The following is a 288,358-nucleotide window of genomic DNA, read 5'->3' as shown; positions in this document are numbered from 1 at the left end:
CAACATGCTGCACAGACCAGAGTTGCATGGAAATATTTTAATTGAAACATTTAAGATGTCAAGGAAAATAAATTGTTCGAATTTATACTTTCTTAACATTCTTTAAATATAACCAAATTTCATAGAAAAGTACTTTTTTACTCAGAAACCATGTAAGTTAGTTAAATTCAGTACGGAATAAATCTTAATTAGTTTCAGTTTCTCAGACAGGGAAGCATAGGACTTAGCAGTTTAGAGCTACGGTGGATTAAAATTAATGAGTCAGTTTCACATTACAAAATTGATTTTATTTAACAATATTTTAAATTTAATGAGGAAAAATTTAGGGAATAATATTACTTGTTGTGTAAAGGCACCATATTTTGTCTCCCATCAACTTTTTGGCCTCTGATTAGCATATGTTGCAATCAATTAATCACCTCAAAAAATAAATAAACTATAGAGCACCACCAACTAAGCTTACATATTGTATTTAAGCACAACCGCAAGAAACACCATTTGTTTTCAGTTAAGAAACAGTTTAAAGATGCATTTTTAAAAAAATTGAAAAATCAGGATTATCCATTTTAACGAGAAACACGTTGGACGTCTACTGCAAAAATTCGTGTAAATAAACTACTACTCGAGAAAACAATTTCCAACTTTCATACGAACTTATGAAAAGTGCACCGAGGCCGGAAACACACATTTTTGCTGTTTCGAACGCCATTTCTGTGTCAGGCCAAGAACTTTTTACCTTGCCCTCGTATTTAAAGAAAAACATCTCAAATTGTGCATTTGTTTCTACAAAATATTTAATTGACGAATGCAAGATAAGTTTTTCAAGCCTCCAAAAAAGAGTCACAAATTATTATTTGTCCTTTACCTTGGAGCTTATTTTGTGTTTGCCACGAAGCGCATTCAGAACAAAAATACATTTCTCCATGTTTGTCTTCATAAAAAAAGTTTGTTGTACACAGGATACTCTGCATCAACTTCTGTTACAAACTTGGTAAGGGACGAAAATAGGAGCACCATTTTTGACAATATGGCGGTTTCTTGCTCTACGTGAAATGAAAACATAACAAAGAGCTCAGATAATTCAGTTTGCAGCTTATCCTAAACAAATATGTTAAATACAACTAAATAAATGCCTTCTAATGAATCAAAAAGAGCATTTACAAATGGTATTACGACAGCTTAAATTTAAAAAAAAAATCAGAATAAGTGCTCCGAAACAGCAATGCGGTGAACTAGACTCCTGAAACTTCCAAGAACAAATAGTGTTCTTTACCGCAACCAGGAAAACGAATATCACCGATGAAGACACCTAGTGGTAGATCAGAGAAACTTAAGCGGACGGAATTAGGCATGGGGACGAAATATGTCCACTTTACCCGACGTTTAATGGTGTGTGCTTTAAAGTTATCGTGAAAGAATTTGAGATGCAGTTCCTGACAAAAGTCGTTCTTTCTTGTAGAAAAAAAAAATTAAACGTCTAGTAATGGTATCAAGGTGATTCTTTTCTATTGTATCTCAGCTCTAACGTAGAAGGTCTGAACAAAAGCTTAGTCTAAGAAAAAATCCGAGTTCAGCTAAAAAAAAGTCAAATGGAAACTTTAGGTAATTTTTCAAAGCAACATAAACTTAAAAAAAGAAAGAAAGAAAATAGCTCATAGGTATGTATGAAGAATTATTCTCAATGCTCTGAGTCTAAAAGATTTTGATTGCACATATACATTTCCTATCCTCAGATATCTTTCCAGAATACCTAATTGCATTTTAATGTAGACTGTAGATCCATAAGTCGCTGGTTCGCACCCTGCTCGACGAACCATTTGCAAGTTTAACTAAATGTTTAATTTCCGAAGATGCACCCTTGAAATTTGTGGCATTTGAGTGACAATGCCACAAATTTCAAGGGTGCATCTTCGGATATTAAATATTCAATTAAACTTACAAAAACTAATCCAAACAAAGTCATTAACCCCGTCTCCAAAACATTCCCCTATGAGGGCTTTAAATGTTTTGAAAAACCATTTTATGTTTACAGCCCCAAAAATAGCGAAAAATCATATGCTATTATAATAGCATGATTTTTGGCTTTTTCCGGCAGTAAAAATATAAGAATTTTTTCAATTAATTAGATTTGTGCCATGTATTATAATAGCGTATAAGTTTTCGCTATTTTTGGGGCTGTAAATATAAAATAGTTTCTCAAAACGTGAAAAGCTCCCATAGGGGAATGTTTTGGAGACGGGGGGAATTGCTTTGATTGGATTAGCTTTTGCAAGTTTAATTAAAAGTTTAATTTCCGAAGATGCACCCTTGAAATTTGTGGCATTGTCACTGAAACACCCTTGAAATTTGTGGCATTGTCACTGAAAATGACTGAGCTTTTTCCACGGCGAGAAAAAAAGCGCTTCAAAGTAGCCATAAGAGCATTAACTTTCAAGTCGGTTACAATTTCAAAGTGAACGCTTCAGTTACCAAACAGATGAATATTGCAATATAGATTTTTTGATAAGTTCCCTTTCTTTGTCCTTTAAATTTTATTTAAAAGGATCCACAAAAATCAAGACCCACATTCGGAAATGGGGAACTAGGCTTTATTCTTTCATATGGAAGTTCTCCCATGATTTGACTTACACTAGAGGGTTTTACTTTGAAACATCTTACACGTTCATGTGCAATTTTTCGTGCAGTGTTACGTCCATTTAATTACCAATAATGTTGTCTAACGGTATTTAGTAGACCCTGAGAACCAGCATGTAAACTACATAAATGAAAGAGCAGAAAATAAGATCTTGGTTAAATTTCATTTTTAGGCAAAATGAGATGGTGTTTCTGATCATAGGCAAGATCAGAACTGGACAATCGTCCTCCAACTCTTAATAAACCATTTTGGTCTAGAAAAGGGTTAAGAAACCTTAACGGACCCTTGAGCTGCACTGGAAGTGATTTCTTTAAAGCTTTAACTTCAGCAGGAAAATTCTTACCTTGAAAATAGTTGATTAAAGCATACTTAGCATCTTTAAATTCTTTAGTAGACAGAGCCCCATTTAACTTGCTTACATTTCTACAATGATTTACAAACCAAAAAGTAAATGCTACAATACGAATTTTTTTTAACAAAATTATTGGACAAATTTACAATATAATGAAAGAAATCACATTCATTACTTGAAATTAAACTAGGAGAAATGTCAACCTTAAACTCTTGTTTGAATGGTTTTTTGAAATTTTCATCGAAACTGATGTCAAAATTTTTGAGCATTGATGAAACATCAGGACCATTAAACCACAGTTGACAGTCAAGTAAAGATGATGCATCTAAAAAACGTGACAAAACATCAGAGGAATTAATTTCAGATCGAATGAATTTCCACTTGCAATTTGCAGACAGCTCTTGAATTTTACTTACTTTATTTGCAACAAAAGTTTTGAGCGAGTGCGGTGATGTCTTGATCCAGTTTAGAGCAATCGTAGAATCCGACCAGAGATTTATTTCAGCTATTTGCATCTTGAGAGACTGGATTACTTTGCGCATAAATTTCTCTAAGAGCAGACAGGCGGATAATTCTAACCTAGGAATGGTTAGTGTTTTGATAGGAGCAACTCTCGATTTGCTACAAAGAAGTCGGCTGGAACTCTCACCGGTTTTTGAGTAAACTTGTGTGTATATGACTGCACCAAATCCCTTTTCAGATGCGTCACAAATTCCAGTGAGAGCAATTATTTTATAATTTGGAGTTAGTACGAACCTTGGTATTTTCAAAAATTTGATAATAGAGAGCTGTTTAATAAACGAGAGCCATTCTTGCAGAGTAAGAGTTGGCAAAGGATCCTGCCAGTCTAGCTGAAGGAGCCAAAGCTTTTGCAAAACAAAAAACTTGGCTTTTCTTATAAGGGGTCCCAATAATCCAAGTGGGTCGAAAAGACGAGCTATTTGTGAAAGAACATCACGCTTTGTAGGCTTTGTACTAGCTGCTATAGCAACCTTGAAACAAAAGTCATCACTAGAATTGTTCCATAAGACTCCTAGAGTTTTCACTGTTGCTTCAGACTTCTTGCCGAATGAGAAAACTTCCGAGCTATAAGGTATGTTAGAACTGCACCACTTATGAAGCGTCATGCCTTCCCGTTGAAATAGCTCAACTAAATCATTTTGAAGTGTCCTAAGCTCTTGTTCGTTAGAAGCGCCAGACAAGCAGTCGTCCGTGTAAAAGTCATGCAAAAGGATGTCAGACGTCTTTTTGCTCGTCTAATGCTAACTCCTTTAGCAGTTCCATACGTAACAGTTTTTAAACTAAAAACTGACACAGGTTTACTAATGTCTTGCTTCCAGAGTATTTTTTGAAAGTGAGTTTGATCCGGGTTGATTTCAATTTGACGAAACATTTTGCTAATGTCAGCGGTAAATGCAAACCAGTGCTTTCAAAAGCGTAGCATTCAAGCTAAGAGATCATCATGAATAACACCTCCTTTATAAAGAACATCGTTCAAAGATATATTTAAATTGCTTCTCTGACTTGCATTGAAGACTACGCGAAGTTTAGTTGAAACACTTTCAGGACGCAGAACCCCATGATGAGTAAGAAAATATTCTGAGTCTTAGATATCCTGAGAATCAACATTTTTTTCCATGTGACTCAAAGTTTGATATTCGTCTAGAAATTCAGTATAAATGGCTTTTAATTTAGGATTCGCCATAATTTATCGAGTCTCTTGGAAGCGATTTGTTTTGAGTTGCCTAAATTTATTGTGTTTATATCCGATCTGAAGGATAACGAAACCACATAACGACCATCGGGTTTTCTGTAATGAGTTTTCGTGAAGTAATCTTCACATTATTTGAGCTCATCACTTATAGGCTTTTCACTATCCGGAACATGTTCTACATTCCAAAATGATTTTAAAGTGTTGTCTAAAGATACCATACTTTTAGTTAGAAAACAGTGAATGTCTTGATTGGGGTTTTCATTTGAATTTGGAATGGAACCACTAACATTGACCAAAAACTGTTTCTTGCAAAAGTAGATTACTTCCATGAATTTTAACTATATTAGGCATTAAAATATCAAAGAAAAATTCACGGCCTATCAAGCAATCAATTTCCGAGCAATTGCACCAGTTAGGATCAGCAAGTGTAATATTAGAAGGAACATTTAAATAACGAATGTCAATTCTTTTCGAAGGATGACATTTAATAATTTCTGAAGTAAATAATAAATCAACATTTTGTTTGAAACTGCCTAGGAGGTTAGAAACTTGAGCGCAGTAACGAAATGTGACACTTTAGAAAATGAATTATTAATACCAGTAATTTGAACATTTATTTTTTTCTTTACTAATCCAAGACCGTTAGCAATCTTTTTAGATATAATTGAGTTTTCAGAAGCTGAGTCTAAAACACATCTAACTGGAATTTTCTTGCCATGTTTATCAGCAATGAATATTACGCATGAGTTAATTAAACCACTACTTTGTGTTTTCGTAGTTGAAATAAGCAAGTTTGTAACTGAAGATTCATTGACTAAATTTTTTTCCACAGCTGAAATAAACGAGTTCGTAACTGCAGATTCATTGAATGAATTCCTTTCTTCTTTCCTTGGCGTAAACATTTTTCGATTCTCCTTCGAAAACCAGCAAAGAAGTGACGAATGAAAAGCGGTTTTATTTTGCGAAAGGCACTTTGAGCAGCGAAATTCAGATCTGCAATTTGAATCAGTGGTATGATTCAAGCATCGAGGACATATATTATGCGTGTTCACAAATTCAATACGCTCCGATAAAGACTTATCCTTGAATTTAGGACATCGGTGTAATTTGTGGATTCGTGCACACTCGCAAGGATTAATTTTTCCTTTTGTTACAACTGATTTGGATTTGCCATCGAAATTTGGTTTTTGCTTTTTGGGAAATGATTGTTTACTAGTGGAAGAACAATTTTTTAGCCCATCTAAAACTCTATCTCGTTGTTTTAAAAATTCTAGAAATTTATCAAAAGTGGGAATTTCCGTAGATTTGTTTCACATTTCAAATATTTTCTTGGATTCTCGATCTAAATTCTGACTTAATACATTCAATAGAAACACATCAGATAAATTGTTTCTATCGAACACAAATTTTGAAGTGAGCGAAAAGATGTCTTTTTACATTGTCAACAAGCAATCTTAATTGGTAGGAGTTCTCATGAACTTTTTCAAAATTAATTAAGCTAGTTATATGTGCATCAAAATAGAACGTTTGTTCTCATAACGACTATTTAGCGCTTTAAATAGCGAATCTTAGGTATCTTGGGGACTTTCAATAAGCTTAGCATCGGCTTTTAACGAAGCCCTCAAATAACACATTTTTTTTTGAGTATCGTTTAAAGCATTATTTTCTCCTATAATGATAGTGAATTGAGTTTTAAAGGTCTGATAATCTTCATATTTACCATTAAATGTTGGTAAAAGAAGGTCAGGAATTTTCATATTAGCTTTAATGTTTCCATTTTTAATTTCATCATTATTCAATTTAGAAAGTAAAATTTTATATTTTACGTCCAGTTCTTCAAGTTCTTCCGCGATAACTTCCGCTGAAGTTAAGTTATCTTTGATATCCACGGAATCAGGAAGATCACAATATTCGTCGTTTAATTCTGTAGCGACGGTTTTTGCAGAATACACAGCTTCCAATTTAGTTCCAATAATAACCAAGTCATGGTTTTTGTCTTCTGTTGGAACAAGGCTTTGAATAAATGAGGCAATTCTGCCGATTTTGGTTCTAAGTACACCTCGTTTGTGATTGTGTACAGCTCCATTTTGAAATCGAGAAAGTATCCGACTGTGAAGGACTATGTAATGTCGATGACCTGCAAAGGAATAAGCGTGGACTGTGTAATTTTAAATAACTATTTTATTTTATCTTCAGTCAGCAGACTATTAGCACTGTTAACATGAAAACAAAAGACACAGCTACATTTCACATAAAAAATGGTTGAATGACAAAACACAGGCTTGCAATGCTGAAAAAATTCTTACAGTTCGTTACCAATCGGTAATTAGAAAAACAATAAATAAATGCAAAGACTTTGCACAACTATCAGGAGGAAAGGTGGATATTTCATTTAGATCCTCAACACGCATAAAATAGCTAATTGAACTAATACTACTAGAAGAATCTATAAACTTTATCTGTAATCTTTATAGTAGAGAGTCGGAAAAACACTTATAAGAACAATGCGAGACTGCTTCCTTTACTTTAGATCCAGATTAACTCTCATGGTACCTATGATGAAATAAAAATAGCTCCTTGTTTCTGGAACTCAATTTCGTTTGATGCTAAAACGCTTACTTTTTGGGCGCTGCTGGAATTTAGATAGGAGCAATCAGATTTAGGAGGTCACATTTTCTTAGTTAAGGATCACGAGAACGTAATTGTTTACTTTTTTAAGAATACATACACAACATTCGTTTAGTATTTAGTCTTAAATTAGAAACTACAACGGAAGATATAATCTTATTTTATTGGTTGTCAAAGGTTGATGTGATTCATTGAAGAAACAGTCTATGGTTTAGTGAAATAAACCAACCAGCTATGAATACTTCAGAAGAGTCATATAATTGAACTGTTTTAACGTTGAAAAAAATGTTTCCTGTTTTGTGTTTTCTTCCCTATCTAAGCTATTAATTCGTGTTTCAAAATTGTTTTAAGAAATACTGTATGATTTACACATGCACGCATGTATAAATATGCATACCCCCCCCTCCTTCGTTGAAGTGGTTTTGGTTCATATTATCTGGTTTTCAGTTGCATTTTGTGTCTTAACACTAAAAAGACGGAAGCGGTCATTTTGACCGCAAACGATTTTCAAATGCTCATATTTGATGCGTTTAATTTTCAAATTCTTTTTCCTTCATTGACTTTTCCAAACTATTTATTAAGATCTTACAACAGTAAATTTTATTTCTTTATCCCTATTATAATAGTCGCAATAAATGCTTATACCTAGAAAGACTGACTACGGTCATTTTGACCGCTGAATAAACCTTTCTTTATGCATCCGTTTTCTTCTTTTGTCTCTTATCAAATGTGTGTACTATGGACTATTGTTAGTTATCAGGGTGAGTAATGTTCTTTTGGGCTTGAGTAGCATCCGCTGGTCAGTTTTAATTCTTTGAAGTGTTAGGAAAATTCGAAACTTCTGCTGATCGCATGGTTTCATTTTTCTGCTATCCGCACAAAGGGAAATGTTGATAAAGGTAAATTTGGAAAGCATGTGACTGGACAATGAAATTAATTTGGGACTAAAAATAAGTAGATATGCACTAGTGGATTTCAAAAATTTTTGCTGGCATTCTTTTGTGCACCAAAACAAGTGATTCGCTTGAAATATTGACTTTTTTTTTTCCTTCGGTGATATTGAAGTGCTCAGTCACTTCATATTTATACAAACATTATTGAGCAGTAGCACTTAAATATAGGATTCATTAGCGAGCTTATCAGTACATGAATTACTGAAACTGTTGCAGATTATCTGAAACATATATACTCATTCGAATGAACAGTCCGGCTTATCTGAAAAGGAATATATTCCTTTTCAGATAAGTCGGACTGTATATCCCTTCTATATTCCTAGTGATGAAAATAACCAGATTTCATCAGACCGTTGCGAACATTTTTTGTAACCCAGATTTGCAGAAAAAAACTAGATTTGCTAGATTTGCGGAAAAAATTCAGAGTCAGAAGAAACCTTGCTAATAAAAACTGATGCAAAAGATATAGAAAGCAGTAAAAGAAAAATTAAAAAGGGTCCGACGCCAGAAAAAAAAATTGAAAACAGAACTCTCCATTTTCTTCAAGTCACCTCCACTGATCAATTTTGCTACATACATGTACAATAAAGTATTTACCTCAAAAAAAAAAAAAAAAAGTCAATACAGTTTCAAATGGAACAATGCAGAAATAAATCTACGAACAGTTGTTCTGATTGCAAAAAAAAAAAAAGTTTATGGCTCATATACAGGCAAAGTGATAACGATAAGTATTTCTAAGAACAGTAAAAGATAGTAATGTACGACATATTGCGATATTTAGGTAATTTTGTAAACAAACATATGCATGGTGTAAAATACTTGTTAATATTACATGATAGGAAAAGTTCCTCTTTTTTGTACAAATTTAGTTTTCTCAATACCAATGATGCACGTGTAATTCAATTGAACGAACGTAAAATTAAAAAAAGAACCTCCTGAGAAAGATTTGTAGACTTTATTGTGATTAAAATGTTAAATCAACTTTTGACTTATTGAAACAGTTTTTTTTCTATGATTAAAAATCCCGAAAAGATTAAATTTCCAATCTTTAAAGCATGACGATCAAGATGACCGCTGCTAATCTTTCTAGGTCTACGGAAAACGCCGTATTGCTAGTAATAATGAAACTTTTTTCTGTTAAAACACGGTAAGTTCATTTTCAACATATAACGTTTTGAGTCATTTTACTTTAATTTTATGCCTACAAATGCTAAATTAGACATTAAAAATTTCCAAACATTTGACTTATATTTTATGCATACAAGTATCAAACTGAATTATTATCTGAACTTTGGCATTCGCTTTAATGAAGACGTTTTTTGTGTGCGTGTTTATTTCAGGATGCTCAAGATCTGTTCTCACGCAGGAGTGTTATCACTCTAAAACAAGTTTTTGCAATAGAAGTTTTACATGTTGATATATATCACTTAATTCTATGATACATTTTTCAATAAAACATGTTTCATATCTACGAAATATTTTGCTTTATTGAAGGACCAACGGGAGACAAGAAAACCAGTTAGTCCTTGCATGTCATTAAAAAAAAAATTCATCTGATTTTCATAAGTTAGCTTTGTTTTAACTTTGAGAACTTGCTTTATCTGACATTTTACTGCATACCCTAATCCAGTTGTTTAATTACGTTAAAAAAAATATAAATTTCAAAATTCCAATAAATTTAAAGCATGCTCAAAACACAGAATATTGAGCACATTATAAGGTGCATACTCTTCATAACAAGTAATTTAAATAAGATGTGTATTTTACTTTTAAATCAACTCGTAAGATTTCGAAACTAAACTCAATTTTAAGTTTTCTCCAGAAAACTCTCTAAAAGTCTATTTGAAATTGCAATGTGATTTATATACAAACAGTTAAGCCACAGGATGAAGTCTGTTTTGAAGTCTTTCATTTATGCATGACTATATGAATTTCATTAAACAAGTTCCGTCCTTTTTGAAGACAATAAACATTATAGCATGCTCGCACGGAAGAAAAATTCAATACAAGGCTCTCATTTTGGAACATTAAATATGGTTGCGTCCCAAATCGAGCCATCTTTTATAATAATAGCTTTGCGACTAAATTTCGGAAGCAGGTTTCATAAATCTACAGGGAATCTCCATTTTTCCGTTTTGATTAAATATTGATGAAACTTGGTACTATCAACGGAAAAGTTGAAAGCAATTTAGGTTTCCTTTGCTTCATTACACACAAGCATTCTAAGCAAAAGTGCCACCAATGGCAATTAACCTTAATCCTTATAAATTCAGGAATTATTTTTCACATTTTCCTGTTAAGACGTAGCACAAAAGGAAACCTTAATTGTTAACGAAGAGTTGGATTTTAGGATTATTTATTTAGAAGACCTAATCAATCTTTTGGAATTCTTAAAGAGGTATTCACAATTCAAAATGGTAGGAATAGTTTGTTATGATGAATTTAACCAAACTTAATTCCGCTTAATAAGGATAAACTTCACAAGACTTTTCCATTGTCTTAGTATTTTTTTAAAATCAGTGTCTCTTAGTAAATCCGTTATTAATTAATTTTCGTTTCCTGCATTTTTAGCCGGTGAACGTTAAAAAACCCCTCATTTGAAAGACTTTTGAAAATTGAAGTGAAACATCTGAGAATTTTTTTACGAATCTTAATTAGATCAAATTTTTAGGCAAATTGAATTTTAATTTAAACTGAAAATTCATATTGTGTAGATAAATATTTAAAAGAAAACACTACAAGTATCATGACATTATTGTAAGATTCTTAATTTTATAATGTACATTTTAAATAGAGTTACTAAGTTTTGCGTATGAACAATAACAACAAAAGTATGAATAATAGTTTAAAATAAAAACATGAAAACAGTGATGAGAAGTAAGTGAAATAATTACTGGTGTAAGTGGATTTAAAATTTAATATTTTCACGTGGTCTAGACATTCAGAAGAATAAACCCAAAATATCTAAAATTTCTTTTCGGAAACGCCGAGCTGAAAACGGTTGGTCTACTTTTAAAGTAAAAAAAAAATAAATAAATAAAATCATTATGTAAAAACATATCTTCGATCGCACATTTACTTTGACAAATTAATGAAAAAAAAATAATAAATTGATTTTTTCTTTACCACTTTTTTAAATTCCTCAAACGTTTTACAATTAAAAATTAACCGATCTGTTAGTGCCTTAGAAACTTACGTAAAACCTTATCTTGAAAGATAGCAATAAGTCGCCACTATCTGAGGGAGAGGTAGCAGCAGACATCAGTTTCAGTCTAAAGCTATTAATTAACTTTGGTAATTTCGATGTCAGACAGGATGAGATTATGGTGCTTGAAATGGTGGGTTCAGGACACCATGGATGGATTTAAGAAGAGGAAGATTTTTCCTTTGTTGAATGACCTGATTCAAAATACTTTTGCTATGTTTCACCCACTGCTGACCTTTCTGAATATATTGCTGTGGCAATTGCTGAACATTTGGATAAACTGAATATTCTCTGCAGAAGCTTGATTTAGTTAAAATTGACGGAATGAGCATTAATACTGGTCTGAAAAAAGCAGGCATGTGTCAAATTGGGCTAAATGTTGTTAGACTATTGTTATGATGTATTTGCGTCCTACATTTCAAAGATCAACCGAATATGATATATTTTCCATCATTTGAACGGAGCTGCACCAGAACCATCCTCCCTTAGGGGTAAAGAACAGTAAACTCGAATTCGCAGATAATCTTCAAAGTAGGTAAAAATGATGATATTGCTTAGCAGCTTAAAAAAATAATTTCATAAAAGAATCGATACCACTAGCAGACGTTTAAACAATAGCTAAATCGATAACAGTATATGTAAAACAGGCTTGTATAAGTTAAAAGGATCACTCATTATTACAAACGGATTACATACATACACCAGCAACTCGTGCAAGCAGATAATTCACAGATTAAGCTAAATTAAACCTAATACGCTTAAGAGAGTAAAGAGGAATTTTTTAAGACTGGTTAGATCACTCGTACGCAAGTAAGTAGTGTAGATCTGAAAATCATTGCGTAGGGTAAATAATAATAAAAAAAAAAAAAAAAAAAAACACAGTACGTTGTGTGGATTTAAAGCACTTAGTTATGGAGATCTAAAAATCAGGTTTCAACTAGTTGGGTTCCGATGACCATCAAAGGGTAGATGTTATTGGAAATGAGGGGCAAGTAAGAAACATAAATGTTTAAAAATAAATTTTGCACTTCTTTAGTCATAATGTGTGCATTTATCTACATTTAGTGAATTATTGCCAAAACATTATTTTTTTTTAAAAGTGTGACAGACTGCGGATAATCGGGCGTTTACTGTAGGTTAAAAAATGTGAAAGGTTCTAGTGGTAGATTTTTCACAACTTTGCTATTCCTAATGCAGTTAAGTAAAATCTGAGCAATGACCAACTGTATATGCTAGATATTTCAACTGCAATCAAACTTAGCCATTAGCAGTATTGCAATTAGCACCAGCTAGTGAATTTGGCAGAGCGAATTTGCTAGAGGAAGCATCATAAGAAGTACCCTGTTGTCAATGTCATTTGTGCCGAGTACTCATTTAGTATTTACTTTCTTCCAAAGCAACTTTCAATAGCAGAACTCATCAAATATTCAGCATATTTTGTATCTGAATTCAAGAATCAACAACGTGGCCTAATACGAGTGATGAAAGTAGGAAGTCCAGTCATTTACAATCTTTTTATTATACTTTGTGTTCTTTTATGTGAAATGTATTATATTAAACATCTTCAGAAACTATTGAAAAACTAAAAACTAACCCAACATGGTATGACGGGGGAAAATTGTCTTTTTACTAGAGGGATTGGGCTTCAAATTTGACGTGTCCCAATACATATCTGTACGTGAAAGACAGACTAACATAAGTCATATTTTCACTACTTTTCAGGCTAGTGTAAAAACCTTTGTTTACTGCATACGAAGGTTGGGATTAGCGCTCTTATAAAAATGGTCAATAAATATAATTTTTTAAATAATATTTTTAACTACGTTGTTAAGGCTTTATGCGTAATAGCAATCAATTCATACAGTCTGATCCAGTTTATAGGCGGAAATGGAAGCATGTATTAGTTTTCAGGGATACTAACTTTTAAAAATGAAATAACCGAATTTTAGGTGCTCCAAGAATGACATAATGCCTTAACGTTAATCAATTATACTCTATGGTTTCTTCCTTAAGTAGAGATTGACGGTCGTAAATACATCCATTTTATTCCGAGTTTCATTGTTGGTGAAGTTAGAGTGTTACTCGATCAGTGATTTTGGCTAGTATATATATGACGATAGTTGTTTTCCTATTTTTAAACTGAATGTAAAACCGCACAATTATTTTTCAGAAAACATTTTTCACGGTTTTTCTTATATCTGTGAGTGCAACATTGTCTTTCGACTAGCAGCTTCCAAAAAAAAAAAAAAATGAATAAATAAAATAAAATTAGCTTATACTAATGTTCAGAAAAAACAAACATAAAAGAAACGAGCTGATGTGTGCATCACATGACTTCCTTTTACTCCAATTGAATGATTAAAGTGCGTCGAAGTAAAACAGGAAAAAGCTTAAAATATTTTCACCCCAATTTTGTTGCGAACCGAAAAAAAAAACCCGTTTTATACAGAGAAATTTTTAAAATACTGGCAAGTTTAATGTTATTCAATGGTTATCTCTCTAAATATAATCAAATTTAAACTAGATTAAAAAAAAACAACACAATTTTTGTCGCCAATTTGACGACAAAATGTGGCGATCAAAAGCTTGGCGATATACTGCCAAGTGTTTTCTAAATTATAACACCACTTGAGTTTGCATTGAAATTAGCAATGATTTTCTCCTCAAAAGGTGTAAAAAACCTCTTAGGAACATCCAAATACAACCAAAACGGAACATGCACCGTACGTACTAAATTGGTCTACGTACCAAATTTCAACTTTCTAGGGCATACCACTTTTGAGTTACAGGAGATACGAACGCAAATACACACATACGCACATAAGCACATACATACGTATATAGAGAAATCAAGAGAAAACTCGTTGTAATTAACTCGGGGACCGTCAAAATGGATATTTCTGGTGTCTATACGTTCTTAGGCATGTATCCACGTGTGGTCGGGTTGAAAAAAAAAAACTCAATGTTCATTCGGGAGCGAGCAAAATGGAAATTAAGGCCAATTTTTGAGTGAAATTTTTTTGCGTATACACTACTTCCTTTACTATGTAAAAGGAAGTAAAAACAAGCAGGAGGTGTTTATATGACGCAATAGTAAAATTATCAAAAGAGAAATTACTGATCAGATGATAAATTGATTGACAAAATGAGTCTATATCCCGATACTAAAATGTAGCTTTTTTCAACAATATATCTGGAGCAGAATTAATTTAAATGGAAACTAGCAAGTATATCAAAACATAATAAAAACACCAGTTTCTGACACATTATTGTAAAAAGGATCTTTTTCTATATTAAGGTGAATAGCCAAGTATTAAGAATATTCCTGAAAAATTTTTCAATTTAAACGAATGGTAGCTCTCATTGACGCATGTAATAATTTTAAAGCTAATTTGTGGTGCAACATAGTGTTCATTATTCTATTTTGTGTAGCATAGTGCTGGAACTTAAAGATTTGAAGTAATGTTGTAAACACACTTTTATTTACAAATAAAGCACCAGGGATTTCGATTTCGCTCTCATTTGTTTGATTTTGTCATTAACTGCTTTATTATGATAAAATAAAAGTACTTTTTAACTCTTATGTCTTAAAGCAACTGTTACCAAGTGTCATTGCGATTGAAAAGGTTTTACAGTTAATTTCAGATTATTTTCTTTCTCTTTTTCTTTATTACAGTTATTCAGGGTATTTTTGAGTAACAACTGCACTTAAATTTTAATAGATTTACTGTATTTGTTGGTCCAAAACATAAAAATGACTCTTAAAATATTACATAATCATCCAAAATTAAGAAATAATGTAACTATTAAACATATTAAAAATGATCCTGGTGCTTTAACAATTCTGCTAATTTGAATTACTTAAATCGTAGTACAAAATGCGATGCAAAATAAGTTTAATAAAAGAAGTGCAGTTTTAAAGCAGAAAAACGAAATTTCAAAATGCTTTATAAGTCTCCCCCTTTGCACTTTATACTACGAAAAGTTTGTTACCTATTGTTGTTTGCTTAATATACTACCAAAAGAACTACTCTACATTTGGTATAGTTTATTGACCCTTAAAATGTAATAAGAGCATTTTCAAGAACCAGAAGAAAAAAACTTTAAAGTAGTAACTACTGAATTATTGAACGGTACAATGAACTATGTGAAATCTTGACAACGTTTTATTTATTTATTTTTGTAAGACAAAAAGCAAAAACTTTCAAGCAGTAAATACTGAATTATTGAATGGTGCAATGAACTATGTGATTTTATTATTATTTTTTTTATTTTTGTAAGATAATGATCAGAGAACTTATTTCATAACCTTGCGAGAAGAATGAAGGACTAAAAAATGTGAATCTTTCTAGTTTTTTAAAAAGACGAATATATGAAAAAAAGAATAAAGTGGCACAAAGTTAACTGTCAAGTTTCAATGTTTCCTGAAATTACTGAAAGTCAAAATAAAATAGTTAAGGTTGTTGGTCTTTTCACTCAATTCGGTAAGAAATGTGAATCCTTCATTTAATCTCATAGATGTTAATATTTGGGTTTTTGTTACTAAAACTTTCTGCCCCCCCCCCCCGTCATCTATCGTCTGAACTAAATGAAATAATATTAGACTTTTATGCATTTGATGATACATACGTATTTTAAACCAAATGTGTCAATGAACTTGTGGACACTTTTTTGTGCATTTGTTAAAAATTTTGTAAAAAAAAAGCATAATGAGAAAGAAGTATCACGCTAAAATATAAAATTTCTTGAGAGAAAATCATCTGTAACCTAAAGCAAAATAATGAAGGAGTTGTTTTGTATTTGATCTTCATTTCCAGGAACTTCTAAATAACTAATGTCACAAGAAAAATATGCTGGGATAATTCCTCCATTAAGTTTAATATTATAGCTGCTTAATAGTAATTTGTGCAACAGAAATTTGCTGTATCTTATCTTAGTTTGAAGTTTTTCCCAGACATTCACTATTTTAAAGTTTTAATAACCTTTCAAGTTAAACGGTTTTAAAGATTGTCAACTCATGCGTCTGATTAGTAACAAAAAAATTTTAAGCGAAAAATACTTACTTAGTCACAGGAAAAGCATAATGTTATTGTGTTTCTTGTATCTTTGTCAACGACTTTTTTAAGTTCCAAATTCGAAAAAAAAAAGGAAAAAAAAAACATTTTCTCTCAAGTAAAACACTTAAGTTTTGTTTTTATTCTTAGGAAAAAAGCAAAAAAACATAAATAACATTTTTTTCTCTTATCACTCAAACTTTAACCTTAAAAGAATGTAAATTTACTTAACACATCCAAACACTGTCTATTTTTTTTTTTTTATCTTCACGAAGTAATTTACATAAGCTGATGAGTCAAAATAAGAAAATAAATTACAACCTAAACAGGAAGTGACAGGAAGACATTTTTAATGCCAAAATTGTTTCTTTTAAACATCGCCTCCTTCTTTTGCGTCGATTGATGTACAATGATTAACATTTTATCATTACTTAAAAAAATATACTACCACTTTGAAAACCGACGAGTTTCATATTGAATTTCTTAAAAATGTTTTAAATTATTTTTAAATCGATCAGCGCGGAATTTTTTACATTAAGTGAAAATTATTCTTCCAGATTTCTTAAAGTATTTTTACAGAAGCAATGTTTCAAAAGTACTTATTTTGTATTTATTTTCTTTCCTGTCTATTTTTTTGTTTTACATTTAAAGTTCTATTTTGTCATTTCAAAGTTTTCATTTCTTGCAAAAGAGAAAAATATTTATTTGAAATGACTAATTTTTACTTCTTTTTTGGGAAATATTCAGAAAATCTTATATGTTTCGTTTGAAATACAAATTACAATATATTAAGAAGGAAATACATGTATTGAGTTTTTTTTCATGTCAAAGGTTGCTGTTGATGGATACCAAGCAGGAAGATGAAAAATGCTTAATTGATGGGCGGTTATTGATAGCGAAAACCTTTACAGACAAAAATTCTTGGATAAACATATAAACAATAAAAAACTGTAAATTTAGTTGCCTCGTCAAAGCAGGTATAAAAATATATATATATATATATATATTTGAGCTAGGAAAATTTTGTGCCTTAGAGCCAGACTAACGTAAGAACAAAAGTAGGGATTTTCGAGCCATTACTGCATCATATGTAGAATCTTATTTGGCATTGATAAAAGTGCTTTTCTTTATATCGCTCGTTTGGAAGAAGAACAATACGAAACACACTCCACAATGCGAAATTTCGATTTTTCTTTTTTTTTCGCTTAAAGACCTTTAAATGACGTTGTCTTCTTTGAAAAAAAAAAAAACAGATTTTTTTATTATAATATTAACCACTGGAGACCACAGCAATTTTACTTTTCTTTATGCAAATTGCCTGAAGTGTTAAACAATCAAATGCTTCTCCTGTAAAATTTAATTTCTTCAGATTGTGGCACTCTTCTTCCAAATGAGTGATATATATATAAAAAACCTTGTAATTTTTTGCCAGTGTCATTAGAGCACGAATCCCATACTTTGTATGCACTAAACAGGCTCTCCTGCAAAGTTTGGGCCGCCCAACGATATCCCACACATGTTCAATCCGTGACATATCCGGGAAATATGCAGACCAATGATCAAGCTGTAATTGCTGCGAATCAAGGTAGGATATGACAATCTTGGCGACATGTGGATGGGCATTATCCTGCTGGAATACAGCCCCTGGCAATCCTTGCAGGAAAGAAATAGCTTGGGGCTGTAAAACTTCGTTTATGTATCGGGCACTGTTCAAACTGCCCACAATTCGTAGCAATTGTGATCGTCCATGATATGCTATGGAACCCCAGACCATAACTCCGGGTGTTCGTCCGCTGTGACGTTCGATAATGCACTCCGGAATGTGCCGTTCACTGGCATAGCGCCTGACACGAATTCGGCCATCGTGGTGCCACAAATTGAAGCCGGATTCGTCAGAAAAGACGACCTGCTGCCAATCAGCGCGCTAATATGCCCAATGGCCCATTGAAGCCGCAGGCGGCGATGGTTTCGCGTGACAGGAATCCTGTAAAAAGGAATCCTTGCGCGCAGCCCACGCTGCAGCAGACGTCTCCGAATTGATGAAGCACACAATGAAACACCTGTAGCTGTTGACCACTGTGCTGCCAATTGTCTAGAAGAAGCTGTGCGGTCCGTCAGCGCCATACGCCCCAGGTGTCTGTCATCGCGAGCTGACGTCACATTTCGGGGTCCACTCCCGGATTTCCGAGCTGTCCGACCCTCGTCCGTCCACTGCTTCCAAACACACATGATTGTGCTGCTGTTACGCTGCACACGAGCGGCTACTGCACGATAAGACAATCCAGCTTCACGAAGACCGACCATTCTGCCCAGTTCAAACTCCGAAACGTGCTCAAATTTCGCTTTCTTTCATCGAAGAGGCATAGTAAAGATTCAATTAACGTTTACTCTTGCATATAACCACCGATAATCATACACGCCTCGCTACAGCCGTCTATTTATATTTGGTTCGATCCGCCGTTCAGAGGGCACTGCTTAGCATACGCATGCGCTACTGGTCTGCAATTCTGATCATTTGCATATCATGCCCTACTTTACATTTCCTGCAATTTTCAGCTCATTCGCGTAAGTCCTTTGTGGTGTTGTAATTTTCACAAACAGGAGTGTAGTTACGATTTAGAATATTAACTTTCCTACTTAAAAAGTTTTACTCATTTTCAGCTTTCTTTGCTGCGACAATATTTTTCTTTTATTTAATTTTCGTTAGAGTGTTATTGACATCAAATTTTCATCGTATAAAAAATAGGAAGAATGAAGAACTTAGCTGTTTCATTTAAAACTAAGCACAGTATTTTATTGGGTAAATAGACCCACCTAAATTGCACATCCAACATAACAGGGAAGGCAAAATCTGTGAAGTAGCATTTTTAGTTATCTTCCTCATGGCAAGCGTTAGAGAGTTGAAACCAGTTAGTTTGCGTATACTTGCTCAAAAAGAAAATATAACTAAACTTCTAAAAGCAACTTTTCTTGGTGTCGTCTTCAAAGGAAGATGACGCCTACATAATTAATTGGAAACAAGTGTGTGTGTGTGTGTGTGTGTGTGAATTTCTCATAATCATTTCTATATATTACCTGTATTTCATTGACTCATTGTTTAGTTTCAAAATTTACAAAAAAAAAAAAAAAAAATGTGGTAATAGAGTTTGCTTTTTTACCCCCAAAATAGCGTCATGGTGTAGTACGTTGCATACACATTTATTGTTGTATGTTAAACTCATAATCATTGATTTTTTTTAAATTGAAAATTAATAATAATTATGTAATTATGTTGCGTTACAACTTCTAATGGTATTTTCTAATTTTGTTTTAAATTTCATTTCTGTGGATGGCCATCTTTTTTGCATTGACTGCTTTGAAGGATTTTGAAAATTGAAATTGACGTTCAGTTTCTAATCAGAGAGAGAGGACTATAGATAGAGCGGACTAGAGAGAGGGAGATAGAAAGATGATTAGAAAGAGACAGAGAGAGAAGTCATTTAAATTTAGAATTGAAATTTGTGCTTATTCTTTAAACTTAATTAAAAAAATATATAGTTAAGCCGTTTACAGCCTCTAACCGCTTTTTCTATGAATTTAATCTCTTATGTGAAAGGCTATTTCCGGATTTTTTGCATGGGTGTATTAAGCTTAACAGTAGCAAGCTTTTTTTTTAAACATAAATGTTTTAAAAATTCTTTAAAAGTTGAAGTTGACGTTGAGTTTCTGTTCAAAAACGTCACTTGAAGTACTCAATCTTAAAAACTAAATTTTATGAGTTGTAGCAACTAAGCACTTTTTGAATTTAAATCCCTAGAAGGTAGTACGTAATCTTTAAAATAAAATATTGTGCTGGCTGCTATAAATATATTCAATCTCTCCTGAAAAAGGGTATATTTTACTTGCGCTGTTTTGAAATCTGATATTAAAGAAAAATAAGCTACCAAATCCGTTCTTTTCATTCGAAAATTTCTTTATAAATGGCAGAAAGAGAAACTTTAGGAAACATTTTTCTTCCTGGCTTTTTATTTATGTCTCAAATTGAGTCAGTCGATCTCAAAAATATTTTTTGATGCTTTGTAGGATCTCATTTGAATATTTCATTTTTCGTGACATGATCTCATTTAGTTTCTTTGTAATTTACATAGGAAAAGATTTTAGATTGCTTCTTTTTATTGAAGATTTATCTGGTTGAGCTACAGTATATTAGATACAGAGATGATATTCAAAGAAATGTATATGCAATTTCCTATGAAAACTGATTGAGTGATTACATCTTTATGTTTCAAGAGCACGGGAAGATTTGCATGTTTAGCAGTTGTATCTTTTGTAGTAGTTGTTTCTGATTGTATGTAGCAGTTGTATCTTTTGAAACGGTAAAACGAAGTAAAACAGAGTAGATTTTATGGCATTTTGATTCCCATTTTGCTCTTTGAGCTGTGAACACGCAGGGGGATATAGGATTAATTACTAATCACTACATTTAAGAGGTATTTAATGGCACCCTAATATTTATTTTAAAAAAAGAATGACGTATAAAATAATACCTGGAATCCTAGAGTACTTAACTTCAGTATGACCATATTTACTCAATTGTAATACGAGTATTCAGCATCTCTTAAACGACTTACTAAAATGGTTGTTACAAAGATGGGTTCCCAAATATGCTGGGAGGTTTTTGGATAATCTTGCTGTAAATGTGTTAAAAAAACGATGTTGAATACATAGTTTTATTTTTTTTTCGGTGGCATTTTTTACGTACAGCAAATACTATAAAACACTAAGAATTCTATGAGATGAAAAAACAAACAAACAAAAAGGCAATGTATAATATATGTGTAATGAAATATGTGTGATGGTAAAATATTTGGAGATTGTGAAGTGTTAGGATTTTTTTCTCAAAAAAAAAAAAAAAAAAAAAGAAAGAAAGAAAGAAAGAAAGAAAAAGAAAAGAAAAAAAATCACCTTGTCTGCTGTGTCGCTGCCGCTTGCTAATAATTGTAATTGCAAACAATTCCATTCCAAACGCTTCGCATACTTACTACTGTAAACTAAGCCATTACAAAATCTAGCAGGTTCAAGGGTAAATAAATCTTTCGTTTCAATTAATTAGTCTCTTGCCTACGTCTTTGCTATGTGAATGTTAATATTCCCCGGTGAATCTCAACTTTTACCAGATTTCGGCCTCTCAGAGTAGCATGGCCATGTTTGAGCGCTATAACCCGAAAATGCGATTGGTGAAGACTTAAACAGAAAAAAATATATCTGGAATCCAGCCCTTGGTTTTAACGGATCTTGAGTTCAAATTCTGTTTTTCGCAATCAAGAACTCCGACAGGACTGTACTCGTTGGGTTCTTTGTTACTGAAAATGGCTCCTATCGCAATCATAAGGGCGAAAAACATAATTTAGATTCAGAGCGTCAAAATTCGAATTAATGAGGGGGGGGGGAGCAAGATGCCGGATGTCGTTTTTTGCCTACAATGGATTGTGTAAAATCCAGGGAAAGGAGTATAAATAAAGTCGACTCCAGAGGACATGGACAGCACCGCAAAGGAGAAAGTCCCGCTTGCGGAGGCTCTAGGCAAGCATGACCACTGTCCTCTTAACGACCCAGGCCAAAGGGCTGAAAACTAGTTTCGCCGTTACATCACTTTAAGAGGCGAACGATTCTGTTGTGGAGATACGGCTTTTGCAGAGTGCACGTGGCTTTGAAGTTACACTGAAATACTTCGAAATAATTGCAATTATAATCGGTAAGTGTTTATATGTCACATGTGCTTTTGTAGTATTAATTACTTGAAGTTGTATCTGCGTTTCTCGAGGGTATTTTACTTGTAATGAATTAGATTTCTTTTTTATGTCTAGAATATTATATCGTAATGTCGAACGTTTCCTATGCTGTAGCATAGCCATTAGTTTAAAATTCAAACTACTAGCATTTTTCAATTCTTTGTGCAAATCAAAGTGTCTGTGCTCGCAATTTGCAGATATAAATTATCTTTGTCAGAAAAATTGCAAGCAGTTATGAGCAACAATTATTATTTATTTGTTGTATACATTACGATGCTAAATTTGTAATTTTTTTGTGATACACTCCTGTTTGTGAAAATCGCAACACCATGAAAGAAGCATCATAGTTGAATGAAATTTAATACACAGTTGATGGTAATGGTATTAATAAATGATTACATTTTCAAACCAAACAAATAATAAAAAGGATAGAAATTAGTATTTTGTGTGGCCACCACGCGCCGCAATAAGAGCTGCTACACGACTCGGTATGGAGTGAAACAAAGTTTAAATATCTGCCTGCGGAAGAGTATTCTATACTATTGTTTGTATGCTCATCCAAAGTTCGTCTGTCGAAGCAACAGGACGAGGATATCTAGCGATACGCCGCCCAACGAAATCCCACACATGTTCAATCGGTGACATATCCAGGGAAAATGCAGGTTAAAGAAGAATCTGTACCTGCTGCGAATCAAGGTAGGATTTGACAGTCCTGGAGACATGTGGACGGGCATTATCCTGCCCCAATACAGTCCCTGGCAATCATTGCAGGAAAGGAATAGCTTGGGGCTGTTCAAATTGCCCACAATTCGTAGCAATTGTGATCGTCTATGATATGCTATGGTCCCTAGACCATATCTCCGGATGTTCGTCCACTGTGGCGTTCGATGATGCATTCCGGAATGTGCCGTTCACCGGCATAGCGCCTGACACGAATTCGGCCATCATGGTTCCACAAATTGAAGCGGGATTCGTCAGAAAAGACGACTTGCTGCAAATCAGCACGCCAGCTCTTATGCACATTGGCCCATTGTAGCCGCAGGCAGCGATGGTTTTGCGTGAGAGGAATCCTGTATAAAGGAATCCTTGCGCGCAGTTCACGCTGCAGCAGACGTCTCCGCATTGATGAAGCACACAATGAAGCACCTGTAGCTGTTGAACACTGTGCTGTCAATTGTCTAGAAGAAGCTGTGCGGACCGTCAGCGCCATACGCACCAGGTGTCTGTCATCGCGAGCTGACGTCACATTTTGGGGTCTACTTCCGGATTTCCGAGCTATCCGACCCTCGTCCGTCCACTGCTGCCAAACACGCATTATTGTGCTGCTATTAAGCTTCACATGAGTAGCTAATGCACGATAAGGCAATCCAGTTTTACGAAGGCCGCCATTCTGCACCGTTCAAACTCCGAAATTTGCTCAACTTTCGCTTTCTTTCGTCGAAGAGGCATAGTAAAGATTCAGTTAACGTTTGCTCTAGCATATAACCACCGATAATCATACACGCCTCGCTACAGCAATCTATTTATATTCGGTTCGATCCTCCGTTCAGAGGGCGCTACTCAGCATGCGCATGCGCTACCGGTCTGCAATTCTAATCATTTGCATATCATGCCCTACTTTACATTTCCTCCAATTTTCAGCTCACTCGCGTAAGTCCTTTGTGGTGTTGCAGTTTTCACAAACAGGAGTGTATAAACATTATTTTACTTAACATGCCCTGAATAGCAAATATTCAGTTAGAAATTTAATTCTTGTATTATTTTTTCTATTTTAGGCCAATTTAAAATAGAAACGCTATCTTCTGTAACATAATAAATTTATACTATCATTATTAGTTTGAAATACTTAAAAAGTAAAATCGTTCCAAAAGCGAATTAGTAAATGGGATTTTTGGTTTATTAGTCTGCAAAATTAATAGTTTATTTCTTTCGTGATATTTTTAATCATGGTAACATGTTACGACTTACCTATTAACTTTTGAAATTAACATGCTATAATATTAATTATCCAATTGTTATACTCATATGTTATTAATCACCTTTTCAAAGACTTGTGAAATGATTGCTTTTCATTCATTTTTTTAATTTTTGATTTTTATTGTTTATACCAGTATATTTTATAGTAAAGCAATTAATTGACTTGACATAAATTTGTGAACACTTAATCTTGTGAAAGTTTTTTTCTGGATATTGTTTCATATTTAAGTGAGCTAGTAATAGTCTGAAGTTATTGTGGTGTGACATAAAATTTGCGGCAAATTTAAAAGCAACAAAATTGAAATTTCTCATCAGAGTTTTTCCGATATTAAAATTATACTTTGAGCGTAAAAATACTAGTTAGCAACAATTTGAATTAATTCAGCACTATGATAGTACATAATAACTTTCATTCATTGAAATATACACCGTCAGCTCAGTCATTATAGCCGAGGACAGCAGTTTCATGCTTATTAGCACTCATCAGCCCGGCTTAAGAATTGACTAAGCTGGAGGTGGAAACCCTCTTAAGGAAGCCAAGATTACAAAACAAACTGGTAGCTAATAGGGAATTAGCACTGACCAGACGAGTGACCGAAGCAATGGTTCCGTTCAACTCGAAGGTTGAAGGCAAAAGGCAGTGGTATTTTCAGTAAGTTAACGCCCTATAGCCAGGGCTAAGGCAGAAATACGTGAAATACATCGTCAGCTCAGTCATTCCAGCCGAGGACTGCAGTTTCGTGCTTATTAGCACTCATCAGCCCTGCTTAGGAATTGACTGAGCTGGAGGTGGAAACCCTTTTAAGGAAGCCAAGAGTACTAAACAAACCGGTAGCTACTATAGAATTAGCACTGACCAGACAAGTGACCGAAGCAATGGTTCGGTTCAACTCGAAATACCACTGACTACTACTACTAAAAGTAATTAATTTTTGAATGTTGTTTTTAAGAGTTAACACTTTTTAAAGCTTTATATGGTAGGTTTCCTTTAGCCATTTCATGATTTTTTTTCCAGCTGCTTTTATTTTTCTATAAAAACTTCATGAACCAAACAATAATTTTTTATAATAATATAATTTTACTCTAACCACAAAAGTAGTAAACGTAATCATTTTTTGAAACATTTGTTAAATATCACGCAAAAAGAGCCTATTTGTTGACTTCATTATGTAAACATGAACTAAACAAGTTTTATAGTTCTTTGGTTGTGCATTTGAACAAGATTCTCGTTACAATAAACTATTTTAAATTTTTGCTTGCTATTTTTGTCTTCATTTATTCAATAAGAGTCATTTATAAATATTTTACTCAAGAATAGTCTAGACGAATATCACCTTTAAAGGTTGGTTATTTCGTATCAAGTATTTTGCACAAAAAAGTTTTAAGAATTTTTCGTTTAAAAGTAAAGTAAAATAAAACAAAAAATCAATGTTTTGATAAAAGGCAAAGTATTGTGTAATTCATCACCTGCTTTATAAAGCATGCATTTTGATTTTGCACTATATTTAGCCTAATTAGCTCTGTGAAATCTTGCTTTTCAACCAACATTACACAATTTACACATGCACATAAATATAAAGTATATTAATATTTCTATTTCATATATTTACATTAAATCCAGGCATTCAACATACCACTTCCTAAGTTTCACTACAAAAAATAAAGTGTCGTTTATCGCTCAGAAAACTTCATTATAAGCTAACAGTAACGCAAGCTCGGAAAGGGGAAAACTACGCTTCTTGCTGTGACGTCAGTGGCATGACCCGAAACGTCAACTTCAATTAACTGAGGACAATAAGCATTTCGTGGTTGCTCAAAAACTCATAGGGGGGAGTGGGTGGATGCCATATAGTAAGGAGTTATAGAAAAAAAGTGTCTTCACTCCACTATCTGTTACTAGTCATGAGGCAATAAAAACATTCAAATCTTTGCCACAGTCTGGAATTTGTATGCTGTGGCCAAAGCCCTTTTAGTATCCAGAACATTCTGTTTCTGGATTGTCTGAATTCTTTTTCGAAATCAATTTTACTTCTGACACGCGCAATGGATATCTTTTAGATTAGGCTGCATATTTAGCTTTTAAAGCCTCTTGTATGTGTAATACATTTCGCTCATGACTGAGTTTTTATCTAATTAGAATAAGGACAATAACCTCTATTTTACGATTCACACAATGCGTTGTATTTTACCTGAATTTTAAATCAATTAGTTTTAAAAATTATGTCTTTGTACACGCGTGGGCTTACTGATCAATAATCGCTTAAAAAGGGCGTTTTGCTGATTGCAGTATTGTTTCATAAAGGCTTAACTTGTAATCATATACGCATTGTTAAAATTTATACATTTTACTGTTAAATGTAATTTTTTTCTCAGAATAACTTCATTTGGTAAGAACTCAGAAATTCAAGAATGTAATTTTGCAAAAACTATATTTCTCCTTGAGTTTAGGCTCACAATTTCTTTGTGTTTGTCAGTTTCGCTCTTGTTTTTTTTTTTTTTTTTTTTTGAGCAGTCACGATTGCTTATTGTTCTTATTTGACCGGCTTTGGTGTCCGTGCCCTTTTCAACCCCCACCGTCACCTGCAGACGCGACTCCATCCCCCGGTAGCCGCTTCTGGTCGGTGGCGTCCATGATCTACACACATGCATGCTCGTACGCATACGCACTCACACACATACACATACACGCTTTTATACACACGCACACACGCCAACGAGCATACACACAGGTCTACGCACACACACACAAGCCTACACATATACAACTGTATACACGTAACCGCCCAAGAAGAGGGACAAGAGCCGTTTCTAGAAATAAGTGAGTAGGGTAGTTACCAATAAGTAGGATCCTGTCGCAACTCGTGATTGCGAAAAACGTAATTTGAATTCAAAAGTTCAGAATTAAAATTAATTATAAACTTAAAGTTTTTTTTTTTTACTGCAAGTAGAGCATTAAACTAATGAATTATCGTTTTACTTGTACTGAACGTGAGAGGTATTTTTCATTTGAGTAAATGTATGTAATGCTAAGTTTTTCAGAAATAGGGGAGGGTTGCTCAAAGCTGGTAGGTTAACGAAGAATGATCGAAAATTGCAGTTTTTGACTTTTTATTGAAGTAATTTTGGTTTTATTCCCTGGCAAGGATCGTGAACTCTTTTATTTATTACCAAATATTAAAAACACTTGAAAAACCCGCTTTGCCCTAAGAGTCGCCTTAAGCAGGTAAGCCGTTTGGGTAAAGCGGGCAAACATAACTAATTTTGATTTGGTACATTTGTCAGCCAAATATGAAGTAATAAATTATTGAATTAACTGACTAGATAAATGCCATTATAAAAAATAATAAGTTAGATTTTTAATCTAATCTGGATGGTAAGTTGACAGCACATTTGTTTAAAAAATACAAAGCAATAATTGTTTAAGTCAGTAGACTAGCTAATTCACATCATAAAAATTACTTTTTAAAGGTATACTTATCCTATTTAAATAGAAATTCTAAGTCAGTACATTTGCCAAAAAAATATGAAGGAAGCGGATATATCCGCTTTGCCCAACCCTTTTTGCCCGAAAGCATGTTTTTATTTCAATGATTATAATCTTAAATTAAAAAATCAAAACAAACATAGTAATCATCATAGTTTATCGATAGATGGTGTCAGGATAACGTAATATTATTGACAATTAAAAAAATAACCTTGTCTTCAACTAATCACAAGTTACAAACCTTCAGATTTTTTGAGAAATATAACTTTTTTATTTTAACCTGGGTACGCCATTCCGCTTCACCGCTGCTTCGCTGGGACTGATTGAAACTCTGGGATATTCAGGTAAACACGACATACTTATGCATCGTCGCTTGCACACACCATGCAGTGGCATACGAATGCTTATCAGCTTTGGGCCGCCCACCCCTGTATAAGCTTTAAAGTCCATATTTTGTTTCGGAATAAATTTCAACAAATCTATAACGTTTCAAATCAACGATTGTGTAGTAGGTTCATCGAAGAAAAATTACGTGGAGATTTTTTAAAACTTAATTTTGTGATGTGTATAAAGGACAGTAGAGAGGAATGGGACAACACTGTGTAGGCTGAAATCAAGTGGAATAATTTATTCATAACCTGTCTAGTAAAGTAGCAAAGGTAGAGTCTAAAACTGCTTCTTCTACTTGACATACTAAAAATAGTTTCCACATATTATTTCGACATAAACACAACTTTATTCCATACTTCCTGATTCTCCCCTACTAGCAACATGTTTTAAAGCTTTTTTGAATCAATTTTTGGAACTGACAATCATGCTCAGTTTTCGTTTAGGCATTTCTAGTTTAATTCACTACAACTTGTTAGCATCACTATATAAAACGCAATTGGGAAGTTTCTCAAGTTAATTAATATATTTTTTTGGGTCATTCCATAGAAATGTCAACCTCAACCTCAGAATTTTTTTTTCCACAAAGCCTTAATTGTGACCTATCATTTCATTCAGCATACTTTCTAGTACATAAATCCAATAACAGTTTGCAAAAATTTCATTCGGTGTTTTTCTTCTGGCTCAAAACGTGTGAGGTTGTAGAAAAGGCTTAGGATGTGCAAAAAAACATGCGTCTACGTTTTCTTGTGCAATGTAAAAATTTTTGCAAATTTTTAAAAGAACTATGTTTATTCTAAATGAATAGATGTTGGCCCAATAAAATTGACTGTTCTTTTTGCATGCATTATAAGATAAGTCTTTTAATTAGTTTGGTTATTTCACTGAAAATATTTACGTTACGTTAGTCACGAAAATGTACTATTTTCTGCTTAAAAACTAAACCAGAAGATTGAACCAAACAGCACTTTTTATTTTCTTACATCAGTGTCATATCTACTTAAAAAGTGCAAAATATTCATTTTAGTATCAGTAGATGTAAAATAATTAGTGTGACTAACGTAACATTTGAGCTGTGACTAACGTAACGGTTTGCATGTGACTAACGTAACATTTTAAAAATGGCTGCTAATATTTGAAATTTATTTAATTAAATGAAAATTTTCATGAACAATTTTGAATATGTAGGCATTCTATATTGATTAAAAAAATAAAGGGTGAAAATTACCAGTAATATTACATTGTAGACCTTCTGTTTACTTAGAAAAATACTTTTTTAAAGGTCTTTATGAAGATACTTCCAATTTAAAGAATTATTAAAAAAGAAAAAAAGTGAGTAAAGCAAAATGAGTATTCTGCTGAATGTGCATTCAACACAAGAATCCGAGCTTAAGAATTAAGATAATAGAAATACAGTCTTAACAAAGAAGAACGTCTCTATTTTTAGAAAATACATCTCCACCTATTATTAAAATGAAGTAACGTCTGCTCGTTGGAAAACATTTGAAGATGTTACATGATACAGTGACAATAAGCGCTGCTGTCATATATTTCAGAAAATGCAAGAATGATGATTTAGAAATTCAAACATTTGCGGTGATATCTGGAATTAAAATGCATTCTGATAAAACGTTCGAATACTTTTTTTCAATATTACATTTTAATTCAAAAGGATGCACAACACTATTCGTTCGGTGAATCAGTAAACCTTAAAAAATAATATGCCATTGAAAAGTACTACGGAGTTTCTTATAACGATAACTAGTATATCAGAAGAATACTAGAATTCAGTGAAACTACCAACTTGCAAAAAGTTAATTTTTTAAAAGAGAGATATTTAGGATTTAATTAGACCCAGAATGATGTTATTCAGTTTGTAAAGGCAGTTTTTTTATTTGTTTTTTTTTCGCACATTCAAATTGAGTTAATTGAACTGAATCCTTCATTCAATTTCTTACACTAATGTAGAAAAAAAAGTAAAGAAAAATTCATAATACAATACAAAGAAGGTTCCTAAAAAGTGTAAAAGTAATATAAGAGCAAGAAATTAATTATAAAAAGTTTTTTATATGCATTCATTGCTTGTTATTCAATGGTTACATTAGTCACACACAGTTTTTCGGAAAAGTACCATTTAGGGCCAAAAAAGATTCGTCTGTAACAAAACTGCAGTACGATTTTAAAAATAGATTGCTTACCTCTTACAAATATATCGGCCAACTTAAAATGTCTGCGTAAGTTTCAGAAAAAATTAGCTTGTAACATAAGCATTGTTTCTCAGGGTTGCAAAAATGTTACGTTAGTCACGATGCCTTTTTTGGTGAAAAAACACCTGCTAGCGTTTATTTTGCTTCAAATTCTTGGTAGAAATAAAAAATAGTCACCTTGCAAATTTTAGATCTGCATATTAACACTAGAAAGACGGAGGGGCCTGTGTGGCCCCTCGCAGAGTTTGTTGTTTAATAACTCGGATAATGTCTAACGGAACGTAATGTAACTTCCTGACTTTTCATTATATGACACTATGTGAATGCTTGTTTAATCGTTTTATCATACGCCTCATAGTACTGTAAATATTGATCCTTATACCTAGAAAGACGGGAGGGGCCACAGTGGCCCCTAAGCTTTTTTACAATTAATTTTTTTTTCTTTCTTTCTCCTAATTGGTCTAGCATAAAAAAAGGCCATTCTCTCTGGTTTAACCTGTAACTTCCGCTTTATACAGCCAGTTGGATATCCAAATGCTATAAACAGTACTGACTGCTTACCAGCCTAATGGTAGCCATTGCTCTTGAAAAGAAAAATTGATCCAAGCTTTTGGCCAGTATAGAGAGCAACACTACAAATAATTGCATACTAAGTTTTTATTTAGTCATGAAAGAAGGTGCATTGGGCATGTGGACACACTCAGGAAGAATTTTTAAAATAATTCACCCCAAAAATGGGTAGGGGCCACACTGGCCCTTTCAGTCTTTCTAGGTATACAGAAAATGTCAGTCGTTCTAGTGTTAAACCAAAACACATTTATTTTTACTCCCGGTGTAAGTAAAAAGAGTTTAAAAATAAGCTGCGAATGTTACGTTAGTCACTATGGAATGACCCTTTTTCAATTGTTAAATTAAAACTTTATGCATAAAGTGTTCATGAACTTGATTATGATGATATATAATCTGTTCCACTTGGTTTCGAAACTTTTAATGCCGTCAATGTAAACTTGAAAATGTGGGTAGGTAGAAATTCACATCAGAACTATTTTTACTCGTTTGCACTGTCCTGTCATTTCTGCATTTTTAACCCAGAAACACGAACTTAAATTGGAATACCATTGTAGAAGGGCAGTTGCTATGAATAACATAATTACTAATTTAATTTTCTGACGTTAACTCCAACTTTGAAGGCGAAAATGCAAATTTATGTTTACTGGCTTTATAATCTCGTCCTGCTTTGTCATTTCTGAAGTAGTTTTAGACTCTGGTAACTTTTGGAATAAATATCTTAATTCAAGCTTGACTAAAATAAGCTTTCAACAATAATTTTTCATCCAGTCGTAATTGGATTACATTGGCATATACTTGCTGCCTCTAATTCACTTACATGCAAGCATTAGTTGTCATTGTTTAATGTAGATGTTATTTGCATGACATAGTTCAACTCTAACGTTTTCTTTTATAATATATTAAAGCTTATAAAATGCTTTACGGATGAAAGAAGTAAAAATTTATCTACCTGTTATGTTAAGAATAAAAGTAGGTGAAAATCACATGTTATATAACTCTACGATAATTTTTTTGATACCTAATTTCAATTTTAATTAAAGTATTTACACTAATTTCTTCTCTCTCTCTTTACCTTGTCATATTCACGCGAGACAATGTGCTCTATACTTTGATAGTATTTAACGAAATATGTTCACATGTATTTTTATTGTTTGCAAAACAGAAGAACTTAAACTAAATGGGAAAAATTAAAGTAAAAATGCATTTTTATTAGTTAAGCTAAGTAAGTTTCTAATAATAATAAAATGTGGCTTTATTACTTTTGATAGAGCGCTTACAATATAAATTGTAATTCGGTTTAAAAATTAACATGTCTGTTACGTAAATAAATACACTTACCTCAGAAAGTTAAGGTACAACATGTTTTTCGAAGCTAACCATAAAAAAGGGCAGTAACAATAAAATGCATCGTTTGTATGAATGATAATAACGAACTTTAAAACCATTTATAAAAAAAAGGTTACTAATACTTTTATTTTATAGAAAAGAGCATATTTTTACGAGTGAGAAAAAAATATGCAAATATCGTTTTCGTACTTTTGTGTGTAAGTTGTATTGATCTTCAACTGTTGTTGGAAGTTTCGGTGACAATAGTTAATAGAGTTTAGAAAATGTCTCAGAGACGTCGTTTACCTGATTCGTTAAGGTGGAGGGATGTTAGATGGATGGAAATGGGATTGTCGCAGGCTAATACTGCAAGACGTCTCAATGTGTCTCGTAGTTTTGTTCAGCGACTTCGCGATCGATACCAATCCGAAGATTCTGTGTCTAGAAGACTTGTTCCAGGCCGACCACGAGCTACAACATCTGTAGAAGACCGTTTTCTATTTATTTCGGCCAGAAGGAGAAAGATCACTACTGTACTATACAGAGCCGTGTCCAAGGGGAGGGTTTTAAGGGTTAAACCCCTCCCATTGAAAAACAAAAATCAATGAACCATTAAACGATTTTCCAAAAGGTATTTTAGGTTTTAATTAATTTTAGAGTTAAACTCTGATACAGTATTCATACAGTATCCCCTCTTTAATATTTCCCCAACTTTAACAATTAACATTTTCCTCAATTGTAGGATACCCAGGCACCTTCGCTTCTAAGTGCTTGAAAAAATGGAATGGTTGGAGAGTCCGGCAACGCCGTAAGCATGCAGGGGAAAATTATTTAAAAGAATATTAGACAATGACGTAGCCCCCCCCCCCCAAAAAAAAAAAAATTGGGAGCAGGGAAAATGGTTACTTTGCTTTCTGTTTTTTTATGGTACGCCTTTAGTGTTGGATGAATTAGTCGTTTCACACAGTAGAAAAATGTTTCTATGCGAAACAGCATTTTTTTTAAATAAAATTTTTATTTTCATTCAATTCCTGTTAATATTATTTGATGGAAAAACAAAAGAAAAAAAAAAAAAAGAAGGAAAATAAGGTAGCATAGAAAAAATATGTGTGCTTTTACAAAATGTTCAACTGTACAAATAAGATTTCATGAAAAAAAAAACCGCAAAACGTATAAAAAAAAAGCCCAGTTATCGAACTAAAATGAACTATCCAACACGCGTAGTTAGTTTTCCTTTGACAACGTAAGTTACAAAGGGAAAATGTTTCAACCCCTCCCTTTATGAAATTCTGGACACGGGCCTGGTACTACAGCTCGTTACAGACCCCTTTGTACCATCAGGAAGAAGAATCTTTGCTACTACGGTGCGAAATCGTCTTCACATTGCAGGTCTTTATGCAAGACCATCAGTTGTGTTTGTTCGCCTCAACGGACCACAGCGAGGGATCCACTTATGCTGGACAAGAGAACATGTTTCCTGAACCCAGCAGCAATGAGCTTCTGTGCTGTTCAAAAACCAGTCCAGATTTACATTGGAGAGTGCTCCAGGGCATCTACTGATCTGTAGGGAACAGCGCAATCGATACCTTTGATCCATATGTCCGCCCATACGCTGGTGATATTGGTAATGACTTCATTCTGATGGATTTTAATGCACGACATCTCCGAGCTCGGATTGTTGAGGAGTACCTTGAGGATCACGTTTTGGGACGAATGGAATGGCCAGCTTGATCTTGAGACCTGAATCCGATAAAACGTCTTTATGACTATCTTGGCAGATAGGTTGATGCTTTATATCCTCCTCCAAGGTTGTTACATGAGCTGGAACAGGGCGTACTCTGTGTCTGGTCTTCGTTTCCTATTCCGGTGTCCGACAACTTAATAAACAGCTTGGAAAATCGATACTGTAAATGAATTCAAGTTACGGAGGACACATTCCTTATTAGAACCCATTTTTGTACTGTTTTATGACATTTTACTACATATTACTGTAATGATCTGTTTTCTTCAAGAATGGATTTTTTCGCAAAGATTGCTTTTTTTTGTTATAAATCGTTTTTGCAATACACTTAAACAAATTTCTATGACGCATTCAATAAAAAACCATTTAATGCACATATACTCCAAATTTTTTGCTTCTACATTCGTGCATTTGCAAATCAGACGCAAAAACCGGTTGTACCTTAACTTTTTGAGGTCAGTGTATTACAGATAATATAAAAGTTAAATAGGGTAAATTGCTAGTTAACCCTTTCCGGCGCGGTGGTCACAAAAAAGGACACCAAATTTAAAAATTTCTTTAAAAAAAAGTTTTTTCTTTAAAACTCCAAAAATCGCTTCATTAGTTGCTTTTATTTCTCTTAAATGCAAACAGATGGCAGCACTATTAAATATGACTCTTTTTGTTGGCTTAATTTCTTGTTTAAAATACCTCGATTTTCAAGCTCAAATACAATATTTTTTTCAAGATTTTAAAATTTACACCATAAATTAAATTAGTCAACCATTTTCCCTCAGGAATCCTGAGCTAATCTATCATAATTTTGCAAAAGATTCGAGTTCATTTTTGAATGCATAAACAAAGTTTCTTTCCAGGTGTCCCCAAATGTGGACACTGCCCGTCTAGAGCATTGATCTCACTGTTGTGGGTGAAAGATGTAATTTGATACATTTCAGAAAAGGAGGACCAAAAGAATAGTTTACAATGGGCTTTTGTATATTTATTTTGGGTTCTTGACCCAGAACAGGTGAATTTGAAGGTCCATGACTGCACACATTTGAGATCTGCTTTTCCTACCAGACAGTTGTATACTTTTTTATTATCAGCTTTGATATTATTTTTTCTGTAAATGGTATTTATTATACAGTCGTATTTTTTCATTTAATATTTTATAGCACAAAAGGAATGCACATAAAGCAAGAACAATGTGCCAAAAATATTTTTAACATTTTAAGCTGCTTATTTAGATAATTTTATATAATCTATATGAACTTTCTTGAATTTTACTTCATCTTTATCTTGGAATTTTTATAGTAAAAATATTGAATTTTGTGTTCTAAATATTCTTAATGGCATAAATTATTGAAATAATTAGTAAAAATGCTTAAGAGCTTAAAATATTTGAAATTACTCCAATTGTCATACGAGGTAAACATAACCACTTCAGAAAACAAAATCTGCTCTAGGAGGGCGGTGGTCACAAACGGGGACACCACCCCCAGCTGGAGGGGATGAATTAAAAAAAATTTTGACTGTAAAATCTATGTCCAGCTAACCAATTTATCCCATCCATTGTGTTTTTTAATTATATTTCTAAAATTTTAATGACCCGCGCCTGTAAGGGTTAAGGGCAACTAACTAGTAATGGGCAGGTTTGTCTTGTATTGTCAATTACAAGTGTGTAATTGATATCCCCGGAACACAATCAGCGGATTCTCAAAACAGCATCAAACAGCACCCCAATCAGTTTTTCCATTCATAAGTTTATACAACGTAATTAATTATGTTAATGCTTCGCAGTCCTCAATAGGGAATTTTATATGTATTTAAGTTTTTAATGGGCTTCTTTCTTAAGGACCTGACCCGTTTTTTTCTCAAATCGCAGTTTCACTGTTATGCGCTCATTCCTTAACTTTTCCTATCATATAGCTATATTTTTTTCTATTAATTAAGGTATTTAAGATCCGTTTAAGCAAATGTTGCCTTAAGTAGTCAATTGAAAGTAAGTTTACTGATTTCCACATATGATCGTAATTAATTTGTTGGCAAGTCTTACTCTAAATTTTTATTTAAATTGGAAAAAACTTGAATAAAAAATACAGCAGTAGAGTAGTTCAGTTTGTTTTATTTATTTTTGTTGTTGTTGTTCAGACGAACCTTTAAAATGTGATTCGTCAGTTATCCGTTTTTATTATAAATCTGTATAGAATTTGCAAGTCAAGTTCAAATTTGACTATATTGTCAAATTCGACTATACTGTAAGAAAAATAAGTGTATAAATATTGTAGAATACGTTTTATGAATTTCATGAAAATAGTTGAATTCAGCTAGCAAGACAATTACTAAGTTATAATATGACCATAACTAAGCGAGTGAGACCATTAATGGTTAGTTAAATCAATGTATTCCAACGAATTTCAAGTAATATATATAAATCAGAATTGAAAATTAGTAAAGTTATCTCAGCTCTAAAAGTGCAATTTCTAAGTTCCAATACCATTCGAATTAGTTTTTCAATGAACTAGAATATAGCTAAATAACGAATAAATACCTTTGTGTTAAAAATTCAAAAAATCAGTAATCCAACGTCAGAAAGCACAAATAGTGCAAAATATTGCAGACACGTGTTTCGGTGTTATAAGGAACACCTTTTTCAATGCAAAGAAATGTGAGCTTCTGGATGAAAAGTCATCCGAGAAAAGCAACACGGTGGAACAGGAGATAGTATAAATATCAAAAACTAGAAATTAAACAAAACAAAAAAGATAAAATGACACCTGGAGGCAAAATAAATTATATAATTCCATCAGGAAAAAAACCGTTAAGTAATAAATTTTCCAAGAAAACCAATAAACAATGCAAAAAGTCCAAAAATGAAACCACTCTGAATAAATTAGCAATAAATTTACCAGCGGGAAAAACTATGTATGAAAGCAATGTATCAAATGGAGAAATGCATTTAAGAACAAAGTGAAGGATAAACATATTGGAATTAGTTAATCACAAAACGAAATAAGAAAGCAAAAAATGAAAAAAAAAATAAAAGTAAGAAATGTACGACGTTTACATAAAAAATAATATAAAAACTAAACCAATTTTAACAAAGGAGTCCACACAGAAGAAAAATAGGGAATTGCAGTAAGATTATTGACTAAATTAGAACGGTTCCTCAGGCTGTGGAAAGATTTCCAAAAATCAAGATCCAACGAATTGGGGATTTTTGGATAATTTGATAAGAGTTAAAATCAAAAGAATGATTTGATTCCCAACAGTGTTGGGCAATACTGGATTTATTCAGCTGTTGTTTCCTCACATAGTTTTGATGTTCTTTTAACCGAAATTTCAAAGAACGGCGGGTCTGTCCGATGTATCCGAGTCCGCAATTGCAAACAATTTTATAGATCCCACAACAATTAAGAGGATGAATAGGATCTTTAAGAGAAGAGAAAGAAAGTTTATTAATAGGAGAAAATACCACTTGGAATTGGAATCGCTTCAGAATCTTAGCAACCTGAAAACTAATACCAGGGAAGAAAGGCAGAACAACTAAATTCTTAGTGTTAAAAGTTCCATTAAGAGCAATATTTTGAGATTTTTTGCAAAGTTTTTTATAAATGGAATCAACTAAGGTGGGCGGATAGTCTCTATCAACAGCCACAGCTCTTAAATAGTTGAGTTCCGCATTAAGAAGCTCAGGTGAAGAACAAATATTCATTGCACGATAAACAAATGTGTTGAAAGCTGAATATTTTTGATTAGGAGGGTGAGACGATAATCTATGTGGGGGTAATGAAACAGCAAAAGATTTGCGATAAACTGTAGTTTCAAAACCGGACTCAGTTCGAGAAACAAGAACATCCAGAAATGGAAGGCAATTATTCTGTTCTTTTTCACAAGAGAATTGAATATGAGGATCAATGGAATTTAAAATAGATAAAGCATCATCAATGCTTAGTTGATCGTGATTCATAAGAACAAAACAGTCATCAACATAGCGAACATAGAATTGAAACTGTAGTTTCTGAAACAACTTGAGCTCAAAGTAAAAGTTGAAAGCTCGTTTTGAAAAAGAAATTAGCTAAACTTTGTAGAAATTCGAAAGTTGTTCCTTCGGAAAATTTACCAGTGGTAAATAAAAATGTTGTCGTTAATATTTCAAGTGTTCCTTTAAACAGTTCTCAAATTAATGCTCTGAAATGCAATGATAACTTTGCTCTGGCTAGCAAACCTTCTTTTTCTAAGCTTATTGCTCCTATTGAGAAAGCTTTTAAATTTAGTGCCTTATCATCCAATCAAAAAGATTGCGTTAGGCATCTGATTGCTTCTAATGTGGACTTTAATTCTAGAATTTCCAATCCCGTCTTTACTAATACTGTTAGTCGTACTGTAAAGAATTTAATTTCTAATTCTGATATTGTTGATACCAAAGCTGACAAGGGTGGTCAAATTGTTGTTCTTGACAAATCATCTTATGTTGACAAAACTAATGATTTGATTTCTTCTGGTCCATATTTAGAGATTTCTAAAGATCCGAGTGAAAATGAGTTAAAGGCTATTTCTTCTGCTGTCAAGTCTGTTCAGTCTATTCCATCAAATGTTAAACGCTCTGTTATTCCTTCTATTGCTAATTGCGCTAGATTTTATGCTTTACCTAAGGTACATAAAACTTGCATTCCTTTCAGGCCGAATGTTTCCAATATTGGTACGGCTTCTTAAAAACTTGCAAAATATTTAGTCTCTGTGTTTTCTCCTCTTATGAGTCATAATGTATTTACTGTAAAAAACTCTATCGATTTTGTCAAAAAAATTCAGAATTGCGTTCCAAATAATTCTTTTATGGCTTCTTTTGATGTGAACTCATTATTTACGAACGTTCAGGTCGAGGGTTCATTGTTATGCCTTCAGAGTAGACTGTCTGAATTTCATTTTACTTCTAAGGAAATTGAGGATTTAGTTTTCCTTACTCATACTTGTCTAAAGCAATGTTCCTTTGTTTTTAATGCTAAATTTTATACAATGTCGGATGGTTTGACAATGGGAAACCCACTTAGCCCCATCCTTAGTGATATTTACATGCATTACTTTAAACTCAAGTTGTTTCAGAAACTACAGTTTCAATTCTATGTTCGCTATGTTGATGACTGTTTTGTTCTTATGAATCACGATCAACTAAGCATTGATGATGCTTTATCTATTTTAAATTCCATTGATCCTCATATTCAATTCTCTTGTGAAAAAGAACAGAATAATTGCCTTCCATTTCTGGATGTTCTCGTTTCTCGAACTGAGTCCGGTTTTGAAACTACAGTTTATCGCGAATCTTTTGCTGTTTCATTACCCCCACATAGATTATCGTCTCACCCTCCTAATCAAAAATATTCAGCTTTCAACACATTTGTTTATCGTGCAATGAATATTTGTTCTTCACCTGAGCTTCTTAATGCGGAACTCAACTATTTAAGAGCTGTGGCTGTTGATAGAGACTATCCGCCCACCTTAGTTGATTCCATTTATAAAAAACTTTGCAAAAAATCTCAAAATATTGCTCTTAATAGAACTTTTAACACTAAGAATTTAGTTGTTCTGCCTTTCTTCCCTGGTATTAGTTTTCAGGTTGCTAAGATTCTGAAGCGATTCCAATTCCAAGTGGTATTTTCTCCTATTAATAAACTTTCTTTCTCTTCTCTTAAAGATCCTATTCATCCTCTTTATTGTTGTGGGATCTATAAAATTGTTTGCAATTGCGGACTCGGATACATCGGACAGCCCGCCGTTCTTTGAAATTTCGGTTAAAAGAACATCAAAACTATGTGAGGAAACAACAGCTGAATAAATCCAGTATTGCCCAACACTGTTGGGAATCAAATCATTCTTTTGATTTTAACTCTTATCAAATTATCCAAAAATGCCGAAGTTAGTTGGATCTTGATTTTTGGGAATCTTTCCACATCCTGAGGAACCGTTCTAATTTAGTCAATGATCTTACTGCAATTCCCTATTTTTCTTCTGTGTGGACTCCTTTGTTAAAATTGGTTTAGTTTTTATATTATTTTTTATGTAACCGTCGTACATTTCTTACTTTTATTTTTATTTTTTTCATTTTTTGCTTTCTTATTTCGTTTTGTGATTAACTAATTCCTATATGTTTATCCTTCACTTTGTTCTTAAATGCATTTCTCCATTTGATACATTGCTTTCATACATAGTTTTTCCCGCTGGTAAATTTATTGCTAATTTATTCAGAGTGGTTTCATTTTTGGACTTTTTGCATTGTTTATGGGTTTTCTTGAAAAATTTATTACTTAACGGTTTTTTCCTGACGGAATTATATAATAAATTTTGCCTCCAGGTGTCATTTTATCTTTTTTGTTTTGTTTAATTTCTAGTTTTTGATATTTATACTATCTCCTAATCCACCGTGTTGCTTTTCTTGGATGACTTTTCATCCAGAAGCTCACATTTCTTTGCATTGAAAAAGGTGTTCCTTATAACACCGAAACACGTGTCTGCAATATTTTGCAATATTTGTGCTTTCTGACGTTGGATTACTGATTTTTAGAATATAGCTATTCATTTCCCTTATTTGAAGCATTAATATTCTTGTCGGAATTATTAATATGAATGATATTTAACTAAGGTTTTTTTTATAGTTTAAAAATGAAACAAAAAATGCATTTACTTTATCTGATTGCAAAATAGTTATTTTCATTTAAGATTTTAAATTCATGATTTAAATTTTCGTCTTTTTTAAACAAAATTACATTTTTCTGTGAGCTCTCTGCAGTTTCAATCACTTTTCGTTTATAAAACCAAGCGCATAGGATTTAGTGATTTAAATTTGCAAACGTGTATAACCTTTCGACAACAATTCTTAAAATTTTATTTACCAGCGGGAACAAATCATGGGGAAGATAAAATAAAATTTGAAATTTTACTTTGAAATTTTATTTAGAGTTACATTTCACATTTAGTTTGCGTTTATTCTTGGATGTTTTGCTAGCTAACATAAAGAAGCAAAATGCCCACAGCACATTTCAAGTTTCTTGTGAGAGAAAAATAAATCTTATTCGATCATTTAACTTGGGAATGGTGCTCAACTCATACCACAAAGCAAATTTTCCAAAAAGGACTCAATGTAATAACTATAACTATGTAATAATTATGTGAAACTCTTTTAAATTCATTAATCTATAAGTCATGTTGAAATATGCTCGGTATATAAATTTAAAACTGCCTCTTGGACTGATAGTAATATTCTTAAATAAAGTTTTGCTCATATGTACATAAATTCAAAAACGAAGATTTTTTGTTTCATAATTTTTTTCTCGTACTTACATGACAAAGACAGCTTACATGTGTGGCAAAATCGATTTTAATACTTCAAATGATTAAATTAAAACCTTTTCGAGGATTACACATTGCGATGAAAAATAAATGCATCTGTTTTTAAACGTATCTTTATTATCGTTTCGAATTTTTGTGAAAATCTTTTACAGAAAAATATTTCCTACTGTTAATGGAAATTGCATTTTAAATTCATTCATCGAAATCGGCTTGCTTCCTTCAACAGGCGAGGAGTTTAAAATTCTTTCGCATCGTTCTAATAATGCAAATAAATAATTGAAATTGAAACTTGCAGAACTGAAGTAAAAAGACATCTTGCAAAAACGTTATCTGAAAAATTATTTAGCAGCCGATAAAAATAAATTTTTAGAAAGAAATTTGTGCTTTATAATCAGAAATGTAAACGTGTTCTTTATTTATCGCTTTAAACTCAAAAACAGTTTCATATATAATTGACAATACGCCGGCAGATAAAGTGCGTATGCGTTTAATAAAGCCATTGCCAAGTTAATTAATGATACGTTATCTAAAATTTCACAACGTTGCAAAAATCATTTTAAAATTGTATTAAACAAATAAGTTTCTTAATATCCTCAGGAGCAGTGCTTTTGCTTAAATCTTATTTAAACCCAAAATGAAAAAAAAAAAAAAAAGGTGAACCAGAAAAAATATACGCTAATGTAAAAGAAAACTTTGTATCCAGGTTTTGTTTTTCTATGTCAAGTAGGGTTTGTATCGACGTGTACAAACGACAGAAAAGAAGTCACGAAAATAAGATTGTAAAAGAGCAAAATATTAAAGATTTTGAAACCATAAAAAAATTAAAATGATTTTCGATTGAAGTATATATTCAACTTCGACATTTTTGCTGTCAATGACTTTGGGCTACTCGAAAATTTAAAACGATGTTTTTATTTTTTCTTTCTTTCTTTCTTTCTTTTTTTTTTTTTTGAGAATGGTCCCTGTTTGAGCGTCCACATTCCTGACGGAAATCTGAAGCATTAAGCTATTTTGAAGTTATTCATTGTTTTTTTTATACATTTACTCTACAGTACATTTGAAAACAAACATTGTAAAAAGGTAAAACAAAAAAAAATGAAGAAAATGAAAACTTTGCAAAAAGCATTATGAAATTTGAGTAAATATGAAAATCCTTTCCAAGTCACCCGTTTATACACATTGACACTATGATTACGAAACACATTTATCTTAAAGCTTCCCAAGAGCAAAGCATTGCACTATTCGATTTTCGATTTCGAGCAGTCTGAATGTACTCTACGAAGTGATATCTCATTCGATTTTGACGACCACCTTGAGAATTCTCTCTGAATTTTGTTTATGAAAAATTGCTTTTTCGTCTTGGAAGTAGCTTTTTTCCCCCTTTGTTGAGTTCAGCAAAAGTGACAAACGTGAAATATTTACTTTTTTCTCCACATTTCAAGCAATTATGAGAAAAGTGTGTTTAAATTAAAAAAAAATCAAGTTGTCAAGTTTAAATGAGTGACTTTATATTTGCTTAGATAGTCACTTCAGGTTTTATTTCAATTCTTTATATGATTTTAAAGTAAAATAAGGTTAATTAAAATACATCAAAACCCGGATCAAATGTTGCAGTTTGATGTAAAAAATGATCTTTAATCTCGTTTCTAATATTAGAACAAAAGAAACATTTTTGAACCCAAAAGCTGTTTACATGTGTATGTTGTTAATTTTTTGTTCGAGTGCAACATAAAAACACCTAAGTGGCTGAACAACAAATTTTGGTTAACTCCGGCATTAAGTTGTTCGATATACAAGCAGGTTTTGTAAAAGCAAACGTAGGTTGAGGTTTTGGTTTAACTACAATGAACTGTTGTAAACAGTTATTTTTAACAGTTCCACGTTTATCTTTTTATAATGCAAAATGAACACTGCTTTAATTAGGGGAGTAATCAAACCGTTTTGTAAATATTACGTTTTTGCTGTTCAAGTTTAGGGCACTATGGAAAAAAATTTCAACACCCAACGCAATTTGTCAAATGTTTGTTTTGCTGTTGTTGAAATGTGAAGTAAAAGTTCTTATTAAAATTGAAATAAACATTTTCCTTTATATATTTTTTCTTAGCTCGGTTTTTATTAAACTATGGATTTCTTAAAGTTTCAATGTCCACAACTTCAATAATGATAATTCTTACACCTACTTTCTCTCGAGCATGAGACGTTATTCCGAACCTGCATCAGATGAGATTACGTCTAGATGTATAGTTACTTTTAGGCGGTTTGAAAGCATAAAAATAAGTGCTAACAGAAACGTACCCAGCTTATTTGTTTGTGTGGTATCACTTTCCTAACACTTTCTATATCTCTGACAATTTTATTTTCAGTCTTTAATCTGTACGTATTACAGATATGAAAATAAAACGGATGTGTTCTGTAGGTATGATAGCTTATTAATAGCTCAGTTATTCTACTGTAAAATTAGGCGTTTCCTTTTACACATGAGTCGCATTTATTGTCCTATTTAAGATGAAAATCTTTCTTATATCAGATCTTTGTCACTAAACGATGTTTTATTTATTCTCAAAGCTGGATTTAATAATTATGAGGAAGAAGTACATTACACGACGTAGCTGAAGTAGGAAAAACACAATTCAGAAATATACGTAAAAATCCATTATCGTAATTATTATACTAAAAAAATAATAGAAAGTGGCGAAGGGGCATATAAAAAAATGTCAACTTTTTAATACTGTTTCCAAAACAAATTTTACAACTGATGCTTGATTATTTTTTTAAATCCAAAAACACCTTATTTATCAAACTGAAATACGAATAAACGGTTTACTATTTAGACAAATTTTGGCTGACATTAATTAATATTAAATTTAATTGCAAAAAACACTCCTTCACTAAGTAATTATAGTAAATTAATCGAAAGCAAATTTTTCTTTCATTCTTTATTCTTTGATGAACTGTTGCAAAGGTGCTGCATTTTTGAATAGATTTTGCAATATAAATACTAGTTCACGCTAATATAATTAAGTGGAGGTAGAGGAAATCAAAAACGGACAAAGAGTTGTTAGAAGTTACTTCAAAGAAATTATATAAGTAGATAACTAACTTAAAATAATGAAGTTTGCTCTGCCGTTCATATTTTTTTTCAATACATAATGCGTATAAATCAGTTAACCTAATTTATTATTATATATACGCTTTGTTTCACTCATAACATTTTGACAATTTTGTATTATCCTTTGTTATTATAATCTCATTATTCTAGAAAAGTATAGCAAGTAAAGAAGCGATTTTTTCCCGCTGAACTGAAGGTTTCACATTTATCTCATCTTTATCAATATTGCAAGAGGATAAGCGTTAATAATAAAAAATATGTTCTTGGATGGAAGTCCGATTAATCTCTCATCATCCTCTTCTTTCATAATTGGAAGGATTTAGAAATTATGGTTTCCGAGATTTTTACTTTTAGTACGTTTAAAAGTTCCAGCAACGGTTAAAAAGAAAGTTTCAAGCTGTAAAGCTGATTTGAAAGTTATATACTGTGAAAACGTACTCGATTCTTAACTTTTAGTCGTTTCAGTACAGTTGATGATGCTATAAAGCCCTTACTTAGCAGAAACTAGAGAGAGAGTACGGTAATTAGAATTTATTAAAAATTTAATTTTAGCAATAAATTTAGTTTTGCACGTTTTTTTAAAGTGATATATAACTATGAGGAAATATATTACAACCGCTCAGTAATAGAGACATTACAGCTTTGAACGTAAAAGAGTCGAATATAGTCCAACCCTGCTATAGTGAACCGTCTGGGGACCTAGCAATATCGTCCACCATAACCAGTGGTTCACTATATAAATATTCTATGGAAAAATATTTTTAGTACATTCAAAAATAGTGATCAGAAAAGTTATATCCATGGGAATAGTGAACCATTCCAGCAGAGCTCCTTTCATGTTTTCCCTTTGAGCCTGGTACAATTTCTTGGCAGAGTCTTTATTTTTTCGTAGGCAGATAGAATCACACTGCGATTTTATCAAACGTTTTAAACTGTAGATTTCAACAAGGATAATTAATCCCTTGCATAGTGCTAACAAATTGCTGCCATCTCTAATACATTTTATGTTACATTTTTTTTTACAGAATTTGTCATGTTTACAGAAACTTTAGCAGCTCATGCAAAAAAAAAAAAAAGTAATCGTAAGATAAATACGAAGAGCCACTGTAAAAACAGGGAAATTCTTGAGGTGACTTGTCAAAAACATATAGATGTACAAGCATTTTCCGGCAGTTGGTTCCAAGAATTAGGAAGTGGCGAAGAAAAGAGGTTTGACCTTGTAACCAATGGAAGAGGAAATACGTGTTTTAATGTATTTTTTCGATTGTAAAGATATTTAAGACATGTGTTAAGAATGAAAATCAGATTGAGGAGGAGGGTTGGACAAAGTTTCGAATAAAATGTATGTGTGCACTTTGAGGCAAAATAAGTTTCTTCTTATTTAGAAAAGGAAGAGTAGGAAATGATGTTATTTCAAACTTTTGGCCGTAAACTACAAAGAAAGAAAGGGAAACTTACATTGGAGAATATAGAGTAAGTATTTTAATCGTTTTTACCAATAAAAGAAAATCAACGATACCTATCAGGAAAATCTAACTTTTACACTATGAATAATTCAGGGAAAAAATATATAATGCAAAATCTGCATAATTTTGCAATTTCCCCCCTTTTTTTGTGGAATAGTGATTAATGTAAGAGAAATTCAGTGTTTAAGCGTGTGCAAAATACGGGTTTAAAGATTAAGCTTCAAACTTATCAGCTGAAGTGTCAGGTAGCTCTTTTTGAAATTGTTTTGAATGTCATCCCATGAGAGATTCTAGTGGATTAAATGTGGGAATTTGTTTGAAAAAAAGATTTTTAAGAGACTAGGAACTTTTTTTTCATGGGTCTTTAATTTACTAAAAAAATGCTATTTCCCGTTTTTTAAATCATACTTTTTTTTGTAGTTTTATGCAGACCACTAACGGTAAACTAGTTTCGTAAGTACTTTTAAGGAGAAGGCTATGCATAAAAAAGGAAAAATCCACAATCTAAGTAATTATACGTAAAATATTTGTTAGGTTTGCAAAGCAGTTTGCATAGTCACATAATAAAACACAGGTTTAACTTTCTTCTTTCATCTAGGTGTTTGTTTAAAAATGTTTTTTCATATTTTTCGGCATAAAACCAGAAAATAGAACTCACTCCTATGAGCCCCATGTCCTGAAATATTTTTTCGCTGTAAAAAAAATAATAAAATGAAAAATAAATAAAGAAATATTGTGCAACCTAAATTCCCAAATATAATTATGATTAAAAATTAACTAAGGTATGCTTATAATATATATTTTTGGGGATGTACTGGCTCTAAATATTTATTAATGCTTTGTTACATATTTAAGTTCATTTTAATTTTAATTAAGTATGTGGATGCAAGTTGAATAATACAGTAAGGGTCTTTACTGAAGATCTGAGATGCGACTCTGACTATGCAAAATGAGATGGTTCAAAAAAAATAAATAAAATAAAATAAAATATATATATATATATATATATATATATATATATATATATATTTATATTTTACAACATAATATTTTCTTTGGACAGGATATCATTGGAGTGAGTCCTTTACTCTGGTGTTATGCTGAAAAACAAGTGAAAAATTGTAAAACAAACCCTTGAAAAAAGATCAGTATATTTTAGGTTGGAATACCATTATGAGTATCCCAACTTGCTTCAAAATTAAACGAAACAAAATGTTTTTATTTAATTACAAACTTAAGCTTAAACTATTTTAAATCCATTGACGTACACTGTATGAAGCTTAACAGCAGTATATAATTTAAAAAATATATATTGTGTAGCAAAATATTCTTTTTACTGAAGTATAAGTTTTTAGTGAAGTATATAAGATGCGCTGCATTTTCTTTCAACTATTTTTCAGAAAACCACAAATCAGAATACGCTCTCAAACTTTCAAATTTAACAGTAAGCAGGTCTATATATGTAAGTAATGTATTTTCTTATTGAAACAAAACTATACAAGTTCAATAAACATAGTATAGGTTAGAAACCCTTCAATGTGATTTGCAAGCTTATATTTTCTATATTTTTCTTTGAAATATGCTGATTACTATGTTTTTTTTTCTTTTAAATCTTGTTCAAATGTGCCCCTTGTATGTTAACAAGTTTCCCTTATAGGGGAACACGTATAAACAACTAAAGACATTTGGAAAACATGTTACGAAGTAAAGAAATAATTTATTAAAAAATCTCGAAAATATATTTACAGATATAACACAATGAAAATACTTTTAAAACAAGTAAACATTTTTGCTCTGAGAAATTGCTAAGATCTTTCAAAGAAGAAATAAATGAAAAAAATCGTTCACATGTGCCCCCTTTTCCCAACATAATTTGACTGCTCTATAGAAACAACAATTTCAAAAACAACGAATTAATTGTTTAAGTATATCGCCGAGTTGATATGGCTCCGACGATGTGGTTTTCAAATTTAAGACAGTCAAATACTAATTTTTGAAACCTTGCACTTGCTCAGGAATGAAACAATATGTGCTCATTTTTGAGGTATTTGTTTGGAGTATTAAATAATTTTAAAATTTAGTATTAACCGAAACTCATTTTTGAGTATAAAATAAGTCTGCACACTATTTGAAAAGTGGGTACTCATATTTGAAACAAAAGGTTTCAAGAAATTTTGAAAGCATGAATGTACTCATTTTTTAAAACTTAATTTTTCTCAGTATCTGCACTCCTTATGAACTTTAATAATTACACAGAACACTACTTCGTAACATGAGCGCTTTACTCAGTAATCAAACTAGAAAAACCAAAGTTAATATTTTAGGTTATTAAGGTTAAAAAACATTGTGCTTCACTTTATCATTTTCTTTTTCATTGGCTTTAAAATGTGCTACATGCATTTTTTTTGCAGAACTACAGTAGTCAATGCAAAGTTTAACTAATATTTTAAAATTAAATTAACAGATTTAACATATTTCCGTGATATGAAAATATTTAATGCACGGTTAGTATGATAAAAGTATTAATCTAATGGCTCAAGCAGCTACATTTTTACTAACTCTAAATGCAACGTTCTTCTAAAAGCTTAAGAAAATATTAAAACGCTCCATTCATTGGTACCTTTAATACGTAAAATTTCTTAAATTTCAACCCAAACCCAGAAAATAAAAGTGAGTTTTTGAAGCTTTCAGCTGAGTCCATGTACTGACATTCTATTTAAAGAATTTGAGTTCAATATTTTGCGTATCATAGATTTTCTAAGATGGAATTTAATAACTTGTCCTTCTCTTATTTCCTAAGCCTTTATTTTGTTTCGACTAGGATATCGAATACTTTTCCGTGAAAAACCTCACGTGGATTCCTTATTTGTACTTTTGTGAAGTTATGCTCGGAAGAGATTATAATAGAGCCTTAGGAGTAGAGTTTCAAGTTGAATTTCTGAAATCTTCTTTTTTCTTTGAATTAAACAGTAGCAAGATAAAAATATTAGAGGATTTTTTTTATTTTTATTATTATTTCGACATGTGTTTCATGGCAGTTTCATTTTTCAGGCAAAACGTCATTCTTGCTCTTTTGCTGTACAATTCTGTTTTCTTTTTCATCTATAAAGTTTTTGGTTGCTAACTTATCTCTTTTGGAGTAAAATAAATTTGATATGCTTATTACATAGATTTTAGCAGTAAATCTGGTAACTTACCCTCCAAAGTGATTAGTATTCTTGTTTTAGATATGGACAGTTCGGAAGAAAAGTGTCATTTTGCACAATAATTTTTCAAATTTCAATATTTTGCAAGGGTTGTTTGAGAGTCAGAAAAACAATGTATTATCTATATTTCGTTAAACTAAAAAAAATCACAAAACAGCTTCATTTATTTTTTAGATATTAAGGGTTGGATTTGTAAATTTGACAGCTGTAATAAATGCAATTTTTTACCTAGTTTCCCTTGATTTTGATTGATGATTCAATTGATAAATTAAAACTTAATAAAATATATTATCTTGAATCACAGTGAATCTACTAAAAATGCGCCTAAAGAATTGAATATTTTTAAAATACCTAACAACTAAGTTTTTGAATGAGTTTTGATCAACGTTATAGATTATAGCATCCGAAGTCTAAAAAATTAGATTCCAAAAAATCAAACATCTGAAATATTAGAAATAATATAATTTTACCCACTGTCTATCTTTACTATCCATTTATCATATTTATAATTTTTACACTGAATGGTAAAGGCATTTTAACATATTTCAGCTGAGGCGACACAAAATATGGGCACTTTCGTAAAAATTTTACATATTTTGAACAAAGGTTTACTTAATATAAGCATAAAAGGAAAGAAATTGCGCAATAATGATGGCTTAAATTGAAATATTTTTATGAAATATTGATTAATATGCAAAATAATGATAGAGATATGGTCTCTGGAAATGTTTCACGAAAGAACAACTCACCCGATGCAGCAGCCTTAAAATTTCGGCTATTTTCTAAATTAGCAGACCTATGCATGCGATGTTTGAAAAGCATTCGTATCTTAAAAATCAGTGTAACGAAGCTTTCTGAAAATTCTGGAAAGGCTAAGCAGGTAAATGATAACTAACTCATTAAAACACCGTTTCGAAACAATTTATTTTTAAAACGAGTGAGTATGAGATTTTTAGAGATTTTTAGAGATTTTAAGTTCAGATCTCTGTTGTAGTAAAATAATTTTTTACCACGCGACAATACTATTTTACTACCTTTAAAAACCCGACTTCAGAAACAAAAAATATAATAATTTCATTTTAGTGTTTATTTTTATTATAAGTACATGCTATGGCGGAATTTTTAACGTTGTATTGCACATTTCTAAGGAAAAATTACTTTTAATCCTGAGAATGTAACGAGACATAAGAAACAGGTTAGAAGAAAAAACCGCAGTCTCTCGCAAAATACATTATTGCGTAACAATCGGTAAAATGATAAAGTCTGCATTTCTCATATGACTGAATCTGTCTTTTTGGGAAATATTACGTAAAAAAGCATTGCGGATGTCCGAAACATATCAAATTTTATCTGGTTAGTGTCTAATCTTCTTTCAGCTGTTTCAGATTTTTTGAAGAATATCAAATGGGTTGGGTAGATATAAAAGCAACAAATGTTTAAAAGTAGTGGAATGTGGGAAAAAAGAGAATAGAGTTAAGATGCCTTACGTCTTTTTTACAAAATGAACAACAATGAAAGAAAGATTAATTTTGCAATAAAAATTGAAATAAATGTTTTTTTTTTCCAATTTTGGAAATATTTTTGAACCTTAGAAAAAAGGAGAAAATTTTCCCTTTTTTTTTCATCAGGAAAAATAAAAAATAAAAAAAAAATCTAATGAAATGTTTTGCATTTGATTTTTTAAAACACTGCTTCTAAATAAGCCCGCTGACAGTGGGTTACCCCCTATTATTTTTAAATTTTCATGTCTAGTTAACATAATGTAATTTTACTGACACTAATATGACAGTTGGCTCAAAGAAATTGGACTCAATTTTGAAATTATTTTGAGGAAAAAAGGAAAATAAAAAAAAATACAATAATAATTTAAATTTTGGCAACTTGAATTCAAATTAGTTTTTCGCAATCACGAGTGTAAGAATGTAGGCGTATGTGTTTTTGTCTGTGTGCTGGCATGAGTGTGTGGGCATGTATGTAGGTATGTGTGTGAGTAGGTATGTGTGAGTGTATGTGAGTAGGTGTGTGACTGTGTGTAGGTATGTGTGAGTGTATGTGAGTAGGTGTGTGACTGTGTGTAGGTGTGTGTGTGTCTAGGTGTGTGACTATGTGCAGGTGTGTGTGTGTGTGTAGGATATGGACGCAACCTGGAAACTGTTTTCGCTAGAGGAGCAGCAGCATCGGGATGGGCCGGTCGACGGTGGTGCTGCAGAGGAAGGCGGGGGAATATAAAAATATAGGAACGTCATTCAAAGCTCAAATGAGAACAATAAGCAATGTGATTGCTCAAAAATAAGTCGAAATTATAAGAGAAAAATATGATGTAGAAATTGGCATATTAAAAATACGCATTACGATCGACCGATTATCAACAGCTGATTAATCGGTAATTGGTCAATTTGCTTATCAGCACATCTCAAATATGCATAGGTGATGAGTCAAATGTAACCATTGTTATGCTGTAGGGAATTTAAATTTATCATGGGGTGTTTGATAGCTGTTTGGACAGCTAAAAAGCCATTTTTTAACGAAAAAAAAGTGGTCATGAAAAAATCTAAAATCTCTTTACAGCAAAAATTTATAATATTGCGAAATTCATGATAATTTTAAGCTTAAGTTGTTTTATCTTTGTACAAAACGTTAGTAGCAATAATATTACATCGTTGAAATACACTAGCTGCAAAAAATAAATAAATAATAATAATAAATATTTTAGACAAGTGCATCATGGTTACAAAGATCCCCTTTTAAATGCAATGAAATGAGCTTATGGATGAAAAGACAACCGATGTCTTTCGATTTTTTCGGACATTTTCCCATGTGCAAGCTCATGTTTTTGCACTAAAAAAGGGTTTCTTGGAACCACGAAACACATGTCTGCTATGTATTCGTGCATTTTCACTTTGTTACAATGTTTTTAATAATCCATTTTCTTTTTCATGAATAAAAATTGCGGATTAAACATTGATAACTGAAATGTTAAGTGCATTGTAGGAAATTCTACGTTTTTGAAGGAACTATTTGAAATGTCTGGTATGTATTTTTACTTTGCTTAAAATCTTTTTCTTTAGTTTTACTTTCAATGATTAAACTTTAATTGAATGCTTTATTTTTAGTTAACGAAAAAATGTTTTTATTTGAAAATTATTATTACAATTATTATTGTAAAAAAAAAGAAAAATAATAAACCTCTTTTCCTGTGTGCTTTCTTTTTCTATTTCTCCCCTTTTTGTGTGCATATTAGTTTCAGTTATTATTTTCAGTGATTAATTTACAAAAAATACTTTTTTTAAACAAAAAAGAGGCTCACTAAACGTAAGAATTTAATAGCGTGTTTTCTAAGACCAAGATTTTTTCCCTCTGAAATAAATGTTAACTTTTATTTGAAATTGATTTTGTCGCTCGACGAATTCCAATTCATAGTGGCTCGACGGTACACGTTACAGTACATTCTTACAGTTCTGAACAAATTAACACCTTGAAATTGTAAGTACATACCGATGGACTTGATCTCACAGGAGTTTTTTTTAAAGATACAAAAAGTAAAACATATATCATCAGTAACTTTATCAGAATCTTTTAGATATCATTAACTATGTCTAACCGGATTGTAACGCCCTACGTTTTTCTTTATTTAAAGAGCTGCTTTTTGAATTAAATTCATTTTTAAACCCTTAACATGCAAAGATACGAAATGTTTTATGGTAAAAACATTGCGAACGGAATTCCAACGAAAATTCTTTAAATACCTAGAGATTAAAAGTAAGAAGCTTGTTCGCTGAAAAAATACATGTTGTCGCGCAAGCAAAATTAGACGGTTACTATCGCAACGAGGGATAACGCGCTTATCTTTTACGGCAGGTCGTAATTCATATCACAAACAGGAATAAAATTTTAGACACTTGACCATATTGTTGCTGTGGTTCGTGATAAAAATGTTGAATAAAAGAAAAGTGGAATGTTTCTGTTTTAGCAATTTTTTGTTGAATTTTTTTGTTGATCCGTGGTTTCTCTTTCAGTGCTATTCTCGAAAGTACTACTAATCAAGTTCAATATATGAAATGTTGATTTGCGTTACAATTAAGAATCATTTCTAACAAAATGATTTAAATCAACGACATAGAAGCTATTTTTTCCCAAAACTATGGTAAGCAAGTCTTTCGGGGTTGCAAGAAACTTCTTTTTCAGCATTGGAAAGTAAGGTTTCACTATAGCAAGAACCGCGCTTATGCAATGATTTTGCAAAGTTGTGCTTCAACTAAGATTCTTTTAATTTGTAGTTTTTCACATACTAAGCCATTTACTTTGCAAACTATTTTAAAAGGATTTAAAAGAATTTTTCTGGAAATTGTGAGGGGAAGATGTTAGATTCACGAATACGAATTTAACGAGGTGATGTGTGCATCACATAACTTCCTTTTACTCCAATTTAATGTCATTTCCCCATTACTGGCAATTTTAATGTGATTCAATAGTTTATTCTCTAAATATCACCGACAGTGGCCAAATTGAAACCAGATTTTAAAAAGAAAAAAAAAAGTCGCCAAATTTGTCGCCAAGTTGCCGACAAAACTTGGCGACCAAAAACTGGCAATATATCGCCAAGTGTCAGCCAAATTATAACACCACTTGATTTTACATCGAAATTAACAATGATTTCCCCCAAAAAAGGGGCAAAAGACCCCTTTAGGAACAACCAAATGCAACCAAAAGGGGAGGTGCACAACTAGACCCCACTAGGAGTCTACGTACCAAGTTTAAACTTTCTAGGGCGTACCGTTCTTGAGTTATGCGACATACATACGCACATACGCATATACGCACATACATACATACGTACATACAGACGTCACGAGAAAACTTGTTGTAATTGACTCGGGTATCGTAAAAATGGATGTTTCGCCTGTCTATCCGTTCTTAGGCACTTATCCACTTGTGGTCGAGTCGAAAAAAAACTCAACACTCATTCGGGGGTGAGTAAAATGGAAATTAAGGTCGATTTTTGAGTGAAAATTTTTTTGCGAATACAATACTTCCTTTTTTTGTAAAAGGAAGTAAAAATGCAAAAAAAAAAAGTAGTTTTAATGATAAAACTTTCTTTTTTACCAAAAAAAAAAAAAAAAAAAATGGCATGCACAACAGCTTTATCAATGCACATCTATATTTAGGTCTTAACTCGATTTCTTCAAACATTTTAAACACATGCTAGTAGTTTTAAATTAACCCTAGCTATATTCCTTAATTGATCATGCCATCCTGTCTTCAACCACAGCTTTAGACGGCAAGAGGATATATCAGTAGTTCAGATGTTGTCTGTTTGGAATTAAATCGTCATACCTACTTCAGGAACATACTTCATTATTTTTATCGCATCAGCTTGATTTCTTACTAACATTAATCTCTTTTGGCAATATTTTGGAGTTATCAGTTCAATATGCTGTTTCGTCTGGAATTAGTTTTGAAAAATCTAAAATAAAAAATTTTATCCTGAAACGTAAGTTGAAGAAAACAGAGTACTAAAATGGAAAATAAATTACGAAGAAAATACTGCTTGGCATTAAAAATAAAATTCCAATGGATTAAGGGTTCAGATAAAAATCATCAGAAACTAATTTCCCGTCCTGAAAAGGATTTCATTTTTTCGAAAAGTTCAATCATTGAGAAAATATTGTTTGTTTCTATTAGCCTACATTTTATTGGCATTAAATATGAAGCTTCTTGTCGTGGTTTCTTTTTAATATGCGACTTGGTAACGAAACGAAGTTATGTATAAAATATTGCTGTGAAATATTTACTTCTAACAGTCTTTCTATTCAGTTTTGAGCATGATATATCGTCGCCTTAGAGGAACCATAAGACATCTTATCCCAGAAAGAGTAGTAAGATATCCTACTGTTGCTATGAGGCGACGATCATCATGAGTAGGACGTGAATTTGATTTTTTTTTCCATTGTTTAGCTTTTCTTTACCAATTACATACACTGCAAAAAATAACTGTTGTTTTTACAGTAATATACTGTTTTTTCCTACAGTTTAATACTGCTCTGCTAAATAACAGAGAAAAACTGTAAAAATGTTTTAGATTGCGCAAAACGATGCGCAAAAGGTGTTTCTTTTCATACGGGAAGATAAAATAATGAATTCAAGGTATCAACAGCCATTTTTGTTGATATTTCGGCTGTGTTGAGGCAGGATTGCTCATTTGCAATCCAAGTTAAAGGTAAGTGCTAGTCATATTATTCATTCCCTTTTCCTCAAAATGTAGTTTTCTTTATCATCGAGAATGTATGTAAAATAGCAGTGTTTATTTTGAAATCGTAATTCGTGTCCCAATATTCGTTGATGTTGACTTTGCAATTTCTTTTAGTTGTTAAGATGTAGCGATTGCATTATAGCAAAAATCTGAGTAATTGTTGTGATTCTGAATGTTTTCTGCACGTATGATAGTTTTTAAACCTTTTCTGAAACTCAAATTTGATTTTAAAAGAAATCAATTCCTTCCTTGATCGTATTTAAAATTATAAGACTTTGTTTACGATTATATTTTGTGTTGTATAGGATGTGAGTACTTAAAATATAAATTCTTATGTTTTCTAGTAAATTTTTATCGTATCGCGATTGACTTCTTTCTTCTGTTTTCTTTCTTTCTTATATTCTGTTTTAAATTCTTTAACAGTTTGCATTTAATGATCAACTTTACGTTATAGCGTCAATAACTTTTATAACCTGTACATAATTTGATGAATAAAATGTAAATGAATAAAATAACAACGTGACCGAGAGACATGCAAACAGTATCACGATTACTGATATTTTTTGTTGAAGAATTTGCCATTCTGGAAATACAATACTCTGATGTCTGAACGACTCAAAATTCTCTGAAATCTGGAGCCAGCTTTCATACTTATCGATCAAAACTAAAATAATAATAATTAAAAAAATCATCAATGAAGCACTCCAAAGATTAACTAATAAAAATTAAGCATCTTTAGATACAAACACGAAACCCTTGTGTTTTAAAAGTTTTATATTTGCGTCGGCAGGAAATTAAAATCTTAATTAAAATGCACTAGTACCATTCAAAGTTGTGAACATAAAATTCATTTTAGAAACTATATCCAAAAATACTCGATGGGAAGTCACGGGAAGTCTCTATGACTTCCCCAAAATTGCCATATTGGAAAAATTTTATCTCACGATTCGGCAAATTTGGGGACCCAATTGTAATCTTGCAATTTCTGAATTTTCGAATGTCCAAATTTCATTAGATATTGTACTTAATTGTGCGTACTTAATGTGTGCATGCACCAGTATTTTATTAATCGGCAAATATGTAAGTTCCATTTGACAAATTGAGATTATACGCCTTCCAAACATATTTAATAATGTTTAGGCCGTGCCTGGCTATATTCTTAAAATTTTCAGCTTTTCATTTCTGATCTGACAGTGTTGCGTTCTCGTCAAAACTACTGATTTTTAATTTAAAGTAGAATATTTACATTATTATGCATTGTTTGTCATATTTTATTCGCCTTGAAGGACATGCTCATTTGGAAAAGTAGATGAATCGAGAGCTACAGTAGAATTAGAAACTCTTGTAACTTTGAACTCGTCAGTTTACTTACATTTTAACTTTTAGAACCCTTTGAGTCTTAAAGTTTGGCATCAACGTGTTTATGATGAAGGTAAAACTATATCATAGATACTGAAAAATGATTCTTTACTTCACTGTCTTTCACTGCATATAAAAAGTAAAAATATGTCAGATTGTTATTCGTGTAAAATGAAAAAAATCGGAGAATTTTGTTTAAACCTGTAACGGAGATTCAAGCCAAAGCCGGGTAAGATCTTTTGCATTTAAATGCGATGGATTCCTTAGCAGTTGAGTTCTTTAGGGAGGGGGGTATTTTCACAATAATAGACGAATTTCAAGAAAGTCTTTGGTTTATTTCTTAAAGAAGAAAAGTGAGGTTTTCAAATACTTTGTCAGGTTTTAAAAGAGAACACAGAGATATTTGCGGGAAAGATCCGCTAACAGAAAGGAATTTCTGACCCCCCGGGTTTGAAATTTACCTTAGCGACCAAAGCATAAGAATCGAAAAAACTAACAAATCCTTCAGTTAACAAAGTAGCGTCATAGAACACCATAGTTCAACATTAGTGAATGGAATTGGGACACTTTTAAATGAAACGGGTTTGCCTCAGCAGTTTTGAGCCGAAGCAGCTGTGTGCTTCCACTACTTACGGACTAGAGCGGTTTTAAAAGGAAAAATCAAAACATTTTTTGAGCTATTTCGGGGAAGAAAGCCATCTATTAAAAAACCCCTTGTTTTTTTTTTCCCCCCCGGCTGTATTTCTTATATTGGACTTCCAAAGCAGAAAATAAACAAATTGTATATGAGAGTTAATTAGGGAGTCATGGTAGGATATGCGTTTCATACGAAAGGTTATATAATTTGGTATTCCGAAAATCGCGAAGTGACAGAAACGCTGAATGTTAAATTCGATGAAAATAAATTCTAGGCGGGGGGGGGGGGGGGGGAGAGGGAAAAAGGAACTGGAAACAAAGGAATACAGTTTTATTTCACTACTGAGTAAATCTGAAGTAGAAGAAGAATATCCTGAAAACCATAATATAGCATGTTGAGGATAAAATTGGTTAAAGAAATACCAAGGCAAAGTAGAGAATGCAGGGATATGTATTATTCTATTGACACGACGGTTCTAAAGTCCGAATCGCGAAGCCGAGGTTTATTGTTCTGAAAATAACATTGAATGTGACCCGAAATTGTTCGATTTCACTTGTGATGATAATTCACGAAAAGTATCAGATTCTGATGAAGATAGGGAGGATAGTTCAAATAAGCTAGAAGCTAACATTACCGAAGATGTAATTCCTTCGAATTTGAAACAAAGTTTGAGAACGCCAGAAAGTGGAGATTGGCAAAACACAGCAGAACAGATAAGCAGAACGAAATAATGCGCTTCAAATCCAGGCTGGTTATTTTAGGTAACCAACAGGTATTGGGGGGTGGGGGGTTGGATACTTTTCGCAAGTGTTCTCTCCAGCAATTTCCCTTTTTTTTTATTAATGCTTTCTTTTCCATTTTTGTGTATAAGCTACATTGGGTCCATTTCCAAACTAATGTTTGCAATGCGTATTAGGGTGGGCCGAAATAAGCCGATTTTTTTTTTTTTTTTCGAAATCAATTTTTGGATAGCACGCAAAAGTTGCGTAGTGAGCTAGTTAGCACTCACAAAAAAAATTCTTGGATATTAAAAAAAATCTAGCCGGCGCTATTTGACACTGAAAAACCGAAAAAAAAAAAGAGAAAAATGGATTTTTGTCGAAATTTTTTTTTTTAAACTAAATTCCAAATATTTTGCTGGAATGCACCGAAGATGTTATATAATGAGCCAGTTTGAGCCCATAAAATGTTTCATTGATTTTAATGAGCATTTAACTGCTCCTTTCCGACATCAAAAATTGGAGAAAAATGAAAAAATATTGAATTTTTTTAAAACCAATGTGAAAATTATTTTTCAAAATTAAATCATAGACTAATTAATTAAAAGCACGATTAATCATAGTAATTATCATCACGCAATAGTATCATACATTTTCTAGAATTACATATGGAGATGATAAAATTTGAAAAAGAAATCTTCAAATTCGATTTATAATATCTCATGCATCCTTATATATTATTTCTGTAGCCTGTTTTTGGTTTCTACGCGAGATTTTCCTCAATTCTTGATCAATTTCTTTGATTTACACCTTATTTTAAAGCTTATCGTGCAGGCTACTGGCGAAAAATAGACCCACGGTCTAAAAATTGTTTTTTCGGGCAAAAAAACCTGTTTTAATGAACCAGAATGAGATCTTCGGTTAAATTTATAATTTTAACTTGCACTATTACCGACAGAGCTGAATAGCTTGATCGGCAGAGCGTTCGACTGGTAACCAGGAGAATGCGTGTTTGGGCCCACGTCCGGACAATCTGCATCAAAAAATTAGAAAAATATCGTGCATTACATAAACAATGAATAACAAATATGAGGGAATACATGAGGTAGCAACGCTCCTAGCTGTTATGAAAACTTGATGCAACACGGAGCTAAATTGATACTCAATTGTAAGGTTTTATTTTTTATTTTTTTTTAAGCTTTGGCTCCGGGAAGAATATTAAAGCATAATGTAAGCGAAAATATAAGTATCAAGTTTAAGATTTCAGACTACATTGGAATTGTTTTTTGTTCAGTAAAATATAATAAATCGTATGTTGAAATATAGATTCTTCTAATGCGTTTTCGACTCTTTGTACAAATAAAAAAATACTACCTCAATTTAAAGGGTAATATATATATTTTTCTTCTTTTGCAAAAAAACAAATAGCGTATCACATTTTTACTACATTTGAAAAGCTACGCTTAAAAAGGAACTTACTTCAAATTATTTTGTATTTTAACCGTACTGTTAAATGATAAACACGTGCTGCCATCTAAGTCATAACGGTTCAAACAGCCTGCGATAACAAATTGTAAAAAAAAATTTAAAAATAAAAACACTTCTCGGCAAGAAAAAAAATTTAAAATTACCTGTGGGTTTTTTTTTTTTTTCGGTAGAGCGTTCGGCTATAAACTGTCTGAACTTCGGGCCAGTTCGGACTGTCCGACATAATAGCAAATTTACAATAATATTACGCATTACATGTACTCATAACATACAACAGATAACACACGTAATAAAATAAATGCAGTGGGAATGCTATTTGGTATTTCGACTCCTTTTTGCAGGCTACAGTTATCATTCAGATAAGTTGACTGCTAATCGAAGGGTGTTCTTCCCTTTTTTTTAAAGCTTTGACTCCGTCCAGACCACTGAGCATAATGTAAGCAAAAAAAAAAAAAAAAATGATTAGATATACCTCAAGGGAATCCTTTTTGTGCAGAAAAACATTTTCATTGTATGCTGAATTGTAGATTTTTCTAATAGCAGTGTTCGAACTTTTGTACAAATGAAAAAATACTACGCCAAATTAAAACTACGAGTTTCAACCAGTAAATCTTTAATTATTTATTCGAATACGATATAAAACATTAAAATTATTATCAACTTCATTAGTAAGAAATCATTTTCTACTCCTCTGCTTTCGGCTGAAAAAAAAAAAAAAAACTTTTGTCTACATTCGAAAAATTACACTTAAAAAACGAACTTAGTTCAACTGGTTTTGGTTTTGAATTTTAAGTGTTCGATTAAAAGAAAAACAAGTGCGGGCTTTTAAGCCGTACATGTTAAAGAAGCCTGATATGGGAAATTGTTGAATATTCAAAAATAAAAAAAAATATTTTTTCAACCGAATTTATTACTTCTCTAGAATGTTTGTTTCAATCGCTACGTGAGATCTTCCTCATTCTTTAATCAAATTCCATGTTTTACGAATAATTTTAAATCGTATCATGCTGGCTAATGACAAAACATGGACGCATGATCTTATCATATTTTTTTCGGTGAAAAACTTTTTTACTCTGTTTTATTACGCATTCCTTCAATGAATAGCATTCGAAAAGGAAGGCACAGTTGTTAGGTTTGTTGGAGCGTCGTACTGTTAATCAGAATGGCGCCAGTTCGAATCTGTGCCACTAAATATCTCTTTAATGTTTCTTTTTTTCCCTTTAGATGCTCAATGGACAGGACTGTATTTGCCACAACCTGTTTTTTTTACATGCAAAATTACTGATTTTTCACGTGTCACTCAGCCACCCTTTTAATTATATTTATATTTGCATTGAAAATACGTACAACCAAAAGGGGAGCGATGATCAAATTATCACAACGTTGTATTTAACGAGGTTTTGTTACTGATGTCTTCAAATTACATGCCTTCTCTTGTGCGCTTACTTTTTTCCAATTACTTTTTTCGGTTTTTCTTCATAATATTCTTTCTTTGAAATTTTTAAAGAGCGAAATGCCTTATGAAACGATTCGAAGTGCAGTGCGGAGTTCCGCACGGGTCGACTAGTAATGAATATTATTTTTTTGGAATAATATTGTCCCCTGTTATCAAATGATGGAAGTTCTTTCCTAGCTTGAAGTTTGGGACGAATGTATCCATCTCGTGCAGTTTCACCACAAACTTTTATTGCAGCTTCGGTTATTAGTTTCACACAACGTTTCACAACTTGCGTATGACAGGGAAATTTCTCGAAAGCTCCCTCGAACGCTGTAGAAGATCGAATTTCTCGAACTCTGTAGGCTGTTCTTTGCACATTACTTTCAATTGTTGGGCTTTTAGATGCATTGTAAGAGGTGGATTTGATACAACACAGTTTACCCAATCTACTAAATCAACATAATCAACGGCTTCAAAATTGAGTTTAGGACGCTTAAAAAATCGTACACCCTCCGAGCTCTTCGTCTTCTTATTTCTAGAGTTCAGAATGCGCCTAACAGCTAATTCCCGAATGTATTTTCTTGAGTCAAACAACATTGTCAACAGTAGCTGTTCAGGATGAGCGAAATATGCATTATTTGAGAGAACTTTGAAAATTATCTCCTTAACGTTGTCTGGAAACTGCCTTGCAAGAGAAATCATTTTCCGAAAATGTTGGGCACCATACTGGCAGTTCGGTTTCATTTTTATTTCAAACCACCTTGGAGCATAAACTAACATTACATACTTTACAAGCATTGTAAGATTTTCTGATGGAGTTGGAGTGCCCATAGACAAGCGTAACAAACGGTTTGCCGTTGTCAGCCATCGCGCATGACTAAGTTTGCCTGGGCTACTGTCAGCCACGCTAGAAGGACAACTACCATCTTTTACGACAAGACAGATTCTATACAAATATTGTTGTTCAGTACTTAATTTTTTTTACATCTTCCATGTCCAAAACCAGAAGATTGCAGTCAATTTTATCAAATTTGACCACCGGATTTTTTTCATAATCTCTAAGAAGTTGTCTGATAGCTCCAGAATATGAATGTGGCCCCTTTGTGAAACCGTCCAATTCCAGAATAAGATGCCTCAGTGGAAACTCATTAGTATGCAGCAGACATATGTTCCACTGTATAGGTCTTTTGAGATATGTATCAAGTAAACGAACTACTCCACCTTTCCATCCCGTATTTACATTTGTTCCGTCGCATCTAATAACCGATAAATAGCGTAAGCTCATATTATACTTTTTTGCAAAGCCTATAATATAATACCTTGCGAAATTTCTTTTGTACTTTCACCAACTATTAGTGATAAATGACAGATGTACTTGCTACCTGGTTCTTCCATCACTGCTACATGTGCTTCAGATGCTAATTTTTGATGGCCAGATGTCTTTTGAAGGATGTCATTCTTGCAGCCGTCAAAATACAAACTCTATATAGCTCCCCTTCAACTGCTCTTAAATTCCTTTCTCTTAGCTCGCTCCTTTTTTTATCGACTTCCCTCCTTACTTTGTTTTTATTGACTATATATTTTTGTTGTTTAGGAGAAACTAAGTCGAAATCAGCGAGAACTGCTGTAGCAATTTTAGCCACTGCTCTATTTGAAGCGCCAGTTAGATCTGCTGCTAAAGCTGTATGAGACATAGAAAGTCTCATTTGACTTGTCGTTGTTGATGGCGCATCAGTTCGCTTACGTTTTCTTGAAAGCGGATAATTCAATTTAAAATTGTCATCTGTATTTTCTGTGCTTTCTCCTGATTCAAGCTCTGTTTCAGGTTCATTCAATGTAATATGACTTTCCTTAACCCTCAATCCACTTGTGCTGGGTTCTCACCCAAAGCAACATTTGTTTCAATTTTCTGGCACCTTTTTTTTCTTTTTCATAAAATAGTTATAAAATAATCTTAGGAATAATAGAAGCAGTTGAGCGCCGTTTATTATCCAGGAGAAACAATTGGAACCGAAGATTGAAAAATTAGCATCTCATGTAAATATTTTTTTATTTGAGTGTGTGCATTTTTTAAAAATTGGCGTACAAATGTCGCATAAAATTGATTGAATTTTCACTGTTTTTTCTAAGTAACGTATTGCGTAACATTTCAGAATTTATTTATTTCGAAACTACATTTTTTTTTTTTTTTTCATTTTTCCCATGTTTCAGTTTTAAAGGAGCGTAGCTAAATATTCTGCGAAATGTATAAAAGTCTTTGAGGATTTCAACTAATTCACTGACAGATACTTCTGTTTGCTAAAACTAGCTTCAAACTTTTATTTTTGACCCCCCCCCCCTTTTTTTTTGAAAAAAGTGCATTTTCACCCTTTTTTTTCAGTTTTTCAAGGTCAAATAGCGCCGGCTAAAAATTAAACAAACTTAGCGAAAATTTTTATGGGTAATAACGGGCCCATATAGCAACTTTTCCGCACTATCCGAAAACAGATTTCCAAAAAAAGTTTTTTCGGCCCACCCTAATGCGTATCTATATGCGGATTTAAAAGAGGAGATTTGTGAGACAAGCTGAAGGGTTTGTCGATCCCTGAAATCTAAATTTTGTATGTAAATTGAATAAATTATTGTCATACTGATACAGATTACGCCTCGAATCACGACGACCGGATTTTAATGGCGGAGGGAAGGGGGGTCTAGTGTTTTTGTATATGTTCAAATATTATGGTGTACATTCAAACAAAAATGCGTTACACTGTCAACGATGGAAGCGGAGTATATTTCAATTAGTGAACAATCTAAGGAAGTTATATGGATCAAAAGAATTTTGAGTTGGCCACGAAAAGAGTTCAGAATTTTAAATTGATTAATAGTACTCAGTACTGTGACATTCTAGTTGCGATCGATTTTTCTAGATTTGAATAGAAAATTGCAGAAATAAGCAGATTGATGTGGGTACCATTTCCTAAGGAATTCGATTGATGAAAATGAATTCGGAATAAAATCTGTTGAAACTAAAAATACTTTATCTGATTGTTTCACAAAACCTTTTTTAGGGAAAATTTACGTAAAGCTTGAATTGCAATGTCATATTTTTTTAGCGTTTTTTTTTTTTTTTAATGTTTCAATTATTCCATTTTGTTTAAGTTATAATTTGCGCACACAAACAACGGATGGCCTGTAATATATTTTGTATTCATGTATTAAAGTATTTCTTTTTTTCCGTGTGCTGGGGTGCCAAGAAGGGGGGACTTTGCTAGCGAATATTTTGTTCCTTTCCCTCCATCGCACGGAGGAAATAAAATTGTAGCTGATTTCATTTTGAATTTGTGCCCGGTGATATGGTTGCGGTTAGGTATTTCGAAAAAAAATAAAGTAAAATTTCATTCTAGCCGCCTGAGTTTTTCATTTAAATTTATTCACTAATGCAATATTATTTTTTTGAGTTTAGTGGTATGCAAATGTAAAGAACTTCCTTAACTTGTGATCGGAACTGAATGGAATAATGGTTTGTCTCCTTTTATCAAGATGGAAGTTCGCCGTTGTGTTCCGCTTGGGATTTCAAAGAAGATCCTAGTCTGAACGATGTTGCGATGATTCACGTAGTGACATAAATGCCAGCAACGGAAGTTTATAAGTATCTCTTTTCATTTATAGTTTAGTGTTTACGGATGTAATTTGTAATCACAAATGCTTTTGAGTTTTAGAGCGTTCTTAGCCACTGAAGCCTATCCTGCGGTCTGCGTGCCATATTAGGCCCCTGAAGCTGATTTTTGTGGCCCTTTGTCAGGTTTTGTGTTACAATCAAGAACTATGGATTGGAACAAGAAAAACTAAATTTATTTTGTTTTGATTGAAATGTGATCGGTCATCCTATTCATTTAAATCTGAGTTTTTTTAATTTGTAGTTCAATATTAGTTTTTACGGGTAGTTGAATATTATCACTTCAAGAATCACCGGAATATAGAAATTTCTGTTGCTAGAGCTAAATTAGAGGTACATTTCTTTCATGATTTTTTTTTCAAATTTTCCAGTAAATTTTGGAACGCTGATTCTTTGTTTTTACATGTTATTAAATTCGAAGGAACCAAAACAGAATGTTAAGTACTTCATTATTTATTGTACGTATTTTTGTAAAAATTACAGGAACAAAATTTAAAGCCAACTTCATAATGATAGCAACAATAAAGATTAAAGTTTAAAGTACGATATACTACAGCGTATGAAACTTTCTTAACATATTCAGACTTGTGTGACACTTACCAAACAAAATTATTGATTATTTTTACTGTAATGTGAATAAAAAGCAGTTATTTTGCAAATGTGAGTATGTTTAAATCTACAGTTAAAAAGTGGTGCGGTCTTCTGGCAAAGTATTTTTAAGAAGGGTAGCATTGTTTACAACAAGGTCGGCGAGCCAAATGTGGACTTAACAATTTCTTAATGATTGGAACTGGCACTACCAGATTTACTTTTTTTTTTTGATATGTCCCCATTTTAAAAGACTCAGATATAAATGAAACAATTTATATTTGCTTAAATATTAAGAGATAAGATAGAATGTTCTTACGGTATTTTATTTCAACTCAAATGACTCTTTTATGCGATTCTTAGTACTTAAGAAAAAAGCTCCAAATAATTAAATTTTAACAATATAATAACACATTTGTGGAATAAAATATATGAAAAAAAAATATTTTGAAAAATTACAAGTATGTAAAATATTTCATATTAAGTACAGACAGAGTTCTAAGTAATTACTTTACGTCACACTTTGTTTTATATTCAAATTTCTAATGATGGGGAGCTGTCAAAGAAAAAGATGAAGCTGGTATCAATTGAACATAGTTCGAGCTGTTTAACAAGTGTTGGAAAGGAATATGAGTTACCAAAAAAAAAAAGAAAAACCATTTATATACGACTTTCAGTGTTACTATAGCAACTCGGGGGAGGGGGGGGGGGGGTACTAAAAAAGGCTAGATAGAGTACTCATCGTTTTAAATGAATACCCCAATATTTCCCAATTGCTTGCAATAAACATCGACCTTGCTCCATTTTCTAAAAAAATATTTCTCTACCTCATCCTTATTATTGTTTTGAAGTAAACATATTGTAATCCGATAATCTGAAGCCTATTATAAAAAGAAACTAGATTCAAGTTTTATCATTTTTAAAACATTTTTATTTTTTTTTAGGCCAAGATGTTAGCTTTTCCATTTTGGACAACTTGGAATTCTTGACTTATGGAAGGAGTTATTCTCCCGATAACTTCAGTTATCCGATCGAAAAAAATAAACATTATTCTTAATCAACAGTCATTACGAAATCCTTCAAAAATACCGAAAATTATAAGGATTTTTTTTAAATTGTACTTCAGAAACTAGTATAAGTGCATTTCTTTACATGGAAGATAAAATGTAAGATACTTTGTCTTTATTTTTTTTTCTTTTTTGAGTTCTTATGTAAAGTATCCAGATTAGGTCTACTTTAATTAGACATTAATAACCGCCGTTACAAATGCGTAGTTTGCAAATTGCTGCCAAACAGTTTTTTTTTCTCCTTAAAACAACATATTTAGTGCTTATCTAGTTCCTGAAATAAACGGTTCAATTACAATTTACGTATATGTTAAGCAGTTTCAAAATAAAAGCAACTCTCAAGGCAACCTTAATTTCAGATCATTCAGAGTCATAATTTTAATAATTTTATGGCGTATTTTTATATCTACGTAATTTGATTTTTCCATGTATGTTTTTTAGTGTCAACAAGTTTTATGAGATTCTAACAATTTTTATTTTGACAGATGCTTTCATAATATAACGCCTAATGATGGCACCAAAGTCGGCAAAGATGTCACAAAGAAGAATCAAGTTCGTGATGTAAAAGTGTTGACCTTGAAAAAAAAATAGCATTCGATTTTAAATGAATTTCTGCAATTTCACTGTAAAAACTACTAATATATATTTATAGGTAATGCGTACAAAATAAAATAATTTGGCAACTTTTAATGGTGTGAATGTTTCGTTTTTTCATATGAAAAGAGTATAACAGAATATAAAGTTAAACTTTACATAAACTTGACAGATTTTACTATATTGAGTTAAAAATTGTTTCTGTTTAGTAGCTCTGGAATTCTGAACTGTCACATATTTATTGTTTTCATCTATGTAAACTTTAAAAGGTTAATAATATCAAGTATTATCTAATCTATAATAATATTCAGTTTACAATGAAAACCATTATGTGCAGTCTAAATGCTGAGTACTGTACATATGGTGTGAAATAACGTTAGTTTGTTAGTAGTATTTCTCAAATAAAGTAGGTACAAGTGCAACTTATAACATTAAAAAAAGAAGAAAACCATGAAAATAATATGTTTTTCCAGAAAAGGAATATAAATGCAAGGAATTGTATGTATAAAGTTAAAAATAAAATTAAAGGTATAATGGATTGCATACTGTAAAACATTTCCCACGTTCTGTTTACAGTAAGTCATCGTTAATTTCACAGGGCGTTTCCATTAAAAAACAGTATTGCTAATTTTACAGTTTATCACTGTAAATTTCACAGTAAAAGTCTGATATAAGACAGTATATTACTGCAAATTTTACAGTTTAGAATTTTAAATTTTACAGTTTTTCTTTGGAATGTGAGCTGCCAGTATAATACTGTAAAAACAACAGTTTATTTTTTGCAGTGTACTCCAAGCAACATTTCTAATCATTTTAATAATCCTTTAATGCTTGTTTGCTAGTAGACGGTGTTTATAGTTTTGGAATTTTGTGTTGAACACTTTAAGCATATCGTTTCCGTTAATCATTTGCTTATTCCAACAAACATAGCATCTAACAGTCCTACTCATAATTTTTATGACGCCGTTTTACTTATTCGTCTACAGAGATAGATGTTCATTTCGATATTTTTCCTTCAATTCTTAAGTAAAATTGTAGAATTTTCTTTATAACTCGAAAACCGCCCGTGATGGTATGACAGGGTTAAAAATTGTTCCTACATTTGAACAAAGCAATTGCCCGTTTGATGATATTTCGATAGTTGAAATTTTAACCCAAACATCAGTGGATTAACCCCAAACTCCAGCAGATAGCGTTCATAGTTGACCACTTTTTCGTTTCTTCATTCTCTTTAAATTACAGTTTTACTAGTAAAAGAAATAAGTTACCGGATCCAGTTCAGCCTTGTCAAAATAAATTCTCTGAATGTCAATTATTATCGAAAAATATTATCAAATTATCATGCCGTGACACGAGTTTCATTGTTGGTGACGTCAGCGTTACTCGATCAGTGAATTCGATTTTATATATATGAGGATTGTACGCTTAGCCATTATTGGAGATATTTATACACACCGACTTAACTGATCAACTAAGTACAAAATAAATTATGTTAAAAGTATTATTGCACATTTTTAAACTTTACAAAACTCCACTAAATACTTGAAACTTCTCTGACTTTTTAAAATTAAAAAAAAAACATTAAAAAATAAAATTTGGATGTTTTTATTTTTTACTTCATGCATTTGGAAAAAAAAAAAGAAATTGATGAATTGTAACAAATGTTGCATGTTTTCCCATTCAACTATATAGTTTGAAATTCTGAAGCTAAAGAAGTAAAACAATGAGTAAAACAACGCGATCCTCTTGCGAAAAATATTTTCGATCCGCTGGTTAACTGTAATAACTCACATGCTGAAAGAGAAGACGTTGCGAACCAAAGTTTTTGTCCTTTTATACACACATTTCATCCTTTACATTACCATCTTCATTAGTGAGTAGCATTTGTTTAATAACGTTTTGTAGTTGGCACAGTTAATGTCAATCCAGACAGATGGTTATCTTTATTGACTCAAAGGTTTTTCAATTCTCAACATGTTGAAAAAAGTAAGATACAAGCTCCCCCCCCCCCTCCCCTCCCCTCCCCTTAAAAAAGTATTGTCCCGTAATACAGCGAGCATACGTGCTATTCTTTTGTGCTCAAGTGATTTTTCTCTGGAAAATTGAGCGAGGTTTTGATGAGGTCTTGCTCCTTTGAAGTATGCTTTTCTTAAAAACAAAATTAACCATTTCTAAATATTAACTCATTTTCTTTTGTTATCACTTTTTAAAAACAATTTTTTTTTAATAAAATATTAAACTTTTTCTCCTACTGATTTTTTTACGGTTGAGTAATACCTTGAGCACTAGAAAAGAGAGTTTTCACTTTTGAGCTGAATAAAGATTTTACAAGCATTTGAAAAAAAAAATTAGGAACTTTATGTAAAATTAGAGTTATTAGTTATATACGTATTGTTGGCATTAAACTTTTGACTGGTGAATCGGCTAAAAACTACTGTCTTACTTAGACAACAATGAAGATATTGGAGTAAGTGGCAACTAAAATGAAAATGTGGTTAATAACTCAGACAAATGTGACTTCTGGTCACTTAAATTTTCAATTCTGGTTTTACATATATGATTATTAAAAACCCTTATTTTTCAAATGCCTGTAAAATCTATTATAATAAAAAAGTTCTTTTTTATTATAATAGATTTTACATTATAATAAAATAACATAGTTTTACAATAGTTTAGTAGTAATAGAATAATAACATAGTTTTCTCCTTAAAGTTCTTTTTAAGAATTGTTGTACTCAAAGGTATTGAACAACAGTAAAAAAAAAGAAAAACTGCCAATTTTGAAAAAAAAAGAATCAAAAATTATTTTTGAATTGTGTTTTCAAAAGGTTGTGTTTTCAAAAAAAAAAAAAAAAAACTGAACACATACTACTAAATTTTGAAAATCGTTGAAAAGGAAAAAAAGTTTTATATTTGAAAAAAAAATCAAATATTGTGCACCGTTACGTAGATACAAGTGTTTGAAAATAATGTCGAAAATTTTAAGTGATAAATGGCGCTCATGTTGTCATCCTTGACGAGCTGTATCTGGGGCCAAGATTTATTTTGGGGAAAAAAGAAAACATGCCTTAGCTTATATTTTCTGTATTTTAACATATGTTGAATATAAAAACTTCTGAGAATATAAAAATAAGATCTCAGATAAAATGAAGATTAACCTGCCTAAATTGAGATGGACCAGTAGAGATACCCAGAGTATGTTAATTCGGTTTGTTAACTCTTTCATAACAAAGAATTGCCCATGCAATAGCTAATGGTGAAATAGAATAAAGGTAAACATTAAAAAAAAGCAATTATATTATCTTCAATAAATACTACATGTTTTGCTAAAACCACCTGTAAGTAATGTTTCAATCTTCACGCAATCATTACTTGTTTACTAAATCATAAATACTCACTCAATAGTTTTACAATTATAGTCACTCACTCATGAATAGTTTCTCACGCAATTATAACTAGATGCGCAAACATTTGTTTAAATTTAATCTTAATTACTCCAGTAAAGTACCAGCACAAATAATTATGCAATAAGGAATCATTGTTAAATTATTTATTACAACTAGTATCAAGTAAATTTATTTCACAAAAAAGTTTCGAAATTCAGTACACATTTATTAGTTGAAAATCTATCATTTTTTAGATATATCTTTTTAAGTCTTTGAACATATTTCTGGTACAGAGAAAAGCAATTTTAACAAACAACGAGTTGACGATTTTGATTTTTTTAGTGTATAGCAGAAACATACTTTTAAATATTTGCTTAAGAGGCAAATAAAAAGGATTTACTATGCTAGATAACGTGAGATTTGATTATAACAAATTTGAAAACATTTTAAACTGATTTATAGAGATAATAAGAGGAAATAGATTAAACTGCGGGTAATGAATTTCCTCACATCATTTGGGAGATCCAGAATCAATTTTCTGTTACTTTGTAACTAATTCTTCTTCGATAACAAAAATGAAACCAAAATTTTCTCATAACTTAAGTAAATGGTAAAAAACAATTTCGTTGAACTCGAACTAGTAACTTTCATAAAACGTTTTCTTTACTTTGAAAGGCCATTTGTTACCTTTAGGAAAGCTTTCAATTAATAATATTAATTGATGATTCAATACGGATAAATACGGCAAAATTTTGCCTAAACATTTCTACTTTTTGAACTACAATTTATTTAAGCTCCCATATTTTGTGTACATTATTAAAAATAGCAGTCCTATTTGGTTCGGCCACGTTATCCACCTTGAAAATAGCAACAGCAAAAGAGAGTTTTTATGGACGTGGAAGGCCAAAACTGCGTTGGGTGGATGTTGAGGCAGAGGATTGTATTGTTGTAAAGTCTAAGAACTGGGGGGGGGAGGGAAGAGCTTAGCTGCAAAAAGATGAGGCTGGAAACGGATGGTTTAGAAGATCTTAAACCACCCAGGGCTGTCGAGCCATATGATTAATTTAAGGATGGATTTAATTTAGGAAATTTGATTCCAAGCTAATAAAAATGGTTTACAACTTATAACCACTAGGAAATATTTTAAATACAATCAAGACAAAAAGTATCATAAACAACGGCCGTTAATGCCTATTAGCGTCAAGCAAAAAGTAAAGTAGGTAAGAGAGCCGTAGATATAAGAAATGATGCTGTAGATCGTTTCTTAAACTGCGACCGACGAAGCTTCAAAGATCCATTGATGCTACTTAATGGTTCTAATTAAGTTAAGTGCTCCCGTTAAATTATAATAAAAAAAAATAATTTAAGAATCCGCAACAGTATGGGTTGCGTGTATTTTTTGATCAGTGTTGTTCATGTTAATAGCAGATAAAATACAAATATGAGTAAGGTGTTAATATTGCATTCAATATTGACGAACAATCTTCGACTGTTTCAGCATTAGAATACTTAACTTTTATTAAAACCACATATATTTCATCCTTACAACAGAAATTTAATTTAATGTTCTATGATCCTTACAAAAACCAATATGCAATATGTAAATGATCTTTATACTATTCCATGATTTACGTCGGATATTTACCTAATTCGGTTCAACTATAACCGATAACTTACTTCGGTTTAATAGAAGTCGCTCCATGCTATATAGAACAGGGGTAAACGTTATAATAAAGCAAATAGATTGCAAAATAGTCATAGTAATGCACAATAGTGCATTCGGAACATATTTTTCAAAGGGGAGGGAGATGGCCATGGTATTATCTATATATATATATATATAAATGTATGTATGTTTGTGGGTGTGTGTGTTTGTGTGTATGTTCCTTATACAATACCATAGTTTTAGCCGGATTTCTTCCAAATTCGGCACAGAGGTAAATTGTTGCTCACGAATTCATATATATATATATATATTTTTTTTGTAATTAAAATAAGGTCCAAAGAAGTTTAAGTTTTTAACCATTAAATTGATATTTTCTACTTGAAGAATTTTGGTATAGTTATAGATTCGGTCTGAAAGAAAAGCCTGTAAAAAACTTTTCCAAATAAAAGTTTCTTCAAAGATTAACTGTAATCGTTAAATTTGTGAACGTTGCTTCGAAGCAAATTCTAAAGCGAAATTTCCTGGATTTTAAACTTTAGTGATGGTTTTCAAAAATGATTTTACATTATACGCATTTTCGTAATTGCTGTCCGTATGAAAACTGAAACCTCGAATGAGAACACCAATTCATTCTCAGAAAAATATACTATATTTTTATTGTGCTCTTAAATGGTAAATTCACGTTCATCATATAAGACGGTTTTTCTCGCTCTTCTTGCAGATATACGAGGAAGTTGATTCAAACAGATGATGCTTGTGCAAACAGACGTTTTATGAGCGGCAAAAGTTGGAAAACGATTGAATGGAAAAAAATTGCGGGATTGGAAATCTTGCAAATATTTTTCACTTTACCCAATGAAAAAAAGAAGGGAAAAATTTCCACCTTTTTTTAAAGGCACAAATTTATAATCAAAAATGAAAAATAATGTTTTAGTATAAGATTCATTATAAAATATAGTGCTCTTTCCTTATGTACCGTAATTTTTAAAACAAATTTCCGATTTGTTCGTTATGAAAAAAAGTAAGTGAACTTAACCATTTCACTTTGCCCCACATTCTCCTACTATGTACAAGGTGTAATGCCAATATTTTTCTATGCATCACAGCCCTTTAGTGTCTACGCATCAAGTATACAGTTCTTTTGTAGATCTATTTGATACAGTCTTTATGTTTCTTTCCGATTTTATTAATTTTTCATATTTTTCACCTTCTAAAGCTCGAGACAAAAATTTCGTGGCGTAAAGCTTTAACACAATACTCTTTCAAATAAACATTTATTTTTATTCATTCCCAAGAGAAATACTCTCTGGTATTACATTTCTCATTTCATACGTATTATATTCACTACGAAAAGATATCTTATTCGTTATTGATGAGAGCCTTGAGAAATGCGCTCGGAGTCCTGCTGGGTTTGAAAAATAGTTTTAGATGCCCGGAAACGTTTCAGAACTTTGATTTCCTTATGACACCAGTAGAAATGATAAAAATGAAATATTTACCGTTTTGTTTCAAGAATTAAGACTGAAAGACATCTTCTTCTTGGAACTATGTTCAGGCAGACTGGCAGTTTTTTTGTTTTTTTTGTTTTGCCAGTAAAAGCTCTGTATGAAAGGATTATGTTCTTGTGATATATGTTGTAAAACGAGAGAAAGTGAAAAGTGCACCTATGTTGTCAATTTTCATTGTTTGAAGATAAAACAGATGTTTTTAATATTTTATATTTTGGTCTGAGTTGAATTAGCTCGTATATTTTATGACGTTGTTTTTCTTAACGCGAACTTTTAATTAAATCATATGGTTTTAAACGAAAATGGTCACAAAAGGTTTTAATTTTTTTATGGTCTTAAAAATGGAATAAATAATCATAAATTTTTTCACGAAATGAGGTTTGCTACTCATTACAAAATTTCAGAATCAATAAATTAATAAATGAATGAATAAAGATGTCGCTTCGAGAAAATTCACTGCAAAAAAACTTTACTTCAAAATTGAACTAAAAAAGTTCAGATTAACACTGTATATTATTTACATCAGAGCTTAAAAGATCAAACCAGAGAAACTTTGCTAAAAATTAAACAATTCAAATTTAAATTAGATCTTTTCCTGTTTGAATCAAAGTAAGGATGCATTTCATTGCATATTTAATAAGCAAATAAAATTTTAGGTTACGAAAAATAAAAAAATACTAAATTAGCAAGTAAATGCTCTTAATATATTAAAATTATGATACAATTATAGCAAAGAGTGATCATAAAAATTTCTTTCCTCTGATAAATTTTCATAATGTGGCTCATATTCAGCCGTATGAAAAGCAATAATTTTAATTAAAGTCATTTCTTACAAAATGTCACGAAACATTATAAATTATGATAAATTGATGTGTTAAAAGAAAACATATTCTTTGTCTATCCTGAAAATTAGATCATATATAAAGAATGATTATTCAAAATGCGTGAACTGTTATAGATTCTTAAATGTGTTTTGAAAATTAGACTGTCAATTGATAGCTATTATGTGTCATCTAACCTTTTGTCTATCACGATATGCGTACTTGATAACGTTGTTGATTTATACTCATGAGTCATATGAACTTTAAATCTAGCTAGTATACAAATATTTTTCAGATATTTTTTTCATGACTTGTTGAATGTTGAATCAGTTGATTGAAATTGAAAGTATAAAGTTAAAAGGAAAATGGAATTGGAAAATTTGTTGTGGAAAAATATTTGAATAATTGATATTTGAGAGATATAGCATAAAGTATTTGTATTAATCCACATTTATGAATATTTTGAATTTATGTACTCCTCTCCTTGTAACATAAGGCATGCTATGTATGTACTCTAATTCAAATTTAGAGTCAAAATCTAACATATCAAATCAAAAATGCATTGATTGGAATAATAATAACGATGTATGTTTTAGAAAGGGGATAAGTAATTCAAGGTTTCTAACTACACAATCTTTGTGCTAAGGAATTTGATAATGGTAATTGTATATGATTTTAAGATAATGAATGAATTAACCTTCTTTCCAATGCCATTAAGTGTCCTTTTAGCGTAGTTCACCCATGAAAACATCCAATAGAGGCGGGAAAACCTCAAGCAATAAAAAATAAAAATACATTACAAAATAAATTTTGCGATTTTAGCAGTATAATATAGTGCAGAAATAAAACCGTTTTGGTTTAGAGGAAGCAAAATATAACTGATCAACTACAGGAACAAAGCTACTATTATATATTATAGCCTTTGCTAAAATTCGAAAGCTTTCATTCATATTATTAATCTTGAATTACTTATACAAACTGAAAATTTGAAACATTGATTTAACCTCTCAGTAAAGCGTGACGGATTGTCGTTGAGAATCATTCAATTTAAATCACAATTTTTGACATTAAAAAGGTTTAAAGATTCCAGGCATGAAGATCTAGCTTCAAATTTTTTAGCTCAAGTGACAAACAAGACTTTCTAAAACTGTTTTAAAGTTGATCCCGTGTGGCTCAGAATATCAAGTTGCTCATTTATTGAAAGGTCATAAATTCTAGCGTAAGATCTGAAAGATTTCGAATATCCGAAATATTTCTTATTTTAGGTTTTACAATCAAGTGTAATACGACATTTATTTGTCAAATAATATGAGTGATATAAATTATATTAAACTAACATAAACATTATTTAAAACTAATAAAAATTTATAAAACTATAATTATTTCAAAATAATAAAACTATAAAAAACTATAATTATTTCAAAATAATAAAACTATGTAAAATTATAATTATGTAAATCTAATAAATCTATATAAAACTATAATTATTTAAAACTAATAAAACTATATAAAACTACTTCTCAAAATGTAGAAAAAGGTTTCAGAAATGTTTTATTTAAACAAAAAGGGTAAAAATATATACCTTATTAGTGATTTACGAGATTTTTTTCCGTCCTGAACAGAAAAAAACCTCAACCCGATTTAGCGATTTGCATACAAAAATTATTCAATGTTTCGTGAGATGAAAAAAAAAATTGCTAAATTCTTAACAATGTATAGAAACACGCATGCTTTTAGAAACCAAAGTTTCAATTTTAACTACTCAGAACTAATTTAAAAATATGTATGTTAAAGAGCATAAACAAAATTATTACTACAACAGACAATGTATCACTGAAAGCTCTTTTCTCTAAAACATTGATTGAAAATCAGTTCGTAGAAAAGTGAGCACATATGCAAAAGTTATGAAGAAATATCTTTACAGTATGTTACAGCAATGAAAGCGTCTTCAAATAAGATGGTGTGCCTTCACACGCTGCGTTAAATTAGTCTGATAAAAAAGTCAATTTGCCCCCCCCCCCCCCGCCGTCATGCCATGACAGGTTACTTTCTAGTTTTAAAAAGAAGACTATCAAAATATTCCTAAAAATTTTATTTACATTTAATTTTGAGTAATAGTTTGTGTTTAACGATATTTAGTCACTCCTGCTGAAAATTCATAGAAGAGTCAAAACATTTTCAAAATATTAACTCAATAAACTTTTACGGATTAAAATATTACATCCAAACTCTCATTTATTCAAAAGGCGAAAGGAGAACAATCAATAACACAAACTTCATCGAAAGACCTTTGCAACCTGCAGGGACATTATTGAAACATCAATTAAACACATAAATTTAAATCTAGTCATGATTATTCCATTCTTAATTACTTAAAGACACTTCACTTAATTATTCTACTAATCTACAAAAGTATCTTTTCAGTGATATTCACTCTCAGAACAATTTAAATACAGCGTCTGGGCTTGTCTTTAGGAATGTGTTTGTCAGGTACTGTTACTCTTCCGTTTGGCTATTCAGATTGTGTCTTGAGACCATAATAGTGAGCACAATTATTTTGCCTTATGGAAATTGTTATTTCGGAAGGAACTTTTCAGTTGTTAACTAAAGTGAGTTAAATTCAGCTAAACATTGATTTTTGGTTTTAACTGTTAGTGATTTTTTTTTTGTCTGAAGAAAGTGAACTAAATTTTGTTTTTACGATCACACCAAAAATGGATAACTCGAGGTTTATTTTGCGAGAAAATGAAAGTAAATTTCCCCATTCAGTTCCAATCAGAAAGCAAACCATTTTAAGGAGCAAAACAAATAAATCCCGAAAGTAACGTCTTTTCAAAAAAAAAGTATTGCATATGATAGGGGAAGGTTGCCGTCAATGAACCGGTTCCATGACTAGACCACAAAAATATTTCCCGTACCAGAGTTTCTGCGGTTGCGTAGTCAGTTTTAGTACCTTCTTTTGTCTGAAAACAGTCTACTGCACAGTCGTCAAGTAGCTAAAATTATGTCATCATATTGTTAATCGGTCAGAAAATATTTCTACCATTATCTTACTAATTATTGAGATTTTCATTTAGTTAAAACATGCTTTGAATATCATTGATGAATGAAATGTGCACATTGACTTAAAAGAGTACCTTTTCATGTACAGTCCCCCATACTTCATGTTTCATCATGATTCGTCACAGCAGTAACACCTATAAGAATATTCCAAATGACGCAGTTGCTTTCATTGGACTGCTAGATGTTTTCACGAATGGACCACCTGACAAAGTGGAATTCAGGGAAAATCTCAAATATTGTTGTAACTTCAGCTGAATTACCTTTGAAAATTGCTCAATTGTTTTAAAATAAATATGATAATGAAAAAAATAATCTCAGTAACTCGTGAAAACTCTTATACTTTATTATAATTTCAAGTCAATTTTTTTTTTATAAAATTGATTAAAAAATTAAAAATTAATAATACAGTTTCAAATACTTTTGCTGTACCAGAAAAATGAAAAAAACTAGTAAAATATGGCCAGTGGACAAGTGAGAGCTTGTAACCTGCTACAGTAGCTTACAGAAATGGTGGTATAGACCGTAACGAAGTAGGCCTACAATATAGAGTCCTGAAAGCAACTTTAAACAGTCGGATGGAAGATAAAAACCACTTTGTTGTTACCTTAGTCACTTATTAGAAATTTAGGAGATAAGCCCTCCGAAACTGGAATATGTTGACACTAGAGAAGACGTTTTTGGAATTACCTCCTGATAAATGGGGAGCATTGGCCTTTCAAGAGGCTGAGAAAAATAACATGTCCCACTGATTTAATCCAGAGAAAAAGTCTGTTAGTACTATATTCTCTGGTAGTTTGAGACTTCTCGTTTCAGTAATAAAATAGCCAGTAAGTTCTCTGACGCTTTAACGAGCAAGTACAATCTTGCGTCGAACGATAATTTTCAAAATTGATTTAACAAAACTTTTAAAAAGTTCAAAAGAGGTTGAAAAGATATTAGCTATGAATAGTGTTGCAAAGATTGGGAAAATACGAAGTGGTGAACGAGCTGTGTGTTGTATGAGTGCTGGATTTTTATATGTTCTTCTTATCCGAAAATAAAACATTTTAGAAAATATCTATTTTTTTATAACTTATTGTTATTTTTAGTCTTTATTGATCACTTGTTATAAATACTTGTATTTTCCGCATTGATTTTTTAATTTGAGAATGTGGTCCATCGATGAAAACTCAATCGTCAATCCATAACAACCGGTATCGATGAATGGACTACATGCTAAAATATTTATTTTTAATAGTCATTCTTTATTGTGTGTGTTTATCATGAAAGTGAATATTATTATTAAAAGAGAAATATACTGAGAAAATGTTTCTATAATGTACGTGAAATTTGAGTTGGATTTCTTTTCTAAAAAATCGAAAACTGTCATGTGGTTCATTGACGGCAACCTTCCCATATGCTTGTTATTTGTGGTAGTCATTGTTAATGGATTTAATTATATGTCAATAAAGTAATCAATTCAGATGCAATCATTGTTACTGCAGTTTGTTCATAATTTTTGTAAAATAAATAATTTCAGGTTCCTTTTAGAGATGTAAGTTTAATTTTTATTTATTGAATAGCTATGGTAAATTCAGTCAGCAGAAACATAGTTTTGTGATTATTATATTATCACAAAAATTTAAATTTAATTAAAATTTTTATTATTATATTTTATTTAATTAATTTAAAGTTATCCTATATATATATATATATATATATATATATATATATATATATATATATATATATATATATATATATATATATATATATATACCTATGTGCGCAGTGTACTATTTGTTGTAACCAATTGAAACAGATTAATTACGCAAAATAAAGAAGATTTATAGTTGAAAAGCAATCACAGAAAAGTTATTCCGAAATACTCGAAAACTGTTTGGATATACTACATTGGTTAAAAAAAAAACATTTGTTTATTTCATTAAAAATATGGTAATGCAAATGTTTTCTAGTATTGTAATATGCTCACAAAAAATGTGCCAGTATTATTTATCTTTTTTATTATAATTTATTCATTCATTTAAAAATATTTATACCATTAGAAAATGACCCAGTTATCTATTAGTAAGCAACATAGTTATGCAATTAATTCATCTTCTTATTCGTTTTGTTAAATGTGGGTAACAATAAAAAATTCCTTGACATTAGTTGTTCCGTAAATAACATTTCCTTCATGGATATACTAGTTTAATGTAGGACAGTCAAGAGGAATGAGTCAGTGGCAAAAATGGAACAGCTGCATTTACATGCCAAAATAAAAAGTAATATTATTTCATGTCATTGTTTTAAAAGTGATCATTTTTTAAAAATCTATGTTATTAATAGGTAATGTGCATATAGGGAGAAGACGAGGGGCGTTCACCACGCAGACTGTGCCTTTGACATCTTCAGGGAGTTGCTTTTTTTTTAGGGGGAGGCGCTTTATAGCATTTTATGGGTGCACCATCACTCTTATGTTGTGGGGGGGGGGATTCTCGTATATATGAAATGGAATAATCATGTAATAGAGTTCAATGTTTTAATAAATAAAATATATAATGCATTTTGTGCACACTGTAAAAATAAAATCAGTAACCTATTTTGATTAAGTATTTATATTTGTGATGAACTGGAAAAGGGCAAGAACAGAAGAATCAACCCGAATGATTCCAGCAGGGGGACTTGGTATCATATTTGAATTCATCAAAGTTCTCTGTTGGTACTTTTTGGTACACTTTGTTCGTCAGAGAAATTGACTTGAGGTGAACGAATTCCTTAACGAGACGGGTAGGTAAGTCCTGTCAAATTTTATCCAAACATAAAAGCTATCAAGTTTGATACAAGATATGTTTTTAAGTTCTGCATATACAATATGTTGATGGTTTTGTCTTGAAAATATTGAGAGAAAAACTGAAGTTTAAGATTGTTTAACAAACATTCCCCACTTTTCAGAATTTTTTTCCGCCCCCTCCAATCCCCTGACGATTTTGTGATTAAGAATGAATCTACTATATTATTTCATAAATTATCAAAAATTTATAACTGTGCATATCTTATGTTGTTAACCATGCTATTTGTTATTAGAAATTCAAAAAGAAAAATCCACGAATGATACCAAAATTGCTTGTATTATTGCTCTTAGATATGAAATTATTGAAACTGATATGGTATGCAATACTATAATAAAGAATTATATTTTGGAAAAAATCACGGAAAAAGGATTCCGAAATTCTCGGAAACGTTTTTGAAAATTGTTTTGAGAATTCCGAAATACTCGGAGAGGTTTTCGAAACTTTCATGAACCACAGCTCCACAGAATACTCAGAAACATTTCTGGAAATTACAGAGAGAGGATTCCGAAATACTCAGACACGTTTCTGAACATTACAGAAAGAGAATTCCGAAATACTCAGAAACGTTTTCGGAACTTTCATGAACCGCAGCTGCACGATATACTCAGAAGCGTTTCCGAATTTTTTTACAGTGTAAAGACACGTTTAACGTTACGATTTTTTCTAACATACAAGCCTTACGATAGTGTAACATTGAAAAAAATCTCAATAAGTAGCAATTAAAAGGAAGTAGTCTAAAAACGAGCTGCCACTTTTATCTTAGTATCTACCGATTTACCTGTTCTCTCAACATGAACAGTTTTAGCACCAGTAACACTTCAAAACATTCTTGAAGGTATATTAGGATTAAAAAAAAAGCCATACACCAGTTTTAGCTGCCCAAAACTACATGATCTCAAAAAGAGTTAAAAACACAATTTTTCAAGAGGTGGTCCACATAAGGACTACTTGCATAAAAATAATTTATCTCGTAATAAGTAAAAAACACGACATTTTTGCTCAAAGTTTGTATTGGAAATTTCATCCAACTTTCATGAGCAATGTGACCATATTCAAGCTTGAAAAAAATCCCATGACAAGAAATTAAAATCCCCGTAAGCACTCATGCAAGCTACAGGTGCGACCGTGTGCAGATGTTAAAGCAGTCACTTTTTTCTTTCCTTTCCTTGAAACGATTGAAAGAGGTTTATTCAGAACGATTGAAACTCATGTGTCATCAACATCGGCGGCACATCCTTTCTATGAAAATTTAAATTCAGCATTTCTTTTTTTTTTCTGTTGCACTAGGTTTGACGAGTAGCTCAATAAAAATGGAAATATTTACTTTTAATTTCCAACTGTCGTCTGGGTCCAATCTTAACCTTTTATTTATATTTGTCTTTGGTTTTGGGCATCCTAGAAACAGGTTAAAAGAGGAAGAATCAGCCTCCACCCCGTTCTTGTTCATGCCTTTTAAAAACCTATTAAAAATTAGCATAACTCATACTTATTAAAAACCATTGATTGCAATATCTGAAAACGGGCTAATATTGTTGTTTCAAAAAAAAAAGAGAGTCTGTTTTTAGATTATTCAGTACTTCAAGTTGATGGCCTCGGCAGCCATTACTATACAAGAAAGTAGTTCAAATAAGTGCCTTACAAGAAGAGCATGTAATCTACTTTGTTGTGAGGTAGAAGCCACAGACCTTACTGCATAACTTTAATAGGGAAAACCTTCAGTTTTTAACTCATTGAAAAGTTTTCAGTTCGTCAAAGTTAGGTTTTCTAATAAAAAAGTTCTCACCTAAACATATGGGATCAATAGGTAAGACTATTTTGCTCACTAATATTTTTCCAAGTCCTGTTCTTTCATTCGGTGCCATTTTTGTGGCTGTGTACAACCCCTTTCCCTTTATTTTCAGCAGGTAAAAGGTTGAGCGTATTTAAACACCATCTCGTTTTTAGACCACTTCCACTAGTAAAACACGTTTTTAGACACATAAATTATCGAAACATGAGGTCTTAAAGTTTGCCAAAATTTTAAGAAAAGTCGCCAAATTCAGCGAGTATCTTTGAGTGGTGGTAGACATCTTTCACATGCTTTGCAGATTGACATCTTGCAAATTGCAGACTGTAATAACATCGGCGAGATATTGGTACCCTCAATTTCTTTCCAAGTCTGTAAATTTGGCATTTTTTCTTAAAATTTGGTCAGACTTTACGTCCTTATCGCGATAACGGAGGCACAAGAACAAATAATTTTTTAGTAATAAAATGTATCAATGCTCTTTCGGTTGCTGAGTTTTTCACTCAGAAAATAGCTGAGACATAGAATCTAGAAAAGTGTTTGCTTTTCTGCGGAAGGAGTCGGTAAAGCACATATAACATTATGTAAAGAATATATCAAATGCGAAAATGTAAAAGCAGCCGAAATATTGTACCGATATTTGTAAAATAAGGCAACTTGAAAATAAACAAACAAACAAAACAAAAAAAGAAAAAAAAATGAACGCTATAAAAATAGTCAAAAAATGAGCAAACATGTTTTTTGGCTATCGAAAAAAGCTTTTTCCTCTGAGACAGTCAGTGATTGGTTCAAGAAAACCCAAGCAGAGAGTGAGAACCATGACATGAGCTTGGGTTTTCTTGAACCAATTATTTTATGTAATGACTAGCCGCCTGCGGCGACCAGCCGGTCCGCTTTCTTATGCCATTCGCCTTTCTATGCAAGCAGCCACCTACGGCGGCTGTTTGGCTAACTTGTCATTTAAATTTTTACTTCAAGTTTGCCGCCTTTGGCGGCTGTTTAAATAAATTTGGCAGCAGTATTAATCAATATATCTCTATCTTTTGTTGTGCCATTCACATTTTTACGCCAAGATTGCCGCCTTCTCGGCGGCTATCTACCTTTACGATCTATCTCTAAATTTTCTTACCCATCTCTATTTATTTTAACCTCCCCACCGATTTCCTAATAAAAACAAAGATCACTCAAAAGAAAAAAAACACCTTTTTTTATTTAAGTAGAGCAGAAAAAAAGTTATCTTCGAAATTCCCCATAGTGTGCAGAAAGTAGCGTTTCACAAAGAAAAAAAAATCTCTGTTATTATTGAATTAAATGTGCATGACTACAAAATGTAACGTAATATAGATGCTGCAAAACGTTCCAGCTTGGAGCTTGGGGGGGGGGGGGAATGGAAAAAGAAATAAATGCAATCCCTAAATAAAACAAGAAAAAAAGGAAAGAAAAAAAGCAAGCTCTGCCGGAAAACACGTGGTCATCACGTCATAAAATGTAGAAGTAAGCTGTATAGTAAAAACAAAAGATAAACATTGTTTGCGATTAAGATTCCATCGTAAATACCGAATCGAAATCCAAGTAGTGACGTCAGAGGCATAAAAGATTGAAGAACGCTTTTTTCGACCGACGTGGAAAGACATAATGTGTTCAGCAGTAAAAAATTGTTTTAAAAAACTATTGCGTATTTTTAAGAACGTTTGAACGTTTTTCTTCTGAAGAGGGCGAAATGGTTTTACTATTACCAACTTAAATTTTAGAAATGGGGCTTTGATACTTCTCGCAGGATGATGTTTAAAAAAAACAAAACCCAGGAAAAATGCAAATTAAAGGTTATTTAAAAAAAATCATAAAAAATACAAAAACTGCTCTATCTTCAAAATTTTTTCATTCATCATATTTAAAATTAAATCTCCTACTTTATAGAGAAAAAAATATTTGTGTGGTGCGATTGGTTCGGGGTCTGTGAGGTAAAAATTGCAAAAAAAACACATAAAATATTAAATAACTTTCTTTCTAATTAAAATATCAAAAATTGAAGCCCGAGGTGCACATCTTCAGCAAAAACTGCACCTGTATACTAAATTTCATCTTTCTAGGCCTTACCGTTTTCTCGGGATGCGCGCCACACACACGCACACAAACATCTTATTTTATTATATGTATAGATAAAAACATTTGTTTTGGTTTCCTCGAAATAGGTATTTGTGATGAACATTTTATTGGTTATCGTTGCACTGTTAATTACGTTGTCTTACTTTACTTAAACATGCTTTTCGTATTAATTACAGTACATTTATCCTTGCATAGTGTGCTCAAATAGTGGTTTATAGCACAATATTCAAAATATTTTTACCAAGAAAATGGAAACGATGGAAAAATCAATTTGAGATTCCACAGAAAAATGGAATTAATTCTGTTAATTTGTTTCATTGACAGCGATTTACCCGAAGGGGATCTTGTTGATGCGAAATTTCGTTGCATTGATAAATGTAATGAAATTTCATAAAACTAAGTAAATTCAAAAAATCAAATCAATACAGCCGTCAGAAATTAGGTTGATAAAAATGTGACATTTACCTTGAGGTAATCTCACCGAGGTACTCAAAAGAGTGAATAAAATAGTAATTTCTAAATTGAATCAATACAATTTGTTCGCTCTTTTTCCTAGTTTGAGGGCACTGTATAGTTTAATTCGTTTGGATTACTTCGCAAATTTTCCATATTTTAAAGAGTTCCTTTGCTGTTAGTAAGTTCTTTTAATGTTTTGATAAATTCTGAGAAACAGCTAAGAAACCTAATAGAAGAATCCTAACAAGAGATTTGGAAGATAATAATTTAAGCGAACTAAGCGTAACTCAGAGTTACTGGGATTCAATTCGATTTTGAAACAGCAGAAATATACTACTATTGAAAGCAGCTCTTTATTTATAGCCACTATCATCAAAATCATTATCCGCTTCCTAAAAAGGGATTTTCTCAGTGGTTTAATGATTCTTTTCAATGGCTTCATCAGGATAACGCAATTTTTCAAGTAATGGCAGTCTGCAAATTATTTTAGGTAATAATGATAGTATCACTATGCAGTTGAGAAATATTAAGCACTTTTTGGAACGGTGGAAGATATGGTAGTTTTGTTTGCAATAACAAATTGGCATTTAAGAGACAAATAATAACAATTAGCTTCCATCGTATTTTGTGATACATATATGAGTAAACAGTAATATGACTGAGTATATAAAATGGTGATAACTTTAAACAACACTGTACTCAAAGTTACGGATACAGGGAGATAACTTCGAAAATTTCAAACAGCAATGCCCACTTTTTCCTTGCGCTAATTTTTTATAGGTGAAAATAACGAATAGCATTGGAACGCTAGGCGTGTGACAAAAGTTGACAGCTTGAAGTATTTGAAGAGAATAGCATTATGAAGGGCTAGTGAAAATTAGAGAGAACGAAATCTTTGATTGCCTTAGCATAATTCACAGGGTTAGACACCAGTATAATCACAAATTGCAGAACACCACGTAAAAAGCATTGTTTGATTCAGTGGATAGCTCTCCAGGGCTTCGCATATAGGGGAATTTTCTTTTGAACCACGCTGTATTTTACTACATAGGTATCCTTCCCTAAAATAAAACATTTATGATGTCTAACTGCCGTAGAGCGCATTCTAGTTCACGAAGAATACATTTCTGACCCTGCAATGCTATGTGATTCCAAATTCATCCAGATATACTCTATTATTGCTTAAAGTTTGGCCCACTTTTTCATATTCATCCTGTATTTTCGTTAAACGAGCAGAAAGCTATGAAACATCTTGTCGTCATACCCAGAATTCACTGAGCGTCAATATTTTGCTGCAGTCTATCAGCTGCTAAATGTGGACAACATATGGATGCTCTTATGCCAGAGTGAACAATCCACCATAATGATTTTTTTTCGATGAGAAGATTTTAATTTAGATTAATATAGAAAAATACACATGAAATATATTTGTATTTTATAAATTAGGAAGGCAGTACTACCAAGTAATACTTGACATGTTTATATTTAATTAATTTAAGATATTTGCAGTGTATTTACATGTTAAAGTCGGACATTAAAAACTCACATAGTTCAATGTGGCATTAGACAATCTATACATTCAAATTGTTTAGAGTATGGTTAACTAAAATGGCTATTTGAAGGCCAGTCCTGAATCTTATAAAATGAAGTAATTTCTGAAGAAAAATCATTCAACGAGAACAACACTCATTCTAAGCAGTGCTAAAATTTTGATGCAGGAAACTTCTTTCAATCAATTTTCAAACTCTTTCAGATACTAATTTATTGTACTAATTTGCATATGTTTACAAAATAAATATATTATTATGTTTAAACATAATGTAGCTCTGCCCATGTATAAAGACCTCTGTTCAAAAAATCAAATGTCTCTTTTTATTGAAGAAATATTTGAGAAACTTACGAAAACATAAATCTAAAAAAAATGAATAAAGTGACTTTGCAGCGTTTTATTTTCGAAGCACTTTCTGTACTTTGAAAGCTTCAAGTCATGTTAAATTTCCATCGATGAAGTGGCTTATTTCTTTGAAGTTTTCAGCATTACTTCGTAACAAATTTAACACAGGATTGTTGAGATTTTTCTTTGTAGATGCTTTTACTTTCTTGCAATCGTACATTTTTCATCTCTTTGTTCTGTACAGGGTTTTCGAAGACTATACAGCATTTTCAAAATAAAATTTAATCATTATTTCATATCCTGAGTAAAGAATTTTGTAGGGCCAGATTGTTTTTAATTGTATCGAAATAAGAAATAAATTACAGTATAACTTCGATATAACGAATCCCGATTTAAAGATTTCTTCAATTTAATGATGCATTTTACTGTTCCGGAATTTACTGCATTGAATGTATATGCTCCTTGATTCAACGATAACTTTTTCCAGTCTCTTGACAATCGTCAAATTGGGGTTATACAGTATCAAATTAAGAAGATAGAAACTGAATTAACAATATTGAGAATCACGACTTCGGTATCCTTTTCACTACTGCCGAAGAGAATTGTAGCAAAACAAATTCCTGAAACATGAAAAAAAAAGGTACATTTTCATGTTTTTTAAGGTTATTTTAGCTTTCCTAATCGAAGAAATAAACCTTTTAAGGATTAAAAGTCAATCATTCAGCTGTTGACAAAACGCTTCAACATGAAAAATGTACCTGAGATAATGTCCAAAAAAGTAAAAGCTTCAGGATTATTTTTCAAATCCTAAATCTATGATTTCATTTTGCAAAAAAACTTTTTAGAAGAAACGAAGGATTCCTGCGCAATACTATATTTCTGAAGCAGAAATATTTTTTTGATTAATCAACACCTATATTTTCAATAAATTCATAAATTAATTTTTAATCTCTAGAAAGAGAAAAGGTTAAATTTCAACTAATGATAATTCTTACAGAATAATTAATTGCAACTAACGGTCATATATTTCCACAAGGTGAATAACCTCGGAAATCAGAAGAGAATCACTATTACAATAGCTAAATAAATTTTATATGAATGCATCTAATTAAAAATTAATCGGCAGCAACGCATGTTTTTATTGTTAGAATTCATTTCAATTCAAAGAATCAGCTTCTTGATTTAGAATTGATTATCTTTTGTCATATTTTCATATTAATCCACAGCAATTCTGATCCCTATTGAAATAGAACCATAAAGGTTGTTCGCTCTCTTCCTCCTGTAGGGAATTGACTTTGAGTTTCATGAAAATTCTTATAATATTGATGATGATGTTATTGCAGTGATGGCAAGAGATGCTCTGGATTAGAAGCTAGTTGCAAAATTAGCTGCGGAAACTAGATAATCTTCTTTCTTAAAATTCACAAAGGAGTACTAAATTGTTGCGGAAGCAAGTACGTTTTAAATGATCGATACATGTCCTTTGATTGTATTATATACTTGTATTGAAAATAAATCGGAGAATTTAATATCTATAAATATTTCAAAACATATTATAATATTCAAAACACTTTGATTGCATTAATTCATACTTACTGCTAATGTAAATTTTTATTTTGTTTATTTTAAAAACAGTAGAACAATGTTTCCCATTAAAAAACTATTTTCCACAAATTGATCTCAGTATTTTTGTGTAAAAAGAAATCATGTGAGATATTCGCAAAACAAAACATTTTATCATGTAAAGAAATTAAATTCGTTATAATTTTAGACAAATTATATTAAAATACTATAAATATGCAAAACATTAACACTAATGTAAAAATCTCAATCAAACACATTGTAAGTCCATCAAGTCTACAAAATTTTAAAAAATGAGATTTTTTTTTAAAGAAATTTTTCTCCTAAACTTTTAAGAGCATTCTCAGCTTTAAGAATCGAAAGGAATTTACATATTCAGTTACTAAAAAGAAGAGTATAGCTTTATTTGTATTTCAATTAGTTTGGAATTTGTAGAGGAATGTTACGTTCATAATTGTTATAGGGGTTTTTCTACGGTTTTTTCTCTAGAACACCATTTTTCCATCAAAAAAACAGAACTAGAACAAGGGTGAAGAACTAAATATCATGAAATGCGCATTAATCATCTTCATTGTCAAATTTCAGTTGTCATGATGGGTTCTGATTATAAGTCTTTATCATATGATTCGTTGTTACAGATATCATCTCTTTGTTCCCATGTGATAAGCTAGTTAAAAAGAGTTGATGCTTATTCTGAGTTCATTAGATTATATCACACAATCCAAATTGCCAAGTGAAGTGCATTTTTTAACTGCATGCATTTTCTATTTGCCAATCATTGTACACTAAAGCTACACCTGATAGATAGTAAGTAAATGCTGCCGAGGGCAGGAAAAGGGCAGTAACTGCAAGTTTTTTCGATTTTAATTTTCTTTTAATTTTTGAAATCATGGGACGCGGGAGCGTCCCGGCCAAGGAAACCAAAATCAGTCATCAAAAGCAAATCCACCGCCAAGGACGAAAGAAAATAAAAGCGACCAAGAAGTAATTTACACGACAGAACAAGCTGGAGTTTTCTGAGTTTTTCACCCCTCTGTATCTCAACCCCATGAAGACCCCCGGAGTTGATTTTTGGTACACTCAACTTCTAGTGGCCCCTGACGACGTAAACCAAAATACAATCCCCTGGACCATCAGGGGGAAGAGGAATTCATGTCAGAAAATCGCTGTTCAAAAAAGTTTTCGCTTTCTTGGACAGGGCTGCAGCCCAGACGAAAAAAGGAATCAAGCTGAAATTTCGTACACATTCCTTGTGCCCTACTGATGTGCCTTTTGTGCCATTTGACCCCCCTCCCCCTCCCCCCTCGTTTTTATCTCCAAAATTGTACTTTCTTGGGGTTCTGTCACAGCCCCCCCCCGGGGGGGGGCTATGGCAATCATTTTTTGTATACATATTCTTGGGCGACCATTGAGTACATATACAAAAACTCGACCCCCAGGGACATCATGGGCAGGAGAAATTAAAGTTTGAAAATCACTAATTTCCCCTAAATTCCTATGTACTATGTTTTTCAGTTTTGATATATATCAGGGGGAAGAAATTTTAAATTTCAGTGAAACTGGGAGAATATTTTGCGTTGCATATTATATTAAACTGTACGCATATGAATACGATACATATTAACTTTATAATTTAAAGCGAAAAGTAGCACTTATTTATTGGTTTGCTTATTTTCTAAATTAATGCCTTTTTCACAAACATAACACATTATGAATTGAAAATATATGAAATATGTGTGTGGATATCCGTGTTTTGCAGTAATTTGTTAACAGACAAGAGTTTTGCAATTAGTTTAAGCAAGACTTTAGCAGATTAAGTGCTCCAGTAGTCGGCTAGTCTCCGGTAGTTGGCCACAAGGACATAAAACTACTTATAAATAGTATATAGTATATAACTCAAGATCAGATTTGATGCATTCCCACACGTTCATTTACTTACTCCCAATTATCATTCAATAACAGTTAAGTTAATCAAATAGTAATTAAAATAAAGTATCGAAATACAGCGGCAACTTAGCAGTGTTGAGTAAAAATTCCTTTTCTAACATGTGCTATTTCTTCTAAAAAAATTTTAAATTTTCTGCCTTATCGTTTTTTCGACAAATATAGTCATTTCGTCATTTTATTGCTTCTATTGCTGATTTTAATTTAGAATTCTCGAAAACAGGTGCTGTAAATTCAGTCCATCGTTGCGTTTAGAAAAATAAGTCCTAATAGTTAACATGTCATTACCTAATGGCGATTTATAGTTTTTCTTATCAAACTATCATACGCTAATGGAATTGATAAAACAAATGCTTTAATTTCAATTGGTATTCATTCGACAATAAACATTCTAGTTGTAAGGTATTAAGATACGATACTACAATAGTTCCGTTAGCTCAAGTTATTTCAAGGAGTTAAACCTGTGGTTTTTCTTTCTGTTGTTTAATATGCTAAACTATTTGCTTCACCAAAGGTTCAAGAAGCCTGTATTTTACTAAGGTTAGTTATTTCAAAAGTTGGTACTCCTTCTTATTACTGCTTCTATAACGAAAAATTTAACTTCTTGGGTTTTCTATTCTAGGAAACCAATATTAATTGCTTGTTTAAAGCGATGCTGACTTTTTTTCATTTTTGCATTACGTAGCTACAAATTCCATTTCAGTTTATTCATGGTTTACTAATATCCTTGTTGAAAGCTGTAATATTATCTTCGTGACACCCCCCATTTCACAATTTCAATATATCTACATACAGACCCGTCATTTGGGATATCACAGGAGGGGGGGGGGGCAATTGACCTCTCAGGTTTTCCAAAAAAATAATGAAATTATATATTTTTATGCTTTTTTCCCATAAAATGCATTGAATTTCTAATCCTATGCCCTTCTCCCACTGAAAAACTTGGAAAATACGGACGAACTTACATAATTCATCTAACTCTAGTTCGTTCACAATGATGTACCACAGATTTTTTTATGATAAATTTTGTTTTAGATGCGACTTTGATTGCTAATCTTTTACGTAAACGGACTTTTACTTACATTGTTTTGAGATGAAGTTACTTCCAAAACTACAATCTTAATTTTATGCTCCGTATGTTGTCCGTATGTTGAAGTTTCATTCTAATGAACATAGACCAGTCAAGTGTCAATCATATCGATCAATAAGTCGCTATCTTTATCGGTTATGAATTTTATTAATTGTTTTGTTTAGTCTTTATGGTAACAAAAATAGTTGATACAGAAACCGTTTTGAACGGAGGGGGAAAGGGGAAGAGTTCAAATTCTCATATTTTGAAAGTTTTCAAACTCCCCCCCCTCAAAAAAAAAAAAAAATCTGGTTTAACCCTGGTCTTTTCTATTTATCAAATTTCTACTTTCGCAGATGCGATATCATTTTAGTTAGTGGTGTAGAACAGGAGTTCTCAAACTTTCAGGCTCTGCACCCCCCTTGAAGACTGACATAAATTCACGCCCCCCTCATATGTGGTTAACACATTTATAAGGTCACGTCCTCCCCATCATATGTGGTTAACACATTTATAAGGTCACGTCCTCCCCCCTCCCACAACGTGCTTAATACAAACAGTATAATAGGAAACCTTTGCTTTTATTTCTCATCTGCTTTAAGTTATGAACTGTGATATTTTTTAAATAGTTACGTGTACATAATATCAATGCAAAAAGATGTGATATCTCATCAAGAACAACCCTGTTGTAAAAATTTTCCCGCCAAGAAAACCCTAAACTTTTCCGCACAAAAAAGAAGGCCTTCACACATCCTAAACACAAAAACCCTCAGCCTTAAAAAGTTATGATATAGTTTGCCCGCCAAGTATCTCTGCCAAACTATCATCCTCCCTCTTCTCCTCTTTCATCACACCTACTTCCATTAGAACCTCCTCCCACCTTCAACCCCTCAGAAATATTAATAGATCCTTTAAATTGTTTATCCTGTTTGGCGGGAAGCTTTTCAAAGTGAAGTGGCTGCTTGGTGAGCAAAAAGCTTCCCGCCAAACAGGATAAACAATTTAAAGGATCTATTAATATTTCTGGGAGGAGGTTCTAATGGAAGTAGATGTGATGAAAGAGGAGAAGAGGGAGGATTATAGTTTGGCAGAGATACTTGGCGGGCAAACTAGATATCATAACTTTTTAAGGCTGAGGGTTTTTGGGTTTAGGATGTGTGAAGGCCTTCTTTTTTGTGCGGAAAAGTTAAGGGTTTTCTTGGCGGGGAAATTTTTACAACAGGGTTGTTTTTGATGAGATATATATAGCATCAGTCTTTTATTACAATTAAGTTTCTTTGTTTGCTGCAAAAAAAAGCAATTTTTTATCAGTGGGAACTAGCACTAACTGCTTTTATCGCTTCATTATGCCGGTAATCAGCAGTATGTACTTACTGCTCTTTACTTGTCCAAAACCGTTATCCAAAGAATGCTACCGTTAGCAGGTAAATGGCAGTGTTTGTAGAAATAGGTTTTCCAGATATTTGAAGCAAGAGGCAAAAACCGTTTTCGCGATTCCCTTTGTAGCTCAAATAAGCGCAAGCAGAGGAGCCCCAATGGGAGAAAGTTGTTGTCAAATAAATCAGTTATTCTGAATGGGATGCCGAGAAAATTTGAAAGATGGTTTCCCTTTTTTACAATTTGAAAATTTTCTGAAATTGAATTTTAATTTTTGAAATTAAGCACTGATTTTTAAACTTAAATTTTTAATTCACCATCTGTGACTGAACGTATAGAGGAGGATGGCCCAAAGCGGGTAGGTTTTCGAAGAACGCTCGAAAATTGTAGTTTTTGGCTTTTTATCGAAACAGTTTCGGTTTTATTTCATAGCAGGGTTATCGAACTTCAAAATAAAAAGTGATTCGAGCATTATTTCAAACCCAATATTTGTTTATTAGCAAATATTAGACACACTTGAAAAACCCGCTTTGTTCTACCAGTGGGCCCAAAGCGGGTAAGGTAACTAACTGTAATTTGATACATTTGCCAATCAAATATGAAGTTATAACTGATTAAAATAGTTGACTAGCTATCTCCAATTATATCATAAAATATAAAATATTTGTACTTATACAATTTAAAGTACATTTATTTATAAATCATAAAGAAATAACTGAGTTAATTAATACACTAATTATTTGCCATCCTAAAAAATAACTTTTTAAAGTTATACTTATCCTATTGAAATAGAAAATCTAAGTCAGCACACGAGTCAAGAAATTTTAAATAAATATGTGATTAAATCCTACACCCGCTTTGCCCAAAGGCACGTTTTTTATTTCAATAATTATAACTTTAAATTAATAATTAAAAAAAAACGGAACGACCATCGTATTTTATAGGTAGATAGTGTCAGAATAAGTTAATACTATTGAATATCAAAAAAATAAACTGGTCTTCGACTAATCACAAGTTACAAAACTTTATTTTTTTAAAAAATATGTCATTTTTTCATCGCTTCACTGTTGATTCGCTGGGATTGATAATAACTCGAGGGTGTTCGGGTAAACACGACATATATATTTATCGCCGCTAACACACCATGGCGAGAAGCATACGAAAGCCTACCCGCTTTGGGCCACCCTCCCTTATTTAATGTTTCATTCAAACATTTTGAAATATCTATGTGAGGTAGGGTGCATTCTGACAACTCCAAGACATGAAATTGCAGGTTAGGGTATGTTTTTCTGAAGTGGCAGCACGGAATGTACACGGAAACATTCTTAAGACAAAGATCCCCCCCCCCAGAAAGTTAATACCCATTTTAATAATATTAATAGGATATGAAGTACATGATACAAACTTTTATCGGTTAAAGGTAATGATCAACCATTTCTTCGCCTATTTTTCCCAGGCATGTCTCTTTGTAGCGTGGAGTTCAGAATACTTCTAGAGCAGCATTTCTTCATTTATTTGATACGTGTAAAACTTCTGAATATTGACTTTTTCCGTGGAACCCCAGTTTTTTCCTCCCATAATATAGTTTGCATACAACACTCTAAGAATGATTTATTTTCAACAAAGGATCTTTTTTGTTTAAAAAAATATAGAATAACTACGGGGCTACCACCCCCTGCTCGATTACGCTTGCCAACCCCTAGAACTGCGTACGCAGTTCCTTCGAACACCGGACACAGAAATATTAGTCTAGCTTTCTTTGTAATAAAAAAAATAAAGTGTAGTGTTTTTTTTATATGGATCTTATAAGATTTATGATTTTCACACATTTGAAGGGGATAATTAATTTTACATGCAACTCGTATATCGCAGATTATAATGAAGCATAAGTATGCAACTCCGTCAGCATTTTGTGTATTTATTACTGGAGTATAACTTTCTTCTCTAGTAAAATGTATTACAAAAATAGCAAATTTCAGTTCCACAATTGTGTTTGGAAATACTTGTTTCTCTTTAGAAATTCACTCTATTCACAATTTGTAGTTTTCAGCGTACATTAGTGTGCCGGAAACTATTGGCAGCATTTCTGACCGATCTACTTTCAAATCTTCCATCTAAAAACTTTCTAGCCCGTTGCTCTCTTCTTCGTAAATTATATTTAAGTGCTCTTAAAACAGTCATTCTAATATCAAATCTTATTAAATATGTGAAAATTGCTAGAAGGAAGTGAGCAAAGAACATCGATAACGAAATAGACGGATGCCTAGACGCTTGATCGAGATTCGAAATAAGCAGTGCATTGCCAACGGAGAGAAACAAATAAAGGCTCCGAAAAATGACGATGGACGGACGCCTCGACACTGTTCAAGATTCGGTAGCCAAATGCCAACGGATGGCTAGATGTTTGATCTAAATTCGTAAATAAGCTGATGGTTGCCAAAGGAAAGAAACAAATAAAGGTACATTTTGTGCCACGCATAAGCGTTTTATATACATGGATTTTAGTCTAAACGTCTTCAGCTGGTTTCAGACACAAAATTTTCACATTTTAATTTTAATGAATGAAAATTTAATTCACACATCTGGTTTGGCAGTAAGTATGTGGTGATATTTAGTTTTTGTCGCCAGATATGTTGAGAGTCTAAATTTAGTTGCAAATAGTCAAAAAACCAACAAGGAATTTTCTGACAACTGAGAACATTCATCTTTTAAATTGTGCCAGAAGTTTGCTGCATGGCATTATTTTAAATTTCTGGTACAGGTAAGGATCAGACGTTATTTCAATAAAAGAGTCGTACTTTTGAGCTGACATATTTGAAGGCTATACATTTACAATAAATGACTTTTTAAACCATTGATGATATTTTTCAGCCCTTCATTCGGAAAATACCCATTAAAAACTTCATTCAAACCTTAATCTTTTTAAGTGACTAATTTGAACGTTTTGAAAAATGAAAAAATACATGTTTCGTGGAACCCATAAATAGCCTCCATGGATCCCTTAGGTTCCAAGAAACATAATTTTAGGTACAATGTTGTAGAGTATATCACTATTTACTATCTCAAAAACATTTCCATCAAATTTTCATGGAATCACAACTTGAAATGCTATAGTAATTTCTATTTGACCCTATAACAGCTGGAGTTTTATGAGTTAAGCTTGAGCCCATGAGAAGCAGAATACCAATTTGGTTTATTTGAGCTTTCGCAGTAGGACAGCCTAAATTAAATTAAGAGGAAAGAAAAGTGTACAACACTATCATACAGGGTGCATCTAAAACCTTGCACTAATAAAGAAATTTCATTAAAGAAAACTGCGGAAGATTGATAAATAGTAATTATTTTTGGATTTTTTATCCTTGTCTTGTCATTTTTTTTACTTGCTTTCTTTATTTTTAATATTTTTCATTTGTTCAATATTGGCTAAACGATGTAGATGGCACTAGCATTAAAAACTGAAAATGAAGTCTGTATGGAAAACGCTCAGTGGATTTTTTAACCTGTGGGGGTTTGCAACGACGAAGTGCTTGCATACTTCTAACGAATAATAGTAAATGCGATATCATCGGTTACAACGAATATTCTAGATAAAACCTAGAGCCTGGGGTGGGACAAAATGGTTTCGAGGGTCAAACTCCAGGACTTTGTTTTAAATCCTATCATCCTCAGAGAGTAAATTCTAGCTGTGGTCAGAGTTTAAAATTGTTACATATTCTCAGAACTACAAAAGGTGCAAATGTAGAAGCGTATTAAAGTTATTAAAACAACTTTTTGAGAAATGGATAAAAAATTTAAAAAATAGATTTAAGTTTTAACAAAAAGTTATCTTTTTTTCTTTTTAATTTCCTAATCAGTTCAAGACTTTATGAAAACACTGCATTAATTAAATGTTGGATATATTTAAGAATAAACTTCTAATACTGTCTGTCATCTTTTTAGATCACCATATTATTTACTCAGACAGAATTAGTTTTTCAATGGCCAGTTTAAAACGAGACTTTCAGTCATTTTTGTAGGCTGCAGAAGTGCCTTTAAATAAATATTTGGTGGGACAGCTAAAAATAACACCCTACATTGGAAAGATCAGGAAAATCAACCTGCTTTATTTCGTTCCTGCTTACGCTATGGTTTATCTACTATGAAAATATCAGTAGATGGTAAGAGATTAAGGCTCATCGCCATTTTTACTTATTTCTTGCGCAAATATAGCAAAAATCTTCACTAAGATTTGTTTTTATTTTATCTCAACATCAAAGCAAGATCCCAGAAATCTTTCGGAAAATCTGGAAATTCTCTACTGCTAAATCTTGAGTAGTTGCAAGTATTTTATGCTGAAAAATGAAAAAAGAGAAGATGTAAAAAAAAGGTTGAAAACGGTGAGAAAAGAAATACTTATTTTTCGTATTTGTATAAAGGTATACCAAATACACCGCCAGCTCAGTCAATTCCAGCCGAGGACTGCAGTTTCGTGCTTATTAGCACTCATCAGCCCGGCATAGGAGTGACTGAGCTGGAGGTGGTAAACCTCTTAAGGAAGCCTAAAGTGCCAAACAAACTGGTAACTAATACATAATTAGCACTGACCAGACGAGTGACAGAAACAATTGTTCGGTAAGGTAAAATTACTACATTTATCTGATAAAGCCTCTTCCTTCTGCTTGTAATTTACAACGAAAATGTGTTAGAATGGAAATTCAGTACATTTTTTCCCCCATTCAACATTTTCTTACTGAACAAATAAACATTTCTCAAGGCATACATTTTGAGTTGATGAAGAAAGCATCCTCCTCTCCAAGGAAGCAAAAACCAATTTCTAAGATTTGAAGCCCAGAAGAAATCCTTCATTCCCAAACAAACTTTGTGAAAGGAAAAAAAAATTCTGTAGGGATAAAGTTAAAAAAAAAAGAAACTGAATTTTTCTCTCTCAATCAAACAATTTCTCTTCTCTCTCTTAGAGGGATTTTTAAAATTTTATGCTACACAATTTATGATTTTAGTTTTCATTTACTAAGTCTAAGTTTACTATGTAGGTCATTTTTGCAATCCACATTTTCCATTAAATACTAGTGTCTCTTTTTTGCCGGGTTAGCTATAAATCAAACTTTCCAGAATGAATTTTACATGCATATTAATCCAAATAAACATTTACGAGCAGTAGTTAATGCATCTTCACTTCTGTTATGAGGCAGGGATTAAACCTTTGAAGAACCTAAGCTTTGCAGTACAATATGAAAATTTGCTATATTATAAAAAAGTAAATCTTCTAACCAATAACTTTGTTGTGGCTAATATTAAGATTGTTATGACTAAAACATGAAAATAACAATAAGTTATTTGAATTAGATACTTATAAAATAATTCTTAGAGGAATACTAGTCCCATAACGGTTATTAAAGAGTTAAAGAAGGTACGCATTTACATTGGCACTCTCTTATTCTTTGAAATAATTCATGTAGATTAGCGACACAAGAAATTTAATGAATAATGAAGTTTTAAATGGATTCGCCTTATGAAATATTGTTTATCTTACTCGTGTCCTGCTTTTCCCTTTGACACCTTAAATTCTGATTTCTGAATGAAATTCTGATATATCCTAGCTAATTATATTAGAAATATTTCGTCTTCGGAGAAGCTTTTACTTGTGTAGAAATGTGTTCCTTATAATTTCTTATGGAAAGATGAACATGTTTGGATTATTTCTGATAATTTGTTCTCCTATCTGTCATATAAAATTGGAACATATGTGTAGATAGGTTTGTAACATTCGCTCTGTTACTTTTCTTACGGACGTATTTGTTTATGAGCATAAAGAACGTTGCTTCCTTACAGCTATTGCTTCAATATACAATGAAATATTTCCTAGTGCTGTTTTCACTCCGTTGAATCAATAAAAGAAAAGCTTCCAATCAACAGATAATAAATAAATACTTTCTCGCAATAAATTAAGTTTAGTAACTATTAGGATGCAGCTCTTAAGGGTGATCTAAAGTGCGTTCCATATTGTTCTATATTTGGGAAATTTGAGATCGCGTAAAGCTATTGTTTTGAATCCTTCTTTAATATTAACTTTAGGGTCATTCCATAGAAATGTCAACCTCAACCTCAGAATTTTTTTTCCCACACAGCCTTAATTGTGACCTATCATTTCATTTTGCATACTTTCTAGTACATAAATCCAGTAACAGTTTGCAAAAATTTCATTCGGTGTTTTTCTTCTGACTCTAAACGTGCGAGGTTGAAGAAAAGGCTTAGCATGTGCAAAAAAAACATGCGTCTACGTTTTGTTGTGTAATGTCAAATTTTTTGCAAATTTTTAAAAGAACTATGTTTATTCTAAATGATTAGATGTTGGCCCAATAAAATTGACTGTTCTTTTTGCATACATTATAAGATAAGTATTTTAAATAGTTTGGTTATTTCACTGAAAATATTTACGTTACGTTAGTCACGAAAATGTACTATTTTCTGCTTAAAAACTAAACCAGATGATTGAACCAAACAGCACTTTTTATTTGCTTACATCTGTGTCATATCTACTTAAAAAGTGCACAATATTTATTTCAGTATCAGTAGATATAAAATAATTAGTGTGACTAACGTAACATTTGAGCTGTAACTAACGTAACAGTTTGCATGTGACCAACGTAACATTTTAAAAATGACTGCTAATATTTAAAGCTTATTTAATTTAATGTACATTTTAATGAACAATTTTGAATATGTAGGCATTCTATATTTATTAAAAATGTAAAGGATGAAAAATACAAGTAAAATTACATTGTATAGATCTTCTGTTTACATAGAAAAATACTTTTTTAAAGGTCTTTATAAAGATACTTCCAATTTAAAGAATTATTTAAAAAGAAAAAAGGTGAGTAAAGCAAAAAAAATGAGTACTCTGCTGAATGTGCATTCAGCACAAGAATCCAAGCTTAAGAATTAAGTTAATAGAAATACAGTCTTAACGAAGGAGAACGTCTCTATTTTTTAAAAAATACATATCCACCTATTATTAAAATGAAGTAATGGTTGCTCGTTGGAAAACATTTGAAGATGTTACATGATACAGTGACAATAAGCGCTGCTGCCACATATTTCAGAAAATGCAAGAATGATCATTTAGAAATTCACACATTTGCGGTGATATCTGGAATTAAAATGCGTTCTGCAAAAACGTTCGATTATTTTTTTTCAATATTACATTTTAATTCAAAAGCATGCACAACACTATTCGTTCGATGAATCAGTAAACCTTAAAAAATAATATGTCATTGAAAAGTACTACGGAGTTTCTTATGACGATAACTAGTATATCGGCAGAATACTAGAATTCGTTGAAACTATCAATTTGCATAAAGTTAATTTTTTAAAAGAGATATATTTAGGATTTAATTAGCCCAAGAATGATGTTATTCAGTTTGTAAAAGCAGTTTTTTTTTAAATTTGTTTATTTCTTTTCGCACATTCAAATTGAGTTAATTTAACTGAATCCTTCCATTCAATTTACACTAATATAGGAAAAAAGTAAAGAAAGAACCATAATGCAACACAAAGAAGGTTCCTAAAACGTGTAAAAGTAATGTAAGAGCAAGAAATTAATTATAAAAAGAGTTTATATGCATTTATTGCTTGTTATTCGATGGTTACGTTAGTCGCGTTACGTTAGTCACACTCAGTTTTTGGTAAAAGTATCATCAAGGGCCAAAAAAGATTCATCTGTAACAAATCTTGTAGTACATTTTAAAAAATAGATTGTTTACCTCTTACAAATATATCTGCCAATTTTAAATGCCTGCGTAAGTTTCAGAAAAATTTGCCTCGTAACATAAGCATTGTTTCTCAGGGTTGCAAAAATGTTACGCTAGTCAAAATGCCTTTTTTGGTGAAAAAACACCTGCCAGCTCTAATTTTACTTCAAATTCTTGGTAGAAATGAAAAATAGTCACCTTGTGCATTTTAAATCTGCATTTTAAACCAAAACACATTTATTTTTATTCCCGGTGTAAGTAAAAAAGTTTGAAAATCAGCTGCGAATGTTGCGTTAGTCACTATGGAATGACCCTTTAAGGAAAATATTAATAATCATACTGATATAAATATTAATAAAAGATTGAAACTAAAAATTATGTCACGTACCAGGGAAAATAGTGGCACATTTCAAAAATTTGAATTTTTGTAAATTAAAACAATAAAAAACTTCACTAAACCAATTTAATATTTCCATGCTTTTTCTTGTCAGAATACTGGTGGTCTTGTCAGAATACTGGTCAGAATACTGGTTTCTTGTCAGAATATGTTAGTCTAAATAACTTGATTGTGGGTCTATAAAAGATATAAACAATAGCGGCACACTATTAGTATTTACTAACGTAGAGGAAACTTTTTCTAACTTTATATGCTATAAATTTAGACAACAAGGAGCAACCAATAAGCATAACATTATAAGAATATTGCGTCTGTTTTAGCATTTGAGGATGTGATTGAGGAGTCAAAGGTGGCCAGTGTCCTAAGGTCGACCAAAAGTTAGATTAATTTTAATATTTATCACGAAACAGCTTTGCTGTATAGTAAAACATGCATATATAGTGCAAATGGCTGAATTACAGATTTAATCGGTAGCCATTTATGCAGCGAATTCAGTTTTGAAGAGGAACAATTCTGTTTCTCGGGTAAAAAATCATTTAAATTTAAATGTGACTAAATCCTTCGAGTAAAATCTATGGAGTAGAAAAGTGGTGGAAGGACTTGGGAGAACCAATGGAAGATTATTCCTTTGAAAGATGCTATAAAACTAATGGAAGATTGGTTCTATAGCAAGATGCTTTAGAACCAATGGAAGATTCATCGAGATGGCATAAGCTGAAATTTAAGCACATTCACTTTAGCTCTAATAAATTTCAGAGATAATAGATTTACATCATGAGAGTGGTGAGTCACACAATAGAATTTCAACAAATTTCTTTGAAAACCAGTCAATAGAATTTCTTAGTATGATGTTACTTCTTTGCGAAAGAATAGCTATTGGTTGGTCTCGCGAATGGTGACAAAAGCAATGATCTTTCTTGTTTGGCCCCTCACCGTCCATTGCTAAGCGGCCGTTTGCAGCTGCACCGTGAGTTGACTGTTAAATTACAGCAAAACTTACATGTACAATCAAAAGATCATTCAATAAGTGCTGTAAAAAGTGTGCTACAAAATGTTCTTAAAGGAAAGACCTGTCAGTATTAAAAAAACCTATGCTCAAAAGCAGTGGAAAAGTGCGGTGAATCAAGTGCGTGTTTTGAAAAGGAGATTTTGGAAATGTGTTGAAAGCTGTTCTAGAATGTGCGCTTCAAAGTGTTTTAAGAAAGGGGACGAGTTGCTGAGTTCAATAAAGTTCAAAACGTGTTAAAAATGAGTCTTTAGATTTGCAATGTAACAGTAAAAAAGACAAACGTCTAGAACTAAATAAACCAAGTCTTTTGCATAACAACTTTGATTTTGTAATTTAAAATTAATTCAGATAATTCGTTTAGGCCAATCTGCTTATTTCAAAAATACCTTTTCAGGGTAAAATTTTCTGATGAAAAAATATGCATCTTTTTTGTCAAAGAAAAATACCATTTATGTAAAAACGACCGCAAATTTATTTTCCAAACTGTTTTTTTTTTTTTTTTTTTTTTGCAGTAATTAGCGCGTTTTAATATAAAAATATTCAAATCAAGCACTTTTTTTAACACTATGCAAGCGTACGAACGAAAGAGAAACAAAATAAAGTAGTAAGTTAAAGCAAATGACCCTTCCCCCTGAAAATATAGAAATAATAAAAGTACAATTTTTAAGCAGTGCATAAGAAAGACACCTAAATATATGTGTATAAATTCAATTCATAACATTGTACTCAATACTATGCAGGAGCATATTTCAATTTTTATTCGTAAATATTATGTTTTTCTTAAACAATAACTTGCAAATGAACCAACGAATTAAACTTTTAGATTCGCTCACTTTTTAAGTATTATTATTATTTTTTTATTAGTGTCTAAATCGATTAATTTACAATTCATCAGGGTTTCTTCTTTCATCTTTTTCAAGGATTGAAAATGAACGGAACTAAAATCTTGTGGCAAATTTGTTTAAATTTGATGAAAAATAACTTATTTTATGAAAAAAAAATACATCTTCTTTGAACACATTAAAAACAAATTAAATTACTATATGTATGAAAAGCGCCTTTATATTGATCTTCCATTTCAAACATGTCATTTAGAAATTCCCTTTCACTTTGAAAGCGCATTGGAGTGTTTCTCTAATTTGCAAATGGGTTAGAAAAGAAATGAAACCATACGAATTTCGAAAACAGCAGATATTTGACGTGTTCTAAAGGAAATCTTTTGCTGCTTTAGTTAACTCATTTCGACGCATTTTCATTTGAATAAAATATTGCTAACGGGGTTAAGATTTCTGACAACGAATTCAAACTACGCAGATGATTCATTTAACAGCAAGGGAAAACTTTTTCACCTGCTATCTTTTACACTTTGATCGGTATATACAGAGAAGAATGGCAAAAAAAAAAAAAAAAAACGGACGTTTTTTCTTTTACTTTTGTATTTTTTCTATTTATCAGAGTTTTAAAAAATGTTGAGTTTAATATTATTACTTACCCCGCAAAATAAATAATATTCTACAATTTGGGATAAAAATCATCTGTGATGCGCAATAATGAGAAGATTGAAGAGGGCATTTTCCCACTCTTTAACGCCTATAGGATTGAATGTGTCACTGAAGTTAGTAAATGAGACATTATTACAAAGTGAGAAAAATATCTAGGAAATAAATAATACTTTTTGTATGGTGAATAGTTCCTGAATAAACGACAGAACAATATTGTGGTAATAGCTTAATGAGTAAGAAATAAAAATGCCATTTTATGCAAAACTTTTTGAATAAAAGTACTGAAAATGAAACTTATATTTTAAATGTATTAGAATATGGCAGAGTTTTTTTCACTTGGTTGCCCTCAATACTAGCAATGCCATCTAGAACAATGCACTGTTAGACATTAACAGCAAGATTATGAGACAATTTAATGTTATATTGTACAGGCTTTTTTAACGTACCTTGCGCTACAAAAAACAGGTTTTGAATAACTATTAAACAGGGTTGCAGGTTTTTTAGCAATCAATATTTATTTTGATTTTTTCTCCAAGTTTGAAAGTGACCATTTTCATTGCTATTTTTCGGATTCTTTACTAGCTTTTCTTTCGTATTCGTTTGGCGAGGTTTGTCGAAAAAAATTTCTTTGCTTGCTTACACCTGAATAATTTCTTCCCTCTTAATTTCCGCTGCTTGTGTTCAGTTCCTTTTTTTCCGGAATGAAGGGCCATTTTCAAAGTAAATAAAATACTAATAAATATAATTTTTTATTTTCATAAAAGTTAATTTTTCCAAAAGAGCTTTTGAAGTAGAAATAACTTGACTACGCTCTGTTACTTTCAAATCACATTAACTTATATTATCTAACTAAAAATATTTAAAAATATGTATAAAAACTTTTGGCTCTTTTAGATAACTTTTTCAATTACTATGATTTGTAAACATACTTAACAGAATAATATAATTAAGAGTAAAAAAAATGTATGCATAGTTGTGCTTAGAAGATAAAATGACTTCATTACATTTCACTCCACATTATCAAACGCTTAAAATTTCTTATAACGTTTTCAGTATCGGTGGTTGATAAACAATGTTTTTTAAAAACAGAAAACAAAATGAAAGGATACTATAGTAAAATTTCTAATAAAAGAATTACACAGCATATGGAACGAACTTGATCCCTTAATAATGTGATTGATGTGTAACGAAAGGCTTACACACTAAACTTTTGCAACTGAAAAAAAAAATAACTTGAAATGTTTTTCTTTAGGCTTACGTATCAATCCTCATATATATATATATATATATATATATATATATATATATATATATATATATATATATATATATATATATATATATATATATATATATATATATATATATATATATATATATATATATATATATATATATATAATAGTCAATGATCAGGTAACGCTCTTGAAGTCATTGATAATGAAACCCGCGCCACGGAATAAATAATTTGATAATATGGTTAGCTAATGTTTAAAATGTTGGGAAAGGCTTTATTGTGACAAAGATGACCTTGATGCGGTAACCTAACAGTTTCACTGGTAAGACTGTGTCATTTCAGGGGGATGAAGAAACGAAATAGTGATCAAAAATGAACTTTATCGCGATGGAGTTAGGGTTAATCCACTGGAGAAAGGGTTAAAATTTTAACTATCAAAAGACCACCAAGCAGGCAATAACTTCGTTCAAATGTAGAAGCAATTTTCATCCGTCATATCTTGACGACCGATTTTCTAGTTATTTTAATATTTGCACAGGTTTCTAAATTATAAATTTCAGAAATCCAGTGATTGTTTTGTGCTTGTTCCTCAAATTTATTCGTCGTATATAATCTTGGTTTCTTTGAACTGCTGCAGAACTAGGTGAAGAATGCGAACAGTGAGACACGAACATTGAGTTACGTTTTTTATAACTTAAAAACACAGAAATCATATTCTTTCAAATGGTACAAAATTTGTCCCTTCAATGTTCATTATAAAAGTGGATCAATAAAAATCTAAGAATTCGCACAAACGAAAAGATGATTAATAAAAAAAATAATCTTGATTTCTTTGAACTGCTGCAGAACTAGGTGAAGAGAGGGCAAAAAGAGACACGAACATTCAGTAACATTTTTTTGTAATTAAACAACACAGAAATCATATTCTTTCAAATATTACAAAATTTGATTCTTCTACAGGCATTATAAAAGTGGATCGAAAAAATCTAAGAATTCACACAAACAAAAAGATAAATAACAAAAAAAGAAAAAAATCTAAGAATTCACACAAACGAAAAGATAAATAACAAAAAAAAAAGAAAAAAAAATGTTTCACTGTTTCCCCAGTAAGTGTGAACACATATTTTTTTAATTAACAAGCTTTGAATGATTCTAAATTTGCCTGGAAAAATATGAATGATTGTTGCTGTTTGGTTTCAGTATGAGCTATTGCTTTTGGCAAAGTAAATTTCATGTTTTCTCGACGCACAGTAGTGACATCTACCGCAAATTCATTTGGTACTCAGATAGAATGGTTTAAATGATTGTAGATTAGTAAATTGGCTTAAAGCATCATCTTGTGATGTAGCACTGAATAAGGATGGAGTTATCTTATTTTAGCTGTTGCTTATCCCTTGTACAACAGTTTCTTTCATGCCTGCTTCCGAAAATCCCCAAAAAAGGTTATCTGACTGTCTTTTTTCTTGACATGTTGAAATTTTGAAATGTAGAAAAATATTATTTAAAAAAATCAAATAAAATAAGTACGAAAGGAAATATCTATGTGATAATATATAGCTAAAAAATCATCATTCCATTCATGCACCCTTGTATTCTTTCAAACTTAATCTTTCAAACTTATTTTACTAAACTTATTTTTTCAAACCCATTTTATTAAACTTATTTTTTGAAACTTATTTTATTGGACTTATTCTTTCAAACTTATTTTATTAAAGTTATTCTTTCAAACTTATTTTATTAAACTTATTCTTTCAAACTAATTTTAGTATTATTTGCATCAACAGGCCTGTTCTAGTAATTTAATTTCCTTCAATGCATAATATCCCCACTTTTTACATAAAAGTGCCTGTCTTATACTCATCCCTCATCGCGATATATAAGCTCAATTGCTGCCATTTGCAGACAAAGAAAACTAACATCATCATTCGACCGCTAAAACAAACGTTATTTAGTAGGCGAATGTAAGATTAATAACATCAGTCTGTTTATCTAACAGTTTAGAAACAATGTAACAAACAATCGCGATATTTTACTTCGATTTGTTCAAACTATAATTATATTGCTATTTTTCTTACGTGGTACCTGAAAGAGAACTTTTTTCTATAATATTGTTTACAGTATGTCAACTTGACATTTCAAAAGTTTTAACAGGCTGGAAATATTCAAACAGAAAATTATTTGCTGTCCCACTGTTCTCCCTGTCTCCAGTGTACCCACTCCTCCCCTACTCTAAAATAACTACATCAAAAAGGCTTTTTGTGCATAACTTACATAAAAATATCGTTCCAATATGGCTCAATAAAATATGATTTGCCATTTAGTTCAGGACTTCGGTACGCTTCAAACTCTTCAGTAAGGGCTACTGTTAAATTTATTTTTGTTTTTTGATATTTTCAAAAAGCAATTATAAAACAACAAAAGGAAAAATTTATTTGTCCATACTCTGCGTAAAGCAATCTTTCCACGAATGTTTAATCACAACAAAACCACATTTCAGTTCAAGATTAATATACACTTTAAATTTCTCGTAGAGATTAAAGTTAAGTTCCTTCAACTGGTAAAACAGCCTACTTTTCATTTATACTCGACTTTAAAAGTTTTTTCCAAAAAAGTTTTCACAGCACAAATCCGCATTATGAATCGTTATGTTTATGTGCTTTGAACCTTCTGGTAGGCACTGCTTTTTTTCTTCAAAATTAAACTAAACTTTGATTAAATAAGGAATAAAAAGATAATAAGGGTGTTGACCTCGATGTCTTCAATATAAAATGTTCAAATCTGTAAAGTTCAAAAGTTTTCTGGGTGGAAAGGAGGGGAGAGGAGACAGGACAGTCCGACTTTTGAAAGACTCGTTTATTCTAATCTTATACCTCTTCTTTTTTAAATACATTATTTTTCAGTCATTTGTTTAATTATTTAGTTAAGTAATGCAGTAGAACCCGCTTAAGGGAATAGCCAATTTTCCACGAAATTTTTTTTTTTCTGATAAGCAGGATATTCCATTAAACGGGATTAAAATAACAGACATCAATGGTTTGGTACATTGAAAATGCATTACATTTAGCGGAACATTCTTTTAACCGTTATTTTAAAAAACGGGCTTAATGTAATTCCTGTTTTTTGATTTTAAATATTTTAAGCAATATTTTTTAAGATGCTTTGGCCTTTCATGTATTTAAAAATTGTTTCTGAAAATCAAACTAAAAACAAGACCACACGTAAAGCATCCAATTGTTTTGTACCTTACGTTTGATTTATATTTTCAACTTTACAGCAAACGCTTTAATCTTCAAAATTTTTCAACTATCCCCTAGATACATACAAATTATCCTTCTGAAGCAAAAGAAAATGTCTTTTGGCAGAAGGCGATACTCACGCATGAGAAGACAGTAAAAAGAAAAATTCTTAACGTTTGAACTCCCCATTTGTCTCTTTCCCCTAATTTTTGTTTACGATATAACGATAGAAATTGAAAAGAGAAATTGAGTCTAATAAAAAAAGTTTATTTTACCATTTTCTAAAAAAGAGGTAACTACTTTAAAATCAAACACGATTAATTAAACAGATTTGCTTATCTTTATGTACTATCTAGTGAAAATAGATTTGTTAAAAAAACTCTGTTTAGACCAATAAAAACAGCAGTGTTTTAGAAATATTTTGAAAAGTCTCATCGATTTGTTTTCAGATTCTGTAAAAATATTTTTTTCTGATAAAACTTCTTTTTAAATAACAAAGAACAAATGATTTTCCTAAACTGTTTTTCTTTTTGAGAGTTTTAAACGTGAAATACTTTGGATTTATGGATTAGACGGATATAAAACGAATTTATAAATATTATATATTTAATATTTATAAATCTTTTTTTCAGAATTATACTTTAAAAAATATATTTAAAAATTCCTTCGTCGACTCGACAGTTTAGAATGATGAATTTAGAAGGATTGGAACGAACGAGATAAGGAGACAATTACCCTTATTATCACAAGTTAAGTAATTGGTACAACTACTTAGTATGAACATTTAGGGAATTGCAATATCATCTTAATGTATATAGTTTTCGTGTATTTTTTTACGAGCCTTTTATAGTTTTTCACCTTGGGTAACTATTTTTAAGTTGAAAGTGTTTATTACACAATTTAAAATAAAAAAATGCTTTTATATAGGAACAGTACACATTATTGAGTTACTGTTTTTTTTTCTTTCGGAATTAAGATTTACAAAATGTTTAAAAAGAACGTCCAATATAGTAGTACTGACACATTTCTTTAGCTCTTGATGTGTTTGCTTGCCAGCGCAATGATACTCAATCCTAAATAATATCAAAGTATGTCTGCATATGCTAATTTTATCATGAAACAATTGACCTTAAATTAAATAGTTAACTTTGTTACTTTGATACAATATCGCATACACCTAAGGTGTTCAGGTCAAAAATGACCCATGTTGTAATTTCTATTATTATCAACTTATAATCACATCTTATGTATGTTTGTGACGTAATAATATAGTTGTATTGCATTTGCCAAATATTTTTATGTATTTATATTATTAAAAATTGCTTTGCAGATAAGTTTTCGTAACCATAACGGATTATGAAATTAAGGAGCACTTCTGTATTTATGAAATAATAATTCCATTGTTCAAAACATTCGGCCCTAAAAATTACTGTAAAATTTCTGCAATACAATGTGAAGTATATATTTAGCATACATGTGTAACTTTTTTTTCTTTGGTTTGACGGCAGCAACAAGCAAATAAATACTTCCAGGTCAGTGCGATTCAAATCCTTCCAGCCGTCCACGAACATTATTTTCTTCTATTTTACTATTTTCTAGTATAAAATTTACAATAGCTCGAGGGAAAACAACGTACATTCAAACACGTACAACGTTCATACACGTACAACGTACATACACAACATACACACAACAACGTACATACAACGTACATTTAAAAACAACGTAAACGCAGAATATTCGACGTCAAGTTTTGACGTGGTAAATCTTGTGAGCTTTGGAGTCATGTCCACAATATTCTCTAATGTACTTAGTAGAACAACTTATGTGCCACTTTTTTTACTGGAAAAAACCTCATATTAAAAAAAAAAAAAACGCACGTAACTGAATATTTGCAATAATTGTAAAAAAAAAACCACAAAATGTTTTTGAAAGATTAAGAAAAATACATTAGATATATAAGAAACAAATTTGAAATCAGTCCAAAAAGACCCGAATATCATGAAGGTTAAAAGATAATTTTAAGATTGTCCCTTTCAATTTAGCTTTTAAATAAGTTCTTACAGTCCCGAAAAGTATAAAAAATGATAAAAAAACATCTTCGGAATTTTTATCTCTAGCTCTTGATAACACATTTTACAATTTTTAGGAATTTTATGGCACGAAGCGTTTAAGTTGTTAAAATATTTTTTTGCTGTCTTTCAATCCTAAACATACCATCATTATTACTGCTTTAGTGTTTGCTCTTTTCATCTGAAAAGAGCAGATAATTTATCAATTAAAGTTGTAGCTAAGACAAAAAGATTCAAATTCGAGAACTTTCCCTTTATGAAAGTTGGTCTTTGGTTGTGTTAATTAGTTTGGGAAAAGTTCTGAAAATTTTAACGTTGTCTTTATGTTTTAACAAGTACCAAAAATCCTTAAAAGAAAAAAAAAACGTATTAAGCCACTTGTTATTCGCCATTGTGGCATATGGGTTTTTTTTTTTTTTGGAGAAATAATTATTTTTACTAATGCACCTGAGCAAAGTCCGTCTAAAACTAGACTAGCATTGTTTATCTCTTCAAAACAAAGTGCTAAAAACTTGCTCGAAATTTAATCACGAAAGGACCTAAACACATATTGCAAATCTGAAAACCGGAAACTGTTTCGCAGCGGTTAAAAAAAAAAGAAGAAGTAGGTTGGTACACAAAATTTCATAATAGTAAATCTGAAATTTTTCAGCATTAAGTTTTTAAGCCTATATTTTCTAAGAATGATATTCATGAGTCAGTGCTAAGTGTAGAAATTGTTAAAGTTTTTATTCCATTGTTATCAGTTTTTTAAAAGTCACAAATTAAGCGAAAAAAATCTTTACTTTATTAATTTATACTTTATTACTGTTTTCATAGAATGTATAACCCGAATGAAATCATGTTCTGAATAAAGATCACTGCTTTGAAGTATGCAGACTTTTACATTACATAATTTTTTCTTGAATTTTAATCATTCTAAATACTGCTAATAGTCCAGTCAATAGATACATTTTACCTTGCAAAAAATGGGGTCAAAGATTTTATTTTTTTAATTTGTACATATTGGTGCCGACATGGAAAAACCAAGTTATCCAACACGAAAGACCCCGGGAGAACTTTTGGGGGCCGAAAAACCACAAAAATTTATGACTTTTTTTGTTTTTTCCAAAATATCTCCGAAATGGTTCAACTTAGAAAAAAGTTTTAAATGTAAGGTTTAAAGAACATAAAATTTGCTACAACTTTTGTATTTACAACTTTTTTGTAGCACAACTAACAAGCTTGCTATAGCTCTTTGAAAACAGGCAGTTTTCCTCCACTCCGAAAAAAAAAGCTTTCACACCGAAAGCAAGGCGTCATAATTATTAGAACTTGGATAGAAACTTTAGTTTCAGAGAGTTCATCGACAGTTAGAGTAGTTTGAGCTTCTTGCTCACCCCCCCACCCCCCGCTGGACACAGAGTAGCAATTCTGGCTAACAGATTAATTCCCACCAGACTCCAAAAACAAACGATGTTTTATGAAACTGAAATACATATATACACATTCATTTAAAGCACATACGACAATGCAATAATTAAAAAAAAAACCTTCCCCACTGCTCACGAACTAACTTTTCTGATCTGACAGAGGTAGTCTTCATCAGACTCCAATAATAGATGATAAATTGCTATTTATAACTGGATTACACAATATATACATTCATTTGAGGGATGTAATTCGTACATTCTAGTCTAATTATTGCAAACAAAGATGCGATTTTTAAATATTAATGTGAAGGAAAGAATATTAGGCAGCTAATAAGCAAACAATCAACACAGTCATGCATCCTATGCTCTGATACAATAATAATAATAAACCCTCCCCCACCGCTCACGAACTAATATTTCTAGTCTGACAGAGGTAGTCTTCAGTCAGACTCCAATAACATATGATTTATATTGCAGTTTGTAATTGAATTTCATAATCTTCTCATTCATTTAAAGCACATAATTCGTACCATCTATTCTATTACAAGTGAAAATGCAATAATCGAAAATATAAATGTGAATGAATAAATATTAGGGTGACAATAAGCAAACAATAGACATAATAATGCATAAATAAAGGTACAATAGCAATACGTAATGAACACTTTGAAAAAATTCTGCAGAAACTGACTTTTTGAGGCCTGAAAAACTCAAAAAAATTACCCTTCAAAATGAAAATCCAACTGTAGAAGCTTAATACAGATTAATTACAGACAGAATAATACAGATCTAAATTACAGAGAGATTCATTCGACCTTAAAGCAAATAGAGAAAGGACAACAAAATACGCTGTTTATCTTCTTCGAAGCCGTTTTGAAGGTCCAGGTTCTCCCGGTTCAGAATCTGTAGGGGGTAGAAAGAAGCTGTGGTCCTTTTTCATCTCCTGGTTGCGGTACAGAAGCTCCTGGAACAAATCATCTTCTTCAGCAGTCTTATCCAAAGATGAAATTTCTGCAACATTTTTACAATTTGTGCCACTGCAGTGTTTGCACGTGCTGGAGCATTTTAAACCTGCCTTATGACAAGAACAGGCTCTAGTGCAATTTTTCTTGCAGGTACAAGGTACAATTTTCAAAAGATTCTGAGTAACTGAATCTCTTTTCGTGTCAACATGCATTAGATCTTGCGTTCTGCGTTCCCAACCCCACTTCTCTGGATCAATTATGTTGCTCAACTAACTTTGAATTTGGTGGTAGAACCGATATGAGTGATAACGTCCCCCCCCCCCTCTCCGCACGTTGGAGGGAGCCCTTCAAGATTTATCTTAGCCCTGTACTAGTTTTATAAAAAGATTAAATTGAAAAGTATCCAAAGATAGGTTCAAACACTTTACGTCACCTGTGTATAATATTTGCAAAATGTTTTCTCCGGCTGCAGCTAAGGCATCACGATGACAGATTGGGTCCCTAAATTCTTCAATAGCTTCCTTAATTTCAGGAGTTTTTTTCTTTTTTGACTATTTTGTACAACTTAATTTTGCCTTGGCCAAAGATTGCCGAAGTCGTATCACACCCACTAAACGCATGGATGAAAAGAATATTGCTGGGGTCAAACTTAAAAGATTTAGTGGGGAAAAAAACAAATCACAAGTACTCCCTCTTCCAGGTTTTAAAAGGAACAAGTTGCTGAAAGGCTGTCCTGAAGCTGTCATCAGCACCAACAGATCTATATCCTCTAGCCCGCTATAACAAACTTTTCAATTTATTTTGCCTTTGAAAGAGCAGTAAGTAAGTCGGCATCATCTTGAGTCTGCCTGACTTCAATCTCACACTCTTCGAAATATGTCTCAAGAAGTTGAATAAGACGATTCTTGTTGTTATAATTTGTCAGAAATCTTTCTTGAGGAATTTAGTTAACATGTTAGGTTCAACCATTACTTCAAGGGAAGAGATTGATTGCTCATTGATATAGCATTTTTGACAGGCAGTGTGAATTGTCACTTCTTTTAAGAATTTCAAAAAAAAAAACGCTGATGTTCTTCATTTTGCCGTTTTGCGCTGCATCTTTGAAGATTTTATGTTCCCTTTTCATTCACAATCTTTATTTCGCATTCACGCAAACTGATTTCGCAAATAATAATAATAATAATAATAACAACAATAATAATAATAATAATAATAAAACACCTTGGTCAGGCGTATTCATTTCTAGGGAAAAAATTGTAATACAGAACACACAAATTGATATAACATACTCTGGCTCAAACGCTGAAGTGACCAACATAAGTAGCTATTGAGTCGCTTCATCTCATTTGGAGAAAAAAAAGGGGGGATGGAATGGGGGTGTTTTGTTTAAGTTAAAGGGAACGGAGGCATTTACCCTCAGTTGTGAAAGACAAATGATTTTCAAGGTCAGACTGCCGGCGTTTCTCCTTTTTTCCTCCGTTATCCGATGCGCTTTCACGCACTTCGCTGAGGGGGCTCAGAAAAAGTGTGACTTTCAAGAAGCTGTAACTCGCTTGCTTTTCATGCTACAAAAATGTTGTAATGACAAAAGTTGAAGGAAATTTAATCCTCTTTAACATTTGCATTGGAAGTTTTTTTGTAATTTTAACCATTTTTGAGATATTTTGAAAATATTACAAAAAGTCACTATTTTTGGGGGGTTTTCGGCCCCCAAAACTTCTCCCGAGGTCTTTCGTGTTGGATAACTTGGTTTTTTCATATTGGCACTAGTATACACAAATTTAAAAAATAAAATCTTTGACCCCATTTTTTGTAAGGCAAGCCCGTTTTTTTCTACCTATTGACTGGACTATAAGGAATATAGTAGAATAGTGCGTCTCTAGAATGTAAGGCAATTTATCACGTCATACATTTTTTTTCTATTCGGCTGTTTATGGATAGATGGTACTACAAACATCTTCATTTTTACTCTACAAATATCACATTTGTTCAATTTAATTAGTTCCTTGAAGCAGAAACTCCACACATGTCACGCTTAGCAAGTTTCTTTTAATTTTTCTTCAATGCTGACAAAGTTTTAACAATTCATCTTACAATATTTTAACTTTTGGAAATAAAGTGAAAACTTTGCGCTAAAAGAATAAAATGTGTATATGATTGAACTACTGTATATGATTGAAGTCATGTTATCTCAATGTTTAAGATAACTAAATGATTTCTTGGATTTTTTTTATAAGAACTTAAAGGTTTAAAATACTTTCACCGATTTTTCCGTTGGAAAATATTTAAAAAAAACGATTCTCTATTCAACACTTCAGGGATCGGTTTTTATTTTATGTTCAAAATTTTAACAACTTCAGATTATTGTTCCTTATTTGAATTTTAATACCGAATATTAAACGTGTTATTATAGTATACGATGTGCACTATTAAGAGTAATTAACATATCTGTCCTGACAAAAATTGTACATTCCCTCTGCAAACACTAAGATTTTGTCGGCTGTTTTATCACACCACAAGCTTACATCCCTTTACGTTAAGAGAGGGTCTTTTCTAACCCCGAAACAGGCGCATGCGGTTGATATTCAAATTTAAGTTTTGTAACGTTGATTAGTTCCCATTCATATTTGAATACAAAAGTGTATATTTATTTCTCACAACATTATCTCAAAAAGCTACTTAATAATTAAAAAAAAAATACTTGAGTATGTTGTATAGATGTTGACCTGAATTTATTTCTCATATTGTATTTCTTAATTTAACAAAAGCAGAAACCATTTAACTAAATATAACTCTCACCACATCAGCATGCTCAATATTTTCCATTTAAAGGAAATAAATCTGTCATATCTTTTCATAGCATTTTTATTAAAATACAAAAAAAAAAAACAACGTAATAGCATGAAAGCAATGCAGTCCTAGTAGCATTTTGTTTACTAACAGATTTGCGAAACAACAGGTTTTGCAATATTTAAATACACTTATACTGCAAGGTCATTCTTGCGCTGCAAAAATTAGGTGCGCGGTAGTAATGAAGAGAACCATTTTCAAAAAACGTGCATATTTCAATATAAAAAAGTCTTATATTATCATGAAGTGGCGGAAAAATCGTGATAAAGAACAGAATAGGTTTTTTTTTTTCATGGTTATTCACCATTTCAAGGAGTTCGTGGCTTTTTAAATCACACCAGCGTGAACACTTGACGTCATATTACCATGGTTACCATCTCATGTTTCTTTCAAGAGTATAGTATCAGTTTCAAATTAGCTTCTCTATCATAACTCTTGCATTTATTTGATGACTGACTAATTTTTAAGCACAGAGGAATTTTACACGGAAATTGCTGAACTTTGGTATTGTTAGATAATTTATTACAGTGTATTTACGTCCCCTGTTTGTTATATGGCGATGTTTTTAAGGTTATTTAATCTTGGATAGTAGCTGCATAACTTTTACTTAGTATGTGCAAATATTTTTATGGATTTAGTCAAAGTTCTACTCTTACTTTAATATGTCATCATTAAAATTTAAATGCAATAAACTTTAGTAATTAATGAGTGATCTTAAATGCTATAGCAGATGACAGTTTATAGTTTATCTATATTTTTTTCTATTAAAGCCTTTAGCTCATCATCATATATAATAGCCAATTCACTGATCGAGTAACGCTCTTGTTGTCACCAACAATGAAATTCGCGCCATAGCACCTGATAATATAATTTGATAATACCTTTTAAAAATATTTGACATGCAGGGAAATGCTTTATTTTGACAAGGCTACACTAGATCCGGTAATCTTTTTTACCTGACGTCAAAAAAGGAGGTTATGATGTCGTTTGCGGTTTTTTATGTATGTTTTCGTATTGCTCCAAGAATACTGGACCCATTTGAAAAATCATTTTTTTGTTTGGAAGGGTATACTTTTCAGATGGTACCAATTTTGTCAGGAACTGATGAGGGATCCCGGAGAAATCTAAAAAATCTTTAAGTTTTACCCGTTGTGGCTACGTAGACCAGCTTTCGTCAGCTGCGCAATACGTCACAGGTCACGTGGTTTTGGCGTAAAAGGTGCTTTTTTTCAACGGAGGAATCTTGTCTTGAACAATATTTAATTATCATTCATCGGGATAATTGATTTTCACTGCACCGCCTGTTAATTTTAATTATAGTGTTACTGATGTATTTATGACTCATGTAGCAAATGTAGCTATTTTATGATTTTCAGGATAGTCTTCTTCTACTTCAGATTTACTCAGTTAGTGAAATAAAACTGTGTCCCTCTGTTTCCCGTTCCTGGGGTTTTTTTTTCTTTTTTTTTTTTCGCCCAGAATTTATTTTCATCAAATTTAACATTCAGCGTTTCTCTCACTTCGTAATTTTCGGGATCGCAAATTCTATAACCTTTCGTATGAAACGCATATCCTACCATGACTCCCTGTTTAGCTCTCATATCCAATTTGTTTATTTTCTGTTATGGAAGTTCAATATACGAAATACAGCCAAAAAACACGGGAGTGTTTAATAGATGGCTTTCTTCCCCCAAATAGCTCAAAAACGGTTTTGGTTTTTCCTTTTAAAACCGCTCTGGTCCGGAAGTAGTGGAAGCAATTAGCTGCTTTTCCGCTAAAAACTGCTGAGACAAACCCGTTTTATTTAAAACTGTTCTAATTTCATTCATTAATGTTAAGTTATAGTGTTCGATGACGCTACTTCGTTAACTGGAGGATTTGTTGGTTTTTTCGATTCTTGTGCTTTGATCGCTAAGGTAAATTTCAAACCCGGGGGTGCAGAAATTCCTTTCCGTTATCGGATCTTTCCCGCAAATATCTCTGATCTCTTTTGAAACCTGAAAAAGTATTCGAGCACCTCACTTTTCTTCTTTAAGAAATAAACTTAAGATTTTCTTGAAAAATCGTCTATTATTGTGAAAATAACCTCCCCCCCCCCTAAAGAACTTAAATGCCAAGGATCCCTTAGCATCTAAATGCAAAAGATCTTACCCGGGCTTTGGCTTGAATCTCCGTTACAGGTTTAAACGTAATTCTCTGATTTTTCCATTTACACGGATAACAATGTGACTTTTTTTTACTTTTTATATGCAGTGAAAGACAGTGAAGTACAGAATCACACTCTCAGTATTTATAATATAGTTTTTGTCTTCATCATAAACACGTTGATGCCAAACTTTAAAACTCAAAGGGTTCTAAAAGTTAAAACGTAAGGAAACTGACGAGTTCAAGGGTACAAGAGTTACAAATTCTACTGTAGTTCTTGAGCATCTACTTTTCTAAATGAGCATGTCCTTCAAGGGAAATAAAATATGACAAACAATGCATAATAAAGTAAATATTCTACTTTAAATTAAAAAGCTGTAATTTTGACGAGAACGCAACACTGCCAGATCAGAAATGAAAAACTGAAAATTTTAAAATATAGCCAGGCACGGCCTGAACTTAAATATGTTGGGAAGGCGTATAACCTCAATTTGTCGAATGGAACTTACATATTTGCCGATTAATAAAATATTGGTGCATGCACACATTAAGTATGCACAATTAAGTACAATATCTAATGAAATTTGAACATTCGAGATTTCAAAAATTGCAACATTACAATTATGCCCCCAAATTTGCCGAATTGCCACACAAAATTTCCCCAATACTGCATTTTTGGGGAGGTCATAAAGACTTCCCGTGACCTCCCATCGAGTGCCTTTGAATATAGTTTCTAAAATTATTTTTATGCTCACAAGTTTCAATGGTACTAGTGCAATTTTCCTGAAGTAAAACTTTAATTTCCTGCTGACGTAAATATAAAACTTTTAAAGCACAAGGGTTTCGTGTTTATACCTTAAGATGCTTATTTCTTATTAGGGTTTTTTTGTGTAATGCTTCATTGATAATTTGTTTAATTATTATTATTTTAGTCTTGATCGATAAGTACGAAAGCTGGCTCCAGATTTCAGAGAGTTTTGAGTCGCTCAGACATCACAGTATTGTATTTCCAGAATGGCAAATTCTACAACAAAAAATATCAATAAACGGGATACTAATTGCATGTCTCTCGGTCACATTGTTATTCTATTTATTTACATTTTATCGTATTATTTACGGAATATAAAAGTTACTGACGCTATAACGCAACGTTTATCAGTAAAATGGTTAATGCAAACTGGTAAAGAATTTAAAACTGAACACTAAAAAAAAAAAAGAAAAGAGAAAGAAGTCAATCGCGATACGCTAAAAATTTTCTAGACAACATAAGAATTTAAATTATAAGTACTAAGATCCTATATAACACAAAATATAATCGTAAACAAAGTCTAAAGTTCTAATAACTTTAAATACGATCTAGAAAGGAACTGATTTCTTTTTAAATCAAATTTGAACATCAGAAAATGTTTAAAAACTATCAAACGTGCAGTAAAATATTCAGAATCACAGCAACTACTCGTATTTTCGCTATAAAGCAATCGCCACAACTTAGCAACTAAAAGAAATTTCAAAGTCAACATCAACGAATATTGTTTAAAATAGAGTTGAGTGAAAATAAATAGAAAAATACGTCTTTTATTAAAAGTTCAGAAGATCGCAAAAATAGATCCTAAATATTTTTAGCCTTGAAAATAACAGCAAAACACGAAACAACATCTGTAGGTCATTAGAACATTTAATCCCACAATAACTATATTCAATATTTTTAAAAATTATATTCATATTTGTTATTGTTAATTGCAAGATATAAAAAAAAATCATGACGTTGGAAAAAAGTGTATTAAAAAGGTCTGATACATGTAATATTTTCATTTACTATTTTTAGCTTTGCTTTAATTTTCGAAAATGAAGGAAGATAAAACATTCTTATATAATCATTGAAAGGTAATGCTTCCGTCGAATAATAGCTGAATTTTCATGAGACGATAAAATTAAATTTAAGGCAATTAATTTTGAAAAACTCCTTTATGATCCTAATTTTGGAAATTTCTTGAATAACTATGGTACGTTTCAAGCGGGAAGGAATTCATTTTAATTTCGTTATCTGGATCAATTCTTTTAATTTTTTTTTTTTCATTCATGCAGAGATGAAAAGCTAGATCGTATTTTTTTTTCCAGGATATTTCTTTTTGACAGTATCTCATTAAATATTTTCCCCCAGCCTCTCTTTTTTCATTCGTTTTCCGATATAACATTTTATGTTGAGCATATTTTTTTATTAAGAGATGTTAATTAAATGTAAGAGATGTAAATTAATCTATTATTGTTTCTACCGTCTGGAAATATTTTTAGTCATTTCTTAATGATTTTAATCGAACGCATTATTTGTTTTGCGCCTGTAATCTAGCAAGTATAAAAGATGAATATTTTTCCATATTTTTCAATCAGTTTTCTTTTTGGAAGCTTTCTTTAATATAATGGAAATATCTGAAAAAATGTAACATAGAAAAAAAAGTCATTGATAAAAATGGATTAATTTATTCAACCTAGCAAAAATTAATAGCAATCACGACATATTTTAATTATCATTGTGATGACGATGTGTATAAAAGCAAATGAGTTGATGGTATTTTAATTTATTTAAAAAACGATAAACATTGTGACACACGGTTTTATGTCTTGTTATATTTTTAAGGGTGCTACAAGCAGTTATTTTCATTATCATATGAAAAATTTTGGCATTGGATATGGAATTTTTTACATGATTTTTCCTAGACTTCTTATGGAAATTGTTTTTCAACAAAAGAACTATTTGCTTTTTTACGGACGATTTTTGTTTTCAACAACTTGTGCCGGCGGTGCTTCGTTTCCGAAAAATATGTTTAGTAGTTAATGCTGTTGTAATCATTTGTCGTAAAACTTGAAAACCACGTGGCACACGGAACACGATAAAACAATTTTTGATGTAACCCCGTAAGCAAATCACATGGAGTTAGATCAGGAGAGAATGATATCTGCTGAAGTGTTGATTTTGCTTCCAAAACTTCATCTATTCCAACGACCAGAAAGCTCGTTAGTGAGGAAATTGGCAACATTCTGTCCGATAATGATGGGCTACCCCATCTTGTTGGAAAAATGGATGACAATTGATCGTAGCATGTTGTAGTGCTATAATTAAACTTTCGACTTGATACGTAGCTGTCGCATCACGAAAAGTTCACATATTGAACAGTTGTGAGGCAATACTTGCAGAGTTTCTTTCTCCAGTAAAGTCAACCTTGTTGCTATATTGGCAGTTAGTATATTTGTTTTATAACCTTTCAAAGGCGAGGGGGAAATATTACTTTGCCTGTATGTTTTTGACAACTTAAAACTTTGAAACTGAATGATTCTCCCGTAGAAATAATACTATACTTTTCAAGTATAGTATTATAAAATATTTATAGACTATAAAAATGTATAAATTTTTTGTACATGTCAATGAGTTTAGTTGCTACTTGTTATTTCCCGATAAATAAAACACCTATGTAACATGGATTCTTTTAAAAGGGTAAAAATAAAAAGAAGTTATTACCACCTGATAGCTGACCTTCTCGTTCACTTTTCGCGTTACTCTGAGATGCTTAACCTCGGTTAAGCGTCTCAACGATTAAGTATTGAATGTCTGATTCAAATACCCCTGCTTTTGAGACATTGTGCAATATTTGCTGCGAAAGTTAAAAATAACACCAAGAAAATGCAAACATATGAAGCGGCCAGAGATATTTTTGGGTCTCTACTAGCGCATTTCATGCACTGAAAACCGAAAATCAGTCTCAAAAATTTAGTTAAGTGTTTTTACCGCTTTGCATTTTAAATAAACATTAGCACTGTGAGAAGCTAAAATGTAAAAAAAGAAATTTTAAATGTTTGAAATATTATACTTGGATGTTTTTTTTTTAATTTTTAAAATATGAAGTATTCTTCATGTTAAAAACCAAAGTAGTATACATGTCTTTTTTTTTTCGATGCCTTCTCCCATTATTTGACTTGAAAGATATACTTATTTCTGTTTTGAAGAAAAACTGATCGCCATTTTTGTCTTAATCTCACCCTCTCACAATATCTATCACACCTCGGAAACATGTAACATCCCTGCTAACACTACTTTCAAAGTCTGAAAAAATTTAGTGCCTCCAATCGGTAATCTAGATTGATGAAACATTTCCTTTCCGTTAGTAGCAATGCCGGCTATACGCGATGATAGTAAGGAGGTTTAGGTTCAAAGCCCTGAAGATAAAAACAAAATTGCCTCTAAACATTCCTTTTTTGGATTCTCAATTCTTTAAACCAAAACATACGCCTAGCACATATTTTTTAAATTTTCATTTTAAGTTAGTTAAATTTGGCTCTGATCCCTTGTATTTGAACCGGATGCAATACAATTTACAATTTTTTTCTTCTTTAAACCCCAATTTAAAAAAATATTTTGAAATACTTTGTTTGAGATACTTGAAATACTTGATTTGAAAGAATATAGGTGAGAAAAATATTTAACTATTCGATAAGTTATTGAATTATTGTGTAGAATTTTAATTAACAGAGAACGAAAACATCAAAGTCAAGTTGACAAAAGCAGAAAAAAAGTAAAGTATTACTTAAGTTTTACACAACTCATGAGATCAGTCGAAGATCACTGAAAACTTTTTAAGATGAAGAGTCATTACTTGGCTATTTTTCACCATAAGAATATGGTACAGAAAATTTGATTAAAAAAAACAAAGTATAAATAGAAAAACCGTAAGAAAAATTTCTGAAATGTGTTAAAAATTATAAAACAGACTGTAAGAGAAATGCATGGATACTACTAAAAGAGAAATATACTTCCTTATTTAAAAAAAATAATGCATTTAACTTTTTACACTGCAAACAATAAAATAGTTCGTGCAAGAAAATGCAATTTTATAAGTCAGAAAAAAAACTATTAGGTTTAGGTAGATATGAAAACAAACGGAAAAAAACCGGAAAATTTCGGAAAAAAAACGAAAAAAAATTTTTTTTTTCCCCGAAGGGGTTTATTTCCACTACGGTCCAGAAAAACTGAAAGAGTGATTTTTTTCAACTATTAAGGAAGTTTTAATTGAAATTTTCAGCAAAAAATGATGAAATTAGAAATTTCTCATACTTAAATTATGAAGCTATTCCCTTCTCCCCCGCCCCTTCCTTGTATGTTAAAATACTGTCTAATTTTGATAATGCAAGTTGTTTTATGATAATATAATTTGCATATAGATCAAAAAACATTTAACACATTTTGCACACAAAAATATTTTTTTTTTTTCAAAAAATTATCTCAATAACATCAATTAGGGGAACCGTTGGAGATGAGAGTATATTTATATCTATTAAGGCTGGGCGATGTAAGAATTACTACATCGTGATGCATCGACAACCTTATATCACTATGTAAGCATTATTTTCTTTAAATAGTTTTACTTATGACTGCTTGTTTAAATTTTTAATTTTACACAATATTTTCAAGATAAAAAAATATAAATTACGCCCGATACTATAAACAGATTTAATCAGCAAGAAATTGTCAAAAAAAAAAAAAAAAAGCATTGAAAATGCAAGATATCAGAAAATATTAGACATGTGAAATACACCGCCAGCTCAGTCAATTCCAGTCGAGGACTGCAGTTTCGTGCTTATTAGCACTCATCAGCCCGGCATAGGAGTGACTGAGCTGGATACGGAAAACCTCTTAAGGAAGCCAAGAGTGCCAAACCAGCTAATTCTACATTAGCTACCAGTATGAAACTGGTAGCTAATATAGAATTAGCACTGACCAGACGAGTGACCGAAACAATGGTTCGGTTCAACTCGAATATTGCAGGCAAGGCAGGTATATTCAGTAAGTTACCGCCCTATAGCCAGGGCTAAGGCAGAAATACATGAAATACACCACCAGCTTAGTCAATTCCAGCCGAGGACTGCAGTTTCGTGCTTATTAGCACTCATCAGCCCGGCATAGGAGTGACTGAGCTGGAGGCGGAAAACCTCTTAAGGAAGCCAAGAGTGCCAAAGAAGCTGGTAGCTAATATAGAATTAGCCCTGACCAGACGAGTGACCGAAACAATGGTTCGGTTCAACTCGAATATTGCAGGCAAGGCAGGTATATTCAATAAGCACGAAACTGCAGTCCTCGGCTGGAATTGACTGAGCTGGCGGTGTATTTCATGTATTTCTGCCTTAGCCCTGGCTATAGGGCGGTAACTTACTGAATTAGACATGTGTTTTGAGATTACAATGAACCTATTTTTTAATGCAAAAATAAGTGAGCTCATGGAAAGTCTCATGTGCTTGTATTTAAAAAGGGGTTCCTCGAAGCACCAAAATACGTGTGTTTTGACGGATGATTATAAGATAAAGCTTTGAAAAAATTGCATTTCCTGCACACTGTAAAAAAATTCTGAAACATTACTGGTTATTTCCTTGGAATATTTTGGAATTTAACAGGTTTTCACCATTTCCTCGTAAAATCTAGTATTTTCAAAAAAGGTGTCTTGAATTGCTACAAGTTGCACAAATGCAGACTTTTCACGGTTAAAAAAAAATTAGCAACCAGTTTAAGAGTTTTTATTAAGTGTATCGGCGAAAGTTCTATTACGGCCTGACCAGATGGATTTGCTATTGGATAGGATATGGAAATAGCTATTGGATAGCTTTAGCTTTACAAAGCAGGATGGTAGGCAAGGTATATGCTTGGTTCTCACTTGCAATTCTCGCATGGCTTAGGCCGAGCTTTCTTGGGAAATCAGGAAAGTTCTAATCAATTACAGTAAACCTACTTCATTTTTCTAGAAGGTTCCTGAGACATGATTGACTTTAACAGGGGAGATTTCCTAATTATTCAGAAAGTTTCAAGGTTAATTTTAGAAAGGTTCTGACTTTTATTGGAAAATGGACCACTAGATTAGTGGGAGAATATAATTTTCACTTTATACTTAGACTTGAATGGTTTTTTGAGCTTTTGTTGCAATATTAATTCATTAGAAAATATCTATAGAGCCACGTAAGCTTTATAAGTTTCTAATCTTTATGAACCACGTTGACATACCGATGTTTCTCTGGGGCATACATTTTTCTTTGTGCCTTGTTTTTGTTTTTGACTTGATAAATAAAGGGTTTTTTTTTTAATGACTAAAACCTGTATAGTACCACTTTCTTTTTCTCACAGCCAATTTTCCTTTTTGCGAAAAGTTAAATTAGGAAAATATTTTTTCTCTGTCTTCACTAACGGAAAATCAGTAAATGAAGAAACAGAATTTCGTGCCGAAAAATTTCAAGCTCAGAATTAATTTCTGCTGTGTTCAACAAAGCGAAAAAATGCTTTTTTTTTTCTTTTGGAGTGTCTACAAAATTACCCCAAAATTTACGAGATTAAACACTCAAAAATACATTGTGTGATGAAACGGAGTCAGTAAGCTCTAAATCAAACGCAATATCTCTTTTAGAACTAAATATGAAATTTCCGGAAATGAAACATCAAAATGACTTCTCTTTTGAAAACTCCTGATAAAAAAAATGGTTACGAATCAAGTTTTGAGTCATTCTTTAGGCAACGATAAAAATATTGACTTTCATAAAAATGTTTGATTCTGGGAAAAGCATTTTTGTTGTAGTGTTATTTATTTATTTTACTTTTTTTTGCATGCATATGAGTTTTTCTTTTTCTTTCTGTTTTTCTTTTCAGTATTGATTTTATATATTACAATGCGTTTTTGCAAGCATTTTATTTTTAGCGCTGACAAACAGAGGTGAAAATGTAGCAAATTGTGCAAAACATACAAATGCATTTTACAGAGGCAATACACCTGCCAGAAATGTATTGAGGTAAAATTTTCACTTATAGTACGTTATTGAAAACTAAAATTTCCACTCTATTTTTGCAGAAAATTTTCCACTTTAACATTACTGAAAAAGAAAATTTTCCACTTATTTTTTAAAGAAAACTTTCCGTGCCAAATCCATTTAGAGGTAAATTTTCCTGTGATTTAATAAAATTTTTCGTGTTTTCCCTCACTCCCCAGTTTCATCGTCCATCGTCATTCATACTAACATTGGAGATTGTAATTCCACATCTTGTGCTGGATAACTTGTATTAACATGAGTTCGACCGCGTTTTACATAATATTTCTTTACTGGTACTTAAACACTTAAGTGTACAATAACCTAAATACTAAGAAAGCATTATCATAAGAACAATAACCCTTCTCTTGTTAGGTGAGAATTTAATCAATTTGATACAGACAAATACAAAAATATGAATGATTTGCTGGTTCTGATTATAAAGGTTATTTCTCTCACGTTTACAACCGGTTGAAGAAAGTTCTTTATCTTGCTTTTTTCGTATATATAAATAGCATGTTTTGAAATCCAATTTTTCTTTAGCTCAGTTTTTCAAGAAATGTATTTCGCAGCATTGGTTGTACATCGCAAGCGTTTCATGCAGCCAAAGCAGCTATTTTGTCCAGTAGACATGGTGGATGAGTTATCTTTTTTTGTACTCCCAGCACAATTTATTCATTGATCGATAAAGGGTTCAGCCCATTTGGAAGAGATAAAATGGAGGGAATGAAGACTTTTTTACGTGAACCGAAGATGCCAAGTCACGTGACAGATTTTAAAGCAAAGCATTGAAAGAAATCAGGTTTCTTAGGCTTGTTTCACGCAAAACGTGCCAACCATTCGTTGTTGTTGAGTCACGTGACTTGGAGTTGTAGCTTCAGCTTTTGCTAAGTCAATGAGTGGACTTGCTCCCTCCATTTATATTCCTGCTCTAAGGCTTAGCCACATCAACAGAACTTTCACTTGCAGATTCTTCCTTCTTACGCTTTCGAGAATTCATCATTTTTTAAATAGCTACTGTTTTCCTTGGTTTATTTTATATTGTCAAAATCTTCCCCAATACAGTTTTCCAGTTAGTTTTTCTTCTCTCCCATTACACTCATGAGAAAGATTCTCTTCAAAGATTCGTTTAGCTTGGACAACTATTTCTAGTCATTTCTTTTTATTTAGGAAAGCAAAAGAGTCTACGAGCGCAGTCACATACCTTAACAATCGCTACTTAAAAGTTTTCCCGAAATACTGTAGATGAACTTGAATCTTTGATTTATTTCAAATCTGGAAAATAATGTTTAATGTTTAGTATACTACCCTGACGAGTAATCACTAGGGAAGAACCTGTAATCAAGCGGGTTATGTATCATTTTTGTCAAGGTTAATCGTCCCACACCTACTGTTCAAAAAACAAGCCAAAATGGCTGCAATAAAACGTTAATGTTTTATCGCGAAGATAAGGCGGATGACCTTCTGATTTTGTATCATTTGTAATAGGTAGAATCAGCCAGAAAGCACCAAATTGTAAGAGACGTTCTCACTGATCCTATTTTTCAAAATAATAGCAATCAACATGTTACAAACGATACAAATGATGTTTTTGCTTCAAGGTCATCCGCTTTCTCTTCGCGGCCAAACTTGAGCAGTTTTTCTCGTAATTGTTCAGTCAGAGAAAGCAGCAGAATATTAGAACGATCATTGTGTATATTAAAGTTCTTAAAAGTACTAACTTAAATCAGATAATAAAAACTGCCGCACTTTCCTTTAGGTTTTCATTAAAATTGTAATTATTGATAAAAATCGGTAGAAAATTACTCTACACTATATATATGTTCCAAACACTTCCTTGGACAGCACTGCCTCTGAAAAAATGCCCACCAGCGCACAGAGTGTGCAGATATAAAAAACTAATAGCTTGGGCGTTTTATCCGGCTGAGCGTGTTAACCTGAATTATTCTAACAGAACTTAAAACGAAAAGTGGGAAAAAGGAGATCGATTTACTTCAAAACCTGCGGAATACAAATATTTTTTTTTTATCCATAAATAGTTAAATAATACTGTTAATTTAAAAACAAGAACAAAGTCTCGCATTGGAATGTTTTTTTAAAGGAATAAAGAATCTAAAACAATAAAATAAGTGAGCAGAACGTAAAACAATTTGTTTGCCCCTGCAGTAAGATTTTTAAAAATGAGCTGGTTTCGAAACTAAACGTTTCAATACAACAACGTCTTTTTTCCGTTTTTTTTTCGTATTAGCCATAAAGAGTCTGCTTACGTAAAAATAACAAGAAAAATGTGTTTAACCAAAATCATTAAAAATGTATTTTAAAATAAAAGTATCAAAAGCTGAATTTATACGCAGTAAAATATATTTTCTGAACGACTCATAAAATACTTTTGGCATTGTAAAAAAAAGATTCGATATTTATGCTATTTGCTAATCTAAAGACAAAGAATAAAACAAAAGATGCCTGCTTTGTGCTCTGAAATGTGTCCTCGGAATCATGTTAGTAGTATTTTTAAAACTTGTCTTCTTCAAAATGTGTTTGCTTTCCAATTAGATAACTTTAAACTCAGATTCTCAATATTAAGTGAAAATGTTGAACGAACTAGGATAATTATGTAAATGAAGTATCAAATTTCAAATTTTATTTCTTAAAATCTTTAATGTACATTCTTAAAAAAACTTAATGTGCAATTAACAAAAAATTTAAATATTATTTAATAATTCTTGAATTTTAAATTGTGTGTTTGTAGTTAACGTTAACACTTGTTTTTAGAAAGTTAAATGAAAAGTAAAAAGTTGGTAAAATACTAGAGTTAGCATTATTAATCTTTCCATTTAAAATCTGAAGGTAAATGTGTTTTACTTAGCTTTATCTTTAAACATAATTGGAAGAATTTCGTATTCGCATTCCTTGTGGCTGAAGCTACTGAAATCTAGTCAAACAATTTTAAAGGAAATAAATTTTAAAAAAGTCGGCTTCTAAACTTGAAAATTGAGAAAGGTTTTTAATGGATTAAACTTTAGTTACAACTGCATTTTAAAGTATTTAATAAGCTCTTAGGAGGAATCAAAATGTTAAACTGGTTTCTTTCTCAACCATTGCAAGAATTATTACTCGAAATACTCACTGGTACGTATCATTTAAATGTAAATGCAACGCCTGCTCAAATACTTATGAATGACACATTAATTAAAAGGATAATTCTATTCCAGATATTTTACTTGAAATAACTTCCGTTACTGGCATTAGTTCGTAATTTTTCTTTTTAATAAGTCTTGTTTGATTTACATTTGCAAAATATTTTTCTTAATAACCTTTCACTTTGTCAAACAGGAGTGTAGTTTTAAATTTTATGTTAAGACACAAATTATTTAAAATTACTAAAACTAATGCATGAAATACTTACTTTCATATTAGCATTTGTTCGTTGTGATCTGTAACGCTTGACTGATCAAGGTTTCAATACTTTATCAGAAAATTTTTGATTTATTTTTGCGTTTTCATATGTTTAAGGCAATTAATATATATATTATTTTAAAGAAGGTTTCAAAGTGATTGATGAATGTTAACTTTTATTAAGAATTTACTGCGCTAACTTAGGCGTAACTCTTCCGTTAGTTTTATTCCAGAAAATGAATGCTACAAGTGAGTAAATATGAAATAGGATTAGTATAATCTTGTTTTGCTTGATTCATTTTTATATAAATGAAGTATATAATCAAAAAATAATTTTTTATTCGGCAATTTTCATTTAACGTATATGGCATTATCATAAATGTAATTATATTAAAAAATATGAACAGTTAAATCAAGTTCTATTTGGTTCTTTTTTTCATCATTGTTCTTTGCACAATATGTTAATGCTGTATCATCTGCATATAGAGTAATTGCACCTTATAATTTAATGTTTGACATATCATTACTACATGTTAAAAAAAAGTAAAAGACCTAAAATTGATCCCTGAGGGACTCCCATTTTTGTTGTTCTATATTTGCTTATACAGTTATTTAATTTTTTTGCTTGTTTTCTGTCTCTGAGATAGGATAATATCCATATGAAAGGTATTCCTCTAACTCCAGCATTGTATAACTTTTTTACCAAAATCTTTATACTCACACTGTCAAATGCTTTGCGTAGATCCAAGAATACAGCTGAAGAGTCATAGTTTTCATTAATGCCCGCATATATTTCAGCTGCTAATTTTAATACAGCTTTTTCAGTATTTCTGTTTTGCATAAATCCATATTGTGCGTTATGGAAAAAATCATATTTTTCTAAGAAATTCATCAACTGAGAGCTATAACATTTTCCCAATAATTTTGAAAAAATTGGCAGAACTGAAATAGGTCTGAAATTATTACAGTCAGTACAAAACGAAATGTTTTCTCAGATTAAACGTAGGCGCTATGCTTGACCGGGGTCATTATTTCCAAAATGTGTGCACATTTGTTTCGAATATACAGCCTTTGTAGTGCACAAGAAGGTTTTACATTTGAAAGTAAATGTTCCAATTTTAAAACATTTCATTAATAATTGCAAACTACGAGAAACTATAAATGTAAGATAAAATCTTGAGCGAAAACAAAAGCATTACATTCCGTAATTCATCGCCCAGCGCTTAAGAAAAACATTTCATTTCTTAGAATTCATTTTCAGTTGATGTTGTTTACATGCATAAAGTATTTCTTCAATGAATAAATAAAGGCTCACTACAACAATATCTTGAATACATTACAAACAAGGGATAGAAATCTCATACATACGGGATTATTTTAAAATTTTCAATTACACTTTCATTTTAATGAACATAAAACAGGCAAAGATTCTTAAATGTTTACTTTAAACATATCAAACCTACTTTGAAAAATATTTCTGTTAATGGAAAAATCATGGTTTGTTGCTTTTGATTTGATATGACGGTACGTTTAAAGATGAAAAAAAGATCTAAACTGAAAGGATGATAAACTGAAGGGATCTTTTGAAACATATTTAATGTAAAATTCAAACAGTTAAAAAAGCCCTTATTCAAGTTATACCTAAAAGGAATCTCGACCAATTTACCTCACATTTCACCTTGAAATAAAAAATCGGTCTATCTGTTTAGAAAATGCGTCTTCGAAACACCCAAAGCTCCACATGTTAAACTTATAACACATTTTTGTTTTTTCGTCATGGGTTAAGAAACATTAAAAGTGATTACTGAAAATATTCAAAGGACAATACCTCAAAAATTTTGATTATATGCAAGATTTTTAAGACCAACAAAGCACCATTACGTAATTTGTAGTTGGATCCGAAAGTTCGGGGACTAACATTACCAAATTACCTCTAAGCTTTTTTTTCCTACCTATCTTTTTGTTTCAATACTCATAACAGATATGACGCTTATACTGTGCAGGATAGAAAACGAAAAATAGCCCCGTATTTTTCCTGAAGTAAAGAAGAATTAGCACATCTGGTTTAGGTTGGCTAGATTTTCGTAGGGGTTTTCAAACTGGGGGCTGCGGCACCCTAGTTTGCCGTAGGAAGAGGCAAGAGGTGCCACGAAATGCTCCCAGAATATATGTAAGGTGGGTGTGACAAATGCCGTATAAACCAATGAGACCATCCCCTCATTTTTTATGCAGCATAACTAAATTCGCGAGACCGTGATTTAATTGTCATCAGAAACCCTAACTGATGATACAGCGTTATCAACGCACATCCGCGCATACACACATACGTACATACATAGGTACATACAGACGTCACGAGAAAACTCGTTGTAATTAACTTGGAAATCGTCAAAATTGATATTTCGCGTATCTATACGTTCTTAGGCACTTATCCACGTGCGGTCGAGTCGAAAAAAAAACTCAACATTCATTCGGGTGTGAGCAAAATGGAAATAAAGGTCGATTTTTGAGTGAATTTTTTTTCGCGAATACAATACTTCCTCTTTTGTGAAAGGAAGTAAAAAGATTTTTTTTAATCATGAAGCCTAATTTATGTAGTTGACGAATTCAAAAAAAAAAAAAAGCTTTGCGTACCGTCATTCTTTCTTGTGATTTGATAACCAAGAAAAGTAGATTGTGGCCCGATAAGCCGTGGTTTGCCTTATAAACACTCCGGTGTCCTATTGTATGACACCAGAGTATCGGGTGGATGTTATGATCCACCCCTGCATATACTGCACATAAATGCACTAGCTGTGCGCAAGAGTGACAGAAAAAAAAAAGAACAGAAAATAAATAATTATAAACTACCCTAAATTTGGCGATTGATGTTACTCGTTTGCATGGAAGTAAAAATGGATTTTTTTGGTAACGTTTTGATGTTATGAAATGTTATTTAATATGTCTTTATAATGAATGACATTAATGAAATTTTCAGGTTCTTTTTGTTTGATATTACTTTTGGCAGGCTGATTTTTCTTTGCCTTCAACTCTGCGTGAAGTAATACTTGGCCAGAGCTGGCCTTATTTGGAATTTATCTTCTTTATACGGCCAAATCGCCTTTCTTTGTTAAACCTGATGGAAACCCCTTTTGACTAACCGCTTTTTTGGTTTTACTTACTTTTCTTATTTTAATGAGTAACCTGGTAAATGTGCAACAACAGGAGCCAATTCAATCACAAATGAGTGAAACAGTACTTTATGAACCTTAAGATGGCCTAATTTGATGCACTTACCCTAAATAATAGAGATGGACTAGGGTGCCGTGAGATATTCTAATTCTTCGCAGATTTTCGCGAGTTGAAAATTTTTGAGAATCCATGTATCTAGCTAATAAATTGATTTCAGTAAAAAGCAAATTGAACTTTCTTGTGCACCGGTGATAAATTCCTTCGTATAAATGGGGCATGCTTAAAAGTGTGCGAATTCTAGATTTTTGGAACTAATTTGGTTTCGATATTAACAGAGATATAGGGAATACTTTGAAAGAAATGTCGTCATCGGATAGCCCAACGCCCATGTTGACGAATTTTAATTAAATTCGTAAAGCTATCAGTGCGTAAGTAGTTAATTGTATCTTCAAACTTTGAGTGAAAGGAGTGACATTTACTTGAAAGAAAAATAATAAATACATAAATAAATAGCTTACTGTGGAAAACGATAAAAATAAAATCTTACTGAGGTAGGTAAGGAGTATTAAAGAAAAAGAGAAACAACTTGACTTCACTACTGAAAAATAAATTCTCTGCTGTATAATCAAACTTGAAAGAAAAAAAAAGTCGAAGTAACAATTCTAATTTATAACACCTTTATTGGCTTTCATTACGAAAGATAAAAAACAGCTTCGTGGAGAGTGTAAAATATTACGAGAAAATAAATACTCTAAACTACCTCTGCTTCAGTTATCCTTACTAATTGATGTTTTCAGTTAAAGACTGTCCCCTTTTGTGGAAAATAATTGGCGTATATTTTTCCAAGAAAGACACAAAGTAATTTAATCACCTTTATTTTATTTATTTTTTGCTGACAAATTCATTAAGTCAGAAAATGTTTCGAGCGGTCTTTTAGGGGGAAAAGTATAAAATCAATTAAACGTATTTAAAGGAAAGTTGGCTTTTAACATGAAATACCATAACACTGCGAATGAAAAACAATGTAGGTTTATTTCGCTTAAACTTAGAAAAAAAAAACTCATTAAGTTAAAATAAGTAACATAATTTTTTTTTTGTTGCAGTAACTTCAAAGGCTGACTGATTCTGCTGAAAAAAAAACTATGAACAAAAATTGTTTTCGACTTTAATTTTATGGAAAAAAAAATCGTTTTTATTCATTTTGCAAATTGTTGTGCAACAATGACTTCATGATATGTGTCGTTTTTGCAGTATTTTAGTCACAGAATATTGCAAAAATAAAAGAAATCATGTAAATAGCTTTTTTATGTTACGATGGTAAAAAAAGTTCAAATCAGAAAAATTCTTATACGCTATTTAAATGAGTAATAACAACTTTATTTTTAACACGTAATTAAGAAACATGACGACACGATCTCAATTATTTTCAAAAACGTCTGAAATAATTGTTTTGTTAATGTTTTATTATAAATAGCGAAACTCAATTTAATAGCCCTCAGATTGTTGAAAGAGAGTTCTTTCATTACAAAATTTTCCAAACGAATTCAGCTTAATTTTGATATAGATAAAAACTACCACCAGTTATTAGGTAAATATAGAGATAGAAATGTACCGTTCATGAATGATTTTGAAATTTTTGGATATATATGTATTGATGAATATTGAGAAATTAGAGCTAGGCAAAGATATCTAGATAGATATAGAGACAGATTGGATATATTAAAATAGATAAATATAGTTGAGCAGAGATATAGATACGGCATGAAATCGTTTTTATACTGCCGCAAAATTGCGCCAATCGTGCCGCCATCAGAGGCCTTCTTGGCGCATAAATTACGCAGCAGAAAATGTAACGAAACTTGCATAAAAAGCAAATTTCACAAAGAGACAAACAATCTAGCCGCTGAACTCTCCCAGCTATAAATAAATACATTTGTTTTTGTGGATGAAATGTAAAATAAATTGTTCTTCATAGTGTTTTCTACAACTGATTTAGGCAGTGTATTATGACGAGATAGTTTAAGAACAGCATGTTTAAGGTACTTTTCTTCACTACACCACCCCACTTAGCGATGCGCCTTGAGTTTTACCGTCCGAGAAGTGGGATTTGCGGTCGGAAGTCTCATAGAAGTCACGGAAGTCATGGTGCTTATTGCGCCGGGTAGATCACCATGCGAGGCATCAGTGCAGCTCGGAGTTCACCCTTTATGTGTGAGCCCGGCACACCGCGGAACTTGGTATGACTCACCACACCTCATTAGGCGCTATGGCTCCCAGCATGTTTAAGGTACTTTTCTCCACACACACCCCACCTCTTAGCCGTAGGCCTTAGGTTCCACCGCCCGGGGGGTCCGCGTAGCGGGCCCCCCGCACGGCTGGGTGCGGCGGTCGATAGTCGTATCATGCTACGGACGCGCTTGATGCTTATTGCGCCGGGGAAGGTCCCCGTGCTGGGCGTCAACCCAGCTGGGAGTTTACCCCTTAATGTTTGAACCTTGCTCACCATGAGATACAGTATGTCTCCCCGTACCTCGTTGGATGTTTAAGGTACTGGTTAAAAGATTAAAAATTGAATATTGCCCCAAAATTTAGTACTTTTAAACAGGACTGCGGAGGCGGAAGGAAAATGGTCGACTCCGGCTCCAGGATTTTGAAACCTCCGACTCCGGCTTTTTAATTTTTATAATTCTTTTTTTTTTTCAAATCGCCCCCCCCCCCTCATGGGAATGGGGAAAATCCCCTAAACAGAGATTGAAATATTAATTTCTTTTTATGAAATTTTCGCGTTGTATTTTATTGTAAACCTAAGACGCATACAACGTTAGAAATTCAATTTGAAAATCAAATTATCCAATAGGTGCGATTTCTGAAGTGAGATTACTAAAAAGTCCCATTAAAAAATGAAAAGGATTAATTTGCTCCCCTTTAATGTTTAACAAGTAGATGCTGATCAAATTCTGTGCTTTCAATTTCTGAAAGCACAAAGAAGAGTGAGAGAAAGAGTTTTTAGAGAAGAAAAAACTCTTTTGCTAAGTCAAAAAACTTGTCTTGAGAGGGTTCGCCTCCCCCCCTCTCCCGGGTGATACCCATCTGGTGGGTGACACCTCAACTTAATTTCAGAGCTTATAAAAATTGAAATACTTTAATTCTGAAAAAAATCCCAATAATAAATCTTAAATTTCATCTTAAAAACATCAACAAAATTATTGCACTATATTGCGGAGAGAGGTCGGGTTCTTGTACGTCTAGAGCATATTTTACAGAAAATTCGACGGTATACAGCTTTGTACGAATAGCTTTAACTATACCTACATTTCTTGACTCAATTTTTTTATCGGCAGCTTCAGAATTAACCTTAATATGAAGATTTTAGGATTAACTACAATTATTGAGCTTGTAACCAATAAATCATGTACTAGTTTTATTTTCTACTTTTCAGTGCTAACCAAGATTTCTTATATAACGTTTTTAGAATTAAAAAAAACATTTATATTTCATCGGAACTTTTGGATTTGCGCTCTTGTGTCAACACTCTTTTGAATTTACAAAACACCCTGAGAAGTTTCCCGACTTGCTCACGCGATACTTATAATACTTTTACTATTTTATAACAGAGATCGAGGCAAAAATATATTATTATTTTATTTGAAAGTGATTATTTAGAAAATGTTAGGCAGCAAAATTGTTTGCTGACAGTTGCTATCACTTAATTAAAATTAGAAAATAAGCAAACTAGGAGACGACGTATAGTAGAAGGGCTATGGTAGAAAATATCGCCGAAAACAACATCTTGTGATAAAATCATGAAACTTGGTATGCAAGTAGGCAATGTACTAACAAACATTTTATAAAGGGGAGACATTTCAAAATGCCCCCCTCCCCTGGTGACCATTTTTGGTCAAAAATTCAACACTACATTTCTTTTTTATTTTTTAAGAAAATACCCACTGTATATGTTTTTGGGAGTTTTATTATGCGTACTAAAGTGCAAAAAGCCATTAAAATGTCTCTCAACCTCCTAATTTTAATAATAACTTTTAAAACTTTGATTTTTTAGACATAACTTTAACTAATCGAAGTCTAACATTTCTCGAGGGATCGTTTGAGAAACTTTTTTTTTTAAAATATTTTTTTTATGTATTTTAAAGCTTTGTAATAAAGAAAATCAATTCATTTACTGTAGAACCCAGAAATCCGATACATTAGACATTCCGAGCATATGTTTTAAAGTTTTCTGATAAAAATTGTGTGTGATTAAAAAACGGAGAATAAACCTAGAAACTAAAAACTATAAGCAAAGCTAGTATTTTTTTCAAAACTTGAAACAAATCATTAAAATGTTATTTAAGAATGAATACAACACCTTGATTAGTTAAAACGAAATCAATTTTCATTATCGGCAAAAAAGAAAAAAAAGGAAAGAAAACTTCAAACACTTTAAAATGAAATTCTCATTTTTTTTGGAAGTTTCAATCACTTCTGCAGTTTTATAAGTCATATTTGTAAAATGAGAGAGAGGGGAGAGGGCACGGATATTTTTTCATAGAACTTCAAAATTTATAATTAAAAGCTTTAAAACAAATTTCAAGTTTTTCTCATTAGACGGTTTGAGACGTTTGCTCTACGTTTTAACCGATGTTAGAGAAAGAAATAATCAATTACTGCGATGAAAATTTTAGTACTATGTTAATGAAGTTAATAAAATTGTTACTTTTTGAAATATAACTCACTATTATAGAACCTACAACTAAATTGAATTACAAATTTAAGAAGTGATACATACAATGATTATATAGAAGGTACCTTAAAACGTTTGAATTTACAAGTAATTTACACAGATATATAGCAATTTCCATTGCAGCATTTACACATCGGTGTGCAGATAAATCGATTTTTGAAGCACTCACAAATTATTTAAGTGTAGTTTTGCTCTTAATAGCACACTTGCATGACGTTAATTTGCTTTAAGCACTTGAAGCTTAGGGCAAACTCAAACAAATAAGAACGTGCTTCTTATCAATTACTGTAAAACCCAAATCATGAATTGATGTTAAGGCTAAATTTTTAGACATACTGCCCCACTGATGTCCACCTTTATAAGCACTCAATAAGTTGCCTAAGTACCGCTCATTGAAGTATGATAATGCCTAAAATCACAGCGTCATTGTCAACAGATCTTACGCATATTCTCCTCTGTCCTCTTTCTGCAGTATCTAAAACGAAGATCCTGCAATCAACTTCCTCGTGATTTGATGGCGCTTGAGATGACTTATTCACTGAAAATCAGAATCACATCATTAAGAACAAAACAAGATGATATAGCTAGCGCAATCCAGTGTTGCTAGATTGGGGGAAATTTCCCCATTTTGGAGAAATCTGGTGCTCTCTGGGGAAATTTTGGGGAAATGGGTTTTGAGGGGAATTCTTTGGGGAAATTTTTTTTCCTTGGGGAAAACCAGGGGAAAAAAAAAACCTCGGGGGAAAAAGATTTTTTTCGTATTTAAATTTGCGTCAAGAAGTAGTGGAAACATTGTTTGTATCAAACAGCGTTGGGTAGCTTAACTTAACTTTATGGAATTCGCATTTCGCATTATGTGGAATATTATGCTATGGAATTCGCATTAATGCTCTGCGTGAGTAACTAGTTGATACGTGAAACAGGTAAAAATAAGTGTGATGAAGAGTGTTCTTGGATAAATATATACAAAAATCATAGTTTAAATGTACATACAGAAGCAGAGTAGTAAATGCGAATAGAAAAAAAATATTTGGTTATCTCTTATCTCTCGGTCAGGCGCTTGTATTTATGACTAGTGGCACTCGCACGGCTTTGTCCGTAGTAGAAAATTAAAAGGTCTTTTGGTCCCCCTGTAAAAATATAATATATAACATATATATAATCCCCTATATAATATATAATCCCCTATATAACAAATAATGCATGATGAATTTCTCGCCAATTGGCTTTCCCACGTTACGGTTCCACGTTATGATAACTTTGTAATTTACTCGTCCATCTTATGATAATTTTGCTCGGGAAAGTGTTCTTAAAATTGGAATAGAAAAAAAAACAAAATCGGATTTTCAAAAAATCGCTTCGAGATGCAAACCCGTTGCTACAAACTAATTCTGTGCCAAATTTCACGAAAATCGGCCGAACGGTCTGGGCGCTATGCGCCTCACGGAGATCCAGACAGAGACTTTCAGTTTTTTAAAAGTAAAGATAAAGAAAGATAAAGATAAAGAAGACAAAAAAAAAAAAAAAGGAAAATGGGAAGAAAAAAAAAAGTTGGAGAATTTTATAAGAAAATTTAGCTATTTGAGGAAAAAAAATTTTTTTCAAGTTACAAAATATTAGAGGGAGTCGATTCATTTTATGAAAATATTAGTGGATTTTTTTTTTTTTTTAATTTGAGGAATTTTGATAGAAAAACATCACTTTTTGGGTAAAAGTTGAAAGGGAATTGGGGGAAATCTGGATTTGACCATCTGGCAACACTGGCGCAATCATGCAGAACCATTCTGTCTTCTTATCTGCATTCCGGAGGAAACTGAACCAGTTCTTAGGAAGCAGCCATTTTCTCTAAAATGATATATTTTTCCTATTCGTCCTTACATGTCTTGCATCTGTATCCTTAAAAGAATTCAAATAATTCACCAAACAATTTCGGTCCTAGGTTGTTTTATGTAAACGATGAAAGAACCATCAAAGGCAATGATGTCACAGTGTATCTCCATTGCACTTATTTTAAAATTAGCATTCATTATTTTCATCTTCATTATCCCTACTCAATTCGTTTTCATCTTCTGTCCAATAGCCTTCGTCAATAGGAATATTATTACTTAACTCATTGAGCAGAGTAGACTTATTTCCCGTTCAAAGAGCTCCATTTATTGAAATCGATGGGGGATGAGATTCATTTTCATAGAGGAAAATTCATCTAGGTTTAAATTCACAGTATTGCAAATAATGAAAAAGCTTTGAAAACAAATCTGCATCGGATTTTAAACTTTTCAGTAAGAGAGCAGACTTACTGATTTTTCTGGAAAAATGAAAGTTTTTTTCTACCCGTGAATATAAAGTGATTTCTGAGTCACAATTATTTTCTTTATGAATTTGCTGCACTGTTATTTTCCAAAATTGCCCAATCTTCATCAGTTGCTCCCCATATTCTTTGTCTACTGCTTTATTCGTCTCTAATAAGAACAATTTTAATAATAAGAACAATCGTAATAAAATTAATCTATTATTTATTAATGATTTTGTTTTAAATATTTAATACATGCAGAACATTTTAATACAAGAAAATTGATTGTATCACGTTACAAAAAAATTTTGCCAGTCTTTTAACTATAAGTATTTCGCGTCGTATTTCCAGGAATAATTCTGGAAATACAACGCAAAATTCGTTTTGTCCCTAAAACATCATTGCGTATTTTTTGTGAGCATATCAAACAACTCTCAACTTGAACTAGAATAGTTTGCATTTCTTCTGCATAACGCGGGAACCCCTATTTAAACGGTTCGCCATGTCTACTACTGCCAAAAATTGTAACACTGAAGGTGAGATGCAGTCTCACAGACCGTTCTAAAGAATGCAATGAAATTTGAACCAGATGCACTCGCCAAAAGATGCTGATAAGCAAAAGGGGTGTTCAAGGTCACAAAATGAAAAGCTACTGGGAAAAACCATTCAATCGGACTGAAAATAAAATAGGGGTAATCGGATGAACTTTTGAGCGATCTGTGAGACCGCACCTCCTCTGTTACGGGTTAAATATACATTTGCTTTATAAAATAAGAAAAAGGTTACTGATGATCAATCGGGTAACGGAGGATTCACAGCAGCAACAATAGTAATAATAAGAAGAAGAAATTTAAAATTAAAATTTAAAATTTCTTTCTATTAGAATTATGTTGTCTTGACATTAATTTCTCTCTTTTTCCTTTAACTTCTTATTCTCTTACACCCATTGGAAATAGTTTCGGTCATGCCTGCTCAGTCAAAAAAACCTAGGGGCATCATGTTCGGATAATTGGACTTTTCGGAGAATTAGAGTTCGGATAATTTAAAACTCTATTTTGATAAAACCCTAATTTAATGTATCTTTAAATTCAGAAACCAGTAATTCTGTTATGGGGGGTCAAAATTCACTTCAGCGAATTTACAATTTAAAGAGATAGATTTTTCTCAAAAAGCCACTTTTTGTGAAGTTATTTCTGAAATTAGACAGTTGAAGGAGTTTTAAACGGTAAAAACTATAATAAACATCTATGGAATCATACAACCAATAATTAAATATATATATATAATAACGAAAATTTAAAAAGAATTGTCATTTTCGGTTTTGGACCAAAAATGGCCGCCAGGGTTTTTTTTAGGGGTGGGGGGTATTTTGGAATATCTCCCCTGCCTAAAATTTTTGTTTATACAATGTCTACAAGCATGTCAAGTTTCATAATTTTATCACAAAATGTAGTTTCTTCCCCCGTAACCCCCTGACTAGTAGGTAGCCGAAACAGAAAGTTCGATAAACAATCAAGCCAGCTAGTTGCCACAACGAGTTATTTTCTTATTAGTAGGTATTTATACATGTAATCAAATTAATTGGTAGTCTTTTTTTTAATGCAAAGAGATAAATATGAGGGGAAAAAAAGAAACCGGGAGTCGGAGTCGGCATGTTTTCGAACAACTCCGACTCCGACTACTTTACCTCAAAATCCGTCCGACTCCGACTCTTCGACTCCGACTCCATAGCCCTGCTTTTAAATGCCTCAGAAGCATGAGAAACGTTATATAAATATTACCAGAAAAATAAAAGGATGAATTAGTTCCATTTACTTTGTAGCTGGTTATTTGTCAAATGTTTAGAGTTGAAACATGTTGTCTATACCTTGAGACTGAAATTTAAAGCAAAAGCTATGCATTACCACCTACAAAAGTATTCTTGTCCATGTTTTTTCTAAAGCTGGAATTTTTATTTATCTTTTCTGATTTTTCAAAAAAGTGTAATTCTTATTGATTGTATTTATACATTTCTATGGATTCTTTTCCTAAACTACTGGATATCCCAGAGTTATTGTTTTTGGATCTTATTTTGTATTTAGTAATCCATGCAAAGCATACATTGAATTGATTTTTGAATTGATTTTTTGCTGTCACAATGTTCTTATTAGAACATAGTGACAGTAAAATTGATTCGTTCACATATGGACTAAGTAGAGCTATCCCGCCCCACCTAAGCAGAAACTTACAAAAAAAAAAAAAAATAATAATAATAAATAAAGTAAAATATCTTAACAAAAAGTAAAAGACAATACCTATTGCCACTCTTAATGTAGGTGCAGATACTGTGTAAAATCAATCACGACCGAAAGCTACGAATTCAGTTTTTTTTTTTTTTAAAGAAATTTTCAGCTTTAGGGGCATTTTACTTTGACAGTCAGGTAGCTCACCCCACCCCATCAGAAAAAAAATGCCCCGCTTTAGGTAACATCACCAAATTTGTTATAATAAGCAAAACGTACTTAAAGTTAAATAAATTAAAGCAAATCAATACAAATCATAATATGAGCAACGAAAAGAATGAACGAAATCACTTTTATTTTAACATTATGAAAATGCAGGAAAATGAAAATAAAAAAGGTTTTACGCTGCGTTAAAATTTGTCTCTCTTACTTTTCATTGCTCGAAAAATAAGAATAAAAAATAAAAAAAACAAGATAACAGCTTCTTAGAATGCATTGAGAAAACTGTTTGAAATATCGTGAAGTTAAATATCTTCAATAATTTCAGGATAAAAAATGAATAGCTTGAAGTTTAACTGAGAAAGTTTAGTACGATGTGCTACATGGTAAATCAGATGCTTTATCTCTCATACAAATTTCTCAAAAAATAAATGTTCCATTTATTATGTTAGAAGCTAAGATTTGTACTACGAAACAAAAGGATAAACATTGAAAAGACATCCATGAATACAATTTAGAAATTCATAAAACACTGGTTGAAGTTTGAGTTGGCGTATTTATTTAACTACCATTAATTCAAAGATCAGCTATTATTGACTGAACACATATTACGTAAAGCGTAACGAAGATACTTCCATATTTAAATCCGATAAATTATGCAATAATTAATTATGTCAAATAAGCATGAATGCAATCAATTTGATCATGCAAACTTAAGGAACGTGTTCATTAGTACATTAGTTTTATCTTCATAATGGAAATTCATTTTCAAGTAGAATGCTCTCAGGAAATTACTAATCCATTTATTCTAGTACAGATTTTAAATGCTTTTCTCTCGTAGAGGACAGCCTTTAACAACACAGAACTTATGTCGATCTAGAATTTAAGTGGCTCGACTAATGGCATGAGTTAAGGCTTCAAATCGCAAAAATCGATGAAAATTGAGATTAAAAAGATAATAAATAAATCCTAAAATATGCATGAAATCCTTAGCTATCAAAGCACACTGAGATGCAAAAAAAAAAAAAAAAAATCACACAAGTATAAATAGTGTCAACACGTTTTTGAAATGAGTATGCGAAAAGCTTTTGTATTGGGAAATGCTTGTTCTAAAAAAACATTTTACTTTTATTGGTATATTTTTTATGTACTAAACTGTTACAAAAAATAAGCTAATTTAAGCATTTTAAATGATTTTTAGCGTTGTTTCTCTGTGTACAACCACTGTTCCTAGATTTTGGTATTTCAGAAAATTATCGCGATGTTTCTTGTTGTGGTTGTAAATTGTTTTAATTCACTTCAACGACACGTGTACTTGACGAAATAAATATGTTTTGTATTCAATTCTTGGCAACACTTTTTTGGCACCTACAGCAAAAAGTCTTCAAGACGGGGGCACGTGACGTTAGTTTATCAAATTTTCCTTCTGATTCGCAAAGTAAACTGAAAAACACATTTTAAAAAATGTTCTTTTTGATATAATGGCTAATTTTTAAATTGAAGTTTGGAAAAAAAGGTTAAACCTATACGTATGCTTAGTAACTTAATTGTATATGATTTGTTTCTTAACTAAGAAAGAACTTTATTCATAGAAACTGAAATAAAATTTTTTAAAAAAGTAAATGATTTATGTTGAAAATGTTCTGAATGGCTTTTAAAATGTGTTTTTGAATACATATATTGAAATTGAAGAACCAAGGAAAGTTTTAGTTTCTTGTTTAACAAATTGACCCCATTTGAAATTCTAATGTGGGTTTTACTGTAAGTTTGCTCTTTATGCGAGAAATTAATTAGTATTTTGGAGAACCAAGCACTCAGCATCAGACTGGTTAGATTCATGAATGTCAACTACGTGTAAATTCAAAAAAATATATAGAACAGATTTAACTAACAAGTTTCTTTTTATTTAACGAACTTAATGTACACTTAACTTTTTAGAAGTATGTAGTTTTATCTCACAGAAAAATCCATCTGATGTTCACTGCATTCTAAACCAGATTTTGTTAAATTCATGCTAACAAACTTTAAACATGTGCATATGAGAGAAAGGAGTATATTGAAAGAGAGGAACATTGGGAAACTAGCTGTAATTTCGTAAATAATAATGTAGTACGTTGTATAGATACGTTTTTCATATACAAGGTGATTATAAATTCATTTTCAAATGAGGAAATGTGAAAATGTCTTCCAAAGTCCCGATATGAGGAGTGGAAATTGTATTTAATATGAAAAAGGAAGCAATTAGGCGAATTTAAAAACAATATAAATTTATTCTTTCAAACATCTAGGTTATTTTCCGCATGCTCCGCAATTTCAATTTATGGGGCTTTTATTCATCAAGAGCAGTTAAGTATTAAAACGTATATAGAATATAAGCTTTTTTCTCTTATTTTCTGGGGTGAAAATAGTTTTTAGTATTCTTGGTGTTTTAGGTAAGAAGATTCCAAAAATGAACAAAAAACATTTAAACTTTTCCTTGTTGGTAAAAACAACCTGTTTTTTTTTTTTTTTTTAAGGAGTGAAAGAATATATTTCAGCCTTGTGTGGAATGCTTCCTATATACATTAATATTTAAAAAACTGAAATGTGTTCACATTCTTCACGTCATTTTTTACATGTTAAACAGCACTCGAGAAGTAAGGATTTACACTGCTTCAGAAATGATACAGCATAACTTCGATTTCGCGATAAAAGATTTAACTATTTCCTCAGTTTAATGATACATTACACTGACCCGAATTAAATTGCATTGAATGTGTATGCTCCTCGATTTAACGATAACGTTTTCTAGTCCCGTGACAATCGTTAAATCGGGGTTATACTGTAGTTACAGAAACTTTTGTACGATATTACGTTCTCGTTTGGAGAATTGTTTTTACAAGTTGTTGATAACATGGTTCATCTTAAAGCATCTTCCTTATTACTCTTTTTCATTTATTTATTCGACTTTTGATATATTTATTCATTTCTAATAAAATGGAAAATCTAACACTGGAAACAACTAGACTATTTAACTTAACGTATTCCATTCTACACTTACTAGTAGGAAATTCAAAACAATCTCGAACTTTGTTTAAAACATGTTATTCGAATATGCCTTTATAACTGCTGAGTATCCAACTCAAGTGAAAACACGGTGTTAAATTTTCATCCATTTCAAGGAAATATTTTAATGACGTCAGTTTTATTCATAATAGTAATTTAATCAGTTTGAATAGCATTATTACTGACAGTTATTCTAAATACATTGGCTGATGTCAGAAAGGATTAAAGGATTACTTAAACAGACGAATTTATAAAACGCACAGTTAATTGTTCAAGGTGAATTCCAATAAGGTCAGAATGTTTGAGGAATAATAATATTGAAAGATGAACTATTGGTCTTTTTTTTTTCTTTGAAACTAAATTGAGTCTTGAAAAATGGATTATTAAAGGCACTATTTAAATGAAACGCATTTTAGTAAACTACTTTTCTTTAATATTTTACCATAAAAAAGGTCTTTAAAGTAAGATTTATGCAGCTGAAACGCCCCTTTGTGCAATTATAAAGTAATGAAGCAGACAAATTGATTAAAAACACAGCAGAATAATTGTCAGTAATGAGAGAAATATGTCTTGAAATATTATTCCATAATTATTTTCTATGTTGCATCAGTTTTTTTTTAATCAACTTTTTTGTCATACCATGCGTGATAAAAATAGAAAATCATCAAATTTTTAGACTGTCTTATTGTTAGATTTTTTTGGAAAAGGTTCGTATTTATATTATTGCTGCCATAACATCAGTTAATCATTAATAGCTGTCGTGTACTGTCGCTTTTTTTTTACCAGATCATAATATTATCTTTCTTCTCAGATCAGAATATTAGTATTCCTCCTAAGTTACCTAATGAGTTTCACATTTACAGGCAGAAGACATTTTGAGATTAGTTTGGTACCCTAAAACCACAAAAATATATTTTTATTAGTTTTATATACCCAAAATATTCAAATCAAGAGCTTTTAAGGAACTCATTTTTCATGTCTCTATGTAGATTAATAGTAACTCCACTTAACATTCATGGAACAGGAATGTATTAAAATGTATGTAAAATTTTACTTTCAGATATTTTCAAAACGTCAATTTTAAACGAGCTGATGTATGAATCACATGACTTCCTTTTACGCCAATTTATTGATAATAGTGCCTTGGAGTAAGCAAGGAAACACTAAATATTTTCACCTGTAGTTTCTTGCGAACCGAGGCAAAAAAAGTTTTACACAGATTAATTCCCCATTATTAGCACTTTTAAAGTTATTCAGTGGTTAACTCTTTAAATATTACCAACATTTGCCGAGTTAAAACCAGACTTAAAAATTAAAAAAAAAAAAAAAAAAAACCGCCAAATTTTTCGCCAAGTTGGTGACTAAACTTGACGGCCAAAAGCTTGGGGATATATCGTCAGGTGTTTGACAAATTATAACACGACTTGAGTTAGCATTGAAATTAACAATGATTTACAACTAAAAAGTCGTAAAAGACCCCCTTAGAAACATCCAAATGCAACCAAAAGAGAAGGTGCACAACTAGCCCCACTAGGAGACTACGTACCGAATTTAATCTTTCTAGGACATACCGTTTTTTAGTTATGCGAGATAAATACGCACATATACACATACACACATACATATGTACATACGGACATCACGGGAAAACTCGTTGTAATTAACTCGGGGATTGTCAAAATGGATATTTCGAGTGTCTGTACGTTTCTAGGCATATATCCACGTGTGGTCGGGTCGAAAAAAACTCAACCTTCATTCGGGGGTGAGCAAAATGGAAATTAATGCCGATTTTTGAGTGAAAATTTTTTCGCGAATACAATACTTCTTATATTATAAAGGGATGTAAAAATAATGTTCTTTTTCTGAAAAACTACTCCACATAGTGCTCTAAAAATTTCATCAAATTTTATTTATATTTTCACAACCACTGTGGTCAAAGTTTTACTTTAGAGCTCACCTTTTATGCAAGAAAACGATTTTCTTTGCCAGTAAGTTTTTACTTAATTTAAAAAGTGAATATTAGTTAAAATTCAAAAAATTAACAGAACTATCTTAAAATTTCACTGAAGTACTCTTAGATATATCTAAAAAACATTGAAAATCATAAGTTTCTATCATAATTTTTTGTGAAAAAGTTACATAAAATACACCGAATACCGACTCCACATAATTCCTTTTTGAAGACAAACAAAGTAAAATTAAATTATATATTAAGGTAATTATCCCAAATAAGATCAACCAATGGTTCAGGGCCTAATATCTCGCTTATTTATGATTCAATAAACTCTCATTTTTGTACTCATCAAGTGATTCATAAAAAGTCAGAAAAAAAATCATACCATATAAAAATTTTGGTTTAAGTTATGTTTGGCAGCACCTTAACAAAAAATTCTAATTTGGCGTTGTAAAGACTTAACATAATTTCTTACTTCAATGGAAAGTAGAAAAATCCTCCTTCTCATTCGAAGTACTGATAAGTTGCCATTTTCTGTTTTTTTTTTTTTTTTTTAATCTTTTCTGATCACATTGCACATGCAGCACAAGATCCAATCCTTTACCCAACTCTTCAGCGTCCTTATATGAACACAGGAGTTCTTATACGAACACAGGATAGTACTAATCATAGCCTTACTGGGCTACAGTCTAATTTTTTACGGTTATCAAATTATAGGGAAAAATGGTGGTACACAGTAACATTTTTAAACTCATCAACTACATAAATAACGCTTCCTCGAACAATTTAAAACTTCTTGATCCTACAAAAGTACAGTGAACAGTGAGAAAACGAATTTACTGTAAAATGAGATCAGGCAATATTGACAAGACTTTTGCATGAACGGTTGCTATACTTTTACTTGTTGATAACAAACTGCTTGTTGATAACGCTTTATTGCCAGCTAATCTTTTTGATGACGATAAAATCATTGCCATCCCACATAGAAAAATCGTTGATTGGCCTCATTGGTCTACATGACCTTATTTGGCACACTCACCTAATTAATTAGGAAAAGCACGGGATAGTGATTAAGTATTTTGAAAAAGCTTTTCTATCTTTTGTCCGTATATATACTTTTCTTCCCATAATGTAGCGAACAATGTCTTAAAGCTATAAAATCTAATTTAAAAAAAATGATCATAATATAGCATTGACGTCGGCAGAGAGTGCAAGAGGGTACACTGGCACTTCGGAAGATAAATTTTAATTAATGAAAAAATAATAAACCGCAATTTGCTTAAAACTATAAAACTCATCACAAAATATATTAATCTTATGTTTACGTCATATTGTGCCGGTATGTGGGGTAAGCTTGTGAACTATCACCTTCTGACTTTAAAAGGTAAATAAAATCAATTAAAAAAGGATAAACTACAAAATACCTAAGAACTACAAAATGCATCTCGAGAAATATTAATATCATTCTCATGTTTACGAGCACGAGCAAGTTGTGCATTTTTACTCGACTGGTTTTTAGAGATGGGAAGAATTTTTTTTTTTTTGCAATTTAACTTTTTAAACTTTGACATTGTAAAATGTATCACTACCTTAAACCTCCCACCCACCTGAGAACGGTCGTTCAGAGACGCAACAATTTTCAGTAAATCATTGTTATAATTTTATTTTAGACAAAACTATTTTGTGTTTCAATTCAGTCAAATGAAAATTGATTAATCATCTTACTTTATTATAATAAAAACGCCTCTTTTAAGGCACCCTAGCGGAGTTTACAACTAAACACTTATGGAGTTTACAACTACTACTTAAAAAAAAATGCTATCAACTAATTTAAATCATCAGAAAAAGTCTCTCCGCGATTAGGTCGGATATTTAAAAATGATTTTCCACCTCTTTCCAAATTAATTTTTTTGATTAAAAATTTTTTGTATTATTAATTTATGTTATATAGTTTCATGTTTTTGAAATTAAATTGTTCGTACATGTTTTTTATTTTCCAGAATTTTATAGAATTAGTGCATTTCTCTTACCAGTAGCAGCACACTTGAAATTACAGCTCCATTAAAGGGGCTTCTCAAGACAATGGCCCCAGTTATTTGAAGACAAACGACTCGATGTCGTTGTATTACAGATCATTTTAAATTATAGGCATGGCTGAACTCCTTTTTTGTCAAAAAAAACTCTAATCGTGTAGACTACTAATTGTTTGAAATGCAGTGAATACTTACTTATCTACAAGAGCATGGGAAAAACTGAAAAGCTCATCTGTTTAAATGTTACAGCAGTAACTACATTAATTTGAAATATGAAACTGAAAGCATAACATGAAAATCTAATCTTATTTTCCATTAAGCAATTGAAATGAAAGCGTCATTTGCCAGGTACTATCATATTTATTAGCTATCTTAAATAAATAATGACAACGGTGACTAATACTTGTTTGACAAATATTAGCAAAATATAACCCATCAGGACTTATTTCTGATAATATTAATGCCGAAAAATCACACGAGTAGCATCTGGTTAGTTTATGTCAAAAAATGTATATGTTTAATTTTCATTTTGGTGGTAAAGACGTTTATAGACAGCTTCTTACACCCTGAGGAATAATGTGTTCTTCTGTAAAAGGATATAAGGTGGGAGCGGGTAATAAGGCAAACATAAGGAAACTTTGAAAGAAAATAAAAACTATGTATTCGAATCAACAAACTGTAATATTAATTAAACATAAAGATCAATTACTACAAGAAACTAACAAAAAATCACCAGTTTTGCAGAAAACAAGCATGAACTAAAACATTTTTAAAAACCTTGTCAGTAGGCCTTATTATACTATGTCAGGATAATAAGGCCTAAAAACGTTAACACTCTTAAATAATCAAAATAAGCTTCCAACGTTGATAATTGAGATCAATTGTAATATATATGCATTAATCATGCTTAAAAACTTCAAAATGACAAAAGCAAATTATTTGTTTAACAACCGTCAGGGCACTCAAAATTATCTTTGTCATGGACTGTCTCATCGACACATTCCTTGTGATACCACTTGCCGAATTTTAGATATAGTCTCATGGAATTCATATCATCCTTTCACAAGTGTGTGACAGTACCAAATAGCATCGTTTTGTTTTGTATCATTTCCTTCATTGAGAGTTTACGTCTTTTTTACTTTCTTCTCTTTCTTGTTTGTGTCAAACAAGTCTTTGATAATTGAGGATCTCTGATAATTAATGGCTTTTCTTCAAATAATTGGTGTTTTTTTTTTTTTTTTTCATAATTTTCTCTGGTGTAGAAATAAGCTCCTGAAATTCTGTACTTTTTAAAGAAGCGAACCACACATTGTCTTTTCCATCGTTCGAACTAAAACCGCAAACCATGTAGTAAAAATTTTCAGAAGGTCTCCTTGGAGTGCTACTGTAACACTGAAGCAATTAATAAATAGTCGTAACTATTTATAAACATCTATAATATATTGAGAAAGATTTAAAACAAGATGAAAAAATGACAAACATTGTTGCAAAAACAAAGGAGTGTAATAAGGCCTACGATCAAATTTGATAGGCCTTATTAGCCGCTGACATCGTGTACAAAGAAGTACACAAAAGTACAATAATTGGCTTATATACACAATTCAGACATCAAAGATCGGTAGAAGCATTCACAACAGAAAACTGGATACTAAATTTAAACTATATCTAAAAGTGTAATATTCCAAAAAAATTTTAACATTCAATCGGACAATTTTTTATTACGAATCACGTCGGACTGGTCGCAACAAGTGAGCAAAAAGTGAGCAACATGTCGCGACCAGTATGAAGTGCCATCTATGAGTGTTAGCTACCTACGAGTGCTTCCTTGAGTGGATACGAACATTTTGAATTGTATTTTTGTTGTTTAGGCCTTATTAGTCGACATGCTTTAATACCCGCACCATCTTATTTGATATTAGTAACTTAAAATTAAATAGGGACACTGCGTCAAGAATTTGGATAAATTCAATATTTAAAATATTATGTTAACTTTTTTTATTTACTTCATTGCTTGTTTGATGCTTTTGGAATAAAACTTTAAATTTATAGATTTAAAAATCAAATTGATATTTTAACTGTCAACGATTGAACACTTACTTGCGGTTTTGAAAGAGTTTTAAATGCATTATTCCGTACTTCCCTCTTTGATCAATAAATCCCAAAATTTCAAAATTAATTATTTTTATTTTTGTAAACATCAGATTTTTTATTGTCACTATCCTATGAGTTAAACGACATAAAAAAGTCCTGCGTACATTTTGTGCTGGTGAAATTGGAGCTCCTGTTTAAACCATTCAGGTTTTCGTTCGAAAGAGCACATTATTTCGTTTTGCAAAAACCAAATAACACAAATCCAAAAAATAAACTGGAGATATCTGCTTGAGTTTTAAAATGAAAATTTCTTACCCTAGAATGCCTTTGTGCTTAATTAGGTACCAAGAAAACGCTATTTTACTTTTAGCAAAAATTCGTTTTTTTTTCTTCACCTCCTGAACATTTTGGGAAAATTTATATGTTCTCTTCTAACACTTCAATTGAGTTAAGTTCTTGAACAGTTAATTAATCAACTTCGTTAAATTATTTGCCTCTTTATCAGTAGTTTATTTTGCTGTAATATATTTATTTCACTTTGTTCTTAAATGCATTTCTCCATTTGATACATTGCTTTCATACATAGTTTTTCCCGCTGGTAAATTTATTGCTAATTTATTCAGAGTGGTTTCATTTTTGGACCTTTTGCATTGTTTATGGGTTTTCTTGGAAAATTTATTACTTAACGGTTTTTTTCCTGATGGAATTATATAATAAATTTTGCCTCCATGGTGTCATTTTATCTTTTTTGTTTTGTTTAATTTCTAGTTTTTGATATTTATACTATCTCCTGTTCCACCGTGTTGCTTTTCTCGGATGACTTTTCATCCAGAAGCTCACATTTCTTTGCATTGAAAAAGGTGTTCCTTGTAACACCGAAACACGTGTCTGCAATATCTTGCAATATTTGCGCTTTCTGACGTTGGATTACTGATTTTTTGTATATGGTTGTATATTTTATGTAATTTATTTCCTTCAAAATTCCACCCAATTAAAATACGAATAAGCTTCTCTTATTCTAAAGAAATATATTAATAATACTAGATAATTTTCTTTAATTGTATGTTTTTGGTTTAGAGCAGTTTCAGTAAAGTGGAGTAAAGTGACCGCAGCGTTAAGTTATTTATTTATATATACGTATTCCAAAGCAACGTTTATCATTGTAGATGCATTTTTATTTTCTTTTTCTTTCTTCATTGTAGATATAACAGCCCTCTTTAAGGCTGTTTACTTCCAGTGAAACACAAATTGCCTTCAAGTATTTGAAAATAAAACGGAAATGTTTACAAACACGTACTAGTGGTGCTGATGAAAGCTGTGCTTGCTGCCAGTCATCAAGAGGAAAATGAAGTACGGGAAAAAATAAAGCTTCCTATAATTTGATGATTATTGTAAAATTGCAGCAAAATAGTGAATGACGCTGGAAACACCACGGCATTTCCTAAACTCATATTACACGACTGCTGCTGGATACAAGCTAAGTATAATGAAACAACGTTTCCCAAAACTTTTGTTTATCAAATTTTATCCTCAAAAAAAAAAAAAAAAACTTTTAAGCATCTCATCAAATACCTATTGGTAAAGTAATACTTCTCCAGAATATTATGATTTATGTTCTAAGATCTAGATGAAGTTTAAAGTAAAATTGTCCGAATAGGGGATGGCGGGGCTAAAAGTTCCGCGGGTAAGTTGTTCCCATTGAAATAGCTAATGAAGAAAAAATATAAATGTATTTTGTAAATACATGGTGAAATGGAATGTTTCAGCGCACCGATGGCAGTCATATTAGCCAGGCCAGTGGCGTCCGGTATAGTAAAATCTGAGCACGTGCATCACTGATCTACTTTTGAAAATATTTTCGTTTTTAAACTTTTTGGTCTTTTTTACGAAATTTAAATGATAGATTGTAGTTCTTTGGTGTTTTTATGCAAATATCTATTGTGCATTCTAAAATATTGTGCTGAAACGATTAACGTTTAGTTATCTAACCTAAAATTTAATTCTTCAAGGACTAGGCTTGGGGGCTAGTTGTTCCTTCTTTGTAGCGGTTCAAGTATCATAAACAAAATAAAGTAGTCGATTAACTACTAAAGCAGAAAAAATACAACTAAAAATCCTTTAAACTGAATGAATGTGAATTCTTTTGAAGGTGTAAATAATTGAGACATAAATTACATAGTAAATTTCTATTTAAAATATGTTACAGTTCTATTTATAAAAGCATGCAATGAAATTGAGCGTCAACAATGTTCATAAAGTGAAAATGTTTTTCAAGCACCTTAACGTTTGACGAAACGTACAGTAAGAAATTTAATTAAATTACGAAACAGAATCTAAAAAGAGGAAGAAAATGAAAAATCAAACTTTTGATCTCTGAATGAATTAAAAAGAGTTAATTAGAAGTCAATTTCCGCAAAAAAAGGGGAGAAGATTTTTTTCATTTCCCCAAGCGAATTTATTGCTGTGAATTTTTTAATTCTTTTTTTTTTAAGTATTTGCTATTTTAAGCTGTATTTGAAAATGATTAAAGTGCGTTTTTTGCTTTCTTCAACTAAATTAAAACTCTATTTTTGGGCAAATATTGAACAACTCTTTTTATACGGGAAATTAGTATTCCGAAATAGGCTTTGAATATTTTTACGACAAAATCAAAACAATTTTTTTCAAATATGCTGATTCAAAAATAACTTATATTATTTCTTAAATATCTCATTTTGTATGCTTCCTTACTGCGTAGAGGATCTTTTGTTCTTGATTTAAAGTAACTTTCAATTGAAAAATTTTTGATTTTGGTCTTTCATTATTAACTAAAGCTAACTCCCTAAATCCGCGAACAATGAAAAATTTCAATGGTTTTATTTCAAGGACGACGATTTACAAAATGTATTAAAAAGAGCAGCAGAAAAAACGGCGTGTAAGAATAGGCCCTTTTCAAAAAAGTCACAAAAATTAATTTAAACACGAAATACAAATATGCAAAATGGTAGAGAATTTTTTTATTAGAGGAGAAAATAATATTTACACTAATCACAAACATTATTGGCCCTTTCAGCCCCGCCGGCGCATTCTAAGCGTGCCCACATTTGCACACCCACATCTTTACCCGAATTTCTTCAGATAACTTTTAATCACGAAAAATGTAAGTTGCATTTCTTGAGAAATATTGTTTGTTGTTTAAAAAAAGAAGTGTTATAATTTTAAGCACTCTGAACATGAAGGCCCATACTTACACCAACTACATCTAAGAAATATGGTCACTATCACATGTAACCTAAAAGCGTGCATGACTAAAGGTGTCCTTCAAAACGTAGATTAACATCTCCGCTTTCCAGATATAACTGTGAAACTGTTTTTCTACATCGTTCTGATGTTACCTTTTTTTTGGCTTTTAACCGTACACGAATGCCTAAATGCTCACATCTTAAAAATACGACTGAAAGACTCTCCGGCAAGCAGCCTATGAGGTTATGGATCCTCCGCAAATAGTTGAAATTTGTTCACATGTATTGCACTTGAAGATTTTAAATGTACTGTCCAAAGTATTGGTAAGCCAGAAGATTAATAACTTAAGTGTTGATGCCTGGCATTTGTAAGCAAATAATCAGCTCTTAGAAATTATAAAAAAAACAACTAATTTGTCCAGCAACAAATTTAAAGCTGGTTACCGCAATAACATTTATTTGAGTCTAAAAAAGAACTAGTGATTTTTTTTTCATTAATGTAATAATCCTGTAGCAATTATGGATAAGTTACTTCAAAATAAATATAACAAAATTACTAATTAGTGCAACCAAGAATAATTCTGCAGTTCTAGGGACAAAATAATAAATTATTTTATTGTGCTGTGTTCCAATACTCTTGTTGACAGCTAATTATTTTAGTCTCAAATCTTCCGCAAATCCCACAGAGACATATGCTTAGTAAGCTTAAGAACGTTAACGTAATGTAGCTGTTGTTTTTGCTTAATTTTGGAAACGTTAGATGATAAATGTTCACATAAAATAAGTAGGTTTATTAAAGTGCACTATGGATATGACTTTTAAAATTACGACATTGAAAGTTAGTAGAACTTTTCATCGTCTTCACGTAAGACACTAATTATTGTTGAAATAATGTCACGTCTTCAACATATTTTACTGGAATAAATTTATGAGTATTTGCAATATTTTCTGTCAAGAAAATGAATAAGACATTTTTTGAATGTCGAGATATTGAATTTAAATGCTAAACATTTTGTGTTTAAAAATCTTATCTATATAGAACAAGCTCTACAGCAACTAATTAGCAACCACAGGTTTCAATAAACGATTTTAAATAATAATTTCTATTTCTGTTTTTTTTTTTTTTTTTTTTTTTTTTTTTACAAACATTTTGGAAAAATTGCATGCGTATTAACCGATCTTTAAACATTTTTATTGCAAGTTGACTAAAAACCAACGAAGATTATACCGCTCAAACTTTATGCATTCAGAACATATGTAAAAGTTGTTTCTTTATAACACAGTTTTACGTTGCGACTGTTTCTGAAGTCAGGGATGCTCACCAAAGGGGGGGGGGGAGGTCATTGCGCAGACCGTGCTAGTGCAGTTTTTAGGGAAATTGTTTTGAGGGATATTTTTCTCTTTTTTGGGGGTGGGGGGTGGAGTGACTCTTGCTCTTGGGTGTTCTCAATATTTAGGGGAGGAGTGTGCCCTTGCTAATAGAGGAGGGGGCACCCCTGACAGACGTGCTATTAGTTTTTACCATTTGTTAACGAAAGGGTTTTATAAATACCTTCCCGTGAGGTATATAAATTGCACTATACGCATTTAGGGTGTATGCTTAAGAAGTATTACACCGACAATACTCAATCTCTCACCTTTATATCGCATACGACTTATTTTTTTTTTGCCAAATGTAATCATAAACCCTTTATACATCCGCACAAAAAAAATATACGTTGAGTTTATGTTAAATGCACACAAACTCGTAATTTGCATCAAAGTTTAATCTTCCAACCGAAGAGGAAAACTGAAAAAGTTAGTTGTTTCAGTTTACCCCAGAGTGCAGTATTTATGTGGCAAATGGAAGCGCTTAAATTTTAGATTAAATCGCTGAGAAAGGGAAATTCATTAATAGAAATTTTAACTAACCTTCACATAACAAATAAAACTAGCTGACACTAGCATTTGTAGACCTGATGCAAAAAAAAAAAAAAAATGTAAGATTATACTCTAACGAGCTGATGTGTGCATCACATGACTTCCTTTTACTCCAATGTCATTTTTTCATTATTGGCAGTTTTAATATGATTCAATATTTCACTCTCAAAATATCACCAACAGTGGCCAAATTGAAACTAGATTTTTAAAAAAAATGCCAAAAAAGACTAGCGTTATATCGCCAAGTGTCCGCCAAATTATAACATCACGTGAGTTTAAATCGAAATTAACAATGATTTCCCCCCAAAAAAAGGACCAAAAGACCCCATTTGGAGCATTCGAATGCAACCAAAAAAGAAGGTGCACAACTAGACTCCACTAGGAGTCTATGTACCAAATTTCAACTTTCTAGGACATTCTGTTCTTGAGTTATGCGTCATACATACACACATACGCACATACATACGTACATACAGACGTCACGAGAAAACTCGTTGTAATTAACTCGGGGATCATCAAAATGGATATGTCGGGTGTCCGTACGTTCCTAGGCACATATCTACGAGTGGTCGGGTTGAAAAAAAAAACTCAACATTCATTTGGGGGTGAGCAAAATAGAAATTAAGGTCGATTTTTGGGTGAAATTTTTTTTCGCGAATACAATACTTTCTTCACTTCGCAAAAGGAAGTAAAGAGGGGGGGGGGGGGGGGCAGTGCATTCCCCGAAATATAAAAATACTTTAATGTTATATTATAAGCTAACATATTCTAATTTTTACTAATATTAATTACTAGTGGTAACCGCATGGCTTTGCCCGTAGTAGAAAATTAAAAGGTCATTTGATTCACCTGTATGTTACAAACATACAAATAATGGATTATGAATTATTATGAATTTCTCGCCAATTTGCTACATTCATTTGCTTGCCCATGTTACGGTTCCACGTTATGATAATTTGGTAATTTCCTCGTCCACGTTGTGAACATTTGCTCGGTAAATTTTCTTAAAACTGGAATAGAAAAAGAACAAAATTGATGTTTCAAAAAATCACTTCGAGGTGCACACCCCCATGCTGCAAACTAAGTTTATGCCAAATTTCATGAAAATCGGCTGAACGGTCTATATATATAGATGGTATTCGTCTCACAGAGATCCTGACAGACAGATATCCAGACAGAGAGACTTTCAGCTTTATTATTAGTAAAGATTAACTTGAATAAATATAAATAATGCTGAAAGTTTCTTTCCTGAAGATCTGAGATGCGACTCATATGCTACAAGCGATGCTGCCAATTTTTTTTACAACGTTTTCATTTTTTTTTTACAAATTTTTACTTCGTTTTACGAAGTAAAGGAAGTATTGTATTCGCGAAAAAATTTTGACCCAAAAATAGGCCTTAATATACATTTTGCTCGCCCCCGAATGAATGTTGATTTTTTTACTTCCTTTTACAAAAAAGGAAGTATTGTATTCGGGGAAAAATTTTCACTCCAAAATCGAGTTTAATTTCCATTTTGCTCACCCCCCGAATGAATGTTGCGTTTTTTTTGACCCGACCACACGTGTATATATACTTAAGAACGTATAGACGCCAGAAATACCCATTTTCACAATTCCCGAGTTAATTACGACGAGTTTTCTCGTGACGTCTGTATGTACATTAGGGTATGTCCACGGTGACTGACGTTACAATTTGACTCTGTTTTTAACTTACAAATTCAGCGCTATCTTGAAATTAAATTTTGTTTCTTCTGAAATTGATCGAAAATATCATGATATGGTACATCACTGCCCCCACCCACACGTGTTTTCAGACTTGAGGAAATTTTTTCTGTGTGAAATTGAAGGGAATAAAAAAACGTTACTGATGTTACGCAGAAGAGACATTGAGAAAATTGACCTAAATACAATTTGAAATTATCTTCAAACTAATAACGTAAAATCTAAACAGATTTTTCCCCCTTAAAGTACAGGTTTTAGACTTGATGAAAACACTTTGTTTTATTGGAAAAACTTAAAAACGGAGAGTATAAAAATTATTTAACACTCGTGACTGATGATACAAAGATTTTGTGACTGATGTTACATTTACAATAAATTGTTGCAATTATAAATTATTTCTCCTTAAAAATGAAATTAGCACATGTTTTGTTTAAAATTGTATTTAATTTACAAGAAAAGTGCATTCATAAAGTTTTAAAAAATATATTTTTGCTGTATTTCATAAAATAAAAAGTCCTCTTGAATTTATTACATCTAGCGTGCTAAATATTTTATTCCTTTCTCATGTGAATAATAAATTTCATTCACATTGACAGGCCATTTCCAATGTCTTTCTGCTTGAATCTTGACAGTCACTAAATACTCTTAGTTTTTAATTTCAATGCATCTAACTTCTCGTGATATAATTGTTAGTGATATTCTTCAAGAACCCGTTCTCCATTAGCAGTCAACAATTTTGGAACATGTTCTGCTGGAAGTGATTCCCTCCTTTACTGCAAAGAAAGTGTTGTTGCTAAGCACCTGCTGCAGCTTATAAGTTAAAAAAAAAAAAAGAATTACTCTTTATAACATGGCTGCAAGTCGGATGGTGATAGCTCTGAAATTTGAGTGAAGCTGTGACATTTGGAAATTTTTCTGTATCTATGATATAGAAATTTTTTTTAAATGTATTACATTCAGAACTAGTTGTGTATGTTTGTCAAATTTCATGTTGGAAATTTTTTTATGGCTGCGGTTTTCTTTTGTGAAGATATAACAAAAAGCGCTTTTAATAACTAACATATTTTACCAAGGTTTCATTATTTTGAAGAGGGGTAATGCAGCTAATAATTAAAACCAGGGACTTGAATACTTTAAATTTGTTCTACTCTTGTTCTACTTCATCATCTAATTTCTCTTTTTAGTTCCATTCTGAACTAACTTTGGTATTTATGCTAGGTTTTAAAAAATATTGTACTTATTTTTTAATCGTCCGCTCTTTTTAGCTTCAACTTTGTTTTACTTTTTGTAGTTTTCATGTTTTTTTTATTTCTTAATTATCTCGCCTCCTTTTTTTTGCCTTTCTGCAGCAATCAATGGCATTTGTGCAATTTGTTTGTGGTTTATTACCGAAAAGAGAAATGTGACTGATGTTACACATTTTAAATAAGTTTTAAATAATTAAATTCAAGTATTTCTATGTATTTAAGGAATTAATATTAAATATATCATCATAAGTGAAGAGAATATGACTTTTTATTAATTTGGGTTTGTTTTTGTTTAAGCAATGCAAACTTTTATACAATTTTGTGACTGATGTTACATTAGAGTATGAGGCCTAGTTTTAAAAAAATGTTAAAAGAAAATTATAACAGTTTAAAGTTTCTTTGTTGGCCTAATATCCTCCTGTATAAACTAAATTTCAATAAAAATAAGATTGTAGACATAACAATTAATTTCCTAAGTGAAAAAAGGTATTAACTTTTAGAGCCGCTTATACAACGACACATGGGCACGAATAGTGTTGTTCTAATTTGCATACAAAACTTACAAAAAATGCGTTTGGGTCATTCCATGTCAAGTGATCCAAAATTTGGGTAATTTTTTCCCTCACCCTTTTGTATTCTTTGAAATTTGGCTCATCGAGTGTACCCTTCGAGGTTATCAAAAGTCCACATTTTTAGATTTTTATAGCTATTATTTTTTTATTTATGACACTTTGATTTTTCGAAAAACCCTCTTTTTTTTCATGGATGTTTGAACATAAAATGGACGATAACTCAGCACCAAATATAGATAGAAAGATTTGGTGAAAAGCATTTTAAAGTACATTAGTTGCTGTTTAATTGGATATGCAACATGACTAATTTCAGAAAATTTTTAATTTTTAAAAAATGAAATTTAAATTTTAAATTTAAATTTTTTAGAAAAGGTATAATGAATTTTTTTTAAAAATTCTCAAAAATTTGTGTGTATTTTATCTTTATTTGTGCAAAGTTTCAAGTTGGGATCTCAATGGGATCATATTTTTATGAATTTTCAAATAAAATTTGACTTATGAAATAATGACATTTTTCAGATTCTAACTAGTTAAATATGGGGTTTTCTTACTGAGGATGGTCTAGTAAGTAGTAATTGATCATGATTATGCTTGAAATGAGCTGACATGAATTTGTAGATTGGTAAGCCCCCCCCCCCCCCCACCACTTTTAATTTTTTTTCAAAACATTTCGAAAATTAAAATTAAATAAATAAATAAATAAAACAAAATAAATAGTAAACTTATTAAAAGTTGGTAAATAATCTTCTTTAAAGCAAGAAAAAGCCCCACCCCCAGCACCAACACTTTTATTATTTTTTTTTTTCAAAACTATTTTCAAAACGCAAAAAATAAATAAATTAATAAAATAAAACAAAATGAATAGAAAGCATATAAAAAGCTGGTAAATGTTCTCCTTTAAAGCAAGACGAAGTACATTCCCCCCCCCCCCACCTACACATACGATTAACACTATAATAGTATCACGCCTCACCTGACGCTTTTTTTTTTCGGACCAAGTGTTTCTTTTTCAATCCGAACTTCACAAAATTTACTTGATTAATTCACTATCTGATAAGGAAAGTTATGATTCATTTCATCCCCTACCCCTGCGCCAACTTTCAATTTTGGAGGGAGGAAAGAAATAGTTTGCCCCAAGATCATAGCAAAATAGGAGTCCCCCCCCCCCATTTTGTTTCATTCTTTTCACACTAAACTGAAAATCAATCTAAGTATCAGATCATATGTATCTCCGCATAAAACTGTCTTTCTACAAAATTTGGAGTGCGGCGGTCTTCTTTTCTTTAATGCCAGTTTTCTTTTTAGTTTCGGTTGTAAAGGAAAGAAATGCAGCGAGATCTATTTATGCATATATTAAAAGCAGTTATAGATCAAACAAATTTTGCTAATTTGAGCATAACCTTCCATGTTGTTAAGCTTCATTCCAGATTGCTCTTCCCCCTCCCCCTATCGTCCCACTTTTCGAAAGAAGAAAAAAAGCTGCAAATGAGTGGTTCTATTTGTCTGTTAAAGTTTTTCTGACTTTTAGTTTTTATGACCCCCCCCCCCCCATTTATAAGCCTTAGTCACTGCTGATGTTTAGCAGCGTGCATCCCAGTTTATAATGATTATAACTCTTACGTGCCAGCTTTTTTTTTTTTTTAAATACAGTTTTGAAAAAAAAAAAAGATAAAAAGTGGTTGTGTGGCAGGGGGGGGGGGGTACCAATCAACAAATTCATGTCAGTTCATTTCAAGCATAGTCATGATCAATTACTACTTACTAAACCATCCTTAGTAAGAGAACCCTATATTTAACTAGTAAGAATCTGAAAAATGTCATTATTTCATAAGTCAAATTTTATTTAAAAATTCATAAAAATATGATCCAATTGAGATCCCAACTTGAAACTTTGCACAAATGAAGATAAAATACACAAAAATGTTTGAGAATTTTTTCAAAAAAATTCATTATATCTTTTCTGAGAAATTTAAATTTAAAATTTAAATTTCATTTTTTAAAAACTAAAAATTTTCTGAAATTAGTCATGTTGCATATCCAATTAAACAGCAACTAATGTACTTTAAAATGCTTTTTACCAAATCTTTCTATCTATATTTAGTGCTGAGTTATTGTCCATTTTATGTTCAAACATCCATGAAAAAAAGAGGGTTTTTCGAAAAATCAAAGTGTCATAAATAAAAAAATAATAGCGATAAAAATCTAAAAATTTGGACTTTTGATTACCTCAAAGGATACAATAGATGAGCCAAATTTCAAAGAAATACAAAAAGGTGAGGGAAAAAACTTTGGATCACTTGACATGGAATGACCCGTTTATAACTTTTTTTGCATATTTTTATAAAAATACAGTCTTTTTCTCCACATATGAAAGAAAAAAAAAATACTGATACAATGAAGTTCTTTTTTACTGTGATGTCTCTAGATTCAAGGAATTGCCCATATGTATGTGTGTATGTATATAGCAAAACTCAAGAACGGAATGTCTTAGAAAGTTGAAATTTGGTACATAGACTCCTAGTGGGGTCTAGTTGTGCACCTTCCTTTTTGGTTGCATTCGGATGTTCCTAAGGTAGTCTTTTTTACCTTTTTGGGGGGAAATCATTGTTAATTTCAATGCAAACTCAAGTGGTGTTATAATTTGGCAAACACTTGGCAACATATCGCCAAGCTTTTGGTCGCCAAGCTTTTTCTCCAACTTCGCAACAAATTCAGCGCTTTTTTTAATTTGGTTTCATTTTGGTCACTATTGGCGATATTAAGAGAGTTAACCATTGAATCAAATTAAAATGTCCAATATTGGGAAAATTAATCTGTATAAAACGTTTTTTGCTTCAGTTCGCAACAAGCTTGGGAGAAAAATATTTTCATTGTTTCTTTGCTTACTCCAAGGTACTACCGTTAACATTAAATTGGCGTAAAAGGAAATAATGTGATCTACACATCAGCTCGTTTTCATACATCGAGAGGGAAGAGATGATATCACGGTTTTACAGAAAAAAATAAGTGAAAGCGTCAAAAAAAAAAAAAAAAAAAAACAAATAAATAAATAAATAAATAAATAAATAAAAATAAATAAATAAATAAAAATTTAAAAAAGGAAAAAAAATGTTTTTGATAATTTTTTACTTAACTTTACTAAGGAATACCTCCGAAAATGTCCATTCTTGCGAAGAATGTTCATGGTTTTGAACTGCTCACTTCTATTGCCACTGAGGGGAATATTGACGGTTTAAAAAGAGCTCTTGTCCCTCCCTGAAACTGTCAACAATCTATAAAAAATATGGGGAAGCTAAATAGTGGTCACATTTTGATTCAAGGGGTCATTTTACATAAGAATTTGCAAAAATGATAAGTATAGCATTTTACAAGTTTTTTGAAATTTATATTCAGGGTTTTTTTATTTTCCAATATCACTTAAAGTTCATTTTTAGTATTAAGCAATTGTACCTTTAGAAGCTTAAATGCCTGCGTTTAATATGATTTTACTTTAATTTTAAGCCCTTTTAGATAAGATTTCAGTTAAAGTTAATTCATTGCTTTGTAGGATTAAAACCAGTGAAAAAAGAATCTGTTTGTGTGAAATAGAAAAAAAAAAAATCGCTTAAAATGATATTTAATTCAACACAGTTTTTTTTCAATATTGTTTATTGTAGTAGCTATTTGTTAGCAGTGCAATATTCTTCTGAAGTATTCATACTTATAGATAAGATAAATAAGACATTGTTGTGTAACTTAATAATTAAGCGTGTTAATTGTTTCCTTAAAAATGTAATTCAAGTGCAAACTGCCATGCTCATCTTCGTAAATACCGATTTTAAAACCTCATGTTTCGTGTTACATATATGCTTTAAAACAACTAATAGGGCTTAGATGACTCTGTGCTCACAAAAGTAAAATTTTAGTCAAATGATATTTCATTCGATACAAGTAAAAGTCAAAAAAGTGCGATTTTACTTTTATTAGTGTGTAATATGTAGAAGCCTATTCCGCATCGAGCCATGCGAAAGTAATTCTCAAAAAAAAAAAAAAATCAATGCTTTACCAGGGTTAAAAGAACGCACGTTACATCCTTCGCATGCGCCAGAAAAAGGGTTTTTCCTCTCTTCTGTAAAGTCGTGATTTCGTGAGTTATTTCCGTCTCGCTCTGAGGTGCAGATTTAAGTCTTTCTGTATCGTTATAAGAGATGTTTTTATGAGACTTAAATTTGTGTTTTTCCTAGCTTTCAGTTGAACATGGATTTTTTTTTGGGAGGGGGGGGAGCGTAGCATATTATAATCATTTAGAATGTGTCATTGAAAAAAGATATTTTACTTTCATTTGTTTTATTTTTTAAAAGTGCCTACATATATAATAAACTTTCTATAAATAATACACACATTAAGAAACATCTTAATACTTGCGAAAGGGAAAAATTAGGATGTTACCAATTTTTTAAAAAATATGAAGCCTTAAATCATTTTTTTAAAATATAAAATGATATCTAACCTAAAAATAGTCATTTACAGATATCCTTTGCTAACGCGTAAAATTATTTTTATACTGAAATTAAAGGTTTGTTTTATGATGTTACGTATGTATAATGGTATACTTATGTATTATGTCCACAATATTTAAATACAAATTTAACTAAGATTTAAAAATAAGAAAAAATGAAATTTTGTATACTGATGAAACTTATGTAATTAAGCCATAAAACTCACTCTATTTTACATTGATACAGGTCTCAGAAAAGATGTTGCTCGATTTCGCTTTTGGCTACGTATATTGAACATTTCCTCTATGAAATTAAAAGATAACTTAAAATCATATTTTGAGAGCAACTAAATTCCCTTGTCATAACCCAGTTTCCCTAAACACACATTAGATTATAAAATTGGCGTTCTAATGGGCTTTGTTGAAATATGATTCATTTTTTATTGTTCATGCTTGTGAAAGTCACAGGTTGTTTTTATATTAGATTTATATTATACTTCTAAAGGACCCTTGTCAACACCTTTGTGAGTAGAAAAAGCTTTCACAAAAGCAACCCAGAAACCCGATGACGTCGAACTGTTATGCTATGCATATAACTGGTGCTTTATAAGCATCCAGCTTCTTCATTTAAAACAACAACTAGATCACTGGTAGAAGCAAAATAAATATTTTGAGGAAAACTCCAGCTGTAGGCTTTTGTATTCTTAGATTCAATGTCTAAGTCATGAGCAGTTTAAACGAATTTTAGTTTTGGTAAATTGTTCAATAGTATTTTTTGCAGTTAATACTTGTTACAGTTAATAAATCATTTTTTCCTCAAAATTATAATTATCAGTTCTGCTTCTCAAAATTAGTAGAACGGAAGATATTTTATTTGACATTGACTGTTATGTAAAATATTCAGCAGGAAGACTAGTTCTTTTATTTCCTCATTAAAAAAAAAACCCTGGATCCTTCATATTCGTTTTTTTTTTCTTTCTGCGTCTTGAAAATATTTCGATTTCAAAATCAAGATTATCAATTTAATTGAATGGAGCATCAATAAATTATATGCAAATGAAGTGAATGATTTGAAGTATTGACATTATTTCCACATTTTTTGCTCGAAGAATCTAGACTGCGGGGAGACTGGGGCTGGCGGTGAAGTAAGACGGTAGTCACAACGAAAAGTGTGGCTAAACAAATAACGCTTAGTAAAGTTGAAAGCAGACACATAGTCATGCCACCAACGGCCAACACGTAGTATGCACCGCTGACCCTAAGACTTTTATAGAGAGGTTAGAGAAAGGTGATGCAAGATGCAAAAACTGTTTTTTTTTTTTTTAAATAACATTTTCATCTCTGAGTAATAGTGTCCGTCAACATGTTTTAAAAAATCAAAGTTTTGTGTTAGTGTACTATTTATGCACCAGCTCTTTCCTTTTTTTTTTTACATAATTATGCTGATCCAGTGTTTTTTTTTTTTTTTTTTTAATACTGCCCTTTGGCAGGAAAGGTGAAGACATGCTGTCAAAACTTCATGTCTTTAACAATTTCATATTTTAGTAATATTGTTAATCAACATGTTTTAAAAAATCAAAGTCTCATGTTAGTGTGATATTTATGTCCTAGCTCTATCATTTATATGTTTATGCGGATGCAGTGTTCTAGGTTGATTTCTTTCTACTACACTTTGAAAGGTAAACTAGTAAAATGCAAAGAATATTGCATTTTGCCAGATTGGACATACGATTGATTGCAAAGTTTTTTTATTGACGATTAGATAGTTTATATTGTAATATTTAGTAAATTACATCCAAGTAATCTACGTTAAAATATTTTTTCATTGACATACATATAGTCTAGACAGATTTACTGGTATGTTACATTGAACACCTTGAAATGGAGTTGGATGCGCCGCAATCATTATGATACTCAGAATCAATAAGAAAGCATAACTTTCACTACAGGAACCTACTTGCAGAACACTGTTTAACGTTGTTTAAGTTTATTTTCTACTGTAATGTGTATTACTTCTGAATGCTTGCGACTTGAATTGAGTTGGTGGACCAAGAGCAGCAAACGAGAACACCATTCTAGCAGTTCTGCAAATCTTTTCTTGACTGTGAAGTTACTAGTATTGTTCTTGATTTACATGACTATTGAGCTTTTGAAACATATTGGAAGCAAAATTTTTCACTAAATTAGAAGTTGAAATTACAGAAAGACAAATGAATGAGAATTTAAAAATCAGACTTTATTTTTCTTACGAGGAAACAAAATTCCAGAAAATGGGAAGACTTCAACAACATATACCATTCAATTTACAAAAGAAGTCTATTCCATCTACTTTGACCATTTTGCTCACAATAACACAGAATTGTGCTTAAACAGCTGTCGACAAATTATTACAAATGGAAAAACTGATTAAAAAACACATTCTTCTTACAAACGCACATCACACACAACTTTCAACATTGTTTAATTTGTTTTAGTAAAGATTTAACATTAGAGAAGCCATTTAGGAAAAGCAATTATTTTAACAACAAATAAAACTCCACATAATGAGATTAACAATTACATCTTTCGTAGAAACAACATTTATACATTAAGAATCAATTTACACAGATGAAATTAAATATATCATATTAAAATAGTTTATTGTTTCGACCGTATTGGTCTTGATAAATTTCAAATTCAGATTTAATGATATTGAAGCATATTTTAAATCTGATCCCTGCCTTTTGTATAATAAACTTTGTTTGCACCTTATCGTGACTTTCTTTGGTTGAACTACAACTTCCCAACTAAAAACTGGAGCAGGATTCTAACAGCGTTTGGAATACATTTGAATAAATATCTTCATATATGTAAAATATATCTTCTTTCATGATACGTTATTTTCATATACGTACAACATTCAATCCTCAAAATAGTCTGGCATGGCTCTTGGAAATCATAAATCCTTACGCAGACTAAATGATGGCTTGAATTACTTCATCAAGGACGGCTGCACTTGTATATCTTTTGAGGAGAGATGGCCAATATACATAGTTTATACTTTTCTCCTTGGGAGTTCACAAGGGTTTTGTATCAAAATCTATTTAACACACTGTTTTTACATCTCCTTAAGAGGCATATTATAGCACTGTGTCAAGAAGACTTAATGACTTCGTTATGTTTTCATCCTAAAAAGACAAGTAATTAAAATTATCCCATTAATCACTTTGTTTTAAGTAAATACGGTAAACTCCCGAAAACTCGGCTATCCATTACTGACTTGTGATTCCGGAAAAATCCGTCGTGCATTGGGAAAATGAAAAAAACCTGCTGCGTACGTTCCAGATAACGCAGCATTTTCAAAAGCTCGTGATTTTTTTCGGTTCACATTTGGCCGAATTTTCGGGACTCTACTGTTCTATTAACACAGTAAGTTAACTAAACAGCTTTTTTTCTTTTATTTTGGAACAAAAGATAAATCCTTGAAATAAATCTACTGATTTGTATGGTAACTTTAATGTTTTTTTTTGTGTGTGCACAGTAGTTTCTCATACCTCATTAAATCGAAATTTTTCTCTCATATGTATGCCTATGCTATGGAACATAGATATTTTTTAACCACGAAATAGAGTACCCCCGAACAAAGTAAAATGACTTTCAAAGAATGCACTAACTATTATTTACAAGGAAATAAAAAATCGACCACATTTCGTAAATTTTGTACCTGTTTAATAGTAAGCAGTGCAACTGACCTTCAATTAATATTAAGTATATATTTACTCTTAAAACTACCAGATGGTTTACATGCTCTCTTACTTACATAACAATAATAAATGAATTAATTCAGATGCTAAGTGTTCCATGTGAAACATTTTTCTAGTAAAATCCAGTGGTGTATTTGGGAACTAGGGGAATCAAGGAGCTTATGTCCCGGTCAAAGGTAAAAATATTTAAAAAAAACATACTTTTGTCTTATATATTTGCCAACACCATGCACCAAACATATTTGCACAAAATAACTTTTGTTCAACCACCGTAGCCACTGAGTCATGACACATTATTGGCATAGTAATATTGACCTATTTTCAAATTCAAGGGCACCTAATATCGCGATTCGTCACTATGCTACTTTGATAAAACAGGAGAGGGAAAGCGAGTGCAGATTGCTTCACTGATATTTATAGGAGTCACGGTTAATTTGAGAGGGCTTTTGATCTCATTTGAGGGGGGGAGGGACTATTGTTCTGGAGGCTTGTTCCGTCGCATTGCATCATATCATCCTCCTTGGGGGGGGGGGGAGGGCAGCAAACTCCGAATAAGATCAGTAATTAACTTATAAAGAACATGTGTGTGCAAACATGTGTGATCAAAACTAATGATGTCTACTCGCCACGAGGTGAGTAGGTAAAAAAAGTGACGGCTAAAATTATTCGTATTATTCGCTACCCGATCACCACTCTCTCCAACCCCACCTGTTTTAACAATAAACCCACCTGTGTTCAGCCCGTCTTCATAAGTTGTCGAAAACTGACGACATCAAAAAGTTTTAAGGTTTTACTCCAGGCAATACAACTGTCACCTTCATTCCTGTATCATTACAGCTGCAGATTTTTGATTACACAAAAAAGCGATCCGAAGTTCAAATGAAAAACTTTCCCATTTGCAGTCAAATTTTTCGTATTTTGAATTTAATCCTTTTGAAGAGATTTTTTGTTCTTAATGAATTAGTTATGGATAAGTAAACTTATGAATGAAAATGTAAATTAGTCAGGGAAAATTATTCTATTGACACTTTATTGTACAATTAATCTAAATTACTGAGAGTTGATTGTACAATTAAATTCTATTAATTAGTTGTATCTTAACTTTTGTAAATACTATCAGTTTTATCTTTTAGTTGCTATTAAATAGCTAAATCGGTTTGGTTACTATTTTTGGTCAATAAAAACGGGGGCAAGTACGAAAAAGAAGTCGCGAAAGGTGGTTGTTTCTGCTTGCGTTTGGTGACCAAAATAAAACCCCAATCTTGATCTTTAGTGTATGCATATGAGTGTTTTTGAAACAATCTATCAAGATCTTGAAAGAATCCGTTTCAAGTCTGTACGAGCCAATAATTTCAATCAAGAAAGTTAGATTGAATATGCTGATTTTTTTTTATAGATTTATAGGCTCATTCATCAAAAAGGAAACATCTGTTCAGTTTTCCCTAAGCATGTGTGTTCCTGTATCTTAAATGTTACTTTTTCTTTTTAGATGTTTATGCAATATCAAAACCACAAGGGAAATATTTAAAATAACCAAGCTTCATGCAAAGCTGTGTATAGATTATTAAATTGTTTTATATGTAGTGGTAATCTTGTGCTTACGTGTATATTGAGCGAGAAATTTTATTTTATAACTGAACTTGAAAAAAATAAAAAAAATAAATAAGTAAATAAAATTACGAACTAACTGTACAACATGTTCCCGTTTATCCATCAAGATCTTTATTTTCACAACTATTAGTATTAGATGCATACTTCCTATTGCAAAATTGGTCAAAACAAGGTGGAGCGTCAAGATTTTGAAAGTTTGAAGATAAAAAGAAAATTAGTAAAAAAAATACGAAATCTAGCTTTTTATATAGACTCTAGGTCTTCTTACTTATAATTATGGAAACAATCTCCATTGATAAATAATTACAACACAAAAATGTTGACATTGGCAAAGCAAATATTCACCGAGATATAAAATGCAGAGTTTTGTAACTTACACCCCTTTACACTTGCAGTCAATAACATCTTTTGGGTTAAAAAATAGCTCCGAACAAGGGTTCAAAATTATATGCGTACATAGTGTTTTTTTTCAAATTTAACTAGCTTTTGTAGTCTGTTTTTACGTATCTAATCATAACATTTGCATTATTTTTTTAATAGCAATGAAAATATAAATATTTCGTTTCTTTACTTCGAAAACCTGTGATTCTTCTAAAACGACGACAAGTTCCAATCTCATCTTCCGCACGGTCCCTTTAAATTTTGAACTGTAATACATCCTACCGTTTTGGTTAGGAATGCTTCAAATTTTTTGTGTTGAAATTATTTTTAATAGAGATTTTTTTTCTCTGAAGATAATTTATGAAACCTGCAGTCTGTATAAAAACTTAGATATATTTTTTCACACTAACTTTCGTTTCTGCTTCAAAATTTCAATGCATTAACTTTGCGCCTTATTGTAACCATTTTGCACTTGCGTGTATGCACTAACGGTTGCAAAATAAAGGTTTTGCAGGTTAAACGGGGACACGAGGTATACAATAAGTTCATTTTCATTCCAAAGAAACACATTTGAAAACGTGAAGTTTGAAGATATACTGAATTATATTTTAGGGCACATTTTTTGATTAAAACTTTTGGGAATATGTATTAACTATAAACGTACTTTTAAAATTTAGTTAGGAAAAATGTATACACGGAACACACACACACACACGCACACACAAATTCTAAAATATTGCTCATAAAGTATTAACAGCAAAGAGCTAGTTAATTTACAAGTTTTAATTTAGACTAGTGCAGAAAATGTTAGAATCAAAATTGGCTCAAAGTAATTAAAGCAAGGGGGAAAATAATGAAAACCAAAACAGTACATACGTGAAGACATGTTTCCAGGAATTCATCAAAAGTAACAATACCATCTTTATTAAGATCCAATTTCTAAAAAAATAAATAAATAAAATGAAATACCAGTGAGAAAAAATTAAATCTTAAGCGTTATAAACATTTTTTTTGGGAGGGGGGAGGGTTTAGCGTTTCCGGATGATCAATTGCTTTTTTTCAGATTTTTAACTAGAGTTCATATGGATTGACTCTATATTTAATCTAAACTAGGCCTGCAGTATTATATTTTAGTTTTTAATCTTTTATTGAAGGTGGTTTTGTTAAGATTGAGAAAAACGTATGTACAATGGAAAAAGAGCATTCATATTCTTTAATTTTGAAGTTGTATTAAAAAAAGGATGGGGAGTAAGAAAGAGAGAGCGAAGTGGAAAAACAGTTTTTATTCATTTTTGTGCTTGCTTCAAAGTTGATGCGTCAACTATACGGACAAAGAAGCTATGTAATACATATTGGATAACGGCACCAGTAACAGACATGCTTAAGACATGGCTCTCAGGTTAACTTAAATTTTCTGAGCCTTTGAATGTATTTAAACTTTTACAACAATTTTTTTCTCATGCAACTACATCTCATCCAACGTTTGGCTAGGGATGAGTAATGGACAGACTTCCCCTTTTCTCTTCAAAATGAGCAAAAGTTCTTTCTTTTTAGATCTAAAACTTGGTTAAACTGAAATGGACATGAAACACGGGCACCCCTCGTGGTGTCTGTTCATAACCTTCCTCCACGGCTTTGTAAGTACCAACTGGCTCATAAATTCACTTTGATAACATTAGATGGTTGCACTGTGTTCATGGGTCGCAGCTACATCAGTTTTACCCGTCTAAAATTCTTATTTTTTAAATCCAAACTTACGATTGTCTGTTACTGGACCTTTGTTACCGGTGTTGTTACCCTACTACAAAATGTTGCAGAAAGTTTTTTTAATGATTATTTAGAAGAGTTACCGCAATAAAACCGTACTAGACAGAATAACATTTAGTTTATTTTTAGATAAGCTCTTTTAACATTTCTAGTGTTCATAATCTATAGCGTATCTTTTACATGTAATTTTTCATCAATGCCACAAACATATCTTATTCGTTATGGTACATATAGCACTCTATAAAATGTCGGAATTCGTACGAGGCAGTGAGTAACAAAGGGATGTAAGTGGACATTTACAAGTTTTGAGTAAAACGTGTTTAAAAATAAAGATCCTAAGTTAAGCTTTCATTGAATAGTATTTTGAAATCATGCTGTATAGCAGCCCCTACCAGGGCTACTAGTACGATCTCTTGCGACAATGCCAAGAATGCTTACCTACCATTTGTACTCGATATCTACAAAGTCATAATTTTGTTATTTTCATCCCCTTGCTTCTCGATGTCTCATATGCTACAGGCAGAACACATCTTATTAACAAGCAATTTTGTGTGATTTTTTAAAGTGTAATCGGCATAAGTTTGAAAAATTGCTTCTAAAAGCAGGTCATAACTTCTTCGTTTTTTTTTTTTTTTGCTATGAATGTGATATTTCTAATTGTTTTCCAGAATGGTTCAGAATTAACAAACTTAATAAAGGTATCCTGAAATGCAAAACAATGATAATCCAATGTGTGGATAATTTTCCGATTTTTATTATAATAATAAGATGCAGTTTTTAAACAAATAAAAAATCCGTAAAAAATACAAAAACTTACGTCGAAAACTCTGTCTGCGTGATCCTTAGTGGCCTCTTCAGAAACAATAGGTTCCGTAAATCGACCAAGCAGACTGTAAATGGAGCTGATGATTTCACGCATTTCTTCTCGCGTGATGCAACCATCCCCATTAATATCGTACAAATTAAAAGTCCATTGTAGTTTTTCTGTTGGAGATCCTCTTGAGATTGTTGACAGCCCAAGAACAAACTCCTAGAGAAAAATGAAGCTATTTAAAACACTTTCTTGAATAACAAGGCAGATAATTTTTTTAAACACAGGTGAAAATAGCATTGAAAATATGTGATGGATTTTGAATTCCAGAAGCTCATCGCTCTCCTATAGATCATTAAATGACTCAGAATTTACCACAAGACGGTGCTGCAAAATGAGAACCACCCTAACCCTTCCCCAAGAAATAAACATTGTTTCATACTTATATACAGTAGTAGTATCCCAGCGGTCGAATTTCGTACTTTATTCATTAATTTTTTGAGCTTTAACTGTATTAATGTTCTTTTGCCAAAGAGTGTACCTCTATTATCATTGCTTATAGTGTTTTTCCTTAATTTTGCTAATGAGTCAGCTGTCAGCATACACACATACGTCATTGTAAATTAATATTCAAGTTATTAAAGATATACGAACAGAAGGGAAAATGAAGTGTAACTTTTTTAAGCCTTTTAAATAACTCCTCTAAAAAGGTTTTTAACTGCTGTGCATAGGTTTAAGAATTTTGAGCTTTTGAAACTTTTCAAATGTAGGCTTTCGAGGCATTACTTGCTTTAAGTCTCCGTTTAAAAACGTTATCAAAAGCTTTTTTTCTCCATATACTTGTTTATTTCTAAACTGGTCAGGTTTCGCCCAGTGCGTCATATGTAACAAATGTTCATTTTGCATAGACATTATAGTATAAGAACTGTCTGGGCTAGTGGTTTCCCAGCAGTAGAAATTCGATACTAGTTATGATCCCAATCAGGGAAAAAATAGGTAAAAAATATTATATTTTATGAAATGTATTGCAAAGATTTAAAATTGGTGTAAGTCTTTCTCAGGACTATTTTTTTAGTCTAACCGGAACTAAAAGTCTTCAAAAAAAAAAAAAAAAAAAAAAAAAAAAAAAAAAAAACGAGTAAGTGAAAAAAATAGGTGATTATTAAAATTAAATATTGAAGTCACGAAAACATAATCAAAAGGGAAGTATTTTTAATGCTCGTTGTTACCTACAAAGCCTGAATAACGAAAACGAATGCGTTTTATTTCCTAACACTCAAGCTAGAAATGCTGACACATAATTATTTCACCCTAATAACCACGTTCATAAGATAATTTAAAGGTATTTTTTACTAAATTAAAAAGGGTTCTTTAACGGGCTTTCCAACCATTTCAAATTTAAACAGACACGACTTCTAGCTACCTTCAGTTATCGAAGAGATTTCAAATAAAAATCAATTCGAACCAAATTTTCTCCTCCCCCTTCCTCTTAAAAACGATTTAAAATAATCAAATTTGAAGATTATGAGTTTCGTGGGTTAAAAAATTGCTTTTTACTCTTTTTCCAGCTAATTTAGGCGATTCAAACTTCGTTTGGGGTAATTTTTACTGACTTTTTAACCGTATCATACTTTAGAAGATAGAACACCTCTTCAGGAGCTGATGAGAACGTGAAATACGTTTTAATTCATGCATCCATTAATGAGCCACTCTTTTCAAAAAAACATATTCATAACACTAAAACTCAGCAATAGCTATTAAATAAATAAAGATTGAAGAAAATCGGAAAACATAAGAGAGGAAAAACATAAATAAAAAACTTATCTTTCACTTATTAATAAATAAAGATTATTGGATTGAAAAAATGAGTGTACTGTTTTGAGGGTGATATTTATATTTATTAAGACTGTAATTTCGTATAAAAAGTACGGCATACTATAGTGTGCTAAGAAAAAATATATATAATAAACAAAATTGCAACTTTTTCTGAAACATTTTACATTTTACACCGATCGTAAGATGCAAAAGGTATCCCCTCATCTGTTTAATTTTATTCAACCTTCTAGGCGGTACACTTGCGGAATCTTTTAACATACAGCTGTTTTTTTTTCCCTTTTTTCAAGACTAATCAGCAAAAAGTAACTTTCTTTTACCAAAATATTGAATTTTCATCTAGGCATCGGAAGCAAGAGATAATATCAAATCGTGTAAATTTGCAGACTTTTCTTAATGTTGTTTGTTGTAGGTACACAACGTTTCCATTATCAGTTGTTGTGATCCCTTGAAATTCATAATTATCACTTCACCCAATCCTTATAGTTTTTCTAACGTTCGATAAGGCCATTTAACCACTTCCTGTATCCAGCTAATGTTACTTTTTTAGGTCCGAATAGTGCTTCCAAAAATTTTTCATGAGAACTTTTCAAAGTATGCTTTTTGTGAAACGGTATATATATTTTTCAGCTGAGAAATGACTTTTTGCATCTTCAAAAGAAGTGAGAAAATCGAATGTTTCGTGATAAATGATACTGAGAGCTGAGGAATATTATTTCAATCCTAAAGAGTAGCTTACAGTTTTTCAGGGTATCAAACCAGCTTTTCTGAAAGCTGTCTCATAAACCATGTACCTAAAAAAATTCCTGAAATCTTTCGAATTGCAAGTTCTCTTTTTCAAACAACATGTAGGTAAAATACAGTGTTTTATTACTTTAAGAATGAGAGAAATTAAGCATTTCTTACTCACCACGTGTATGGAACTTCATTTAAAAAAAAAGGAAAACCAGTTTTATTTTATTTGAAATAATGCGTTACGAAGGATTTACAAGTAATTGGGCAAAAAAGAATGAAACATCTTATGGGATGATTTAAGATTATTTTTTTGGTTTGTTTTTCCGTGAGCAAAGAGTTATTTTACCTAAAACATTTAATAGAGATATAATGACTCTTAAATTTTTCTGTAGTGCTTTGACACCTTGCTTGAAACTTTCCCTCATAACGCTTTGAGTTTGAGCTATTTCCAATTGATTCGAAAAAAGAATAACTTTACAACTAGAGTTTGATATAGTTTATATTTAGAAAAAATATATTTTAAATCCACCACTGACTCTTTTCTGATGCTCTAGAGGTCTACTTAGTTTTTTAAGTTTACAAGTAATTAAATGTTAGATTTATTTGCGATTTTTCATTCAAATTTTGACCTCAGTCCATGCTCTGTAACAAATTTCGGAAACGTTTCTGGATATATCGGAAACATTTCCGAAATAGTAAAAATCCTTCATCCAATAGCGAACTTCTCATTATTCAGAAAGCTTTTTGTTATTTCAAGAAATCTAGAAGCGGAAGTGCTGACGCAATGTTTCGAAACGTATTTCATCCTTCCAACACGGGCGCCAGTGAGTCGGAAATAACGAAAACTTTTTTTTTAAATGTATAGTTGCTGCAGTCAGCAACTGTTTAGCATTGGATTGTTTGTTATTTCATGTCTAGAGAGTAGTAAAATGTGTCGAAACTAGTTTTACGCCTTTGCATTTTGGACTGCCCTTGATTCTTTAGACGATGTACGCAGCTATTAAGTGAGTTAATAACGATTTGCTTCTTTACAATTTCCATTGCGACCATGATTAGACATATATTGTGTGTTCAAGCGTGAATAGTTTCAACACCCGTGTTTATATATGAAGCGAAACCCTTTGGATTACTTATCCGGTTGTAATGGAGGTACTTAGATTTTATTCCGCCGATGTTCACTTGTAAGTATTAATGAATATTTTAAAGCATGTTGTTATATACATTTATATTTTTGTTGATATGCATTTGATGAGGCTCCAATTGTAACTGTTTTTGGGTTTATCGAATTAATTTAAAGTTATCCTACATACCTATGTGCGCAGTGTAATATTTCTTGTAAACAATTGAAACTGCTTAATTACGCAAAAGAAATAAGATTTATATTTGGAAAGCAATCATAGAAAAGTTATTCCGAAATATTCGAAAATGGTTTGGGTATACATACAATGGTTCAAAAAAAATCAATTGTTTAATTTATTAAAAAAATGGTAATGCAAATGTTTTTTAGTATTGTAATATGCTTCACAAAAAATGTGCCAGTATTATTTATCTTTTTTTATTATAATTTATTCATTCATTTCAAAATATTTCTACCATTAGAAAATGACCCAGCTATCTATTACTAAGCAACATATTTATGCAATTGATTCATCTGCTTATTCATTTTGTTAAATGTGGTTAATAATAAAAAATTGCTTGACATTAATAACATTTCCTATTGGATATACTAGTTTAATGTAGGACAGTCAGGAGGAATGAGTCAGTGGCAAAAATGGAACAGCTGCATTTACATGCCGAAATAAAAAGTAATATTATTTCATGTCATTAATTTAAAAGTGATCATTTTTTTAAATACTGTGTTATTAATATGGAATGCACATATGGGGAGAAGACGAGGGACGTTCACCACGCAGACTGTGCCACTGACATTTTCAGGGGGTTGCTTTTTTTAAGGGGGGGATGCTTTATAGCATTTTATGGGTGCACCATCACTCTTATGAAATCGAATAATGATGTAATAGAATTCAATGTTTTAATAAATAAATATATAATCCGTTTTGCGCACACTGTAAAAATAAAATCAGTAACCGATTTTGATTAAGTACTTATATTTGTGATGAACTGGAAAAGGGCAAGAACAGAAGAATAAACCAGAAAGGTTCCAGCAGGGGGACTTGGTGTCATATTTAAATTCATCAATTTCTCTGTTGGTACTTTTCGGTACACTTCGTTCGTCAGAGAAGTTGACTTGAGGTGAACGAATTCCGGAACGCGAAGGGTGGGTAAGTTCTGTCACATTTTATCCGAAAATAAAAGCTATCAAGTTTGATACAAGATATGGTTTTAAGTTCTGCATTAAAAATACAATATGTTGATAATTTTGTCTTGAAAATATTGAGACAAAAACTGAAGTTTAAGATTGTTTAAGAAACAATCCCACTTTTGAGAAAGTACCCCCCTCCCCTCCCCCGATGATTTTGTGATTCAGAATGAAGCTACTATATTATTTCATAAATTTTCAAAAATTTATAACTGCATACGTTATGCTGTTAACCATGCTATTTGTCATTGGAAATTCAGGAAAAAAAAAATCCACGAATGATTCTAAAATTGCTTGTTTTATTGCTCTTAGATATGAAAGAATTGAAACTGATATGGTATGCAATACTGTAGCAAAGAATTATATTCTTTAAAAAATCACGGAAAAAGGATTCCGAAATTCTCGGAAACGTTTTTGAAACTTTCATGAACCACAGTTGCACAGAATATTCAGAAACGATTTCTTAAATTACGGAAAGAAGATTCCAAAATACTCAGAAACATTTCTGGAAATTACAGAAAGAGGATTCCGAAATGCTCAGACACGTTTCTGGACATTATAGAAAGAGAATTCCAAAATAGTCAGAAACATTTTCGAAAATTTCCTGAACCACAGCTGCACGATATACTCAGAAACGTTTCGGGATTTTTTTTTACAGTGTATGAATAATGATTAGTATTTTTGGCACGGTTGCATGGGTCTGACCTGCAAATGTATAGACAACCAAAATATTCATTTAAAAATTTTGTTAGTTTAGTTGTCCACACCCTTTTTTGGTTGACATCGAATGTTCCAAAACGGCTCTTGACTCGGTTTTTATTTATAAGCAAATAAATGTTAATTTCAAAGCAGATGGACGTAACGCCGTAAATTAGAGACCACTTGTCGATGTATTTCAAAGTTGGCGAAAAATTGGGCGATAAAAAGAGATGCTGGATGCTGAATATAGTGTACAATACTTCCTAGAGTACCTATTAATTATGTTAATGTTTAACAGAACAAATAGTTTGCTCAGAAAAGTTGAATGAGAGCATTGAAAAATAAACAAGTGCAAAAACATAAAATGCCTTTTTAAACCATTGTGTGAACACAGCTTTAATCACTCCATGAATGAAACAAAAAACAAATAAATAATTTATTATTGGGTCTAGTAGGTACAGCACTGCGTTCAAAGCAGGAAAAATGCATTTAGATTCATTTGTTGTATAGAATATTAGATTCATTGTAAATAGCATGAAAACTCCGGAAAAAGCTAAGTGCAACTTTTTATTTGAACTATAGCTTTTATCAATACTTATAATAAAAAGCAATATAGTTTGTTTTTTTGAACGCACTAATCTCAAGAACTACTGGTTCGAATTGAAAAATTATTTTTGTGTTGAATAGTCCATTCATTGAGGAAGGCAACAGGCTTATAACATCACGCTATGAATAAGAGGAGTGGAATAGCAATAAAAAATGTTCTGAAAACGGGAAAATTTATATTATATTATAAAATGCTTGGAACGCAAAACATGCGTATCCACGGTGGTTCGACCTGAAAGTGCAGCCTTTGTAATCCAGTGAGTGTGGGTTCAAGTCAGCCATGAAGCAAATCTCGAGGGTACTTTTTTGAAAACATCCGAAAAAATGCTGAAAATGATTTGTAAAAAAAATTATATGACGTATCATTGTCTTATTTTTCTTATTAATTATTTAATTAAAAAAGCTGAGCAGTTTGTGTGTTTGTACACGCTCATACAAGAAACTACTGGTTCGAATTAAAAAATTCCTTTTTGTGTTGAATAGTCCATTCATTGAGGGAGGCTATAGCCTATATAACATTACGCTATGACTAATAGGAGTGCAGCAGCAATAAAAAATGTTATGAAAACGGGAAAATTTATTTCTATACTAATATTATAAAGCTGAAGAGTTTGTCTGTTTAAACGTGCTAATCTTGGGAACCGCTGGTACGAATTGAAAAATTCTTTTTGTGTTGAACAGTACATTTATTGTGGAAGGCTATAGACTATTTTTTAAAAAACAAGATTGACCGAAATATTTGTTATTGCAAATTAAATGCTTGATTAATTGTTTAGTTCTATGAATTCCTAACAGATGTCGGGGTAAGTTTAGTTCTATGAATTTCTAATAGATGGTGGGGTAAGTTAACTCTTCGAGAGGGCGCTGGCCGACAGTGTCGATAGCTGCGAGAAACCATGCCCATGCTATACTGTTGTGATCAGCGAACAGATTTTCGAATGTTTTTTTTTTCGATTTTAAGTACGTAATTTGTTATTGTAGGATTTTTCTACTGTTTTTTTTTTCTTCTTTCTTCAAAGTTTGTTTTTGTTCTTGATTGAGTTGAGATAGTTACATATCTAAGTAAATAATTTGATTTTTCGTATTATTAAATTGTGATTGTTCTTTATAACGTTTTTTTGATAGCATTTTTTATTTGGCAAACACTTTAAATTGCAGGGGGAAAAAAGCGCTTCACTTTCTAAAGTGAAGTGTTACGGTAACTGACAACCCACCGAACCCTGAATTAAACACTAACTATGCGCGAAATTAGTTTTTAAAACTAAACCTACTCAGTTACGTTACGTAGTAGTTTATACGAGACCCCGACTTCAAAAGGTTATTAAAATTTAAGAGATCGTATATAATTAGTTAGGTATTTAAAATAATTCATCGTATAGTAATTTAAATCAGTGTTTATTTTATAATTCGGTGTTTAGTTTAGTTTATTTTTGTACTGGAAGCGTCTCGGAGACTTCCGACGACTGTGAAGAAAGGCTTTTTCAAATGCGTAACTATGTACGAAAAAAATTGTCTTCATCATTTGTTCAACTTTATGAAAGTTTGCTTTCTAAAAGCAAATGCACGAGTCACAAAAAAAAAAAAAAAAAAAAAAAAAAAAAAAAAAAAAAAAAAAAAACGAAATGAAATTGCTTTAAGTTTAAATTTGTAAATTTTAGAATTCTAATATTGTAAATTGTAATTTATGTTTCGCAATTAATGTCATGTAACTCGTGATAAAAGTCGAATGTTTCTTCACATGGCCCCACAATAGATGAAGATTAAAAATTCCACTAGAATGAATTTTATAATTGCTTCAGAGAATCCTTAATTCAAAATTTTCATTATCATACTCTTAATAATATATATTTTTAGTACTTTCTTTAACTATAGGTAAAGAAAGTATAAACCTTTGTTTTATGGCCTTTGTTTGTCGATGGGTTTTATATTTGTGAGGGAATCGTTTGTGAGGGAAATTGCATGAAATTTATTGTTTTTCCCTTAACTTTTCCCTAAAGACCAAACAGGATAAACCAAAGAATTGGAACTTAAGTTAGACCACCCCAAAAGAAAACCACCACTAAACAAAAAAAAAAGCATAAAAACCGGTTCACTAAGTGAGACGATATACAAAGTTAATAATGTACAAATCGATTTAAATGTGAGTATGATATTTGAAGACTTCCCTCAATTTCATCAAACCTGAACTTGATTAACATTAGACCGCCGAGGAACTATGCTGTTTCAAACAAAAAAAGACTTTTCCTTATCGGTACAGGCAGGGGCAAGGGGGGTACAGAAATTTTGGAGCCCATCACAAATGATTTTTCCTCCATACCTCCTCTTTTCACCTCTCCATATTGTTTACCCGTATATTTCACCGTTAGTTACAAAAATATTGGGCCCCCTCCAGGCCCGGGCCAACATGTGTCCCTCCCCCTCCCTGTGCACGCCCCTGGGTACAGGTGTCTTTGAGTATTTATGGAACATTGTACAAAGGAAAAACAAATCCGACGAGTTCAGAGCCTTTTCCTTTTTTTAAAGCCTGCTAATTAATATAACCCTAATTTCAAATTGAACTGGCGGCATCGTGAAATAGTAATTCCAGAATATTGATCAAACTTCAGAAATCATACACAGTTACAATGTATATTATTAAAGAATATAAATTAATTCGTGGGTGAGGGGTGCTCTGTATTCAATTCCCCCTCAATTGAACACTAAATATATTTAAAAAATGGAATATTAAATAAAGAACTTTATATTTTAGTGCCTGAATAAAGTTACTTATTAGTAAATAAAATATTAAGGTAATTGATTCAACTATCAAAGTAGCAAAATATATTTTATTTACCGCTTTGCTACGAAGTAATAAATACATTAGTAACACCTATAATAAAAAATTACCATGCGGCGCAGCATTGAGAAAATTAATTATCCATGTGCCGCGAGAATTAAATATCGTTCAAGAGAAAGCCAAAAGCTTAGGTGTGAAAATATACCGATCACAGCAACATCACGTGACCATGACGTATGAAATTTAAAGTTCCTTGGATTTCTTCAAGGCCCCTTATCAGATCCAGACCAAATTACAATGGGACCATCTGGGAAGTATACCTCTCCAAACAAACAAAAAAAAAAAAAAAATCAAATCGGTCCAGTAGTGTTGGAACAATTTGAAAACACCACATAAAAAGCCGCAATACGAAATCATAACCTCCTTTTTTGAAGTCGGTTAAAAATCAGGAACGTTTTTCGCTAAAAGCCAGTAGCCTTTCTGAAATTACCCTTGAAACTTTCTGAAGAAATGCGAAATCTCCCGTGTTAAAGCCAGTCATGTCTCTAGAACCTTCTAGAAAAATTAAGTAGGTTTAGTGTTATTGATTAGAACCTTCCAGATTTACCAAGAAGGCACCATAGAAATCAGAGCGACCACGGCCAAAGCTATGCAAGAAGGAACCAACCATATCTCTTGCCTGCAATTCCTGCCTTGCAAAGCTGTAGCTATTCATTGACTTTTTCGCTCATCATTAATAGCTTAGTCAATCTGGATATGCCGTAAGCAACCATAGGCCGATACACTTAATAAACACGCTCATTCAATCTTTAAACTGGTTGCTAAAAATATTTTCCACAACAGTGAAAAGTCTGCACGCGTGCAACTTGTAGCGATTCAGGAAACTTTTTTGTGAAGATACTTGTTTTTACGGGGAAATAGGTGAAAACGTGTGAAATCCCGAGACGTTCCACGGAAATAACCAGTAACATTTCGGAATTTTTTTACAGTGTGTCTTCTCAACTCCTGCGAGTGCTGGGAGCAATTTTCCAACCGAGTGTAACACTCTAGTTCTTTGGAATCGTTTAAGTTAATTTTTTATTGAATTTCCACTTGTCTTTCTACTCCATTTTTTTCGGAGGGGTTGGAGAGAAGTTTTATTTATGATCAGGATTTTCAAATCACGTTTAAATGCTTCTAAATATGTAAATTCCATTTCTATCTGTGATTTTACATCTATCAAAAACTTCAGATAGACGAGGAGTAAAAAACTGCAATGTAATTTGTGTTTCGGTGCGAGTCGTGATGTCCGTATTCGTAAATGTCACTGCTAATGAGTCAGTTTGCTGGTAATTGCTAATTGCTTATAAATGACAGAAGAAGAGCTGTCACTGTCGTCAAAAGCATCACTGGTGCTTGAAGCTATGTCACCTGTTGTTGCGACTAATTGTCGTACCATTCCTTTCTTTCGAGTAACTTCTATTGTTTTTTTTCTTTAATGTTCTTTCTTCCTTTTGTGTTAGTTTGGAGTCAACACCACCCATGGAGTCCGGTCGTTCTTTTTGGACCTGAAGAATTAAGACTCTGCTGTCCTCTTCATTTTTGACATTTTCCAAAGCATCTGCATGAGTAATCACATGAAGAGAGCATCCATAATTTGCTCAGAAGAATACCCTCTTGCTTTTACTTTGTCTGAAGTTTTAGAGAAAAAAAATCTGCAAATGTTTCCATTCATCATGGAGTTTTACTAATTTTTGTCAATGCAATGATCCATTCTTCTAGTAAGAATTTGTGCTTTCTGCCAGAGAACATAAACTTTTTGAATCACTAATGTTGCACTTTCTTTTTTTGTCATATTTGCAACTTTTAGATTGTAAAAAAAGACGCTTAAAGCTTGCCTGTTCGATGTGAATTTAATCATATGAATAAAAATAGGATTTATTAAAAAATATGAATAATACATTGCCTATCATGATTCAAGTGGGAAACATGAAGTGATTTTTCATATTAACTTTACAAAAGCAAATATCATGTTATGGAAAACACTAATACAGATAATTCTAAAATTTAATCATATTTCTAATTAGTGTTAAAATCATTCAAAAATTCATTTTTACCAACAAAAATAACTCGACTAAAAACTGACAGAGAAACTTTCATAAGATTGTTGTTGAAATAATTACTGCAGCAAAAATTGCGTTATGAATCGTAAATGGTGTCTGAGTCAAAAAGCTTTGATGCTTCAAAAGACGCCAGAATAAAAAGCGGGAAAGACACAGTAGGTAACAAAAAAAACCGTTTGAGTACAATAACATCTGTAACAATATATAAGTCTGTTAAAAATGCAAATTTGCTAGATTTTTTTTTAACTTGGGAAAAAGCTGAAAAAATCTATTTTTCGGTGAAAATTCGATAATTTAATGCTTGCTGAGGCATTCCTTAGACTTTACCCATTGAGCTAATATTTTGCACGTATCATTTTTTTTGTTTATTGAAGCAAAATAGGGTGGTGGGAGCTAACATTTTGCAAAGATGAAAAATAAGGGCCACCCTACTATTGAGTTATCTGGCCACTTCAGCAAATGCTTTCAAAAAACATTATGATAAACTTACTAAAAAAAGTAAAATATCAAAAATAAAACTGCAAAAGCATGTAATGAGTGTTGATCATACTTAACGGGCACATCAATTTCCCTATTCTTATTGACAACGATCGTGATCTGGACTAAAATACTTAAACACTAGTTCGTCTAGAAATATACGCACACCTTAATTAAGATATAATCAGAAATCAATTTCTCAGCTCGTCGGAAGTGGGAAGTAGTTCATGAAAAAATAAACCATGTATTCTGTAAGAGAATAAATACTTTTGTGTCTGTAAAGAAAAATAAGATATAACAACGTTTAATTGCACGAAATAGCAGATTAACCGTTGTGATATCTTATCTTCCACTTATTAAGTGTAAGACATGTCAATTAAATAATCTTTATATAATGAAGCATAGCTATTTGGCGAAACTAAAACAAATGTTCAGTCATTTTGTTTCCATCATAAAACTCTTGAGAAACTTTCATGCATACAATTGATTTATCATTAGAAGAACGAAAACAAAAGAAAATTAATATGCATTTTTGAGCCAAGTACGCTTTCCACTTACCTGAAAATTAATTGTGCCACTTCCATCGTGATCGAAAGCTTTGAATACATAATGGGCATATTGACTGGCATCTGGGGAAAAAAAGGAAAACAAATAACGAATATTCTGTCAAACGTATTACTTACTAACTCATTAATAGTATTTTTAAAAATAATTTCTGAAATTTGGAATGAATTCCATTAGTTTAGATGATCTGCACGTAAGTGTTATTCTTTTAAATCAAATCAAATAAATTACAGAATAAAACTGATTGTACAACAGAAGCTCCTTTCTTCACCTAAATGCATCCGTATGACATCTAATTGTTGACAAAAGGTTTAGAAGTGCTGTGTCGTCCGCTTGTTCACAAACATCTACTTGAGTTTAGTTTGGTTTACTATTTTGAGCCTTCTTCTAATAGACTTAAAGCTTTCTAAAATCATAATTGAACTCACCTTATGACCAATCGAGGAAAACAATAATGTTTTTTATCTTATACAGTAGTAATAATTGAACATGGCAAGTCTTTATTTCTTGGTAGACACAAGATTGCATGCATAACGTGTCAGTTGTTTCATGAATTTTGTCAAACAACATTAACAACAAACAGTTGTACCTTGCGGTATGTCCAACAAAAATTCAGAACTAAAGTTATTGAATTAATCCGTTCAAGAATTGAGAGTTATTAACAAGATTTTGTATTCTTATTTTTGCTGTTATAATGTAACGAAAATAATAAATGGTTAAAACTAGTTTCATCTTGTGCATAGCTAATTTAATAGAACAGTGGAATATTATGATATTTGCCATGATTGTTTGTTAATATTACTGTTGATTAGTGAGCTTATGAATATAAAGACTGTCTTTGCATCCAAAAACTCACATTTAAAATGGTGTTCCTTGAAACTCCGAAGCTTGTAAGATAAATAAATACCTTTGTGCTGAACAGTAAGTAAGACAAAACAACATAGAAGAAGCACAAATTTGTAAATTACAGCAGACACGTGTTTCGGCGTTACAGGGAACGCCTTTTTCAATGCAAAAAATAGTGAGCATATGGATGAAAAGACATTCGACAAAAGCCAAGAGCAGATAAGCATGCAGCTTAAAAGATAAAAACAGCGGATTAGCCAAACACCAATGACAAAGTTATAAACCGATCAGGAACCAATAGGAATGCAAGCAAAGGCCAAGAGCTTTCTCTTAGGTTCGAACCCAGAAAGAAAGAATTCAATTGGACAAAGATTAAGCCGAAGCTTTAACAAAAAGAAAAGAAATTGTCAGTAACCGTGAACCGCAAGAAAGGAAAAGCTGAATGGAAAACCATGAAATAAAATAAACAGAAACAAAAAAATTCGAAAAAAGGAAAAATAAAGATAAATAGAATTGGGGGGGGGGGTGCCAATCAAGACAAAAAGGTAAAAATAAACAAAGGAAGATCGATATATATATATATATATATATATATATATATATATATATATATATATATATATATATATATATATATATATATATATATATATACAAAAAAAAGGGGGGGAATGGGGAAAGGACCGTATTAAAGATATGGAAGCCAAATGTTAGAAAAATATGGAACTGCACTAAGATCATTAACTAAGTTAGAACTGTTCCTCAAAATATGAAAGGATTCCCAAAAGTCAAGATCTGATGAATTGGGGCATTTTTGGATAATCTGATAAGAGTTAAAATCAAAAGAGTGATTCGAATCCCAACAGTGTTGAGCAATACTAGACTTATTTAATTGTTGTTTTTTCACATAATTTTGATGCTCTTTCAAGCGAATTTTTAAAGCACGCCGAGTCTGTCCAATATAGGCAAGTTTACAACTACAATTAATTCTATAAATTCCACAACAATTAAGAGGGTGAATAGGATCTTTAAGAGAAGAGAATGAAAGTTTATTAATAGGAGAGAACACCACCTGGAATTGGAAACGCTTTAGAATCTTAGCAACCTGATAGCTTACAGATGGAAAGAATGGCAAAACAACCAAATTCTTTCTGATGAAGGTTCGGTTAAGAACATTAGTTTTGGATTTCTTTGAAAGTTTTTTATAAATGGAATCAATCAAAGTTGGCGGATAGTCTCTATCAATTGCCACAGCTTTAAGATAATTAAGTTCCACTTTGAGAAGTTCCGACGAAGAACAAATATTAATTGCGCGATAAACAAAAGAATTGAAAGCAGAATATTTTTGATTTGGAGGATGAGACGATAGTCTATGAGGAGGTAAAGAAACAGCAAAAGGTTTGCGATAAACAGTAGTTTCAAAACCAATTTCAGTACGAGAAACAAGTACATCAAGAAATGAAATGCAATTATTCCGTTCTTTCTCACAAGAAAACTGAATATGAGGATCAATGGAGTTTAAAATAGATAAAACCTCATCACCCTCAAACTGATTCTGGTTCATTAGAACAAAACAATCATCAACATACCGAACATAAAATTGAAACTGCAGTTTTTGGAACAGCTTAACCTCAAAATAATGCATGTAAATATCACTAAGAATGGGGCTAAGTGGGTTTCCCATAGCCAGACCATCTAACATAATATAAAATTTCCCATTAAAAACAAAAGAACATTGCTTAAGACAAGTACGGGTAAGGAAAATTAAATCCTCAATTTCCGTATTGGTGAAATGAAATTCAGAAAGTCTTCTACGAAGGCATAACAATGAACCCTCGACGGGAACGTTCGTAAATAAAGAGTTAACATCAAAAGAAGCCATAAAAGAATTATTTGGAACGAAACTATGAATTTTTTTAACAAACTCAACAGAATTTTTAATAGTAAATAAATTGTGACTTCTAAGGGGAGAAAACACAGAGACTAAATATTTTGCAAGTTTGTACGAAGCCGTACCAATATTGGAAACAATCGGCCTGAAAGGAATACCAGCTTTATGCACCTTAGGTAAAGCATAAAATCTAGCACAATTAGCAATAGATGGAACAACAGAACGTTTAACATTTGAAGGAATAGACTTAACAGACTTGACAGCAGATGAAATAGTTTTTAACTCTTTATCACTGGGATCTTTAGAAATTTCAACATATGGCCCAGAAGAAATCAAATCATTAGTTTTATCAACATAAGATGATTTGTCAAGAACAACAATTTGGCTACCCTTGTCAGCTTTGGTAACAACCAGATCAGAATTCGAAACTAAGTCTTTAACAGAACGGCTTACAGTATTAGCAAATACAGGTTTAGAAATTTTCGAGTTAAAGTCAATATTAGAAGCTATAAGATGCCGAATTGAATCTTTTTGAGAGGAAGTTAAGGCACTAAATTTAAAAGCTTTCTCAACAGGAGCAATAAGCTTTGAAAAAAAAGGATTAACACTCACAGCAAAATTATCATTACATTTTAGAGCCTCTGTTTGAGAATTACTTAATGGAACGCTAGAAAGATTAACAACAACATTCTTATTAACAGGTAAATTATCAAGAGGAACGACATGAGAAGATTTACAAAGCATAGCTAATTTCTTTTTCAAAACAATTTGATGTTTATCAGAGGAACGAAGGGTTCTAGACCAAGAATTTCTGTCAATAATGTTAAAGTTGGGAATGGAATTAGAAACCGAAAGATGTAAATCATAAAGTTCACGTTCAATAAACGATAAATGTTTCCTAGTTTCCTGGATCGAAGCTCTGAGTAAAGCCAATTTCGACCGAAAGATTACTTTGTCAATTTTGACAGAACGTGGTAAATTACATTTCAAAGAAATAAACTTCGGAATAATTTTCTTGCGCCTACACTCTTGAAGAAATTTTAAATGGTTCAAAAAACGAAATTTCTTAATCCGAAGATTGGCAAACCTATTGATTTGAGACATAATCAAAAGCAAAAACAAAACCGAATGAGAATAAACAACATCAAACAATAACAGAATGAATAAGAAACAAGAAGTGAAAAGTCACGATCAAAATATAACAAACAAAAATTCCAAAAACAAAACAAAATCAAATTGCATAAAAGGCGGAAAATGTAAACGTAAGGCCCGTTTAAGCCACAAATAAGATAAATAAATACCTTTGTGCTGAACACTATTTTTTGCATTGAAAAAGGCGTTCCCTATAACGCCGAAACACGTGTCTGCTGTAATTTACAAATTTGTGCTTCTTCTACGTTGTTTTGTCTTACTTTTCCGAAGCTTGTATCTACAATAATCCAGTTTTATGCTATATGACGTTGGATGTTTCCTTTTCCACCTTATATTGGTTTTATCCGTCAAAACAGACCAGTGTGCTGAATGACAGCAAACTTCAGTCAGCTAGCCCTCCGCTTTAGCGTATGCTCTTAGTGTAATTTTTTTTTTGTTTTTTAAATGGGCCAAAATACTCTTGACGTGTTTCTGAAATAGACGATTAAATGGCAGTACAATTCGTTGAGTGATGCATTGCCAAGGACCATTTCCCCAAATAAAAGATTATTCGTATAACCGAAGACCGGATGATAGGATGTTCTTAGTGCCTCAAATTTCGCTCCTTTTCCTTAAAATGTGTTTCGGCAAAGATTCATGTTATTTCATAATAGTTTAGTGAATGTACGTAAAAAACGTTTTCAGCATTCATGCAGTAAAGTAACCAGGTATTTGTAAATCGCTTATAATTAATTCTCTATCCTTTGATATGAAAGAACATAATATAAATAAATTAAGTATTCATGAAACTAGGATTTTTTTTTCCTCCACAAAGAATTCTAATACTGTTAAGAGGCGAAATGAACTAACCTCCTTGGGGAAAAAACTGTGCGTAGACATCTTTGAATGTGGATTCGTTGACAATCCCAGTTGGACAGGCCTGAAAAAAATATAAAACAACTCATTGTCTTACCTTTAAGAAGAGCTGTGTTATTTTTCACTAAACAAGTTATAATGTCTTGCAACTTCCGTAGTAATGAAGTAAACATAAACAGAAAAAAAGGTTTGAATTTTATTTCGATAATAAACTTGTGTTTTATGTAAATGTTTTCCAACTTATCGCGAAATATATAGATACCACTCAATGGATAGGCTAAGATTTCAATTTCAAAACACGAAAAAGGAGGGATTTTTTTATTGTATATTTTGCTGGATAAACTGAGTTCTACGCATAGTAACAACCCGCAAAGAATGAATGTAATTTTGAAGATTGCAAGCTGAAAATTGGATGTTTTATTCATATGCAAGTGAAAAATTTGCTATGAAAAGAAGAGTATCTGATATAAATCAAGATAAATAAAGTAATATATTATATACTGGAGTTGAAGTAGCTTGAAAAATATTTTTAAAACTCTGTTTATACTAGGCGCTTACATTTTTTATTGCTTGTAGTGTGAGCACTTTTGAATTACATTTTTTTTATGCTAATCGCAATTTGTTGATCATGACATTATTTAGTTTCTATGCAGTTATTCTTTGTAAAATAGATCATCAAGATTTTAGATTTAATAAAACATGTAAATAAGCTCTAGCGTTTGTGTAAACCTTATGCAAAATAATATTATTTTAGAGAACAATAATTTTAAATTATATAGAGTGGTGTGAAAGTGGGCCTACTCTCGTTTTTTTTTTTTTTTTTTTTTTTTTTTTTTTTTAACAACATTATGATGTTAATGAAAACGACAGTACTTGCAGAAATGAGTTTTCGCGATGTTCAAAGAAACGCATTTTGGATTCGATACTAATAATAGGAAAATGTCTGAATTAGACGTTTTTTTTCGCGCTTTTTTTCCAGCGGAAACCAAATAAGCGAGCTCGTACAGTAAAACTAATGTACAATAAATTAAAAAAATGCCAAAAAAAAGAGAAAAAAATAAAAAAATAAATATTAGAAATTAAGATAATTTTTATGTAAAAGCTAAAGCTCAATGAAGTTCTTGCGTATCAATCAGTTCTGAATAAATATTTTTATATGAAGCTCATACTATAGTTGCAATGGCAAGTTGCAATTCCCTGGCTTACACATCAATAAGTAAAATGTTTTTAATTCATACGTCTAAAATGTTGTTAATCCTTTATTTTACTGAAGCAATGAAGAAAAAAAATCCAACTTAAATTAAACTGGGTAATTAAGAGAAAAGTTTTTATATTTTAATATGTATAATTGTATTCGATTTTAATACTTTCTTTGAAAAATCAATTATATGAGCAATCTTCAATTGAATTTTTAGCTAATTTTTTTCTTAATAATAATAAAGCTATGAGTATTAAAAACAATTCCGAGGTATTTTTATACTTTAAGTAAAAGTTAATATCATATGTAACCAATAACAAACATTATCTCCCAGAAGTGATATATGAACTTTAAAATTGAGAATATTAGTACGTACATTGCATGATAGCCTCAATTACATCAAGTAATTGCTCAAGACCTTATACACAAACACAAACCTTGTTCACTGCTTTAGTTGACCATTCAGAGCATGCGCATTGAAAACTAGGATTACTATTCTAAGTTGATTTTGGCTCAGTCCGGGTAATTGGAAACTTCATTGTTTTGCATTAACACCATTCCCAGAGAAACGGAAATCGCTAGAATTAGCTGTATCACTATATTAAAACTAATACTATTGAGTTAGAATGGAAGCACCATATTGAAAGCAGCAAGTCCGTAGTTTTTCCCGTAATGTAATATAATCAATTTGCTGGTATTAAAATGTCCTATATATATATATATATATATATATATATATATATATATATATATATATATATATATATATATATATATATATATATATTAAACAACTAAAATAAAATCATTAATTGATAATATTTTTTTTTATTACGAATAGTAAATTATTTACTGCAGCATATGATTTCCTCGGAAAATGTATATTTCAGTTCAAAATTCAAAAATATTTTTTGTCCCTGCTAACAAAAGTGCAAAGAATATTTAAGGAAATTTACAGGAATGTATCTTATTTACACGATTTAAAAAACAAAAAATTATTAAATAAAAACAAAAAACCCGACTGCTTAAAAACGTAACTGCGTAAATTTGAATGAGCCCCGACTGTTGATCCTTCTATTCTGCTTTTGAATTTATGATTTATCTTTTCTGTGTACGGTTATATATATACATACTTACTACGGTTATATATATACATACTTATTACATTCTAAACTACTGGGCTTATACATTTTTCTTTTTGGTTGTTTTGGTTTTTACGCAGTCGGGTTTTTTGTTTTTATTTAATATTTTTTTATTTTACACTTTTTAGTTAATTTTCATCGACTTAGTCATTATGATTACAGGACGGTACATTTCGCAACCTTGTCATTTCATTGAGAGAGTTTGTATCGTGAAGTTTATTAAGTAACTTGCGGTGAGTCTTAACTACTGATAATCATTCCCTCTAGGAACCTAACTAGGCTTAAAGCTACATGTGCTTGACCTTCGGCAAAAATGCGCGAACTTAAGTCAACCACAGCACAGCTATATAAACAGCCATGATGATGCGAAATCAGAAACGTCGTCATACAAATCTTTCTCGCTAAACTAAAAAAGCCTGTCAAGAAAGTGGACGTCGCGAAACTCAGTCCCTTGAATGAAGGCAAAATCAAATGCAGCATGTTAGAGATGAAAATCGTATTAGCAGACTTTCTTTCTTTTGGGGGCTTATTGCACGGGTTTATTTTGATGAGGACTACAATCTGAGTGTCTTGCCTTCATTACGCATTTTTTTTATTACAGTACAGAATACATATAAAGAACACATGAAAAAATTTACATCAGAAAGAGGGGAAAGTACATCCGGGTCGAGGATGCCTTGACCCACCGCCTCAAGTGGAGAAGCAATCGCTTAGACCACTCGGCCATTTAGACCACCAATTAGTGGACTTAGTAAACAAAAAAAATCAGGCAGCGAAAACTACCTCCATTTGTCGCACGCAGGTAGCGTGCGACACAGTGTGCAACACCCAACGTGCGCCGATCCCGAACTGACAAAATATGGCAATTGGTTGTTGATATGGTGAATTTTGATTACTGTCATGTGTTTAGTGACACTCCCAAGGTTAAGACAAATTGATTGACGTAAGAATTGCCAAAATTGGGCTAGGCGTTAAGCCTGTAGAACGCCACATAGGAACAGGCATATATACATGGACTGATAAACATATTAACCGTCCTTTGCGTCGCGCACGCTTAGTCGGGTAAAAAAATGTAAGTAAAGCGGTCTTTGAGACCTCACGTACCCTGTTACGTCCTACTTTTTCACCTCCCTTGTTACGGGTTAAGGGGGTCCGGGACACATTTTGAAATTTTTTTTATTATGTACTTTAGAGTTTTGAAATTTTTTGCACTGATTCACCACTTATTTAATAAGCAAAATCATAACGTATATATGACAAAAAAAAAATTTTATTTAAATTTAACTAGGTTTTTTTTAAAAAATGAGGTTGCTTTAAATTGCTATAACTCAAAATATTCTTGATCAATTTTCAATTTTTTTAAAATAAACTACGCACAAATATCTAAGCTTAAATTTTTATTCGGCGATTTTAAAAATATTGATTCAATAAAAAATAAAAAACATTTGAAGAAAAATTTCGAAAAATTAGAAGATACTTTTTAAAAAAAAATCATAATTTTTGCAGTAAACATTTTTCTTTTAATGCTTCGAATAAAAATTAAAGCAAACTGTTTGAAAAAAAATGCTCCAAGTTTCATTATTTTATCTTTATCGGTTCTTGACTTATAAGAGTTTGAATGCAAGTAATCGGGAAAAATTGCATGATGGAGAAAAACGCGTTTTAAGTTTTAAAGTTAAGTACACATTAGTTAGCTGCATGCAACAAAAATAATTATATTTTTCATTCTATTTAAGACAGAAACCAGATTCAAACGTCCTTTTAAGCAGAATAAAACGGAAATTTTTTTCACATGATAAAAAGAAATTGTAAAATTTGACGATTTTTGTGTCCCAGACCCCCTTAAGTTGGCTAAGTAAAACTATACTGTCAATTCAAACAGCGTTTAAAGAAGTTATAATTTGAATATGTTGTAGTACTTATTCATAAATTACTTTCTTCATTTTTTGGCCAAAGTTCTAAGAATAATCTGAATGAACTGATTTGAAACAAAGCAACAACAAATAATATATCGCTCGTTTGGAAAAAGAGTGCCACAATACGAAATTTTTATTATCATTTTTTTTTTTTTTTTTTGCTTAAAGGCCTTCAAAGGAACTTATCTTCGTTAGAAAATAATTACAGATTTTTTGTTTTAATATTAACTATACTTTTCTTAATGCAAATGGCCTGAGTTCAACTCAAACGCTTCTCCTGTAAAATTTCATTTTTTCGTGTTGTGACGCTCTTCTTCCAAATGAGCGATATATTTGCAAAATACAGAGCAAAATGGCATTATATTTAATTTTATATGAAAGTTACTAGAAAACTTAACAGTTTAATTTTAGAAGATTAAATAGCTCATAGTCAAGAGATTAACTCAATCGCAATTGTTGATAGCAATTGTTGTTGAATATCTGATTTTTTTTTCTTTTTAAGATTTTGAGAGTTCGTTGAACAAGTATTACCGCTATTTTTAGTTATTGGTAAAGCACTCTTTTCATCTTTTTTCATAATCTAAATATATAGTTTTTCGTGTTTAAGAATAAGATCTTGCTATAAACAAAGTTTTTTTTTTTAATTTTGTATGAAATAAGAGTGACGGGCTTAACTTGTACTGTACATACAAGCGTTTTTTAGTAATTCAATAAAACTGTCAACATGCTGTTAGATCAAAACCATTTGCTTTCCATGAAGATATAAACCGCGGAGAGTTTCTAAATAAAACAGATGTCCCTTAAGTCGTAGCAAAGTTTAAAAGCTCATGAAAATAACCTATGAGAAAGTAATGAGGCACTAGTGGCTAATTTTAACCAGCTCATAAGTCGCGTCCCTAAATTTCGATTCCCCCCCCCCCTTCGATGCTTAGCTAGGTGTAAGTTGAGTAAAGAAGCACGAAGTTTTGAAAGTAGATCAAATCGTGATAAAACTGAATGATGTCTGAAGAAATATATTTTATCTGTTGAATGTAACATGTTAGTTACAGAAAATGCTTTACATTTACCGAAAGTACTCTACGCTTGGTATTTTTATGTAATCTTTGTTTTATCCGTTGTAGAAATGTTTGTTTTTTGATTTAGGGCATAACTAAACGTGTGAAATCACGTAGTATTTCACACGCTATATATATATATATATATATATATATATATATATATATATATATATATATATATATATATATATATATATTAGGGTGGTCCTTATTTATATGGGAAAAAAAAATTTTCGGAATTCAACAAGTGACGCCCCCTAGTTTTGTGACAAAATAATAAAAAGTAACGTGTGCAAAATTTGAACTCGATCGGTCAATAATAACACGTGCCCCTAGGCCGTTGAACTTGAACACTTTTGATAATTTTCCCACAAATCTTCCGAGTTTTTAATTCAGACCCAGTACGTCGTTTCTCCTAGGTTTGAAAAAAATTTTTACAGTGAGGTAGCACTAAAATTAACCTTTTTAATTACTTTATATCATCTAAAGATTTTACTTTGAATAAGAATGAAATAATGTTTTAGAAACTTTCCTTAATCGTACGCGTTTCTCAATGTATCTCGATAGTGTGTATTTTTTTCCGATAGTCTTGGACGGTCTGTAAAATAAATTGCTTTGTGACTCATATTTGGTAAATTAGTTGTGAAATTCTTCGATTAATATTGTGCTCCTCTTTCAGTTATATCATTCACAATTTTCAGTATTTTAACAATCTCTCTTCCCTTTAAATAGCTAAAACATTTTTCCGTGAATCAGGATCAAATAGGAAAAAAATCTTTTAGTATTTGCAACTTATCAAACAATTTTATTGACTCGTAATTGATTCTGTAAAGAGGAAGATCTTTACTAAGAAAGTATTCTAAATCATCTACTGTTATCTGAAATTTGTTAAACAGTCATCAGACACGTCTTCCTTATCACAAGCATTTTTTGGACTAGTCTTTTCCTATCTTCAAAGTTAATTCCTTCATCCAATACGGACAAAGCTACTAGTTGATCCCCTAAATACCATAAGTGATTTATGAATGTTCCAATCAGTGCTTCTGCTGCATGTTTGTCGTCATTTTGTACGCTGCTAGTTTTTCAGACATATTATATTATTCAAAGAAGCCTCAATTGGGTTGCTGCGAAAAACCATATCTTCATACAGCATTTAATTGTAAAAGAGCTTTGTAAAACAGCATTGAAGAGCTTTCTTTTCATGTAAGGTCAATTTAAATTGTTTCCTAAATATAAAAAATTTCAAACAAAAATTCATTTTGCCACCCAATTGGCTCAGAGATAAGCTCCAAGTTGCCGAAAGGAGCCCTGTAGGAGGAAATTCACCAGGAAATATTATTACAAGTTATGAGAATTCTCTGTAATCTTTCACAATTCCGCTTTTTACGAACAATAATATGTCATCCACTTCGTCTTTTAGAATATAAGTGGTATGTGTACTTGATTGAAATTTTATAAGTTCTGAATGATGGAGATCTTTCCACAAAATTTTGAAGCGCTTAAATAATTGAATATCTGATCTAGAACTAAGAAAGGCAAGAACTTCTTTAAGGACACACTCTGCAGTACGATTTCAAGTGATGATGATGGCAATCCAAATGTAATATATCACCGTTCAGTTTTTGCTGTAAAAAATTGCATGCACAATTTATACGGTTAGTATTGCAAGTCATTATATCAAACACTACATCTAGAACAATTAGCAATAAAGAGTTATCATCTAAGATATCATATACAACTGAAGAAATATTTTAGGAATTCCGAGTAGCTGTTCAATGTTAGGACCTGAAGCTATCACGGTAATCCTGTAGGCATTCTTTTTTCAGTTACATCTGGATGTAGCTTAGTATCCCAGTGAATAACTACAAAATCTAATTTTAAATTTATGAAATTTAATTTTACCTCTCGAAGATTTTCTTTTGCTCTCTCTTAAGGAATGTACGATTGATCACTAGGTCATTTGGATTTAAATTTACTGCATCTACATAGGCTGTAAATAAGTGAACAACATCTTTATTCCTAATATGGCATTTGTCTAACAGTGATGAAAGGCGAGCAGATATCAATAGTTGTCAAGCTTTTTTGCATTGTGGTAGATCAGCTGTAGAAAACAAAAGTTCAACAGGTTAAGATAGATACCAATTTCGGTTTCTAAATCTTGTGAATCACAAGAATTTGACAATAATAAAGGACTATGTACTGAAATAGAAGAAAATTAATCTTAAGTATAGATTTCTACATTGTTCCGATCTGGATATTTTTTTTTAATTTATATTTTAGCTATGGAAAATACAGACTATTTTTATGTTAGCAGTAATCGAGGATTTTTCGAAATTTATATTTTAAAAATAAAAAATTGCATAAGCATTTAGGTATTTTTATAACTAAAGAACAGCGAATTAAAATATAATTACAGTTACTTATATTTATAGCATTGAAACCTTGCGACTCTATTTGACACACCTATTACATACACAGGGAATTTTGTAAATCAGCACACCCAAAGCCTGGAGGAGGCAATTTGTTGCTGTCAAAGATCGTTCATTAAGGGCCTAGGTCATACATTAATAGACTATAGAATCCCTTGTGTCCATCTTGATGGGAAGAAACGTTCCCCTGCCGCTTGGTTGGAACAAGTTATTCTCTGTAACATGTTAAATTTTACAGAATGAAAGTGAGAAAATGGTCGATCTGGAAGTAGCAGCACCTATTGAGGTTCAAAATTACTTTAAATGTAAAACGTTAGAATATTTTTACATAAAAATGAGAAAATCCGCAATTTTTTCTTCGAAACTCAAAAAAGGGGGCCCTAGGGGCACGTGTTAATATTCATGGATTGACTTTAAATTTTGCATGGATTATTTATTTGTACAATGGAACAAATTGAGGGGGCGTCGCGTAAAATATCTGCAACTTCAAAAATAAGGACCACCCTAATATATATATATATATATATATATATATATATATATATATATATATATATATATATATATATATATATATATATATATATATATATATATATATATCGTGTCACGATGTTTGTTCGGGGTAAACTCCGAAACTACTCAACGGATTTTTATCAAATTTTATACCTATGTGTCATTTGATCCAACTTAAAAGATAGGATAGTTTTTATAATTTTTTATTGCAAATTTAATATCAATTATACAATAATAGTGTGAATTAATTGTTTAGTTCTAAAAATTCTTAATAGATGGGGGTGTAAGTTAATTAATCGATATAACTCTAACATCATACGACTTACTGCTAAAAACACTATTATAAAAAAAACTCAGAAATGTTGCTTAGAATTTCATTATAACGTTTCAGGATATTACAGGTTATTATTCACTTCCGGAGAAAATCAACTATATTTTTCAAAACGTTTCCTTGAATTGCTACAAATTGCAGATTTCACACCGCTGTGAAAAATAATTTTCTCCACCAGTATCAAGATTAACTAAATTTATTTAATAGGTGTATCGGTTTCAGATTGACTCAGCAGCCAATGAGAGCGGAAAGATATATGGCTCACGAAGCGTTGCAAGAATTGCAGAGGAGGTATGTTCGAGTTACATGATTGAGAGTCTGTCTTCGCGTTGACGATGCGTGCATTAATGCTTTGAGAGCTTTCTTAGAAAAGCAGGACGGTTCCAGGCTATTATATAAAACCTACGTTAGGCTTCTCTGAAGGTGCCAGAATCATAACTGTTGTTAACCAAGAAGACTACTAAATTCTTCAAAAATATTCCAGGTTAATTTCTGGAAGGTTAATGAATTTAAGCGGAAAACAATTATTTTCTTTCTTTTTTCCCCCAAGAGATTTTTAATATTATAAATTCTTGCAAAGATACGTTCGCAACAGAAAACTGCAGTGACAATTGCATCGTCAGGCATTGCTGCTACTTTTTTTTAGATGGTAGATGAACAGCACATTCAGCTTTAAAGGTGCCTATTATACATTCATAACAAACAAAACGCAATGTGTAACATTGTTCCATTAAAGAAAAAAAAAAGTACGCGGAATGGTTGTAGTGTTGCAAGAAAGTGAAATTATAATTTAGGATAAGTGTACTATGGCTCATGAGTAAAAGCATTCATTCGAAGCACATCATAGGATTATGCAAGATTTGAACGGCAACGATAAACTTTTAGGCGAAATTGTCTGAATACTGTCTGGGGACTTCTGGCAGACATTACCAGTTATTCCGATGAAATCAACGCATGTTTAAAACAATCGTTTTTTTAGCATGATATCGACATAATGCGATTGGCAATGAACATGCGGGTATAAACGAAAAGTGATCTAATCGCACATGTATTTTTTAAGCAATTGCTGGTTATTGGAAACGGTGAAATTGAACTGTATCAAAATATACAGTACAACAAATAGCCAGACAATTTCTACACTGCCTTTGAGACGGAAAGTGAACTAATTAAGACTCTATTCCCAGATAAATTTAATTTTTTTATCATAATTGCCCCTGTAATCGCGCTGGTTTTGTGGCAAAAAATGTTGATTCATACGCAAATAAATTTTAGATACAACAGTTGTTTCCCGGTAATTTGAAGTCATTTAAATCAATCGATAGAATTGTGGATGAGAACGAATCCGTTCAGTTTCGAACTGAATTTTAAATTCTCTGAATATACTAGGAATGACACCACACAATCTCCAGTTAAAAATTTGTTTAACAATTAATCTTCTCCAAAATTTTAACCTATCTAGATTTTGCAAATATACACGTATAGTTATCAAAAGGATCACCGGAAATGTTCTTGAAGCAACAATTTAGAGGGGAAGTTTAAATGAGAAATCATCCTGCTGCCGTGCATTGCATTAATATCGCAAGAATCTTCAATACAGTTCAGAAGGCTTCATTTTCCGCTTCGCTTATCTTTCGCGATAACCAAAAATATGTTTAACCAAAAATTCGGTTTGAACATGGAAAATAGTTTTTCTCCCATGGGCAACTACATGTCACCTGCTCACGAATGGAAAACCGTCAAATCTATTCGTGTTCGCAAAATACAGATTTCCCAAAAATGTTGTGAACAAATTAGAAAGAAATTATTTATAACAAACTATAGATAAATCTGAGATAAATAAAATGTAGTGTACATTCTAAAAGTGTATGTTGGTTTATGCAAAATTTCTACGTTCCGATATTTTACAATCAGTTTCGATATTTACTATAACTTTCAAGTTATTTTGCTTTGATTTATGGCAGAAGTCATACTTGCAAAATTTACTCAGCGTAAGTATAGTTCTTTTGCCATTGAAAATTTATTTAGTACTTACTAAATTTAATAAGAACTTCTTTCAGCCTATAACGCTAATTATCAATCTCATATGATATGTTTTAAAATTGGCTAGACTATTTTAAGCTTTACTAAAAATATTAATTAGATTTTATCAACATACTGAGAAAAAGAATATTTAATTCAACTACTTCGCCACAGCAACGCGTGGCTGGGTTAGCTAGTATATATATATATATATATATATATATATATATATATATATATATATATATATATATATATATATATATATATATATATATATATATATATATATATATATATATATATAAATTTATTTATTTAACTGTGTTGCGAAAACAACTTTTTACAGCTACTCGTGAAGTTTGGAACAATGTTCTTTAATGCGATTTTTTTATGCAGCCCCTGCGAAGTAAGAGCCGGAGTCGGACTCTTTTAAGGAAAGGAGTCGGGGTAGAAGGTTTCGAAATTTCTGGAGTTGCACTCGAAGCCCTGGTTAAGGACTCGAAGGGAAAATAAACGACTCCGAGTGTTTTGGAATTTTATATCTTTCAGCTCCCGATCTGACTCCAAATCCGTTTCGCCAAAGTCAGTCCGGCTGACCGTATGAATGCGACTCCGACTTAGCAGCCCCATGATATGCAAAAAATAATTCGGTATGATTCTTCACTGAAGATCTGTAATGTATTTGGTTTGTAACATGCGACGCTCCAAAAAAAAAAGTTTACATACTTTTTTTAAGTGCGTAATTTTTTTTTCTACATAGGGCTTATAGGAGTGAAGCTAATACTCTGGTCTTACAACAAAATATAGGTGAAACAATTGTTTTGAAGAAACTAGAAAATAAATATATTTTTTAAAATTTTGTAACTAATTAACTAATTCAAGAGGGAGTACCTCCATCAGTCTCCCTCCTTGCATCAATTGTTCATGCTTTTCAACTCCTTTCCTCTATAGTCCTTCAGATGATTATTAACTGTACCGTAAAATGGTACAACAATGGGCCACTTTTTGATGTTTTCAATGAACATTCCGTGTATATCTTTGATTTAGAGATTTGAGGACTTTAGCAATGTATACATCTATACATCTCTTCTTTCGAATGAAATGTTTAAAAAATAATCTAAGTTGGAAAGAAGAGGAATATTTTCCCAGTGGGCCCATAGTTGTACCCCTATCGGGACAACTATGGGCCACCTCATTTTAACCTAGAAAACGCAGTAAAAATTGATCTGGCCTGTTGTTGTCTGAGACTACAAATTGTCCTCTGCTTGAAACGGTAAAAAGAATTTTTTATTCCATCATTTACCTTTTTTTCAGTTTTTTAAGACAGAATCATCACGTGTCGTTTGAGTGATTAATAAAGTTCAACATGGTAAACGTAGGTATTGTTCTTTATTATCTGCCTGTGTTTTGACATAAAAACATTTTAAAACTAGAAAAATCTCACCAACTAAAGGCTAGGTACTTATACATAGGTTTCAGAAAATACATAGGTATGACAAAAAAAAAAAAAAAGGTACAGGAACAAGGTACGGATAAAATTAATAAAAGTTCCGAGTAATCAGTGGCTAGTTCTCATCAAGTTATGATTGTCGATTCTATTGATGATTTTGTAAAGGTGACACTTATTACTTTGCATAAAAAGTGGATGGCAGAAAAGAAAATCTACTTCGGTAAACGTTCTAAAGTCATCGCCACAGAAAAAGGACATAGAACAGATAAAGTCACAAAGGAAGGAGCAAAAAACAACACAAATGTTATTGCAATACTTGCCATAGAGATAAAGTGCAAAGCATGATTTAGTGTATGAAATGCTATCTGTGGGCTCATCAAAACTGCACTAAGTTTGCCCAAAGCAAAGGAAATACTTTTACAAATCCTGTAAACTGACTGTACGGTTAAAATGCACGTTATTATATCATTTACTGTTACGGTCAATTTAAGAAGCGTATGGTTCAATATAGGCGCATATATTTCCAAATCGGACTTTTGCAACTTCGTCAAAAATAATTAAAAAAAAAAAATTATCGTCATATTTACGGAAAATGTAAGTGCCTATGGCGGTTCCTAATTAAATCTGGCATCAGATGCGCAATTTTTTATTTATTTATTTTTTTTTTCGTTTCACATTTAGCGAGACAGGCCTCTTGTTCTTAGGGGGTCCAATATAAACTATCTTTCCCTACTTAACAAATATAACCCCATTTAATTGAAAATAGTAAACGTGCGAACACTTTTGGGAGCCACTGTATACATACAAACATATCTATATATAGAGATAAGTTTAAATATATTTGAAATGCTTTAATTTTTCCTTCTTAATTATTCTTTTTATTTCATAGCTTCCTGTTCTATGATTGTTTAATAAACATCCATAATGCAAAGCTAATATAGAAATGCTAAACTTTTGACATTTAAAGTAAAATATATTAAAGAAATACGACGCATTCAGAATGATTAGATTATTATTATTGTTTTTCAATTTTTAATTTTTTTTCCGCAATATATATTGCTTTTGAGATATCTTAAACGCGTGTCTCGTTAAGAAATTAATATTTCATATAATAAGAATTCCAACAAAATATGTTCGGATAAAGCTTTCATTAAAGAGTTCAGTTGATTAAAAATTTAGCACCATAAAAGCTAAAGTTTCATTGCACTATTTTTCTTTAACTCAGGAAAATGATTAAATTTTCTTACATCGTTGGTTTTAAAATCAAAGATGGATTCGTTTGGTACAACAAAATATGTTTTGCTTCATTTTATGACATAATTAAATTTCTTTGAAAAAATGTCGGCGATATGAAAACTGAAATCTTCAAAAGGAACTGCGAGGAAAAATTATTTGACGGGTATGAAAATAATTAAATGATTAATTAAACTAGATTTTTAAGTATTTTTCTCTTGCATTTGTGCAATTTATACGTTCTTTCTTTTGCTTAGTCTTTTTCGAAAAAGTAATCATTGTTCACATTTAAATTACAATTTTTTATACACATTTTTTAAACTTATAACTAAAGAAAATCAGTGTTTGAGGTAATTTAATTATAGAGCGTTTTTTTCCTAAATCTTACTACAAATGCTATGATCATTTTGAATATTAATGTTTTTGAGTTGAAAAAGCTGAGGCGATCAAAATAATTGGTTTCTTTTTACTAATGAAAAGGTAGGGATAACAATAAATTAGCATACCTTTTTTGTTGCTTAAAAATAAAAAAGTAGGTAGTTGTGAGATTGTTATATGTCTGTCTTGGTTAACCTTGCCTCCTCCCTAACTTTTGCGGGAATACTCCTATTCGAATAAACTAATATACATACTTTATAGTTATTGTTTTCCCCATTCTTACACTTAACTATAACGTATATTTAACAACTTGTTTTTTTTTCATTCAACAGAAATGTTTTTATTGTTTAATATGTTTTGATTTTTGAAAACATGCTTAAAATTCTATTTTTAAAAAATTGATGATCGAAGAAAAGCTTTTTTTTAAATATTTACTACCTTAAATACGCACATGTATAAAATATTCCGTTTTAACTCATGTGTAAATACTTTTTCCTCCTCACTCTACTTTTAAAAGAGTGCTGTAGGAATGCCGTACGTCTCTCATGAAAAAAAAAGTACCGAATAAGGTAGATATATATTTAAAAAAAAAAGAAATATAATCATCGGTTGTTGATTTGGAAAAACAAATGGTTAGCAAACTTTCAAAAGTATGTTGTATCTATTTCGTTACACAACACAAGTTGACGCGTGAGACGCATTCACGCTCGACAGCGACAGTTGAAAAATCCGAATTTTACGAGGCGATTTTTCGAAAAAAAGTCAAAATGCTGTTTCGTTATTTTTCGTCGATGGCGGTGAAAACAAATCTAAAGTGATGTCTTCCATTTGTACTTTTATGAAGAATTAAGAAAACACCAAATAAAAATAAAATAAAATAAAAAAACCTGCCAGTAAGAATTATTATTTATGATACTGCGATTTACCAAGTTAAAATATATATTTTCTTTTCTAGTTTTAACTCAAACCTATGAGAGCGATGCTTGAAAAAATGTCACGTGCGTAACATCAAGTCTTTTATGTTTTCCAGCTAACCAAAGCCTTCAAAAAATAATGCTGTTAGAGTATAATACATGCTCTAATATACTATCAAAACATAACAATTAATTCCATATTTAATTAATAGTTACTTGAATAAAATAAAAAACTTAGCGTTATGCACGGGACATTTTTTCGAGAATCGCCCATAATCATGTTGGATCTGAGCTCAACCGAGGCTAAAAAGTAATTAAAAAAAGACATTATCTGGCCCATGGGGGAATCAAAACCAAGATCTTTGTGTTCTTAGCATGACACTCTAACCATCTCAGTTAATAGTCCGCCGTCTTGGAATGCTATAGATTCACGCAATGAACATCAAATAACATTAACTGAAGTAGATGCCTCTTTCTTTTAAAAAGTTACATTGCGATTTACCAATGTATAATAGTGTAACGGATTCGGTGAGGCTTCCAACTTCTCGAAAGGACGACACAGTTCTTGATTAAAAAACACAGAGAATTTATTTACGCTATGTACAGGAAATATCGTCAACAACTGCTAAATTATTCTTCAACAATTAAGCAATTATCACACAACACCGTAAACTCAACGTTTACACACGTATTTACTTCCAAATACGAAAACAACACAGCGAAATGCCTCGCAATACAACAGAGCAAATACGCTCTCAGTTCGAAATCTCAATCGAAACTAAACTCTTTATCCAGCGTAACGGTTTATATACACACCGAAAGAAATCTCTCAAATATTAAAAACGCTTCTAGAAAATAGTAGACCGTTATCAAATTTTATCAATGAACAAAAAAAAAAAAGAAATAGGGGGTCGTATACTTTAGCCATATGTTAAGGGGTTGTATATTCATTACGGGAAACTATTTACAGGTTACGTTACTACAATAATTACTATTTACAGGATTTGTAACATTGCCCCCTTCCTAAGGACTGCACGTCCCGGGCAGTACAATCCCCAGAAAGGGTGCCAAACTTCTATCACAAGTTTACAAATATACACATTAATTAATAACTAACAGATACAGAAAACACAATAATAACAAGAAATATTACTAAACATTAAAAGCAAAAATTATCTACAACTTTTATGTTATCAACCATGGTTGTTTACGTAATACTCAGGAACTATTGCCATAGTATGGGGCTAACCGATCATAATGTACAACCCTAGGTTTTGCATTAGGTGATTTTTGGATCCTCACTACGACGTCATTTAGTCAGTTAAGGACTTTGTAGGGTCCATCCCAATGCGACTGCAATTTGGGAAACAGACCTTTCCGTCGGATGGGATTCCATAACCAAACCTTGTCGCTTTCGTTGAATTCATGTCCAGTAGACCTTGTGTCGTATCGGGTCTTCATCTTCTCCGCCGCGATGTTGATTCGCTCTCGTGCGAAGTTATGAACGTCTTCCAACCGGGCCTGGAGATCCTGGATGCGTCAGGCGATGCAGGCGCATCCGGAGGACGACCGAAGACGAGATCACAAGGTAGCCGAAGCTCTCGTCCGAAGAGCATCTGAGATGGGGCAAATCCGGTAGTCTCGTGGACAGCACTGCGGTAGGCCGGCAGGAACAAAGGTAGCTTCTTGTCCCAATCCTGTTGATTTCTGGATATTATAAGCGAGAGATTGTTCAGGATTGTGCGGTTAAATCTCTCCACCATGCCGTCCGATTGTGGGTGTAGTGGTGTTGTCCTAGTTTTCTCAATTCCGAAAATTTGACATAGGCCCTTAAACACAGCAGAGATGAAATTCCTCCCTTGATCGGAATGAATCTGCAAAGGTGTTCCATATCTCGAGATCCAATGTTGAACTAGAGTCTCTGCTACGGTGGTAGCTTCTTGATCTGGAATGGGATACGCTTCGGGCCAATTGGTGAAATAGTCGATGGAAACAAGAATGTATTTGTTCCCATCAGCAGTTCTTGGTAGAGGACCCAAGATGTCGATCCCAATTCGTTCGAAAGGAGCTCCAACGTTGTACAGATGAAGCTTCCCTCTACGTCTTTTCTTCGGTCCTTTACGAGCAGCACAGGCGTCACAAGAATGGCACCAATTCTCCACGTCATCCTTCGCCTTGCTCCAGAAGAAGCGCTCCCGAACTTTATTGAGGGTTTTCAAGACACCAAAATGTCCTCCAGTCGCACTACTATGTATTTCTTTCAGAACATCTGAAATCCTTGATCGGGGAAGTAGTAACTGCCACCTAGACGTTTTGCCGTCATCAAATTCCCATTTTCGGTACAGTACGCCGTTCCGTAAATGGAGTGAGTTCCATAAAGCCCAGTATCTTTTTGTTGAAGGGCTAAAGGTGGAAGCGTCCTGTCAGCTAGGGCGCCGACTGTAACTTTCCATGAACTCCAAAATTGGTTTTATGTCGGGGTCTTCAAGTTGATCTTTTCGAACTTGGTCGTCACTCCATGGATCAGGTTCTGATGATATTGGAGTCACTGTCACCTGATAGGTGGTAGGGCTAGTCGTTCCATACTGTTTCTCGATTCGGGAACAATAATTGCAGTTCTCAGGACAGGGTCTCCTTGATAAAGCGTCAGCATTACCGTGAGATAACCCTTTTCGGTGTTTGATCTCCATGTCATATTCCTGAAGTCGCTGTATCCACCTGGCTATCTGGCCTTCCGGATTTTTGAAGTTCAAAAGCCAAGTTAACGAGGCATGATCTGTCCGAAGCAGAAACTTTTGGCCGTAGAGGTAATGATGGAAGTGTTCTACAGCTTTCACTATGGCCAGTAACTCCTTTCTGGTGACGCAGTAATTTCGCTCTGACTTTGATAAGCATTTGCTCCAGTAAGCGATGACATGTTCATTGCCGTCAATTTCTTGGGATAAAACAGCTCCAATGCCCTCGTTGCTCGCATCAGTGTCCAGGATGAAGGATTTTTCAGGCTGAGGATAGGCGAGGATAGGCGTTGATGTTAAAGCCTCCTTCAGTCATAGAAATGCATCTTCGCATTCTTTGGACCATTCAAACTTTTGCTTGCTCTCCGTCAGCTTATGCAAAGGTCGTGCAATGTTGGAAAAACAATTCACAAACTTCTTGTAGTACGTGCAGAGCCCCAGGAAACTTCGCAGCTGCTGGATGTTTTCGGGACGACTCCAACTCTTGACCGCAGATACCTTCTCTAGATCGGTTTGTACACCCTCAGAAGAGATGATGTGACCAAGGTAGTTCACTTCCCGGCGGAACAAATTACATTTGGACGGGCTTAACTTCAGATTGGCTTCCTTAAGCTTTTGCAGCACCTTCCTAAGATTTGCCAGATGTTCTTCGAAGCTGCGTCCCACGATGATGATATCGTCTAAGTAGACCAGACAGGATTCGTAAGAGAGTCCTCTTAACGACGTGTCTCCATAAGACGCTCGAACGTAGCTGGTGCATTGCAGAGGCCGGAGGGCATCACTTTAAACTGCCATAAGCCTTGTCCAGTTGTAAACGCTGTCTTCTCTCGGTCCTCAGGGTGTATCTCAACCTGCCAGTAGCCGCTCTTCAAGTCCAGGGTCGAAAACCACTTGTGTCCGGAAAGAGTGTCCAAGGTGTCGTCTATCCGTGGAAGAGGGTAACTGTCTTTCTTAGTGATTTCATTCAGCCGTCGGTAATCGACACAAAATCTAGTGGAGCCATCTTTCTTTCTGACTAAGACGATGGGAGAAGCCCAAGGACTGGACGAAGGTTCGATGACATCATTCTCCTGCATTTCTTTCAGGAGGGTCTCAACCTCTTCCTTCTTGGCGAACGGTAGTCGTCTTGGATGCTGTTTAATAGGGGGGTGTTCTCCAGTATAGATCCTTTGCTGCGTTAAATTCGTCCGGCCCACATCCTCCGATGTAGATGAAAACAGATGCTTGAAGTCGTCCACCAATTGTTCCGCAGCAGTTCTTTGATCATTCGATAACGGCGCACTCCCAATTAACTTTGATGTCAAGCACTCAGAAGACACAGTCGCAGGGGAATTGATTCTTCTAATGATGCAGTTTACTGGAGCACAAGTTGCCAAAACTTCACATTTTCGGATATTCCTTGGCCTTTCACTCACGTTGGCGACTCTCACAGGAATTACATCCATAGAAAGGTCCACAAGCGTAGATGCTACCAGCACTCCTTTTAGGTTATTGTTTAGGTTGGGGTATTCAATGAGTCCAAATCGAAAACTATTGCTTTCTTCAATGGAGCCAGGTATTAATGATTCTGACCTTGAGGGAATCGATAAATCTGTTTGGGCTATTATTTGATGAGCGGATTTTACATGACTTTCTGCGGGGAAAACGGCTATGTTTTCTCTTATCGAGTGCAGCTCATTAGTCTTGAAGTCGAGGTTGAAGTCATACCTCTTTAAAAAGTCCAATCCGAAAATGAAGGGGTCTGTGATAGCAGCAACTAATGCCGTATGATGGTAAGTGGCATTTCCAAATACAATTTCTAAGTTTACTTTACCTTCAATCTCGATCTTGTCACCTGTCACAGTTTGGAGGGTAACGCAGGGCGGCGTACATAGAATGTTGAGTCCAAATTGACGAGCCACATCTGTTCTAATGATTGTAACATTGGCTCCAGTGTCAATAATTAGTTCGCAGGGAAACCCGTTTACATATGCGTAAACAAACAGTCCATTACTGCCGCCACTCGTCGATGAAATCTGGAAAACTTTACGATGGGGCTCATTCCAATTTGGCGACCTCCGCCCCGCGAGATTGCCATGGCTTAGTTTTCCTGGACCTGAGAGGGAGAGGTGCTCTTCCTTCTGGTTTCTTGGCGAGCTTCACAGTTTCTTCGTAAATGACCCTCGCCGCCGCATTTTCAGCTTTTAAGTGATTGTCCATTTTGGTCCTTGGGAGCCGAAATCCTTTTGAGGGTTCCTGCAATTTCTTTTATTCGCTTTTCCAGTTCAGCAAAGCGTGACGAAACCGAATCAGGTTCATCAGTTTTCACGCCGCGGATTGAATGGCGATCCTTGCGTGTTGATTGCTGGGCGGCCTCCAACTTCATCGCATACACAACAGCAGAATTCAGGTCTTTGACATCCGCCATCCGTAGAGCTTTCTGGATTTCCGGATCTCGAACCCCGTCGATGTAGTAGTTGAGTGCCAGGTTGTCTCGAACATCCGCAGGACAGTCGCAAAAAGCAAGATGAGACAGTCTCTCGACGTCAGCCGCTAGCTCTTGCAGGGTTTCCCCGGTTTTCTGGAAACGGGACTTTAACTGGAGTCGGCTGAAATCTTTCTGGCACTTCTCACGGAAGCGAAGCTCCAACGCAGATGTGAGGGCGGCGAAATCCAGGCGCTGGCTGTCCGGAAGGGTCTGGAGAATGTCCGCTGCGTCACCTCTCAGGGATGCTGCAAGATGACAGGCCTTGGTAGCAGAGTCCCATCCGTTCGCTTCCGCCACTATCATGAATTGGGTCTTGTACTCCTGCCACGAACTTTTCCCATCAAATGTGGCCAGTTTAATGGACGGTCGAGCAACAGATGTGGGAGCGCCAAACTGTACAGAGCTGCTTTCCGCGGTCGCCAATCTCCTTTCCACGTCCTTAATTATTTCTTCCTTAAATGAAGTCAATTTCTTGTCTTCTTCTTCCAACTTATTTTCCACATTGGCGATGCGCTCTTCCACAGTATCAAATTTTTCTTCCAGAGCATCGACTTTATCTCCCATGGCGGTTAGTTGATTCTCCATCATGGTTTTCATCGACGTTAGGTCACTTTTCATTTCATCTTGACTTGTAGTAGTTTTAGCAGTTAAATCACTATTTAACAGTTCTTAGTTAGTCGCTAATTCATTTTTCAATTGTTCTTGATCAGCCGCCAATTCATTTTTCAATTGTTCTTGATTAGCCGCAAAGTCATTTTTTAATTGTTCTTGATTTGCAGTAAAACTTGCAGTCAAATCACTTTTTAATTGGTCTTGATTAGCCGCCATATCATTTTTCAATTGTTCTTGATTAGCCGCCATATCACTCTTCACAGAGGTGATTGCTTCAAGAAGTTGTTTTAATTGTTCATCCATTGCGCGAGTAATCACCATAAAAACAAAGTCCAAAGTCACACTTACTCCAAGAAAGTCCTAAAGTAGCCCCACGTTGGGCGCCAAATTGTAACGGATTCGGTGAGGCTTCCAACTTCTCGAAAGGACGACACAGTTCTTGATTAAAAATCACAGAGAATTTATTTACACTATGTACAGGAAATATCGTCAACAACTGCTAAATTATTCATCAGCAATTAAGCAATTATCACACGACACCGTAAACTCAACGTTTACACACGTATTTACTTCCAAATACGAAAACAACACAGCGAAATGCCTCGCAATAAAACAGAGCAAATACGCTCTCAGTTCGAAATCTCAATCGAAACTAAACTCTTTATCCACCGTAACGGTTTATATACACACCGAAAGAAATCTCTCAAATATTCCAAACGCTTCTGGAGAATAGTAGACCGTTATCAAATTTTATCAATGAACAAAAAAAAGAAATAAGGGGGTTGGATACTTTAGCCATATGTTAAGGGGTTGTATATTCATTACGGGAAACTATTTACAGCTTACGTTACTACAATAATTACTATTTACAGGATTTGTAACAATAGCATTTTTCATTTCCGATTTTATATTATTAACATAACTTGCTCAGAATCTGACGACAAAGAAGTTAAACTATATATCAATGAAAATGTGGATCAGAATTCTGCGGTGGAAAATAAGTCAGTCAAATGCGATATTTTCTGACTCAGACGGGGCTCTAATCAACTGAACTTATAAGGCCGTCTTAGTTAAATTCTATGAATTAATACAATAATTAATAAAATGAAAAAAATAAATCGATTTTCCGGACAACTGCTATGTCGTGAATTGTTTGTTGAGACTTTGAGGAAAATGGTGGATTTTTTTTTTTTTTTTTAATGATCATTTATGAAGTTTGATGAGTTATTAAGGAAGTTATGCCATTCCCCACCCCCCAAAAAATCTGAGAAATATGATGTCTATAAGCTTATTGTATCTGCTAAAAGCAGTCATATAAGACATTAGTGGTTTTTTCTCTATCTCACTGTAGATAAGACAATATTTGTTTATTCAGTAAATTACCGCCCATTAGCCAGGGCTAAAGCACGAAACTGCAGTCCTCGGCTGGAAATGACTGAGCTGGCGGTGTATTTCACGTATTTCTGCTTTACCCCTGGCTAATGGGCGGTAATTTACTGAATATACCTTGCCTCGCGTTCAATCTTCGAGTTGAACCGAACCATTACTTCGGTCACTCGTCTGGTCCGCTAATTCTATATTAGCTACCAGTTTGTTTCGCTTCCTTAAGAGGTTTTCCATCTCCAGCTCAGTCACTTTCCTATGCCGGGCTGAAGAGTGCTAATAAGCACGAAACTGCAGTCCTCGGCTGGAAATGACTGAGCTGGCGGTGTATTTCAAATATTTGTTTAGTTAAAAAAGCTAATAATTATCTTAAACCAAATGCTACCAGAATATATTGCATCGTCAGCTTCAGATTCTAATGTAGCACCCCCCTCCCCCATCTTTCCTTTTCAAATGAACCAGCTAACTACATAGGAGTAAAATTCTAAAAGGTGAAAAAAAAATTAACCTTTAAAATGGGTTAGAACACAAAGAAAAAACAAAAGTCTATATTTACATTTTTTGGAAAAATCACACTTTTTTTTTTTTGCGAGGAAGAAGAAATAAAGTATTTTAAAAAGATTAGACATTCAAATAGCGTCAAAACGTAAATTTAAAAATATGAAGAATAATTTGCTCAGTATAATTGTTTCTTCTCCGTTTGCTGAAATTAGTTGCTTCAGATCCAAAAGTATCACGGCCAAAAATATTGCAAATGAATACTATTTTCGTTTCATGGCCTATTTTACTCCATCGTGGGATAAAATTGGTAAAAACTCTCGTAGATAAGTTTATTTAGTTTCAAATTTAAAAATAATTTCCTAAATTAACAGCAAAATGTCCTGAATTCATCTAATGTCAAAATATAATAATAAATTTAAACATGTAAAAATAACGATTTTCTCTCTGTAAAACTTGAAAGGGGAAAAAAATCAAAATTCACTCAGTTATGAGAATGTTTTAATCTTACCTGTTTGAAACCTTGATATATAAGCTTCAGTTCATTTTTAGTAAACTTTGTAATTCGACACAGAGCTTCGATTCGTTGAGGCTTAGACCTCACAAATGTCATCTCAATGTCATCACTTGTGTCATCTGCAAGAAGAAAATATTCTTTTTTAAATCAACCGCAAATGCTCATCAATAGTTAATTTACGTAAACACATATTGTGGAATAGTTGAGGGTTAATTTAAATTTTGTTATTGTTTGGATGCCTCACTCGTTACTTTCTTTAAACGTCTTAAAAGTTTCCTTTGTAAGCTTAAATGCACTCCTGTTTGAAAATTGCAACACCACGAAGGACTTACACGAGTGAGCTGAAAATTGCAGGAAATGTAAAGTAGGGCACGATATGCAAATGATTAGAATTGCAGACCAGTAGCGCATGCGTATGCTCAGCAGCGCCCACTGAGCGGCGAATCGAAATAGCGAGGCGTGTATGATTATCGGTGATTATATGCTAGAGTAAACGTTAACTGAATCTTTACTATGCCTCATCGACGAAAGAAAGCGAAATTTGAGCAAATTTCGTAGTTTGAACGGGGCAGAATCGTCGGCGCTAGTGAAGCTGGATTGTCTTATCGTGCAGTAGCCGCTCATGTGCAGCGTAACAGCAGCAAAATCATGTGTGTTTAGGAGCAGTGGACGGACGAGGGTCGGACAGCTCGGAAATCCGGGAGTGGACCCCGAAATGTGACGGCAGCTCGTGATGACAGACACCTGGTGCGTATGGCGCTGACGGACCGCACAGCTTCTTCTGGACAATTGGCAGCACTGTGATCAACAGCTACAGGTGTTTCATTGTGTGCTTCATCAATTTGGAAACGTCTGCTGCGGCGTGGGCTGCGCGCAAGGATTCATTTATACAGGATTCCTCTCACGCAAAACCATCGCCGCCTGTGACTACAATTTTCCAATGCGCATAGGAGCTGGCGGGCTGATAGGCAGCAGTTCGTGTTTTCTGACGAATCCCGCTTCAATTTGTGGCATCATGATGGCCGAATTCTTGTCAGGCGCCATACCGGTGAACGGCATATTTCGGAGTGCATTATCGAATGCCACAGTGGACGAACACCCGGAGGTATGGTCTGGGATGCCATAGCATTTCAAGGACGATCACAATTGCTAAGAATTGTGGGCAATTTGAAAGGTACCTGATACATAAACGAAGTTTTACAGCCCCAAGCTATTCCTTACCTGCAAGGATAACCAGGAACTGTATTCTATCAGGATAATGCCCGTCCACATGTTGCCAGGACTGTCAAATCCTGCCTTGATTCGCAGCAGGTACAATTTCTTCATTCGCCTTCATATTCCCCGGACATGTCACCGTTTGAACATGTGTGGGATTTCGTTGGGGATGCCTCTACCTCGTGATCCTCGTCCTGTTGTTTCGACAGACGAACTTTGGTTGTGTATACAAACAATATGGAATACTCTTTTTCAGGCAGATATTCAAACTTTGTTTCACTCCATGCCGAGTCGTGTAGCAGCTCTTATTGCGGTGCGTGGTCGCCACACAAAATACTAATTTATATCTCTTTTTATTGTTAGTTTAGTTTGAAAATGTAATCATTTATTTGGACCATTACCACTCAACTGTGTATTAAATTCAATTCAATTATGATGCTTCCTTCATGGTATTGCAATTTTCACAAACAGGAGTGTATATATCGATCTAGCCAGTTTACGGATAGTAATGTCTTATTAGAGACATAAAGTACAGCGCAAGTAAGATGCAGTACCCTAAAATCTATATATATATAAAAATCTCGTGTCACGATGTTTGTTCGGGGTAAACTCTGAAACTACTCAACGGATTTTTATCAAATTTTATATCTATGTGTCATTTGGTCCAACTTAAAAGATAGGATAGTTTTTATAATTTTTTATTGCAAATTTAATATCAATTATACAATAATAGTGTGAATTAATTGTTTAGTTCTAAAAATTCTTAATAGATGGCGGTGTAAGTGAATTAATCGATATAACTCTAACATCGTACGACTTACTGCTAAAAACACTATTATAAAAAAAACTCAGAAATGTTGCTTAGAATTTCCATATAACGTTTCAGGATATTACAGGTTATCATTCACTTCCGGAGAAAATCAACTTTATTTTTCAAAACGTTTCCTTGAATTGCTACAAATTGCAGATTTCACACCGTTGTGAAAAATAATTTTCTCCACCAGTATCAAGATTAACTAAACTTATTTAATAGGTGTATCGGTTTCAGATTGGCTCAGCAGCCAATGAGAGCGAAAAGATATCTGGCTCACGAAGCGTTGCAAGAATTGCAGAGGAGGTATGTTCGAGTTACATGATTGAGAGTCTGTCTTCGCGTTGGCGATGCGTGCATTAATGCTTTGAGAGCTTTCTTAGAAAAGCAGGACGGTTCCAGGCTATTATATAAAACCTACGTTAGGCTTCTCTGAAGGTGCCAGAATCATAACTGTTGTTAACCAAGAAGACTACTGAATTCTTCAAAAATATTCCAGGTTAATTTCTTGAAGGTTAATGAATTTAAGCGGAAAACAATTATTTTCTTTCTTTTTTCCCCCAAGAGATTTTTAATATTATAAATTCTTGCAAAGATACGTTCGCAACAGAAAACTGCAGTGACAATTGCATCGTCAGGCATTGCTGCTACTTTTTTTAGATGGTAGATGAACAGCACATTCAGCTTTAAAGGTGCCTATTATACGTTCATAACAAACAAAACGCAATGTGTAACATTGTTCCATTAAAGAAAAAAAAAAGTACGCGGAATGGTTGTAGTGTTGCAAGAAAGTGAAATTATAATTTGGGATAAGTGTACTATGGCTCATGAGTAAAAGCATTCATTCGAAGGACATCATAGGATTATGCAAGATTTGAACGGCAACGATAAACGTTTAGGCGAAATTGTCAGAATACTGTCTGGGGACTTCCGGCAGACATTACCAGTTATTCCGATGAAATCAACGCATGTTTAAAACAATCGTTTTTTTAGCATGATATCGACATATTGTGATTGGCAATGAACATGCGGGTATAAACGAAAAATGATCTAATCGCACATGTATTTTTTAAGCAATTGCTGCTTATTGGAAACAGTGAAATTGAACTGTATCAAAATATACAGTACAACAAATAGCCAGACAATTTCTACACTGCCTTTGAGACGAAAAGTGAACTAATTAAGACTCTATTCCCAGATAAATTTAATTTTTTTATCATAATTGCCCCTGTAATCGCGCTGGTTTTGTGGCAAAAAACGTTGATTCATACGCAATTAACTTTTAGATACAACAGTTGTTGCCCGGTAATTTGAAGTCATTTAAATCAATGGATAGAATTGTGGATGAGAACGAATCCGTTCAGTTTCGAACTGAATTTTAAATTCTCTGAATATACTAGGAATGACACCACACAATCTCCAGTTAAAAATTTGTTTAGCAATTAATCTTCTCCAAAATTTAAACCTATCTAGATTTTGCAAATATACACGTATAGTTATCAAAAGGATCACCGGAGATGTTCTTGAAGCAACAATTTTGAGGGGAAGTTTAAATGAGAAATCATCCTGCTGCCGTGCATTGCATTAATATCGTAAGAATCTTCAATACAGTTCAGAAGGCTTCATTTTCCGCTTCGCTTATCTTTCGCGATAACCAAAAATATGTTTAACCAAAAATTCTGTTTGAACATGGAAAATAGTTTTTCTCCCATGGGCAACTACATGTCACCTGCTCACGAGTGGGAAACCGTCAAATCTATTCGTATTCGCAAAATACAGATTTCCCAAAAATATTGTGAACAAATTAGAAAGAAGTTATTTATAACAAACTATAGATAAATCTGAGATAAATAAAATGTAGTGTACATTCTAAAAGTGTATGTTGGTTTATGCAAAATTTCTACGTTCCGATATTTTACAATCAGTTTCGATATTTACTATCACTTTCAAGTTATTTTGCTTTGATTTATGGCAGAAGTCATACTTGCAAAATTTACTTAGCGTAAGTATAGTTCTTTTGCCATTGAAAATTTAGTTAGTACTTACTAAATTTAATAAGAACTTCTTTCAGCCTATAACGCTAATTATCAATCTCATATGATATGTTTTAAAATTGGCTAGACTATTTTAAGCTTTACTAAAAATATTAATTAGATTTTATCAAAATACTGAGTAAAAGAATATTTAATTCAACTACTTCGCCACAGCAACGCGTGTCTGGGTTAGCTAGTGTTACAATAAATTTCTAACTGTTTCAAAAAAGTCATTTCATTTTTGATTTCGTTCTTTTTTCTATTTAGGATTAATACATTTGATTTTGTTCAATGACATTTCATTCATTATCTCATTTCTACAATTGGAAAAGTTGTTGCCTCAGACACCAAAATTCATCATTGAACCAAAAGGAGTGTTATCGTAAAAGTGTAGCATTTCTAAATATTAGGTGATGTTAACACGTTAGGAATCCATTGATTTTGTTACTTTAATTGAAAATAATCGGTCAAAAATGAGAGACGGAGATTTTTGTTTTGTACAAAATCAAGTTAATGCTTACTAGAGACTTAAGAGAAGGGCTATAAGGTATTTTCAAATAAAAAGAGGACCGACTTCAAAAAAGAAAGATGAACTAAAAATTAAAAAATAATTGATCAAACTTACACACGATTTCCTACCCAAACGTATAAATCAAATTTATTTTACAATACCAATACAAAAATCAACTAAACTAAAAACTCAATTAAAAAAAAACACTGATTTTAAGTACTATACGATAAATTATTTTAATACCTAATTAAGTATATACGATCTCTTAATTTTTAATAACCATTTGATGCCGGAGCCACCTATAAACTACTGCCTAACGTAACTGAGTTGGTTCGGTTTAAAACACTTTTGCGTTTTGTGAAATAAGTGTTTAACTCAGGATTTGGTAGGTTGTCAGTTACGTTAGGTAGTAGTTTATAGGAGGCCCCGACTTCAAATAGTTATTAAAAATTAAGAGATCGTATATAATTAGTTAATTATTAAAATAATTTATGGTATAGTAATTAAAATCAGTATTTATTTCATAATTGGGTGTTTAGTTAACTTGATTTTTGTACAGGAATTGTAAAATAAATTTGATTTATAGGTTTGTGTAGAAAATCGTTTGTAAGTATGACCAATTATTTTTTAACTTTTTAGTTCCTCTTTGTTTTTTGAAGTCTGTTCTTTTTGTATTTGAAAATAATTTATTTTTTGTTTTTTATTGGGTTAACTATGAAATAAGTACGTAGGGTAGAGTATGTGGTACACTCCTTACGTACATCTCGAGTGAGAAAGCGTCAAGTACAAGAGTCTGAAAACAGCTAAGATGAGCAAAATATAGAAAGAAATAGTCTCGAACTTTGTAAAAGAAGGCTTTTTCAAATGCGCAATTATTTACAAAAAAATTGTTTTCATCATCAGTTTGACTTAATCAAGGTATGCTTTCAAAAAAAAAAAAAAAAAAAAATCACGAGTTACTAAAAAACACCAGAAATCGTTTTAACTTTGCCCATAGAATTTGAAGAGCTTTCTTGATTTTTCAAGGATCCCATCTTCAGATACTGACCTGACGACCATGGGATCACCTGGGAAGTATAGATCTTTTCAAACGAGAAAAAAAAAAAAAAAGAATTTTCCATAATGGTATATAGGAGATTTACAGGAGACATACATAAAAAGATTCCGACAAATTGAGAACGTCTTTTTTGAAGTTGGTTAAAAAAAAATATTAATGCACATAACATTTTTACGGTTTTAACTAAAAACTAATCTTTGTTCCTCTCCAGGATTTATATGTGCCCTAATTTAGTTAGAACTATTTAAATGTGAATGGTTTTCTTAACTGTTTTATACTTCACAATAATACGTGTCACATAACTCGTGAGAAAAGTCACAATTCTGTATACTTATCCCCGTTATAGATCAACACCACACTAGAAACAGAGCATCTACTGTGATGTTGTATATATGAAGGTCAAAATACTACTAGATCAGTGATGCTAAATGAATTTCCTGTTTGCGTCAGAGGAGTGTTTATTAAAAATTTGCGATATGACTACTAATTATTAATACAGAGAAAATATTAATGGGGGGGGGGTACTTCCCCAAAGCACCCTGGTTAATATTAATGTTTTATAGTTCTTTCCTTAACACTGAGTGAAGAAAGTACCTTTGTTTAATGTCACTTTCTTTAACAATGGGTTTCATATTTAATCGTTTAAATAGGAAACTAAATTAAATTTATTGTTTTTTGCCCATAACGTTTTTCTAAAGCTCAAATGTGGTGAAGCGAAGGTTTGGGACCAAAGTTAGACCACCCCTATCCATTAAACAAAAGACCATGAAAATCATTTCACTAAGTGAGACGCTAGGAATTTACCAACAACAAAGCGCGATTATGAAATTTAAAGAATTCCCTCGATTTCTCCACTGTCCCTCATACCCGGACTTGAAAACCATTAGACGACCGGGAAAAGTATACCGTTTCAAACAGTAAAAGAATTTTCCTAATCGGTCCAGGCGTCTTCTAGTAATCGGGGAGCATGGTACACAGAAAATTTCCAACGAAGTATGTTAATTAGTATTGCCATAACTGTAAATTAAACTGACGGCGTCATGAAATATTAAGTCTAGAATGCTTGTCAAACTTCAGAAATTGGACACCAGTTACGATATATTTATTAAAGAATATAAATTTAATTGTCGGAGGGGGGTGAGGTATTTTTGTTTTCAATTCCCCTTGAATTGAACACTAAATATATTTCTTCAAAATTGAAATAGTAAAAAAAAAAAAAAAAAACTTTAATGACTAAATGAAGTTATTTATTAGCATTTTTTTATGGTAAATTAATTAATTCAACTATTTTCGTAGTAAAATACATTTAATTTACTGATTTGCTACATGAGTAATAAAAAAAATTAGTAAGACTATAATTAAAATTAACGGACGGCGCCGTGAAAATCAAACATCCCGATGCGTGAGAATTAAATATTGTTCAAGACAAGATTCCTCCGTTAAAAAAAGGCATCGTTCGCACCAAAACCACGTGACTTGTTACGTATCACGCAGCTGACGAAAGCTGGTCTAGGTAGCCGCAACGTATGAAATTCAAAGTTTCTGAGATTTCTCTAGGACCCTCATCAGATCCAGACAAAATTAATATGGGACCATCTGGAAAGTATACCCTTCCAAACAAAAAAATAATTTTTCAAATCGGTCCAGTATTCTTGGAGTATTACGAAAACATACATAAAAAGCCACATAAGGAAATCATAACCTCCTTTTTTGAAGTCGGTTAACAATATTATTTTTTACCAAAAATAAACACAGGATAGCCAGTTTTGGTGTCTAGCACTTGATTCTTAAAAACCATTTTCAATTAAATGGTATTTGTTGTCGCCCAAATGTATCAGTTTTTGAAAGTATTTTTTTTTCCCGAGTTTGGTAATGTACCTTATTTGTACCCAAAGTGTGATGGTTCTATAACATTTTTTTTTTCTCCTCTAAACAAAAAGCAGTTCTCAAGAATCTTCTATATTTGTTTCTAAAGTCGGAATAAAATGACAAGGATTATTATTATTATTATTATTATTATTATTATTATTATTATTATTATTATTATTATTATCATTATTATTATTATTATTATTATTATTATTATTATTATTATTATTATTATTATTATTATTATTATCATCATTATCATTATCATCATCATCATCATCATCATCATCATCATCATTATTATTGTTGTTGTTGTTATAATTATTATTATTATTATCATTATTATTACCATTATTATTATTATTATCATTACATTATTTTTTTTTGATTCTTGAAACTACTGTAAGGTCACTTTCTCTTTCTTAATCTTTTTACTATTACTTCGTCTTTTCATTCGCTTTAGCAGCTTTATATCAATTTATCTCGTGAAATTGCCTCTATTTTTAGTTCCCACGATTACTAAGATATTTTGTTCCAATGGATATGTAGCTAATACTAATTTCTGGACATACTAAAATGCTTGCTTCAGTCAATTTCATATTTTGACTTTTTGGTAATGAAACCCAGCCTTAAAAAAATTGGTGAACTTTCCGAAAACAAGAAGCAGATAGAAAAAAAAATGAATAATTTTAATTTTACTAATTAGGATAAAATTGATAAAACTTGTGGTTTTTCCGTAACAAGGAACTTTTGCTCTCTTATTCTTGAAGATTTAGAATTAAAAACAAATACATCAATCGTTACAAAGAATCAGAAGTCTTTTGTTCAGTACTGTCGCAACATTAATACTCTTTTAGAAGAAATTACAGGTATTTAGAAGTAATGGTCAAATGGGTCTATTAGGTGAATAATAAGAAGGCTAATGCAGTTGATGAGAGAATATATTTCTTTTGGCAGGGAAATGTGCTGTGATTCAAAGGTTTCCGATAAATTGTTTCCCTTTTTACTTCCTTTTACAAAAAAGGAAGTATTTTATTCGCAAAAAAGTTTTCACTCAAAAATCGACCTTAATTTCCATTTTACTCAACCCCAAATGAATGTTAAGTTTTCTTTTTTCGACTCGACCACTTGTGGAGAAGTGCCTAAGAGCGTATAGACACTCGTTTTGGTTGCATTTGGGTGTTTCTAAGGGGGTCTTTTGTCCCTTTTTGGGGGAAATCATTGTTAATTTCGATGTAAACTCAAGTGGTGTTACAATTTGGCGGACACTTGGCGATATATCACCAGTCTTTTGGTCGCCAAGTTTTGTCGCCAACTTGGCGACAAATTTGGTGATTTTTTTATTTATTTATTTATATATTTTTTTAAAATGTGGTTTCAATTTGGCCACTGTTGGGGATATTTAGAGAGAAAATTATTGAATCACATTAAAATTGCCAATAATGGGAAAATGACATTAAATTGGAGTAAAAGGAAGTCATGTGAGGCACACATCAGCTCGTTTTTTTCTTATAGTGGAATTTTTACAGCGATTGCTGCGTTAAACTTTGGGTATGAGGTTTCATCAGAAGAGAACCGATGTTTAAAATTTGCTGCCACCAATTTGTACAGTCATTGGAAACAATTTTTATTCTACGTTATAATTAAACATTGAAATTAAATTATGAAAATCACACGATCAGACACCGCGAAAAAATTTAGTTCTCTTTAAAAATGCCAAAACTTGCTTTTACATTTAATGTAGTGAAGTAATTGGCTTACCATTAAACTTCATTTCTTTGACACTGTGTTTTTAGAATAAAATACATTTAGAAAAAAATCAAATAGCTGATAATCTCAAAGGTGAAATGTGGCATAATAATCCAATTTTTTCTTTTTTTTTAAACAAATTAGGTAACCACGCTGCTTTAAAAGAGAGCTGATGCAGCTATTTCCGATCGCCCGTGTTTTACCTTTTTTTGCTCATGTATTAGAAAATATGTTATTATACTCACTTTAAAATTGTTTAATATTTCTACATTACTCAAGTTTCCTTTCAATCTTAAAACTAATATTACAGCTATCTATTCATTCGACTTGATCAGTAAGCTCGGACAGCTCGGTCCAGCACGAGAATTTATTACGACCCTGAACTATCAATAATTTGAATATTATACCCAAATTTTCATTTGGTAAAAATTTAACCTGAAAGCGAGAATACCTCATGCTTTTGCAATTTCAAAAGCATTGCAAAATCATGCACATGAGCATATTTTAGGAACTTACTTTTATGCAGAATCGCTGAAACATAATGCAATAGCTGCAACATAAGCGTATGACGCAGATACATTTAACACAGTTGAATTTATGTCTAATAATGTACAGCTTAGTGTTTCTATCGTCAGTGGGTGTGTCATCATCAAACATTTTAAGAACTTTCTTTAGTTTACTGATTAATTATTCTCTAGTATGGATGCTTCACTTGCCAAATGGATTAACTCCATAAAACAAAAAGTCGAGAAGCACATTATTACTCTTTTAAGCACTCAGTAAATGATTTTTCATTTTCCAGTTATTTTTAAGAGACATACTGTTCTAACACTCTACCTGAACAGGATATTAACGATAATTCCCTGAAATGTTCACATAACAAACATCTTTATTTATGTTTAGAAGTAAGCAATTAAGAAAACATTTGAATGCAATCCGTTTGAAGTGAAATAAATTTCAAAACCTTAATTGGATAAATATGCGTAAGTATAACATTATTATAAAAAAATAGCGTCAGACTGTCAAATACTATTAAGGCTCCGGTTCAAAACACATTTTTGAATGCGTAAAAATATTTAAATGACTCTTTACAGCTTTTTAAGAATTATAACATATCTTCTTACTTGCCTTATGACGCACTAAAATGAATTACGATGAATACGAGCATTAATAGCAAAAGCGGAATTTTGGAGAAGAAGACGATGAAATATTCACTTCTACTTAATGATGCTTTATGTATAAAAAATCAAAAATCAAATATTAAAGGGAAAAATAAAACAATTTAGACAAAAACTTTTTTAACTTTATATTTAAATGAATTAAGTATTATTTGCTAAAAGTTTGCATTCTGAATTTTAAATGCAGTAAAACAATTGTACTTATTTCATACTTGAAAATCGCTCGTAAAGGGGTAAAAACTGCTTTTACATTTGAACGAAACAATTGCCAGTTTGGTGAAAATTTGATTGTGGAAATTTTAACCCTGACCACAGTGGATTTACCCTAAACTCCAGTAGATAGCGTCCCTTGTTGACTACTCTTTCGTTTCTTCATTCTCCTTAAATTACAGTTTTGCCAGTAAAACAGTTACTTTACCGATTCAAGTTTCAGCCTTGTCAAAATAAAGTATTTTCCTGTATGTCAAACATTACCAAAAAATATTATCGAATTATCTTGTCATGGCGCGATTTTCATTGTTAGTGACGTCAAGACCGTTACTCGATCAGTGAATTGGCTATTATATATATGAGGATAAAAAAGCAACCTCAAACTCATCAAGGTTTGCACTTGTGTTGGTCAAGTGGTAATGCAAAAGCAATAGTTCGAAAATGGCGAAAAACAAAAAGAGTATTTTTTGCTTTTGTTTTGGGTTACAGTATGCGTGATTTTCATCTGTTCTTGCAGAGCTTTGAGGGGACATTAAGGGCCTTGTTTACGCACCCCCGCAATCAAAATTGCTTGAAGAAACCTCGGATAGCATCCATGCGGCAATAATAATCATTTCATATGATAACTCATCCCATACATTTTATAGCGTCTTCCTAATTACGGTCATTATTGCCACATAAATGCTATCCTTGAGTTTTTTCGAAGTTGGACTACATATACATGGTCATAAATGTGCCCCCGAAGCACTGCAAGAACAAATGAACATCATACGACTGTAACATGCAAAAAAAAAAACCATTTTCTTCTTGTGTCGCCATTAAAAAGTACTGCTTTCGTAGACTGTAAAAACGATTCAGAAACGTTCTTGGAAAATAATGGTCAGCTGATGTGCCTAATCACTGCCAGTAACATATCTTGCAAAAAAACAGGAACGTTTTCTGCTAAAATTCAGTAACCTTCCAAAAATTATCCTGGAAGCCCCCTGAAAAATTTAGAAATCTTACCGATTAAAGCCAGTCCTGTCTCTGGGACTTTAGAGACAACTTAGGTAGGTATAATATAATAGCTTGGCACCTTCTGGACTTACCAAAGAAGTTCCAATAGCAGCATTGCAAACATGGCCAAAGCTAAGCCAGAATTGCAAGTAAATATCTGGAATTTTCCTCACTTGCAATTCTTTCAAAGCTACGTAGTCCGTGGACTTATTACGCTCCCTTTGGGAGCTTACTTAGTCTGGACGGGCCGTAGTTGAACTGAAGTCAATGCACTTCATATATACATTCAGTTAATTCTTAAAATGGGAGCTAAATATGTTTTTCACAACCGTGAGGAGTCTGCATTCGTGCAACTTGTAGCAATTCAGGAAACTTTTTGACCATGACACTTGAATTTTCCAGGATGTGGATAAAAACCATTGAAATTCCGAAACGCTACATGAAAACACTAAGTAACATTTCGGATTTTCTTTAGTGTACTATCACCTAATTAACACAGTTCCATATTTTGATGATAATGGGTGAGGGGGGGATCGTTCACAAATTAATTCTCGAATCCCACAGAGCGATTGCAGGCAAGTTTTGTAAATTCGCGAACAATAACATTCGATTAATGTACAAGAATAATTGAAATGCGGCTGATTAGATACCGAAATCTTTATTTTTTTAATAATATTTCACTGAAATGGTTTAATATGATGCTATATCTATTTGGCTACGACATTTTAAAAGCTAAAAGTTAAATATTAAAGTTAAAAATAAAATATTAGTTTTAAAAGTTTGGTTAGCCGAGACAGAAAACACTGCGTGTCATATGCCAAATAATGAGGACAAAACACTTCAGTTAAATTAATGGCGGTTAAGACGGAATAATTTCTGACTTTCCGAAGCGCCTTAGTTCAATGAAGGATATTTAGGTCTGTTTAGGTCCCTTGCAACTTTTTGGTAGGTTTCTTGAAATCCCGATTACCCGCGTTTATGTCAACTATTTAATGACCCTTCTAGAACACTAGCTCAACATTTTGGCAATAGTTGAAATTACTCTTTGATAAGCTGATAGTGGTGATGAGAAACATCAAAATCGGTTTTTATTCAGTAAATGGGCAGTAGATGGACGTCACTTACCTGATGCAACTTGAAAACATGTGTAAAAGAAAATTTTAGATAGGGGGGGGGGGGTCATTTCACGAAAATGTCAACCTGCACAGGCCAACATTTCAAACTCAATCAATATTAATGTGTTTTACATAATTTTAGAGATAACATTCCTAATTTTGGAATCTCGTAAACGGTTTTTTAAGATGGATGCCGTGGGTCGAATAATTACTGCTTAAAGATCATTAACAACAACATGTAAATTTTAACTATAAAGCATTCAAGAAACGCAACCTGTAATTTTTTAAGCATACATTCGATGTAAATATTTTTTTTTCAATTATTGCTTACATTTTGAGATTTCTGTTTCTTTAGTTTCTTTCATTGAATTTTATTTTTTTTTCTCGTTGAGCCTAATTGCACTCTGTGTTGAACGGTTCGTCACAAAACGTCGTATTATCCTTTCCACACTTTTTATAGGACTAAAAAAAGAAAAAAATTGCTTTATTTTCTTCCCAAGAGCTTCCTAGAATGCACTTGAAATGTTGAATTTATATTAAATTATTTACTTAATTAGTTATCATCGTGACGAACGTAACATATTGATTGTGACGAACCTAATCGCTTGAAACAAACAATGCATTTTTCGAACGTTTAATTCAATAAAAAATGAATGGAATGTATATTTTGAAATAGTTGTTTTTTCAATGTTACTGTATAATATTTTGTAATTTTTGCAACAATTAACTCGACTTTCAACTCATATTTGTGGAATTTCCTTGGGTTGCATTATATAGAAAAATCAGCACACACAGCTCAAAAAAAAAAAAAAAAAAAAATAGAGAGAGTTAAAGCAGAGAGCAAGAATGACAGGTAAAGAAAAAGGAAATGATAAGAAATAAAGCAGCAGAGCGTATGCGAATATTGCGGAAAAAAAACACACTCACACACACACACACACACAGACACACACATACAAAGATAAAAAAAATCAAGAAGACTGAGGAATCAAAAATGAGAAGTCAGGAGGATGAGAATCAATTGTAGAGAAGCTAGTAAGTTAGCTTTGTATAGAGTTGTAAACCAATGCAACTTCGCCTTTCTCAACATGCTAAGTTTACGGAAATATTCAAAAAGCACGCTCTTCCATGTAGTCCCAGGAAAAAATAGGCTTTTTTATGTTATCTTGCTAAATAATAATAATAATAATATTGAAATTACTGTGGCAGAAATGAAAGTCAAAAACTTCCCAGAAGAAGCTTTCTTGAAAAGACAATCCTTACAATGAATATTGTTTTCGTAAAGAAGATTACATTTCTTGATAGCTTTCTGGAATAAAAAAGGTTCCGCTTGTGTATGATAAAAAAAAATGTGTTGTAAAGACCCAAGACAGACGAAAAACTTTTATCTTTTTTTCTTTATTACATTCTAAACTGCCATTTCACCCGTACGTCTTCTCTCACGCCAAGCTCTTGTTCTTTCTGCGTTTGACTTAGGTATATTCACAATTATTGCATACTTTAATGAAGAAAATAGATTATAAACAGTGAGAAAACTAAAAATTACTCGAAATCCACCTTTTAGCTGTAGCCAAAAACAATAAAAGATAATAATAATAACAAAGTTAATTTTGATAATAAAAGTTAACGAACTAAATTCAAGGCTAAACTTTAGCAATGTGAATTACGCTCTTAAACTTGAATCAAAGAAATCCTAGAAAACCTGCATTATTTAAAAGGTTTAAAGTGACTAAAATCTACAAATACACTCTATAACAAAAAATCGACTCACCAAGAAGCAATCATCCGATTGCTTTGAAATTTCGCATGCACGAGTGTTTTGACCAGATATGCAAATAATTAAAATTTGGTGTCCAATGAATGAATAGTTTGATCTCCAGCGCATCGAAACTGCGCATCCAGCAGATGTATATAAGGAGCAGTTCTTCAACGGTTGTTAAAACTTTTGGTTTGATTGCCATTCAGATTACCTTTCAATAACTTAAAAAATGCTTTACGTGCTCATTACGAGCAACTGTCAGAGTTAGAGAGAGGTCGTATCATTGGATTGAAAGAGGCCGGTTGTACAAATCGGAGAATCACTCGTCATTTGAGTCGAAGCGATGCATCGATTCGAAGATGATGGCAATGATGGGTGGAAAATGGCTGAGTTCAGCGTCAGGATGGTAGCGGTCCACCTAAGACCACAACAAGTCATGAGGACAGAGTGATTGTTTGATCAGCTGTCACAGCGCTTTCTTTATCTCTATCCATCATCAGACGTTCAACCCAAACACAAGTGTCCATCATGACCATTTACAGACGGTTGAGACAGCGAAATCTACGCTCGCGCCTACCATTATGCCACCAGCCACTAACAACTGCTTACTGCCGAGCCAGATTACAATGGTGCATAGCTCGATTAGGTTGGAATGATGCCGACTGGAGATGTATAGTCTTTAGCGATGAATCCCGTTTCCAAATGTGTCTTGACGATCATCAAAGACGTGTTTGGAGACAGCCATGGCAGAGGGGGGATCCTGCTTTTACTATTGCCCGAAACACCGACCCTCAACAAGGCATTGTAGTCTAAAGTGCCATTCCGTTTGATAGCCGGACCCCTTTGGTCGTACTTAGAGGTACACTTACTGCACAACGGTACCTCAACGACATCCTAAGACCTGTTTTACTATCGTTTCTTTTGCAGTACTCTCGACTGGTTTTACAGCAGGACAATGCCAGACCAGATACGGCACGTGCTGCTCTGAACTGTCTGCAAGCTTGTCAAACACTTCCTTGGCCCGCCAGATCTCCCTCCCATCGAGCATGTCTATGATATGATCGAAAGGCGATTGCATTTGGCAAGTAATGTTGATGACCTCGCTTAACAATTGGAGCGAATTCGGCAGAAAATACCGCAGGACACCATCCGGGATCTTTATCGGTCAATACCACGCCGTGTTTTAACTTGTATCCAGGCTAGAGGCAGGGACAAACACCTTATTGAACTTGTTACTGTAACTCTGACATAAATTGTTCAATTGTTCTGAGATTTTAATCATTTATTATTATGTACATTGTCTTTCTATTCACCAGTTTTCGTCTCAATCAGGCAAATCCTTCTTGGTACGTCGATTTTTGTTTTTTGTTTTTTTTTTTTTTTTTTTTTTTTGTTGTAGAGTGTATTTACTAACTTAAGCCAAGAAATTATTTTTTTTTTTCATTTTATAAACAAAATTAAATTTAAATGCTATCATTTTTCATTTTTTCTGGAAGCAATTAAAAAACAACTACGTCGCTTCCATCACACAAAAGTATTGGGGATCAGAAAAGCAAAGCTCTCGCATAAAAAGTTTCACTTCAAAGCAGAGGAGAAAAAAAATAAAGTTTGCACAACGCCAATAAAAAAGCATTTGTTTTATTCATGCTGAAAAATTGTTGATATAAGTGTTACTTTTCTGACAAAGCATTAGTGCTTACCTATTAATTAATGTTTAGACACGCAACGGTCTAAAAAACTACACGATTCATCACTGTGACGAACGTAACTTCAGAGTTACGTTCTTCAATGTTACGTTCGTCACACGTCATATTTTGAAGAAATATTCATTTCTGTTACATTATTAAAAAAATGAGTATTATTCTGCGTGAAAGTTAAAGATAAGGAATGAAAATAACGCATTGTACTGTTTCTACAATAATATCTACCTAAACTTTAAAGAATTTTAGAGCTGAATTTCATGTTGCAAATTCAAGGTGTCAAAAACCAATTTATGTGATTTATACTGTGTTTTATTGCATGAATATTACTCATTAGTTTTATTCTTTCACAAAATTCCACAAAACCACAAGTAAATGTTTATTAGACGTTTAAAACTCATGATATGCGACGAAACAGAGTCTCTAAATGTTACGTTCGTCACTATGGAATGACCCTGGCCTACATTAGCGAATAAATACCCTTGTGCTTGAAAGTTAAATAAATAAATTACCAACGTTTTAATGTACAAAAATTACATTTTTTTGTGCATTAAGACGTTGGTATTTCATTTATTTAATGTAATTACATTGTTTTTAAAAATAAAGAAATAAATAAAAATTATAGGTATTAATTTGAATTTTTGGCATCTTGAATTCAAATTATGTTTCTCATAATCGCGAGCGTGTGTGTGTATGAATGCGCGCGTGTGTTTGTGTAGGCGCATGTGTGTGGGTGCGTGTGTGTATGTATGCATGTGTGCGTGTTGTGTATGCAGTGCTGTGTGTGTACGCGCGTGTGTGTGTATGTGTGTGTATGTAGGCATATGTGTTTGTGTCTGTGCGCAGACATGAGTGTGTGTATGTGTGAGTAGGTGTGCGTGTATGCGTGTGTGTGTAGGATATGGTCGCAACCTGGAGACTTGAATTCAAATTATGTTTTTCGCAATCACGAGCGTGTGTGTGTATGAATACGCGTGTGTGTTTGTGTAGGCACATGTGTGTGTGTATGTATGCATGTTTGTGCGTGTTGTGTATGCAGTTCTGTGTGTGTACGCGCGTGTGTGTGCAGACGTTCGTGTCTATGTAGGCATATGTGTTTGTGTCTGTGTGCAGGCATGAGTGTGTGTGTGTAGGAGTGTGTGTTTGTGTCTGTGCGCAGGCATGAGTGTGTGTATGTGTGTGTATGCGTGTGTCTGTAGGATATGGACGCAACCTGGAGACGGTTTTCGCAAGAGGAGCAGCATCGTGAGGCCGGTCGACGCGACGGCGGTGCTGGCAGGTGGAGGTGGTGGGAAAATAAAATGATAGAAATTCAAAACAGTCACGTAAGAACAATAAGCAATCGTGATTGCTCAAAAAAATATATTCTGATTCAAAATACGGGTATTACTGCGCTTTGAACATGGAATTTAAGTTGCCGCATCTTGTACTAATAACTTATTTTCTTCATCATGTACAAAAAATATCTAAAAATAAAATGTATGTGATTATCAGGAGTTTTCGCTGTTTAAACATATTTTCCTTCTTAAACGTTTTCGCTTTTAATTTTTTTTAAATTTAAGTTTGATATTTTTTTAAATATTTTTTAATTTTTCGAAAAGATTTTATCATCTTCAAATTAAAAACTACTTTTTAGCACAGGTTTTGCATATCAAGCTTTTTTCGATGAAGTTTTTTCCGAGCAAACCCAATTTGTTAGATCCGCATTTATATTGTATTTAAATTTCCTCGTTGAATATTTAAGTGACTAACTTTTGCAACTTTTAAAAGGTGAACAGAAACTAATTCCAATCTGAAAGTTGAGGAATAAATGTGTCCTTGTAGATACGTTTTAACTAAAAACTGGAGCGGGTGGGGGAAATTTGTCGAATATATTTTGGCCTGCCAAAACAAATATTTTAAAGAAAGAAAATTTAAACGGAATATATCACAGACTATCAGAAAACGGAGTTGTTAGTTAAAAAAAAAAAATGACTTGGTGTAAATTTTTTTTTTCTTTTTTGCTAAATGAACAATATTCCCGTTTAGATAACAGGTTGAGGTTTTCATACAAAACAATAAAAACACAAGGTTTTAAAATCCAAAAATTGAACCGTAAAGACTAGAAAATTGTCTTTATTATTATTATTGTCTATGTAGGCAGTAGCTTACACCTATAACACGATACAAGTGTCACAAGTAAAATTAACATCACTTATAACTGTATTTAACAGGCTTCATGTGCCCAAACTCGACATCTGTCACATCTCTTTGTCCTTTGAATTTGCATGTAGCTCATTATAAAAGATGCAAAAGTCAGCTGTCTCCTGCTTCTCATCAAATCATTTCACTTGCTGTTTCATACTCTTTTTCTTGAATTTTAGATCATTAGCTAGAGTAATATCGTAATACCTCCATTATATAATCTCATCACCAATTAATTCTCTTAAATTTCACAACTTCTTCTGTCGAGCCTCTTTCACCCTTTTCTCTAGAAATACTCGATAAGCTTTGGATTATTTAGTTGCCGTAGTAACATCCAACACTGCTTGAATAGTTTCTGAAACCAGCTGTGTCAATCAGTTTTTCTTTGATAGAACCCCATTATCAAAAATTTGAATCCAAGATCAACTGTCATGAAAATTTTAAATAAAAGTAACTTTTATTATTGAGTAATTTTTATAAAATTTGCATCACTTAATTTCTATATTTGTGTCTTCTCTATACTGATGAAATATAATTTATACGACATTTTCAGAACATACCTTTGCATTGAACATTACTAATTTACTTTACTGAAATAAAACACCTAACAAAATTAGATCTTTACAATTGAAGCACATAATGTAAGATAATTCAATAATACTTTATGACGTCCAAAACGGAGACGACCCCGTTTACGATTACCATCGATACCCTTTGTTATAAATGCAGTGTCATATTTTGTTTAAAAAAATGGCAATCCTTTAGACAGGTATTAGATAACTTAACTATAAATGCATTAAAACTCAATTTAAATGTAGAAAAATTGATGCTGTACGTTTCAAATCAGAATTTTCTTAAGCAAATCCATAAAATTTGATAAAGTAAAAGGTGAAAATGGAACAAAAGACCGAAGTTTTTTTTAATAAATTTTCCTATAAAAGAACAAGCTGTCAAACCTGACACAACTAGAGATAATATGGAGTATGGATAGCAATGTGCTGCACTAACGATAATATTGCAAATCAATGAGAAATTAAATGTCCTCATTTTAAACGACGTCCCCGTTTTAGGCAGTTCTCCCCTATTTCAAAAGGTTTTACGGAGAAGACACAGAGACAAACCCACCGACAAACATTTAACACGTAATTTTATAGCATTATGATAATATTTTAATTTATTGGACTTGTTTTTGCGATATTGTTTCAATGCTTCAAACCTCTTCTTTATTGCTCTTACTTTTTTTATTTAAAAAAAAAGCCTTTTACGAAAATCTTTTCTACGAATGAATTTATAAATCGCAGGCGCATAGCGTAATACATTAATTCATATAGAGTATTGTTATTTTTCTATAAAATCTTAGTTTGAGTCACATGCTTTAGCCCCATATTAATCTCATTGGCGCAAGGTTTAAGGTAGTAATAACAGCAGCTTGTCACAATGTCCCCCACAGAAACGAAGTAATCAGAATTTGGTTGCATTTTCGTCTTATGATGCAGGTCTCCAGTTTATTCAGATTAGAAAATCAAGTTTCTGCGCTCCCAATAGAACTCCTTTGTGTTCTTTCATGACAGCTAGGAAGTCGCGATTATCACTGAGATTCATATAACAGAAGATTCATCTTCGTCTCCAAGGCAACACAACAAAAGGCAGTCTCGAAACGAGGTACTTTTTCACGTTATATGAGCTCAATGATTTGGCCCCGAATAATGTTGCACTTTAAACTTTCTTTTCCTTTCTTTTGTGACGTATTTAACCCGTTAGATTTAAGAATGAGGACATCAAATGCATGATATGCTTCCGTTCTTTCCTTTCCGTGTCTTTCAAGGAAATTAAAATATGTGTAACTGGCCATTACATTGGCTAAAGGCAACCGAAAATATAAAAATAAAATTATGTTGATGCTTTGTAAAAAAAACCACACTGTTGGATACTCTAGTTACCTATTATGTTAACTCACTTGAATGAAGTAAAAGAAAATTCCTTCCCATAAAAGGGGGAAGAAAACGAATGAAAAGTGTTTTACAAATTCTTAACTAAATACTTAATCCACTTTTTTATCGCCCCCCAAAATAAATTTGGACTAGTGTTTTCGATAGGATTCGATAGGACCGTAGATTTACATTTGTTTGCAAACGTACCGCTAACCGAAAATTTTATTTTAACCATCCTCGATTCCATTTTAAGGATTGTATTTGCTTTCACATTTTTGTGCCTCACTTTCTTCTAATCGGTTCGTCGTGGAAGATTCAAATTAGAATTGTACAGCTATCTGTGAACCCACATTTAAGTCTCTCTCAAAAGCTGAAAAAGAGCTCGTTTGTGCTTCATGGCAATGCTAAGTTCAAGTAATGTTTACTGTGCAACGGAAACTGAGCCAGCCACCTTGTCTAAAGATCAGAGAAGTCTGACTGCGATGGGGAGGTCCCGGGTTCGAATTCTGGCTCGGGCATGGATGTACTTTCTCTCTCATGTTCTTCTCCTTTCTTTGTGTAAATGTGTTGTTGTGCTGTGAATGGTTGCTTACGCTATAAACGGATCCTTATGGCATGTGTACTGTGAAAGTCGGACTTCACACCAAATTACGGTATAGTTAGAAAAGTGAAACAGCGCACCCAAAATTGCCATCCTAGCTAGCACAAGGCAACAACAACAACGGAAACAGAAATACAGAAATTGAAGACTATTTTTGTCAATGTAACACCAATTTCGAACCAAAATTTAAGCATAAAATGTTGTGTTGAATCCATTTTTTTTTAAGTTTAAATATTATTTTCAAATAAATATGCCGAAGTAATACATTTTGTATATGCCGAAGTAATACATACAAGTGTAACTTTGATTACTCTTTTCACACAAATTAGCGATTCAATTAACATTTTTATTGATACATCTTTTAAAGTTTTTCTAAAAACTAATTTACTCATAAGTCTCAATTATGCGACTGGGTTATGAGTAAAATTACCGTGATTCAATGAAATTATTTGAGAAAAAAATTAATAAAAAGTTTTTAGTTAAATAAAAAAATAACTCATGATTCCGAAATGAAAAACAAGAACTATGCTATGATATCATAAATAATACGAAATATATATTTGCATTGCGTAGGACACGTGAATCAATTATTGCAGAAAGGGCATAATTCCTTTTTTTTTTTTTTTTTTCAAAATTGAGTTTTTGAATATTTGTATATAGAGACATCGACCGGTGTAGCAGGGAAGTCAATCCTTGTACAACAAGCCACACATTGGGGGTCACATTTTTCGTTTAGTGCAGAAAGGGCATAGGTCCCGGACTTATGCCCTTTCTGCACTAAACGGGTAGGACGAAATAGTAAGACGCAATAGCAAGATCATAGAAGAACTAGATTTTTTAGCGTAATGAATTAAAAACAAATAACTCCTTTGAACAACCATAATTTTGGTAATGGTAGGTTCGTCAGTTCGGGGGGTTAGAGAGAATTTGAAATCACTTAATCGGAACAAAATTTGCTAATTTCTCAGGGGTTTTACTAACATCACTCTATGAAATGTGAAAAAACTATGCTTTCAGTGTGATATACGCTAGTCAAAATAAGGACAACACTGCAGGAGACTTTTTCTAGAAATAACACTGAAGAATTTTAACAAGATTGCTGACGATTTTCCTCTGAGAGGCATTCGTTTGTCTTTTGCGACCGTTATTTTGGGACAGTAAAGCAAATGTATACCAGATATGTCAGATTATAAACATGTGAAGTTCAATCTTTTATATGTGAAATATTGAAATCACATGCAGGTTCACCGTTAAATTTTTTGAAAACAATGAAATCTGTAATTGCTAAAACGGGTGCCCTTCATTTTAGATGGAAGGAATTCATAATTTAGATTTCAAGAGGACTTATCTCCCAAATTGAGATTTTGGAAAAAGATTCTACTGGGCAAGAAATGTTTTCAATTATCAACATTCATGATGTTTAAATATTCGATAGAACATCAAAGTAACGGTTGCAGGCTAGCTATTTTATAGACGGTTTTCAAGATAATATTGCAAAGTAACTCTTGTCGGCTGAACTACATTTGTCAATATTGTGTATGAAGGGAAATTTTTCATATTGTTGGAAGAAATAATAAATATATTCAGTGCAATTTTGAACATAGTCACACAAATATGTATATCGAACTGGTACACAAAACCAGACAAGAGATGGATAGAAAAAAAGATTTCAATGGAGGATGTATTTGATGAATATTAATATGAATATAGTCTTATACACATGTAAAACTTTTTCTTTTTATCTCAGTTTGTTAGTTATTGTATTTCTTTTACACCAGACTTTATTATTTCCCTAAAATAAGATGAGAGAAAGAGGAAAGTAAACGGATGTATTTTCGTAAGATAATGAATTTATGAATACGGACTTCACTAATTATTTTTGTCACTTCGTTATGTTATTTTTTATTATCATAAATCAGTTTGAAACAAATCTGTTTCACTTGATTTACATTTTCATCACTCTAAACTAGTCTTTCAGGATATTTATTGCAGAAAGGGCATAAGTCCAAATTAAAAAACAAAATAATAATAATAATTAATTTCAGTGACAAAATAAAACTTAATTTAAGGTGAGGTAATGATCTTACTTGTGGCTAGATTAGTCATAAAAATGTTCGTAAATTTAGTATATTTCTGAATGAAATAATCACTTTCATTGATTCCTGAAAAGTTGCATTGGTTGGACTTACGCCTTTTCTGAAATAATCGATTTACTTGTGGTTTAAATTTTAACGACAATTTTCTTACTATTTATAGTTAATAAGTGCGAATTCAAAATACTATCTTAAAAAGATTAATTACGTGCTGAAAGAATTATTTATTCAATGATTAAAATGTCATGAAATAGAAAAATACGTAAGTAGAGTACTGCAGTCTTATTTGTTATTCCTATTACAATAATAAATCTAAAACTCTTGAGCAGGTTCAATCCTAATTTGTTTATTACTTATGTTACAGAACTAATAATCAAAAATTTTTAACTTATTCTTATCTCATTTATGTAATATTTATAATGTTTCCACGCTTAAATCACGCCGTGGCATTTTGTGTCTTCTTTTTTTCTACATGGTTCTACATAATTTGATTGACTGCTCAGATAAAGTCGATTCGATACAACTTGCTGTCCCAAGTAGGACTCTTAGGAGTTATTCTTCTTTTAAAAATATTTTTACCAGACGGAACTTTTTTGACAATTTTTGTCTTTTTAAATTTTACAAACTTTTTAACATTCATTGTCATGATTTAGATATTTTTAACTTGTCATTTTACAATTTTAAGTCTTTATGTTTTAATAATTTAAATGTATAGTTTTTTTAATTGCTTATTTTTATATTGTTGCCACTGTAACTGGATTCTTTGTGTAGTGTGCAATGCTTTTAATAAATAAAATAAATTAAAAAAATAATTATAATAAAAATGTTATTTAAGCTTGCTTTGAAAAAGAGATTCAATCAAACAATTTTAAAGAGTGAAATTTTATCCGCATATCATTTTATTTACAGAAATTTTTGTTGAATCCTTTTAAATTATGCGTTTATTCGTTGTGTGACTTCTTTTACGAAAGATTTATCAATTTGAATACAATAATTTAAAATGTTTTCCTGCATTAGATTTTTATTTTTGTTTTAAATTTCAATAACTGTTTTTCATCGCACTATTATCTTTTTCATCGTAGTAAGTATTTTAGCCTTACATCTTTTGAAGGAAGCATGTATTACATATGTAGAGACGGGTAATCCAGTTGTTAAAAGCGAACATTTATTGTAAATTGCAACAAAACACATTACCATTAAAAGAAATAAATATAAATTAATCAGTTCCATCTCGGAATAATCTAACATTTACACACAACACATCAATCCAGATACCGCGCGCTAGCCAACTCAGCTGGAGCCTTTTAAATAAACTTTGCCAGATTTGCATGCGCTGTTTCTCTGAGTTTAGGCCGTTGCCACAGACTCCCTCACCAGTCTCACAAGACCATTGGGAGACGAAAACGTACTTTGCGGCCAAACCTTGTTGTAACTCCAGGAGTCCTTGGATTGGAATCTCCAGCAATTAAAAATGCTGGTTTTAAGCGATCGATGTGAACGATCTTTTCCTTGTCGTTCACCGAAATCAAAAAGTTCTTGTCCATCCTCTTTAGGACCTCATAAGGCCCTTCGTATGGCGGCTGCAATGACTTTTTTACAGCATCTAAGCGCACAAAAACATGTGTACAGTTTTGCAGATCTTTAGGGATATAAATCCGTTGTTGACCATGCCGAATAGGAGTAGATGGACTTAGCGAGCTAATCAGTCTTTGAAGACGTGCAACGTAGTCAGGCATATTAGATAAAGTTTTTTCTTCATACAACTGTCCAGGTAACCGTAGAGTTGACCCATAAGTCAGCTGTGCCGCGGACGCGCCAAGGTCTTCACGTAACGTAGATCTGAGTCCCAACAGCACTAATGGAAGTGCTTCAAACCAATCGGATTTGTAACACATCAAAGCTTGCTTCAATGGTCGGTGCAATCTTTCCACCAGACCGTTACTTTGGGGTCTGTACGGCGATGTCCTTGCTAATTTTATGCCAAGCATCTTTTCGCACTCATTGGGTGTTGAGTCAATCTGGACGAACCGTAACTAGCGACGCAACCAAATGATCGAATTTGGTTTGTTCAACCGTAACGCCAGCTAACCTAAAACTAGCTTCAAGTTGTACAAAAAATAACTTCGCATTATTAGGCCAAAAATTAGGTACTTTTACAGAAACCCTATTGCAACTTAAGTTTTCAGCACTTACTTCCTTTTGAGCCAAATTTAAATTCTCTTTTGTTTCCATACTAACATGAAACAACTAATAGCTTGGGTACAATGCTACACTCAAGCACCTCAAAGGACACATGCACAGAAAAGCAAGACAGTTGAAAAAAATTGAAGTTTTTCGTCGAAATAAATTACTTTCCGGCGAATTGCTGCGACCCATTCTTTCTTGAAATCATTTCGCTACCAACTGATAACTGCGTGTTCAGGTCACCAATGTAGAGACGGGTAATCCAGTTGTTAAAAGCGAACATTTATTGTAAATTGCAACAAAACACATTACCATTAAAAGAAATAAATATAAATTAATCAGTTCCATCTCGGAATAATCTAACATTTACACACAACACATCAATCCAGATACCGCGCGCTAGCCAACTCAGCTGGAGCCTTTTAAATAAACTTTGCCAGATTTGCATGCGCTGTTTCTCTGAGTTTAGGCCGTTGCCACACATATTATTTGCACAAATATTATTGGAATAGTCGGTGCTTAAATTAAAAGCATGCCGTTTGCAAAACATTTATTTTAAAAGTAATAATACCATACTTTATCTTCAGATTCTGTTAAAATGTGCAAAGTCTTTTTTAAATTTTATGCAACGGTTCAACACATAAAGGACTGAACTGTTACTAGTGTTTGACTTCAAATTATTAAACTGTCACTACAGAAGTGTTCACAGAAGTGTGTGGTAAAAAAATACTACCAAACTTCAGCATTTGATAAATTTCATTATTTAAATTTATTAGATACTAGCTGTACCCGACGCGTGTTGCTACGCCAACAAAAAAATGCATCATTATACTGATTTTCATAACAATCGGTTGAACGGGGCAGAAGTTGTTACTCAGCAGTGCCACCTGGTGGCGAGTGGCTTCAATGAGCATATTATGCACCTTCTCCGTGGAAAAATACATATATATATATATATATATATATATATATATATATATATATATATATATATATATATATATATATATATATATATATATATATATATATATATATATATATATATAGCAATTTTCATAATAATCTGTCCAGGTATCAAGTGAAGCCGTGACTATACTCAAATTTTGTACTCACGCAGTTTGCAAGATCAATCAATCGCTAAAAATATCAAATAGAAAAAGTTTTTAATCCCCCCGTTGCATGAAAAGCCATAAAACAATAAAGAAAGAATTTATTTGTTCAAACTCAAGAAAAATGGCAACAGCTAACTTCTTATCAATGAGATCTTTCACGCGAATTAATTTCTGCAGTCGATAATTTTATTCGTATTTATCCAATGGATTGTGACTTAAATTGGAATAAAAAAGGAACTATCGATCGGATTTTTTTCGAACTGGTCTATAAACATTCCCAGTACCAAAAATAACAAACGGTGAAAGTTTCAGCCAAATCTGCCGGGTAGTTTTTGAGTTCATGGATGACATACAGACAAACATTCATTTATATATATATATATATATATATATATATATATATATATATATATATATATATATATATATAGATAAGTAAATTTTTCTCAGCGTTTTACTAATTGCATGATCAAATTAATCTTGACTAACTGCATTAACCCTAAATAAGGTTTGATTAATTCTTATAATGATTTACAAAGGTCATAGAAACAAAAATTTAAACAGTTTTTATGCAGTTTTTAGCCTTGAACATTTTTTTTTTTTTGAAACGAAGTTAATGGGTTAATGGTTGAATTAAATCGTGTAAAATAAGTTTGAATAACATTTCTTTATTATTTTGTCAAATGCTGTTTTTATGCTAGTATTATGACATTTGAAATACAAGTTTAAACGTATCCGACAAAATATCTTAAGTGATAAAATTTAGAACCAGTTTGAAACTATATTTGGTTTCCGTAAATTTCTCGAAATGAGCTGGGAAAATTACTGATAATTATTGCAATCAATACAGTCGACTTCGTTATATAAATCCTGAATAATTTATAACTTCCTATAATAAAATGGTGCTTCTCGTTGGAAAACACATTCCTAAAAATAAGCTAATTATTAAAACGGGAGGTGGAAGTAAAAGGATATCTCCTTATTTTGCCAAGAAAAACAGATAATAATACTGCTTGTGCTACTGTGTAATTTATTTTGCATTTCTTTTAATCCACCGGTCATTAAAGTCTGAGAAATGTGTGGTTTCATTTATCTTTGCACGAAAACAAATTTCATATTTTTCATTTTGGACAAAACAAAATGAAAGCATTTAATCATAATGATTAATTTCCGATTTCAACATGCACAATTTATTTTTCTTTCTTTCAGAGACAAGACTATATTCAAGAGATTACGAATTAGAATGCAACATTAGAGCTTTAATTGATGGTTTAGAGCTATATGTTTTCTTTTATAAAATAAGTGCAACACATTTTAAGTTTTGAAATTTTATCTATACTTTTTTTTTATTTTTTGTGTGAAATAGTTTGACTTTTGGAATTTTTCACTGGTTTATATTTTTATTTAAAAAGCTTTAACTGTTTACTTATGCAATTACAGCTTATGCCGTTTAGTATGCCGTATTTCACACTTATGGTACAGCCACGCGACCTGCAACAGAAGTCTGCCACCTGGTGAGCGTGAAGAGAAACCTATCAGTGTCTCAACAGTAGTCACAAATGTTGCGTGCTTGGTTCTAAATTTCTGTAATAAGCTGAGATTTCACACCTTACAGAGTTCCAAAGAGGAATGATTAGTGGGGCGCGTTTAATTGGAGCATAGGTTACGGAAACAGCAAAGCTTTTGAGGTGTGCAAGAGGTACGGTGTCAGTGGTTATGACAGCATACACGAAAGAAGGTAAGACGACGTCTTCAAAGCACCACAGTGGCCGAAAGTCAAAGCTTGCTGATAGGGATAGAAGAGCTTTGAAGCGCAAGGTAGCCCGAAAGCGCAAGCAATCCTTATCCGAAATAACATCTGAAATGAACAGCCATCTCCAGGACCCCGTTTCAACAAAAACTGTCAAAAGGGAACTTCATGCTGCGAACATTTATGGAAGAGTGGCAATTCGAAAACCCTTGGTGACAGCAACTAATGCTTTCAAGCGACGCCAATGGTGCAGATACCACAAAGTTTGGTCCCCACAGATGTGGCAACAGGTAATATGGTCAGATGAATCATCATTTACCCTATTTCAGACTACCGGGCGCGTTTATGTCTGGCGAACGCCTTTAGAAACCTTTAATCCTGAATGCCTCTTGGCGACTGTGAAGCGGTGGCTCAATTATGGTATGGGGTGCGATATCTTGGCGTGGTCTTGGGCCACTTGTTATTCTGCATGGGCGTGTCAAATCTAATGACTATCTGAGCATTCTAGAGGATCATGTCCATCCGTTTGTCCAGACTGTGTTCCCTGGAGAGCGACCGCTCTTTCAAGACAACACCCCCATACACACTGCCAGATGTGTCCAAGAATGGTTCGAAGAGCATGAGAGTGAAGTTGAACATCTCGTCTGGCCCCCTCAGTCTCCGGACTTAAATATTATTGAACATTTATAGGGATATTTAGAGTCCAAACTTCGTTCTTGATTTCCACCTCCATCCGGACTTTCGGAATTAGAGACCATTCTGCAGGAGGAATGGCTTAATATCCTTTTAAATGTTGTCCATGACCTTTATGCATCTATCCCCCGTCGAATTCAATCTGTTCTTCAATCAAAGGGTGGTCCAACCCCCTGTTAATAAAGATTTTTCTTTATTTCACAGGTGTTCATATTATTTTGTCCCCCATCTGTACATTTTAAGTTGCAGTATCTTTTGTTTTGCTCTTAGAACGTTAGAGTTCAAAACATGTTCATTTTACTCATTTGTAGAGCTTATGAAATGCTTTAATTGATAACAGGTTGCTTTAACAGTCTTCGTCACATGTAGATTGAACTGTGAGTTCAGGGATTTTTTTAAGTTCGAGTAACATAATTAGAATAATTAAACATTGATCAATCTACTACTTTCTCTTGTAAATATTTTTACGAAAGCAAAACATGGTCGTGTTTACTCAAGGTAAAGTTCAGAGGCAAAAAAAAAATCTATCCATTTAAGTTTTAATTACATAACAGCTGCAAACAATAATTGAAAAGGCTGCGTCTAAAAGAAAAAAGATAACCTAAAAGATGTTTTAGAGGAATAAGACAGAAGAACACCAACAAAAATATGTTTTCATATACATCTCAAGTTGGCTTCAGAAACTGTAATGTCAGAACGCGTATTATAAATTTAAAAACATAAAATGTATGTTCCAACCGCTGGAACTGCACTGCAAATAATCAAACACTTTTTGAACACTATTTGCACCACACGTACACATGTCTCCTTTTTAAGAACACTATTTTTGTAATAGTTATTAGAACTGTTTTGTGAACACATGTCATAATACTTTTTGAACACGTACACTTGTCCCCTTTTTTAGAACACTTTTTCCGGTCAGTTTTCAAAACACTTCTAGAAACACTGTTCGGAACATGTATATCCTTCTTAGCGCACTTTTTAGACATTTCATGGATAGTGTAAAAGAATGGTTTTTGAACACTTGCGCTAAACATTTTGTGGCACACATTTTAATACAGTTTTTAGTTGTTCCTTTACCAGAAACCCTAATGATAAATGATTAAATAACGATTTTTGGCCAGTTTTGTGTGGAAACGGTATTATTTTTTTTTGAAAAGTAACGGCGTTCCAGTAAGACCAAACACGAATTCACCCCTGGTTTTAACGTAGCTCGCGTAATTGAAAAACTGTATGTCGTAATAAGTCAAAATTTTGTATGTAGACTGAGTGGAGTCTGGTTGTGCATCTGAGTTTTTGGTGTGCACAGAGGTTCCCAAAGAAGCGTTTACACTTTTTCTTTTTTTGAGCAAAATCGGTGTAGTTTTCAATGACGACTAAGGAGCATATTTTTCTCGATTATGATCGATTCGATCGAATTCTATCTACCAGTCATGTAGCGAGACATTTTCTTCTGGGTGGAGTAAAGGAAATTTCTGGCTTCACTTTTGGTTGATAGAATTCGTTCGAATCGAATCATCAATTCTGTTAGGTTGAATGTGCCTCTGAAATGATGTTATGAATGGACGCCCACTTGGTGAAAAATTAAGCAACAAATATTTCACTAAGTACTGTTTCTGAATTGTTATTTCAGTATGTTTTTTTGGAAAAATTACTTCTGGAATACAATTTTGTGAAAACCCGATTGTTAATTTGATCAAAAGTTATTAAAAGTAACTTGCTTTTTATTAATGGCACATTCAACTCGATTGTGTTCAATTCGATGGAATGCTATCTACCAGTAGCGTAGTCAGAAATTTCAACTGGATGAGGCAATGCAATTTTTTGGCTGTGCTATTGGTAGATACAATCTTATTCGATTAAATCGAATTATGTTTGACTGTAATGGGCCACTTCAACTTAAAAAGTTTCAGCTGTACTTGAGTTTTTTCAATTGTGCGATTTTCTTTAAATAAAAGCATGAGTTCACAGAAATTCCTGGTCAAGCTCGCTTAACTATGCGCTACTTTGAAATACAGAGTGCTGTTTAAAAAGTTAAATTGTCTCAAGGAAGAAATTCGTTCCCTAATGCAGCTAAAAATTAAAACACGTATTTAATTTACATTTTAAACTGATGCACTTAGAACCTCTGAACTCCAATTTTGCAGTTTACTAAACACATCTTGTCGTAAAAGAAAATATTTTTTAAATTAACCTAATTGACATACATACACATTTTAAAATTTACATCACATTGCTGAAAGTAGTATTGCGGAATCCTCATCGTCTTTGAGCAAAAGTTTAATTAATTGAGTGTTGGCCAACTTTGACTTATTTTGTTTCAGTCGAACGTTTTATTAAATTTAGTGTGGTAGGTTCATTGTTTCAAAGCTTTTCAAAATACGAAAAAAATGAATTTCAGTTTCAAATGTCTGGAAATTTAAATACAAACGACGTCAGGAAAAAGTCTTACATAACTCGAGCTTGAACAGAAGTATGTTCATTTCTTTTCAATAAAAGGAAATCTTGAAACGCATCTGCAGAAATCGTTTGCAGTTTTACTACTTAGCAGTCATTTAACTGAATATTTTTAAAATAAATTTATTTGACACATGTACAGATTTTAAAATTTACATCACATTGCTGGACAATTGTATTGCAGAATCCTAGTTTTTACATGCAAGTCGATTCTATTGTAAAATTCCATAAAAATTTAATTTATAAAAGCTATTTTTTACATTTATAAACTTTATCAGTTGAACACAAATAATATATGTCCCCTTTAACACTAAATTCTCTGGGATAATATTTTTTCTAGAATTAGAAACCCCTCCCTCCTCCCTTCCCTTTTATCATCAAATATAGCTGAAATGTTTTTAAGATATCATATTTTTTTCTTTTTTAGATTTACGACGAGATTCTCCGAGTCTGCTTCCTCTAACTTCTTCAAGTTCAGCTTGAAACTATAATTTCAGAATTAAATTTTGAAACATTGAGATTGGATATCCCCTTATGTCCCCTAAAAATGTTCTGAATTCTTCACCTCTGAATCCTTTTCGGAGGGGATCATTCATGGAAACTCTTACCCTTATAGTTTACTAAAGACCAATTTGAAATTGCAATTTTAAAACTCCAGTTTAATTAATTTTTCTAGACCCCCCCCCCCCGCCTCGTTTTCTCACCTTTGCATCACCCAAAGACAGCTTAAACGTTATTTTCAATACATCAGCTTCAACAAATATCTCGGGAAGGTATCCCTACACCCTTTTTTCCGAACATTAAAAATATGGGTTAAAATTGCGTTATTAAAGCTAAAATTAGACAACCCTCCATAAACTATTCAATAATTGGTATACAACAGTAATGTTTTAGTTTTTACGCATTGTTCTATGGTGACTAGATTCGGGTTTGTGGTGACTCATGTAGTGATGACGTCAGATCAGCTTGGAATCTATAAGCTTGGTTTGAAATTATAGAGATATCGCCTTATTGGCATCACTTGGGGCAACTTATTTTTGGCCCCAAGTTTAGCGAAAAATTATAAATGTTTGTAAGTCTGGCGATTTTTTTTTAATCCTTCGTTGTGTAACTATCACTCCGGAACCCCATCTAATCGGTAAAACCACAAACAGCGGTAGGTACGGGGGATTCTGGGATGTAATATGTAACCATCATGAAGGTTAACTGTCATCCTTGATGACATCATTCACCCAACAACCAATTAGAGGAAGGTTTTAGGCGAGCATAGATGCACACACACACACACACACACACAAGCGATCAGATTTTAATATTATACATTTTGTTTTTTACTGTGCTTAAAAAGTTTTCCAAAGTTAAAAAGTTCCAGTTAAAAAGTCTACTAGAGGACACTGGTCAATTACTGGCGAAATCTTCTTTTTTGACTAATACTGGAAGTAATTTGAAAAATAGTGAAAAAATAAAGAAAAATGATTCATTATTGTTAATTCTAATAATCGTGTTGACACATAGAATTGTTTTTAATTGTTTCTTTGATTTTTCACTGAGACTTAATAGAACTTGTAGAAACTTCCTCTAAATGGTTAATTACTTCAAATTACCCTACAATTATTTTTGTACGCACGAACAAGAGGGACTGATAACGTATGTTCTTTCTCAAATTGCTTCAGTAGAAGAAAAAGGTTTTAAAAGCGTTTAACTATTTTTTTATTGTTATTATTTTTATTAAAAAAAGGAAAAAACTCAGTTCTTCGTTACAGAAGATTTAATAAGAGAAAAAAAGCTTTTTTTTGAGCAGCACAATTATTTTACTTGAAACATAAAAACAATTTATTTTGTAACCCCAGTATTCAGTAACAATTTATTCAGCTTCCTCTTAAAAAGAAATAAATAAAAAGAAATAAAGAAGACTTCAGTGAATAACCACTTTTCATTCCTATAAAGAACGCATAGGAGCTTTAAAAAAATCTTCTTTTGAATTATCTTCTTGTAAATGTCTGTAGGACGAAATGTTTACAAATGAAGTGTGAAAAATGATGAAAACATTTCTCTCCCATCGTGATAAATGTTTCGTTAAAGTAGTTGTATCTGCGCTCTGGTTCTATAAAAACAGTAGAAAACCAAGTATGCAATGCAGCGTAAAATTTAAAAACTCAGTCTTTTATGAACACACTTAATCCTAAAACAATTTTTAAGGTTTTTTTTTTTTTTTTTTTTTTGCACTTAGTGCTGGGCATTTACTTGTTTCTAATTTTTAATTATAATCAAAGTTAATTTTTTCTCCCTTATTCTTCTTTCTTTTTTCAAGAATAAAAAACATTATTATTTGGTAAACATTGGTAAATATAAATAAGCAAATATCACTTGATCTGTCTAAGAAAAAAATAATTAAATTAACTTTATTAAATAGCAGATACATAGTATACAGGGTGTTCCATTTTAACCTGCAAGACCTTTATTTTCGCAACCGTTAGTCCTAGACGTATACTTCCCATTGCAAAAATATTCAAAACCAGATGCAGCGTTAAGATATTGAAAATTTGAAATGAGAATAAAAGTAAGTTAAAAAATACAGAATTTAACTTTTCATACGGGCTCCAGGTCACCTAACTTATATTTAGAGAAACGATTTCCATTGAAAAACATTTCTAACACAAAAAGTTTGAAATCAGTAGGACCAATATTCACCGAAATATGAAACGCAGCGTTTTGTGACTTACACCACTTTACTTTCGCTGTCAATAACACATTTTAGGGGAAAATATAGCAGTTAACAAGTGTTTAAAATTATATTTCTGCAGGGTGTGGTTTTTTAAATTGCTCGAAGTTTTGCAGTGTGTTTTTGCATATCATGGCATAACATTTGCATTAATTTTTAAATAGCAATGAAAAATATAAATGCCTTGTTTTTTTTTTACTTTAAAAACCTGTCATTCAAGTTTTTTGTGTTAGTAATAGTTTTTAATGAAGATTATTTCTCTAAACATTAGTTAGGGGACCTAGGGCCCGTATAAAAAGTTAAATTTTGTATTCTTTGACTCATTTTTATTTCTGCTTCAAACTTTCAATATCTTAACTCTGCATCTGATTCAGAGCATTTTTGCAATTGGAAGTGTGCATCTAGAACTAATGGTTGCGAAAATGGAGGTCTTGTAGGTTAAAACGGAACACCCTGTATAATTAATAAATTTGTTTGTCATTTATAAAAAACATTCAATTACACCAATCATAAATAAATTTAACATTATACACTAAATTCTCTTTCATTTTTTTAAATATCCATTTCAGTGGAGCGTTACTTCATAGTGAAATGGAAAAATCAATAAAGTATTCATAAGGTGGTATTTAGAATTTAATTTGTAATTTGAATGCATCTTGCATCGAACTATTCAACACTTTACGTTATTTTTACTAATTTTTTTTTGTTGAAATACCGTATCAAAAAAATATGTTTTCTTAGCTTTTCCGTATTTGATTAAAGTAAGTCGGTGTTACGAAAAAAAATCTATGTGATTTTATAGAATAGTCAAAGCAATCTGTACTTTTTTATACGTTTGTAATATTTAAAAAGTGAAACCAAGAATAGGTTTGGTGTTGAACAAGCTGCAAATAGGCTCATACAAAATCGATGGTAATCTGAAGAAATATTGTTATTTGTTTAAAGTTCGTGTATTTGATTAATGTTAAGTAAATACTAATTTTCTAATGTTATATTTTTGGTATCCACCAATGAGGCATCCCAAGTAACTTTTTACAGATTTCTTTCAAAATTTAAATTTATAACTAAAAATGTTTTTGAAGCTCTAAACTGAATTCGTCACCGTCAATATAAACTCATATTAAACTACATTTGATAAACTCAAAGCCGTTATCAAAAATTACATATGAGGCAGTGAGAAGCGAAGGGATGTAAATGGCAAAATTAAAAATTTGGAGATAACCAGTACAAATTGTAGGGGAATCTCTCTTCTGTTTTGGGGCAAGAAATAATACTAGTAGCCCTGGTAGGTGCTGCTGTACAGCATTATTAAGAAAAAGAAATTCAATGAAAGTCTACCTAGTAAGTTATCTTCAAACGCGTTTTACTTAAAGCTTGAAAATGTCCACTTACATCTCTTTGCTTCTCTCTCAATGTGTACTTCAAAACTCAAACGTCACATTCGGGGCACTGATAAATCGTTATTTATTTTATTTATTTATTCATTATTAATATTATGTTTTGGTCACTCATTCGAACAGTTTGTGCATATATGTGCAGCATATGCAAAATTGGATCATATCCTCTCCCTGACCATTCAGTGTCATAATAAAGACAACAAGGTCCCAATGATTCCAATGATGGCCTTTTTGGGCTACTTTTCCAGGGCTATCAAATCACAGGAAAAATGACGGCACACAACGAATTTTTATTTTTGTCAATTACATAAAAAAAGGCTTTCTAGAACAATGAAACAATTTTTCCAGTAAACAGCAGTGAGTGTTGGAAAAAAAAAAAAAAAACTGCATAACAAGATTAGGCAATTTTGACAAGAAGATTTTGAGAAAACCGTTGCTACACTTTTGCTTGTTGATAACAAATTGCTTGTTGGTAACGCTTTATCATCAGTTAGGATTGCTGATGACTATATAATCACGATCTAACAAATTATTGCTATCCTATATAAAAATATGGAGGGTATGACTCATTGGTCTGGCACTTAAAAGTATTGAACCCCTGTTTTCTTTTTTTTAAATCGGCAACAGACACTTTTAACGATGTGAAATTCTTCCCTAAATATTGGATACTTCAGATATTAGACGGTACAATATATTCTTTTATTTTAAATTTAATCACAAATGAGCTGATGTGTGCATCACATGACTTCCTTTTACTCCAATTTAATATCATTTTCCCATTACTGGCGTATTTAATGTGATTCAATAGTTTACTCTCTAAATATCACCAACAGTGGCCAAATTGAAACATATTAAAAAAAAAAAAAAAAAAACACGCCAAATTTGTCACCAAGTTGGTGACAAAACTTGGCGACCAAAAGCTAGGCGATATATCGCCAAGTGCCCGCCAAATTATAACACCACTTGACTTTACAATGAAATTAACAATGATTTCCCCCAAAAAAGGGGCAAAAGACCCCTTTAGAAACACATGAATACAACCAAAAGAAGAGATGCACAACTAGAACCCACTAGGAGTCTACGTGCTTCAACTTTCTAGGACTTACCGTTCTTGAGTTATGCGACATACATACGCACATGCGCACATACATACATATGCACATACAGACGTCACGAGAAAATTCGTTGTAATTATCTCAAGAATCATCATTATGGATATTTCGCGTGTCTATACGTTCTTACGCCCTTATCCACGTGTGGTCGAGTCGAAAAAAAAATCAATATTCATTCGGGGGTGAGTAAAATGGAAATTAAGGTCGATTTTTGAGTGAAATTTTTTTCGCGAATACAATACTTCCTTTTTTGTAATAGGAAGTAAAAAATAAGTGAATATTGAAAATATGAAAAAACTAAACAAACTAAAGTTGACGTGTTTCTGGATTTTTCTGAAAATACTATTTTTGGGTTAAATCATCTCTCGCAATCTTACGCCGTCGCGCAGTTAGTTACTTTTGAGCAATTTCATGTCAGACTAGTGGTACCCGCACGGCTTTGCCCGTAATAGAAAAATTAAAAGGTCTTTTGGTTCGCCTTGAATATTTACAAATAATGTATGGTAAATTTTCTCGCCAATTGGTTTGTACTCATGTTACGGTTCCACGTTAGGATAATGTCGTATCTCGCTAATTGGCTTGTGCCCGTGTTACGGTTCTACGTTATGATAATTTCGTATCTCGCCAACTGACTTGTGCCCATGTTACGGTTCCACGTTATGATAATTTCGTAATTTACTTGTCCATCTTATGATATTTTTGTTCTTAAAATTGGAATAAAAAAGAACCACATCGAATTTCCGAAAAATCGCTTCGAGGTGCACACCCCCATGCTACAAACTAACTTTGTGCGAAATTTCATGAAAATCGGCCAAACGGTCTAGGCGCTATGCGCGTCACAGACATCCTACAGACATCCTCCAGACAGAGAGACTTTCAGCTTTATTATTAGTAAAGATAAATCACTTTCTTGACCTCACCATTTACGATATCAGTACAAGTTCGCATTAAGGACACATATGATAAGACAAGTAATCCTGCTAATTTTTAGATTTCTATTTTGAAAATTGTACGAAATATAGGTCTATAAAAACTCAAAATGTGCGATAAAAATGAAAGGCGTGTTCTTACAAATGGCTGTAACTTATCTCCTAAGTATAGTAGAATAAAAATTCAAAAAATATTGTGAAGTTAAAAAAAATTTTGACAAGTACCATGACTTTTTTGCGAAAGATTCAACTTTCAGGGTCATTCACCATGGCGAGTAATATTGCGAAAGAGTGTTTACTTGCACTGTTAAAAATTCAGGAAGATTTTCTGGTAATTGTTACTGTAAACTGGCGGACTTAACGCATCGCTGATTTCTACGGTAATTTATACCTGAAAAATAAGCGATCCCAGCGCCAATTGGTTGCTGTGGTCTACCGAGGAAACCGTAAAATTTTACAGTAACATTTGATTTTTACGGTAATAGTTACTGGCAACATGCATGCCAGTAACAATTACCGTAAATTTTCCGGAAAATTTTTAACAGTGTGGGTGTGTTTTAAAATGATCGATTTTTACTTCATTTTACAAGTATTGTATTCGCAAAAAAAATTTCACCAAAAAATCGACCTTACTTTCCATTTTGCTCACCCCCGAATGAATGTTGAGTTTTTTTTTTTTTTTCAACCCGACCACACGTGCAATATATACCTAAGAACGTATAGACGCTCGAAATATCCATTTTGACGTTTCCCGAGTTAATTACAACGAATTTTCTCGTGACGTCTGTATATACGTATGTGCATATGTATGTGTGCGTATGTATGTCGCATAACTCAAGAACGGTATGTCCTAGATAAATTAAATTTGGTATGTAGAATCCTAGTGGAGTCTAGTGTGCACCTCCACTTTAGGTTGCATTCGGGTGTTTCTAAAACGGTTCGGGTGGTTCGGGTTCTTTTGCACCTTTTAGGGGGGAGATCATTGTGCATTTCGATGCAAACTCAAGTGGTGTTATAGTTTGTCGGACACTTGGCGATATATCGCCAGTCTTTTGGTCGCGATTTCTTTTTTGTGTAATTTGGTTTCAATTTGGTCACTAATGGTGATATTTAGAGAGTTAACTATTGAATAACATTGAAATTGCAATAATGGGGAAACATTAAATTGGTGTAAAAGAAAGTCATGTGATACACACATCATCTCGTTTTTTTTTTTTTTTTTAAATTCGGAATTGCGTTACCTCTGAAAAGTTGTAGCTTGGAATCATCAATTGGGGGAAAATTAAAAAAAAAAATCTAAGTTGACATCTTCAGTTCGGGCATGAGACTGAAAATTTGAAAAAAATATGTAAAACTTTTAATTTTCTGAAAATAATAAAATCAGTCTTTTTTTTGTATATTTTCATAACGAAACAGCCATAAATTATCAGTATATAGCGTAGTTTGAACCTAAGAGATATTTTATAGCTTTTACATATCATCTTTAGTTCAAGCATACGCCTTAAATTGGGCTTAAAATTTCAGGAGATTTTAGCCCAACTTAAGACGTATTCGCAAACGAAAGATCTTATGTAAAAGCTATAAAACATTTTTTTTCCTGTTCAAACTACGCTATATACTGACAATTTATGGCTCTTGCCTTATAAAAATATAAAAAAAAATAATTTTAATATTTTTTGAAAAATTCAATTTTTAGTACATATTTCCAAACTTTCAGCCTCATGCGTGAATTGAAGATGTCAACTCAGATTTTTTTCCCCTCTTGAGAATACCTAACTACAACTTTTGAGATGTAACGCGATTCTGAAAAAAAAAAAAAAAAAAAAAAAAATCGCACCACTCTAGTGTTTTCCACTGTTGATATTATTTTAAGAAAATAAACCTGAAATACGTCAACTTTAGTTGATTTAGTCTTTTCAAAGTTTCAATCACTCTTTGAATTTTTGTAATTAGAAGTTGAAATAAAAGAAGGGCGATTCCACGGGTAACTGACTGACATTTACAGTGCAAAACGAAAAGTATTTTGAAATATAACCACAAAATTTTAATTTTTAAGAAGATATTTTCTCCTCATTTTTTGTACTTTTTAAGCTGAATTTCATGGCATAGTTGAATTTCCAAAATATATATTGGGTAATTTTAGAAAAATTGTTAAAAGCATGGTAACTGACTGACATGAATGCAACTTGTGTGAAAAGTAATACTGATTCAATAAGAGATTTTTCTGAAAGTAAAAGGAATTTTTATTAAAAATTCATATCAGGATCAAAGAATAATGAATAAACTTTCGGCCTATAGCATTTGAGTTGGAAAATTTTTCTACAATAAAGAATTGCAGTAATTAGAACAGCTTGCTAACTGACTGACACTTCTGAAATTTTCTGAATATACTAATGCAAATGTTCAAAATAAAGCAGCACAACAAATAAATAAGTTTGCATAAAAGGTAAGCAATGAAAATACATTTGTTAGATTTAATACACTGGACGCCAGTTAATTGAATCAGTGGTTAATTGAATCAACCACTTTAATGAATCAAATTGCCAAACAGAACAAAATCCAGTTTTATTGAATCATCCGCTTTATGGAATCAAAACTGTTTAGAACAAATGTGATTCATATAATCGGCGACCACTGTATTTCTAAAATAAATATTTGCAGTATTTACGACAAGTTGGTAACTCACTGACATATTGGCAATTGACTGATATTACAAACATGCAACACAAAATATCCATTAAAAAAATAAAAAAAAATCTCCTAGTTTATTGATTTCGTTAAGCTGAATTTAATAGTATAATTGAATTTTGAAAATGCATTTTAGATGATTTTAAAAAAAAATGTTAAAAGCATGGTAGCTGACTGACATAAATGCAACTTGCAGGAAAAGTGATATAGATTTAATAAAAGATTCTCTTCTGAAAGAGAACGGAATTATTCATAAATTTAAATCGGGATCAAGAAAAAATGAATATCGTCCAGCTTATATGGCATTTGATTTCAAAAATATTACTAAAATAACAAAGTTGCAGTAATTAGAATAGTTTCGAACACTAACTGACTGACATTTCTAAATTTCCTATACAGTAGACCCTCGTTTTACGCGGGTTTATTTTACGCGGTTTCGATTATACGCGGTTTAAAATTTACACCTTCACTTTATTTTACGCAGGTGAGTTTCAATTTTACGTGGATGCGGCAATGCAAATAGATAAAACTTTCCCCTCTTTGAAAATCCAAACTCCTAAAAATTGCAGATTACACGTAACAAACTGCATTTTGGCGTGCTAATTAGAACTTGGGCAACTGGAGACATTTTATGCGATTGGTTTTAGAGCTCTTTCCAGAAGTAAAGTTATTAAACTCACCCAGTTCAGAACTCACTGGAAGAATAGCTTTTTGGAGTGACAAAGGAGGCCAAAACCGACGAGGATACCGACATCGGTGACACACAACCAAAAATACGTTCACATTGAAAATTTTGAGCCATCCCCAGACAGTAGAAATGATCTTTCTGATTTGTTAGTGAAGGAAGATTCCATCATGGAAATGACGCAAATGATCATGGATGCGATAATGCTCTGCATAGAGCTACAGAGAAAAATTCTTAATGACTGCCAAAAGATTATATCATAGCCAGCTTCTTTTTATAAACAGAACACGAAATTAATTTGTTTTCTTTATGTGTGCATAGAAATCAATATAAGTATACATTAAACTTATTATACAATTATAGTCATCACTAAAAAAAGTATTTTTTAATCTACGGAACCTAACCCCTATTTTAACACTAGTACCAGGTCTGAATTTACGCGGTTTCGATTTACGCGACATTTCCGTGGAATGTAACCCCCGGCCCCGCGTAAAACGAGGGTCTACTGTACATCCTAAAATAAAAAAAATCAGAATTACGCAGTAAAAGATACGAATAAATGTACATAAAAGCAGATCCTTCTTTGCCTTAGGACTACACCAGCGGATCCTTAGCCTATAAGGACCCCCAAAATAATAGAACAAATAGAAAATTACTACAAAAAGTAATTTTAATATGCTAATTATCACGTTTAAAAGCAAGGGTGATACAAAACGTATGTAAAAAAAAGATTAATTTTTACCATTAAAATAACAATTTTGTGCTACCTAGTATTTCTTTCAAGTAGTTTACACCCTCAGTGTACCCTAGCTGTAGTACATGAAATGATAAAAACTGTGGCCGCTTGCAACTCTGCATCACTTCCTTCGAAAGATTTTTTTTTTTTTTGTAGCATCTATAAATGTCTGTAACCGAATATCTAACAGACTCAAAATTTGTAAATAATACTCTACGCAAAAGAAAAACAATTAAAATAAGAATTCATTTTTTTATATCGATAACCTCTTTTCCCCTCATATTTTTTTTTTTTTTTTTTTTTATTGCTAGAGGATTTGAAAATCTTTTCTTTTTGTGCAGTACATAATAAAAATAGATCAATTCCCTGTAAAATTATTGAGCTATAAAAGTAAACTATTTATATTCCATCTACATCATCTTAACCAGTCATATGATTGAACAAGTCCTTTTTACAAGAATTTCACCTTATCCTTTCCCCTATCACTCTTTCTACAAAACATTATAGATCACAAGAAACTCCACAGAGATTTTATTTAGTAGCAGTCACTTCCCATATTTATGAATCTCCACCCCCCGCCCCTGCGGAAGTTGTGACATCGTAAATTGGTCATTTGACTGTATTGAATGTAAAATGTTTTCCTCTTCTGTTTTGAATTGATGTATTTTTCGAATATTAGGAAATTATTTTCGAAATTTAGGCCCAATCATTACTAAATTATGTAAGAATGAATAATGAATCAAATCAATAAAATATCGTATCATTCATCAAAAATTTAAAGAATTGGGCTGTTTGATATTGCTTAAAAGGTTTGGGGTCAAAGCTTCGCGGTCAAAATTTTGCTGGACTAAACTTCGCGGCCAAAACTTCGCCGATCCATTACTTCACTTGGTCTAAACTTCGCGTGGACAAAACTTCATGTGTACAAAACTTCGCGCGGTCAAAACTTCGCGTGGACAAAACTTCGCATGGTCAAAACCTCGTGTGGACAAAACTTTGCGTGGTCAAAACTTCGCGTGAGCAAAACTACATGCGGTGAAAACTTCACGCGCACAAAACTTCGCCGATTCATAACTTCGCGTGTAATTTTTCATAATGAATTACTTCATTGCAAGTTAATAGTGTAAAATCCCAAATCAGTTTAAGAATTGCAAGTTAATGAAGTAATAAATTGATATTTATTTGAAGATTAAATTAAGATTAATTGATCACTTTCCAAAAACGAATAATTAGTTTTATAATAACAAATTAATGTTCTATAGTTAACAAACTGAAAAAGTTTTGATGATTAAAAATTTTGTATTTCATTTTAATTGTTTTCATTATTCATTCCTAATTCTATTTTAAAACTAGTTTTTCAAAATTTGTGAGTAAAATTCAGAAGCGATCCCCCCCTCCCCTCCCAACTTTCTTTCCGCGGTGTTACTCATAATTCACTCACCTCTCCATTCGAGCGAGGAATTGAATGATCGAAAAAAAAACTTTAACTGCGCGAAGTTTCGTCCACGCAAAGTTTTGACCACGCAAAGTTTTAGCCGCGAAGTATTGTCCGGCAAAGTTTCGGCCGCGAAGTTTTGATCTATCACCCACTTAAAAGGCTTTAATCTGTTTTCAGGAGCATTAAGTTTAATACATTGCAGCCATTTTAAAGGTAAACAGAATGTCAGTCAGTTACCGTATCAAGTGTGTCAGTCAGTTACCGAGGAATTTTCGGTGTTCCAGGTGTAAACTTACAATTCTACTTATTTTTTTTTTTTTTTTTTTGACTTATCTCGGGCATGTTTAGCAATGCTAAACAACCCCCATGAATCCAAATATCTGCAAAAAATCCAAGAACACTACTTATTCAGCATTTAAATACTTCTGATGTAAGCAGAGAATATGAATTTTGGAAATTTTACAACAGTAATTTTCAAGCTGAGGGGAAAAAGTTGATTTTTTTTGGTAACTGACTAACATTTTCATAAACTGATTTTAAGATTGTCTCTGAATTAAACAGTGAAGATATTTTTTATTCAAACTTCCAGTACAAAACTGTATTATGAGTATAACGAAACACACTAACTTCTTCCCCTTTTAGTTAGAATTTGTTTTAGGAAAGCATTTGATTATTACATGCAAAATTTTCCCCAAAAAGTCTTTAAAGGACATAGGCATATGTTACGGGTGTTTTTCAAAACGAAAAACTATAAATTAAAATTTAACTTGGTACACTTTAAAAATATATATTTCAAGATTTTAAGTGATATACAGTACTTATATGTTTTTTAATATTGAAATTTTTACGCTCAAGTTGACATTTTAGTGAAATTGCCCAGAATATATTTTCCCCTCTATTAACATAATTATCAAATCTAGGTGTATATTTCACTCCATTAAAGGTGTCTGATGTCGGTGAGAAAAACACGGGTTTAATATTTTAAAGTTTTCTATCGGATGTACAAAGTTTAAGTCGAATAGGTGATCACACTTGTGTAGGGTTACATGCTAACTGCGCTGTGACAGATCAAGAAAGCTGTTGAATATGTGACCATAGTTGCAGATCTGTTGCTCTTCTAGGTTGTCTTCCAAACTGGAAATGAAATCTTCCAACAAGACAACGCAGCTGAAAAACTACAATAATTCAGGAGAAAAGTTCGTTTGCACAACGTACATTTTGCGTTGTATGTTGCAAAATACACACTGCTTTGCTGTAAAAATATCAGTTACCCGTGGAATTGCCCCCGTATGTATACGAGGGGATACCCAAAAATAACCGGATTTTTATTCTAAAATATTTATTTATTAGTTTTTTCACAAAATTTCTTTAGTCTCCTTCAAAGTGTTCCCCCTTAGATGCAATACACTTCTTAATTGTTTTTTTCCACTGTTAGAAGCTTTCCTGGAACTCTTTAACTTTGACGATGTCCAGTGCCCGTTGCGAAGCAGTTTTTATAGTCTCTACATCATCAAAACACTTCACTTTCAGATTTTTTTCATTCTCGGGGACAGAAAAAGATCACAGGGAGCTAGGTCTGGCGAATACGGGGGTCGTTGAACGACTATCCACCCCTGATAGGCCAATTAGCGGTTAATGGTGAAGGTTGTGTGGACGGGAGCGTTATCATGGTGAAGGAACCATTCTTCTGATCGCCCGCGCGAGATCCAACTCACTCTTGTTTCCAAACCACATCCAAACCACTCGAAAACTTGTGTACGGCTCATAGCAACGTTGTTGAAAGCTTGTTGTAGCATTTGGTAAGCTATTCCGTTGCCGACTTTTCAAGCAGGAAGCAAAATCTCAAGCTTACAGTTTGTTCTTTGAAATCTGCCATAATGAGTTCGCAGGCGGAAAGCAACAACACCTGAGAAAACCAACAGTACGATCCGACGTTATCAACTAAACTGACGCCACTTGCACAGCTGGTCTGTGAAGGTCTCTACTTGAGCCATCTAGCTGGAGAACACTCTACTACATCTAGGATTGGCATCGCACCGTTGGTCCGGTTTCTTTTGGGTCCCCCTCGTATATGCAGATCCTTGTGAACATCTTAATTTAAAGATATCATTAAATAACCAAAGTACATAATTTATAACAGAATTTTCAATGAGACTTAAAAACTAAAGTTAACTGTAAAATATAAATGTGTAGCATAACCTATGGATGATTAGTGAATTATAATTTCAGCTTAAATCAACGAGTAAAAGTATCTCCCGTAAAATGTTGTCATTTTTCTGTCTTAAGCAGCTGGAACAAACCACTCGTCCATCATATTTCTATGCATTAATGGTTTCAGTTTTGATTAAATCTTTAAATGAAAAATGGATTTCTTTCGCGAAGAGGATGCGGTAAAATACCTAAATACTCTTCATCTTTCAACTTTAAATTGATTGTTAAGGAATCGCAGATTGTTTTGGCAGATTCTTTGAATAATGAGAACTTGCTTTGAAATTAAAAATGAGATATTGATACGACTGTAAATACACTCTCTATTCTGTAGTTTGTTTGAATATTTGTTGTTATGACAAATTTTCATACTTTATAAAAAAAATACTCTATTTTCAAGAGCCGCTCTTTAAATTTTGCATCAAAGCTTTTTAAAAAAGTTATTTTAGGTGCATATATAATATGGATTTCTGGTAGGTTTTTTAAAATCTTTGTGGAAAATTTAGCTAAAAATTTAGCAAATCAAATTACAGCATGCGTATTACTTTTGCTCCTGACGAAGATGACCTGGATTTTTTAACTTACAGATATTAATTTAAAGAAATATCAAGTTAATTACTTTATTAAACATGTTATTTACGTTACGTGAACAATTACTACAAGAAAGCATATTCGTATTTCGATATAACTTAATACAACTGTCTATAATTTCGTTTCCGCTTATATAGCTCTTATAAAGCTTCTATAGCTATAATTGAGCTAAGCTTAATTAAATCTTTATTTTTGTTCAATAAATAGTTATGGTAGATATCGATTGCGTTTGTGATGATCAATGACAACATGTTTTTATTCTTAGTGCTGTTGATATACCGCATTTAGTAACAAACGAAAGCAGTAGCACACGGTACTGTTAAATTACGTCAAGAAATAGTGATTATGTATTTGGCGTACAGCCGACTGTTTCTGTTTGCTTTGCTATTTGGTGTTTATATTATTTATTTATTTATTTTTAAATTTTTAAACTGGAAGAAATTTTTTACGTTTTGCCATTGCTGTTAATGATTAAACAACTATGTTTGTAAATAATGTCGTTTGTTACTGCTACTTTTCTCGTTTAGTGTTTTAGTCCTTATTCTTTTACACTACTGAATTTTACACATTTTTTTTCTGCATTTCTCTTGTTATCAGTGTAATGCCTGTGTGCTTAAATACTAATCGTTTGCTAATATCTTTTTTGTTTCCAGTGTAGCTGTATAAGAGGTTATTTTGCCTTTACCAGACCTAATGCACTCCCCGACAAGACGTCAGTCATTCAAGTGCCACCATCAAGGCGGTGATGCACAACACAAGTAGTTTTTATGCCCAGTTTCTAACACTTGGAGGCACCTGGGCTGTCTTTGATGTGAAACTGCACTATGAATTTAGTTTTTCCGAGGGAATCCAAAGTCAAACAAATACCAATGGGATCTTCTACATGCCCGCATAATCATACGATACGCGCGCTGAGGATTTTCTACTTCTCGAAAATCCACAGACTGGCCACTTCAGGTCACCATCCGAATCCAAGGCCAACGCCTTACCATCACGCCACCAGCCGGTCTCGTTTGCTTATATTAACGTTTTCTTTTTGTTTTTCTCTTTACGCATTTGACAAAAGCGTAATCTTTGACATGTTTTTTCAGTATTTTTTCTTTGAAAATTATCTTTTTGTATTGTTAGTATTACATGTTGGTTGGTTGGATGTTATTGGAATTAACAGAGTCAAGAGCTCTCGAATTTGATGTAGATTTATTACATTCTGCTGGGTATAATTTGTTTAGACAAGATTAAGTAGGCAAAAGAGGTGGTGGGGTTTTATTTTATGTTAGAGACATTTTCATTTGCAAGGAATTGGTCATAAATAATAAACCTACTGATATTGATATGGTTTGGCTGGAGTTGATGAGCAATAAGGGCAAAAAATTGCTCTTTGTAAAAATTTATAGGCCACCTAACTCAAGCCAGGGACAAGATGAATACATGTTTCGTATTATTTGTGACATGAACAGTAAGGGATCCGTCATCATAATGGGGGATTTCAATTTTCCTGGTATTGATTGGAATAATTTTTATCCTAGTGATGGCAGAGAAGAGGAATTTTTAAAAGTAATTAGTGATTGTTTCTTAGCTCAAATTGTAACTCAGGGGACTCGAGAGGAGGCGATTTTGGATCTAGTTTTCTGTGACGTAGGAAGTTCTGTTCAGGGTTGTGTGTAGGGGATCATATTGGAGATAGTGATCATAACAGCATTAGGTTCTGGATTGAATTTGAAGTGTACAAAGTTAAAAATTTTATGCTTGTGCCCAATTTCAGGAACACTGATTTTGTTGCACTTATGCAGAGCTTGAGAGAGGTTTTTTCGTCATTATTGGAAAATAGCGACGTAGATCAGCAATGGACGGAATTTAAGGAAAAACTAGCAAAAACGGTTGGGGATTATGTTCTATTTAGGAGAAAAGGTGTTAGTACTAAAATTTGGCCCATGTGGTTCTCCAGAGAGATGAAAGAAGCTCAAAATTATAAGCAAGCGGCTTTTCGCCAGTTTAAGGACACTGGTCAGAGTGCAGATAGACTATAGTATTGTAAGGCAATACGAGATTTTAAGTACTTGGTACGGATTCGGAAAAGGGAATTGGAGCAAACGCTAACAGATAACATTGATGGGAATCCTAAAAGATTTTTTGCTTACACTAATTCTGGGAATAGTCAAATTGGGTCATTGGTTGATGAGCATGGAAATTTAATCCAAAACGATAGGGATATTGCAAATGTTCTTAATACCTTTTTTTTTTCAGTGTGTTTAACGATAACTGTGTCTCAACAGTTGACACTAGCAAGGCACAAGCTATAACGCAGCTTGAGGATTGTGTGTTTTCCACGGAGAATATTCTATTTCATTTGAAAAAAATTAAAGCAACTAAAGCTCCGAGACCGGATAATATTTATATAAAAATTTTAGTTGAATGTGCAGAGGAATTAGTGGATGTTATTTTAAATATTTTCAATGCTTCTTATAACTCAGAGACAGTGCCAGAGAACTGGAAACTGGCTAACATAACGCAGCTCTTCAAGAAAGGGTCTAAAGGTAATGCTGAGAATTATAGATGTGTAAGTCTGACTTCAGTGGTTTGTAAGATTTTCGAAACTTTGATCAAAATTAATATTATGAATTTCTTAGAGACTAATAGTCTGTTGACTAGTTTGCAATATGAGTTCAGGAAAGGTAAATTGTGTGCTACTAATTTATTGCATTTCTACGACAAGGTTACCTTAGCTTTAGATAACAAAAGTGTGTGGATGTTGTTTACATTCATTTTCAAAAAGCTTTTGATAAGGTACCGCATGTTGCTCTTCTCAGCAAATTAGCTGATATAGGAATAGGAGGAAAAACTTACTTTGGGTTAGAAATTGACTGATTGGAAGTAAACAAAGAGTAGTTGTGAGGGGAAATCATTCTAAATGGAGTGATGTTTTAAGTGGGTTCCCTCAGGGTTCAGTTTTAGGGCCTCCCTTGTTTATTATTTTTAAGAATGAAATCAATGAGAATATTTCTGGAAGCATGAATTGTTTTGCTGATGATTTAAAAGTTATGGGGATTGTAAAAAATGAAGAACAGGTAAAACAGCTTAACCCCGCACCCGACGAACGAAGGATTTTGTTACCACGCATGCGGAGAGAAGTATAAATTTTAGAATACGTTAGATTAATATGAATTTTAGAATACGTTAGAATTTTTTTTTTTAAATCTAAAAAAATGATTTTTTTTTTTTTGAAAACATGTTAGGAAACTATGTTTAAAACAAAAAAATTCTTCCATCAGTGAACGATTTAAAAATAATGATAATACAATTCAAAAGTATAATTTTGTTTAGAAACAGAACACAAGTAGTATTTTTTGCCCTCAAATATGCTTAGTTTAAAAAAATGTCGTTAGAGAAAGTTGGGGGCTCATATCAGTTCAGTTTGTTTTTAAAATAATTAGAACTACAATTTGAATTTTTATATCTAACTCTCAAAAGATATATTTAAAAGATATATAAGATTGAAGAGTTTTAGAAGAAATAAAGTTAGAAAAAGTTTATTTTTAATCTTCAAAACAGTATTTTTTTGGAAACACATTAGTACAGATTAAAAAAAAAAAACCTGTCAACGATTTAAAAATGACAATTATGAAATTCAAACATTTGTGCTTGAACAAAAAAATTTCTCTTTTTTTTTAAACTCTAAAATACAACACTCTGAGCAAAAAAAAAAAAAAAAAAAAATCTGGAAATTTGTTGGATCCGTTCAGTTTGTTTTTATAATAATTTAGAACTTGCAATTTTAGTTTTTCTGTTTAAAAGTGAAGAAGCGTGAATAAAATTATATACTACATTTTTAAGTGAATTACTAAGAATAAAACCCTTCATAAACAGCCACTATTTCAAAAATGCATTAGGAAATATTTTAGTATAATAATGTCAAGTTTTATGTAATTATAAATTTACTATAAAAATCAAGTTCAATTTTTTATGTTTTAAATTTTAGAGAATGAAATAACATTTTTGGCAATATTTTGTTGTTTGATTTTGACTATGGCCAAATTCAGAAATTTTGAATAGCACGAACGCTTAAAAAATTTTACAACTATTTTATTACATTTCCACATAAAAATTTAAACTAAATTCTTTTTACTAAATTCTGAATTTTTCTTTTGATTAATATGTTTTGAGACTTTTAATGCTTATATAATTTCATTTTTCGGCAACAAAGTAATGAAATTGTTCTGTTTTTATTTTAAAGAAACTACTGGTTCTTCTTAAAAACCAATATCTGAGTAAAAGCGTCCCTTTTTCCTTTTAAAATAAAGTATTATATTAGAAGTCTACAAATTTCTCAGATACTGCAGCAGATTACATTTACTTTCACTCAAAATAAGAATTTTCGATTTTCACAAGTCCTACGAACGACTGATTATTCTCAAACACAGGACGTCCTTAGACAACGACCGCAGGATATTAAAAAAGAAAGTACTTGGTACGTCCTGAAATGTTGCTTTAGGACATCCGAAGGACTACAATAACGGTAATTTCTGGGACGCCCTGTGTGATACTACTGAAGATGTCCTCACGTCATCAAATTTTACATTCCGCTTTGAAAAATTAGTACGGAGAGAAACAAGCGTGTTTTGAGCTTATTTGATTTTTTATATGAGTTCTATTGTTAATTTGAGCGCCCCATTTCCTAATTCACTTAAAGAATTTATATTTTTTCAAAGAATTTTATTCCTCCAAAAATAAATAAATAATTAAATAAAAACATATAAATAAATAGTATTTTACGTTTATTTAATTTAAATGTTATATTCATAGCCTATTTAAGGTACGTCACAGTTCATTATTTTTAGAAAACCTCACTGAGAAAATTAATAAAATAAAATTTTCCCTTCAACTCGAGATGAATGTCCTAAAAACGATTGTTTCTGTTAAGACTTGGGACATCCTTAGCGATAAGTCCTCAGGACATCTAGAAAAGAAGTCCGTAGTACGTCTTGAAAAGACAGGGATCTCTTTCGGTCATCCTTAGGCCTAAAAAAAAAGGTTGGCCGTGGGACGTCCTGCCAGACGTGTCTAAGGATCGCCGAATTTCATCGATTTTGGTATGGGACCGGATTTGGACGTTCAGGATATAAAATGAACGTTCTAAGGACGTTTCGTGTATGTATGTTTGCATTTCTTTTAACACTGTCGAACTAAGCGTGTTTTTTAACCGTTTTCCCTTTTTTTCACTAAATTAAAATATATGAATCTGTGAATGTTATTGTCAAATACAGATAAGTTAGCATTTTTAAACATTTTTAAGACGATTTACTATACCAGTATCTAAATTCACATGACCTTAAATTTTATGAAAAATTTAGTTTTTTGAGTATTTTTTTGTCAACATGAATAAACACATGGAAATTAAAAAAAAAAAGTGTGCAACAGATTTTATGACTCTTTTTTTTTTTTTTGCTACCTCTTTTCTGGATATTATTTCTTAAAAAAAGCAAGGTTACCTTAAGTCATTGAAATCATCAATATTTTTAATGTTTCTGAGTTTCTTATTGATTGCAACGAAAAATCTTTCAGCACTTAAAAGTTAGTGCGAAGTAAAATACATATTGTGCTATTTTTTTTTTTTTTTTTTGCCAGAAAAAAATCCTTGCTCATGATCACTACTTTTGCATTCGCTGAAGGAAAAAAAAACTATTGCAAACAATATCAGAGTTAAATGCGTGTTTCTGTACTTTCCATTAAATTGAATCCACTTTATGCTTAGTAACTTCGTATACATTTTCTTAGAGTTGTGCGGGAAATGAGAATTCGTTTAGTAATTTCGAAGCAGAATTAAAGTGCTATGCACGGCTGACCAAAAAGTATGTCCATTTGTTTCAAGATAGAGTGTACATGCAAAATGTTCATTAAGCGAGTTATTTCTATGTTCAAAACTAAGTGGTTTGGTATTAAACGCAATTGCATTTCACACAACAAAATTTCTTACTCGGCTTTGAATATAGACAACAAAAGTGCACTTGCGAAATAAATTCAACGTACTGAAGCAAACAAATACGTATTTTATAACTACATTTTTTAGTTAAAAGTTTGAGTATTATTTTTACATTTATGCAAATTAAATGGAATAAATTATAGATATTTATCAAAATTTGTGTATTTTTGTTTTTTGTTACAAGTTTAATATTGTTTTGGAAATGCAATAATTGTGTGTTGAAATTCTAATATTTTTCATTTTTTCAAAATTATTTTTGAAGAAGTATTTTAATCATTAATTATACGTAAACTACAGAGCAAAAAATAACAACAATATATATAATAACATGCTAATAAAAACAATACGTAGTGAATAAAGTTTGTATTATGCTTTTTTGTTTAAAAATATGCAGTGCTTGATGATCGAGGTACATATCAAGCGGTATATTGAAAGATTAAATCTTTAGGTCAAGGTGAAAATTTAGTAAGTTAAACTCGCTGTTATGTTGAAAACTTAATTTTTTTTTCAATCTGAAAATAAATGCTCCAAAAAGACACACATGCAAACCCAGTGTTTAATGCAAAATGCGATCGTTAAAGTTATTTAAAAAAATTTTGGTTCATAATTTAAGGACGTAATTCTTTCGATTTAAAATCAGCGCAATTCGTAGTTAATGGTAGCGGAAGAAGTTATACTAATGCAAAGTTTCACAGGCGATGCCAAATATATTGAACATTGTTATAATTTTTGAAGCAATACTGAATCATTGATAACATCACGTAAGAAAACATTTATCAGCATTTGTGTTCTATCGCAAATGTTTGTATCATTAATATCCCAAACTCTGTTTTTCAAATAAATCAGGGAAAACATTTAAAAAAAATGTTACTACTTGAATGTGCATTTTACAAACAAGTTGTAATTAGAAATATGAACTACAGATATAGATATTTTTATTTAAATGAGCTAACCAGATACATTCATTTTAACATGAAACAAATGCTTTTAGAAACTGTATTTGCAAATGCTAAGATTAGCTTATGGTCAAGATTTAAAATGCTTCATTTTTTTTAAATGTATGCATCCGATTCTCTCTTTTGCGTCCTATTAAATGGCATCAGACCCCGAAGTCTCATTAAAAATGAGACGAAATCGGCCTTGCACATCCAATTGTCTGTGGAAAAAAAAGTATAATGCAAAACTTATCAAACATATCTATCGAATATTTAAGAATTCCAATTTTTAATAAGTGTCTCCAAAAACGTGTTAAAGTGTCCAAAAGTATCTTATTTTTCCATTAGTATTAAAAGCTTCTAGGAATTCCATCGGTTCACGAATCATATCAGCATGAGTACTTGACGTCAAGTTGCTATGGCAACCATCCCTTGTTTCTTTTCTAGGGCAAGGTAGCTATTTCAAATTAGATCCTCCGTAGCTTCCTCAGAGTTCGTTCATTTATTTTAAGTTTTTTTTCCAATTTTATGGAACTTGATTTTCTATAAAAATAAAACAAGCGATCACTATAATTACAATACATTGTGCATCGGCCTAGTTCATAAAATAATGCAGATCATGAACGTCAAAGGTTTATCTGAGAAATAATTTTCAGGAAGTTTAACAAAGACGTTAAAATGAAAACAAAATATTTTTTTTCACAACAACAAAAGAATCTCTTAATTATGTAGTGCTAATGACAGAATGAAATATCTACTGTAATTCTTGGAGTGGCAGGCTCAAGAATATTAGTTCGGTCTCATTAGGAAGTAAATAATCCTAATAACCGTAAGTTGAGTCAGTACAATTGAGCCCATTTATTAGAATATCGGTTAAAAGAATATTCCGCTTAGTGTAATAAATTTTCAGTGTATTAATCCAACGTAATTAGTTATTTTGGTCTTTGATTATGGAATCACCGCCTATTAAAATATTTTTTTGGAGGAGGGGGGATTTGCTAATCCATTAAATGGGATCGATTGTACATTTAAAAGATATTAATATTCTGTTATGGGAAAAAGTCGTTATTTTTCTTCCACTCTTAAGATTAAACAATAAATAAAATAATGTAGTCAATTTCATCTAAGAGTGATTTTTTAAACGATTGACAGTTTGGTGTCTTGACTTTTTCCGTTCAATTTAATGTTGGTAAAAATATTTTTTGGCATTACATAAACATTAGTGAGGCATTGTTTTGCCTTAAATTCATTGCATTCATTGTCTCTTTCATGGTTGTAAATTAATAAGCCTTTTCGATTACTTTAGTTAGCTAGTAATGGACATTTCCTTGTCCTAACTAGAAAATTCACATTTTCTAAATCTGGTACCCCAGTGTTAAGTGTTACACCAGAAAATTATTATTATTATTATTTTAATGTGCAAAATATGTTTTCATCGTGGTTAGTAACTGTTAGGAAAGCCATATTTGTTTCTTAGAATGTGTAAGCCTAAAAATGTATATATTTTTTCCTAATATGTTTTATATTAAAATGTCCAACCAATGTGAAGATCATTTTTATCATATCTCATGATTTTTACCCATTTATTTTGTAATATGTTTTTAAGTATAGAAATATACAATTTGGCAGTAATGTATTTTACCCGACTGCGCGTGCGCGACGCAAAGGAGGGTAATGTGTTTATGAGTCTATGTATGTGTATGTATGTTTGTTCCTATGTGGCGTCGCAGAGACTAAACGCCTTGGCCAATTTTGATGATTCTTACGTCAATGGATTTGTCTTAACCACTCAGTCACAGCAAAGCAGCAGTGAAGCGGCATGGCGTAACCAGGCTTGAAATAAGAAAAATGATACATATGTAAAAATAACTCAAGGTATGTAACTTGTGATTAGTCGAAGAATAGTTTTTTTAATTTATTTTTTTTCAGTAAGTTATTTGGACACCAGCCACCTACAAACTACAATGGTCATTTTGTTTGTTTCTTTTTTAAATTTAAGGTTACAGTTATTGAAATAAAAAACGTGCCTTCGGAAAAAGCGGCCATAAGGTTTAATCATACATTTATTTATAATTTCTTGACACATGTGCTGACTAAGATTTCCTATTTCAATTGGATAAGTATAAATTTAAAAAGTTATTTTTTATGATGGCAATTGGTTAGTTGGTTCATTTAATCTGCCTTTTCTTTATGTTTTGCAAACAAATGTGCTGACTTAGATTTTCATTTTATATTGGATAAGTATAACTTGTTTAATTTTGTTTAATAATGGCATTTAGCTAGTCAATTTAATTATTTATAACTTCATATTTGATTGGCAAATGTACCACATCACAATTAGTTAAGCTTTCCCGCTTTACCCAAACGGTTTACCCACTTTAGGACCCCTGGTAGGGCAAAGCGTGTTTTTCATGTGTTTCTAATAATTGAAAATAAATAAATATTGGGTGTGAAATAATGAAAAAGTCACGTTTATTATGAAGTTCAAAAGCCCTGCTAGAAAATAAAACCAAAATTCTTGCGATACAGTTCAAAAACTACAACTTTCGAGTGTTCTTCGTTACCTACCTGCTTTGGGCCACCCTCCCATATATATTTTAAATTAGCGAAAAAAAATCACGTTGATTGATGTAAACATTAAAGCCAAACATTATTGTTAAAAAGAACTTTTCCTCTTGTGCAATATTTAGGCCTTCCACATATTACTCAAAACTGAAGATTTTTAAAAGTTAAAGTCAATTTTTTCAATATGAACAAATTAATGATATTGAGAGGAATTAAAAATGCTTTTGACATTATTCCTGCTGGTTCTTATGTAAAATGACCATCTGCATCCAAATATAACCACCGTTTCTACCACCACTCAACACTTTTAAGAAATGGCACCCCTATTTTTTTTCAGTGTTCAAAGATATCTTAGCCATTATTTTGATTTGGAGGAGAATATTAACCCTTAACATTCTTCTGGGGAGCAAGAGAGGTGAAAAGTTCAATAACATGAACATTTGTTGCAAGCTGAGGACTCATAGGGTCGTACCCCCATCCTCTTAAATACATCCAAAACGAACTTTTTTCCTGGTATATTTTTTACTGTTCTTCACTTGTTTTTCGGTGGAAAACCAGAACATTGGTATCACTCGTATGAGCTCCAAATCCAAAAATATGTCCGCGTTGTAAAAAAATTGGGGGGGGGGGGGGAATCTTGGAAACTTCAACCATTGCAGAAAAATCACATCACAGGTATTCAGTAAAGAAACTTGCATTTAAAGATGTAATTTAGATTTGAAGTAAAGTGTATCTATGGTAAAACATTTATGTATATTTATCTTTCTGGCTTTCTATTGAGCTTTCAAGTTCAGACTGGGGATATATGTTTCCTAATGTAGATTTCATTTTTTTTCTGACACAAATTATCAGTTAAAAAAAAGTGAACAATCGTAATTGTTTCCTTTATCTGACTGTATTTTTTTTCAGTTCAAAATAAACAAATAGTTTTGGTAAAATAATGTTTTTCAATATTTTTAAAAAGTTCTCATGAATCCCCATTTCAAAAGATACTTGACCCCTGCAAGGGGGATACTTGATACCACTGAGAAAATGCGTAGACTTTTCACTAGATCAACAATTTACCTATGGATTTGTTTTCTACATAATCTTTCTAAAAATTACAATATTTCTAATTTTATTTTTTGGATGATTATAATGTGAACCCAAAAGTAACATTGTTTTAAATTCAGTTAGGAAAATTTATAGAAAAGTGAACACAACTTTAATGAACCTAGATGCTTTTAATCAGTTACTCATTCCTTAATACAGTTGTGAACAATATATTTTATAAATAAAACTCTTAATTCTTTTAACAGTAGTGTAGCGAAGCTAAAATTAAAAAAACTAATTAAAAACTATTATTAAAAACCTCGTACCAATACCTTTCAGAAAAACTAACTCCCATAATTGTAACACAAAAATTGAACGGAAAACCACTTGCCCCCCCCCCCCCCCCAACGCACTCATAACCGCTTCCTGACCCTGCACCATTTTCGGGGGTGCCAACATCCGAATTCGTTCTCTTTTCCTCGTGCCAATACCTTTCAGAAAAACTAACTCCCATAATTTTATCATAAAAATTTAACGGAAAGCCACTAGCCCCCAACGCAGTTATTACAACCCCCCCCTCTGCCCCCTGCACCATTTTCGGGGTTGGCAACATACAAATTGGCTTTCCATTGACACATACCTTTCTGAAAAACTATCTCCTATAATTACATATATACAGTATGACAAAAATTGAATGGGAAACCACTTGCACACCCCCAGCGAAGTTATGATTTCTCCCCCCTTCTGCCCCCTGCACCATTTTCGGGGATAGAAGTATCTAAATTTGTTTTCCTCGTGCCAATACCTTTCAGAAAATATTGCTATTACATTTTACAGTACAGTCTGTGTTTCTCTTTGCAGCAATTTTACACCAAATTACATAATTTATTCTTAAATATGTACATTTCATAACAAAATAATTAAATAAATAAAGAAAGAAAGAAAGAAGTAGATTCTCAAACTAAAATACATAAAAAAGCATGCTATGTCTTATTGAATGGTCTGATGTGAACAATTATTTGTGATAGGCAAACTAACTGCATACTTAATTAATAATGTTTTCACAGTAAAATAGTACTTCCAATAAAATACTTTCAAAATGTTGCTAATAGAATTCCTGCTGACTCTCATGTATAATGGCTCCCTAAATAAATATGACCACCGTTTTCCCCATTATGTCCCACTGTTTGGAAATGGAACCCGCATTTTTTAAAGAATTCTTCTACAGTTTTATAGCCGTTATTTTTATTTGGAGGTGACGGAAGCATTATAGTAGCCCCTAAGCAGTACACGCACGGCGATGCCCGGGCTATGAATTTAAAGGAAACCCGTTGAATAAGAAAATCCCCCCCCCCCCTTATTCTGCTGTGAAATACTCATTTTTCTTCCTTTAAAATGCGCGCACATCTTTTCAAAAAAACCTATTAAAGTCTCTTTGGAGTTTAAATCTATTCATCGAAACACAGAAAAAGATTGACGGTAGCTTTAAAACTCAAAATAATCCTTCAACTGTATAGTTCATCGCTTAGCACGCCAAGCAACCACCCTGCCGTAAACCTGCCCTTTAGCGAGTGAAACACGTTTAAGCAAATGACGTGCGTAAATAGTTTTCACTTGTCATGACTTGTTTTACGTATTTAGGAGAAAAAATTAAACAAATTCTCCTGTAAGAAATAAGAAATAAATACCTTTGTGCTAAACGGTAAATTGCTTTTACATTGAGGCAGTGAGAAGCAAAGGGATGCAAGTGGCAAAACTAATTGCAAAATTAATGCAAGTGGAGATAACCAGTACACATGGTAGGTGAACCTCTCCTCTGTCTTGGGGCAAGAGATGGTACTAGTAACCCTGGTAAATGCTGCTATACAGCATGATTTAGGAAAAAAATCAATGAAAGCCTACCTATTATGTCATCTCTAAACGCGTTTGACTCAAAACTTGAAAAAAATGTTCACTTACATCCCTTTGTTTCTCACTGCCTCAAATAATCATAAACTAAACTTATTTTATTCTAAATAAACATGGGGCCAGCTAGTGGACTGTAAATTGATAAATTGTCAGACTTTTTACTACATAAATATAGGCAAATGCAAATATTTCGACAAATTCTCTCCATCAGCACATTTGATATTTTAATATAATTAAATATTCAAGAAATGTGTTTTTCCTTGATTGGAAGCATAATATGATACACAAAATTTCCAGATACCATTTTATTTGACTGCTAGCGAAATGTTCTCTGATATGCCCAGAGGAAATGTCATCAAATATTTGGAGAAAGCGTTGAAATTCGGTTGATAACGAGTAGCTGATGCAAAATGCAGTTACGTTTGAGCTTGGAGAATTTTTTGAATTATTAATGAATAGCATGACAGAATATGAATGAAAATGATTTCTGGGAAATATTTATTTAAAAAAAATGCTTGTGGCACTTCATTTTAGACGACCAGAAGTCAGATTAAAAATATGTATCGCATATTATATTGAAATACACCTTATAATAGGAAATTTTAAATATATCGTAAGATGTTTTTAGCATCACCTTAAAGTTCGGAAAAGGGGGGGGGGGTGATTACGTCGCACTATGATCAAAATTGCACCTAAACCGATAGATAATAATGTACAAAAATCCGAAAATTTGAAGGCAGTAGTCATAAATCTGTAATTGTTTGAAAATAGGTTTATTTTCATAAAACGAGGATAAAATTAAACCACAAATATAAAGGATGGCTTTACCAACACTTAACTAAGATACTCAAATTCGTGATCTTTTTATATTTTCTATTAAAGTAGAACATGGGTATTTTAACTTGAGATGTTTATGGAACATTAAATACATATAGAAAATAAAATTACTTTTGCTGCCAATTTAATGATGATAAATCGAATTCCTGACAAACAGATTATACAAAGTATGGATTTATGGTCATACATTTTTTACTGCTTTTTAATTATAAATATAAGTATTAACGGTAAAAGAAGGATAATATCCATTGAAAGATGTTTAGAAAAATTAAAGTAGATTTATTTAACATGGTACGTTCTCTGAAAGCGAGCTGATGTGTGCCTCACATGACTTTCTTTTACTCCAATTTAATGTCATTTTCCCCATTATTGGTAAATTTAATGTGATTCAATAGTTTACTCTGTAAATATCACCAACAGTGGCCTAATCGAAACCAGATTTAAAAAAAAAAAAAAAAACGCCAAATTTGTCGCCAAGTCGGCGACAAAACTTCGCGACCGAAAGACTGGCGATATATCGCCAAGTGTCCGCCAAATTGTAACACCACTTGAGTTTACATCCAAATTAACAATGACTCCCCCTCAAAAAGGGGCAAAAGACCCCCATAGAAACACCCGAATGCAACCAACAGGGGAGGTGCACAACTAGACCCCACTATGAGTCTACGTACCAAGTTTTAACTCTCTAGGACATACTGTTCTTGAGTCATGCAACATACATACGCACATACGCACATCCGCACATACGCACATACGAACATCCATACATACGCACATACGAACATCCATACATACGTACATACAGACGTCACGAGAAAACTCGTTGTAACTAACTCGGGAATCGTCAAAATGGATAGTTCGCGTGTCTATACGTTTTTAGGCACTTATCCACGTGTGGTCGAGTCGAAAAAAAAACTCAACATTCATTTGGGGGTGAGCAAAATGGAAATTAAGGTCGATTTTTGAGTGAAAATTTTTTCGCGAATACAATACTTCCTTCTTTGTAAAAGGAAGTAAAAAAGGGAAAGCAAGTGCAGCAATGCATTGAAGCAAATGTATAAGAGTCGCGTCCAAGCTCATTAAACCATGGTATGAGTGGATTTATGCTCTCCCTCTCTTCAAATTAGTTTTTTTTTTTTTCCTTTTCAACAAAAGCTAGTACAATGATCTGAAGCAGTGATTTTCCAATTGGGTTCCATCGCAGAAGGAAAAGGGTTTCGCCAAATTTTTCCTCTGTATTGACTTTTTCAGCATTTATTTGTTTTCAAACATAATTAATGCATTTGATTAAGAATGAAAATGTGGTAGGACAAGTGCCGAATATGGGATAAGGAGCGACACTGAGCAAATGAAGCGATATTAGGGGATGCAAGTTTTTTTCTTCCTATTGCAGATGAGGAAGAATAGAGAAGTGGATGCAAAGATGAAAATGGTGTTGCAACGTATGTAATCGCGCAAAGTCATTTTCGAACGAAAATGTGACGAACAAGAGGTTCTGTATCTAAAGTGCCTAAAAATTTTCATATTGGACTTAAAATAATATCATATGTTAAAGTTTTTTAGTTTTACTTATGTTGTAACCCCATAATAAAAGTTATTCCGTGTAAATAAGCCGTGTAAAAAAGAAACAAAACTAAAAATATTGGTGTAAACTTTTTAATTGGAATTTAAATTATAACTCTTAATTTCATTTCTCGCTCAATATTATTTTTTCTTTTTAAGTTAGTTGTGATTGACAGAATAAAAGGTACATCCTATTCGATGCTTTTATCCTAATACTGTGGCGTACATAGCATAGGTAACACCCGGGATGGTACTTTGTGGTGTCACCCTCCACCCCCCCCCCCCCCCACCTCTAAAAAAAGGCAAAAAAACGAAAAAAAAGTTTTAATATTCTATGTAAACATGAAAATAGGAAATTTAATTTTCGGAATCAACTACATTTGTGTTAACGAAATTTTAAGTGGACTGATGTACAAAAGACAAATAAAACTATGAGAGCTTTTTACTTGCCTAGACGGAAACGTGCAGGCGAGAGGTCAAAAAGTAAGGGGGTATATGAAATTGATGGTCTCTTAACTACAGTTGGCTCTCTGTTTAACGACTTTCAAGGGACCACAAGAAATCGTCCTTAAGTAGAAAGCATCCTTAAATAGAATGCTTTTAACACTGTAATTGACCATCTGGGACCGTGAAAAACCGTCTTTAAATAGAGAAAGTCGTTAAATAGAGCGTCGTTAAACAGAGAGCCAACTGTATTTCAAACGTATATCAAACACAGGGAAAGATAATGTGGTTAAAGGTTTTAGTATTAGAGGAAGTCACTGCTAGTTCTAAGAATTGACAATACAAACCTAATACTGAGTATAGTATTCGCTCCATGATGTGGGGATGGTAAAGAGGGGGTCCGTGAGTTCTCCCCCCGGAAAATTTTCAAATTTATAGTCTTAAAAATGCATTTTAAATTTATATTTTTCAAAAGCTTGCAATTCCAAATTGGGTGTCATCCCTCAAACAGGTTAACCCGGGGCAGATCGCACCCCCCCCCCAAACCCCGCAGCGAAGTGACTGCCTGAAATTATTCTGCCGTGTGCAGGTAAACGGCAGTATCTGCAGAAATGAGTTTTCGAGATATTTGAAGAAACGCGTTTTGGATTCAATACTAACACTAGGGAAATGTTGAAACTAGATGTCGTTTTCGCGCCTTTTTTTTTCAGCGGAAACAAAATAAGAAAGCATGTACAATTAAGTTAACGTACAATAGATGACAAAAGTGCGAAAAAATAAAAAATAAAAAATTTGCAGTTACTGCCCTTTACCTGCACACAGCAGTATTGTTTATTCTATTAGCAGTATTGTCACTAATAGCATCATATTCATTGTGATCTGCTAACCAAAGGTTGAATAAATGTCTAATATAATTTCATATTTAACTCAAATAGGAATAACCCGCTGAGTCGAAATTCAAAAGGTCTAAATGTAGACCTGAATTACCATAATTATGTTTCGCTAGAAATGTATTAACCATTTCTCGTTCCACTGATGTAAATTGCGCCTAACTGTTCTGCGAAATAATGTTACGGGTGTGCCATGATTCACATCGGGTAAATATTCTATTATATCAAACCTCATCAGGACTAAGCGATGATATCTGGTTCCGGGCATGATAAAAGGAAAAGACCTAGCGTGTGTATTAAGCTTCATGCATTTAAGATTTAAATTTTCTTAAGTTGCCCAAAAATGTGAATAAAAACTGTATCTTTACTTTTGAGTAATGTAATTTAGATCTGTTGTAAATTTTAGAGAAAAAATGCGTTACGACAAGGGCAAACCAAAAAAATAAATAAAGGAGACGTATTTTCATGCGTTTATTTTATCAAGCAAAGCTATAATTATACTGTTTTATGATATAATGAAACGTTTTAGAACTTTAACTAAGAGTGTAATGTAAAATTGAAATTGTCGACTAATAGAAAGTTTCAGTTGTCTTTAGAGAAAAGTCGTCTTTGCATATCAGTTTCAGTAAAATTTAAAAATCATTTGACTTTACATTTATCAAATGCAAGTGTAACCCGATAAATAAATTTGAATTTGGTATAAAATTCAAGACTTTAAGGATTTAGCAGAAATAAAACCGCTTGAAATAGGAGACATTTTCATTGCAGAGGCAACAACTATTATTTGATTGTGGGGGAGGGGGAGGGGGGCAAAAATATCCTCCAGAGGCATTGATTTTTTTAACATAAATGCGTGTTCTATTACAGTAGTTTAAAAACATGAAAGGACTATTTTGATCAAGAAACTCCATCCAGAAAGTATTTTTGAACAAAAAAAAAAAAAACGTTCTAGACGGTATTTTTGATCAATTAATCCCTCCAGATGGTTTTTCAGGCTGCGCTAGTGATAAAGTGACACCACTGAATGTCGGTTCACCGTTCTTTCACATTTCAAAACCAATTTCCTCTAAAATGAAAATGTTTTGACCATGTGCTTAGTAGTTAATTTTCCTTCTACTGAGTCAGCGAAGCTTAAAGTTTGATTAAAAATTATTAAAATTTCAGGCTCTTTATTAATTTACTAAACAGTTTTTAATATTTTTGCTTATGCTTCTGTGTCATTAGTCGAAAACAGCACACACATATTTAGAGAATACCGAAAGAGGGTAATTTTAGATTCAATTCTTCATTCAAAACATAGGCAGAAGGTGAAAAAAAAGTTGAAAAATAAGAAGGGCTGAAATTAAGAAAGTAGAAAGAGCTTTAACAGAAGAAAAAAGGAATAAAGAAAAAAAAGGAAGGGGGAAAAAACGCAACAGCATTTTAGAAAAATTATCTCTGGGTTGTGAAAATTCTTCTGCGTTGGGAAAAGCATGTTGAAAAATAAGTAAAAATTTACCTAAATGCTGCAAGGTTAAACAGCTAGGTGGCTCAAATTGACGACAGTGTAAAAATAAGTTGTTATTTTTTGTTTGTTTATTTTGCACAGTTTACATTTTAGTTATTTTTTTGTAGTGCTCAGTTATTTAAGCTCATGTTTAAAAGTAATTAACTACTGCTGACAAAAGTTATGTAACGCTCATAAGGAAGATTTTTACCACAAATAAAACCAAGTTGAAATCAGATTCATTTTTCGATAAGTGTTTTACTACAGATCATAAGGTCAGTTACTCAAATCTTAATATAGTCGGTAATGTTTAAGTTCTAGTAAAAATTAAATGGAAATTTAAAGTCGTTTAGTCAAATAAAAAAATAATAATGTAATGCAAGTTTCCCTCATAAAATGCTTAAATATGATAAAAGGGTTATCATAAGTGATTTCATTGAGACAATTACGGTAAGGTGGCCTTACAAAAAAAAATCACCGTTTGGTCCCGCATTTAACAGCTCATATCGTCGCCTTAGAGCAACAGTAAGATATCTCAGTGTTATTTCTGGGATTAAATATCTTATTGCTGCTCTGAGGCGACTATATATTTCACTAAATTGTAATGATTTTAAAAGGGTATGAACAAAATTGCATGCTTAAGAAATCAGGGGGACAGTGAATAATATGATGTAAGGGTAATGAATACAATTAGTAACACAAATGTATTCATTTCCCTTTCAAATTTTATAAATTTTATAAAGATAAATATAATTTGTAATAAAATATATGAGCTGTCACGTGCGGGACACAATGTCTATTTCCCGGTGAATGGCCCTATTTCGATGTCATATGTTTCCTTCTGATAATTTATATAAAATGACAAACATTTTCAGTTAAAAATCGAAGTTTATGAATAAAATATTGTCCTTCCACATGCTATTACTCCACCTATAAAACATATTTATTATCCTTTTAAATATCATAGACTTTTGTGGAAGATTAATTTATATATTAGATTTGATTATGTTATATAAAACCTGATAAAAGAAAACATTTTAACAATCAGATAAAATGACCCAAGTAATAACGCACATAACAGTTTCTGTGTATCTCATTGCAGTATTTTCTCTTTCTTTATTAAAGATAGAAAAAAAAAAGCTACATCGTTCATCAATCATTTCCATGTTCTTTGATCACGTCAGATAAGAAGCCACTCCTACCTGATCCAGTATCTTAAAGTAAGCACTTACATCTTATCTTAATCTAATAGGTTTTGATGAAAATAACCACATCTTCTTTAATGGAAAAGTGAGAAAGAAAGAGAGAGAGAGAGAGAGATGAAGCAATTTTCCTTTTTTTCTTGACTATGAACTACAAAACTATAAATTTCAAAAAATATATAAAAAAGTTTCAAAAAAAATGATGATGAATATTTTATAAATAAATTTAAACTTGAAATCGTGACTAAATTTAAACTAAATTACCTACTGAAAACATGTAAAAAATATATAGTGTATTAATATGTCATTTAGATTTAGGTAATTTCTTGCACTACTTTTTATGCAAGTTACGTAAGTACAATTCATATACCAATGATCGAGGCTGGTTGAAAATTGAGAAATTTAATATCTTCATTTTCAATTCCCTTTTAAAATAACCTCCTTTTAAAACTCTTCTTCTTACTTTAAGATTTGTGGTAACGAATTTCCTTTTTCTTCTCCTATTTTTTATTGCTATTTATTTATCTGGGAGTGAATTTAAGGTACGATTTTGCCTTATCTGCTCTGATAAGTCAAACTAAATGTTTATTAAAAGTTTAAATAAATACTAAAATCGGAAACTCCAATTGGTAAATATGATTTTAGAAAATCCGTATATTTTCCTGAAAGATAAAGTTTTTAATCTGCTTTTCTCAGTTTGCTCATGTTTTAAGTAAAAAAATGGGAAAAGGTAAAATTTACTAAAATTTGAAAATAACAACTTAAAGAGTATAAACTGGATTTGAAAACTACCAACATTTTCAACTCGAAAGGAGTCTAAGCGTGATAAGTATCTGCTATGATGCCTTAAAGTAGTTAAAAAGCTGCAGTAAGAAACTTAAGACGAAAAAAAAGCAATGTATTATCTCTAATTCTCATTATATGAAAAATATTTAACATCGATCGCCACACACACGTCATTTTTCAAAGAAAAAAAAGGTTTTAATTACCCGAGTCATAATCCATTGTCATAAAATGAGTAACAAGCTCATTAAAAATTTAGCAACGAAAAAGAGAGCAGTAAGATGAATACTGATGAAAATTTTATTTTCAAATAAAGCATTATGTTTGAGAAGTTGCAGAAATACCTTACTAATGAGGAGTATTAACGTAAGAAATGATAATGTTTTATTAACCAATTTAAATTTTGAAATACACCGCCAGCTCAGTCATTTCCAGTCGAGGACTGCAGTTTCGTGCTTATTAGTAGTCATCAGCCCGACATAGGAAAGTGACTGAGCTGGAGTTGGAAAACCTCTTAAGGAAGCCAAGAGTGCCAAACAAACTGGTAGCTAATATAGAATTAGAGCAGACCAGACGAGTCACCGAAGCAATGGTTCAGTTCTACTCGAGGATTTAAGGCAAGGCATGGTATATTCAGTAAATTACCGCCCAATAGCCAGGGCTGAAGCAGAAATACATGAAATACACCGCCGCACACTTTCCTATGCCGGGTTGATGAGTGCTAATAAGCACGAAACTACAGTCCTCGCCTGGAAATGACTGAGCTGGCGGTGTATTTCATGCATTTCTGCTTTAGCCCTGGCTATTGGGCGGTAATTTACTGAATTTAAATTTTGTTTAAAAAGAGATAAGAACTACAAAAAATTTTGAAAGTATTTTTCTATAGACTAATCAATGTTATAAAGTAATTTTTGTTTAATATCGTTATGCATCATTGTGGGTCGTTAGTGGCATAGATAGGTGATAAGAGTGCTCTCTTGCCATCGAGATTTCATGTATTGCATGCATTATGTACGACATATACAATGTATCAACTCACCGATTAACACAGCTGTCTCCAGGGCCCCATCCAACCGTTTAAACCACACATAGTGGTAGGTACGGGGGACCCTGGAGTGTTATGTTATGCCATCGATCAGAGTTCAACCTATGGCAAAGGCATGGATACTATTAATGCGTGAAGCAGTTTTTAAAATCATATTTTAAGGGATATAGACCGTAAGCCCAAGAAGATCTAGACATTAAGCCCCAGGAGATCTAGAACTAAGGGATCTAAACCTTAAGCCCCACAGCTTTTTGTAGCAGATTAATTTGTTTTCATTTTTGAAGTGAGTTCACAAGTTATCTCTGTTTAGTCAAATAAAAATAAAATTATCTCCTAGTGAAGAAAAGTCACAATCATGCGTTCTTAACTGAACTGAGTACTTTTGATTTTCATTTAAAGAATGATACTACCACTTACATAAAAATCGGGTTCCAAATTAATCGGATTGAGACTAAGCAACAAACTACTATTATCCATTTTGTTGGCCAAAGCAAGGAAAATCCGGTAGTTTCATTCATTTGTTTCCGCGAAAAGAAAAGAAAGAAGATTCTCGCTTATGAGGTATCGTACGATAAACGTATTTAAAAGTTACGAGTTTCTGGATTAAAACAGCTGTTAATGACGCTTATGTCCCAAAGCTTGAAACTTGTTCACATGAAAACCCCCAAAACTCTTGCATGCATTATAATTACTTGATTTTTCAGTCAGAACTTTGCTTTTTCACTCTAAGTTTCGACACAAATGCATAACTTTATAGTTTAACCCGTTAGCTGCCATGCCTGTCCTAGTTGACTGACATTAAGTATCCCGCTCTAGCCGCGTCAATCTTCAGTGAGTGATACAAGACTTTCTGCTCTAGCTCGACTTCGTCAATGATAGAGAATATAAAATTAAAGAATAATAATGTTAATAACTTCAGCACCGCATGAATAATATACTTCAATATAACTTATTAAAAACTTAAAGGAATTTAGTTGAAGCAAATTGAACAAAAAGCAGCTGTAAAAGAATGTGGGGTAGCCCTAGTCTTCAGAACTTATTCTAATATATAATTAAGCTGGATTGCACGAAATATAAAGAAATTATTACAAAATGGAAACGAAGTGTTGGAGTTGAGCTCAATTGAGCTATTATGCAAATTGAACTCTGACTTCAATTTAGTATTTGCACTGCGCACTGACCGAGATTTCTTCCAAAGTGCGTGTGGCAGATTAGGTGTTAACATAATTTTAGGTTCTAAAGAAATAATTAATCTCACAAACGATAACTCTGGTGACTTATGACTGCTCTGTCATTGACTCCAGAAAAACTTGGTTTTACATTTGATGTGCTTCTAAGAAAAGAAATGTGTATGGCAGCAATCAAAAAGACAGGTATTCAGTTACAGCAAAGAAACGTGCATGAGCAGGGATAGTGGTCGGAGGAAAACATGAAATGTCTTGTTGATATCAAAAGCGACAATGTACGCTATCAAAAGCAAAATACAATTCAAAACTTTCTGATAGTCTAAAAGAGTCAACACAGTTTTACAAAGTAGGCACAAATGATGGACCCCATTTCAAAAAATCACATTTTCGAAACTATTGCACAGATTACAATAAGTCGTACATGAATTCGAGATAAGAATACGAAATTTCTTTTACATTTTTGCCATAAAGATAAATTACACAAATGTGCAATATGTGAACACTTTGTCCACATCGTTCAATTTCAAATGCTCAATGCCCTTTTTGAAGCCTCTTGCTACACAGCAACATCTAACCTGTGTTCTATTTCGTTTCACACATTTCAGAGTATCACACTATCACTGGTTCATTATCCTTCACAAATGCGTGCCGGAATTTTTTGTAGCGTTTTTGGAATAGGGGGTTGATAAACAGTTTTATTGAAGTAAATCCATGAAAAGAAATCACATTGCGTGTGGAACGACCTGGATTACAGTTTAGACATTTGTCGTGTATAAAAGGCTCATGCATCGAACATTTGTAACTGGAAAAATCTTGATATACTTCTCTGTATATTCATGTATCACTTATGACATGTGCGTTTGCCGAAAATCAGATTTTTAAAATAGGGAACTTTATTTGTTCTTCAACCCTACATAATTTGTCTTCATCATTTAATTTCCATATCAATTGCGGTACCTTCTTGATTATCAAAAACTGCTTTTGAAGCACATATCGTTGCCTCATAGCAACAGTAGCATGCATATCTTACTGATATTTCTGGAATTAGATGGCTTACTGTTGCTCTGGTACGACAGACTGTAAGGTAAACACACCAGTAGTGGTCACTGCTTAATAAGGCTTCAGTAGTGGCCACTTCAAGTTTTATATTTGAAAAAAAAATAGGACTCCAGGCTTCTCAATGGATTCAAACGCACAAGATGTAATACCTCCTGCACGTTTAATGCACTTTTGAATCCATTGAGAGACATATATCGAATTTTTCACGTAATCATTTTACTCTGCAAACTTGATTTGAATGTGTTCCATATGAGGCAGTGAGAAGCAAAGGGATGTAAGTGGAGATTTTCAAGTTTTGAGTAAATTGTGTTTAAATATCATCCTAGGTAAGCTTTCATTATGATTTTTTTCTAAATCATGCTGTATAGCAGCAACTACCAGAACTACTAGTACCATCTCTTGCCTCAAGATAGAGGAGATATTCACCTACCATATCTCCAAATTTTTGATTTTGCCACTTACATCCCTTTGCTTCTCACTGCATCATATGATTTCTTCAAGACAGAAAAATATTTTAATTGGAAATTTTTCAGAGGCTTGTAACGAATAATTTGTTTATGTTCATCGTTTTCGTAAATAAATACACAAATTATGGTGATTATTTATGAGTGATATCGTTTATAAAGCGATATGCTTTTCAGAAATCTAATCTCAAACTTGGACAGACTATAACAACACCTTTTATACGCCAGAGATGTATGATAAATGAGATTGTCCGTCAAGTAAATATTTTAAAATGTTACTTACGTGTTCTCCCGGACCAAGCTCTTCGTATAAACCTTATCACCCGCTGATAAATGCCGTAGATTGACACTCCAGCCCCCATGGGATCGTCGTCAAAGTAGTTGGAGAAAGTCTCGTCTGTCACGTCATCTGACACATTCGATAGGCGGTCTTCATGTCTGGAATCTTCGTGCATTTAGGGATTTGAAAATAACTGTTGACAACGAGCAGGAGTTTAGTAGATAAAAAGCAATTTATTTTTAAAAGTCCTTACAAAATTGACTTAGATTTTCAAAATAGTGTAATAATTTTGTTGCGCATTCGCTGCTGCTTATACTGTTGATTTCTCAAATCAGCACAAAAACAAATGAAATATGAACAGCAGACAGAAAAGGATTGAAGTTGTATTAAAATATTGCGTTTCAACGACTTCCTTAAGTGTTAATAAGCTCAGATAGTGTGTATATAGTAGACGTTGCGAAATAAAAGTCATATCCTTTTTTTGTTACAACAACGTCTACGGTATTATAGCGAACTAAACATTTCTACAAAAATTTTCGTTGATATGATCATGTATGATGAATGAAATATATATCACAGGTATAATCTTAGAGACTTAAATAGTGTTATGCTGTTTGATTTCTGTATTTATTTAATTTTTGATTACACGGGTATTTTCAAACCTAAATATAGGCGAACAAAATAAATCTTGGAGCACTGAGTACATCGTCACATTTTCTTCTTCTAACCAGATCTTCGTAATTGGTTTATTACCTGGAAAGAAAACGAAAAGAGATTAAATGAAATTCGTTCTTACACTATACAAGACGAAAACAAATGTGATAAATAATTACTTCAGTAAGCTTTGTATTTTTTTTATGAAGAGCATGTTTTATAGTTATGTAGTTTTAATTTCCGAAAATGTAACTTCAGTAATGAATAGAGTGAAGACAGGCAGATATGGCACGTATGTAGTACTTGCCGATCCAAGTTTCAATGTTTCAATCAGAAGGCGCTACTCGCTTTTATGAAAGTGTAGGATTTTCAATTATGTTGAAATATTTCTAGATTTATACATATGTACGCAAAAAAACTTTTTCACATAAATTCAGTAGCACGACTTTGTAATTAATACTGCATTCCTACGAATGACATCTTTAAAGAACCTAAATTGAAAAAGCGCCAATAAAATATCAAAAAAAAAAGGATCGAAATTAATTTACAGTTTAAAAAATAATAATTGTTTCGTGCGTGTTTTCCTTTCTCTACGTTTGAGCGTTTTCATGAATTTTTTTTTTTTTTTTGTAAAATGCACATCAATAAGATATTTTGAAGCATCAACAAACTAGTAAAACTTTTCACGAAATATTAATTTCACATGTTTGCACAATCTTGAATAGAACATTTTTGAAATTATAAAACAATCAGTGGTTTACAATTCAGTGGACGCATGATGGTAAAAATAAAACGTATAAAGAAGAGTCAAGAGGGGTAAAACGGAGTCTGCAAAAGCAGAATGTACTTTCCAAACGTATCACTTCATAGGCATGCTGATGGTTGAAGAATCGAAACAATGTTACAAGAGTATGAAAATAAAAAAAATTTGGTTTCTTCTACTGTTATTTTGAAATATGTTTGGAAAGCATACTTGGGGATACTTGTTCCTTTCAAACCAAGGAGACTTAATCCGAAATGAAGAGTCATTTAATGTGATTATATTGTTACAAATCCTGTAAATAGTAATTATTGTAGTAACGTAACCTGTAAATAGTTTCCCGTAATGAATATACAACCCCCTTTTCATATGGCTAAAGTATATGACCCCCTTATTTCCTTTTTTGTTTATTGATAAAATTTGATAACGGTCTACGTTTTTCCAGAAGCGTGTGGAATATTTGAGAGATTTCTTTCGGTGTATTTAAGCCGTTAGCGATGGATAAACAGTTGAGTTTCGATTGAGGATTTCGAACTGAGAGTTTGTATTTGCTCTGTTTATAGCGAGGCATTTCGCTGTGTTGTTTTCGTATTTGGAAGTAAATACGTGTGTAAACGTTGAGTTTACGGTGTTGTGTGATAATTGCTTAATTGCTGATGAATAATTTAGCAGTTGTTGACGATCTTTCCTGTACATAGTGTAAATAAATTTCCTGTGCTTTTATCAAGAACTGTGTTTTCATTTCAAGAAAGTGGAAGTCGCACCGAATCCGTTACAATTGGCGCCCAACGTGGAGCTTCTTCTGGACTTTCTTGGAGTAAGTGTGACTTTGGACATTTTTTTTCATAAAAACTTTTTGAATTTGGACTTTAATTTTATGGTGATTACTCGCGCAATGGATGCACAATTAAAACAACTTCTTGATGCAATCAACTCTGTTAAAAATAAATTAGCGGCTAATCAAGACCAATTAAAAAGTGATTTGACTGCAAGTTTTACTGCAAATAAAGAACAATTAAAAAATGATATGGCGACTAATCAAGAACAATTAAAAAATGATATGGCGGCTAATCAAGAACAATTAAAAAATGATATGGCAGCTAATCAAGAACAATTAAAAAATGATATGGCGGCTAATCAAAACCAATTGAAAAGTGATTTAACGGTGCTGAAAAATGACCTAGTTTCTAACCAAGAGGAAATTAAAAACGATCTTACTTCGGTAAAGACTGTGATGGAAAATAAATTTAATGAGATAGAGCATCGAGTTGATGCTATTGAAGGAAAGTTTGAGGCAGTTGAAGGCCGATTCATCGCAGTGGAAAATAAAATCGAAGAGAAATTTGAAGAAAAATTAAGTTCCGTTGAAGGCCGATGCAATGCTGTAGAAAATAAACTGGAAGAAGAAGATAGAAAATTTCATCAACATAATGAAGACATCTTTAAAGACCTGGAAAGGAGATTGGCGACCGCGGAAAGCAGCTCTGTACAGTTTGGCGCTCCCACATCGGTTGCTCGACCGTCCATTAAACTTGCCACATTTGATGCGAAAACTTCGTGGCAGGTTTACAAAACTCAGTTCATGATAGTGGCGGAAGCGAACGGATGGGACTCTGCTACCAAGGCCTGTCATCTTGCAGCATCCCTGAGAGGTGAAGCAGCGGACATTCTCCAGATCCTTCCGGACAGCCAGCGCCTGGATTTCGCCTGCGAAGGAGTTGTCCGGCTCGCCAAGCTACACGAGGGAAGGAAATCACCACCACCAGAGCTCTGCAGATTTCCTCTTCTAGTAGTGGCAGTGATGGACTTTTCATTTACGCCCATGTAAATGGAAACCCCTGCAGACTGATTGTCGACACTGGAGCCAATGTAACAATCATTAGGACAGATGTGGCTCGTGAATTTGGATTGAAACTGCTGTGGACATCGCCACGCGTAAGTCTCCAGACTGTGACAGGTGACAAAATCGAGATTGACGGTAAAGTGGACTTGGAAATAGTGTTTGGGAATGCCACCTACCATCATACGGCATTCGTCGCTAATATCACGGACCCCTTCATTCTCGGATTGGACTTTTTGAAGAAATATGACTTCACTCTCGACTTCAAGGCTAATGAGCTGCACTCGATGAGAGAAGACATAGCCGTTTTCCCTGCAGAAAGTGACGTAATATCCGCTCATCAAATAATAGCCCAAACAGATTTATCAATTAACTCAAGGTCAGAATCATTAATACCCGGCTCCATCGAAGAAAGCAATAGTTTTAGATTTGGACTCATTGAATACCCCAACTTAAGCAATAACCCAAAAGGAGTGCTGGTAGCATCTACGCTTGTGGACCTTTCTAAGGATGTAATTCCTGTGAGAGTCACCAACGTGAGTGAAAGGCCAAGGAATATCCGGAAAGGCGAAGTGTTAGCAACTTGTACTCCCGTAAACTGCATCATTAGAAGAATCAATTCCCCCGAGACTGTGTCTTCTGAGTCCTTGACATCGAAGTTAATTGGGAGTGCACCCTTATCGAAGGATTAAAGAACTGCTGCGGAACAATTGGTGGACGACTTCAAGCATCTGTTTTCATCTACATCGGAGGATGTGGGTCGGACGAATTTAACGCAGCATAGGATCTATACTGGAGAACACCCCCCTATTAAACAGCATCCAAGACGACTACCGTTCGCCAAGAAGGAAGAGGTTGAGACCCTCCTGAAAGAGATGAAGGAGAATGATGTAATCGAACCGTTATCCAGTCCTTGGGCCTCTCCCATCGTCTTGGTCCGAAAGAAAGATGGCTCCACCAGATTTTGTGTCGATTACCGACGGCTGAATGAAATCTTCAAGAAAGACAGTTACCCTCTTCCACGGATAGACGACACCTTGGACACTCTTTCTGGACACAAGTGGTTTTCGACCCTGGACTTGAAGAGCGGCTACTGGCAGGTTGAGATACACCCTGAGGACCGAGAAAAGACAGCGTTTACAAAAGTACAAGGCTTATGGCAGTTTAAAGTGATGCCCTTCGGCCTCTGCAATGCACCAGCTACGTTCGAGCGTCTTATGGAGACACGTCGTTAAGAGGACTCTCTTACGAATCCTGTCTGGTCTACTTAGACGATATCATCATCGTGGGACGCAGCTTCGAAGAACATCTGGCAAATCTTAGGAAGGTGCTGCAAAAGCTTAAGGAAGCCAATCTGAAGTTAAGCCCGTCCAAATGTAATTTGTTCCGCCGGGAAGTGAACTACCTTGGTCACATCATCTCTTCTGAGGGTGTACAAACCGATCCAGAGAAGGTATCTTCGGTCAAGAGTTGGAGTCGTCCCGAAAACATCCATCAGCTGCGAAGGTTCCTGGGGCTCTGCACGTACTACAGGAAGTTTGTAAAGGGTTTTTCCAACATCGCACGACCTTTGCATAAGCTGACGGAGAGCAAGCAAAAGTTTGAATGGTCCAAAGAATGCGAAGATGCATTTCTACGACTGAAGGAGGCTTTAACATCAACGCCTATCCTCGCCTATCCTCAGCCTGAAAAATCCTTTATCCTGGACACTGATGCGAGCAACGAGGGCATCGGAGCTGTTTTATCCCAAGAAATTGACGGAAATGAACATGTCATCGCTTACTGGAGCAATGCTTATCAAAGTCGGAGCGAAATTACTGCGTCACCAGAAAGGAGTTACTGGCCATAGTGAAAGCTGTAGAACACTTCCATCATTACCTCTACGGCCGAAAATTTCTGCTTCGGACAGATCATGCCTCAATAACTTGGCTTTTGAACTTCAAAAATCCGGAAGGCCAGATAGCCAGATGGATACAGCGGCTCCAGGAATATGACATGGAGATCAAGCATCGAAAAGGTTTATCTCACGGTAATGCTGACGCTTTATCAAAAAGACCCTGTCCTGAGAACTGCCACTATTGTTCCCGAATCGAGAAACAGTATGGAACGACTAGCCCTACCGCCTATCAGGTGACAGTGACTCCAACTTCATCAGAACCTGATCCATGGAGTGATGACCAAGTTCGAAAAGATCAACTTGAAGACCCCGACATAAAACCAATCTTGGAGTTCATGGAAAGTGACAGTCGACGCCCTAGCTGGCAGGACGTTTCCATCTTTACTCCTGCAACAAAAAGATACTGGGCTTTCTGGAACTCACTCCATTTACGGAACGGAGTACTGTACCGAAAATGGGAATCTGATGACGGCAAAACATCTAGGTGGCAGTTACTACTTCCCTGATCAAGGATTTCAGATGTTCTGAAAGAAATACATAGTAGTGCGACTGGAGGACATTTTGGTGTCTTGAAAACCCTCAATAAAGTTCGGGAGCGCTTCTTCTGGAGCAAGGCGAAGGATGACGTGGAGAAGTGGTGCCATTCTTGTGACGCCTGTGCTGCTCGTAAAGGACCGAAGAAGAGAAGCAGAGGGAAGCTACATCTGTACAACGTTGGAGCTCCTTTCGAACGAATTGGGATTGACATCCTGGGTCCTCTACCAAGAACTGCTGATGGGAACAAATACATTCTTGTTTCCATCGACTACTTCACCAAATGGCCGGAAGCATATCCCATTCCAGATCAAGAGGCTACCACCGTAGCAGAGACTCTAGTCCGACACTGGATCTCGAGATATGGAACACCTTTGCAGATTCATTCCGATCAAGGGAGGAATTTCATCTCTGCTGTGTTTAAGGGCCTATGTCAAATTCTCGGAATTGAGAAAACTAGGACAACACCACTACACCCACAATCGGACGGCATGGTGGAGAGATTTAACCGCACAATCCTGAACAATCTCTCACTTATGGTATCCAGAAATCAACAGGATTGGGACAAGAAGCTACCTTTGTTCCTGCTGGCCTACCGCAGTGCTGTCCACGAGACTACCGGATATGCCCCATCTTAGATGCTCTTCGGACGAGAGCTTCGGCTACCTTGTGATCTCGTCTTCGGTCGTCCTCCGGATGCGCCTGCATCGCCTGAGGAGTACATCCAGGATCTCCAGGCCCGGTTGGAAGACGTTCATAACTTCGCACGAGAGCGAATCAACATCGCGGCGGAGAAGATGAAGACCCGATACGACACAAGGTCTACTGGACATGAATTCAACGAAGGCGACAAGGTTTGGTTATGGAATCCCATCCGACGGAAAGGTCTTTCACCGAAATTGCAGTCGCATTGGGATGGACCCTACAAAGTCCTTAACCGACTGAATGACGTCGTAGTGAGGATCCAAAAATCACCTAATGCAAAACCTAGGGTTGTGCATTATGATCGGTTAGCCCCATACTATGGCCATAGTTCATGAGTATTACGTAAACAACCATGGTTGATAACATAAAAGTTGTAGATAATTTTTGCTTTTAATGTTTAGTAATATTTCTTGTTATTATTGTGTTTTCTGTATCTGTTAGTTATTAATTAATGTGTATATTTGTAAACTTGTGATAGAAGTTTGCACCCTTTCTGGGGATTGTACTGCCCGGGACGTGCAGTCCTTGGGAAGGGGGCAATGTTACAAATCCTGTAAATAGTAATTATTGTAGTAACGTAACCTGTAAATAGTTTCCCGTAATGAATATACAACCCCCTTTTCATATGGCTAAAGTATATGACCCCCTTATTTCCTTTTTTGTTCATTGATAAAATTTGATAACGGTCTACGTTTTTCCAGAAGCGTGTGGAATATTTGAGAGATTTCTTTCGGTGTATTTAAGCCGTTAGCGATGGATAAACAGTTGAGTTTCGATTGAGGATTTCGAACTGAGAGTTTGTATTTGCTCTGTTTATAGCGAGGCATTTCGCTGTGTTGTTTTCGTATTTGGAAGTAAATACGTGTGTAAACGTTGAGTTTACGGTGTTGTGTGATAATTGCTTAATTGCTGATGAATAATTTAGCAGTTGTTGACGATCTTTACTGTACATAGTGTAAATAAATTTCCTGTGCTTTTATCAAGAACTGTGTTTTCATTTCAAGAAAGTGGAAGTCGCACCGAATCCGTTACAATATATATAAGTATAAGCTATTTTTCTACATATTATCTGAAGTGCAACAAAATATATCCTTAAGCTAAAATAAATCCTGTATTAATAGCAAAAAGAAAAGTGTTACAAAAATGTTTCTTTTTAAATGTCCGCACCAAAGTTTGACTTTACTATTAAGCTGATAAGATGCTTTAATTTTTCCAAATCTTGAATCTTGAAATGCAAATTGATGTTTTTTTTTTTTTTTTTCATTTGAAACTATAACTTCAGCTGAAGTTTGAGGCCGATTTCGAAATATTTTTATAATTTATGAAGTTAAAACACTAATTATGTTCTGCTCTAACGGTATATATGTTAACGTTTAAATGTCTTTTTAATATTTATCTCGTATTCTCTACTCTATGTTTGATTGAGACTGATGAAAAATTTTACTTTCAGGAAAAAATGAACGAAGTGTACATCATTTTATAAAGTGTAAACACAAATGATATTCAC

At 32.4% G+C, this 288,358-nt stretch overlaps 2 protein-coding genes across 2 annotated transcripts; both read right to left on the bottom strand.

The window, feature by feature from the left end:
• Positions 1-2,790: 2,790 nt before the first annotated feature.
• On the bottom strand, positions 2,791-4,114 carry LOC129218737 (uncharacterized). Its single transcript, XM_054853061.1, has 2 exons — positions 3,163-4,114; positions 2,791-3,089 (listed from the first exon to the last, which is right to left on the bottom strand). The coding sequence occupies exons 1-2, from the start codon at positions 4,112-4,114 to the stop codon at positions 2,791-2,793; spliced, it is 1,251 nt and encodes a 416-aa protein (XP_054709036.1).
• A 161,229-nt stretch (positions 4,115-165,343) lies between these two features.
• On the bottom strand, positions 165,344-280,806 carry LOC129218442 (Kv channel-interacting protein 1-like). The gene is made up of 7 exons (XM_054852712.1): positions 280,465-280,806; positions 211,082-211,206; positions 188,283-188,352; positions 183,539-183,609; positions 171,439-171,651; positions 169,731-169,793; positions 165,344-166,286 (listed from the first exon to the last, which is right to left on the bottom strand). The coding sequence occupies exons 1-7, from the start codon at positions 280,634-280,636 to the stop codon at positions 166,239-166,241; spliced, it is 762 nt and encodes a 253-aa protein (XP_054708687.1). The 5' UTR covers positions 280,637-280,806; the 3' UTR covers positions 165,344-166,238.
• Positions 280,807-288,358: the final 7,552 nt, after the last annotated feature.

Source organism: Uloborus diversus, chromosome 3, assembly GCF_026930045.1.
Source record: "Uloborus diversus isolate 005 chromosome 3, Udiv.v.3.1, whole genome shotgun sequence".
Classification (NCBI taxonomy): Eukaryota; Metazoa; Arthropoda; class Arachnida; order Araneae; family Uloboridae; genus Uloborus; species Uloborus diversus.
The sequence above is the reverse complement of the archived record's forward strand: the minus strand, read 5'-3'. Positions and strand labels throughout refer to the sequence as shown.

Bases quoted from the DNA above. Each gene is read 5' to 3' on its own strand.
- LOC129218737 (XM_054853061.1), bottom strand. From the start codon at position 4,114: ATGACGCTTCATAAGTGGTGCAGTTCTAACATACCTTATAGCTCGGAA. The intron at 3,090-3,162 runs GTAATGAATGTG...TTCGTATTGTAG, and splicing joins TTCTCCTAGTTTAATTTCAA to CATTTACTTTTTGGTTTGTA.
- LOC129218442 (XM_054852712.1), bottom strand. From the start codon at position 280,636: ATGCACGAAGATTCCAGACATGAAGACCGCCTATCGAATGTGTCAGAT. The intron at 183,610-188,282 runs GTTAGTTCATTT...TTTTTTCCCCAG, and splicing joins ACAGTTTTTTCCCCAAGGAG to ATGCCAGTCAATATGCCCAT. The intron at 171,652-183,538 runs GTAAGTGGAAAG...ATTTTTCTCTAG, and splicing joins GTGGCACAATTAATTTTCAG to GAGTTTGTTCTTGGGCTGTC.